Here is a 242,374-nt window from a genome sequence, read left to right as displayed (position 1 = left end):
GCAAAAATGGGTTTCTTTGCCTTATTTCTGCTCTTAGAGGAAAAGCTGTTAGTCTTTCACCATTGACTATGATGTTAGCTGTGGAATTTTCATTTATACTTTTACTATATTGAGGTAATTTCCCTCTATTCCTAGTTTATTGGGCATGTAAAAAAATTTGTGTGTGTTGCTGGGTTTGAACTCAGGCTTCACACTTGCTAAGCAGATGCTCTACCACATGAGCCACTCCAGCAGACCTCTACATTTTTTTGAATTTACCAAATGACTTCTCTGGATCAATTGAGATGATTGGGTGACTTTTGTCTTTCATTTTATTAATGTGTCTATTAATGTGATATTTTACACTGATAAATACAATATGTTGAATCACCTTGTATTCCTGAGATAAAGCCCAATTGGTCATGGTTAGTAATTATTTTAAATACAATAATTTACTAATATTTTGTTGAGAATTTTTGCTTTCATATTTGTAAGGGATTTGGTGTGTAATTATTCTTATGATATTTTATTTGGCTTTTGTATCAAAGTAATTCTTGTCCATAGAATGAATTATGTAGAGTTTGAGAAGGATTGACATTAACTTTTTGTGTGTGGTGCTGGGGTTTGAACTCAGGGCTTCATGCTTGCTAGGCAGGCATTCTACCACTTGAGCCATGCTCACAGCCTAACCTTTAAATACTGGGTAGAATTAATCTGTAAGGCTCTCTGGCCCATAGGTTTTCTTTGTTGAAAAGTTTTGGTTACTGATTTGATTTCTTTTCATACTATAGATTTGTTAAGATTTTCTATTTTTTCTTGCAACAGTTTATGCCATTTGTGTGTTTGAAAGAATTTGTCTACTTCTTGTGGGTTATTTAATTTATTGGTGTACAATTGATCATAGTATTTTCTTAGAATCTTTTAAAAATCTCTTTAAGGCTGACAGAAGTGTCCCTGGTTTAATTTCTGACTTTATTTACTCATGTAGTCTCTCTTTTTTTCCTTTGTCAGTCTAGCTAAAAATTTATTAGCTTTTTGATTGTTTCAAAGAATGAACTTGGGGTTTCATTCATTTCCTTTATTGTTTTTCAGCTCACTATTTTGTTTATCCCTACTCTATTGTTATTTACTTCCTTCTCCTAGCTTTGGATAATTTGCACTTCCTTTGCTTCTTTAAGATGTCCAACTACATTTCTTACTTGAGATTCATTTTTTGTGTGTGGGACTGGGTTTGAACTCAGGGCTTTGAGCTTGCAAAGCAGGTGTTCTATTGCTTGAATCATGCCACCAATTCATTTTGCTCTGGTTATTTTGGAGATGGGGTCTCTTGAGCTATTTGCCCAGACTCACCTTGAATCATGATCCTCCCAATCTCAGCCTCCCAAGTAGCTATGATTATAGGCACAAGCCATTGGTGTCCAGCTGAGATCCATTTTTTTAATCCTTCTTTTTTTAATGTTGGCATTTATAACTATAAACTTCCCTCTGAACACTATTTTCACTGCAACCCTTAAGTTGGAATATATTTCATTTTCATTCTTCTCAAAGCATTTTCTAATTTCCTTGTTCTTCTTTGATCCATTGGCTTTTTAAAAGTATGTTGTTTAATTTCTACATATTTGTTAGTTTTCCAGTTTTCTGTCTGATATTCATTTCTACTGTGATTAGAAAAGATGCTTTAAGTGATTTCAATCTTTTAAAATTTAGCAAGACTTGAGCCAGGCACTGGAGGTTCATGCCTTGTAATCCTAGCTACTTGGAGGCTAAGATCTGGAGGATGATGGTTCCAAGCCAGCCATGGGCAAAAAAGTTCATGAGACCCGATCTCAACCACTAAAAGCTGAGTGTAGTGACACATGCCCATCATCCTAACTATGGAAGGAAACCTAAAATGGGACCATAGTTCAGGTCAGCCTGGGCAAAAAAATGTGAGACTCTATCTCCAAAATAACCAGAGAATTGGAGACATGGCTCAAGTGACAGAGCACTTGCCTAGCGAAGGCAAAGCCCTGAGTTCAAACCCCAGTACTACCCCAAAAAAATATTAACAAGACGTGGTCTATGCAGGAGAATGTTCCCTTGAGAAGAATGTGTATTCTGTTGTTGTGTGGAGGGCTCTGCTTATGACTATTGGTTCTAATTAGTATAATGTTGCTCAAGTTCTCTATTCCCTTATTGTTCATTATTCTTCTGTCTGGTTGTTTTCCTATTATTGAAAGTGGATATTTAAGGCCAGGCCTGATGCTATACACCTATAATCCCAGCTACTTGGCATGTAAAGGCAGGTGGACCAAGGCCCAACTTAGGCAAAGTTAGCAGAGACCTTTTCTGAAAAATCAGGGTGTGGGGAGCATGGTTCAAGTGGTAGAGTGTCTGTCAAGCAAGCACAAGGCTCTGAATTCAATCCCTAGTAACACACACACACACACACACACACACACACACACAGAATTGGATACTGAAGTCTCTATTTCTTCCTTTAGTTCTCTCCATTTGTGTGTGTGTGTGTGTGTGTGATACTTGGGATTGAACCTAAGGCCTCAAGCATGCTAAGCAAACACTGAACTACTAAGCTACATCTCCAGACCAGTTTTGACCATTTTGCTTCCTATGTTTTATGGTTCCTTAGTTAGGAACATATATATTTATGATTGTTATATATTATGTGTATATCAGGCCTTTCATCAATATCCTTCTTTGTGTCTTGTAGTCTTTTTTGATTCAAACTCTACTTAGTCTGACAATTGCATAGCAATTCCAGCTTTCTTTTGATTGCATTTGCATAGAATATCTATTTCTGTCATTTGAGTCCTTATAGACCTCATAAAAATGAGTGAAGGTCCAGACTGTAAATTCCTATGTTGGCACCTACTATCCAAAGTGATAGTATTAATTGGGGGGGAACTTTGGAGATGGGGTGTGGCTAAGTGGTACAGCACTAGTCTAGTATGTGTGAAGCCCTGATTTTGATCCCCAGTAATAGAAGAAAAAAAAAAAAGGGAGTGAGGGGGAATTGAGCCCAGTCCTCAAGTCATTAGCCTTCATGAATGAGACTAGTGCCCTTAAAAAGAAGTTGAATAGAGCTCTGACAGCCATATGAGTCCTCACCTGGCAATAAGGTGCCACTATTTTATTTTATTTTGGTTGTACTGGGGTTTGAACTTAGGGCCTCATGCTTGCTAGGCAAGCATGCTACCATTTGGCCACGCCCTAGCTCAGGTACCATCTCTGAAGCAGAAAACAAGCCTTCAATAGACACTGAATCTGTTAATGATTATAGCTGAGATTTCTCAGCCTCTGAAACTGTAAGAAATAAATTTTTGTTATTTATAAATTACTCAATCTAAGTCATTTTATTATAGTAGACCAAGTGGAATGGACTAAGACAATAGGTCTTATCTTTTTTTTTTTAAGTTACTATGTCTTAGCTTTTTATTTATTCTGCCAACTTCTGTTTTTTAATAAAAGAGATTAATGCATTTAGGTTAAAGTGATTAATAGTAAAAAAGGATATGATTTCTCTATTTAGTTTTTTATTTTCTGTGTATCTTGTATGATTTTTCTTCCTCAATTCTTTCATTACTTTCTTCCATTACTTTTAAAATTTTTAAATTTATTTTTATAGTGTAACACTTTCATTCCTTTCTTCTTTCCCTTTCCATATATAATTTTAGTTATATTTCTAGTAATTACCTTGAGGATTATGAATAACATGTTAAATTTATAAAAATCTAATTCAAATTATACTATACCTACTTATTTTCAATAGTATAGTGACATTCTCCTCCTATAATTCCCACTACCCAACTATAGTTTTTGCATAAACTACATTTTTTGTACATTATATATCCATTTATATAAATTTATAGCTATTGTTTTATACATTTAACTTTAAAATTTTTTGCAGAACTGGAGCTCAAACCAAGGACCTTGTTCATTCTAGGCATAACTTAGTTATATTGCCAGTCTTGCATTTTAAATTTATATATAAAAAAAGTTATCGACCAAACCAAAAGTATAATAATATTGGCTTTAATATCTATCTATAAAATCACCACTTCTAGTGTTCCTTATATATTTTTTAAAGTCTTCAAGTAACTAACTATTTAGTGTCTTTGTTTTAGACTAAAAGAGTACTTTAGCATTTCTTGTAGGGCAGGTCTATTGATAATGAACTCCTGGAGCTTTTGTTTATCTTGAAATACCTTAATTTTTTCTTTCATTGTGTAATAATAATTTTGTTGGGCTGGTGGATTGACTCAAGTGGTAGAGCGCCTGCCTAGCAAGAATGAAGCCCTGAGTTCAAACTTCAGTCCCACCAAAAAAAGAAAAAAGAAGAAAAATGAATATATATCCTGCAAAAAAAAGAGTAATTTTGCTATATAGAATTCTTGGTTAACAGCTTTTTTCCTTTAAGTGTGCCATTCCATTGCCTTCTGGCTTCCATGATTTTTAATAAGAAGTCAGCTGTTAATTTTTATTGAGGATTCCTTGCACAAGATGAGTCACTTCTATCTTGCTGCTTTCAAAATTTGCCATATAGCTACAGAAATAAGGTTGGTACAGAGTACTTGATACAGTACTTCATACTGAGGAATTTGAACTTTATCCTGAAGGCCATAGGGAGTCTTGGAATGATTTCAAATGGGTGCGTGAGATGGACATATTTGCTTTTTATGATGACTATCTTGGCTGCCATGTGATAGTAGAATGCACAAGGAACCTGAAGCAAAAACCAGGAGGCTCTGAACTAACCAGGCAAATGGGAACAGAAAGGAGACAGATTCAAGATATAATTGTAGCTCAAATTCATAGCATTTCAGGTCTTTCTGGATGTGGACATGAGAGGCAGGTGAGGTTGAACCTGAGATGAGGATAGGGTTGTCTGTGGGGACCTCAGTAGATACATGGTGATGCCATTTTGTGAACACAAGAAGAAAAGCAAAGTTGGAGGAGCTCCAGGGTGAGCATTTACAAATTTATGAACTTGTTTAGGGGATGTTGCTTTGAAGTTTCTTCTTGTGTATAAAGGCTATAACAAGCAAGTGGATACGTAGTCCAAGGGCAGATATAGAGATTTGAGAAGCATCAGCAAAGCAATGGTCATTAAACCACAGGATTTGATAACCACTCAGGGAGGATCTATAAGAAAATGTCTATTATTTTAAGCACTTAACAAACTGAAGAGTGACTACTTACATTTCTGTTCTCTTGAATGAACCATGACTTGCTCATCTTTATATTCCAAATGCTTACTAAAATGCCCACAGTAAGTACCAGAAAAATTAATTTTTCAATGAATGTAAGTATGAACTTTTTGCTTTGTAGTATAAAATGTTAAGTCTTCAGGAGCAGAAACAAAACAGTTTCCCATCCAGGAATTTTACAGCACTTCTCAAACTTAGATACAGTGTGAAGTCTCTTATTGACTTTTCCTTTTCTTTTTGGCAGCACTGGGGTTTGAATTCAGGGCCTCATGCTTACTAGGCAGGTGCTTTACCACTTGAGCCAATCCACCAGCCCTTTTTTGTGATGAGTTTTTTCAAGATAGGGTCTCATGAACTATTTGCCTGGGACTGGCTTTAAATTGTGAGCCTCCTAATCTTTGCCTCCTGAGTAGCTAGGATTATAGGTGTGGCCACTGGCACCCAGCTTCCTGTTGACTTAATGATTCCTAAACTTGGATCACTCATTCATTGAATAAAAATTTACTGAGCACCTACCGTATTCCAGGCACTGTGTGTTTGTGTAGCTGCTAAGGAAATGGCAGTGAATGAATCAGATGTTGTAATAGTTCTTATGGAACTACAAACCACCATTAAATGAACTGACAATTATAAACTTTAAAAAATTCTTTTGTTTTGCATTTACACAATTTGTGTATAATATGCCTCAATGTAGCACTCTTTTAGTTTAGCCTGCTTGGAATTTGCTGAGCTTCACACATCAGATTTGGGACGTTTTCAGCCTTCCTTTCAATTGTTTTCTGCCCCATTCTCTCTTTCTTCTCATCCGGAGATCCCTATGGCTGTGTTGATGTAGTAGATATGTCCCACATTTCACTAGGTTGGTTCAGTGGTTGTTTCCATAAACAGACAAATTCCTGGAGCTTTCTATTCTGCCATGTTCCCTAATGTTACCTCCTTCCAACTGATGTTTTACAAAACTGCCAAGACAATTTGGTGAAGGAAGTAGAGTCTTTTCACCATATGGTATTAGAACTATTGGACCTCTATGGCAAATAAAAAAAAAAACTTAACTAAGTGTGGAAGTGTATGCCTGTGATCCTAGCTATGTAAGAAGCATAGGCAGGAGAATCGTGGTCTGAGGTCAGACTGGGCAAAAACTGGAGACCCTACCTGAAAAATAACTTAAGTAAAAATGGGCTGGTGACATGGCTCAAGTGGTAGACCACCTGCCTACCACTGTTACTGAGAAAAATATATTGACAATACCATGTGTTGGTCAAGATGTGAAGTAACTGGAATTTTTATATATTGCTGTATTAAGGTAAAATAAACACTCTGGAAAACAGTTTGGCAGTTTCTTTAAAGTTAAACAAAATTTACCATATCAACAGCAATTCTACTCTTGGCTGTTTGCTCTAGAGAAATGAAAATTTACATTTACACAAAAGTCTACATGTAAGTGTTAAGAGCAGCTATAATCCTAATAACCCAAAACTGGAAAAAATTGTCTTTCCATTGGTGAATGAAAAAGCAAACTGTGGTATATTCATGTAATAGGATGGGATACCCTGCAGCAACAAAAATGAACAAACTAGGGATACACACAACAACTAAAATGAAGCTCAACGGAAGAAGATTATAGGAAAACATTACATACTTTATTTTATGGACTGAATGCTTATGGCCCTCCAAAATTCATATATAGAAATCTGAATCCACAATAAGATAGGAGGTAGGGCCTTTGGGAGGTGATTAGCTCATGAGGATGCAATGGAATTAGTACCTTTATAGAAGAAACACAAGAGAGGAGTTGTCTCTTGGCTCCAGGAGAACATAATGAGAAGGCCGTTGTCTGCAAACCAGGGAGCAGGCCCTCATCAGACCTGCTAATGCCTTAATCTTAGACTTTCCAGCCTCTAGAACAGTATAGTAACCAAATGTTTATTGTTTAAGCCATTAATCTATGGTATTTTGTTACAGATGTCTGAACCAAGACACTATGAATCCATTTATTTGCCATTTTCAAAAAGATGACACTATAGTGACAGAAAATAAATCTGTGGCTTTCCAGGGGTTGGAATGATGGAAAGAAGTGTGACTTTAAAGGAATAGTAGAAGGGAGTTGTTTAGGGGGGTGATGGAAGTGTTTGGTAGGTTACCATACTGGTAGTTACATAAACTTGGGCTGGAATAGTGGCTTAAGTGGTAGAGTGCCTGCTCCACTCCCATGACTTAATCACCTCTCAAAGGCCACCTCCTAATAGCATCATTTTAGGGTTAGGATTTCAATATATGAATAGAGGAGAACACAAACATTCAGACCCCAGAATGTTCTAAACAGATAAGTTTATTTTTAAAAATAAATAGTAGTTAATTAATCCAGTGAAGAAGATTTGGGTATGAGTTGGATGTGAGGGTCAGTGAAGAATGAGGTTGAAATAGATGCTTACATTTTGGCTTAAGGAGATGAAAAGATGGAGAAGCTCTTGAAGTAAGATATGAAACAGTGGGCAGATGAGAAATTAAGGTGGAGATTTGTGATGAGGGCTTATATAGTTGGGGGAGATTAGGACACTCAGATGGAAAAGAGGAGGGTATACCCTGAGGGAAGTGTGTCATGTGAGAAGAGCAGGACAGTCCTCTTGGTTGCACATTTATTCTCCCTTCCTTCCTGAGTGCTGGAAGAACCCTGACTTGTTGAGGTGTGGACTCCTCTCCTATGTGACTAGGGAAAACTCATCTTCTCCTAGGTTGCAAGTGTAAATCCCGATTGGTATAAGACATCGTGGTGGTCACTCTTCTTGATGATGCTGTGATGGGCATGTAACTCAGTCTCCCAATGAGGCATGAGTGGAAGACTTCTGGCTAGCTCCTTACTTTTCAGAAGGGGACTACCTCCCCCCACCAAAGAGATAGTTGTTTTCTGCCTTAAATTGTGTGGTACCATGTTTCTGGAACTGTTGTAACAACTCCCTAACAGCCTGAGGATGATGCTTGACTTGGTCTGACTGTGTTCCCTCAAAATTCATGTTGGGTGCCAGTGACTCACACCTGTAATCCTAGCTACTCAGGAGGCAGAGATCAGGAGGATTGTGATTTGAAGCCAGCCCAGGTAAATAGTGCAAGAAACCCTATCCTGAAAATACCCAACACAAAAAAGGGCTACTGGAGTGGTTCAAGTGGTAGAGTGTCTGTCTAGCAAGCATAAAGCCCTGAGTTCAACCCCAGTACTGCCAAAAAAAATTCATTTTAGGAACTTAATCCCCAAATTCACATATTGATGAAATTTAGAGGTGGAGTCTTTGTGAGGTAATGAGGTATGTTACTCAGCCTTTCATCACTGTGACAAAATACTTGACATAAACAACTTAAAAGGAGAAAGATTTATTTTGGCTCATAGTTTCAGATATTTCAGTCCATGGTTGCTTGACCTATCACTGTGGGCCTGTGGTGAGGCAGAACATCCTGGTAGTGAGGGCATAGGTGGAACACAGTTGCTTATCTCAGGCAGCCAAGAAGAAGACGGTTGGGACATGAGAAAAGATTTAGCCACCCCCCCGCCCCAAAGAACATGCCCACAATTACCAACTTCCTCCAACTAGGAAGGTCTCATCTCTAAAGGTTTCTACCACCTTCCCCAAAAACGTTAGCCAGGCACCAGTGGCTCATGCCTATAATCCTAGCTACTCAGGAAACAGAGATCAGGAGGATTACAGTTGGAAGCAAGCCTGAGCAAATAGTTCATGAAACACTATCTCAAAAATACCCAACATAAAACAGAGCTGACACAGTGGCTCAAGTGCTAGAGTGCCTGCCTAGCTAAGCATGAGGCCCTGAGTTCAAACCCCCCAGTATCACACAAAAAAAGTTATGAATCATCAGAAGATTAACCCATTGATTAGGTCAGAGCCCTAATGATTTAATCACTTTTCAATAATTGGATCCACTAGTTGGGGACTAAGTCTTCAACATATGAACCATTTAGGGGAACACTTTGTATCCAAACCCTAACATGAGGTTAGACAAGGTCAAGAGGATGGGGCCTCCATGATGAGACTAGTGGTTTTTAAGAAGAGAAAGAGGGAACTGAGATGGCAGTTTTCCCCTCATCCCCTAGCAAGTTGATGCCTTTTACCATGTTTTGAATGCTGCAAGAAGGCCCTCATCAAATGCAGTCCCTTGACTAAGACAATGGCAATGCACAGAGGAAAGCAGAGTCTTGAAAACAACAGAGAAACAGAGCCAGATGAGAAAGTCCTTACTGTTTATACCAATTTGGTCTAAAACAGCCAGAACTAGGGTGACACAATTGAGCAACTGGGACAGAATTATTTGAGGAGGTGTTCACTATCAGACACTGACACTTGCATTTGCATGTCTCTGAGTGTGAGAGTCTTCTTTTTTTTATTCATATGTGCATACAATGTTTGGGTCATTTCTCCCCCTGAGGGTCTTCTTAAATGTTGTGTTCCAGATACTCCATTTGGCCAACCCTGATCCATTCCGTTTGTCTCAGGGTTTTCTGGACTGACAGCTGGGAGCTTCTAACTGGTAACAGTCTACTGTTACCATTTAAGAAATGGACAGATAAGGGGAACCCAGAAAAGGAGATTTAAAAATAGCTGTTCTGTTCAAACCAGAGCAATCTTATTTAATAACAGAGCCAGGGGCCAGTCAAGCCATTACCCTAATACTAAAAGAATTGTTCTCCAAGTTTGCAATAGTTCTTGTCTCGTTTTCATGCTTCTCTAAAGAGTTTACTACCATGTCTATACTCCTTCCCTAACCAGAACATTATTTAGTAGAATGTTTTAATTATAAAGTACTTACTTTATAGTAAGGATGCTTACTGTTTTTAAATTTTGTTTATATATTTGTTAAGTTGAGATCAGAGGGTTTGACCTGAACCATTTTTGCTTACTTGGATTTATTAAAACAAGTGTATGGGGGGCAGGAGGGTGGGCCAAACAATGTATATACATGTAAGTAAATATAAAAATGATAAAATAAAAATAAATTAAATATTTATTTAATTTATTGGTCCAGTGAAGGATAAATTTTTGTACATGTGCCAGGGATATTAGGGTTGGGGTGGTAATGGTGATGTATTTATGTAGGTGTAGAATTTAGCATATATGTGTTCATTTTTGTTTTTGTGGTGCTGGGGATCAAACCAAGGGCCTTGTACATGCTAGACAAGTGCAGTACTGCGAGCTACATCCTCAGCTCTCAGCACGTTTTTGTGTCTTATTAATTCGTTGTTTAACTCATGTTTATTTTTGTTTTTATGTATCATAGTCTGATAGTGATGTGTAATATATTTTACTGCAATTGAGTTCCTATCCATTGTAATTCTAAGGATTTTTATTTCCTGTTTTGTATTGTTATGTTATTTGGTGCATATGATTTCACAATGCCCCCCATCCCTTTTTTTTTTTTCCCAGTAATGGATATTGAACTCAGGGCCTCATGCTTACTGGGCAGGTGACCTACCACTTGAGCCACACTCCCAGACCCTTTTTGCTTTAGTTATTTTTCAGGTAGGATCTCACTTTTTATTGGGGCTGCAATTCTCTTACCCACGGCCTCCACATAGCTGGGATCACAGGCATGCGCCACATCTTTGAGTTTATGGATAGAGATGGGATCTGGCAATGTTTTCTTTTTTTCTTTTTTTTTTTTTGGTGGTACTGGGGTTTGAACTCAGGGCTTCACACTTGCTAGGCAGGAGCTCTACCACTCAAGCCACTCCACCAACCCTTTTTTGTGTTGGGTATTTTTGAGATATGGTCTCCTGAACTTGTTTGCCTAAGCTGGCCTTGAACCACAATCTTCCTGATCTTTCCCTCCTGCATAGTTGGAATTTTTGGCATGAACCACTTTGCCCAGCCACATAAACCTTTTTACACCGAAAGTTTATATGAAATTATACTATTTTTAAAGCTTTACTTCTCTTTTTATGTAAAGCACTTAGTATCTTACCTTTTCTATTCTCTTTTTTCTTCCTTGGTGTTCACTTCATAATCTGAGATTTAAAACCCTATTTTTAAGAAAATCCTCTTTCTCGTTTTTTCTTTTACATTCTGTTTGTTACCATAACAACTACTACTTCAACCGATCAGTATCAAACAGTCCCTACTGAGTGGTGCTTTTATTTAGTTATCTTTTTATCTTTAGGTGGTTTCAAGGCTCATTGCTAGTTCTTTTCTTTCATTTCATATTCATGAATTTCTGATTCATGTGTTGGTGATTTATTGAACAATTCTGGGCAATTTTTGCAGAAAGGGGAGTTAATTGAATAACGGATTAGTCAGAAATCTTGTGGTTTCAAGTGACAGAAATCTAGCTCAAAAATCTATTTCTTTTCAAGCAAAAAAGAGATTATCTGGGCTCATCATGCTGTAAAGTCCAGGCTCACAACTTCAGATTCTGGCATCAAGAAATTGTCTCCCGTTTCTCATCTCTCCTTTCTCTAACTTGCCTTCATTCTCAAACAGCATTTTTTATCATGGCATATTGAGTCCTGGGCTTCCATTCATTGCCCTGATTCCCCAGCAGAAAGGACACCTCTGTTTCAACAGTTTCTGCAAAACTCTGTGCTGAGTGTCATTGGTTTGGATCAGGTCACATGTTCGTACTTCCAGGCAACATTGGTGATTTTGATCGGGGAGCCCTGGGTCACATGCTTATTCTTGGAACTTTGGATTAGGGTGAGCCTATCAAACCACATGAATGTGCAGATAGGACAGTTTACCAAAGAAAAATTGGGCTGTTGCTACAAAAGGAATAATCATTGAAGATGGGAGGCAAAAATAACATATGACCATTGTTTTCTAAGATTTTGCACATCTGTGAACTGCCACAAATCTGGAGACAATAAGGAAGACATTCAGGTAGCCAGCAAGCCAGCCAAGCAGGGCCTTATGCTTAGAAGGTAGCTTAGTATGGTCTCACAGTGTTCCAGAGCTTCCTTCTCAGCTTTGCGCTTCCAGAAATTGGTTGTCAGTGTAACTAGATCATTGTTCCCTGCAGGCCTGACTCACACTAACCTGACTCAACAGAGACTGATGAGATTAAACTTCATCTAAGAATGAGCAGTAATTGCCACAGGATCTGAATGGTAATGTCCACTGGTCAGGTCACTTTCCTTGTCAGAAACCAAGTTCTAACCATAAGGTTGCTTCAGTATCCATGGAAGCATGCAAGAGGAGTGCTTTAGAAAAAAAATAGTGGTCAGATGCATTATGCCATGATAATGTGGTATTTTTTTTGTAAGAAAAATCACTTCATTTTAATTAGCACACAATGACAGCACAACAGCTGATTTAAGGAGTCACATACATATTTGCCCAGCCTCAAGGTCTACACCATCTCAATGAACTTCAATGCAAAGAAAACCCAGCGTCTTCTACTACAATTCTAAAGCAAGAAAGTTACTAATAGAGAAGTTTAACTGATGGCTTTACACTTTATACTTTCAATGTACTGTCAGTTACATTTTTATGCTAAAATAACTTGGCCTTGAGAATCATTTTTCCATCTTTTCAAATTTGAACTACTTGATTAGGTAAGTCCATTTGCAATTCTGTACCATTTCAGCACTTTACTGAAATCCTCACAAAGCTTAACATTACTCTGTCTGGACATACTCTGCAAACTGTTTCATCTCAGAGAGTGAAGCACCAAAATGTTGCTGCTGTTGCCAGTGCCGCTATTGCTGCACTGGCCAGGTTCCCTGAGGCTTCCGGAAAGTGATGTCAGGCCTTTGACAGCTCAGCATTATTTCCTCTTTTGATGCTCCTAGTGATAGCATGATCCTACGTATTCCAATCAGCAGAGCCCACAGCCATGCTGCCGCAAACCTAACTGCAGCAGTTATCAGACCCAGCTGCCAGGATGCAGCAGCAGATGAGTCCAGTTCACTGCTGGCACTGGCATATGCACAGCTCTTATCAGAGGTGCCCAGTTGGCCACAGGGGCCATGTGGGAGGCATAGCTTTGGCGAAAAGCAAAGCATCGGAACTGCACAGTGGTGTGGTGACTACAAGTGTGAAACTCTGCCAGTGTGGTCAATAAAAAAATGTCCATAAATGCTGGATAAATGGAGAAAGAACAGGAACAGAGATGGGTACACGCTATGACCAGAAGATAAGAGAGCACTGAGTCTATTCTGGATGACTCATGGAAGGCAAGGAGGGGAGGAAGAGGAGATTGGGGTGGAGAAGTGGTCAGCAAAGGCCTCATTCTGACTGTAATAGGGGCCACTGACTAGCTTAAGAAGCAGAGGGGCTGAGTTGCAGTGGGTGGGGTAGCTTGGAGGTAGAGCATATGGTTAGCATGTACAAACCCCAGCAGCAAAAAGAAAAAAAGGTGGTGGTTGTGTGTGGGGGGGGGGGGGGGGGGATGGTCAGGTTTGTTATGGAAAGACTGATTCTGGTAGGAAAAGCAACATTGAGAGGAGTTAAGGCCATTGTGCTAACCTCAGTGAGTTGATGCATCAGGCTTAAACCAACAGAGAGACAATGCAGATGGAGTGGTTACATACAAAACAGTGCTTCTCAAAATTTAGTATGCATACAAATTACAAGAGGATCTTGGTAAAATTCAGATCCTGATTTAGTAGGTTTGAGATGCTGCGCTTCTAACACTCCCCAAAAATGCTGATGCTGCTGGGTCTGGATCCCACACTTTGAGTTTAAAAGATTTCTGAAATATTAAATAAAATGTGTAAGAATTTGTAGTGTTTAGGTGGTGATGGTGAGTTTAGAGTGAGGTAAAATGCATTGCTAGACAAATGTTCTACCCTGACCTTCACCCCAGCCTAAAGTGCACTAAGATTATAGCTAAATTTCCAGTGTGAGTATTTGAGTGAAGGTGATGCTGATACAAGATGAGGAACAGGTTTGGGTGGAGTGGATAATAACAGATAACATTTATTGGGTGCATAATGACTACATGCCAGGCTCTTCACGTGTGTTGTTTTATTCTGCACAACCAATTTACGAATGTTGTTGAAATCCCCATTTTAAGTCTGGAGAAACCGAGACCAGCTGGGGTAAGTGGATCAGCCAAGATTCAAACCTGACATTCTGAGCTTAGAACTCATCCAATTAACCACTGGCAGTTGGGATATGTGGAGCTGATGCATCTGTGAGAGCTCACATGGAGCTGTTCAGTGGGCAGGTAGATACACTGACCTGAAGCTTGAGTTATTTTTGAGCAGTAAAGATCTAGGAGGAATTAAGGCATTAGAGTGAATGAAATCATCCAAGGAGGGCCGCAAACTACCCCTTCCAAATGCTGACAGTCTTCTTTCATTTTCCTTCAGCATTTATTGCAGAGAAAGAATCCGAAGGTCAGTTTTTAGCTTTTTAAATAAATAACTTTTATTTCCAGATTGGATATTGTTAGTGTGTTTGTCTTTTATGCCTAAATTCAGCAGTTTTTCTAGACTTTGTCTTTTTTCTTTTAATGGAATTATTCATTTATGTACTGAAAAATTAGTATAAATTACTTGCATAAAGGGGTTTCATTGTGATATGTATAACATGCATAACATGTACTTTGATCAAATTCACTCTATCTCTTTCTTAATTACCTTTCCTCCCCCCTTCCCTTTTTTAAGTATTGGGGATTGAACCCAAAATCTCATGCATGCTAGGCAAGCAGTCTACCACTTGAGCTACATCCCAGCATTTTTGTTTCTATTTTGTTTTTGAGGCAGGGTTTCATTACCCATGCCCAGGCTGGTCTCAAACTCGAGATCCTCCTGCCTCTGCCTCTCAAATACCTGGGATTACAGGTATGTACCACATGGCTCCAGATGCAGTCTTGAAATTGGTTTCTGCTTAATTATTTTGCTGGATCCTAGTGCAACCACACGATTTTCCACCTCTACTTCAGATTTTTCAGACCTGAGGAAAGGTTTTTTGCATCACAGTTTTGTTTATTGTTTCTAATTGATTTGCTGTTTTCTTTCGAGAATACCTGTTGTTTGAATTCCCATGAAGATCTCCATCTTTATTATCTCCTCTCTTAAAGAATTCAGTTACTTTGTTCCATATTTGTGAAATATTCTCACATATCTTCTATATTGCTGATTTTCTCTTCTGCATGAAGTCTGTTTTTTATTGTTTCAACTATTGCTTCTATGTTGGTTATTGTGGCTTTAATTTTATGGTACTCTCCATTTATCTTGGCCTTTAAAAAATGATAAAACATCCTCTTAGTAGAGCCATAACAACTCCGTGTTTTCTAAAATTGGGTTTTAGAATTGTTTCATGGTCTAAATATATTTTGAAGGTAAACTTTTTCGTTCTAATCCTTTGTTCCTTTTTCCCCCCAGAGGTGTTTTGGTTTTGGTGCTGCAGATTGAACCCAGCGTCTGTCACATGCTAAAGAAGCATCTACCACTCAGCTACACCCCCAGTTCCCAGGGTTTTTAAGACTTGTTTATTCTCCTCTGAGATTGACTAGTTGATCTAGAAGTTCACATGGGATGTCATTAAGGGAGATCTGTATTGGCTAAAGAGGATGAGGGGTCAGTCACTCCTACTTCCCGCTCCAGAGATGGTAGGGAAATAGTTCAGGGGCAGTGGCTGGATCACCCGCTATCTCATTCTCTTAGCTTTTCTTAGCATTCACCTGCTTCAGGATTCCAATTTTCAATCTCTGGTGTTTGTGAATGTTTCTGGGCCTCAGTGTCCATGCAGATTTTTCTAAATATTAATGTTTCAGTTTTAGCAATTCCACCATTGCGTTTATATTTCAGTGTATCCCATGGATAACTATCTACTCTTCTGTATCTAAGTTTCAATGTCTTTCTCAAGTGTCTCAACCCAGTACTGTGTAATCCCTTTCTCCTCTCTGTATTTCTTCACGGCATGTACAGCTTAAGTATTATATTTATCTCCTCCCTACCCTTCCGTAAAGGTGCTCAATAAATACTGTCTGAACAAACCTCTGATTAGCAGATTCACTCGAGTCTTCTCGTTTGGTCTCCACATTTGTGTTTCACACTTTCTCGGTATGCAAATATTCTTTCTAGGTCTCGGTCATGCTTTTCGGTTTCTTTCCTAGTCTGGAGGTCTAAATTCATCAGTGTGTGGGCCACAGATTCGCAGAGGCTTGCCCCAGGGTCCAGTGGTCGGTGAGGTTAAGGCGTCGGGCCTCAAGTGTACAGCCTCTGGTCCCTCTCTGGCTCGGTCAGGCCTCCGCTCTGTGTCTCGCGCTGCCCCTGATCGTCTCCCAGACTCGGTCCCGTGGGCTCTGTCCCTACGCCAATGTCTCCTTCAGCGTCTCCAGGGCCACCTCGCGCGCAACTCGCCCGCAAACGCACGTGACCGCGCCGGGCGGTGCCTCCTCTGCTGCCGCAGTGCTCCGCCCCGAGCTCGCGGCTTCCGCCGGCCCTTGCGGTCCCGCCCCACGGCCACAAGGGGCCAATCCGTGCACACGCTTCTTGACTGCGCCCGGCGCCCTCCTAGGCGCGCGCCCCTCCCTCCGCCCGCCCGCCGGCCCGCCCGTCAGTGAGACAGGCAGTCGAGTCGAGTCGAGCTGCCGTCTCCGCTGCACCTTTCTTCAGTCTTGGCTTGTTTCCTCTTTCCTCCTTCCCGGTCAGCAGCAGTGACTGCACGGACGACGGCACAGGCCCTCCGGGAAGCGCGGCAGGAGCTGAGCGGCGGCCGCGGAGCATCGAGCCCAGCGCGGCAGAGGCGGCGGCGGCGGCTCGGCAGCCAACATGGCGGCGGCGGCGGCGGCGGCGGGCGCGGGCCCGGAGATGGTCCGCGGGCAGGTGTTCGATGTGGGGCCGCGCTACACCAACCTCTCGTACATCGGCGAAGGCGCCTACGGCATGGTGTGGTGAGTGTCCGCGCCCGCCCGCAAGCCGGGCCGCGCTTGGCCACCCCACCGCCTGGGGCTGCAGCGGACGCAGTCGCGGCCTCTCCCGCGTCTTGGCCTCCGGCGCCAAGAAAACCCCGACCGCAGGTTTCTCCTTGGTCCGCGCTCGGGGGTCCTCTGGCGGGGCCCTGGGCCGGTTCAGTTTTAGTGGTGTTGGGAGGCCTTTCCTGAGCCGGCCCTCGCTCACCAGTGGGGAAGGGTCCAGGGGGCGGACGCCAGACCCCGGGGATCCCCGAGTCGGTCTCGGGCGTGGATTTTCAAGCCTGGACCCTCGGGAAGAGAACGGAAGCGTCCCTCGTTCGTCTCGGTCTTCTTTTTGACATTCGATTGTAAAACCGAGAATTCCGTGAGATTCTGGTCGGTGGTGTTGGTGGCCGCCGTGGTTTTGAAATTGATTGGCCCGAGCGTGTGTGCAGAACATCGAAATAATTATTTTTCTCCCCTCGCCTCTGTACAGCCATCAGCTTTCCTTAAATATCTCCAGTGGTGCCAATGGTGCTTTCCTGCGCAAGCTTTCTAAAAAGCATAGTGACACCAGTGTTGATCGTGGACTATTTATTTGGAACCTTGAAGTTTTTTTAGGGGACGCTAATATCGTACTGTTTGCGTTTCAGGAGGGCTAAGCCAGCATCTCTTCACTTATTAAAGATCTATCTGGAGTTGGCCCTAATTTGACTTTTTTTCCCCTCTTTACCCAGAGTGAGCTCTTAACAGCATAAATGTGTTCAGACATTTTAGCCCAATTATATGGAGTTTTCCATACTAACGTTTTAGGGGTCAATATATGCAGCCTTAATGGAATTCTTGCAAAGTCACACGCAGGCTCTTTCATCTTGATCGGAATCTCTCAGAAATGTTTGTGGAATGATGGTGATAGTATTGTTTTTATTAGAACAAGCTAGATGTAGTGATCTGTGCTGATGAAGATTTGTGGAAGTAGATTCTCACACCAAAATCCTGTGTGTATTTTGTGTCGAATGAAGAAAAATAACGTACTGAATACCCCGTAGTAGTATGCTACCTACATTATTTAATTTTACGTGGATAGCCACCGTTAGGAAGGAAAGGATTTTGTCTTTCAGATAAGTATTTCCAGGTGAAGGCAATTCTCAAGGTCGCAGAACTAGAGTCAGGCTTTTTGATTGTAGACTAAGATCCTGCTTCAAATGCTGCAGCTTTTTCCATTACACCCTGCTTTCCTTAGTTATTAATATGTTCAGAATTTTAGCAAATCTTCCTGTGAGATATGAGCAAATCTGTTTGAGAAGTGCATTTAGATTTGAATAGCCTTAATTTTAGACATGGCATGGAGGGCATGTTTTTACCGAGTGTCTTAACTAGTAGGAAGACTAGTCGACTTTTTTTTTTTTTTTCCGCGCGCCGTACTGGAGTTTGTACTCAGGATCTCATGCTTGCTAAGCAGGCGCTTTACCCGTTTAGCCATACAGCCAGCCCGTTTTTTATTAGTTTGTTTGAGATAGGGTCTCACTTTATTCCTGGTCCAGGACCGCTGTCCTATTTGTGGAATGTCAAGTGCACCCTACCACACTCAGCAATGGGTTGAGATGGGATTTCCTGAACTTTTTGGCGCACCTGCCCTCAAACCTCTGTCCTTTCAATCTCCACCTCCCAAGTGGCTTAAGCCACCTCCCCTTTCTTTAAAGAACAAAAAAAGAAACTTTATCGAATCATGAGTATTATTATTTTCTTTAGGAAAAAAGTGCTTTATGGCATATAAATAGCAAAAATTAATTTGAACTCACAGGCTCTGGAGCCGAAAGAGAAATTAGTCAAGTCCAAAAGAAGTAAGGTCTTAAAAAGTAATGGAAAGTACTGCTGGTGGCATCGTTTGTCATATATCTCATTGCCCTTGTACCTGCTGGTAAGTATGCCAGTAAATGTGTCTCATGAGAGGCTCGTGATTGTCCTTCATACTTTCAATTTTAAGAAAATTAGCTTACTTAAAATATGGACCAAAAAAATCTTAGCGCATGTCCATCATTTGAAGATGGTTTAGATGTGGGAGCTGTTTTCTTTTCTTTTCTTTCTTTTTTTTTTTTTTTTTGTGGTATTGGGAGTTTGAACTCAGGGCTTCGTGCTTACTAGGTAGGCACTGTACCACTTGAACCAGCCCTGTTGTTTTCTATTGGTTTTTTTTCGAGATAGGGTCTCAAGAACTATTTGCCTGGCCGGCTTTGAACCTCTAGCCTGCTGATCTCTGTCTCTCCAGTAGCTAGGATTACTGGGAGCGATTTCTATTGCTGCTGTAGAGTTATTTGGCCTTCAAAGTCTCCAATGTAAATACTTAGTTCTCTTACTGTAACTTTAAATAAATTGCAAATTTTAGTTGTAGGTAAAATACAAATATAATTGGAATGTGAATCCTGAGTCTAGACTACAGCCTTTTATTTTCATGTTAAGTCTTCTAAATTGTTCATTATTAGCATTTGGTCATTGTTGATTAACAGAGCTGAGTTTATGGAGGGCTTCATAGCTGAAAAGTTAATATTTGAACAGTGAGCTCTAAAAACTTAATGCTTCCAGAAGGATTTAAGGATTTTCAGCATTTCTTTAGCAGTTTTTTCCTTTCCTGAATCAGTTCATTAGGAATTGTGCCTGTTTTGTTTAGTCCCCTTTCTAATCATTATGCAGAGGATGTAACAATCTTCATCTTTAATGGGGTTTGAGTTGAGCCTTTAAGAGTGGGTGTGATTTTGATAGGCTGATAATAGGAGCAAGTGACAGCTTGAACTGTGGAATCTAATCCTGGAAGAGTACTTAGGTGGCACACTGAAGAGGAATGAGTTTGTATATTTGTACAAGGGAAACTAACTTTTTTTTTTGGTGGAACTGGGGTTTGAACGAAGGATTTTGTGCTTGCAAAACAGGCAGTCTACCTCTTGAGCCACACCTCCAGTCCATTTTGCTCTGGTTATTTCAGAGATGGGGGAGTTTCAAAAACCATTTGCCCAGCCTGGCTTCAGACTTTCTGAGCTCAGCCTATCAAGTAGCTAAGATTACCGGCATGAGCCACCAGTGCCTGGCTAAACATTAGAATTTTTGAAAGAGGCATTCAAAGTCAATTTTGACATTTTTGGTGAAGATAGCTCAAAACTGGTGAGAGTGACAGGAAAAAGAATGGGAGTGAAGGAACTGGGCCATTGTAATTATCTAGAGGTGTAGTAATTTCAGTAGTAGTAGAAGGTAGCAGGTGAAGATAATGGGCCTTGAGTACACAGAATCATTCACAGAAGCTCTTGTGAGAAGTGGTAGGAAGACAAGACATGATCATGGCAAGTATGGGCAGAAGCAAAAGAGATGAGTCTTACATGTAGGGTAGGGAAACAAAAATGTTGATATTTGGATTTGAGAGAGATTTCTGAGATAGAATGAGACGGGGTTGGTGATGGATTAGACATAGTTGTTCATTCCAAAACATGTTTTGGGATACTGTAGGTAGAGCAGGTTTGTAAGGAAGAAATAGTGACTTGTTAAGTTTATGATGCCTGTAGGCCATTAGAGCTATATAGAAAGCATCTTGAAATTTATAACAAGAGTAGGATCTGGAGATGAAGTTTGTGTACAGTGAATGATATTTAAAATCTTATGTTCCAAGGAGCACAGATTGTTATTTGGGGGTCATGTGTAAAAGTCTAAGTGTACGTTTTGTATACTCATATTTTTGGAATACAATCCATAGCATTTAATAGATTTACCAAAGGGATTCATTATCCCAGAAAAGCTAAGAACCATTGAGAACAGAAGAATCAAAGAAATCACTCTGGCAAACAATAAGAAGGCAAAGGAAGAGGAATCTGAGGACTGGTGAGGTATAAGAGAAGAATGGTGGAGATGAGAGCCGAAACTTAAGCTGTATGATTGGTTATTTTATTAACTAAGATATTATGTGTCTATTTGGATAAATTGAATTTGAAATATTGTTTCTCATTGTGACAGAGGTGGGAGGAGTCATCGCCATAGAGATGCTAATTGAAGCTTTGTGAGTGGATTAAGAAGAGTAACTGAGACAAAGACTGCCTTTGGGTGTCGGTAGAGGACAAGTTGTGGAAGAAGACTGAGAAAATAAGTATAGAGGCCAGAGAACAAGAGTGCAGTGAAGCCCAGGGACCAGTGGCCATTAGGGATTCATATTGACTATTACAGAGGGCAAAAAGAATGCAATTGGAGTCAGGTATTATATATATTGACTTTCCACCTTTATTTAAAAAAAAAAAAAAAAAAGATGGTTCTAACCAAAATTTTATTGTGGTCACATTCCTGATAATACAATATTCTGTCCTTTTTAAGATTTTTATTTTAGCAGTCAGAACTATTGTATTATTTATTCTACACTTTCTGTCCTGTCTCCGCCCCCCTCCTCAAAACAAACATTAGGTCTAATCCTCATAAGCACATTGCAAAGGTGGCTATCCGGTTTTTGCTTTTTTTTAAATCAGTGAGGGAACTTGAGAGAGTTTAGGTAACTTGCCCAAGGACACACAGCTAGGAGGTGACATGACAAAGACCTGAGTGATTTGGGGCCCCTCTTTATATGGCCTTACAGACTTTTGAGCTTGGTGTTATATGAGTAACAGTTTGCCTTGGAAAGTACTTTCTAGGCAAAGGGAATTGCAAAGGCACAGAAATATGAAAATAACACGAGTTGAGTAAAATAACAAGTTGGTATTTAAGGAGAAGGCTGGGTAGGCAGCATCAAATCCAGAGGGGTATTTGTTAAGGAATTTGGATTTGATACTTGTAGGTGACTGGGAATCATCAAAGGCTGGTCCTCTTTCTGCCAGTTCCTTACCAAATTTTGTTAGTTGTGTTCCCCATACTATTTCTCTTCTGTTTTCTCTGTCTTCTATGCCTAATCCTTTCTGCCTTTTTTTTTTTTTTTTTTTTTGTCAGTGCTGGAATCCATCCCAGTCCCGCCCCCAAAACACACTCTTCCTCCCTCCCTCCCTCTCTCTCTGTCTCTCTCATCTCTCTTGTGGTACCTAGAGGGGGTGTTTTCACCTTGCTTCTCCAGCAAGGTGAAATTTGGAAACGAGGGGAATTTTTGTTACAATGATTGGGGGAGGGGGTGTGCTATTCAGTACATAGATATTGGGGGCAAACAAGCTAAATGATCTACAGTGTGTGGTACACACTCTCTCCACTGGAGAATTGTCTTGCCATGGTGCCAGGAATACACCCCTCTAATTGACCTGGGAAACTGGATTCAATTCAAATCCTCCCTTCCTCAGTGGGTTGTGCCCATGAACTTTGCCTGCTGTTTGCTGCTCTTGCCCACCCTCCCTTTCCCTCTCTATGGAACTCTGCTGAATATACCACCTGTCTGAAAGGCAGGAACAGCAGTAGTATAGCATAGCTTATATTCTGGATCTGGAAACGAGATCTGGATTTAGATTCTTAGTTTTGATTGCTGTTAATTTAACTTTTTTGAGGTACTGTGGCTTGAACTCAGGGCCTCATACTTGCTAGGCAGGTTCCCTACCATTTGAGTCAGTCCACCAGCACTTTTTTGTGTTGGCTTTTTTTTAAGATAGGGTCTCGAAAACTATTTGCCCAGGCTGGCTTCGAACCTCAATCATCCCAATCTCTGCCTCCCGCGTAGCTAGGATTACAGGTGTGAGCCACTGGCGCTTGGCTAATTTAACTTTTAATGCAGAAGTATCTCATACCCTTTTTGGAGACCAAAGATGCATGGAGACCATGTTACATGAACAACAGTGGTCAAAAGAGGCTTCGGTTAGACTACTGACTAGGTGCTATTTCCCCTGCTCTTCTCCAGGCTGAAATTGTTCACTGCTGGCGTGTTGAGGAAAGAGAATTGAAGCAGAAGGACTTTGAGTGTCTTTTAGTAATATTCTGCTTTCCTGTCTCTTACAGTATGGGGTGGCAGTGAAGCTGAGTAACATCTTTAAGATAAAGTTTATTTAATATTTGCTGTACATCTAAACATGAGATGTATAGCTGGCCCTTTGCATTTATAGGTTCCACATCCACAGCCAATCAGAGATCAAAAATATCCCCCCAAATTGGCATCTGCTCTGAATTTGTGCAAACTTTTTCCTTGTTTTTATTTCCTGGACAAAACAACAACAATTTTTACATCCCATATACATGATATTAGGTATAAGTAATCTAGAGGTGACATGGGAGGATGAATAGAGTTATATGCAAATGCTATGCCATTATATATAATGAACTTGAACATCTGTGTATTTTGGTATCCTTAGGGAGTCCTGAAATTAATATGTCAAGGATCCTGAGGGATGACTTTCTTTATTATGCAGTCCAACTCCCAAGAACCCACCACCCACTGTGTTACTTCTTGATCAGAGTTTCTAAAGCCAGCATTCCTGATCCCTGGCCATAGCCCCCACCTCAGAATTTTATCTTCTTTCTGGTGTCTCTACATTGGGATGGGAAATAGGATGGGTTTTGTCCACTAAAGTGTGACTGTGGCAAGTTGCCCAATCTGAGCTTTTTTCCCTCATCTATTAAGAAAAGTATATAGGGACATACACCTCATTGTGTGGTGAGGAGTCATTGAGAGAGTTGATGAAGTATTGAACACTGAATCCTTATTCCTTTGAAGTAAATGTGCCTGGCAAGACATAGACTTTCCTTTGCCTCAGTCTCTGGGAGTATCCTCCTGAAATGCAAAGTAGCAGCATGTACAGACATAAAAATATTAGACTTGTGGTCAGAGAAGCTGTGTGTTAAGGTCTAGTTGTGTGAGCGTAGATAATTTGCACTTTTTTTTTTTTTTATTCCAGTCAGAGGTTATCTTCTGTGCCAGGCTTAAGGCACGGCCTTCCTTCTTCAAGAATGTTGCACTGTTGCCTTGGGGAGAAACTGATAAAGAAGTAAATTACTATGTAACATGGTGTGTGCTTTTATTTATTTATTTTTTTTTTGTAGTACTGGGGCTTGAACTCTGGGCCTACACCTTGAGCCACTCCACCAGCCCTATTTTTGTGAAGGGTTTTTTCCAAGATAGAGTCTTGTGAACTGTTTGCTTGGGCTGGCTTCAAACTACGATCCTCCTTATCTCTGCCTCCTGAATAGCTAGGATTACAGGTATGAGCCACCAGCACCCAGCTGGTGTGTGCGTTTTATCTTATTTTATTGATGGTACTGGGGTTTGAAGTCTGCCTCACATTTGCTAGGTAAGTACTCTACCCACTTGAACCATACTACCAGCCCTGTTTTCTGTTGTGTACTTTTGAGATGAGGTCTTCTAAACTATTTGGCAGGGTCTGGCTTTGAACCATGATCCTCCTCACAACAAATTTGTTGTCTTTTCTTACATGTATCCCCTAAAAGTTTTAGAATTTGAAGTCATACTGTGATTGTGCCCCTATTTAAGAATGTGTCTTATTTTAAGAAATGAAACAGTGATTGAAAAAAATAAACCTGGTGGGGCACCCTAACTAAGAAAATTAATGGTTTCTTTTCAGCCATTGAGAATCCTTTATACATAAACTTTATCACTCAGATTTCCAGGTAATTTTAATTACTAGCATTGACAGGTTTACATTTCCAAGCCACGTGCTGATATGTGAGAGACAGGCAGTTTGAGAGACTATGAAGACTGAAGCTCAGTTATCAGATATATTTTGCAGTTTGGACCTTGATTTGGGTTATAGGATCTTTTAAAAATCCTCATATCCCCCTTCTAAGATGAGCCCTCTTTTCACTCCATCATACTACTCTTGTTTTTTTAAAAACTGATCAAACAGCAAGCAAAAGAAGCCTATCTTTATTCTTCTACCTTTTCTTCTTTTTTTTTTTTATTATTCATATGTGCATACAAGGCTTGGGTCATTTCTCCTCCCTGCCCCCACCCCCTCCCTTACCACCCATTCTGCCTCCTCTCTCTCCCCCCTACCCCCTCAATATGCAGCAGAAACTATTTTGCCCTTATTTCTATTTTGTTGTAGAGAGAGTATAAGCCATAATAGGAAGGAACAAGGGTTTTTGCTGGTTGAGATAAGGATAGCTATACAGGGAGTTGACTCACATTAATTTCCTGTGCGTGTGTGTTACCTTCTAGGTTAATTCTTTTTGATCTCACCTTTTCTCTAGTTCCTGGTCCCTTTTCCTGTTGGCCTCAGTTGCTTTTAAGGTATCTGCTTTAGTTTCTCTGCGTTAAGGGCAACAAATGCTAGCTAATTTTTTAAGTGTCTTACCTATCCTCACCCCTCCCTTGTGTGCTCTCGCTTTTATCATGTGTTCAAAGTCCAATCCCATTGTTGTGTTTGCCTTTGATCTAATGTCCACATATGAGTGAGGACATACAATTTTTGGTCTTTTGGGCTAGGCTAACCTCACTCAGAATGATTTTCTCTAATTCCATCCATTTTCCGGAGAATGATAACATTTCGTTCTTCTTCATGGCTGCATAAAATTCCATTGTGTATAGATACCACATTTTCTTAATCCATTCGTCAGTGGTGGGGCATCTTGGCTGTTTCCATAACTTGGCTATTGTGAATAGTGCTGCAATAAACATGGGTGTGCAGGTGCCTCTGGAGTAACCTGTGTCACAGTCTTTTGGGTGTATCCCCAAGAGTGGTATTGCTGGTAGATCAATGTCTAGCTTTTTAAGTAGCCTTCAAATTTTTTTCCAGAGTGGTTGTACTAGTTTACATTCCCACCAGCAGTGTAAGAGGGTTCCTTTTTCCCCACATCCTCGCCAACACCTGTTGTTGGTGGAGTTGCTAATGATGGCTATTCTAACAGGGGTGAGGTGGAATCTTAGTGTGGTTTTAATTTGCATTTCCTTTATTGCTAGAGATGGTGAGCATTTTTTCATGTGTTTTTTGGCCACTTGATTTCTTCTTTTGAGAAAGTTCTGTTTAGTTCACTTGCCCATTTCTTTATTGGTTCATTAATTTTGGGAGAATTTAGTTTTTTAAGTTCCCTATATATTCTGGTTATCAGTCCTTTGTCTGATGTATAGCTGGCAAATATTTTCTCCCACTCTGTGGGTGTTCTCTTCAGGTTAGAGACCATTTCTTTTGATGAACAGAAACTTTTTAGTTTTATGAGGTCCCATTTATCTATGCTATCTCTTAGTTGCTGTGCTGCTGGGTCTACCTTTTCTTTTAATACAGCTTTATAATAGCATACCTTAAGTGCTAAATGCTCGATTCAGTGATTTACAGAGTTATGCACCCATCACCCCAATCTAGTTTTAGAACATTACTATCATTCAAAAAAAATTCCCTCTTGGCATTTGTAATCAGTTCCCACTACTCAGCAGTTCTTATCTACTTCTACTTCTGTTTTGTGTACTCTAGAATTTTCATGAAAATGGAATCATGCATTATGTAGGGGTTTTTTGTTTTGTTTTTGGCATTAACTAGGGTTTGAACTCAGGACCCCATGCTTGCTAGGCAGGTCCTCTACAACTTGAGCAACTCTGCCAGTCCTGTTTTGTTTTTTGAATGTGTTGAGGTTTTTTCGAAATAGGGTCTCACACACTTTGCCCCGGCCTGTCAACAAACCACGATTCTCCTGATCTCTGCCTCCTGAATAGCTTGGAATTACAGGTGTGAACCACTGGCGCCCAGCAACGTCTTTTTTTTTTTTTTTTTTTTTTTCCTCTCTTAAAATGTTTTTGCAGTTCATCCATGCTGGCATCAATAGTTTTGATGTTTTTTGGTCATCAAATAGTAATTAATTGAATGAATATACCAGATGATAGGCATTTGGAATTTTCCCTTTCTTTTCTTTCTTCTTCCTTCTCTCCCTCTCTTCCTCTTCCTCCTCCTCCTCCCTCCTCCTCCTCCTCCTCTTTCTTCTTCTTCACTGGGCTTCTTGCTTTGCTAGGCAAGTGCTCTACCACTTGAGACATGCCTCCGGCCATTTTTCCTCTGGTTACTTTGGAGGTAAGTAAGGTATTGCATTTTGCCCAGGCAAAAAGCCCTGATTCTTTTGTTTTAAGCTTTCTGCCATAGCTGGGATGACTCCCAGCTTTTTCCCATTGAGATGGAGTCTGGCAAACCTTTTTGCCTTGGCTTGCTTAGGCAGTCCTACTAATCTCAGCCTCCCACTTAGTTTGGAATGGCAGGCACATGCCACTGCACCCAGATATTGATTGAGATGGAGTCTCACAAACTGTTGTTGCCTGGGCTTGTCTCAAACTGGTCCTCTTGATCTCAGCCTCCCAAGTAGCTAGGATTATAGGCATGAGCCTCTGGCACCTGGCTTCCAGTTCTTGGCTATCGTGAACAGTGCTGCTGTAAACATTTATTTATAAGTATGAACACATGTTCTCATTTGTCTTGTACTGTAGTACCTAGGAATGTATTGCTGAGTTATAGGGTTGTGATGTGTGTGTTTTTTTTCCAGAGGGGGAGGGTGAACTAATTTTATTTTAAACCATAGTAAGACTAACTTTATAACTGTTTTTTGGAGATACTGGAATTTGAAGCTAGGGCCTCCCACTTGAGCCATGTCCCTATCCCTTTTTGCTTTAGTTATTTTTCAGAGAGGGTCTCACACTTTGGCCAAATCTCAATACTCCTACCTCTCCCTCCCCAGTAGCTGGAATTTACAGGTATGCACCACAACCACACTCAGCTTGTTCTTTGAGATAAGGTCTTCCTAACATTTTGCCTGGGTTTGGTCTCAAATTGATAGCCTCATATCTCTGCTTTCCAAGTAGTTTAGGATTACAGGCATGAGCCACCATGCCCAGCTAACTTTTTAATAAAGTACCAAACTAATTTTCAGAGTACCAGTACCATTTTACATTTCTGTCAACGGTGTGTAAAAGAGTACCAGAATGTCCACATCCCCAGGAACACTTGGTTTTATCAGTTTTTTTGGCTGTAAAGTACCAGCACCACTATAGTTCTACTTCCTTCATAACTAGTAATTAGCCTTTTTTTTTTTATGTGCTTGTATCTTTGTATATCTTCTTTGAGGTGCCCAGTCATATCTGTTGCCCATTTTGTAAAATCCTTTTGATTTTGACAGCAGTCGGCAGTCACCAAATCTTCCTTGCAGATAGGGACAACCAAGGGTTTAATGCATAATTCAGATCAAATCATGAGGCAATATTGGCCAAATTCTTTTATTTTAGGGACATTCCACAAATGTCAAGGTCATGAAACCCAGGAAAAGGCTGAGGAATAGTTCTAAACTGAAGGAGTCTAAAGAGACAAGATTACTTCATGCAGCATACAATTCTGAATTGGTATAGTTGATGAAACTAGACTGGTATCTGAGGATTAGATTGTAGTAATGTATCTGTTAATGAGTTGGATAGTTACATTTTAATTACATAGGAGAATGGTCTTATTTTGTTTTCAGGAAATATACACTAAAGTAGTAGATAATGTGGCATGCTGACAAACTCATTGAAGAACTGTATTTGCAACTTTAGTTTGAGATTTAGTTCCTTTTCATCAAAGAGTTGTGACTCTCTTCGAAGAGGAACATGTGTGAATGAATATGTGCTGAAATTTGAGGGAAGCCGTGAAAGGCAGCATTTAGCTAACTGAAGGAGCACTTACTTGCCTTTAAGTCAGGAGACCTGAGTCTCTACTGCTACTGACATTTTACATTGGCTTTTGCTGATCACTTTGCTTCCACAGGATTTAGTTTTTCTCATCTGTAAAGTAAGGAATTAGCTTGGTCTCTAGGAATAATGTCAGGGCCCCCAGGGATTTCACATGAAATTAATATGCGTACATGTGAAGAGGATTTAGGTATGGATTGTTTCCCTGATACTGGAGAAATGTCTTTGTAGTGCAGTTTACCTAAGAAATCTCTAGATAGCTGAGTGTAGTGGTGTGCCACTGTAATCCCAGCACTTGGGAGGCTGAGGCAGGAGAATTACTTAGACCCTTTGTCTCAAAGCAAAAACTAACAAAAAAAAGTGTTCTGTATCAACCATTGGGATATAATGAAATGGGGGGTGGAGGGGACATGGTTAAAAACTAGCATATTATTTCAGTTTGATGTTAAAAGCCCAAAATTAAAACGTTGAGGAAAATGACTAAACATTAAGCCTGTCTTATTAACAGATTTATTACACATGATTTTGACCAAATGATGGTTAAAAAAAAATCCCTGTACTCAGCTCATTTGATGGTGAGAAGTTCTCATCAGTCCTGCATTATTGTCGGTTGTATCTAAATTATTGTGTGATCTGCTAAAAAAGCAAATGGTGCCCCCAAAGCAACGTAAAACTTACTGTAATCCTTCTGGACAAAAAAGGGCATGTGATGTGCTTAAGTGGTAAAGTGAAAATTTTAAGTTGGGCAGTGTTACTCGTGAAAGATGAATGAAGCATCTGCAGTATTCCAGATAAAGAGCATAAAATAAAGATCTAGTTTGTGGTGAGCAATATTAATTTTACAGTAGTAATTTTGCAACGGTAATGTAGCCTGTTCCATGTTGTTTCAAGTTATGGATGCTCAGACCTACTGTATGTACAGTATAGATAAATTTGAGTAAGTTTATATTATTGATCTCTGTGCATCTTGAGCTTTCAGTTGTGATCTCTTTGGAACCATATATCCTCAGACACCCTGGTATGCTCTAAAAGTGAAGATGGGATTTCCTGATACCATATAGGAGAGTAGTAGTTTAGATCCAGTTACTTACCAGGTTTAACTGAAGACTGGAATGAAACTGCTGCCATATTGACATTGAGAAATTGTGTAATGAAAAAATGCAGCATTTCAGAGATGAGGAAATGCTCATATTAAATGATTAAAAGCAATTCTGAAAAAGTAACCTTTTTAAAGAAAAGACTTTGCTGCACAGCTGAAAGCAAATCAAGCAAAAATAATACATTTTCCTAGTTAATATCTAAATTACCACTGAACCCAAATCAGGCTTGCAAAGTAGAAAGTAATACCTACAAAATACATCTTGACCACAAGATTTATCTTGAGTGAGTAACTTAGTTCGGGATACTGCTTTTATTGCTTCAACAGAGATGTGAACATACTTCTTTTGGGGTCTTGTTTGAAATTTTCCTCTTTTTCAAATAAATTTATACTTTTTCTCATTAAATCAACTTTTTTCTAGTCCATGGTTGAATCAGATACTTTAAAAAGAACACACACGTGCTCATGAATAGACCTTCTCCACAACTTAGTTTTTTACTTCAGAACCATATAAGCATATAAAATATTTAATGGCCAGGCATGGTGATACACACCTATAATCTCAGTACTTGGGAGGTAGAGGCAGGAGGATTGGGACTTTGAAGCTATGTAGCAAGAACCTGTCTCAAAAATTTTTTTTTTGATGTTGTGTTTCAGACTAGTGAAGAAAGTATTAAGACTGTCACTAGGGGCTGGGGATTTAGCTCAGTGATAGAGCTCCTGCTCAGTGGGCTCAAGCCTCCTGATCAATCCCCAGCACTGCAAAACAGACAGACAAACCAGAATATTCATCCCGATATTGAGACATTCTGCCTGTGATTATACTTTGCTAGTATTTTCAAATAGTCTTTCAAGAGAACCCTAATCACTTACATTCAAGTAATGATAAAATTGATATATTTTTTAAGAGTATTGGAAATTCTTTAGTCCAAAGGGAGCCAGGGGAAAAAGACATCTGTGATTCTTTGTCCGCTCTAATGTAATTGCGATGAAGAGCCATTTATTTACTGCCACCTAGAAAATACGACAGAAATAGTCATAAGAAAACCAAAGCTTTATACTATTAGGAGTGTTTCTAGTTACCCTTGCAGAGCAGAAGTTAGCATTCAAGAGCTAGTAAATATTTGCCTAGTATCCTAGATTTAATGCTTCTCTATAAAAATTTAAATTGCAAGATATTTTATGTGGTTTGTGACTGGCAGGAATGTCTCCTGTGTCCATTAAGTCAGATGCTGCTGGCGTTGGTTTGAGGTACATTTATTTACTTAAGGAAATGTATCTATCACTTCCTATTTGGCTACTTTTGATATAAATCGGTGAATTTTGTGGAATATCTCTTCTGCTGTGATTGTACCATTTCTCTGGTTAGCATCATTAATGTGAGGATCAAATTAATGGGCTTCCTTATTAAACCTCCCACATTCTTGGAATAATGTGTTGTTGAATTTTGTTTGCTGATATTTAGAGATTTATGTTTATATTCCTAAGAAATATTAATATATAGTATCTTTTTGTATGCATTCTTTGTCACATTGCGTAAAATGAATTTGAAAGTTTTCTTTTTCTGTGTTCTGAAATAGCATTGGGACCATCTTACCTTTAAATGGTAGGATTTCCCTGAAAAACCATTAACTTTGTGTTTTCTTTGTCTTTCCTTAGACTTTTGTTTCTATCTTGTCTCTGCCACCACTTTCTTGCCCCTCAGTTATTCTTACAACCACTGACATCATTATTCTTTCATCACTTCACATGGCATTAATTGCCCTGTATATTTATCTGTAAACAATATAATACTTAGTATTTCCTGGTTTTTGAATTTTGTATTAGTGAAATCATACAGCAGATATTCTTCAATTAGCTTTTTGTCATTTTTTTGAGTTTGGCCATTCATTTTCACTATAGTAAGTATATTTATGCCATAGTTTATCCATTCTAATATGAATGGACATTTGGGTTGTTCCTTGTTATTACAGTATTCCTGCAAATCACCTTGCACATTTTTCCTAACATGCAGTGGATCTCCAGTAATAGAACTTCTAGTCATGGAGCATGTGCATGTTCACTAGGTGATGCCATACTTTTCCAAAGTAGTTTTTTCCTGTAAGATTTATGGTTTTATTCTTGCATATCTTTTGTTAAGTATGTTTCTTGTTATCTTATGCTTGTTGCTTTTGTAAGTGGTATCTGTTTATAGAAATGCATTTGACTTTCATAAATTAAGTGTATTTTATCCAAGCAACCTTGCTGACTTTTATGCCAATAATTTGTGTTTAAATTCTATTCCTTTTTTTGTTTGGGATTGGGGTTTGAATTAGGGCTTCATGCTTGCAAAGCAGGCACTCTACTGCTAGAGCCACACCTCCAGTTCATTTTGCTGTGGTTATTTTTGAAGATGAATGTTCTCTTGAACTCTTTGCCCAGGCTGGCCTCGAATCACAATTCTCCAGATCTCAGCCTCCCAAATAGCTAGCATTACAGGCATGAGCCACCAAGCCTGGCTTGTGTTTAAGTTCTTTTAGGTCAAGTTTGACATCTGAAAATCATGACTGTGTTGTTTCTTGTTCTAGCCTGGCCAGATCCTCCTTTACAATGTTGAAGAGCAATGATGGTATTTGTCTTGTTCTCCTGTTAAAAGAAAAGCTTTTTTCAAATGATTCAGGATGTAAGTTTTTTACAGGTTTCCTTTTTCAAGTTTTTTGAAACTTTTTAAAAAACTCCTGAATGATTCAATTTCCATATGTTTTTTGAAATTTCATATGTAGAAATTTTTGCATGGCTTTTCTCCTTGAATCTGTTACAGGTTTCATATTATACTAATAGATTTTCTAATATTAAAATTTTCATTCCTGAAGTTAAATCCAGCTAGGTCATGATGTTTCCATTATTATATAGTGCTAGATTTGGTTTACTAGTAGTTTTTTTGTCATTTGCTTTTGGTATCAAAGTTAGACCACCCATAGAAAAGTTGGAATGATTGAAAGCTTGGTAGAACTTGCCTATAAAACAGTCTGGACCCAGGTGGTTTTTGTTTTAGTGGGAACATATAACACTGTTCAAAAATTTTTAAAAAATCATTATATGACTGTTTCTACTTTCTGTTTCCGTTTTTGGCAAACTGTTTTTCTGTATTTTTGTGGTACTGAGGCTTGAACCCAGGGCTTTACACTTGTTAGGCAGGTAGGTGTTCTACTGCTTGAGCCACACACCCAAATCATTCATTCATTCATTCATTCATTTATTTATGGTGGGAGTGGAGTTTGAACTCATGGCTTTGCTCTTGCATAGTGGGGCTCTACTGCCTGAGCCACACCTCCAGTCCATTTTGGTCTGGTTATTTTGGAGATGGGGATCTCATGAACAATTTGCCCCAGTTGGCTAGTATTACAGGCATTAACCGCTAGCGCTTGGCTTTTATTTTGCTTTTGAGATTGGGTTTTGCTAACTTTACCCAGACTGGCCTTGAACTCAGTCCTCCTGCCTTCACCTTCTGAGTAGTTGGCATTATAGTTATATACCACTATGTCCAGCTAGAAATTTGTTCATTTAACTTATTTCTACATTTATTGTAGTATTTTATTTTAATTTCACTCAAAACACATTACTGTTTAAGCATAAGTTAGCTTGGTGCTGGTGGCTCAAACCTGTAATCCTAGCTACTTGGAAGGTTGAGATAGGGAAGATCACAGTTCAAGGCCAGCCTGGGTAAATAGTTCACTTGAACCCATCTGCAAAATAACCACAGCAAAATGGACTGGAATGTGGCTCAAGTGATTGAATGCCTGCTTTACAAGCATGAAATCCTGAGTTCATGAAGCCCACCAGTTTTTTTTTTAAGGAATAAGTTAAATGTGTATAATCATTGTACATACTACAAAAATAAAGCATTGCCAGTAACTTAAAAATGCCTTATCTAGTCCCCTTCTAGAGTTAACTGCAATTTTGTAATAACTGTTTTTTTTCTTTTCAGCTTCTCCCCCACCCTTTAGTTTTATTTGAAGTATAATATTTGTACAGAAAAGTGCACATAAAATTAAAGCTTGATACATTTTTACAAACTAAATATACCCCGTGTGTGTTTAGATCAACTTTGAATCCCAGAAGCTCCCTTTGACTTCCAGTTATATTCTATCAAAGTAACCTCTATCCTGACATCTAATAGCATAGATTTATTTTGTTTGTGCTTTATATGAATAGAGTCATATGATCTCTGTTCCATCTGACTTCTTTTACTTAACGTTATGTTGTATGGTTGAGGGTACATTCTCATTATAATATTTGTATTTCATGGTCGAAATACACTATAATTTATTTTTCTATCCTGTTAAGCATTTGGGTTGTTTGCAGTTTTTGACCATTATTAACAGTGCTGCCATGAACATTGTAGTACATATGTTTGGTGAACATGTATGCACATTTCTATTGGGTATATATGCCGAGGAGCAGAATGCTTGTGTCAGCAGACTATGCCTAGGTTCCACTAGCAGTATATTAGCATTCAGTATATTCTCAGCTATACTTGGTTTTAGCTACTTTGTTAGTATGAAGTACTAAGCATTGTGGACTTTGTTTGCATTTGTGTGTGTGTGTACACTTTTCTCTTAAGATTTCTTTTATTAAATTATAGGATTTACTGGGCTGGGGGAATAGCTCAATCCTGAAGCCCTAGGTTCAATCCCCAGTGCCATGAGAGAGGGTGGGGAGGGGGGAGAGAAAAAGAAAGGGGGGTATGCACCTATGGTGGCACATGCCTGTGTAATCCCAATCCCAGCACTCAGGAGGTGGAGGCAAGAGGATTGTGAGTTCTAATTAATATATATATATGCATACATACCTTCTCTAATAACTATCATCTGTCTGCTTCTGTTGTCTATATTTTCCCTCCTTTAGTAATATTCAAGTGAACGCTGGGTACCGTTACATGTCTACCCACCCTTCTTACAATTTGTCTCTCCCTTCTCCCAGCACCCTTCCCAGACACTAGTAATCACTATTCTACTTTCAGACCAACTTTTTTTAAAAATGTTTCTATATATGAGAGAGGACATGCAGTGCTTGCCATTTCTAATAACTAATAACTAATAACTGGATCATCTGTGGGTCTGTTTCTGTTTGGTTTTCCCCTTGTTTCTCTTTCTGTATATGCTTAGTAATATTCGAGTAAATGCTGGATACTGTGTATGAAAATTGTAGAGGCTGTAGGTGACATTTTTTTCTTTCAGAGAGGGTTCACCCTAGCCACTGTTAGGCAAATAGAGTGACCTTGTTCTGTTATTAAGGTCATCTTAATCTAGACAGCAAATGACCTGATTTGAGGCTTGGTTGCAGTTTTTATATGGCTTTGTCTATTTCTGGTTTTTTTTCTCTCTTGTCAGGGTATAGCCGTACATAGATCCTCAGAGCCTAAATACTAGGGCTCTTAGACCCCAGATAGATCTTAAATGATTTTCTGTCTCCTTTATCACTGTGGGACCCCAAGAAATTCTTTTCAGTAGTTTTTTGCTTAAGGTCTTGCCCACAGTTTTTTCTTTATTTTATTCTTTCTTTAATTTTTTTTTTTACCCACAACTTTTATGTGTGGTGAATCTGTTGGATTTTTCAGTCTTCTGAACTCCAGAGACAAGTCTAGAGCTTCTTTTCTTACCATTTTTGCAGTTAATTTCCCTAGCCAGAGTTACATAGCAATAGTTTTTGTATTCCTGCTAACCTAGAATGTTGGAATTGAAAGAAGTCTTACAGACTTGTTTACATTTTGTTTTCTCAACTGTAGAGATAATTGTAGAAACTAGAGCATTAGAAATGAAATTGGATAATTTCCTGTTTTCTCTCTGCTGAATCCAGACTTTTCATTTTTGTCCACCATTTCACGTGATTATGAATTTTTTGTACCACTGTTCCTTTTAGATTTTGAATATCTAAAGGTGGGGGAAATACCAGATTCCCAGGGGTGAGTGGTTATCTAGGAAATCGAGTATATGGTTATTAGTTCAGTGAGTGTTTAGTGGCTATCTGTCAAAGGAACAGATAATGTACTATATGGGATACTAGATGAGTTAGATGTGGTCCCTGTTATTATTTCAACACCCTGCTTCTGATCAGCAGGGACTTCTGGCATCCATTCAGAGCTGTATTAGGACACTCTTCTGCTCTATCTAGTAGTCTTCTTGAAAACCTGGACTTCTCTTTCAGGCTTCCCTCATTGCTATGGCCGTTTTGTATTAGTGTCATGACCCCAGATACCGCAGATGCCCTGAAAGCTAACAGTTCCAGATGCACATTAAATAAGAGAAAGAGTTGTCATTACTTTTTGACTTAGGAATAATGCTATTATGAACATTTATGTACAGGTTTATGTGTGGCCGTAGTGTCCATTTGCTCGGTCATAACCATTTAAACATAAATTGGAATATTTGTATTCCAAAAATAAAAAAGAATTATATTATTGAGTTTTGAGATTTTTTTTTTAATACATCCTAGGTAAAAATTCTTTATCAGATGTATGATTTGCAAATTTTTCTTCCATTCTGTGGATTGTCTTTTCACTTTAAAGCACAAAGGCTTTTTTTTTTTTTTTTGGTTTTGCGTTACTGGGATTTGAACTAGAGCTTTCACCTTGAGCTACTCCACCAGACCTATTTTCGTGATGGGGTTTTTCAAGATAGGGTCTCTTGAACTATTTGCCCATGGCTGGTTTTGAGTCTTGATCCTCCTGATCCTTGCCTGCTGGGTAGCTAGGATTACAGGCATGAGTCACCAGCACCCAGCTCACTCTTTCCTCTTGAGCCACTCTACCAGCCCACAAAGGCTTCTTATATACCTAAGAATCATTGGCCAAATTCAGGGTCATGAAGATTTACACCATGCTTTCTTTGATAAATTTTCTAGTTTTAGTTCTTACATTTACGTTTTGTATTGTATGAGGTAAGAGTCCAACTTCATTCTTTGCTCATGGCTATCCAGTTGTCTCAGTATCATTTGTTGACAAGACTGAGTGGTCCTGTCAACTCAAGAAGGTTTATTTCCAGATTATTACTTCTATTCCATGTATCTATATCTCTTGTGCCAGTATCACACTGTCTGATTTCCTCTCTCCCCCTTCCACCTCCTGCCCTCTTTTCCTCCTTTTCTGCCCCAACTGGGGATTCAACTCAGAGCCTTGCACATGCTAGGCAAAGTGCTCTACCATTTGAGCCACACCCTCAGCCCCTGAGTAAACAGGTGCATGCCACCCTCCTCAGCTTTTTTGAGATGGGGTCATTTTTGCCCAGTCTGGCCTGGAATAGTGATCTTAGTCTCCCATGTAGCTTGGGATGACAGGTATGTGCCACTGTGCCCAGCTACTGAGAGGGGTCTCTCAGTCTCCCTTCCCAGACTGGACTTGAACCCAATCTCAACCTCCTAACTAGCTGGGATCACAGATGTCCCACCACATCTGGTCTTTTTTTTTTTTTTTAACTTTCTTGATCATTTAATTTGCAGTAAGTTTTGAAACTCAGCACTGTCATTCTTTTTTGTTGTTGTTTTTTATGATACTAGGGCTTGAACCCCAGCGCCTTGCATATCCTAGGCAAACACTCTACCACTTAAGCCATGCCCCCTCCCTCCCTCCAGTCTTTCATTATTCTTTGCAAGATCATTTTGGCTATCCTGGTTTCCTTTTCCATGTGAACTTTCAGATCAGTTTGTCAATTTCTACAAAGAAACCAGCTAGGATTTTGGTAGGGATTGGATTCAATCTGTAGATAAGTTTGGGGAATATTGCTATCTCCATATTAAGGTTTTGATCCATGAACATGAGATTTTTTTTCCCTCTTTAATTTCTTTCAGTAATACTTTATATTCAGACTGTAAGTTGGTTGCTTTTTGTTTTTTTATTCTTTGGCAGGACTGGGATTTGAATTTAGGGCCTCACACTTGCTAGGCAGCATTCTACCACTGGAACCACTATGCCAGCCTAAGAGCATTTGATGTTATAAACCATTTCCTTCTAAAAAGTTGCCTCCACTTCTTGGCTGAGATACTTCTCCCTTTGTTCGTAGTTCTTAGGCCCTTTTTTATTTCAGACAGTCTGTCTGTGGGACTTAATTCAGATTCCTAGGAACTGATGACTCTTCAATCCTAAAAATAAAGCCAAGTCTCCATTTCCCTTTAAGGCATCCTTGACTCTTCTTTAAGTCCCTGCTGGCAGTTCCACCTTCTCCCTCCCACTTTAAGTAAAGCTCCCTTTGCTTTGCTTGGATCTGTTCTCAGCAAGGTTTGTTTATTTTTGTGGTTACTGGAGTTTGAACTCAGGGCCTCCCTATTGGTAGACAAGCACTTTACCACTTGAGTTGTGCTCCAGCCCTTGTTCTGTTTTTTAAGCCCAATTAATGCTTATTCTATACCACTGTGTACTGTTTTTCCTCCTGTTACATATGTATGAATCCATCTAGAGCATATAATGGCAACATAATATTAAATTTTTATTACAAGCAAATAATTTTATATAATTCTCTGATTTTGGGACCATTCACATTGCTTCAGTCTTCTTTATTTATTTATTTATTTATTTATTTATGTGGTTCTGGTTTGAACTCAGGGCCTTGGCACTTGCTAGGCATACACTTTACTACTCTGCTACTTGTGCCACACTCCCAGCCACTTTTGTTTTAGTTTTCAAATAGGGTCTCATGGTTTTTGCCCAGGCCAGTACAATCCTCTTACTTACACCTCCCATGGAACTGGAACTACAGGAGTGAAACTAGCTTGCCTGGCCTGTTTGTTGAGAGGGGGGGTCTCACTAACCCCTCCCCCCCACCCCAGGTGGGCTCAAACTGCAATCCTCCGGATCTCCACCTCCTGATTAGCTGTGATTACAATGTGAGCCACTGCATCTGACTTCACTATTTTTAAATGATGTAACTACAAATATTTTTAGTATAACAGGCCTTCCCCACCCCACTCCCATTTAAGTAATTTTCATGGAACCTATTTTCCAAAAATGGAATGACCAGGCCAGATTAAAAAAATAACATTTTTGTAGCGTGTGGCCAGATTGTTCTCCAGAAAATGTTTTAATACATGCTACTATTAATTTTGGGGGAGGGGGGAGGAGGGCGGTACTGGGCTTGAACTCAGGGCCTCACACTTGCTAGGCAGGTGCTCTAGCATTTGAGCCACTTCACCAGCCTACTTCTATTAATATTTAAAAAAACTTCTGCGCTCCTCCTGTTCCCTCTTTCTATGACAACAGGGTATTAGTCTTATAACTGAAGTAAGGCAATAGCTTATACTTGTAGGTAGAACCTTAGAGTTACCTTATTTGTAAAACTAAAACTTTTCCAAGTTTTACACATTTATCCGCTATTTGAAATATATTCAAATTACTGGACCATTTATCTGTTAGAAGTATTTTTTTAGGAGGTGGGGGCGGGGGGAGAAATGACCCAAGCCTTGCATGCACATATGAATAAAAAAAAAAGTATTTTTTTCTGAAAGCTGTTAAAATATTTCTATAATCAAATTCATCAACTAAGTCTTCTGTTTTCTTTCATTGTTTCAGGATTGGTAATTGCTCTAAGTCATGTAACCTTTACCCTTTTAACCTATATGGAATTTATTATAGATAAGAGTGCTATATTTAGATGCATTTTATTCCACATCAATAGTTTGTTTTATTAGTATTTACTGATTGCTTTCCACATTGTCTAATTTTACATTGTTATATTTAACTTATATTTATTTATGCCTTTCTGGAATCTGTTCCTTTGGTTTACTTTATTTTACCTACGCCCCATATTTTACTTCTTTTAACTTTTGTTTTCTCACATTTCTACTTTTAACTCCTCAGCAGGACTTCTGCCTCCAGTTTTTTGTCAGCTTTCCTACTGTAGTGAAGAGGGTGCGCCATAATTAAAAGTATCAAGATGCCATTTCTCCTCTTCTTTCCCTCTCCCCAAACTCAAGAGGCAGTTTGTCTCTCCGCTCTAGGGTCTTGTACCCATTTTGTTTACTGTTAGCTTTCCAGGGAGAAGGGATCTTTCATGTCAGATTCTTAAGTGTTGGCGCTTGAAATGGTGATCCAGAAAAAAGGAATTAGGAAGAAAAAGAGGGAGAGAGGGGCCATGCTTTCATTTCTTTTTGAGATACTACTTCACATGCTAGAAAGTCACTGCTGGCATTTAATTAAGGTGTTTTCAGTAAATTCACAAAATTTCATAACCAACACCATCTACTTCCTGAACATTTTCATCACTCCAAAAAGAAATCCTGTGCCCATTAGCTGTCTCTCATCTCTCCCCTCCTCTGGCCTCTGGCAACCGAATCCTGACTCCTTTAACAGTACAGGAGCTGCCCTGCTTGCCTCTGTCGTGGTGGGGGGTGGTGTCCATTTGCATTCTTGCTTCTTTTCACGTTTCACTTTTTTTGTATCAGGATTTCCTTTCCAGAGTCTTCAGTAACTGTTTGGCATTGTCTTCATAAAATCAACTTGGAGAATAATCTTAATTTTCTTAGGCCCAAGTATGTGTCATCTTCTCATTCTCTTTCTATATTCTAGATCTTTCTTCTTTTTCTCCTGTTTAATTTTGTTATTCTTCCTCTTTGTGAGCCTTTTCCTCCTTGGTTTAACTCTGATTTGGAATGCACACTGTTTTTTCATTCTCACCAATATGTCCTTTGTTTCAAATTTGAAAAAAAATATTATTTGTTATAATTTTTGCTATGGTTTATAAACAATCCTAATTTTTTTCTGTTGGCCTTTAATTTATGTTTTTTCAGCTCTGATAGTTTCACTTGTATTTTCTTCTGTTTACTTGGGTTTCTCTCGTTATTGGTATTAATCATCTTATAACTTATATCCTGCTTGGCTCATTCATTTTATATTGTTTCTGCTATTTGCTGATTTCAGAGGTACTTTAATTCTTTGTAAGTATCATAGTTCTGCATGTTCTACTCTGTTCTTAATTTGCATTTTCCTTAAACAGAGTATCTTAACTATAATTCCTTATACCTGCACTTTCTTTGTCTCTGTTCTTGTAGAAAGTTGGTTTTGCCAAGCCTGCTTCTTTTCTCCTGGGTCCTTATGCTCTGTTACCACTCCCAGCTCCTGGTTGACCTTTAAAACTTGCTGGCTGTGTTCCTTTCTGTTGAGTCTTATCTTTGTTCTTTGTTTAGAGCATGTTTATTTTGTTGGGCTTTGAAGGAGGTGCCATTCGGTGCCATTTCTCACTTAGCTCTTCCCAAAGTTCTATTGTGTAAGACTTTCTGGGCACATTCTTATATAGTGGAAAGAAATGGAATTCAGAGGAAAGATGAAGGGATGAACTTAGCTCTCTCAGTGGGTGACTTTGACTGAGCCGCTTCAATTCTATGGACTTTGAGTCTAAAAATTTTATTTAGTTATGTTCTTCTAAAGAATAGGTATAACTTTCACATTTAATGAAGAATAAGAAGACTATAGCACAGTTTGCAATGACCAACTGAAAAAAATAAGTTAGTGATTACTAAATTATTTAATGGTTGTCTTAAAATAATGAAGGAAATGAGATTTTGCGGTGAGTCTTGATTTTAAAAAAAATCCTGTATGGCAGTGATATTGTTTGTATTTGTATCAAAGTTATGAAGTTCTTAGCTACTTATTCTTCCAAATAAGTCCATGTGAGAGAAGTATTCCTTGTATTCTGTAGGGGAAAATACTGAAGTTCAGCAAAGTGAAAAGAATTAATTACCCAGGTGTTAAAAAGTCAAAGTAAAACTTGCCAAGATTACTTCTTCAAATAAATATGTATCACTCTGTCACCTCAGGTGGTCTTAGTGGGGTGAGTGAAGGTGGCGGGAATGCTGCTGTCCTGGAGACTGGCTGCTGTGCTGAATGTGCATGAGTGGGTATTGGGGGCATGGCTGTCATCTGGGGCAGATTGAAAAGCTGCAGCTTTGCCACTGTCTCTGTTGGTATTTCTGTCTAGGCCTTCGCCTGTGTTGGGAAACAGGTATATGTCTTGCTCCAGAATGAAAAGTGAGGTGATAATATGGAGAGAAAAGAAAAGTAGCTGTTCTCAAAATTGTGATATCCACGATAACTTGAACAATGAAAAATTTGAGTAACTTCACCAAAACTCATATTTCTGCTTAACTAGTAGTCTGTGTTATTCTTGTAGGTCTCTGAGATCTTTGAGGGATCCTTTGGGCATAGTCCTAGATATTTATTTATTTATTTATTTATTTATTTTTATGGTACTGGGGTTTGAACTCAGGGCCTACACTTTGAGCCACTCACTCCACCAGCCCTTTTTTGTAATGGTATTTTCGAGATAGAGTTTTGCAAACTATTTGCTCAGCCTGGCTTTGAGCCGCAATCCTCCTGATCTCTGCCTCCTGAGTAGCTAGGATTATAGGAGTGAGCCACCAGTGCTCAGCACACTCCCAGACTTTTGAAAGGCAGAACCTCAGGTCAGGATCTGAGGTACAGAGGACTAGATTAAGGAATTGGTAAGTCACCAAAAACTAAGATACCACTTCTGTCCTCTCGGGAGCAACAGGACTTGTGTCTGCAACACATGTCTGTTTGCTTCATAAGAAAACAAACAGACATGTGTTATCTCTGTGTGCAGATAAAGTCGGTATGTATATGTCTCATCTCAGTATCCTGGGCTCCAGACAAACATCTGTCTACGAGCCTGGTTCCTCTGTGCCCTAGTTCCAGGTGCTCTTGAGAAGAGGAGCTGTTGACCAGCTCAGCCTTTGCATGGGCTTTCTGTGGGCTAGGTGTTTCCTTGGCCAGGGACAATATCTCAAGAGGCACAGAAAGTGGAGCAAAGCCCTGCAGGTGAGGGTGATGTGGGCTGGACCAGTAGCCTGAAAAATGTCTGTCACAGAAAGTCATCAGGGAGAACTTTGCCTTCACTTTCAGATGTCTGATCGACTGAACTGACATCTATTACATCAACAGTTACGAAATAGCAACTGGGTGTCTGCACTTTTAAAAAGTTTTCTGGAGGTCAGGAGTGGTGGCTCACACTTGTAATCATAGCTACCTAGGAGATGGAGATGGAAAGGATTGAAGTTCAAGGCCAGCCCCAGCAAAAAGTTAGCAAGACCTCATCTCAAACATCTTTCATCTCAGCTCCATGGAAAGCATAAGTAGGATCATTGACCAGGCCAACCCAGGCATAAAAGCAAGACCCTGTTTGAAAAATAACTAAAGTATAAAGGGCTGGAGGCATGGCTCAAGTGTTAGAGCACCTGCCTAGCATGTGCTAGGTCCTGAGTTCAAATCTTAGCCCTAAAAAAAAAGGTCCTTCAATGATTTTGATGCCTCCTCAGATTTGGAAATCACTTTACATATTTGTGTTTGCATAAGGAAACAGTGGAAGAATAAATAAGAAACTGATGAAAGTGTTAATGGGTCATAGGTCTCTCTCTTAACTCATTTAATAAAAATGTAAAGAAAAGGAGTACATATGAGTAAACGAATAAAAAAATTTTAAAAAAGGAAAAAAACTGAAGATGCTGAGGACCAAAATGTTATCTTGTTTCTGGGGTAAGGTTTCTCATCTGTAAAGTGATTCCAGTGTTCCATGTTAGTTATTTAAATATAACTTATTTTTCCTCATCAGAATCTCATGGAAGTTAATACTGTTAGGCTGAAGAAAGAGATACATCCCAAGGGGAAGTGGAAGGAATTTGTATTCTCTTGCTTGTCTTTGTTCTATAAGGAGACCTAAACCAGGGGATAAGGCCCCAGGACAAAGTGAATCATAGAAATGACTTTGGGGGAGAGAAAGGGTCTAACTATCTAGCCCAGACTGGCCTCAAATGCATCATCCTCCCATCGTAGCCTCCCAAATGCTGGGTTAATAGCCTTCTGCCACTATACCCAGTTTAATTGTCAGTGTTAGTTGTAATTTACAATCACCTGGGATCCTTTAAAAGTTAAATCTGTATCACTAATTTTAGCCTCCACCCATAAGTTTTGTCTGAAGCAATTATTATTGTGGTATTTACCTGCTGGTAATATTCCTTCATTCCGTCTGTATTTCTTTTTTTGTTCTGAGAGGGCCATGTTATGTAGCTGACCTCAAACTCAAGATTTTCCTGCTTCAGCATCCAAAGTGTTGGGATTACAGGCATGAGCTACCACCTAGTCGTTTCTTCTGTATTAATTGGAATGCTTTCTGTAAGGAAGCATTCTTCACATTCAGTTATTTGTCAGTTTTATTCTATGGCTTATAATCTAGTGCTATCACTTACTTTGTTCACATTGTTAAAACTTCCATCTTTGCTTCTTCAGGTTGCTCTCTAGATCCTTTCAACAAGCCCCATCCTTTTTGAGTATGATGTTAAGTGTGTTCATTGTTACTGGGGTGTCATTGCTTCTAGGTCTTCTCAGTAGACAGAGCTAGGAAAGTATATGTATGTATGTATACTTAACATATTGCACATATGTCTGTATTTCTATATCTGTGTATGTGTTAAAATCTATGAGCAGGGGGCCTGTGGCTTATGCCTATAATCCTAACTACACAAGAGGCAGAGATCAGGAAGATCATGGTTCTTAGCCAGCCTAGACAAAATAGTTCGTGAGAACCTATCTTGAAAAAACCCATCACAAAAATAGGACTGGTGGAGTGGCTCAAGGTGAAGGCCTGAGTTCAAACCCCAGTACTGCAAAAAAAAAAAAAAAAAAAAAAACTATGAGTTCTTACAGATCGTTACCTTAGATTCTAATCTATTACTGCATTATTTAGGCTAAAAGCCTGCCGCCCCCCCCTCCCCCCCATTTTTTGTGCTAATCAGGCTTTGTTCTCTTCCATTTGTTTAAACTTACTTGTTTGTTCCTACTCTCCATATAAAGTAGTTTGAGAATTGGTAACCCATATCCTTGTGAAAAATAAATTTTTGAAGCAGAGTATAGGATTTGTGTGAAGTTCAGTTCTTTATATGACGAGCTTTATAATATCCATTAAAAAATACTGTTTCGCAGAGTTTTTCTTCATACTCTTAGTGTGGTTATATTACTCATTTCTAGTAGTTCATTTATAACTGTTTGTATTCCATTTTGAGTTCTTATATTCTGGTTGTTTTTAAGTTTTGAGTATGTGATACATGTCTTATTACCCCTGCTTTCTTACATGAGGAATAGTTAGAGCTTTTTCACTTAACAGTATACCTTGGATTTAGTCCATGTCAATTCTAAGAAGAGCTAATATATCTTCATCATTCACTGTTCAGCCAGTCTCCAGTGCATGGACATTTAGGTGCTTTCTATATTTTGCAGTTTAAAATAATGCTGTAACAAATAACCTGGAACATACATTATTTTTATATCACTAAAAGTGTATCTTCAATCACTGAACATGTAGATTCCTAGAATTGGGATTGCTAGATCAAAAGATAGGTACATGTATATAATTTTGTTAAATATTGCCAAATTCTTCTCTAGATGGATTGTACAGGGGTTGGGGATTTAGCTCAGTAGAATAGCACTTGCCAGAACCTGATTTCGGTCCTCAGCACCGGAAAAAAAGGAAAAATAGATGAATTGTATAGTTTGAGCTCCCACCATCAACATATGAGAGTTACTTCCAAATATTTTAAACCTACATATACATATAAATGGTTGTTACTTTTTGTTCAGGGTCTTCCTTTTTCTACTTCCTCTTCTGTTGTTGATGGGTTACAATAAAATAACTTCAGAAATTTTTTAATGGAAAAAGTTTTTTAGAGCTGATTAGAAATTTTCTTACTGACACTTTAGAGTTATAATGATGTATTACATTTTTCTACTTTACCTAGTTTACCATCTGTTATATAACATCTCACCACCTACTTAGTTATACAGGCAATTCTTTTCAGTTTAGATGGTAATACTGTATACTTCATTTCCCCCCATCTTCGTGTCTGAGGCAGGTATTTAATATTTGACGGTGAAGCAGTTCATAAAGAGACTTTCATTTCTTTATTCCTTTATGTTTCCATGATGAAGACCACTGAGACTCTCCTCCTTTGACTTGACTCTTTTTTGGGGTACGGCTTACAAAAGCACAAAGATTAGCTTTATGAAGTAGATCATCTTCTTTTCAGAGTATAATAGCCTATCTTTCTGTTCTCTCTTCCCAATTTCTCCTGGCTTGAGACTCTTGCTTTTATGGTCTGCTGGTGCTCCCTGGCCTCACTCTGATTTCCATCACCTGACCTCTCCATTCTGACCAGATTCTCAATTTTCTTGATCTCTCTAGTCACCCCACTCTATAGGACCCAGTTGATTATTTTTATCTTATCTACCTTACAGGCTCCTGATAGGTGCTGGAGAAAAATCACTGACACCACTAAAAATCCCTGGACTCTAGTTTGCACTCAGTTTTCAACATGGTGTTTTTGTTTGTTCCTGTTTGGATCCCTTTCTCACCTTCCCTGTGTATGGCTTGCAGTTGTATTTTCAGCCTTCAGTCCTGTTCTTCCACTCCTACACTCCCTCCCCATTTACAGTCTCTTGTTTCAGGGGGACAGGTTTTGGCTTATCCTGGGGGGAAAGATCTAACCACCCAGAACCTTCCAAACGGGTAGCCTGTTTTTGGCCCTTATATGGTGTAGTGGTTTAGAACTTGGGTTTTGGAAGTCAGCACACCTGGATTTGAATTCCAGTTCTGTTAGTTGCTAGTTATGTAATCAGGGACAGGTTAATAATTAACCCCTCCTCTGCCTCAGTTTCTTCCTCTATAAAATAGAAGTTATGCATCTTAGGGTTGTGGTGAAGATAATATTTGAAAGTTCTCAGCACTGTGTTAATGATAGTAATCATTATAATTAATGAGGTCCTTTCTCATTTTCTTTCTGAACTTCTGATCCAGAGGCAAGGGGGGCTCCTGTGCTTCTACTCTTGAGTGCTTGGCATTCGAAGAGACTTGATGTTCTTAGTCTTTATTGATATTATTTGTGGTTGTTCACATAGTTCATTGTTAACTAGCCCCACCTGGATCCTCAAATTCTTACCCAGTGAAGGTGGAATAACTTAGGAAGAAGGAAATGATCATGAAGTGGGCAGTTCCTCTGCTTCAACAAGATCCCCCTACCCTTCTTTCTCATGACAAGTTCAAAATACAGTCAGATTACAAAGATTACTTCTTAATAGTACTACTTTGGATTAGAGAATTTCTGTTGCAATAAATACTTAGTATAACTTTTGTGCTACCCTGGAATGCCTCAAATAAAGCATCTTGGTTTAGGTTTTTAGGATGATGGATAGTCACAATACAAAATCCTGATAGAGTACCTTAGACCTAGTGAAATACTTACTTATACATGGAGAGGACTTATAGTCGGTATTCATGCATACATATGTATGACTGAGGGCAGAGTCTTTCATTCTCTATGCATATTAAGTTTTTGCTTTTGCATTTCTTATGCTTAGAAGTAGCCTAAACACAGAATGATGGAATCTTTTCCTTTGTGTAACTTGGCCAGCACTATCAGAACACATGTGAAAGGCATGGCTAAGTCAGAACTAAAAATCATGCCTCCTGGTTTGAAGTCTGCTGTTCTTTTCAGATGTTACTTCTTTTTGATGTATCACATGACAAATGTAGAAAAAAAATAATAAAATACATTTAAAGACCATACCATTTTGGTTTTTGTGAAGACCTACTGTATTTCAGGCTCTGCATCTTTTCTTCTTTTTATTTATTTATTTATTTATTTGCGGTACTGGGGCTTGAACTCAGGGCCTACACCTTGAGCTACTCCACTAGTCCTTTTTTGTGATGGGTTTTTTCGAGGTAGGGTCTTGAGAACTGTTTGTCCAGGCTGGCTTTGAACCACGATCCTCCTGATCTCTGCTTCCTGAGTAGCTGGGATTATAGGCTGAGCCACCCACACCCTGGCCTGCTACCTTTATAATCCTTAAAACCCTTAAGTCTTTCCTTATTTTTTTAACAAGCACTTAACTCAGAGATGTTAAGAAGCTTAGCCAATTGTGGGATAGCTAGTGAGGGACAGGACCAGAATTGAAATCTTGGCTGTGTGTTTAGCCCGTTTTTTGCTTTTTCTGGGGGCGGGGGAAGGGGGTGTCCTCCTTTCCTGTACCTCCCAAGTGCTGTAATTACAGGCAAGTGCCATCGTTTCTGGCTTTAGCCTGTTTTTTTTTTTTTTTTTTTGAAGAGATTGAAAAATAATACATGTAGCCAACAAAAAATTTGTGCATACTCTAGACTCTCCAGAACACCTTTTCTAAAAGGGGTAGTATATGTGCTAATGACATCAGATTTTAAGCCGTGATACTTGTAAAATACCAAAGCATTGAGTCTTAAAGATAATCTAAAATTATGATTAAACGAAAAACACTTAACTAATTAAATGACTTAATGGTTTGCACCTTCTTAAAAAAAAAAAGCCCCTCTGCACTGGCTTTCTTAGTGAATTATAAGAGAACCAAGTTAAAGTAAGGGATACATTTTCTTTTAAAGTAGTCATTAGTATTATCTACCTACTTATTTTTGGAACATGAATTTGGATCAGTGTAACATACTTAGCATCTGAAGACAAGTTAATTTTTATCTGTAAAGCAAAGTACTGTAGCTTTGTGTTCAGATAATTAAAGTTCACCAAAATGAGTAGCTTACAGAACAGCTTAATAGCTTCCTCTACAAATAATCCATTCACGGTTGATAGGTAGCATTTTAGTTGCTTAACATGTACAGTATGTGGTGCTTGTGCCTGATATCTACTTTATTAAGACAAGCTTTATTATCCACAAATATTATTGAGCCTATGCTGTGAGATATGACTACACTAATGGGAAGCTAGAGAGGATAGGGAGAAAACCTGAACATGGCAGAAATTTTATATGAAAGTCTTAGATACGACAGTGGAAGGCTAGGCATTTGTTCTAATGATACGGCCATTGCTGAAAGCCTGTTTGGAACATTTCCCTTGGAATTGTTTTCAATATGATGTTACGAATCATGAAAGGAAATCAACCCCATAATTTTTATGCGATAAAGTGCATCTTTTGGGACTTTGGGGTGTTGCTTAGGGTTCAGTCCTTAGCACAAAAAAAGGTAAATGCATCTTTTCCTTGTATACAATAAAATGAAATCTTGACACATGTATGTACTTAAGTCTTGCATCAGCTTTCTGACATGGTAGGATTAGTTGTAACTTTTTCAGTATTTAAAATAAATGGAAGCTATGCGGGGTGGCTTACACCTATAATCCTAGTTATTCAGGAGGCAGAGATCAAGAGGATCATGGTTCGAAGCCACCCCCAGACAAATAATTCTTGAGAACCTATCTCTAAAAGAAAAAACCCATCACAAAAAAAAAAGGGGGGGGCTGGTGGAGTTGCCCAAGCTCTAAGAGTGCCTGCCTAGCAAGCATGAGGCCCTGAGTTTGAACCCCAGTGCTGCCAAAGATAGATAGATAGATAGATAGATAAATAAATGGAATATACTCTTTTGGTATCTAGCTTCATGTTTTTTAGAATCATCCTTGTTTATTGATGTTTCCTTTTTATTGCTGAGTTCCATTGTATAGATGTACCACAGCTTGTTTTCCCCCTCCCCCCCCCCATTTTTTTTAATTTAATTTTTCTTTTTTCCTTTTTTGAGACAGTGTTTCACTATGTAGGCCAGGCTGGCCTTTTACTCTTGATCTCCTACTCAGCCTCCCAAGTGCTGGGACTACAAGTGTGTGTTCACCACACCTGGCATCCTTTTTTTTTTTGGTGGTCATTTGGCTTTTTCTACTTTGGAGCTGTTATGAATTAAGCTCCTACGAACATTTGTGTAAACATATATTTTCATTTCTCTTAGGTGAATACTTAGGATTGAAGTTGTTGGGTTACTTGGTAAGCTTCATTAAGTTTTTCAGAAACTGCTCAACTGTTTTCTGTAGTAGCTATACCATTTTTCAATCCTACCTTCAGTGTTTGGAAGTTCCAGCTTTTCTGCATCCTCCCCAGCCCTTGCTATGGTCAGTGTTTTATTTTAGCCATTATAGTAGGCATGTGTTTTTGTTGTTTTGTTTGTTTTGCAGTACAGGGGTTTGAACTGAGAACCTTTCGAGATAGGATCTCCTGAACTGTTTGCCCAGGCTGGCTTCAAACTGCAATCCTCCTGAGTAGCTAGGATGACAGGTGTGAGCCATTGATTCCTGGCTTGTGGATATGTGGTTTTAATTTGGATTTTCATTATGACTCATCAGCCATATTTTCATGTGTATTATTACACAGAAAGTGTCTATTCTTTTGCCTTTGGAGGGGGACGGTGAAGTTTGAACTCAGGGCCTCATGCTTTCTATGGAGATGCTCTTACCTCTTGAGCCACCCTGTCAGCCCTTTTTTTGTGATGGGCTTCTTCAAGATAGGGTCTCACAAACTATTTCCCTGGGCTGGCTGCAAACCAATATCCTCCTCATCTCTGCCTCCTGAGTAGCTAGGATTACAGGTGTGAGACACTAGCGCCCAGTTCTTTAGCCTATTTTTAATTTGTGTCCTTGTCATATTTTGAAGTTGTAAGAATTAATGTATTACATATTGCAAATTTTTGTCTGCCATCTGCACAACTGACTTTTGACCCTTATAGCACAATCTGGCTTTTTCACATGTGGTTTCTAGATGCCCTCATTGTTTGTTTTGTTTTTTAAGTATTAAGATTTGAACTAAGGCCCTCACTCTTGCTTGGCAGTCACTCCACCATGTGATTCATTCCACCAGCCCAGTGCTGTAGTTATTTTTGAAATAGGGTCTTGCATTTATGCCCAGGCCATCCTGGACTGCTTCCTGCATAACTGGGATGACAGGCATGTGGTACCATGCTCAACTTTTATTGATTGAGATGAGGGTCTCACTAACTTTTTGCCTGAACTGGCTTCAAACTGAAATCTTCCTCATCTCTGTCTCCCATGTAACTAGGATTACAGGCTTAAGGCACTGCCTCGGTGACCTTTCATTTTCAATCTTGCGATCTTCTCTTGTTTCTAGTTTTCAAACTGTATACTTCATGGGCTTTATCACTCTATCCAGAGGCACTTCTTTTCTTTTCTTTTTTAAAAGTCATCTTACTAACTTGAAAGTGCTGCTGGTTCATAGTGTCCTTGGGCCTAGGGTGCTCAGTGTCCTTCAGTGGGTGGTACAGTTTTACACAGTGAGCTGACCTGCTTAAAATGCCAGTTCTGTGCTTATTGCTTAATCCAAGCTGCTTTCTTATTATCTCTGGTATGATGGCTTGCTTTAGTTTCCTTTTTTCTTCTTGTTTTTTGCAGTTCAGTTCCTATTTTAGCTGGAGAGATAATTTTTTAAAAACACAAATTTGGTGCTTTTATTCCCTAGCTTAAAGCTTATTATAAAGCATACTTAAACAATAAATTTCTTAGCATAATTTCCAGGCACTGCTTAGTTCTTTAGCCTCACTGTGATCCATGCTTGGTACATTCTAGTGACAGTGGCTTTCTTAGGAATCCACAAATATCTCACCTTCTCTGCTAGTAGAATACATGCCTTTGACACCTCTCAACCTGCTTAATTCCTGCTCATTCTTCAGGTCTCTTTTTAAGGTCCTCTCTAACTTTTCTAAGAAGGAAGGGCCTTCCTTGAAACCCTAATTTAAACCAAGCTTCTAGTTATCTTAATAAGATAAACTACATTATTTGTTTTCCTCAGCATCTATCATAATTTTTTATAATATGGTCATATTAATGTAATGTGATAATACATGTTAATATCTGTGTCTCTTTATATCTCCCTCATAAAAAAGTTATAAGGTCAAAAAACTTTATATTTTCACTATTTTACCATAGTACTTAACATACTTGAGAAAGGTATTCAGTGTCCTTCCTTCAGGATCGGAAACTGATCATCCTTTCTTACAGATACAGATTTTTAAAATAATTCCCTGTTTCTGTTATTTCCCCTGAATCTATAAATTGCCATTTTTACAAGAGTTTCTTCTTAGCCTTTTTGTGCCGTAGATCTTTATGCAATTGGCAATATTTTTGAATAAATGAAATATTCAATATGAAGAGAACATTTAATATATGTACTTTTTTAACTAGTGACTTAAATAGCAAGGACAAGCAAGAGGTCTAACTATAATTTCAAAGTAGTGATGGGTTTCAAGTATTTTGAGTATTATAATTACAGTCTTCATGCTAGTCTTCCTGTTTCTAGATTTAGCCCCCTTTGGTTCTGTATCTGTATTTCTGATTGAGCCACTTTCACTTTCTATAAGTGTAGATTTCTCATCTTTCTCACTCTGGCATCACCTGTTGCTCTTTCCCTCAACAGATTATAAACTCCACCTGTATTGAACCGTCCAGCCCTTGTATCAACTTCCTGCGCTTTAGCGCCTTCCTGCAGCTCCTTCTGAAATGCCTTTCTCCTGGCTGCCATCATTCAACTACCACATTCTGAAAGAAGTCCACACATATTAACATAGAGCAGTGCCTACTAAGAAGTACGTAGTAAACTGGGTGCATTGGCTCATACCCGTAATCCCAACTGCTCGGGTGATGTGGAGACCAGGAGGATCAGGCATCAAGTTCAGCCCAGGCAAAAAGTTAGCAACACCCTCATCTCAATAAATTGATCATGATGGTGCAGACCTGTAATCCCAGCTATAAAGGAGGCACAGTCTGATGCGGAAGCAAAAAGGGCAAGACCCTATCTGAAAAATAACTAACACAGAAAAACTGAAGGGTTGGCTCAAGTGCAAGGCCCTAAGTTCACACCCAGTACTGCCAGGGTTGGTGGGAGGGAACACTCAATAAACTAGCAAACCAAAGCAAAGCAGTGCATCAGTAAGTGTAACAAGTGTAATTAATACAAAGTGAATGCATGCCGTGAGTCTGTTCAGAATTTTCTTTTGATCTCAGTTTGAATGTTTTATTAGTTTTATATCAGCACAATGAAAAATTTAACAGACTTGGATATTTGTTGTTCTTTATATTTTGTCACCCAAGAAACATCAAATCTTTAATAGTACTTATTAGGTACAATAACATTATCTTTTTCTTTTCTTCCTTTCTCTTTCTCTCTCTTGTCTCCTCCCATTCATTCTCTTTCCCTATCTTCCTTCTTTCCTGAGGTGCTAGGATTCAAAGCTAGAACTTCATGCATGCTAGGCCAGCGATCTCACTAAGCTACATCTCCAGTCCTATCAGTCATATATTATAAAACAAAACCCTCAAGTGCCTAAGATTTCTTTTTTTTTTTTAATGTACTTTAGTTGCTCCTGAATATACATCTGCCTCATACAAAATATACCAAAAGTAAGAGTCTTTGTGTAGGGAAAAACAAGACTTGAAAGTGCTACATTAACCAGGTTAACAGTTCTTGATTTTTACATGATAGTATATGTGGTATTGAAAGGAGACATGATCCAGGAGTAGGTGGTATAAAATGAACTCAATATAAGGCAGTGTGTGGAGATGGCTGCTCAAACCTCATGATACAGACAGCTTGTGTAAGAATGAAGTAGTGGAAGTATAGTTGCAGGGATCAGATAGGCTCATTCCTCTTGAGCTTTATTTGGCTTCTCCCAGCACTGGAGATTGGTAAGAGTGCTCAGCGTCCTACTTTCAGGGTTGTGGAGAGACTCATATGTATATAGGAAAAAACCAAGTATGTTCAGGGATGGTGAAGAAGGAACTAATGTTACAAAAAATAAGCAAGGTTGGGCATGGTGGCTCATACCTGTAATTCTAACTACTCAGGAGGTGGAGATCGGGAGGTTCACAGTTCAAGGCAAGCCTGAGACCCCATCTCAGCCAATAAGCTGAACATATTGCAGTGTGCCTGTGATCCCTGTTATGTAGTAGGATTCTAGTCTGAGGTCAGCCCTGTGCAAAAATGAGACCCCCAAAGGACTGGAGATGTCGCTCAAATAGTGGAGTGCCACCTGGCAAGAACAAAGCACTGAGTTCGAACCCCAGTATCACCAAAAAAAAAAAGGGAAAAGAAAAGGGGGAAGGAAAGCAAGAAGGGAGAGAGAGAGAGAAGTGGACTGGGGTGTAACTCAATGGTAGAGCCCCACCCTGACGTCCTGGGTTCAGTCCCCAGCATGAGAGAGGGGAAGGAGAAGGGAAATCTATCAGTAAGAGGGACTCTACCACAAAAGTAAAGCATTCAAATGAACAAAGTCTTAAGAATAGTGTTAAGTTCCTAATATAAAGCACAAAAGGTACAATTTTTCCCACAGCACTTTGGAGGGCCTCTTTTTTTTTTTTAACTCTGCATACCACATTTTTCCCCAAACAAGACTGCTTTCAATCCTAGCTAGTAAATACAGTATCAGTACACTTGAAATGGCTCATATTTCTCAGTCCAAATATACAGAAGTATTCCTATGTGTCCAAGTGAAAATGTACTAGTCTGGGATAATACTGTTTTGGGAGGATGGGAGACAGTACTAGGGCTTGAACTCAGGGCCTCATGCATGTTAGACAGGCACTTGAGCCCTCTCCACCAGCCTTTTTTGTGATGGGTTTTTTTGAGATAAGGTCTCTTGAACTATTTACCCAGGCTGGCTTCAAACTGCGATCCCACTAAAGTAAGTAGGATTACAGCTGTGAAGTACTAGCACTGTACTGGGGTAATACTTTGATGTCAGAAAGTTTTCGGTCCTGTTTAAGTAGTTTCTTTCACAGCGTCTATTGCTTAGTTTTAGAACCAGTGTTTAGCAGCACTTGTATGTTTCTTTTTTCCTTGATACTACCACTTTTATGAAAATAGTTACTTTGCCCTTAAATTTTTGTACATGAGGGCTAGGCGCTATAGTATCTCATGCCTAAAACCCCAGCTATTTGGAAAGCTAGATCAGGAGGATCCAAGGTTCGAGGCCAGCCTGGGCAAATATAGATGGCCACCCTGTCTCCAAAATAGCTAGAGCAAAATGGACTGGAGGTATGGCTCAATTAGTAGAGCTCCTGCTTTGCAAGTGCAGCATCCTGAGTTCAAATCCCACTCCCCCTCCACCCCCCCAAAAAATTATACATGTGAAGATGTTTGAGAGTCCAATTAAATATATCTTAGGCCACCTGACATTGTCCAGATGATACTGTTTTCCCCCAAGTCTCAGTCTTTTACTTCTCCCTCTTTAGTGTTAGATATTGAGTAGTTTATATATTGCTGTGCCTTATTTCAATAAGTTTTCATCAATGTAGAATCTATTGAAAATTCTAACCACTGTACTTTTTACATCTTTAGAAATTTTGAGTTGGGTCTTTTTTGTATCTTCCTTTTTTCTCTTTCCTATGCTCAGGCTCTTCTATTTTCTTCACACATGCAGTATATTTAGAGAAGCTGTTACAACATTCTTGTGTAGCAAGAATGTCATTTCTGGGTCTGTTTTTGGTGGATTTTTCTTTTCTTTATGGAGCATAGCTTCCTGCTTTTTGGAATATTAGTAATTTCCAATTAAATGCAACAAACATTGTTAATTTTACATTATTCAGTACTAGATTTTATTGTTGTTGTTACTCCTTTACATTTAATTTTTGGACTTTATTTCCTGGAAACAGTTTGATCCTTTCAAGGCTTGATTGTAAGCTTTCTTAGTCAGGTCCACCCACAGTAAATAGCCTTTAGTCAAAGACTTAATTTGGCCCCATATCAGTACCTTTATGAAGATTCAGTTTGATGCCCTGTGTGGTAAGAGGTCTTTCTTCACTGGCTGATGGCACAAGGACTTTTCCCAGCCTTGGATTTGTTCCACATGCTCCTTTCCAACTACTCTTTGTCCAGCCTTGGAATTTCATGTGCTCTAGTTAATACTCGGCTGAAGACTCAAAGGGAGCCCTGTGCAGATCTCCCCTAACTCTCCCTGTATTGTTTCTTTCCATTACTCTGCCCCACAAATTCTAAATGACCTGGACTTTCCAACCCCAAACTGTCCTCAGTGAAAAATGTAGATAATTAGGGCTCAGGGAAACTACCAGGCTCCATTTGGGTTTTTCTTTTCTGCAATGCAGCCTGAAAAGTCTCCGGGCAGTAAATGAGTCAAACACAGGCCTCACCTTTCTTACTGCTCTGTGCTGTCTGTAGTTCAGTATCGAAAATTGTTGTTTCATATATATATTGCCTATTGGGTTTTTTTGTTTTTTGTTTTAAGTTGTATAAGGCAAGAGTGTAAACCAGTCTCTGTTTTTCCATCATAGCTGAAAGCAAAAACCTGTGAAAGTATTTCGAACTTCAGAAAATCATTTAAAAACTAAAGTTACTTTCCTACTTTAAGCTTTCTTGTCTTATATAACCTGCATTATTGTGGTTAGTTTTCCTTCCATTGAAATAAACAAGAAACTTAAGTCACTTACCCCATTATCTTACAGTGTTTAGGAAATTGTCTCTTCCAGATAAATATTTTTCAACTGTAGTCTAATTTTATTTTGAATCTTGTCTTTAGTTAATATAATCTTCACCCTTATATTAATGGCTACACAATGACCTATTATTAATATTCCATCATGTATTAATCCTTTTAGGTAGTGCTGCAATAAATATCTTCATATAGCATCCCTATTTTTAAGGATGTGCAGAGTGAGAAAGGCAAGTGGGATGATACTTATTTCATTTTGCAGAGTATTTAGTCTATAGTAGTTATTCAATAAATATCAAATGACTAAAGTGTAATTTTTGTAATTTAACTTACAGAAGTCAATTAGAGACCAGGCACAGTGACTCACATCTACAATCCTAACTCCTCAGGAGCCAGAGATCAGGAGAATCATGGTTCTAGGCCACCCTGAGCAAAAAGTTAGTGAGATTCCCCCTCTCAAAAACAATCCAGGGCTGGGGGTGAGGCTGAAGTGGTAAAGCATTTGCCTAGTGAGTGCAAGGCTCTGAGTTCAAACCCCAGTACTGGGGGAGGGAGGGGTTAGAAGCTGGATGTGGTGACACATACTTATATTCCCAACACTTGGGGAGACAGAGATAAGAGGATTGTTGGGAGTTCAGGGCCAGCCTGGGCTACATAGTGAGTTCAAGGCCAATCTGAACTACAATAGTGAGACCCTGTCTGGCAGGGGGTGGGGGAGGGAGTCAATTAGGTAAGTTGTCAGTGATGTTTTAATGTGTTCGGGGGATTTGTTTTGTTTTGGCAGTACTGGGATTTGAACTCAGGGCTTGCACTTGCTAGGCAGGCACTCTACTATCACTTCAGCCATGCCCTCATCAAGTTTAGAAATTTTGTTGAATACCCTTTTTTTTTTTTTTTTTTTTTTTTGCGGTACTGGAGTTTGAACTCAGGGCCTTATGCTTGCTAGGCACTCTTATCACTTGAGCCACTCCACCAGCCATGTTTTGTATTGAGTATTTTTCAAGAAAGAGTCTCGGGAACTATTTGCCCAGGTTGGCTTCAAGCCTCCATCCTCCTAATCTCTGCCTCCTGAGTAGCTGGGATTACAGGTGTGAGCCACTAGTGCCCAACTGAATACCTTCCAACGTAAGTTGAAATAATTTTAGATTTATAGAAAAGTTGCAAAGATAGTATGCCCCTCACCCAATTTTTATTTCCCTTGTTAATATTTTACATTTCTAAAGTATATGTTTATCAAAACTAAGAAATCAACATTGGTATGTTACTATTAACTAAACTCCAGATTTTATTCAGATTTCACCAGTTTTTCCACTGATGTCCTTCTTTTCTGTTCCAGGATCAAATTCAGCATATCACATGCATTAGTTGTCATATATGCTTAGCCTCCTCTGGTCTGTGTTAGTTTTTCCCTCTTTTCATGACCATGACAATCTTAATGTGTACTAATCTGGTATTTTGTTGAATGCCTACAATTTGGGCTTTATCTGATGTTTTTCTCATTTTAGGCTGGGGTTATGGGTTTGGGGAAGATTATTACAAACGAGTATTACAGAGGTGAAGTGCCCTTCTTGTTATATCACATGGGAGGGTACATGTTAGCTACATCACTAATGATGTTAAATTTGTGATCATTTGGTTGAAGTTGGTATATACTAGGTTTCTCCACTGTGAAGAAACTTTTTTTTCAGCTGGCCCTCAAGGTGTGGGAGACTACATTTTAAATATCCTTGGGCTATTGAGTAGGATTTGTGGCCTGGGCTTATAATTTTGGTTATCTTGGAAAGAAAGGGGGTCTAGAATAGGTACAAACCAAGTTGTCAAGACCTTGTGGCTAGCAGCTTGTTCTACAGAGTTTTTGTTAGCAAGTCTTCCATTGGAAAGTGTATTTTACTTTCCCCTGCAAATTTGGCTACATCTGCTATAAAGAAGATACAAGCAAGTTAAAGCCTGTAGTTCTGCCCTTGAGGAATTTTGTGTAATTGGATGGAGACAGTTTAAACAAGACCCAGCTAGGAAACATAAGTTTTGTGAAGTAAGAAGCACCCATCTCTTCGGAATTGTGAAGTAAGAAGTACCCATCTCTTCGGAATCTGCCTTGAACCCCTTTATCCAGAGTTGTGGCCATGCTGTCATTCTGAATTGGTTGAATTTAAGGAATCTTTGCCTCCATACTACCCTGATGCTACACCACCTTCTCCATTTCCCCCCCACAGCAAGTTGCTGCCTAAGGGAACATTATAAAATGTTGTTGTGATTTAACTCTACTTGACATTCTTTGGTAAATTTGTGGGATAACATTGTAGATACCTAAATATGGCCTGATTCTTGCTTACATCTCTACCTTCAACTGCTGCCAGGCCTCTGTGTGTCCCAGTTACTGCAGGTGCTCCATTGCCCCAGGTTCACATAGGCCTCCACACCTCTGCCACCAGTGTCTGCTTTTTACTGGCACTGATTTTCCTTCCTCATTCACCTCTTTTATACCTCCTGCTCCTCTAACTCACCCACTGCCTTCACAACACCCTGTGCCTCTTTCAGTTGTTTACCTGGATTTTCTAGTTCTCCTCCTCCTTGCCTTTTTACCACTCTTTTAAAATTTAGTCAACTGTTATCTTTCCACTCTGTCCCCCTTCCTCTTCATTTTTTTTACTTAGGTCAAGGTCACCACACATCATCTTGTTACAGATTCAGTGAATGCTTTCCATTTGTTATCCATCTCAGCCTCTCCTATTTGAAATTCTTTCCTTATTTCTGAAAAACTGCTCTCCCCTGGTCTGTGTGGTTGTGTGGTTAAGCATATGGACTTTGGAGTTGGACAGCAAAGGCTGTCAGTTATTTATTATTTTCTCATTCTCTTTAACTGGTTCCTCATTCTCTTACTGCTTCTGTGTTGTGTCCTCAGACTTCTTTTCCCAGCATCATTTCTCCTTAGCAATGCTGCCTGCTGTGACTTGTTAAAAATTTCTGACTTTGCTCTCTCTTATGACTGCAGGGAGGACAGAATCATTGTCTCTTCCATCCAAATCATCCACAGGCATCCTTAGATCTCTAAATTAGGATTTTCAAAACTTTCTTTGGCCTCCATACCCTTGGGGTGTACCTCCCCAGACCCCTAATGTTTGCAAGGTTTGGAGTGAGAATACAAATGGAGCCCCACATACCATAAAAATTAAGTTAAGGAACATTAAATATCTTCTTAAATTCTGCCCATGATAGGTGTGGCTAATGACCTAAGTCAGATCAACTAGAAAATTCTCAGGCTTTCTTAGTGTTCTCTGCCAGCAGTTCCATGAGTGTAGCCCTCTTCTTTCCTCAGCCATCGTGCTGTCCTCCACTGTGAGCTTGAAAGTGAGTGAGGCCTGCCTGCCTTGCACAGTCCGTGTGCAAAGCTGACCTGCACATAACTGTCCCTTAGCTATCCCTTAATGCACACTGGAGGGGTATTCTGCTCTTGTGAGACTTCATGTTAGGATCACTAGCAAAAAAAAAAAAAAAAAATGCTGTCAGGTGTAGGTGCAAGGATATTTGGGGTTCTTGGTGGGCATGGTCCCCTCAACCCATAAACGTTTCATGGGAAGAGGTAGTGCTAGGTGAGTGGTCCCCGTGGATGTCCTGGTCATTTCCCTCTCCCATGTGTTTCCTCTTGCTTTTCTTTGTATCCTTGCTTTTATATCAAAAGCCTACTTATCCTTCATGATAATGGCTTCTGTAGGACTCACCTTTTAATTCTTCCCTTAATACCCTTATTTGGAATTAATGTAGCTAGATTTTTCTTGTGTGCTTACTAGAAGAATTATAATGAGTGTTCCTGTCTCCTTTCCTCACTAAATTGAAAGTTTCTCAAGAGCAAGAACATTTTTTTTTTTTTTGCTAGTGATCCTAACATGAAGTCTCACAAATGAGTTGGCATGATGAATTCACCACAGCTCTGGCCTCACTCTCCTGTTGTTGTGGTAACCCTATCAAAACAGGAAGTGAAGTTAGTTTAGCATGATTTGTTCATAATTGACTAATGCCAGTTCTCTTTACTTCCCTAAGTGATCACAAAACGTCTATTAAATAATCTACTCCAGAATTTTGTGATTTTTTTTTTTTTTTTTTTAAATTTCCACATTTACTGGTCAATGTGCTTCTGGAATCTGTTCCCACATCTCTGCCCTGGAATGACCATACATGCAAAGAATCCTGGTTCCTTTTGTTTGAACTGTTTTATTGAGGAGTAACTGATATGCAGTATATTGCATATATTTAAAATGTAAAATTTGATAAGCTTTGGCATATACCTATGGAACCATCAACACAATGAAGATATATATCCATCACCTCCAAAAAGTTAGTTTTCGTTTGTAATTCCCTTCCGCCAGCCCCAACAGCCCTACTGATCTTGCTTTAAATTAAATTAAATTGTATTTTATATGTAAGTACTTTTCTTTTGGTTTGGCTTCACTCAGCACTATTTCCTGATTCATCTGCTTTCCTTCTATCAGTAGTTCATTAGTTATCAATTAGTTCAGTAGTCATCAATAGTTCAGTACTATTGTCAAATAGTAGAATCTGTTTTAAGACTTGAGATGAGTGTATTCACCTTCCATTCCCCAAGATAGAGGAGCGTTAGGGTGAGACTTGCCTGGGACTTGAGGTTGTGTTCGTTTAAGATGACTGGGGCAACTGGACATGGTAGTGCATGTCTTTAATCCACGCTACTCAGGAGGCAGAAAAGGAGAATCACAGTCCAAGACTGTTCCCGGCAAAAGCATTAAGACCCTATCTGAAAAACAAAGTAAAAAGAGCTGGGAGATGTGGCTCAAATGATAGAACACTTGCCTAGCAAATGCATCATCCTGAGTTCAATCCCTAGGACCTCAAAAAAAAAATCATCTTTGTATTTTAATGTTAGTATAATTCTCAGTACATAGAAAGTAATAATCCAATGCGGGGCCAAATAAAGTTTCTCCCCTTTTTTGTTCTCTATCTATCTGTTTGGTAGGGCTGGGGTTTGAATTCAGGACTTTGTGCTTGCAAGCAGGCACTCTACTGATTGAGCCACATCTCTGCTCAATCAGTAGAGTGTGGTTTTAAAATATACAATCACACACACACACAATTCCACCCTTAAAGATTTGATCAGGTGAAAGTGAGATTAAATAAGATTTTTTTTTGTACGCTCTTCTAATAATTATTTTTCATTTCTTTTAAAGAACTTTTTGTCTTGGTCAAGAATTCCAGAATAACTGTGCTTTCCTCATTAAGGGTATTTCACTTGTATGTTATTTTTTAAAGAGATTCATGTGGCTCTTAATATAAAAAAGGTTTTACTCCCCTCTATCCCTGTGTGTCCCATTGCTACCAGTTATTTGGCTATGTTCCTTCTGCTGTGACCCAGGTGAAGCTCTTCCAGTACTAGTAATCCCAAACTCTTGACAGTTTTTGTAATCCTCTGCAGACTGGGGCAGCAGTAAGTGACACCCTCAAATGTTACGGCTATGTTCAGGCCCTGGGTGCTACAGCCACAAGTGTTAAAGTTCTTAGAAACTCTTCCAGCAATCAGGGCCTGCATTTTCTCTTCTCTCATTCTTCACAGCTCCACCGCTACTGCTGTCACTGCCACCACCACTCCAAGCCAAAAGCATAAGACCCTATCTAAAAATAACTAAAGCAGGGTGGAATGCAGTGACTCATGCTTATAATCCCAGCCACTCAGGAGGTAGAGATTGAGAGGATCATGGTGCCAGGCCAGGCAGAAAGTTAGCAAGACACCATCTCAACCAATAAAGCTGGGTGTGGTGGCATGCCCCTGTCATCTCAGGTACATGGGAGGCATAAATAGAATCACAACCAGGCAAAAAAATAACTAAAATCAAAGAGTTGGGGGGCATGGCTTGGATAGTAGGGACGAGGACCTGAATTCAGACCCTAGTACTGCCCTCCTCCCAAAAAATAAAGCAAAAAAGGCTGAGAACATGGCTCAAGACCCTGAGTTCAAATAAAAAAATCAAATGTCTGAGTTTAAAAAAAAAAGAAATCTCCAGCACAAGATGTTAAGACAGTCATGGCTAGAACAGTGCCTTTAGGAGCCAGAGTTGTGCTTCCACAGCAAGCAGTTGTGATTGCTGTGTAGCAACCTCAAGGTTTCCATGAAGTGCTCAAAGCAGCCAGTCCTGACATGAGGGCAGTCTAGCTGGCTTCTTGGGTCTACTAGACAACATATGTTCTACAAATGAGCTATCTCCCCAGCCCTTTAACATGTCTTATTCTCCCTTGTTAACGGTTTGGATCTTAAATGTCCACCAAAAAGTTCATATGTTGAAGGCTTGCTCCTCAGCTGATGGTGCTACTGGGCAATGATAAACTTTAGAAGGTGAGTCTTAGTGGGAGGAAAGTAGGTCACTTAGGGGCTTGCCTTTGAAAGAAATATTGAGACACTGGCCTCTTTCTCCTCCTGTCCTCACTTACCTTTCCCTCCCTTCCTTTTCTGCTCTCTTCCTGGCTACCATGAGGTAAACATTTTGAAGATAAGAAACAATTTAAATGCCTTTAGTTTGTTTTTCTTGCCTAATTGCTCTAATTTGGATTTCTCCTACAGCACTGAATAGAAATGTTGGGAATGTGTACCCTTTTCTTGTTCCTAATTTTAAAGGAAAAGCTTAGCAGCTTTTCACTGTTGAGTGTAATGTTAGCTGTGAGCTTGTCATATAAGGCCTTTATTATGCTGAGATACAGCCTTGTGTACCTTTAGGTGGGGAATGGTGGCTCACATTTGTAATCCCAGTTACTCAGGAGGTGGAGATCAGAAAGATTGTGGTTTGAGGCTAGCCCTGGCAAAAAGTTAGCAAGACTCCATCTCAAACAATAAACTGGGCATAGTAGTGTCTATTTGTAACCCCAGCCACTTGGGAGGCCAAAGGTAATAGAATTGTAGTCTGAAGCGAGCCCTTAGCAAAAATTCACAACCCTACATGAAAAATAACTAAAGCAAAGAAAGGGCCAGGGACATAGCTTAAGTGATAGAGAGCCTGCCTAGCAATTGTGAGACTCTGAATTCAGATTCCATACCACCAATAACAGTTATAATAATAATAAGGAAAGAATTCTTTGTTATCCTATGATGATTGTACTAATAAAAATAAAAAAAGCTAACCAGGCGCTGGTGGCTCACGCCTGTAATCCTAGCTACTCAGGAGGATCATGGTTGGAAGCCAGCCTGGGCAAATAGTTCATGAGACCCTATCTCAAAAAAAAAAAAAAAAAAAAAACCTTAACAAAAATAGGTCTAATGGAGTGGCTCAAGGTCAAGGCTCCTTGTACTGAGTTCAAGCTCCAGTACTGAAAAAAAAAAAAAAGCCCGAGTAAAGCAGACAGGATCACACCTTCAAGTAAGGATGGATGAGGATGATCTCAGGCTTTCTAACTGAAAAGATGTCAATTGGTTATTTATTTGATCATTGTGTATTGATACAAAAGAGAGACACACTGACCACAAGCTCCTCCCCGCAACAGTCTTATTAGATTATACTTTTGTAAGGGAAATTTGTTACCAGGTTTGACTACTGTGTTCATTAAAACTAAAAATTTATAATGTTGAGTTTAAGCCAGTATTAACTTTTTTGTTGCTATTTTTAATTTTTGTGACACCTGAAGATCAAACCCAGGGGCTCATGCACTCTACCACTGAGCTATACACCTTCAGTCCTTTATAACTATTTTAGTCTGTGCTCTCTTTGGAAGGTGTGATCTTATTTCCAAAAATATTATTCCCAGAATTGAATGTGCTTGCTTTAAGTTATCCTTTTACCTCCCTACCTGAAAATCACTAGTTTGGGCCTTAATGCAGCAACCCAAAGCAAAATAATATTTAAGTAGTGACTATTAGACTTAAGGAAATGTATTTCATTTCAAAGTATTTGGGGATAATGCAGTATGTTCAGGGCAGTGTGAAATAACTCAAACTAAAGGTCTTCTAGAGCATAGTGTTGTGACAGAATCAGAATACATCAGTTTTTGTTTTGGGGTTGGCTTTTTTTTTTTTTTTTTGCAGCACTGTGGTTTAACTCAGGGCCTCATGCTTGCTAGGCAGGCGCTCTACCATTTGATCCACATCTCTAGCCTCCATCAGTAATTCTTAGAGTAGACTAATAAATATCATTATATAAGCACAAATTTTAGAATAAAGTTATTTTAGCTGTTTCATGTTTCTACCACTACAGAGGAAGCAAGAAGTAAGGTCTTAATGCCTGTGGGTATTATTTCCTTTCTTTGGTCAATGGACCTTGTTTATTAACATAAAGTGCTTTTGTAGAAAATATTTCGGTAGAATGTTGGTCAATAAAGATAATAGTAATAACCAATATTTAAATTATTGTGAAATTGAAGGTATTTTTATTCTTGCTTCTGCTTAGAATTATATTATTAGACCTTAAGGACAACTTAGAAAGCACTGAGCTCTGTATTAATGTCTGTGAAACTATCTTTTGAAGGCTATCTTACATCTTTGTTACAAAACTTATTCAATGGTTAGAAGTTTCTTGAAAACAATTCTTTACAAAATCATGTCATCATAATAATAATAAAAAAAAAGTCATGTCATTTTGTATAAAGCTGAGGGCTGAGGGCTGAGGGCTGAGTGCTTTTCTCAGTGGTAAAGCACTTGCCTAGCATGTTCAGGGCTTGGGTTCTAGTCCCAGCACCACCAAAAAAAAAAAAGATAAAAGAGAGTGAACAAAGCTAATACAAGCAACCTAGGTATCCCCTTGGGTCTATTTTTGTTAGGGACAACTTTGTAGTTGATGCTTATTCGAATGGCTGCTGAGCCAAAGGAATTTAATACAATAGATATTGTTTTAGAGGCAGAAATGAGTACTCTTTACCAGGATGCAGTTGCTGTTTAAGACAATGGAAAATGCATTTTTGTGTATCTAGCATAAACCCATTTTGGATTTATGAAAAATGGGCATCCAGCCGGCTAACAGGACCAGGCCCTCTGTTACGTTTGAAGTTCAAGATCTTCTGTCTTGTGTCAGATGCTTTTCTTCCTAACTTGAAGCCCTTTTGTGGATAACATACCTGCTGTTGTCATAGGTGTGAAATAAGCATTTACACAAAGTGTTAAAATTTTAATACTTCAAAAATTTGATTTCTTTCTACCAAGATATTCTATGGGCTGATTTTAATACCATCTTTCTCCTTTTTTCTTTTTTCAGCTCTGCTTATGATAATTTCAACAAAGTTCGAGTAGCTATCAAGAAAATCAGCCCTTTTGAGCACCAGACCTACTGCCAGAGAACGCTGAGGGAGATAAAAATCTTACTACGCTTCAGACATGAGAATATCATTGGCATCAATGATATTATTCGAGCACCAACCATCGAGCAAATGAAAGATGTGTATCCTTTTCTGGCAGCTAGCTAATTTCATTGCTTGGTCACCTTCTTGAGTAACTTGAAAATTCCTAGATTTATCAGAAAAGTACATAAAGCACATGTAAGGGGAATAATGCTTGCCACTTAGTGTATCACCTAAGTTTTCTCTCTGATTCATTTTATCAGTCATTGGTAATTTAACTTCAGTATGTTTTAGATTAAATAAGTCCAGCATTTTCCTCTGTCAGAATCAGTAAAGATTTTCTTTAAGTGTGGTTATGGAAAGTCTTGGTTAATGTCATTTCTAGTTGTGTGTCATCCTTTGGATTATTTTTGTGTTTGCGTGTGTGTGGTGCTGGTGTTTTTTTGAGCTCAGGGCTTTGTGCTTGCTAGGCGCCTGCTCTACCACTTGAGTCTCACCTCTAGTCGTTTTGCTTTAGGTTACTTTTCAGATAGGGTATCACTTTGTCCAAGGCTGGCCTTGGACCAGCATCCTTCTACCTATGGTCTCCCTCCTAGGCCTCCCACATCGGCTTGCACCACCATACCTGGCTTGTTTGCTGAGATGGAAGTCTCACCAACTTTACCTTGAACCATGATCCTCCTGAGCTCTGCCTCCCAAGTAGCTGGGATTAAGGCTTGAAACACCACACCAGGGCTTAACAGATGGTTGTTACAGTAAAAAGGGAAAGGAAAGAGCACTTGAATAAGAAAATGGACACCCTAGGTAATCCACCTGGTCAAATCAATACTGTTCTAATGTTAGACATGCAGTTTCCTCAACTTTAAAACGAAGAAACTGGGCCTCATGATCTTCAAGGCTGGGCCAGCACTGGAATTATGCCAGTAACTCTGGCCAACATTCAAATCTGGACTAAGCAGGTCCAGAGAATGGTGCCTGTACAATGGCTGCATGTGAGAGGTAGAGGTCTTAAGCATAGTAAAAAGGGTCAGCCACAAGTGAGAAAGTTAACATTCAGGTTAATGTAGCATTTCATATCAGTTTGTCCAATTTGCAATCCATCCCTCTAGACAGCAGCAGCTCACTGTCTCTAAGCAGCTCTTTCCATTTTTAAATAGCTCTGTTAATAAGTTATAATGGTATTTTAAGTGAATGCCTCCTGTCGCTACCACCTGTTGGTCTTGCTTTACCTTTCACCATGAAAATAAGCTTCTTGCAGATGACAGGCTTTTTTAAGTCTTTTATCACATGCTGCAGCTCATCTAGCATGAAACATAACAGTATTTGTGCACAAATGAATAAAATGCAAAAACACCACTAATGAAATTATATTATGGTGAAGTTAAAAGCTAAAGGCTTTAATTTTGTTTTAGGTGCTTAGATATGTGGCTAGGCAAAAAAAGCAAGAGGAGTAAAAACCAGCACAAACCCTGTCCTTAGCATTACTACTTTGGGTCTCATTTATATAGATAGAAATTTAACAGCAATCAAAGAATTTAAAAAAAAAAAAAACTAAGGGTTGGATTTGTAGCAGTGTGTTTCTAGGCCCATATTTCCAAAGGTTTTTAATGGTTGGTCATTAAGAAATGGAAGATGAAGGGTGGCAACAAGAAGGAAGGGAAAAAGAGTAGTGATATTATAGATTGCTGCTTGGCCAAAGAGATGGGGAGCATTTGATGCTTGCTGGCCACCACCCTCTAAGCTTTGGAGAAGGTTTGTTGGAAGCAGACAGTTTGGAGACCAGGGAAGTTGAGACTCAAGGTTGGCCAATATTTCTGTTTCTGGTCACAGTCTAGACCCATATCCAGCCATATCAAGCAGGCATAATGCCTATTGTTTTATAGGACCTAAACAAAGAGTTAACTTCAGATTTCTTCCATGGAAGTTTTCTTCAGTTTCTTCATTCCCTTGTAGGTTGCATGGTATTAATACTAATGGGCTGTTTAGAAGAAGGGTAGAGAGAGGGTGAATATTGTTTTCAGTGCTTTGCTATGTGTAACTATTTGGTGTTTTACCTTAACCTGTCCAAACAGATATATAGTACAGGACCTCATGGAAACAGATCTTTACAAGCTCTTGAAGACACAACACCTCAGCAATGACCATATCTGCTATTTTCTTTACCAGATCCTCAGAGGGTTAAAATACATCCATTCAGCTAATGTTCTGCACCGTGACCTCAAGCCTTCCAATCTGCTGCTCAACACCACCTGTGATCTTAAGGTAGCTGGGTTGTTTACTTGTAGGGTGGTAAATATTGAAAAATCTTTTACTGAAGTATGGTTATATTTATCATTATTCATATTTAAAATTACACCAGAAATATCTGGAAACATTTTTATGAATAGACATAGATTAATGGAAGAGAAGCGAGCATCAGTAAATAAATCTGTCTTTACTGATTTTTGACAAGGGTATCAAGACCACTCAGTGGGGAAAGAATAGTCTTGAACAGATGATGCTGACTGAGACTCCTGTGTTAGCCATATGCAAAAGAATGAAATTGAATCTTTTCCTTGTACCTATACAAAAATTAACTCAAAACTTAAATTTAAGAACTAAAATTTATAATACTATTAGAAAACATAGGAATAAATCTTTGTGATCTTGTGTTAGGCATTGACATCAAAAGCATGGGGAACAAAAGGAAAAAACTGAATTGGGTTCTATCAGGCTTTAAAACCTTGACCTACAAAGTAACCCGTGAAAAAAGTGAAATGACAACCTATAAAATAAACGAAGATATTTGTAAGTCATATAGATGAGGGACTCATAGCTAGAATCTAGTTGACCCTGTGCACCCATGGGTTCAGCATCCACAGGTTCTGCATCTGGATTTGTCCAACTTTAGATAGAAAGTATTTGGGGAGAGGAGAACACATCTGTACAGACATGTACAAACTTTTTCTTGTCATTATCCCCTAAACAGTATAATAACTATTTATGTAACATTTACATCATTTTAGATATTATAAGTAATCCAGAGATTACTTTAAGTGTGTGGGAGGATGTGTAGAGGTTGTATGCAGACATTATTCCTTTTTTACATAAGGAATTTGAGCATCCATGGCTTTTAATATTCTCAGGATCCTGGAACCATTCACCCTCAGATATTGAGGGATGACTATGTATGAAGAACTCTTACAACTCAATGATAAAAAGATAAATAGTCCAATTTAAAAATGGCTAAAAAGATCTGAATGGGCTTTAAAGAGGATATTCAGATGAGCGATAAGAAGATGAGAAGCTGCTTGGCATCATTAGTCTGTAGGAAAATAAATGTAAATCAAACCACAGTGAGGGCTGGTGGAATAGCTCAGGTGGTAGTGTGCCTGCCTAGCAAGCATGAGGTCCTGAGTTCAAACCCCAGTACCATGAAACAACCATGCACACACAATGAGATAGCACTTCACACATGCTAGGATGGCTGTGATCAAAAGGCAAGATTAACAAGCACTGCAAGGATTCCTAAGAATATACCTAAGTGAAATGAAAATGTGTATCCACACAAATGTTCATAGCAATACTATTCTTATAGCTAAAAAGTAGAAACAGTCCACATGGCCAATTAATGATGGATAAATAAAATGTGACAGATCCATACAATGAATTACAAAGGAGTTAAGTACCGACACTGCTACAATATGAATGAATCTTACAAACATTATGTAAATGAAAGAAGCTAATCAGAAAAGATACCATAATCCCATTTATAAGATATTTAGAGTTGGAAAATCTATAGAGACAAAAAAGTAGATGAGTGGCTGGGTCCAGTGGCTCACGCCTGTAATCCCAGCTACTCAGGATACAGAGATCAGGAGGATCGTGGTCCAGAGCCAGCCCAAGGCAAATAGTTCTCAGACCCCTATCTTGGGGTGGGGGGGGAACAAAAACAGTACAAAACAGGGCTGGTGGAATGGCTCAGGTGGTAAAGCACCTGTCTCACAAGCCTAACAAGCATGAGGCCCTGAGTTCAAGTTCATGGTAATACAAAAAAAGAAGAAAGAAAGTAGAAAAGTAGTTGCTTATGGCTGGTAGAGTTAGGAGATGAGTGGGAAGGGAATGCTAATTCATTGGAGTGTTTTTTGTTTGTTTTGTTTTTGTGTTACTAGGGTTTGAACTCAGGGCCTCCCACTTGCTAACTAAGCACTGTACCACTTGAGCCTCATCCCTAACCATTTCTTTTCAAGGTTATTAAAAGTGTTCCCAAATTGGATAGTGGTAATAGTAGCATAATCCTGTGATTATAATACCAACAAACATTGAGGTGTGAACTTTTAGTGGGTGAATTGTATGGTATATGAATTACATCCCAGTAAAATCATTTAAAAATACATAGCTATTTAGGAATAATCATTTCTTGGGTTTTCATTCTAGCATATGTTCCTCCATGAAGCTCTATTAGATACACTAGTCCAAGGAAATGAGTGTCTGCCTCTGAAATAGGAAAACTGATAGATCAGAAATCTGATGAATAGTAGGTATTTGTATTAGTATGTATTAGAACTGAGGTACAGAAAAGAATGGTGTACAGATACAAAGGAGAGAGGTGGGCCAATTCTGGCTGTAGGTGTGAGGCAACAGGGAGATAGTGGTATCAGTGCTAATCCTCTGAGAATGAGCAGGTTTTCAGTAGGTGAGTGGCTATGTTGGGCATAGAATATGTTAGGCAAAAAGGAACAACATAAATAAAAGAAATAAGGGACTAGAACACAAAGCATCAAGTTCTCTTCTGTGTATGTGCAACATTGAGTGTGTACCACCAAGCTAGAGAGCTTAGTACTAGGTCATGGACAACCTTCTCAGCTTTCTGCATGCTGGGATTACAGGCATGCACTATTACACCTAGCAAAGTATAGCCCATGTTACCCTCGAACTCTCTATCTTCCTGCTTCATGCCACCCTGGCTGGCTGCACTAGTGCTTTTAAAGTGGATATAGGTAGTGTATCATCTACATGGGTATAAATATTCAGGAGAGTACCTCATTCCTAAGGAGAGAGTGATGTGCTACTGAGGTCGATGATTTGCCACTGAAAACATATCCTAACAGGACAAGGTGCAGTGGCAATTCCGTGTGTATATATGACACTTAAGAGTGCCAGTGGGGAGGAGAATCTTTTTCACTCAGGCTCTGAAATCATTGCTGGCTCACATCCTCAGTATTTTGTGGTGACCATGATGCCTATCTCACAGGTTCCTATGCCTAGAAACATTATAGCCTGCAACCTTACCTGACTCCCTGTTATTTAGGCCCTTTTGAATTTCCAAGCAGGCAGTTTTGTCATTTCTTCCTTTTTACCATTGGCTTCTGTGTTACTAAAGTATTTCCTACTCTTGAGCACTCAAAATATTAGTTATTCTCAGTGATTTAGATCTTTTAAGTTTTGGCTCTGGTGCCAAAGCCAACAAAAATAAAGCTTGTTGGGGGTGGGGGGGTAGGTACTGGGATTTTAACTCAGGGCCTTGCCCTTGGTAGACAGGTGCTCTACCACTTGAGCCATGCCCCCAGCCTATAAGCTTATTTTTATTTGTTTGTTTTCTATAAATGCTTATCATCTGAAGTCCTGAGTCCTAGATGAGGTCTCAAACTGTTTGCCTGGGCAGACCTCGAACCATGATCCTCCTGATCTGAGCCTCCTAAGTAGCCAGGATTTCAAATGTGAGCCACCAGTACCCAGCCCTAATTGGAGTTTCTGCTGGCATATTTTTAATGGAACTGCCAAGGAGATGTTGTCTATACAAGTCTATATTCCTGTTGTTTGCTAGACTAACTTTGCAGTCCATGCGATTCTGGGTGTACCTATGAAGAGCAGTACAAAATGAAACAAGTCTGTAAGACTTCCTTTGTTTTATGAAAATTTGCATTTACACAGTGCAGAAAGTACTCAGAGGAGTGCTAATGTTCATTGGTCATTTTATGTTTCTTGTACCATATACTAGTTGTGTATCTTCTTTTGTGTGGAATTATTCTGAGCACTGTTGCTTTTCTGTATTGTAGGTTTGGTGGTTTATTTGTTAATGCTATATAAATTTGGTTAGTCTTTGGTATTAAAATGTAAGAAAATTTGGAAGAGTGAAGAAATGACATGAGAACCCTGTACTGGGTGTAGGAGATACAAATGATAAAACGTGGTCTCTCTTATACCACCTCAATTGGTAACTAAAGGGAAAGGATTAAACATTTTTCCTGTCTTTCTAGTAGGAAATCTGCTAGTATCTGCATATCAGGGTAAGCAAATAGCCACAGTTGCTAATCCACAGCCCTTCTTTTAGAAGAATGCCAGCTAATAAATACAGAGGAATAATAAAATTAGAAAAGTCACCATTTAGCAACCTCAAGTGAAATGATTGATTTGTCCAATACCATTTTTCTTGTATCCCAGTCCTTCCTCTACCACACCCCTCTTTACTCACACTTTAGGCTGTATCCTAATTTTGAACCTTCTCTTAACTCCATTTGTACACTGTATTCCCCACCAGTCTACTGTCCCTCTCCCGATCCCGTGGAGACTTACATTGCATGACCTGACTTAAAGACTCAGATTGAATTGATTAGGGGCAAAAGACAAGGAGGAGCAACTACACATTTAGGGTTTTTTGTGTCTTTTGCTTTGCTTTGCTCTGTGCGTACCGGGGTTTGAAGGGTCTTCTGCTTTTTGTCTAGACCTCAGTCTCTGTCTCCTGTATGGTTGGGATTACAAGTGTGTACCACCATGGCTGGCCTCAAACCATGGTCCTCTGATCTCTACTTCCCTTTTAACTGAGATTACTGGTGCACGCCATCATGCCCAGCCTCTTTTTAAGGGTCTCCTAGCTACTCAGGAGGCAGAGAGCAGGAGGATTACAATTAGAAGACATCCTCAGGCAAATAGTTCAAAAAACCCATCATAAAAAAGGCAGAATGGCTCATTTGGTAAGAGCACCTGAGGCCCTGAGCTCAAACCCATTGCCAAGGGGAAGGAAAAAAAAAAAGATAGGGTATCACTATGTAGCCCAGGAACTCTCTGTGTACTTCAGGCTGGTGTCAGAACTTGACATCCCACTGGGCACTGGTGGCCCATGCCTGTAATCCTAGCTACTCAGGAGGCAGAGATCAGGAGGATCACAGTTCGAAGCCAACCCAGGCAAATAGTTTGTGAGACCCTATCGAAAAAACCCTTCGCAAAAAAAGGACTGGTGGAGTGGCTCAAGGTATAGGCCCTGAGTTCAAGTACCAGCACTGAAGAAAAAAAAAAAAAACTTGACAACCTCCTACCTCAGCCTCCCAAGTGCTGAAAGTATAGTTATGTAACACCATGCCTGGTAAAATGCTTTTGGTTTTGTTTGGTTTTTTGTTTTTTTCTCTTGTGGTGCTGGGGATTGAACCCAATCAGGCAAGTTTTCTACCACTGAGCTACATCCCCAGTCCCCATATTTACTTTTAATTTTAAAGTAACAGACATACTGCATCATTCAAGTCATCAGGTATCTTTTCCTAGTGAGTTTATCATAATTTTTAATTTTGTCATCTTCTTTACCATTGCTACATTGAAAAATTTTATTACCATTATTAATTATTGTGAGGTTTTTAACCTGGTATTATATATCGTGATTTTTATTTTTAAAGATTATTAGGATTCAGATATTGTGAAAAATATTACTGGAGGCTCTGCCAATTACCGCCCCAGTGTTGTGCTTCCCAAAAGCACTTAAAGTAAGGTATTTATTCATCAGACGTTGAATGTTCACTGTGTATGGGACTCTTAGGAATAAAAAGTAGGTCAAGTATTGCCTTTTTCTAGGAACTTAATATTCTAACTGAGGAGACATTTGCACAGCTGTTTATCATGATTGTGGTTATATACTTTAATACAAGTGTAAAAAAGTAGTAAGGGAGTTGATGAAAGTAAGCAATTAATTCTTAGCGGTGGTATTGATTTCTGGGAAGGAAGTGATTTTTTCAGCTGTATATTTAGGAATGTGGAATGGCAGAAGGTAGAGATCTGGAGTAAATAGAATAAAAAGTAATGGTGAAGTATAAGAGCTGGGAAGGTAGCTTAATGGCAGTTTGAGAGTGGTCTTGAAAGTCAGGTTTAAAGAGTTAGGTCTTTTACTGGGCATGGTGTCGCATGCCTTTGATCCCAGTTACACTGGAGGTTGAGGTGGAAGGATCCCAGTTTGAGGCCAGCCTGGGCAAAAGTTAGTGAGACTATCTCAAAAAACAAGTCAGATGTGTGATGTCATACGTGGGAGGCTGAAGCAGGAGGATGGTCCAAGGCCGAGCTCATGCAAAGGTGTGAGACCCCTACTGAAAAATAAACGAAAGCAAAAAGGACTGGGGGCATGGCTCAAATGATAGAGCACTTGGACCCTGAATTCAAACCCCAGTATCACCAAAAAAAAAAAAAAAAAGTCATTCAAGGAGGCAGAGGGGCTTGGTTAGAAAATTTTTTTTTTTCAATACTGGGGTTTAGAGTTCAGGGCCTTATGCTTGGTAGGCAGGTACTGTACCACTTGAGCCACTTGCCAGCCCTGTTTTATATTGGGTGTTTTCGAGATAGGGTCTTGATCGTGACTTCAAACCTTGATCTTCCTGATCTCTACCTCCTGAGTAGCTAGGATTACAGGCATGAGCTACCAGCACCTAACTGTTAAGATTTTTGAGCCAGAGAGATGAGTATTATTTTAGAAATAGCACTTAGGTGGGAATTTAGAGAATGAATTAGATTTCAGGCAGAGAGACTAGCTTTTATGCAGGTCTAGACAAACTAGACTTAAGACAGTGGAGTTAAGATGGAGGAGAAACAGACAATACAAGAGAAATTTTGGGTGTCTCCAGCTATAGTGCCCCCTCCTTGCCGCCTAAATATGCCCAGCTGGTTCTTTCTCTAGGGTATTACTCTGGCTTTCCCTAGGTCTTTCCATGGCTGGCATCTCTTCAGTATTCTAGGATCATTTTACATTCGTCCTCCTCAAGAGGTACTGGCCCCATTACAACCACTCTGTCCACTCCACTGTATTAGTTTGCACTCCTAACAAATCACCGAAAAACGTAATGACCTAAAACAATAATTGTATGTTACCTAAGTTTCTGTGGGTCAGGAATTCAGTTAAGGTGCAGCAGGAATGGCTGTTCTCTCTTCAATGTCTGGACCTTGACCACAAGATGTGAAGGCAAGGTGTAGAATCATTACTTACATGGCCTGGCAGTTAAAGCTGGTTGTCAGCAGGGATGCCCCTGTATAGTCCATGTGACCTGGACTTCCTCACAATTTGAGCAGAGGGTTGAGCAGAGCATTCTTTTGGTTCAGGTAGTTACAGAAGTTTACTCAGATTTTGGGGTAGAAAAAAGTTAGGCTCCACCTCTTGAAAAAGTTCAACCACAGAGCTTGTAAAAAAGCATGAGGGGGTGGGATTATGTTGGTGTGTTTTCTTTAGAAAATGCATTCTGCCACAACTGTGTTTAAAGGCAACACTTAACATTTATTATCCCTGCCTTTATAGATATTTAAGAATCTTAAGCCCTTTAAAATTCAAGTTCATTTTCTTGTCTACACTCAAGAGAAATTGGAAACATCCACTTTAATACTTAGCCTTATTGATTTGTGGATTGTATACATACAAAAGCAAATTTTTTTAACTTGAGATTTGTTACGTGACTCAACTGAGCCATGCAAAGCTGTGTTGAATTCTGAACCTGTGCAGTCTGTGTAATACCAGGTACCAAGAGTAGTGACATATCTGTCCTTATCTTTTGGGGCTTGCCCTGGTTTTCCTCTGCTGACAAGGTGCAGTACTTCTGGTCTGATTGTGTGATTCAGAATGTGACTTCAGATGTCATTACAACAAAATGCACTTGAGTGGTGAGCTTTGGTCGAACATGAATCATAAGATGAAGTGTTTGCCCTACAAAAGAGAGAAACTACAGAGCACACATATGTTGAAAAGTTCAACCACACAGAATTGGAATGGATCAGTGACAGTGAGAGACAGCAAGTGATGGCTCAGAGCATTCTACTTCAGGATGAAAGAAATTAGTTGTTCCTTAGTTCTTTCATTTGGCTCAGTTGCTAGTGAGCCTTATATTGGAAACCTTTCCAACAGTTACCTCCACAGGAATTGGTAGAAAATGCTATAAAGAAACAAGTAGAAGGGCCAGGCATTGTGGTACACACCTGTAATCCCAGCTGCTCTAGGGGTAAAGATTGGGAAGATCGCAATTTGAAGCCTACCATGGCAAAAATTTAGGAAGACCTCATCTCAACCAACAAGCTAGGTATGGTGATATGCGCCTGTGGTACAGGCTATGCAGGAGGCATAGGTAGGAGGATCACAGTTCCAAACCAGCCCTGAGCAAAACTGTGAGATCTTATCCAAAAAATAGTTAAAGCAAAAAGGGCTGAAGATGTGGTTCAAGTGGTACAGCCCAGCCTTGCATATGCGAGGCCCTGAGTTCAAACCCTAGTACTGCCAAAAACAGAAAAGAAACAAATAGGATGCAGGTACATTGAAAGCCTCATGATCAGTCATGTTCAATGTTTTGAACTGTTTTCCTCCTCAAAAGCTTATGTCTGTTCCTCAGCCAGATCCCCTGAGAGACCTATGACTGTCGGTGGGTGTAATGTCATTGGCAAGCAAGCCATCTCTGAAAGGAGAGACCCTGGCTTATGGTGGAGGTCATGTAGACAGAAAGTAGAGTGGCTGAAAGTGGACAGGATTTTCTCATTGCTCTACACTGTGAGAATCCACATGGAAAGTGACTTGTTGGAAGAATTTATGGAAAAGCAGATGTGTTGTCTAACCCTTTTAATGACACAGTGGCAGCATATCAAAGAGACAATTTCTGCAACACAGGTGTACAACTTCTTGGATGCTGTAGTTGAAGCAAATGAAAGAACCCATAGTATCAGAGTGCTACCTGGTGATGCCAGCCTCCAAGGTGGGGATGGCCGACTGGGCACCTGTGGCTCATGTCTGTAAACCTAGCTACTTGGGAAGCTGAGATCAGGAGGATCGTGGTTTGGGTGAATAGTTCATAAGACCCTATCTCCAAAATAACCAGAGCAAAAGGGACTAGAAGTGTGGCTCAAGCAAATGTGAAGCTCTAAGCTCAAACCCCAGTCCCACTCCCCTCCGCCCCCACCTCCAACCCCCGAAAAAAGGTGGGGCTGGCCAGAGGAAGATACTTGCGAGGTGGGGAGAATCATTCCAAATTGTTCTAAATTATTAAGGTACTAAACTATGGAATATCTAAATAGAGATCAAAGTCCTGATAGATTCAGTATCCTGTAAATCTCTTAGATTATTCCCTGTTTTTATGACCTGAATTCAGGCCCTTGTTTCTTAGCTGACTTAACACAGTCAAGCCTCCAGATTAGTCTCAGTCTTCCAGGCTACCTTCTGAGAATATAGTTACTCTGGCCCATCTTTGATAACATGTCTGTCTTTTGAGTTGACTTTCCAAGGGCCAAAGAATTAAAATATTCTGCGTGTATATAGAGGTAAATAGTATAGCTACCCTTTATATACATTGGAGTCTGGTAAGATACCCAGCCTTAGCATCACATTATTAAATGGCCAGATAATGAATCCCTAAGAGGTACTTCTGTAAATCAGAAGAAAATGTGCATCTAGGTATTTTTTTTAATGGAAAATAGTACATCTAAGTAAATGAAACTTTTTTAAAGGTTTAGGTGTACATTTGATTATATGAAAGGGATGGGAAGTGGGAAGGATCTTTGAAAATACCAGCATTCTTAGACTAAGCGGAGAAAATAGTCTGAGAAATAGAAGTCTAGTACAGATTGAGGAGCTAATCCTAGTAGCAGTGATCCTGCAAGCTCTAGTGGAATAAGGCTGAGAAAAGGCTCTGGATGGTTTTGGTGAATTTACTCAGAACAGTTTTTGTCAAGTCACCTAAGAGAGATTACTATGCACTAAACAGATAAGGTATTGTGAGGATGCCACTTAAATTGTGTCCTGTTAAAGACCTCTTCAGCCTGTTTCCTAGTCTGGCATGTGGATTGCCATCACTGCCTTTCAGATTATTGGGAGGATGAGCTTATAGAAGTTCTAGTAAAGTATCTGATATAGTATTGGTAGCAAGTGCTCATTATTGTTATTGCTATTTATTTTCATGATGTTTAATATCAAGCTGGTTAGAATCTCTAAGAAAATATATATATATATATATATATTTTTTTTTTTTTTTCCCTTAGATTTGCGACTTTGGCCTGGCCCGTGTTGCAGATCCGGATCATGATCACACAGGGTTCCTGACAGAGTATGTAGCCACACGTTGGTACAGGGCTCCAGAAATTATGTTGAATTCCAAGGTAAGAACCAAGTTTGTATAAAAACAAAACCAGGAAGTAAATGAACCTTCTAAACGTGTAGCTGTGAACGTGTCTCTCTAAGCCTCAAATTCAGTTGAGACTTGGCTCATCTGGACAATCTTGTTCAGCGTTGAATTTTTAGACCCTGGGATTCAGCCTCTGCCTCAACTGAAGTAATGCTAACCTGTTAGAGCGTCAGAAGGTTGCCTCTCCAGTCTCCAAGTGTCTCTCCTCTTGTCCATCCATACCTACTTCTGGCCAAGGCTGTCTTTGTGTTAGAAGTAACCAGCAATGTGTATTCCTATGAACATGGACCAGGTCTGTTCTAAAAAGATCAAATTTATCCTGTAGTATCACTTGTTGTACTTGAAGAAAACATAGATGAGCGAAGAATAGGAACCTGTATGAATTTCTTATTTTGAAATTGTCTTACTTCCAAATACCTCTTCTGCGTCTTTGAATTACTATGGAGAATACATTCAGTTTGTGTCCAAACTCTGCTAACAAGACCTATGTCTTGGTCTTAAGAAATGATCGAATAAATTTATAAAATCCAGAAAAAAGTGAAATATGATTTCTGTGTTGAATTATGATTCATTCAGTAGGCAAAAGTTGAGGACTGCTATGGAGTCCTATTCTATGCAAATAGAATGTGAATGGGGGGCGTTAAAATCAATAGTCTAAGCGGGCTTGACGTATTACCTATATCTAATATCTGAAGATAATGAAATTCTTAAATGTAGTTCTGTCTGCTATAGTGTAACTTTAAGGTGCAAGAAGAAAAGTAATGAAAATAGGTATTGGGCATCTAGGGCCGAGGAACCACAAATAATCCTGGGGGGCTTAGTGGAAATGAATAGATCTAATTAAATTAGTTCATAGGATTCATTCTCTTTCTTCATTCTTTATGAGTAGATCTGAGTTATTAGATTGTTTTTGAGAGGAAATGAAATTTGTTTAAAGTAGTTGCGCTCAATATACTACATGTGTTTAGTTATAAAAGCAAAATCCCATGGAAAGAAATTCCATTATAAAGAATTAGTGTAACAGATGTTTCATAGGAGAAAATGTTGTATTGATTCTCCTGTATCTCTGCATTGCAAATAATTCCACACAGCAAGTTCTTTCTCCAGTGGGCCACATGGCAGCCATTCCAAACTAGGAGCAATGGCATGCAGGTGTGCAGTGCTGGTTGTAAAAGAGATCTGTTGATGTGGTGTAGGTCATTTATTCTGGTGGCTTTTTGACCTTAAATCTGCACTCCAACTTGAGATAGCCCCAAATGCCTTTATCTCTTGATCACCCTCCAGAGGGAAGTAGCCAAAGAAGATAACTATAAATTCTTCTAGATGCCCAGTACTCCCTTCTACATGCCGAAAACTGGGTATAAATGTTACTTCTAACAGTGCATTCACTGTTTTGAGTCAGAGTCTTGCTATTTCAGGCCCAGGCTGGCCTTGAAATATTTTTGGTGGTACTGTGGTTTGATCTCAGGGCTTCATGATTGTTAGGCAGGTGCTCTACCACTTGAACAACACCTCCAGCCCTTGGCCTCAGACTTTTAATTCTCTTGCATCTGCCTCTCCACTGCTGCGCTTCCAGCCTCACTCTTTTTTTTTTAAGCACATTTTCAACCATACAGAAAATTTGAGAGTACAGTAAATACCTGGATATCCTTACCTTGATCTGCCCGCAGTTAACACCTTGTTTTCTTACCCTCCCTCCTTTTTATCTTCCTATCTCCTCATCTGATACTTTACCTACGTAAACTGGCACTTTACTCCTTGAATTTTTGAGGAACATTAATATTCCTAATGGAAGAGGATATGTTCTTCCCTGTAGCCATGATATCTTAGCACATCTAATAATCAGCATTAATAGGGTGTTGTTTTTTGAAGAGTGTGAGTAAGCTGTTTTGTAGAATCGCTATCAGTTTTGTGTCATGTATTTTTGGGATTGATGCATTTTGGCCACTGGTGATTTTATAACTATCATTCTTTCTCTGTTTTAGTTTTCTCCATTTATTCTGTGATATATAATCTATTCCAACCATTATGTGTACTTGTCCCAGATTTTGCTGGAAAGACCCACTTTTGACATTTCCCTACTAGCATTGGGCCCTTCCTTGCTTTCTGGTATTAAGTATCCCAGGCTTACTTAGTACATTCACTGTCCCAGACCTGGAGTAGCTGTTTCTCCCAAAAGTCCTTATTTCTCTTAGATGTTTCAGTCCTTCTCTTTATTTAGCTTTGACCCAAAGCAAGAAGTATTTGGGATTATAAGAGTTTTAGAAAAATTATTTTAAAATTGAACCCATTTTTATCATAGCTGTAAGTTTCATCACTAGTTCTTTAGTTTTCCAAAAAGATTTCACTATATTTTAATGACTACTTACTCATTTGTTTTCTATAGGTATTTCTACATTTCTTCTTCCACTTACCACTATACCTAACATTTTCCCTAAAATGCAACTTGTGTTCTTTAGAGAAATACCATTTTTGCATTATGCTAAAAAATTTGCATTATGATTCAAACAATTCTTCTATGACCTTTATTTCCTTCCTTCGTTCTTCCTTCCCTTCTTCCCTCTCTCCCTTCGATGTTGGGGTTTGAACTCAGGGCCTCACACTTGCTAGGCAGGTACTCTACCAGTTGAGCCTCTCCGCCAGCCCTTTTTAGTGTTGGATATTTTCAAGGTAGTCTCTCTAAAACTTTATTTCTGGGCTGGCTTTGAACCAAGATCCTCATGATCTCTGCTTCCTGAGTAACTAGGATTACAGCCGTGAACCACTCACCTGGCCAGCAGAACTCCTTTAAAAGAATAGTTATACCTGAAAAATTAATATAAAAGATGAGAATACTGGTACCAACACCACACACTTGTTTTCCTCCATTTATTTATTTATTTATTTATTTATTTATTTATTTATTTATTGCCAGAGGTCAAGGTCTTTAGCCTGACCTTTTTGAAAATGATTTATGAGATGGATAAAGATACTCTGCAAGTATAACAGCAGTAACCCCTTCTTTTGAGTTGATTTCCAGGTTTCCAAAAATGCGTAAATCGGCTACAAATGTCCTAAAGCAATGAATGTTTTTACTTTTTGTAATATGTTTGTGTCTTTCTCTCAAATTGTTTGAAAATAATGATTGAAGTACATAAAAATTCTAAGTATACTTCAGAAATTCTAATTTAATAAGTTAATGTTGAAGAGAGGAGTAAAATTATTAAGTAATCACGATTGTTCAGCTGGACCCAGTCATCCAAGGTACTTGAAAGGATCACAGTTTGATGCCCTTCTGGACAAAAAACTTGTGAGATCCCATCTGAACCAATAAGAACCTGGGTGTGGTCATCCCCATAACATAAGACCCTATTCAGAAAATAACTAAAGCAAAAAAGGGCTGGGAGCATAGCAAAAGTGGTAGAATGCTTACTTAGTTCAAACCTCAGTACCTCAAAAATAAATAAAGTCTGATTATTTCATGCATTTTCATGCTGTCTCCATGTGTTTCTGAATTTGAGTCAAAGAAGAATCTCAAACTCTTACCAGCCACATGCCTGTCATGTAGAAAGATCTCATCAGCTTGTATGTACACCAGATATCATTCTCTGCCTTTTCTCTCTATCTGCTGCAGGGCTATACCAAGTCCATTGATATTTGGTCTGTGGGCTGCATCCTGGCAGAGATGCTGTCCAACAGGCCAATCTTTCCAGGAAAGCATTATCTCGACCAGCTGAACCACATTCTGGGTAAGGTTCCTAAACACAGTTTACATCAGAGTCCCATCATTAAATGAGGAAGAGTTCTAATTACTCTGTGACCTGTAATAGACACGAATTTTTTATTTTCTCTAATTTAAAATGTTAAAGATCTTTTGTAAAAACTTAAGAAGAGTAAGCATTGGGTGGTGGTGAGAAGACATTAAGTACCAGAGTTCCTTCTGTTCCAACCTGATGGTACATAGTTGTTTGCCTTTGTCTTGATAATTAACAGCTAATTATTTTATCTGATAGGTATTCTTGGATCCCCTTCACAGGAAGATCTGAATTGTATAATAAATTTAAAAGCTAGAAACTATTTGCTTTCTCTTCCACACAAAAATAAGGTGCCATGGAATAGGCTGTTCCCAAATGCTGACTCCAAAGGTAAATCTTATTTCATGGATTATTTTTTCTTAGGCTTAGTTTTGTTTGTTTGTTGTATTTTGTTAAATTGCCACGTCACTAGCCTGAATAGTCAGCCTGTGATTGTTGGGGTAATGCCTTATTTAAAATGTACTCACTCAGGGCTGGTGGAATGGCTCAAGTGGTAGAGTGCCTGCTTAGCAAATGTGAAGCCCTGAGTTCAAACCCAGTACCACCAAAAGAAACAAAACAAATGTTCTCGTTCTTTTTTCTTTTTTCTTTTTTCTTCCCCCATGCCTCCTACCACTTGCTAGAGCTCAAGCGCAAAGCCTAACTCATGATAGGCACGTGCTACTCCTGAGCCATGAGCCATACCCCCTGGAAGGTTTCACATATTGGGGCATTTCAGATTTCAGGTCAGACGTGCTCACACTTGGATACTTTTTTTTTTTTGCTTGTTTATTAATTTATTCATATGTGTATACATTGTTTGGGCTATCTCTCCCCCTGCCCCCCTTACCACTTGGATACTTTTTGATCTTGTCATTTGATTTGTTATTAGAGAGAGGGTCTCTTTTTATACCCAGGCTGGCCTAGAAGTCTTTCAAATTCTAAGCATGCACCACCACACTTACTATATTTAATAATTTTTCAAGTTAAGTTTATGAAGGTTTTTTGTTGTTGATGGTAGGTTTTTTTGTTTCTGTTTTTGTGTTTTTGGTGGTACTGGGACTTGAACTCAGCCTCACGCTTGCTAGGCAGGCACTCTACCACTTGAGCCACTCTGCCAGTCCTGTTTTGTGTTGCATATTTTCAAAATAAGGTCTTGCAAACTATTTGTGAAGGGCTGGCTTCAAACCTCAATCCTCCTGAGCAGATAGGATTACAGGTGTGAGCCCAGCTATGAAGAATAATTTACATTAAGTCTTTTCCTTTTAGTTGTGTGGGTTTCTGAATGTTAACAAATGTGTTGCTATCCTATAACCACCACCACAGTTAATACATGGAATATTTCTATCATCCCTAAAAGTTGTCCTTTTCCCCTTACAGTTATTTCCTTCCCCCAGTCTCTAGCCATCACTGATCTGATTTATATCCCTATAATTTTGCCTTTCCCAGGATGTCATACTAATGGAATCATGAAACATGATGTCTTTTATATCTGCACTTTTTCATGCACTCAAGATTTATAAAAATGTATGTTGTCACTCATATCTCTCCTTACCAAATGATGCTAGAACAATTAGGTACCTGTTTGCAAAATATATATATATAATAAAAATACAAAAATGAAACATACACCTAAACATAAAGTCTAAAACTATAAAACTTCAAAGAAAAACATAGGACAGAGCTACATGACCTGAAGTTAGGTGAAAACTTCTTAGCTACACACCAATTTTTTAATAAGGTAATATTTTGTTACTTGGTTTTTTTTTTTTTGGTGATACTGGGGTTTGAACTCAGGACCATGCACTTGCTAGGCAAGTGCTCTACCATTTAGCCATACCCTCAGCCCTTTTTGCTTTAATTTACTTTTTAGATTGGGTTTTATGCTTTTGCCCAAGAAGGCCTATTTGTTTTGAAACTAGGTCTCACTATGTAACCCAGGCTGGCTTCAAACTCACTATCCTGCCTTAGCTTCTCAAGTGTTGGGGTTACAGACCTGTGCCACCATGCCCAACTTGGACAGCTATTTTCAGAAAACCTCATACTATTATAAAACTATGGTAGGCAGAATGACTCACTCCCCACTCCAAGATGCCCTACTCCCCATAATCAGTGAATGTGTTAGGTTGCTTGGCAAAGGGGAATTGCAGATACAAATTAAGGTTGCTCTGCATCTGACTTAAATTACTGAAATTGTGTAGATTATCTAACTGTAAATACAAGGGTCTTTAACAGGAAGAGAGGAGCTGGAACTGGGGCTGGTGACTCACAACTGTAATCCTAAAGAGATAAGGAAGATCAGAGTTCAAGGATAGCCTGGGAAAGACAGGATCTCGAAAATATCAAACACAAAAAAGGGCTGATGGAGTTGGAAGAATGGCTCACATGGTTGAGTACCTGCCTAGCAAGCATGAGGCCCTGAGTTCAAGTTCTAGTACTACAAAAAAATAAAACAAGGAAAGTAGAAGAGTATCTGCCTTACAAGTATGAGGCCCTGAGATTAAACTCCAGTACTACCAAAAAAAAAAAGTGTAGAAGAGGGAATTTGCCTTTCTGTATCTTTTTAATTTCTGCCGTACTGGGGATTGAACCGAGTCCCTCGCAATTCCTAGACAATCACTCAACCATTTGAACTGTGCCTCCTATTTCTTTTTTTACTTTTATACATATGTATATTTTTACCTAAAATTTAACCACAGCCTGGTAATACACATCTGTCACTTCAGCACTCACAAGGCAAGGCAGGAGAATCAAGAGTATGAGGAGTATGAGATCACCCTAGGCTATGTAGTGAGACCCTGTTTCAAAAACAGCAGTAATAATTTAAAAAGTAAACTTTTTGTAAAAAATCTTTTAATGACAGAAATATTTAAGAAGGTGAAATTCTTCTGAATTGTTCACTAAATGTCACTGTTAATAGAACTGTGTCTTGAATATCTGTCCGTTAGTACATAGACTTGGCTTATTTTTATAATAGTATTTCTAGTTAGTCTGATGTTAGAAATTTAGCCTTTTCTAAATTTTGTTGTTTATATGTTTGTGTGTGTATTCAAGAATATGTGCTTATGTATATTTATATGTATTTTTAATTTTAACAGCTGTCAATTTAGATGTTGAATTTATGTATGGACCTGAGTCAAGATTCAGAAATAGAGCTGGCAGCGTGTCTTAATAGCATGCTTGCCTAGCAAGCACAAGACCCTAGGTTCAACCCCCAGTATCCTCCGCCCCTCAAAATTTAGAAATACTTAACCTGTTTAGCATTGAATTTACTTTGTACATAAGAGAAACTATCTTTTTTTTAATCTCTGAGTTTCATCTGTGGTGTTGGGTGTGGTTGCTTCATTGTCATTGAGACGTAGTGCTATATTACAGGACTGCTCCACAGTTGATTTACCCTGGCTTTGTAATGCCGCCATTCGGGCCATTACCAGTTAGTACTGTCATGAGCATTCCTGTATGTCTTTAGATGAAGTTAAGTGCACATTTATGCTCCAATGTGTGTTGGGTATATACTTCTTAAAAAAATTTTTTTGTTTATTAGCATATATTATTGTACAGGGGGGTTTCATTGTGACATTTACATATGTGCTTAAATGTACCTTAATTAGATTCACCCCCTCCATCATTCCCCTTCTCCCCCTCTAAGAACAACTTTAGTAGGTTTCATTGTTCTACTTTTGTGCGCATATACAAAATACGTCCACCGTATTCATCCTCCTTCACCATGTCTGTTTATATAGTTCAGAAGTATAGAAAGAATAGGAAGATAGTAAGAAATACTCATAATTACCAGAATCCCAAAATTGCCTTCAAAATTTTGTTGTGTCAGTGCATACAACAAAATTATACATTTGTATGTAGAATTATATATAATTATATACTATATTAAGATTGTAGGTTTTTTTAGTTAGAACTTCACATGTATGACACATGTTGCCTAAATAATTATTTCCAGAGTTGCCTTCCTAAAGAAGTACATACATAACAAAACTGTTGTGTAGATCTACTCCAGGCTTCCCTCTTATGTTTACTTCCTCTTTTTTTTTTTAGATAGCCATTATTTATATCAAATTATTTCTGAGTCTTTTAGCTTATTTTCCTTAGTTTAAGGTCATGAATTTTGAGGTTGGTTCATCTGGGTAAGAATTCAGACCATTAAAATCCAGGAAATTAAGCCAGTGTAGTGGTACACACCAGTAATCTCAGTACTTGGGAGGTTGAGGCAGAAGGATAGCAAGTTTGAGACAATCCTGGCCTACATAGACAGACCCTGTCTCAAAAAAAACAAAACAAAAGTCCAAGAAATTAGTTTTGAAGTTTAAGTGTTGGATAAGTACAAAGAAGCAGCAGGGAAAACAATGAATAAAGGAGAAATAATTGGCAGTGCTGAGGTAAACACATGTATTTGAATCACATGATTTGTAGCCATACCTCCTGGGTTCAGTTTGCAGTCTAGCAACTTACTAGCTATGACAAAGTACTCAACTTGTGTGGACTTCAGTTTCCTCATTTATAAAATGGGATTAATGGTGGTATACACATCATAGGATAGTGTAAGTGTTCATATTACTAGTGTTCATAGGTCTAAACTGTTGAGATCTCAAGACTGAAACTTTTTCATTTATATATGCTGGAGATCTTCCCATATCTGTAGTTAATAAGAGTGACTGCATATTGATCTTCGTACGGATGACCCGTAATCATCTTTATCCAGTCTCATACTGGATATTGAAGTTCACATGAGCCTCTCCAAAATTCAGGGGTTTGGAATAACAACCACGTATTTGTTCATGAGTTGAGTTATTTGGGCTGGTATAGCTCGGTGGGTCTGCTGGTCCCTCTCCAGAGGGTCTGAGGTAGCCTCACCACCTCTGCTATTGTTCCTCCTTGTTGCCACCGTACAATAGGCTAGACTATACTCATGCAAGATATATTTTCCTGATGGCAAGAATGCCAGTGGCTCTCGCCTGTAATCCTAGTTACTTAGGAGGCAGAAATCAGGAGGATCAAGGTTCAAAGCCATCCTGGGCAAATAGTTCAAGAGATCCTATCTCAAAAGAACCATCACAAAAAATAGGGCTAGTGGAGTGGCTCAAGGTGAAGACCCCGAGTTCAAACCTCAGCACCACAAAAAAACAAACAAAAAGAATAGTCTAGAAGAGCAGAAGCTTCAAGGTGTCTCGAGACCAGGTCCCAGTACACCAATCTGCCACACTCAGTGTATAAAATCAAATCACTCTTGTCAACCCCGATTCAAAGGATGGGGAAATAAATCCTCTTGTTGATGAGAGGAACTCTAAAGAATTTGCCATATTTAACTAGCCACTAAAGTTGTTTCTAGTTTTACTAAAACATATAAATTTATTCATTTAGTAAGTAGGTAATGAGTACCTGTTCTGTGCCATCAAAGTTTCAATGGCCTTAGAAATAAAATCAGTGAGGGATTAAGAAGCTATAGGGTTCCCCTACAGGGAACTGATGGTCCAGATTTGTATGAAAATGACATGAGAAAGTAAATGGAAGACCTCAGGGAACTCAAGACATTCCAATTTTCAAGCTGAAACAGTGGAGTTTTTAAGTCTAGATAATGATAGCTCACAGAAAAGAAGATGTAAATATCTCTTAATTATGAGAAATGGTGCTCTTTTTTCACTCATGCAAGATGTATGAACATTAAATGGTCAGTAATTCTTCCTTTTTCTTCTTTTGAACCCCAGTCATCAACAGCAAACATCAAAAAGTTTGATAACCCACTGTGTTGTTAAGACTGTGGGGAAATGGATGTTCTCAGAGACAGCTGGTAGTGTGTCAATTGGTAGCATCTCTGTGGAGGGCAGTTTGGCAATCATGTCACATGTCTTTTGTTCCAGCAGTTGTGGGTATTGAACTTTTGGGTCCGCCAACCAAATGGGGGCGGGAGTGGCATTTAATTTGTCTTTAAGAGTGAAATTGAACACTTTTTCATTTATTTGTTGGAAGTTTTGATTGCCAAATCCCTTAAGCCAGTGGTATTGTAGATTTTTCTTCAAAGGAATCTTTGGTTAAAATTCTCTATAATGACTCCAGTGAGGGGGAAGAAATTATTATTATTCAGCAGATGGTTCTAGGCTAGTTGAATCTCTGTTTGGAAGGAAATCAATTTGAATTATTACTCACACATGAAAGTGAATTCCAAAAGAATCAGTAATTAAAGACCTTTTTAAAAATCATACTGTTAAAAGATAGGAATATTTAGCGTATTCAGTGTTTTTCTCATTTCTACATGGGGAAAAACTATCTTCCTAAGCTTTAAAAACAAACAAACATAAAAAAATATACATGAAGGAAGGAGTATAGATTTGGTCACATAAAAATTTAAAACTTACAAAATATGGGGCGTGGACAATAGTTCTAAAATGTTCTATTGAATAACATTTAAAGAATTCCTTTCCTGTTATATAGAAGGGAGCACACAGCACAGTAGTATCTAATGCCCTACAGCTCTAAAGTAAGTCTTCTGAGTTCACATCAGGGCCCCACGCTTGAAGCCTTTAGCTTTGGACAACTTTTATGATTTCCTCATCTCAAAAATGGAACAAATTCAGTTCCACCTCATAGAATAATTGAAAGACTTAAATTATTAGGTAATAATGTTAGATTCATCATTTGTATTATTAGTATAAAAAGAACAAAAACAAATCTAAGACTTCAGTGAGTAAATAAATGAGCAGAGGACAAGGGCATAAAATTCACAAGAAATACTTAGATGAGGAAAACTATAGAAGCAATTTAGGGGATTGCAGTTGAGAATTTAGTTTGAGCCGTGTTAAGTAACCTGTTAGGCTTTAGAAACCACAAAGATTCTAGATGCTAGTCAAGTCATTGAATAAATTATGATAACAGCTACTTAAAGAAATATAATAAAGCCACTAAAAGTCATTTTTAGGACTGGAGGCATGGCTCAAGTGGTAGAGTACTTGCCTAGCAATGGTGAGGCCTTGAGTTCAATAACCTAGTATACACACACACAAAAAAAGTCTTTTGTTTAACAAACTTTGATACATGGGAAAATAATGAGTAATATTTACCATGGGAAAATAATATAGCATTTGTTTGTGGTATTACTTCATCTATAAGTAAAATGTATATCAAACTATGTCAAATGATTAGCATTGATCAATGCTATGGGTGTTTGAGGAGACTTGGGGACAGGTTTGGTGGGTCAGCTATTTGAGGCCTTTTCAGCTCCACATAACAAAAACTTACTGCCAACTGGCTTAGGCCTAAAGAAGTATTTTATTGGCTCCTGTAACTGAAAGAAAAGTCAAATGGAATCTGGATTCATGAGTATAATCACTTTGCCTAAAATCAGCTTTTCTTCCTCTGTACTGTCTTTATTGTCAGTCACTCCTGTTTTTTTGTGGTAGTAAGAAGGCCACCCAGCAGCTCTGGGTTCATACTGCCCATTTCCTGATGGTTATAGCCCAAGCCATAGGCTGACTCTTGTTGCCTCTTTGTCCCCGACTTGAATGTCTTTCTCCCCTTCAATATGGCCAAAGAGGAATCCAGATAAGTATGGCCCAACCAGTGCCACCACTTCCCCAGCATAGCAGGGAAACATGGCTAAGCCTGAGAGCGCCCGTGTGAAATGCAGTTTGCTTAGGGGCAGTGAACAATGGGAGGCAAAAACCAGCAGATGGCCATCATTATCAAGAAAGGTGAGGAATTCTGGTTTGGGGTTTTTTTTGTTGTTGTTTTGGTCTCCTATTTTTTGGGTAGTTTTTTAATGTAGTTCATGTCAGAGGTCTTTCTCAGATAACCTGTTTGAAGATCTTACAGGCTTTGTTATTGTCCACATGGATGCATACAAGTCGTAAATAGGACCATAGGCTACACATTCTTCCATTATCTACAGAGTTTATTTATTTATCTGAAATTTGGTCATCCTAGGTAAAAGATAGCTTTGGGAATTATTTAACCCATGGCCTTTGAAATTATGCAAGAGCTTGAAGATAGAGGTGTACATTAAGAAGCATGAGAACACAAACCTTCAGTAGGCAGTGGAACAGGAGTAGGAGCCCTTGAAGAATATAGAAATGGTGGATAAAGTGCTCCCTTTGGCAACACAGACACTAAAATTGGAACATACAGAGATTAGCATGGACCCTGTCTGTGCAGGGATGACATGCAAATTCATGAGGTAGTCCATATTTTTCAGCTTCTTTATTCCTATTGATGAACATGTGGGTTTTTTTGTTTTTTCTGTTTTTGTGCAGCATCTTAAGCACTAAAATTTCAGTTCATACAGTGGATCCATAAATGGAAGACATGCATATTTTGCTGTGTGTGTGTGTGTGTTAAAGTGCAATTTACTTTGTAATCAGTGTAACAGCATTAAATACTTTGCTTTTGAAATATTTTTTAAAAGAGGAAAAAAAAAACAATGGAAAAAGGGAATGAGAGTCATGCAATTTCACAGAAATGGGAAATGGCATTTTAGAAAGGGGACTGCACAGCAGTGTCCATGCAACAGAGAAGGCTAGCACGATAAGAGACTGAAAAACATGGGTTTGTTTTCCAATTAGGGGATTGTTGCTGAACACACAGAGTAGTTGAAACAGTGAATGGAAGTGGGAAGTTTAGAATGGAGACAGAAATGACTGCTCCATCTGAAGGAATGGGCTCATAGAGGATTGGCTTTGAGAGTCTGTCTCTTTCTTACTAATTCAGAGCATGTGAGCAGGTCTGGGTGGGGAGAAGTCTAGGAAGATCACTTCTACAGGTCTCAGTTTTGTCATCTTACCTCTGTAAGATCTGTTGAGCGTAGTGAGGGTCATTTGGTAAGAAGGACATAATTCAAGCCATGTGACATGGAGAGGGTCTTAGAAAGAGGATGGGGCCCACCAGAGCTGTTCTAGAGCTGTTGAGGGCTTTGATAAGATGGAAAATCTCAGGTTTTTGTAGCACAACAGTTTCAGTCTTGTGCTGCATAGACCCAAGAAGTCCTCAGGACTTTGCACGGTAACCAGCTGAAACCATTTTCACAGCACTATGGCATCTTTACACTTCTCTGCATTGCTATCTGCCCCCATGGTACTGAAACAATAGTAATCAAGACTGCCAGCACTGGCCATGGCACCAGTGTGGTCCCTAGATCTGTCTTGCCACAGCCTCCCACCTAAAAATGTTGCCAGATTCACAGAAGTATATTCTCGATGAAACAGCAAAAAGTATATGCTTCATTAAATCCCATCTTGAATAAAAGTCTTTATGATATTCTGTATGGCAAATGGGAAGTACACTTTACATACAGCCTTTCTGCTGCATATAGAATGCACTGGTTTTCTCAAGGAAGAGTGTTCTTGCAGTTACTTGAGCTGAACTGGCTGCTTTTTAAAAGTGATTCTCAGTAAAAAAAAAATAATAATAAAATTCTTCATACTACTAGAGTTTGAACTCGGACTTACACTTGCTAGGCAGGCACTCTACCTTTGAGCTACTCAACTAGCCTTTTTTTGGTGAATGTTGGGTGTTTTTGAGTTAAGATCTCACTTTTTGCCTGTGCTAGCCTTGAACTGTGATCCTCCTGATCTCTGTCTCCCTAGTAGCTAGAATTATAGATGTGAGCCATCAGCGCCCAGCTTAAAGAAAAAAATTTTTGAGATGGCGACTCACTTTACTGCTGGTCTTAAATTCCATGTATTCCTCCCCCAGTCACCCAAGTGGCAGATACTCACTAATATTTAAAAGTTACAAAGAGGTTCTGAGATCAGAAAGTTTGAGAAACATTTGTACAATTAAGTTTTCTATGGCTCTGTCCAGAAACTCAGAGTTGAACATGGGAGTGACAGGTTGCAGTATTGATCCATGATCAGAATTTTGACGAGCAGGTAAGATGGGCTGAACAGGTGCTGTGGAGGACCAGTTGCAAGGCCTGCCCAGGATCTGGGCCAGGACAGGGAAGAAAAAGGGCTGGAAGATGGGGGACCAGGTTGCTATATCCTTTAAAGGTACTAAAGGTATAGAATTCTGAGTGGGTACCAGAGAGAGTCAGGGATCTTGGTCAATGTAATCCCAACCTTGAAAGGACTTCCAGACTTGCAGGGGAAATAAACCTGTGTCCAAGTAAGCATGCACACAGGCAACCATGATTCACTCCATCTGAGTGATACTAACGGATTGCTGTGTGGTGTGGGAGGATGGGGGCTGAGCACTCTTGACTTGTGGGATCAGCACCTGCCAGCTGCTTCCCATTTCACTCATTTTCTCCTTTGGTAGCTGTGAATAATGCAGAAATAGCACTTGCAATAAAAGGAGGCTAAGCTGAGATCTAGTTATTTTGCAAATGGGGGGTAGCCATCTTTTGAAATTTTTGTCTGGAAGTTAAGGGCCTAGAATTTAACTAGAAGGAACTAACAGATCTATTTTAAAAATGCTTAAGCTGCAGAATACCTAGTTTCCTTGAATGCTTTCCTACTTAATACCAACAAGTTTGAGAAGTGCCCCCAAACCAACAGCTTAGAAAAATGCTACTAGAATCTGGTCAAGTTCTCCTGGGCTTTTCCTAGCATAGATGGTGCCTAATTGGGCAGAAGACCAGATGACTTTTTGGTGGGGACAGGGTTGTTGGGGGTTTTTTTCTGTGTGTGGTACTGAGGTTTAAACTCAGGACCTCACATTTGCAAGGCAGGCACTCTTCCTCTTGAGCCTCACCCCCAGTCTTTTTTTTTTTTTTTCCCTTTAGTTATTTTTGGATAAAGTGTCACATTTTTTGCCTGGGCCTGGCCTCAGACCAAGATCCTTCTACCTGTGCCTCCTACATACCTGGAATTACAGGATTGAACCACCAACCACCATGCCCAGATAGAATCTCAGTAACTTTTTGCCCTGGGCTGGCCTGGAACCATAATGCTCCCGATCTCTGCCTCCTGAGTAGCTGGGATTACAGCTGTATACTACCACCACCAGCCCTTTGCTGGGTTTTTGAGATAGGTCCTACATAGCCCATACTGACTTCAAACTCATGATCCTCCTACTCCTGCCTCCCAAGTGCTGGCATTACAAGTGCGTGCCACCACACTCAGCCCAAATAACTGCGTCTCAAGAAAACATTGGGAGAATATCTGTGATCTCTTTGTGGTGAGGCATGGTCAAGAGCAGAAAGTCAGGTAGGCCTTACTATCTTTATTGTAGGTTAGAGAAGCCTAAAGCTTGGCATCCGTCTCTACTAAGTAGTCAGTGCCACTAGGATTTAAGCTAGAAATGACTGGGTTCTTAACCATCATGCACTACTGTCCTTACCATTGAGAGGACTACCTCCTAAACTTCAACAGCCTGTAGACCCCATGTCCAGCTATAGGCATGAGCTGGCTAGACTCTGCTCTCTGGAGAACTTTTTCTGCTCCAAAATGTTCCATATAGCCTGTAAAGCAGTGTCATTATTCTGTAATTTCCTAAAGTATGCTTGTGAATGTGTATTGAAAAAGCTAGACACAGAAGCAGAAACAAATTTGAGCTGTATTATAGAAATTCATTATGTGGTCTTATAAAGGAACCGCATATATTGGATAAGAGAATAGTTCTATTAGGTGGAATTGCTCGCGGCATCCATCATGTGGTTTGCCACATTTATTATTATTATTGGCCCAGATGGGGAGCATCCTGGTCCCCATCTCATCTAGCAGACGAGCTTCAGAAGGTTTACTGATCTGCTTTCAAGGGTTGAGCAACATTTTTTAATGAGTGAATAATTAAAAACTTATTTCAGTAAAGTAAGCTAGAACTGATTTACTTAAGTTGATCATGAATATGAAATTGTGGCAATACATTTTGGTTATTAAATGATCTTTTACCATTCTATTCTTATGGCTTAATAGCATGTAGTGATTGGCAGATGGGCAAGGTAGATGCTGCTACTACAAACAACCTACTAAGAAATGATCATTGTAAGAAAAGAGACTTCATTAAGTAGATGCCCAGCTGGCCCTGAGTTCAAACACCAGTACTTCCAAAAAACAAAAAAGTAGATGCCCATATTTTTTGTTTTCTTCCTGTTGTTTGTAGTCTCTAAAAATGAATATTCTTTACTGGCTGTTAGTTTTTCAGACTTGCAGTAGGTTTTTAGACTTGAGTCTTAGGTTTTTCAGGAGTCCTGGAGGGTCTGTGAGCTAGGATCTAAGAGAGGATTTTTGTAGCTCCTTTCTTATTCTGTATCTTGAGGCTCCTGTTATGGTGTAATTTGAAGGAAGGACCTCCTTAAGTTGACACCCACTGGGCTGGTCATTATTAAATAAAACATGAAATGGTTTTAAAATAATCCCTTTTTGCTGCCTGCAAGTGGCATACATTCTTTCTCATGAATGCCTGCTCCTGCTAACCCAGGAAGGCTTTTATCATTTCCCCGATTCTTTATCCTAAGCACTGTTAGCCTTGCCATTTGCCCATCTTCTTGACTTGAGGGGGAGCCTAGACACTAGTGTCAGATACCCAGCAGAGCATCCTGTTCTCTGTCTGCCCCCTTGTCCCATTCTCAGTGTCCCATTCTTTACTGCTGGACTCCTAACATGAAAGAGCACTCAGCTGTTGATGACTGGCCAAGCCAAAAGAGTGCTTTCAGCTTTGGGCTCTGCAGAAAGACTCCAAGCCTGCAGGGTAGACTTGGGGCCTGTGGGTCACACATGACTTTCAGCCAGAACAGAAAAGACAACTGTTTTCTTCTGTGGCCTTGCAGGCCTTTTCTGTGTGTTGAGAAACAAAATGACCAATGCAAAAATAACTTTGAAGTTGATGTGAGAGAAGTACTTTGCTTTTGATACCTTTAAAGCAGAGTAGTGATTTAGGAAATGTTCAGATTTTACAGATTGGGTTTAAATTCCAATCTTCCACTTTTAACCTTTGGCTGACCACTCTACCTTTCTGAGCATTGGAATCTACAGTTGTCAGATGTCCAGTACCTACATTGACATAGTTTCAAAAGATTCAGTAAGTATTCAGTGTGCTGGGTTCTCACGCCACAGTGATGCTTCCCTCTATTATAGTCTTATGGTTCAGTTTACTTAAACAGGAAATGGAAAGTATTTTAGTGACTACTACTTCTCACCACTGCAAAACTTTTCTCTTTGTAGCTCTGGACTTATTGGACAAAATGCTGACATTCAACCCTCACAAAAGGATTGAAGTCGAACAGGCTCTGGCCCACCCATATCTGGAGCAGTATTATGACCCAAGTGATGAGGTAAGAGCCCATGCTCCTGACTGCTTCTTCATAGCTGTAGACCAACTATGAAGTGGGCCCAACCACATCCTGCTTAGACTGCATGATGGTATACCTTGTCCTTCTAACACACCTGCCTTGTCTGGCTTGAGGGTAAGCACTGTGGGAGATAACTCAGAACCCTTGCCCCTACCCCTTTCTGTTTACCTCAAAAAACTTCCAACCACCTGTAGGAGGTGGGGGCCAAGGAAATGCATGGACAAAGGAGAACAGCTACACCACTAGAGCATGGAGAGGGTAAGGGTCTAAGGCTGTAGATTGTCATGGTCCTTGGCAGCAAGAGACACCTGAACCCATGGGACAGTATGCAGAATGAAGAGAAGTCACCTGCATGTTTTATACCATTGCTTGGTGACTGTGTTGGTTGTGTGGTTCCTTGAAGACAGGACACAGAGTCTGTTGTGAGAGATTATGAGTTCAGAGTTGGGTGTGCATCTCTTTAGAGCAGACTGAATGTACTTTGTATCATGTTCTTTCCAGGGCAGTCCCACTATCTTCCGTCTGGTCCCTCTGTGGGTTGAGTTTTAGCCTTTATTCTCTGGAGTATAGCAAAGAAAAATGCAACATAAGCCAAAGTTTAGATTGTTCTATTAGGGGTTTCTGTGTGATTAGAAAATAAAATCTTCACATTCTACTCTTAAAGGACAGAACAAGAAGGAGATGTTAAAATTAAGGAACAAAATGGAAAAGGAAAGGAAAAAAACTATCAAAGCTAAGCTGATAAAGACGATAGAAATCAAAATGAAGAAGTATTAATCAGTCCCACCCCATGTCCACATCCACCCCTTCCCCCAAACAAATATTTGCAGTAGCTTGCAGAGAAATCTACAACACAGTGACACAAAATAGGTGGGAATATGAGGGTCAGGTCTCTTCCCAGCTTTGCGAGCTGGGGATTTCCTAAGGTACTGGTGTCCTAATCAGTGAACTAGTGCAGCGGATGACATATGTAGGACATCACATAGAGCTATTTTCAGGAAGCGCTACTTGTTCCCTTCTTGTAGACATGACTCCTCTTTCCATTGTGTGTGGCCAAAGTATAGTGCAGTGTTTGGGGTTCACATGTCCTCTCAATAAAAGCCTTGTGTGAGGATTAGGTGGGTGAGATCTGAGATCTGTGCATCCACTGATTGACAGTTTAGTCCTATAACGCTTTAGTTGTGGACATTTAAAAATCAAAACGTAGCTGGGTATCTTGGCACACAACTATAATGTCAGCACTTGGAAGACTGAGGCAAGAGGATCATGAGTTTGAGGCCAGCCTGAGCCGTATATATATATATGGTATATATGTATGTATATATGTGTGCATATATATATATACACACACACATAAACGTTCATGCGCGTACATGAGAATAATAATAAGACCTTATCTCAAAAAATTCTTTTTTTTTTTTTTCCATTTTTCTTTTATTATTCATATGTGCATACAAGGCTTGGTTCATTTCTCCCCCCTGCCCCCACCCCCTCCCTTACCACCCACTCCGCCCCCTCCCTCTCCCCCCCCCCAATATCCAGCAGAAACTATTTTGCCCTTATTTCTAATTTTGTTGTAGAGAGAGTATAAGCAATAATAGGAAGGAACAAGGGTTTTTGCTGGTTGAGATAAGGATAGCTATACAGGGCATTGACTCACATTGATTTCCTGTGCATGGGTGTTACCTTCTAGGTTAATTCTTTTTGATCTAACCTTTTCTCTAGTACCTGTTCCCCTTTTCCTATTGGCCTCAGTTGCTTTAAGGTATCTGCTTTAGTTTCTCTGCGTTAAGGGCAACAAATGCTAGCTAGTTTTTTAGGTGTCTTACCTATCCTCACCCCTCCCTTGTGTGCTCTCGCTTTTATCATGTGCTCATAGTCCAGTCCCCTTGTTGTGTTTGCCCTTGATCTAATGTCCACATATGAGGGAGAACATACGATTTTTGGTTTTTTTTGAGCCAGGCTAACCTCACTCAGAATGATGTTCTCCAATTCCATCCATTTACCAGCGAATGATAACATTTCGTTCTTCTTCATGGCTGCATAAAATTCCATTGTGTATAGATACCACATTTTCTTAATCCATTCGTCAGTGGTGGGGCATCTTGGCTGTTTCCATAACTTGGCTATTGTGAATAGTGCTGCAATAAACATGGATGTGCAGGTGCCTCTGGAATAACAGTCTTTTGGGTATATCCCCAAGAGTGGTATTGCTGGATCAAATGGTAGATCGATGTCCAGCTTTTTAAGTAGCCTCCAAATTTTTTTCCAGAGTGGTTGTACTAGTCTACATTCCCACCAACAGTGTAAGAGGGTTCCTTTTTACCCGCATCCTCGCCAACACCTGTTGTTGGTGGTGTTGCTGATGATGGCTATTCTAACAGGGGTGAGGTGGAATCTTAGTGTGGTTTTAATTTGCATTTCCTTTATTGCTAGAGATGGTGAGCATTTTTTCATGTGTTTTCTGGCCATTTGAATTTCTTCTTTTGAGAAAGTTCTGTTTAGTTCACTTCCCATTTCTTTATTGGTTCATTAGTTTTGGGAGAATTTAGTTTTTTAAGTTCCCTGTATATTCTGGTTATCAGTCCTTTGTCTGATGTATAGTTGGCAAATATTTTCTCCCACTCTGTGGGTGTTCTCTTCAGTTTAGAGACCATTTCTTTTGATGAACAGAAGCTTTTTAGTTTTATGAGGTCCCATTTATCTATGCTATCTCTTAGTTGCTGTGCTGCTGGGGTTGCATTGAGAAAGTTCTTACCTATACCTACTAACTCCAGAGTATTTCCTACTCTTTCTTGTATCAACTTAAGAGTTTGGGGTCTGATATTAAGATCCTTGATCCATTTTGAGTTAATTTTGGTATAGGGTGATAAACATGGATCTAGTTTCAGTTTTTTGCAGACTGCTAACCAGTTTTCCCAGCAATTTTTGTTGAAGAGGCTGCTATTTCTCCATCGTATATTTTTAGCTCCTTTGTCAAAGATAAGTTGCTTATAGTTGTGTGGCTTCATATCTGGGTCCTCTATTCTGTTTCACTGGTCTTCCTGTCTGTTTTTGTGCCAGTACCATGCTGTTTTTATTGTTATTGCTTTGTAATATAGTTTGAAGTCAGGTATTGTGATACCGCCTGCATTGTTCTTTTGACTGAGTATTGCCTTGGCTATTCGTGGCCTCTTGTGTCAAAAAATTCTTTAAAAATATTTTTTTAGACTGGGAGTGTGGCTCTAGCAGGAGACTGTTTGCCTAGAAGTATGACCTGAGTTCAATCCCCAAAACGGCCCCACCACCCCAAATTTTGGGGGAGAGTGTTTTCTTTCCCAGTCTTACATTCTATATCTTATTTATTTATTTATTTTGATGGTGGTAGTACTGGGGTTTGAACTTGGGGGCACTTGCTAGGCAAGTGCTTTACCTCTTGAGCCATACCCCTAGTTCTATATCTAAATTTTTGTAAGTAGGGTTCTTTCTTTTTGATGCAAGCTTGCTTCAAATTGTGATCCTCCTGATCTCTGCCTCCTGAGTTGCTAGGATTACAGGCGTTAGCCACTGGCGCCTGGCTTAGATTCATGTTTTAGATTGTATAAACATACTACTACCCCCTCAATGGTACATTTCTGTTATTGCAACATTTAAAATATTTGGAAATTATTCTGGGATTTGTGATAAGTTTAGAGAATATTCAAAATGATTTTACTCAACTCTCGAATCTGTTTTTTTTGTTTTTAGACTTCATTAGCATATATTAATTATATAAAGGAGTTTCATTGTGTTATTTCTATACACTCATACTCCCAGTCCATTTTTGTTTTTATATAGTGCTGGGAATAGAACCCAGGGCATTGCACATGTAAGGCAAGTGCTGCATCACTGAGCTGCACCCCTGTCCTGGGACTCTTATGTTTTATGAGACACCAGTCTTATTGTATAAATTTCAGAATATAAGGCAGAGTCGTTTTATGAATCAGTAAATTACTACCTTAAGTGTAATAACTTTTGACTATTAAATGTTTTGTTTTTTCCTTAAAGCCCATCGCTGAAGCACCATTCAAGTTTGACATGGAATTGGATGATTTGCCTAAGGAAAAACTCAAAGAACTCATTTTTGAAGAGACTGCTAGATTCCAGCCAGGATGCAGATCTTAAATTTGTCAGGTATCTGAATTAAGTATACAGTTAACCCTAGTGAGGGAGAGCATGTAATTTAAATATCATTAGAAAGAAAAAAGAATTCACTGCATTCCTCCTCTGTTGAAAATAGCTTTTATACTGATTACTTCATGATTTAAAACTACAGAAATTACACTTCATCTTCCATGATTGTTCAAAAGATACACCTGGAATTCTTTAATTTCTGCCAATCCATATTGACCTGTAGATTACCATGACATGGGAAGTTGATAAGAAATTAAAATTGAGGTGGCTATTTTTAGTATAATAGCTACAGTGAAACTTTGTCATTTAGGAAGAAAAGGACTTAAAGCTGGGTTTTTGGGGTGTTTTTGGTTTTTGGTGGAGCTTTTTTTGTTTGTTTTTGGAGGCAAAGGCTAGCCTGCCTTTATATATATTATATGAACCTGCATGGAAGCTGCATGAGCTTAGGTTATGAGGGGTGGGGGATAAAGAGACAGTATTGGTAAATTAAGAAAACAAGTGTACAAAGGAAGAAAACATCTGAATTTTAGAGAGTATATGGTAAAAGGAGAAAAAAACAGGGCTTATATTAGAACTCTGTAAATGAACGTGAAGTAAAGCATTGTGGACAAGGGCCAAAGCAATTGCTAAGGAAATGCTTTAGACAAGCAGCATTTGAGGGGCTAGACATGTCATTTCACAGGCAGTCATGTCTGTGGATACTGTAGACAAGTGGCCAAGGTGACATCAAGGTTGTGTTGTAACAGTAAGTTACAGTGTAGTTTAGAAGAGCAGTTTCTGCAGTGATTCTCTTCGGATGCTTTCTGTTAGGTAGATTTTGCTTCTCTGTTCTCTCCTGTTCTATTCTTTCTATTATCGTATATTGGGGTCTGGAGGCAATAGTTCAAGCTGAGCGTTCCTTGTGGTATCCAGACTGGAAAGCAGAAGCCACTCCAAGTGTTTCAAATGGGAGCCATGATCAGAAGAGGCTAGAAGGGATAGAGCAAAAAAGGGGAAAGTGGTATTGCCCACAGATTGTTCACTACAGGAAGCCGTCCTTGGTCTCCAGCTAAAGTAGTAAAAGGGGAAAAGGTATTAAACAGGTCCTTGATCAAGTATGGGTGCTGGGGGAGCTCATGTAACCACATCTGTTAGCGTTACCACCAGTGCTGAGGAGAAAATGGGGTCTGCCCCTATATACAGTGACTCAGGAGGATCCTGGGGATTTAAAGCCACCGTCAGTAATCTAGGCTACCTTCCTGAAAAGCCTGAGCTGCTCCTGAAGCTTGTACTGCAAGTGTCACTTGGAAGCAGAAAAAGGAAATAACGACTTTCCCTGTCAGTGTCCACCATTGGTAGGATATCACCTGAAGCCAGCCACTAAGGAAGCCCTGCGTTGCAGTTTATAGGCTTCCAACTCCCTGTCAACTAAGAACAAAGAATCAGGGAGAAGTAGACAGGAGCCAAGAATAGACCTGACAGCACAGCCTCAGAGCAGAGAACCCTAAAAGCCAAGCAGCCTGTGAGCTGGGAGGGAGTTCTTACAGAAGAGATACTAATAGTTTGGAGGAATAAAAGGGAGCTTTCAGAAAAAATCTAGTATCAGAGCAGAGGGGACTGAATTGAGGGAAGGTCAATTGAGAAGTAGGCTGAAGACCAGTTGAGGTCTGCTCTTCCCTAGCAAAGGGACTGAAGCCTTGTTTAAGTTTTTGGTTTGTTTTTGTCTTACTTTGATTTTTGGTTTTGGCATTACTGGGATTTGAACTCAGAACCTCACACTTGCTAGTCAGGCACTCTACCACTTGAGCCACAACTCCAGCCTGGGGCTGGCGACTTGGATGAAGACAGTGGTGGTGAAAAGCCATGAATTAAAGTGAATGGAGTAAAGACCCCAAATTTTCTAAACTGGACTGCTGGTAGAGGTGTTCTGTCAGTGTTGACTCAGGATGTGCCTAGAGAAACGAGGCTCTGAGGAAGTTCACGTCCACTGTACAAGAGGTAGGCAGTAGTAAACCATCCTGATCAGTGTGGTCAGGGCACTGAGGAAGAGAGTCCTGGCAGCTATGCAGATGTAGAGTCTGTTGCATTTGCCATGGATGGTTAGTTGCGTGATGCAAAGTCAATCCCCACAGAGTTTCCTTCCTGGGTCCTCTGAGCTGTGCCGTACAGCAGTTTTTTTTTCTCAAGAGTACCTCCTTCAGGAGGTTCAGGCCTTGCTCTCCCAGTGTCTGCATAAGGCAGATTGGTTAAACCCAAGTCAGCCTGCCACCTATGTTAAAAAAAAAAAAAAAAAGTTGTGGCTGCTTTGGCTATATGACAGCAGATAGGGGTAGTCAGGACAGAGACCCCAGTGGTTCAAAAGTCCTGAGATGCTTCTCTCTGACCTTTCACAGAACAGGTTTGCTGACTCCTGGATTAGAAGGTTGAGCTGAGCAGCTTTCGTCACTTTTCTGTTTTCACAATTCCATTCATAGGCCATTTTCCTTAGGCCCATTGGTGGTTTCCAATTTTCCCCCATTTTCTTCCTTGTCTTAGTTCAGATGTGTTACATAGTCTGCTAGGTATGGGGTCAGAACTAAGAAAAGACAAATTTAAGTGTGGTCTCCAGGGAGCATCCAGTCTAGCAGGGAAAAGCCACACCAATATCACCTGTACCTATGTGTGGTGTAGGCAAGTATCTGGGGTTGACATGAGGGTCAGTTTTTTCATCATTCTTTTAGTCAGCATTGAGTACTTCCTAGTGCCAGGTAGGAAAGAAAGATGAATAAGACTCAGTCTTTGATGTCTAGCAGCTTGGAGGCAGGAAACAGGTAAACAGCAAGCAAAGAATGTACACAGTGTTAGAGGAGGCAGAGGGCACAGCAGGCACCAAAGAGTAAGGCAGTGTCAGAACTGGAAGTTGGTAAAGAGCAAGGCAGCCTTACCATACTGAATTCTGAGAGTCAGGGGCTCTTTACTGGTTGGTAAGGGAAGGAACACAGTGATGCCAAACCAGGAAATCACTGTGTGTGAATACAGTCTAAAGGTGGCTAGGAGGAGCCGCAGAGAAAGGCCAAGCCCAAGATGTGGCAATTGCCTTAATAAGGAGCTCAGCTGTTCTCACAGGTAGTTTTACATCCTGAAATGTTGGCTCAGGTGACTATGGAGGCTGGAAGCATTTAAGAAGACCTTAGTGAGCAAGGACCAATGGGATGTCCAGACAGGCCCCTGAAAAAAGGTGGTGCTACATCACAGAGAGCTAGACAGAGGCCAGAGTGCCCCTGGAGTTACATGATGTAGGTCCTGACTGAGTGCCTCCTAAAGCTAGCCTTACAAGGCAGGCTGAAGTCCCATCAGGGTGCACCTCAACTCTGAGAGTCCAGCTGTGGCAAGGATGTCACTGCTATTCTCATTCTCTCTCCCTCTCTCTCTCTCTCTCTCTCTCTCTCCCCCCGTCACTCCTTCCCCTTTCCTTTTGTTTTTGGTGGTACTGGGGTTTAAACTCAGGCCTTGTGCTTTCTAGGCAAACACTCTACCACTTGAGCCACACACCACCACTACCTCTCCTCTTTTCTTTGCCCCCCCCCACCCCCACTCCCTTCCATCTGAGCACTTTTTTGCTTTATTTGGTTTTTTGGGCAGTACTGGGGGGTCGACTCAGTCCTCACCCTTGTTAGGCAGGGACTCTACCATTTACAGTTCTGCCAGTCTTGCTTTGTTGAGATGGAGTCTCACTAACTTTTGCCCAAGCTGGCCTTGTACCACGATCCTAAGTAGCTGGGATTATAGCTGTGAGCCACCAAACCTGACTCCTTTGTTCCTGTAACAACAGTTTTTAATTACTCTGAAAAATCGAAGGAATTTTAAAGTAGTTATCCATATTTCCACTGTCTGTCTCTTACAATTTATCTTTTACTATGCTTGTTTTCTTCTATATCTTATCTGTTCCTACATCTAGACTGAATTATAGCTTAGTCATTTAGAATATAAAAAATTAACCTAGATCATGTCATTTTTGCTGATCACAGAAACTCTCTGAACTCAGTATACATTGAATGTCTCAAAATTATACATCAGTGACAAAGTAGTCTGAGGACTCAGGCACTTTAGACCCAGAATGCCATTTTCTAGTGTATGACCAGCCTAGCCCCCTGGAACACAGGTTTGGGGACTGATTCACAGCACTAAGGAGTGTTGTCCCTAAAGTCCCAAATTGCAGAGCCTGGGCGTGAGGTAAGGGGTACCTTGAGACACAGGGACATTAGAGAAAGGTGAGATAACTGCTTAGCTGCAGCAGGAATAAACTAGAAATTACACACTGGAGACCCTTTTGGTAGAGGAAACTAAAAAGACTCCTGTTTGCTGGGGCCAGGTGCTAGAGGTGTCCACAGTGGTCTGAGAGGTCTTAAAGGATCAAAGTATTTCATTGTATTTTGCTTATGGAAATGTTTCCACTCAAGTCTAAAACACTGTGTTGTTAACACCTGTGACAAGCCTCATCTTCATCCAAGCCCATCTTTTTAGTCCCTTCGCCCAGGAGGCTGTGAAGGTAGAAGTAGATGCTCACCTTTCTTCCTCATCTTTTTTGTGAATTTTGTCAGGCATGTTAATCACTAAGAGCATTAACCTTGGCTCCCTTTAGTCTCTGGGAAGGTAAAAGCATTTTAGGGCAGGATTAACTTCTGCCAGACAGTAGGTTTGGCTGCAGCAGATAAAGTATACCTCTAAATAGCAGGGTCAATTCCCCCATAGCCTATCTCTTGTCCACAATTGGGCCATGATACTCATCTTTCTAGCCCTGACTCTTGAGTGGCAGGTGAAAGCTATAGCGCTAAAAGTACCTTGTGAAATATCAAAGTGACACTCCACTAGATTTGCTAGCAGACCTGTCACACTAATAAGGGTCTCCCAAAAGAAGAGTCTGTTTTCTTTGCATTTTGAAGCACTTAGTCACTGCACCAGCCACCTTAACCAGGCTTCCTCATGAGAACCACAGGACAGAGAACATGATTTGTGTGGCAGTGTATTCATTCCTCAAGAATGATACAAAAAGAATAGATACTTAGTGGCACTATCCTGTTTTATGTAGTGGACACTTTGGGGCAGTGGTTCTCCACATGTCGTCTATCTGTGCCCACCCCCAGTAATCTGGGCTTTAACAAGCCCCCCAGGGTTCCTAACACTAAAGAACCACCAGCCTGTAAATGGTAAGAGTAGATTTGGAATAGAATTTCTTAAAGTAAAAATGGAGACATTAGGCCAGGCACAGTGTCTCACGCCTGTAATCTCAGCTACTGGGGAGGCTGAAATTGGAAGGATCGCAGTTCGAGGCTAGTCCAGGCAAAAAGTTCTCGAGGGCTGGAGGCATGGCTTTAAGGTGTAGAGTGCCTACTTAGCAAGCATAAAGACCTGAGTTCAAACCCCAGTACTGCAAAAAAAAAAAAAAAAAAAAAAAAAAGAGAGAGTGAGAGAGAAGTTATGTATCACAAAATTAGCATCATAATTTTCAGGCAGGCACTGGTGGCTCACACCTGTAAACCTAGCTACTACTTAGGAGGCTGAGATCAGGTTAAGGATTGCAGTTTGAGGCCAGCCCAGGCAAATGGCAAATAGTTCACAAGGATACCCCCCACCCCATCTCCAAAATAACTAGAGCAAAGTGGACTGGAGGTGTGACTCAAGTGGTAGAACGCCTGCTTTGCAACTACAAAGCCCTGGGTTTAAACCCCAGTCCCACCAAAAAAAAAGTTCACAGGATCCCCCTAATAACATCCTGGACACAGTGGCACACACCTATCATCCAGGGAAGTGTAAATAAGAGGATCTTGGTCCAGGCATAAGTGCAAAACCTTATGCAAAAAAACAACTAGCTGGAGGAGTGGCTCAAGGGATTGAGTGCCTGCCTAGCAAGCATGAGACCCTGAGTTGAAACTCCAGTACTGCAGGGGAAAAAAGTTATGAACCCAACTAATCTGTAGTTGAACATTTAAATGTTTGACAAACAGTGGCTCATTTATTACTGAGGGGGTGAATTCAACTATGATACATTGTAAGAACTTTTGTAAATGGCTCATAATACAACGATAATATAACAAAATTTTACAAAAATAACTAAAGCGGGACTGACAGTGATGCAAATGGTAAAGCACCTGCCTAGCAAGTGTGAGGCCCCAAATTCAAACCTCAGTACTACCAAAAGAAAGAAGGAAGGAAAGAGAGAGAAAGAGGGAGGGAGGGCTGGCAGCATGATACAACTGTTAGTACCCCTGCCTAGCTACTATAAAGTCCTCAGTTCAAACTCTAGCACCACAAAAAAAAAAAAAAAAAAAAACAGGAAACTTTTTGAGAAGTAACTAAAGCAAAAAAGAACTTGGGATGTGGCTTAAGTGGTAGAGGGCCTGCCTAGCAAGCATAAGACTGAAACTCCAGTACCATCCAAACAGAGACATTAAGCCAGGCACCTGTGGCTCATGCCTGTAATCCTAGCTACTTGGGAGGCTGAGATAGGAGAATTGAGGTTCGAGATTAGCTCAGGCAAATAGTTCATGAGACCCCATCTCTAAAAATAACCATAGCAAAATGGACTCGAGGTGTATGGCTCAAGTGGGTAGCACTCCTGCTGTGCAGTAGCACTGCAAGGTCCATCCAAAAAAAAGACACTAGGAGAGTGAAGGGGAAGTGTGCTATCTGTGCTTTTCTGGATGATGCTGCAGGTAACTGTGCAGACCCCTGGAAAGCCAAGTAGACCATAGCTGAGCATAAGTGACAGGTGAAGGCTTCCAGGAAGATAGCTGTCCGATCTCCGCTGACCTCTTCACCAGCATGAACCAGCTCCATCTCCTCACTTTCCTACAATCCTAGCCCACCACCCTCACTGCCCACCAGGACTTGGTTTTGCTCTCAGATAAAACTTGAGCATTATGAGTAACACTCCATTGTGTGCACAGTTGACTGTTCTACCTGGTTACAGAGAGAAGCAGATTTTTTTTTTGTATAGAAATTTATTATTTTACAAAGACCCTTAAGCTCTTAACTTTGATTGTTATTATGGTAGACACCACAGTTATTACTAAAGGGTATTTTGGGAACGCTGAAGCCAACCTGCTTATGAATGCCAGTGTGTACACCTACACTGTGTGTGTGTGTGTGTGTGTGTGTGTGTGTGTGTGTGTGTGTACACCTACACTGTGTGTGTGTGTGTGTGTGTGTGTGTTACAGAAACAGCCTCTGAGAATGATACCTGTAAAGTACAGGCAAAGCTCCAGCCCTTTCAGAGCTGCCATGAGGTACATGTGCCCAGGTGTATGCAAGTGAAGTAACCTTTTTACTGGGGTTTTTTACTTCCTCCATTTGTTTTTTCGCTTTTCTGTTTGGTAATGCTACTGCTGATGTTGTTTCAACATGATTGAGTCCTTCTATGTTTACCTGTTTGTGTTTCTACAGGACAAGGGTTCAGAGGACTGGGCATGCTCAGACATCGGTATTCTTCTTCCCAGTTCTTGACCCCGATCCTGTCTCCAGCCTGTCTCGGCTTATCCACTTTGACTCCTTTGAGCCGTTCGGAGGGGCTGTTTCTGGTAGTTGTGGCTTTTATGCTTTCAAAGAATTCCTTCAGTCCAGAGAATTCCTCCTGGTACCCCTGTGTGTATCATGCATCCGTGACCTGCAGCAGTATGTACTTTCAGTGCACCTACTGCTTACTGTTGCTTTAGTCACTAATCACTTTCTGATTTGAAAGATGCAGTGGTTCCTCTCCTGAATCCTTTGTACATGGCACCCTGCTGATCCATGCAACCTCACCAGAACGAGAATCTTTTCCAATTGGCCCCAGTCACTGGCATTTCACTTTACCATAAGGAAAGCTACTACCTAGGGCACTTTAAGTCAGTGACAGCCCCGAATTTGTACTTCATGTGTTCGCTATAACTGTCTCCCCCAAGCAGGAGCTTGTGGAAATACTTTGGATGATGTTGCAGCCTACAGCAGATGCTTCCATCCTGGGAATCCTTTGGGAGCCCTTGTCAGCATCTTTTCTCATATCATGTTAGTCACTAACATATTTAAGGTATGTGCTCTTTGTCCAGCTTTTAGAAAATTCAGTCATTTTTCTAAATAAAAAGGAAGTACTGCACCCATCAGCATGTCATTCTGCAGATTTAGTGCAGTTAACCTGTACTATTTATAGCAGTTTAACACTTGCCAGATGTGTTATATGCAGTACTTAGTGTTTGCAAGACTGACGTAATGATTTCAAATGGCAGCTATGCTCAGCATTTGGTAAGAGACACACAAAGGTTGCAGCACAGAGTTACGGAAAGTTTCTGGAGGAGTAGCAAGCAGGCCGACCCAGATGTCCAGGGTGGACTCCGCATACCCAGTACCCCAAGCTGCTTCATGTGGCATCTTGGCTTCTGTTTCAGTAACCACATTCAACGCCTGAGGATTTAGCAGAGAGGAACACTGCGTCTTTAAATGAGAAAGTGTACAATTCTTTTTCCTTCTACAGCATGTCAGAATCTCAAGTTCACTTTTCAACCTACAATATAAAAATTTGTAATAAAACCTTCATGATCTCATGACATGAAGCACTGTTCTGTCAAGTACTTTCAAATATTTCTGATACTGCTGAGTTAAGACCATCAGAAGAAGCTAGCACTAAGTCATGTTCAGAGCTCTCCATATTTTCCTGATCTCTTTAAGTATTCGTTGCTGCCACTGTGTACTGTGGAGTTGACTTGGTGTTCTGTCCCAGTGCGGTGCCTCCTGACTCCCCCACTGCTCTCTGTGGTGAGAAATTTGCCTTGTTCAATAATTACTGTACCCTCGCATGACTGTTACAGCTTCCTGTGCAGAGATGACTGTCCAAGTGCCACATGCCTATGATTGAAACGAAAAATCTATTGTTACCTCTGAGTGTGTTCCATGGAAAATGCTATCCAGCAGATCATTTAAGAAAAACAATTCTAATTTTAGCTTTTCATTTCTCAGCTGTCTTTTTTTTTTTTCCTTGTTTGATTTTTGACAGCAATGGAGAATGGGTTATATAAAGACTGCCTGCTAATATGAACAGCAATGTAATTCATGGAAATAAATGTACATCTTTATCTTCACATTCATGTTAAGATTCAGTGTTGATTTCCTCTGGATCAGCGTGTCTGAATGGGCAGTCAGATTCAGTTTGTGCTTCAAACAGAAATACTCATGGGACCTCACTTTCCCACCCTGGGCACTGCCCCACACTTCATTTTACATCAGATGCTTTAGAAAGGTCCTTTTCCTCTCTGCACAACAGGTAATGCTCATGTTCCTTTGCTCAAATCATGGGTCTCAAGTAGTCTGTCAAACTCTGATGACAAACCCAAACATCTCAGGTCGGAATCTCTGGTTCCCTCTAAAGAGGACCTACCCATGTGCCCCAGAGCTGCTGCTGGGCACAGCTGAGTTCTGGGAAGGGCTGCCCAACCTCACGTGGCTCTTGCCACCTGAACCAGGGTGCTGACATTCACACCTCACATGGCTATAGAAAGGTGACTGACTCATCCTTAGAAATCCTAATCCTGTCTTGATTCTTGACCTAAAGTAACATGTTTCTCACTTCCACTTGCAAGCTGCCATGTAAAGGTCTACCCAGCATTGACGGATTACAGAGAATTTGACTGTTATTTGATACATCAATAGTGTTCATTTTAAAGGAGCAATGACAGTTTTACTACTCTTGTTTCTTTGTACTTTTTAAATGGAATGTTCATATTATTGTGAGGTTAATTTGCAATCCTTTTCTAAATAAAGAAACCATAGCCTTGGCTACTAATATCTGGGGCCTCAAGCGCTTTGCCATCCCCCTTTCTGGTACTATGGAGTCAGATTTGACATGAAAGCACTCACTGCATTCCATAATCACTGTAGCCACAAGTTGTGTGCTTTTCATTAATACCTTAACAGATCAGAGAGTTGTCATAACCAAGGAACCTGTGAAAATTACTAGTTATTACTGTAGTAGGCTCAGAATTTTGGCTCTTCTTACATTTCTAAAGATGTACAGATTAGGTCATCTCAATTCATACTGGTGACACCGAACACCTTCATTATTAATATGCACAGATAAACTTTTAGATGTATGGCTTTTTTGTTGTCTAAACTGTAAGCCAAAAAATCCTGTCGAAACATTCCAGTCCTTTCATTTGGTATGAAATAAATACCCAACAAGCCAGTGGGGTGAATGTGAGAACCCTTGGTGAGAAATCTGCCCTGACACAAGTCTTCAAAGCTGACCAGCATGCAGACTACTGTGGCATCTAGTAGAAGATTCTCGTGTTCCCTGTGCAGTGCACAGTGTGTGGCGTGTCCACACGTGTCTCACGTATTCCTGCTGCTTCTGGGTATAGGCACTGGCTGAGGCGGGAGACATTAGCTTTGGGAAGCTTACAAACTTACCAGTGGTTGTTTCTGAGAAATCAAAAGGGTAGACCCACCCGTGCCACATAATATTCAGACCATTCAGAGGAGACTTTTATCTTTATTTGCTTATGTGTTAATACGGTTTTTGAATTGGTAACTTTTATATAGTATGGTAACAGTATGTTAATACACACATAAAATGCACACATGCTTTGGGTCCTTCCATAATACTTTTATATTTGTAAATCAATGTTTTGGAGCAATCCCAAGTTTAGGGGAAATATTTTTGTAAATGTAGTGGTTTTGAAAATCTGAGCAATCATTTTGCTTATACATTTTTAAAGCACTTGCGCTTTAAAATTGTGCTGATGTTTGAAACATGATACCCTATAATGCAGATGAGAAGCATGTAAAAGTGGAGTAAATATGTGATTTCTCCTACTGTTATCCAACTTGACATGATGGATTAGCAACAACTGGGAATCCAGAGTAAATTCTCTAGGGTTACACCAGGTTTACCTAAAGCTTGTTGCCTTTTTTTGTGCCGTTTATCCGTGTAGAGCACTCCAGAAAGTTCTGAAACTGCTTTGTATCTGCTTTGTACTGTTGGTGCCTTCTTGGTATTGTATTCCAAAACTCTGCATAGATTATTTAGTATAATGGTAAGTTAAAAAATAATGTTAAAGGAAGATTTTATTAAGATTCTGAATGTTTATTCATTATATTGTTACACTTTAACATTTATTTGTGGTATTTGTGATTTGGTTAATCTGTAAAAAAATTGTAAGTAGAAAGGTTTATATTTCAACTTAATTCTTTTAATGTTGTAAACGTACTTTTTAAAAGATGGATTATTTGAATGTTTATGGCACCTGACTTGTAAAAAAAAAAAATCTCCAAAAAAAATCTAGAATCATTAAATTGTGTCGCTGTATTACCAAAATAACATAGTACTGTGCATGTATAGTTTTAAGTGAAATTTCACATGTGGAAGTATGAAATCATCTAGTCCTTAATTACAACGTTTCCCAAATAAGTGTGTCTTCCTACTTTACTTATGGTTGTTAGTGATAAAATCAAAAGTCCATGCTCTGGAGTCAAATGGGGGTTTTTGTGCTCCATCCATTTTCCAGGTGGTTCTTCAGACTGCAGGTATGGGGGAGAGGGCACCTGAACGTCAGCACCGCCAGTGCTAGGGCATCCCCTGTGTTCAGACCAAGAAGTCGTTACTGCATTAAAAAATCTTGAACATTTGGTTCTTGTCCAGCATTGGACATTGTGCGGCAACTGATTTATAACACAGACCAGGAAATGCTTTTGATGTGGTATTGTAGGAAAAACAGACAGACTTTGAGCCCTTAAATCTGGGTCACAATCTGCCTCTCTACTTACAGCTGCAAGTCAAGTGGCTTTGGGCCACTCCTTCTACATCTGTGCTTCAGTCTCTCCGTGATAGACTGTCACTGTAAAGGGGAAACAGTATCACTTTCCTTGCATGTGATAAGGATTATAAAAATATATTTCAAGTGATTGGCATAGTACCTGAAAGCAAGTACTCATTAAATAGAAGATTTTCTGAAATGCTTTTTTATGTCATTAAATGTTGCAAAATGTCACTAAATGTCTGCTTACTGAAAAATACGCTTCTGGCTGGGTACCCATGGTTCACACCTATAATCCTAGCTACTCAGAAGGCAGAGATCAGGAAGATTTCAATTCATAGCCAGCCTGGGCAAATAGTTTGTGAAACCCTATCTCAAAAATAACACAAACAGGACTGGAGGAGTGACTCAAGTACTAGAGCACCTAGCACATGTGAGACCCCGAGTCCAAAGCCCAGTACCGCCAAGTAAAAAACTGCTTCTGTCCATCTGCCAGCAAAACCTGTTGGAAACTTTCCTTGGGGAAATGAGCTGATGCCATCTAACCTGGGAGGTTTGATGGGGTGTTTGAAATACTCATAGATGCATTCACATTTGCTCTTTTCTTGAGAGGGTAACACTGTTGCCCAGTCCCTAGAGAAAGCAATTGTGGTCATTACCGTCCTTGTTCAATGCAAAAGCCTGAATGCATTTTCCTTCACTTTCCCAATGTTGGGCTCCTTCCCTTAGCAGTGGCATAGCTATTCCAGTTGGCAGTAGATCAGCATCTGGGCAGGCTGTTTCACTGTACTTAATCAGAGCCAAGTGTTCAGAGGTTTCTCTGAACTGTCTGAAGGGGAAGAAAGTAAAGCCAGGTGATAGGAGTTATAGCAGGTAGAAAGAAGCAAAGTGCAGACCACCCCTGAGGCCCTGGACTGGGACAGGCTTGAGGGTATCCAAAACCCTTCTTGGTTTTTGGGATAGGGTTTCTGCCAACTTTACCCTTGAACTCATAGTCCTCCTGCCTCTGCCTCCTGAGAAGCTGGTGTGCAAAAAGTCATTTTCTGCCAGGCACCAGTGGCTCACACCTGTAATCCTAGCTACTGAGGAGTCAGAGATCAGGAGGATCAAGGATCAAAGCCAGCCCAGGCAAATAGTTCACAAGAGCCTATCTTTAAAAAAAAAAAAGGGCTAGTGGAGTGGCTCAAGGTGAAGGCCCTGAGTCCAAACCCCAGTGCTGAAGAAAAGAAAAGAAAAAAAAAGTTTTCTACATGGAAAAGAAATGAAGAGAGGTCTTGCCGCATGACAAGTCTCTTGATGGTACTGGAGCTTGAACTCAGGGCCTCACACTTGCCAGGCAGACACTCTACCACTTGAGCCTCTCTGCCATTCCAGCATGTCTTTTTCAGATGAAGTGAGTATCAAGATGTCTCAGCTGAAAATGAGGAAGACTTCATGAAAAATAGAAAATGAGAGGACTGCCTGCCACTGTGAGGGCCTGTAGTAACACCTTAGGACATTGTCCTTCAGCCATGCATGTCACTAGCAAACAGAACCAAGGGGACAAGGTGGAGCGGTGAGACCATTCTTTGGCCATAGTTGGGGGGAGGAGTTCAGGGTGTGGGTAGAGATCGCATGGTGTAGACACTAGCTGCAGACACCCTCATGTCCAGATTATTTGAAAGTGGGGTATCTTGGCAAAACAGGAACTTGGGCTGTGTTTATAGAGAGCAAAAAGTCATAATAGGGCTGTTGGAGGAACTGGAAAGCCATTGGATGTGTCACCCTTGTAGTGACGGCAGCTAAGAGGGAAGAAAGGAAGAGACCTTGTCCACTTTTAGTTGCAAATTACCAACTGAAGAAACTAGTCATGGATTTCACCCTGATTACTAATGTGAGATAAATTCTGCCAACTCAGCCGGGCTCCAGTGGCTCACACCTATAATGCTAGCTACTCAGGAGGCAGATATCAGGAGAATCAAGGTTCAGAGCCAGCCCGGGCAAATAGTCCTCAAGCCCCCATCTTGGAAAAAAAAAAAAACACAAAAAAAAAGGACTGGTGGAGTGGCTGAAGGTGTAGATCCTGAGTTCAAGCCCCAGTACTGCAAAAAAAAAAAAAAGTTCTGCCAACTCTGATTTCCTGACATACACCTACAAAGCCAATGGTGGATCTGCCTCCAGAACCATCCCCATCTTCAAGAAATCTAAAATTGTAGGTGTCTGAGAGAAGGAAGACATTTTAGCCAATATGTGGCAAGAAGTCCTGTGCCCAGTAGCCTTATGATAGTATTTCTCTGGGGTTCATGAAGTATGCATTTAAAAGGTTACTACATGGATGTTAAAAATAATTCATCTAAGAACTTTTTGCCTTTTTGAGAGGATCAATAGGACCAGAGGGTGGTCATCACTCCACATGAGTTTTTGAGTGCTATGGGCATACAAAATAAGCCTTTGAGATACAAGGCCTTTTTTTAGTATTCTTTTTTATCAGCATATATTCATTGTTTGGGGTGGATGATTCCTTACAGCCTTACATTGTACATTGGTTAGATCGCCCCCACCATCTCTCCCCTCAACCCCTTCCCCCACCACTTAAAACAATTGCAAAAGGTGTCATCATTCTATTTCGTATATGTATACAAAGCCCTTCAAGCATATTCCCTCACCTTCATCTTTCACCCTCCCCCCAGACAGTACCTATTTTACAATCCTGTCCTTCATTTTTAATTCCAAAGTCAGTGTTCAAAAGGGGTTCTTGATGTATCCCAGCTACAAATATACTGTACTCTGGTCAGTTCAATCCCCTGTATTACTCTTCCTTACCTTTCCCTCCTATCCCTCCCTACTCAACAGCTTCAGTATATATCATTGTGCCACCCACCTGTACAGATGCAAAGTATTTCAGTATTGTTGACTATCGTTCTCTTTTCCCTCTTCCCTGAGTTCCATACAGTAGTCCCACTATAACAAACATTCTGTATATAAGCATATATAATGATGTTTGTTTTGTGCATATGTTTATCTTTTGAATCTGTCTCCCATATATGAGAGAAAACATTCAGGTTTTGTCCTTCTGAACCTGGTTTACTTAACATGTCCTCCAGTTGCATCCATTTACCTTCAGACTATATAGTGTCATTCTTACGGCTGAGTAAAACTCCATTATGTATACATACCTCATTTTCAGAATCCATTCTTCAGTTGTAGGGCATCTGGGCTGTTTGTGAACAGTGCTGCAATAAACGTCATTGTGCAAGTGTCTCCATTGTATCCTGGTTTATATCCCTTTGGGTATATGCCCTGGAATGTTACCACTGGATCTTATGATAGCTCTATTTTTAGTTTTTAGAGAAATTTCCATAATGGTTATACTAATTTACATTTCTGCCAACAGTGTATAAGGGTTCCTGTTTCACAGCATTCTCACCAACATTTGTTGCTTTTACTCTTAAAGATGTCTATTCTAACTGGGGGGAGATGGAATCTTAGTATAGTTTTGATTTGCATTTCTTTTATGGAGAGGGAAGTTGAACACTTCATGTATTTATTGACCATTTGTACCTTTTCCTTTGAAAATTCCCTATTCGATTCTGGTGCTCATTTTTTCATTGGGTTGTTGATTCTTTGGGAGTTTTTGAACTCCCTGTAGATTCTAGTTATTAGTCCCTGATCAGATGAATACCTGGCAAAGATCATTTTCCTATTCTGTAGGCAGTGTCTTAAGTCTAGTGACTGTTTCTTTTGCTGTGCAGAAGCTTTTTAGTTTAATGAAGTCCATTTGTCCATCCTTTCTCTTAATTGCTGAGCCATTAAGAAGTCATTGCCTATGTTCCAGTGTATTTCCTACTATTTCCTGGAGTTGTTTCAAAGTTTCAGACCTTACATTAAGGTCTTTAATCCACTTTAAGTTTATATTGGTACAGGGTCAGAGACAGGGATCTAGTTTCGGTCTTCTACATGTAGATACCCACTTTTCCCAGCAACATTTGTTGAAGAGGCTGTCTTTTTTTTTTCCACTTCATGTTTTGGGCTCCTTTGTCAAAAATCAGTTGGCTGTAGCTGTGCGGATTTATGTCTAGGTCTTCGTGTCTGTTCTTGTGCCAATACCATGCTGTTTTTATTGTTACGGCTCTGTAGTATGAAATGTAAGGCATCTTAAGTGACTGATGCCTGGGAAAACTGATTTCCTTCTTTCCCTCATTCTCCATTTCCTAATTTCCTCTTCCCAAAGTCAAGCATCTAAGGGTAGTTGGAGGCCTTGTTTTTGTTTTTTAACATTCAAGCCTGAGCAAGTGTTGTACCACTGAACTACACCTCCAACCCTACTGAAGTGTTTTGTGAAATAATCCAAGATGCTCTTTCCTTCAAATGATGAAACGTGGCACTGTCCACAGTGATGTACTGGGCTGAGCCAAGAACAGGAAGTCTAGCTGTTTCAGCTTCATGATGCAGAGAGATCGTGCTGTGTGGACACAAACTTAGGAGGGAAATGTCAAAATTAAAATATTAGGTAAGCAAGCCAATTCAGTGGTGCCTGCCTGTCCCAGCACTCAGGAGGCTGAGGCAGGAGTGCTGTAAGTTCAAGGTCAGCCTAGGCTATATAGCAAGATCCTGTCTAACCAAAATACTAGATAAGGGAAGTACCTGATTGGGTGGGAGTTGAGAGGATCACTCTTGAATTTTTTGTTCAGGAGCAAGGGGAGCCCAATACCTTTTAGTATAGTAAGACTAGAAGGTAACAGAAACCAATTGTCAGCTGTAAATGGTGGGCAGAAACTGGCCATTGGAGTACGTAGTGGGAAACTGGGCAATGAAGCCAAGCATTTGAAGGAAGAGCAGGGTGGAAAGGACCTGGTCTGGTGGTGCAGGTTTGAAGGTGGGCAGCCTGGGGCACTTGGACCAGGGCTAAAGCTTTCAAGCCCAGGACAAGGCACTGCAAGAGGGTTTGCTAAAGAGCAGCAATGCAGAAACATAGCTATACACACACAAGGTCCCAGACTTACTCTGAGGCCAGCTTAGAGAGTCAGGCAGGGACCCGGTGCTTTTATTCCTGTTTCCAGAGGTACCACAGCTTCCTTTTGCAGTACTAAAGTGTCCACTCCATGAGCATGGGGACTAGGACAGAAACAGAGCCAACTACCCAGAGAGGACAAGACCACAGCTGACATGTGAACACCAAGAAGCCAATGCTGATCTCTTGAAGTTATTTTTAAATTATTTTCACAGTCTGCTGCACATATACATTCTATAATGCCATGTTTTCAGATTTCAAAATGCTTTTATCACCAGTGCTCTTTCATGGACTGAAGTCTGTACCCTGCCTGTCTACCTCCCACCAAATAGTATAATGTGTCTGCTATAGTGGAATCAAATAAATGATAATAGAAACCATAAAAGAAAAATGTCACCAAAGACCAAGCTATCAAAGGAGCACAGCAAGGCCACAGTCACAGTGGACCGAGGTGGTTAAAGGGAACAGAGAACCAGCACCAGAAGGCTCTAGTGAGCATATTGCATAAGGTCATCCTGGTTTAAAAGGACAGCAAAAACTTTCAAGACTGCTGGAGAAGCCGTACAAATAAGAGGACAGACAGTAGACGACTAGAAAGAACCCTGTAAGGCAAGGAGCATTGCAGGAAGCTGCCCTCACAGAGCTGATAAATTACATTCATTTATTTAATGTAATTACACAAAGATTCTGATGTGTAAGTGCTTAAAGGAGACTGTGCAAGAATGAGGTACAGCTCCCAACTCCCACTGTATCAGAAAATGAATTGTCACCACTAGATTGAAAACAGAAATCCGTACATCTGTCAGAGCAGCTGCCTGATCAGGGAATGTGTCTCAGTTGAGAAGAAATACAGGACCGAAGCAGATTTAAAAAGGAGCAAGTCATCCTGTCCACCCCACACACACTTCCCCTGACCTGCCTCACCTCCAAAAGCAGAGGCTGGAAGCTTAGCATGTAAAGGCACCTACCAAAGCAGGGAACACAGGGTGTGGAGGAACCCAGCTGTCAGGGTGAACTCCCTAAAAAGCACACAAAGGTCATAATTAGAAGGGGAGAAAAGGGAAGAGGATGTTATGGTAGAAAGGAAACAACTCCTCAGCCCTGTCTCATTTCTGAGTTCTCTCACCAACTATGGAGTCTGGCGACAGGGTGAGGGAAGAGACAGTGAGGCTAGCCACAGCCCACCTGACATCAGAGAACACAGTATCTCCGCCAGCAAAGGAGCTCTCAAAGGAAAGCATACATTCCAGTCGTCCTGAAAGCCACTGTTGGGATGTCAGGGAGCTTGTGTGGTCTCCATGTAAGGACTCTGCTGCTCAACTGTGGACCAGACCCCATCCTGGTATGAATGCCAGGGACCGGCTTGATTTGTTGCTCCACTGGGATGCCCAGACAAGCCTGCAGTCCAAGTAACAGGTTGTATTCAGATCTGGACCTTGCTGCTGAGTGGTTGAGTGACTTCAGGCAAGTCCATCTCTGCCTGACAGCACCTGCCCCTCAGTGACCTGGTGGCATACTCTGTCCCCTTTCCTTTCATGTGTCCTGTTTGCTTTAAGTTGTTTTTCCTTGGAGGTAGCAGATGTTCCTTTCTGGTTCTGGAGGCCACGTCAGGCCTCTGAAAGAGCCTCCACGGCTCTGGTCCTTGGTGCCTGCAGGCAGCAGCAGCACCAGCCTTCACAGGACATTCCCAGCTCCATCCCACCTCATGCAGCGACCACACACAGCGGGAATCAGATCACAGGGTCCCCCAGGTGAAGCACCTCCTGTAGAAGGCCTTAACAGTGCTCCGGGTCCCCACTGCTATAGCCTGCTGACTCCAGATAGCTAACTGGGTCCTCAGCATCCCAGCCCAGTTCCCTTTGCAGGGACTCCTAGGCCAGCCCCAGAGGAAATTCACAGCATGTGCCCACCCATGTTGAATCAAACTGCAGGGTGGAGGAAGGGCCCATGACCACAACAGAAAAGCAAGGCTTCTCCCATTATGGAGGCTGAGACCTCCCCAAGCTCTGCCTGTGGCAGCCTTGCCTATATGGTTGGCCTGGTGAGGACTGCCCTAGGGTCACCATGATGCAGGTACACCAGGGAATTTCCAAGCAGCAGTATCCTCTCAACAGATATGCCAAGAGGTAGGTTTTCTGTTTTAGAGCTGGTAATTGAATCTGGGGCCTCGTGAGTGCTAAGCATGTGTTTTACCACTGAACTATACCCCCAGCCCCACCAAAAGGTTTATTGCTTTGTATTACTCTGAATGCTAGGAAAGAGAAGTGGTTAAAACTAGAAAACATTTCATGAAAGCATGCCAGATAGCAAGTAAGGAGACTACATACAGTTGCTGAGGATTCCAGAAAAATTTTATCCCCAAGTTTGCACAAAAAGATCTTGGACCAAGGTTGGTAGTACATGCCTGTAACCCCAGCACTCAAGAGGCTAAGGGAGGAAGATGGTACATACAAGGCCAGCCTGGGCTAGATAGCAAGACCCCTACTTGAAGAAGGAGAGGAGGGGGAGGAAGGAAAGGAGGAGCCAAGCATGGTAGTGCATACCTGTAATCTCAGCTTCTTGGGAGGTGAAGATAGGAGAGTCAATAATTCAAGGGTATTCTGGGCAAAAAAGCCAGATGCTATCTCCACAAATGAGCCAGGCATGGAAACTCATGCTTCTGGTCCCAGCTATGCAGGAAATGGAAGTAAGATCACAGTCCAAGGCCAGCCCTAGGCAAAAAAAAAGTATGAGACCCTATCTGAAAAATAAACTAAAAGCAAAAAGGGCTAAATGCATGACTGGAGTGATAGAGTGTCCTGAATTCAAACCCCATTGCTTACCCCCATCAAAAAGAAAAGACTTTAGGCTACAGGCAGTTTTCAACTTACCACAGTTTGACTTAAAATTCTTCAACTGTACAATGGTGAAAAAGTGAGGCACATGTAGTAGAAGCCATGAATTGTGAATTTTGATCTTTTCTGGGGATCGCAATCTGCAGCGTGATCCTCCCTTGTGATGAGGAGCAGACACAGCTCCCACAGACACTCCATAGCCTGCTGTGTTCCTAAGCTAGGCTGTTCTGTAGGTTAAATGATTTAAGTGCATTTTTTTGTGTGGTGCTAGGGTTTGAACTCAGGGCTTCACACTTGCTAGTCAGGCACTCTATCACTTGAGTCACACTTCCAGCCCTAAATGCATTTTTGAATTATGATACTTCCAAGTCACAAGGGGTTTATAGGAGCAGAACCCCATGGTGAGGAGCACACCTGCTTTCTGCTCTCCAAGACGACCATTAAACCTTGAGAGCAGTTAACACTTCTTTGTAAAGATCCTCTGGGACCACAGGAAGCTACATTTCTCTTCTGGGCCATGAGAGAGCCACATGGAGTTGGTTTTTGGGTTTTTGTTGTTTTTTAATCACGTATTCTCTGTTCATTCTTTTTCTGTAAGTTTCCAGCCCTCTGCTTGCATTACCCATCTGTTCTTGCTTGTACCACCTTTTTAACTAGAGCTCTTAGCATACTAATCATAATTATTTTAGGTTTCCAATCTAATAATTCCAAAATCTGTACCATATCTGAGTGTGGTTCTGATGCTTGCTTTGTCTCTTCAGACCATTCTTTTTCTTTTCCTTTAACAAATGCCTTACAATTTTTTGTTGAAAGGCAGACATCATTCATTAACAGAACTGAGATAGGCCTTTAGTATGAGGTTTTTATGTTTTTCTAGCTAAGAGGTTCTGTTTGTTTGTTGTAGCTATCGGTGCTAAAGGCTAAAATTTCTTCTAATGTCCTTGTGTTTGTTTCCTATGTTGTCTAGATTTCCCTAGAGATTTCTTCTTGCATCTTTTTTGGCTGTATTCCTCCTTTAGGTTAGATTCCTGTCGATAGGGTGGTAAGCTGTGAAGGGGGGTTAAATGTTCTATAAACCTGTGATCCCGTTACTGGGATTTGAACCACTCCACTAGCACTTTCTTGTGATGGAGTTTTTCAAGATAGGGTCTCGAAAACTATTTGCCCCAGCTGGCTTGGAACCTCGATCCTCCTGATCTCTGCCTCCTGAGTAGCTAGGGTTACAGGCGGGAGCCACTGACGTCTGCCTAGGTCTCAGCTTTTTTAGTTAGCCTATGCCCCTGGATGTGACCTTCACAACAGTTCCTCAGCTTTTTTGCCCCCTTAGGTAAGACAGAAAAGCTAGAATAAGTTGGTATTGGGTGTATCGCTTCCCCCGTGTTGAATAAGGCTCTGATAAAATCCTTTCTCTTGCTGGCCTTTGTTGTGGAGAACATTCTGAGAGTGTTCAGAATGGTCACTTTTCCTCTCCCACTGGTCAGAAGAGGATTATTCTCTTGACCCTCAATGTGAAAGTCTGATGGGACTTTGGTAAACCCATGAAAGTATGGAGCCCCTTAGACTGGGTCTCTATGAGTTTTTAACTCTCAAACTCATCCACACTCAGTTTCCAGCAGTTGTCAAAGTTAACACTTAAGTAGTCTTTCGGTCCTCCGACAAGATCCTGGCTCCAGGTGCTTCTGCTTCCAGTAAGATGTGATGCTGCAGCTTGGATCTTTAGTGTCCCCCAAAAGCCCATGTGTTAGAGGCTTGGTGGTAGCCAGCCTTTGGTGTTATTGGAAGGTAGGAAGCTTTCGGAGGTGGGATTTGGTAGAAGGAAGTTTGGTCATTGGGAGTGTCACCTTGAAGGCGATACTGAGCCCCGCAGCCCTTCATGTCTGTCATGTTTCCAGGTTACCATGAGTGAGAACCCTTCCCCACCACACACTCCTACCATGATGTACTGTGCTGCTACAGGCCCAAAGCAATGAGGCCAAGTGACCATGAACTGAAACCTCTAAAACTGTAAGCCAAGCTACTCTGGAAGCAGAGATCATGGTTCGAAGTCAGCCCAGGTGAATAGTTTGCAAGACCTTATCTCAAAAATACCCAGTACTAAAAGGGGCTGATGGAGTGGCTCATGCCTAGCAAGTGTGAGACCCTGAGTTCAAGTCCCAGTACCATACACACACACACACATACAAAAAAAAAAACTGTAAGCCAAAATAAACCCTTTTTCCTTATAACTTAATTATCTCAGATATTCTTCCCAGTAACAGAAAGCTAGCTAGCAAATGTGATTTTCTTTCCCTGTCTCTGATTTTGAGAGTAGTGATTTGTTCTATGACTTCAACTCTCTGAGGTTCTAAAAAAAAGTATTTGGGCTTAAGGTGTGGCTCAAGTGGTAGAGTACCTGCTTAGTTAGCAAGCACTAAGCCCTAGTTCAAACCCCAGTACTGCAAAAAAAAAAAAAAAAAAGTCTTGTGGATTTTTTTCAGTTTATTTGCTTTTTTCACCCCCGCCCCTTGTTGTAAAGGAAAAGTGATTTCTAAATTCTTTCTTTACATTACCAGAACTGAAAGTGGAAGTCACCCCTGTTCTTATGTCTGTTACCTAACACCTTTTCTTTTTTTTTTTTTCTTTTATTATTCATATGTGCATACAAGGCTTGGGTCATTTCTCCCCCCTGCCCCCACCCGCTCCCTTACCACCCGCCCCACCTCCTCCCTCTCCCCCCACCCCCTCAATACCCAGCAGAAACTATTTTGCTCTTATCTCTGATTTTGTTGTAGAGAGAGTATAAGCAATAATAGGAAGGAACAAGGGTTTTTGCTGGTTGAGATAAGGATAGCTGTACAGGGAGTTGACTCACATTGATTTCCTGTGCGTGTGTGTTACTTTCTAGGTTAATTCTTCTTGATCTAACCTTTTCTCTAGGTCCTGGTCCCCTTTTCCTATTGGCCTCAGTTGCTTTAAGGTATCTGCTTTAGTTTCTCTGCGTTAAGGGCAACAAATGCTAGCTAGTTTTTTAGGTGTCTTACCTATCCTCACCCCTCCCTTGTGTGCTCTCGCTTTTATCATGTGCTCATAGTCCAATCCCATTGTTGTGTTTGCCCTTGATCTAATGTCCACATATGAGAGAGAACATACGATTTTTGGTCTTTTGGGCCAGGCTAACCTCACTCAGAATGATGTTCTCCAATTCCATCCATTTACCAGCGAATGATAACATTTCGTTCTTCTTCATGGCTGCATAAAATTCCATTGTGTATAGATACCACATTTTCTTAATCCATTCGTCAGTGCTGGGGCATCTTGGCTGTTTCCATAACTTGGCTATTGCCTAACACCTTTTCTAACTGATTCGTCTAGAAGGCCAGGTGCTCACTCACCAGGTGTAGTGGGAGCAAAGCATTAACTCCAGTGCCTTAAGACAGAACTGGAAAGTAATATTTTCCATCTGATTTCACACAGGCCAACACAGACAACAGTGCTGAGGGCTGATGGAGCTAGAGACACACATTTGCCATGGGTGACCAATAAATTCAAAGCATGCAGAGAATCACAAAAATAGAAACGTCTGACCTCATTCCTCTTAGGCAAAGAATATTGTCTGCTTCCCTGAGGAAAGCATCCATTGCCATTAGCAAATAGGGAAATGCAAATTAAAAATGAAGTATCATTTAATGCATAACTCTACTTTGTTGTTTGTTCTGTTTTTAGCAAAAGGGAAGTTATAAAAGGCAAATGTAAAATTATAAGGCCATATGTACCCTTTGGCATTGCTGATAGTACTAAAAATAAATACAGTTGGAATCTGGTTCACATAAAAGAAGCCAATAAGATGATGAGTCTCGAGTCAGGAATTCCATTACTGGGACTTTTCCCCCTTGACAATAGTTCAAGAGAAAATGGCTACATGTACAAAAATGTTAGTGTCAGCATCATCACTGCAAAAATAATTACCCAACACTAGGGAAGAAGCTAACAAACTTAGCAAGTCAGTACAGCAGTCTAAGATTCTGTTTTCTGTTGCTAATAACACAATGCCACAGGCTGGGTAAGTTTTAAAGAAAAGAGGTTTATTTAGCTCACAGTTCTGGAGGTAATGACCTTCTTGCTGGCAGAGTCCCAAAGCTGTGCACTGTATCATGTGGCAAGACACAGCACACGTCCGAATCTATGTACATCTGTCTGGCTTCCCACCCTCTTCTTATAAAGCCACCAGGATTCCATCATGATGATGTTGTCTAATCCTAATCACTTCCCAGAGGCCACATGTTCAAACACAATAGCCAGATTAAGTGTCCACTCTCTTAATACCTTTCACTGGGGATTGAATCTCAACACATGAAGCCTTGGAGGACACCCAAACCATTTTGAAACCATAGCAAGCAGTGACAGAGAATGTCTTTGCATTACCTCCTCCATGCTTTGATCCTTCCTGTACCACACAAATCCTAGTTACACCTGTGAATTGGTTAGCCTGTTGACCACTCTTCCAAAGTGACATCACCTGTTCTCTTGTCCCAGTAGGAAGTTCCTGGAAATCCCACTGTGGGGCCTGCTCTTTTCAAAATGCCTGCCATCTTTCTCAGACTCTGGAGCAAAGGGCAGCTCTGAACAGAGCCCCGAGGCTCCAATGGGCCACAGATCAGTGACTTTACCATCACCAGGTCACCAGTGCAGACTGTGGGGGTGGGAGAGTTGTTACGTAATGGGAATACAGCTTCAGTTTTGCAGGATGAATAGTGTTTTGGAGGGGGTGAGGGGGCAGCTCAGAGGTAGAGAACTTACCACGCAGGTACAAGGCCCTGAATTCCATCCCCAGTTCTAGGGGGAAAATAGTTGGAAAAAAGTGTTTGGAGATTGTATGCACATCAGTGTGAACATGCTTAATACTGCTAAACCGTATGCTTAAAAATGGTTTATGCCACTTGGCCTACATAGCAAGACCTGGTTTAAAAAAATAAATAATCCAAGTGAGGTGGTACATACCTATAATCCCAGCTATTCAGAAGGTGGAAGTAGGAGGTTTGCTGCCTAAGGCGGCCCAGGCAAAGCTGAGACCCTATCTATTCAAGTGGTAGAGTACCTACCTGGCAAATGTGAGGTCCTGAGTTCAATCCCCAATACTCTCAGAAAAAAAAATAATAACTTAGGCCCTTGGGGTCACATAGCAAGACCCTATCTCAAAAACTAAAAAATGGGCTGGGGATGAAGTTTGGTGGTAAAGTGTTTGCCTGGTATATGGGAGGCCCTGGGTTCCATTCCCCAGCACTGAAAAAAATAAAAAGATTTATGATGGTAAATTTTATAGTATGTGTATTTTATCACAATTTAAAGTAAAAATGCAGTATCTCAGGCCCCACTCCAAACTTACCATTTTAGTGTCCACATTTTCATGAGATCCCCCAAGTGCTTTGTTTAAGCTTTGAGAAACCCCGTGCCTTGGATACATAGCTACTCTGAAGATATAAATTCCCATGATTAGTTAACTATTTCTAATTAAAACATATAGTTTATTTTTCTCCCTCACTGTGGGAGTCAAGCCCTTTATCTTCTCATGTACTCCTTCATTTGCACAAAAAATGGAGAAATCTAGTGGCAGCTGGCAGGCTCCAAGGACAGCCTGGTGCCATGACAACCGCTTCCATCAATAACTTAATTTCATCTCTGTTCTTGTATGTTTCTCTCCTCAGTCCTAAAGCTGGAAATTTTTTAATTTGGGAAGAACTTAAGATGGCTCATGGTTGCTATGCTAACGGCCCTTGCATACTTCCTAATGCGTTTTAATATAATAAAGGAAACTATTGAGGAATCATAAAAGTTTAGAAATCAAGGGACTCTAGAAAGACTTCTTCCCAACCCTTCGCTTGACCGAGGACACCATTGAAATCCAGCCTGGTTAAGTCCTGTCTTGCACAGTTATCCCACCAGCCTGCTTTGAAGCTGGCTGGGATCACAGTTCAGCCCATGACAACCAATCAGACTAGACCCTCTGGGGAGACCTGCCATTCCCTTCTGATTGCCGTTCCTGTGAAGGTCTGGCTCCAGCACAGCAAACCAGTCCCCACAAGCTGCCATTCTTTTGTTTTTGCAGCGCTGGGGATGGAATCCAGGGCCTGGAACATGCCAGGCAAGTACTGTACAACTGAGCCACGCCCCTGCCCAGTGTTGGCTTTTCCTGAGAAACCCTGCATTGGGCTTCCTGAGAGGAAAGAGCTGGGAGTCAGGAGGAACACTAATGTTTCCTGAGCATCCACTCTGTGCCAGACAACTTGGATCTTAATCCTTGATCATTCTGCAGGGGTTGCTCATTAAGCCAAGAACAAAGCAAGACCCTGCCCTGGGCAGGTCATACGTCCTGATGATGGCAGATGGGCAATAAACCAAACAAAGAGAAATGCAGGCTCCTGAGGAATAATAAAGCTGGGTGAGGAAAGACAGCAGGGAGAATGAGGACAGCTAGTATCCAGAGTGTGGACAGAGAAGGCTGTTGTAAGCAGAACCCTAGAGAAGGGAGAGAGACTGCAAGTGCAGGGTCCTGCAAAGAAGCAGCAAGGAAGTGGATGTGTCTGGAGAGGAGTAATAGGGGCACTGAGTATGTAGCAAAGGGATAACTTCGCTCAGAGAAGGTTGACCTCTGCCCTTGACTTTTGAAAGGTGATCACTAAGCCCTGGAACAGTCCTGCCTGGGAGGAGAGTCTTTCTTTACCTGGGGCCTTAGATCGTTCACTGGAGATAGCCTCACTGTGTGATTTAATGTGGGCACAGCCACAGCAGGTAGTATTTAAGATCCACCCCAGAAAGACCAAGAATGTGATACATCATCAGCCCAGACTCGGGCTTTTACTCTTCAGGCCTTTTCCTGGAGGCTTTTGAAGAGGGACAAACTAGCTTTTCTTTTCTTTGATACAATTTTTTTTTGGCTGTACTGGGATTTGAACTCAGAACTCATGTTTGCTAGGCAGGCACTCTACCACTTAAGTCACTCCACCAGCCCTCTTCTTTTCTTTGAGACAGGGTCTTGCTATATAGGCCAGGCTGGTCTGGAACTCAGTATCCTCCTGCCTCACCCTTCAGGGTGCTGGGATTTTATATTATATGTGTGTGTGTGTGTGTGTGTGTGTGTGTGTGTGTGACCACACCCAGACAGACTGGCTTTTTCTATAAAAGAATGGATCTGTGAATAATAGAATTAAGGAGGCAAAGTCTGCAACTTGGGAGTCCTTGGACTTGGGTAATAATCTAAGCAAGAGATGACTGTGGATCAGCCCTGCCCCGGGGTGTGACAGCAAGAATGGGCCTACAGGACTTGCCCTGGTTTTGGCTATGGGGGGATGAGGGACAGAGAGGAGCTGAGGAGGACTCTGAGGCCTTGATCTGTGCTGGAAGGATGACAGAGCTTTTCACAAGATGGTGGAAACAGGCTTGATTTGGGACATTTTGAGTTGGAAATATCCGATAGGCTCCAAGTGGAATTTGGAGTAAGTAGACATGTGAACCTAGAGTTCAGGGAAGAGTTTGGGCTAAGGTATGCTTCTACTAGTTTTGAGGCTACAAATGGTGTGCGTGGCAAACCATCCTGAAGAGATCACCTACCACAAAAGCGTGAAGAAGAGACCTGAGGACTGAACCCTCGGGTCAGGAGGGTGAAGAGAGATGGGGAAGGGGTAGCCAGCAGGAAGGGAGAGAGAGGCCGTGACCAGCTGTATGAAGTGCCACAGGGACCATCCACTCTAAGCCCAGATGAAGTTTAGTGATGTGCAGGTGGAATGGTTGGGATGGAAACTTGAGAAGGGTGAAGACAGGAGGAACCTGGGCTAGGCCACTCCTGAATAATCTTGCCCTGATGGTTGCAGAGAACTATGGTGTCTTAACCCATTTTCTGTGGCTGTGAAGAAATCCCTGAGGGCTAGCAAAGTAACTCAAGTGGTAAGAACACATGCCTAGCAAATGTGAGACCCTGAGTTCAAACCCTATTGCCACTAAAAAAGAAAAGAGATGGACTGAAGGTGTGCCTCAAGTGGTAAAGTGCCTGCTTTGCAAGCGTGACACCCTGAGTTCAAACCCTAGTCCCACCAAAGAAGGAGAAGAAAAAGAAATCCCTGAAGCTGAGTGATTTGTACAGAAATGAGATTTATTTTGACCCACAGGGAGGCTGGTAGGTCCAAGATCAGGCATCTAGCAAGATCCTGGTGTTGCTTCAACTCCTGGCAGAAAGCAGAAAGGCAAGATAGGGACAAAACAAGAAGGGGTGGCTTCAATTTTGGCAGTATTGGAGTTCAAATTCAAGGTCTCATGCTTGCTAGGCACGCATTCTACCACTTGAGCCTAGCCCAGAGCCTCAATTTTTAACAACTCACTTTCTGGGGAACTAATTCAGTTTCCCAAGAATGAGAATCCATTTTCAAGCATTAATCCTTTTTTTTTTTGGCAGTACTGGGGTTTGAACTCAGAGCTTCTCTATTGCTAGGCAGGTGTTCTACCACATAAGCCAAGCCTCCAATTCAAGCATTAGTCCCTCTTAACTACCTTATCACCTCTTAAAGCCCCTCCTCTCAACACTGTCAATCAAACTTCAACATGTTTTTGAGGGGACAAACCATATCCAAACCACAGTGTGTGGGGATTGCTGAAGGTGAAGATAGAGTTTACAGTGCATTTTATTCCGATGGGAAAGACAGGGGTTGAGGATGCAGGAGATGAGGACCCTATGTTCATGACAGTAGGTAAGTAGGCAGGGGAGGTCTCTGGAGGGATGTTTAATGGTGGAGGCAGGAAAGAATTCTCTCCCAGCCAGCGCCGGTGGCTCACACATGTAATCCTAGCTACTCAGGAGGCAGAAATTAGGAGGATCTCAGTTCAAAGCCAGCTCAGGCAAATAGTTCAAGAGACCCTATCTCGAAAAAACCCAACACAAAAAGGGCTAGTGGACTAGCTCAAAGTGTAAGCCCTGAGTACAAGCCCCAGTACCACAAAAAAAAAAAAAGAAAGAAAGAAAGAAGGAAAAGATGCAAAGAAGAATCCCAGCCTGGGCTGCTGGAAAGGTTATGGACAGTGTGACAACGAGAACCAGCCACGGGTGGTAGATCACCGGCCATGATGATATGTGTGTTGTGAGTTCATGTCTTGGATAGTTAATGAAATTGTGTTAGCTTTCCATTACTAAGGCAAAATACCTGAGAAAATCAACTTGAAGGAAGAAAGATTTATTTTGGCTCGCCATTTCAGAGGTTTCAGTCCATGGTCACTTTGTTCCATAGTTCCTGGGCCTGCTGTAAGGCAGGGAGCCAACTGCTCACCTCATGGTAGCCAGAAAGCAAAAAGAGAGGGCGGGGAAGGAGCTGGGGACAAAATATTCCCTTCAAAGTCACACGGCCAGTGACACTTCCTCCAACTAAACCCTACTTCCTAAAGCGTCTGCCACCTCCCGGTAGCCCATTAAGCAATGAATCAATCAATGGGCCAGTCCATTAATGGATCAGAACTCTCTCAATCCATGCACCTTCCAAAGACCCACCTTTGAACACTGCTGCACTGGGGACCAAGCCTTCAAAACATGAGCTTATGGGGGACATTTCAGATCCTAATCATAGCAGAAATCAAAATAGAAAAGAATAAAAAATGTTAGAGCATTACACAAAATTACAGCATCTATTAAATTGTGAACATTTATATGTATATATATATATATATATGTTCACACTATAAAAATGTTTTAATTATTTTTATTGTGGTGAAATATATACAAGTTGAAAAATCCCTTATCCAAAATACTTGGGACCAGAAGTGTTTTAGAATTCCCATTTTTCAAATATTTGCATATACATAATGAGATCTCCTTATACACATCACTTGAAGGTTATCTTGTACAAGATTTTTCGTGTACTTGTGTTTTGAATACACTCCATTACATGAGGTTAATTGTAGAATTTTCTGTTTGTGGCACTCAAAATGTTTCAAATCTTGGAGTATTTGGGAGGTTGGATTTTCAGATTAGAAATGCGAAACCTGGGTAACAAAGTTTATCATTTTAACAAATTTTTTTTGGCGGTACTGAGGTTTGAACTCAGGGCCTCACACTTGTTAGGTAGGCACTGTACCACTTGAGCCATGCTACCAGCCCTGTTTTATTTGAGATAGAGTTTTGAGAACTATTTACCTGGGCAGGCTTCAATCCTCAATCCTCCTGATCTCTGCCTCCTGAATAGCTGGGATTACAGGGGTAACTCACCAGCACCTGGCAATTTTAAATGTATTATTCAATGGCATTAAGTAAGTTCATATTGTGCAGTGACTCCACTATTTTCAAGTGGTACAGCACCTACCTAACAAGTGTGAGGCCCTGAGTTCAAACCTCAGTACCACAAAAAGATGTGCACCATACTAATTCTTAGTAAAATACAAATTAAAACAAGGAGATACTACCTCCCACCTATTAGGATGGCAACTATCAAACAAAACAAAAATATATGTAGGTGAAGATGTGGAGAAATTGGAACCCTGTTCACTGTTGATGGGAATGTACAATGATATAGCCACTTTGGAATAAATGTAGAATTACTCCATGGTTTGAAAATTCCTGCTCTGAGTTATATAACCCAAATCACTAAAAGCATGGTCTCAAGGAGATATTTGTACAGTCGTGTTCCTACCAACACTATTCACAATAGCCAGAAGGTGGAAGCAGCTCGACAGATGAGTGAATAAATATACAAAAGAGTATTATTCAGCCCAGAAAGGAACAAAATTGTAACACGTGCTGCAATGCGGATGAAACTTGAGGACATTATGCTAAGTGAAATAATTAAGCTGCAAAAAGACAAATACTGTGTGATTCCATTTACCTGAGGTATGTAAAGTGGTCAAACTCAGAGACAGAAAGTAGACAGGTGGTTTCTAGGGGCTGGAGCAGGGGATTATGTGGGGTTATTGTTTCATAAGAGTGGAATTTCAGAGCTTAAGATGAACATTGTTCATGAATGCACAACACTATAAATGTATTTACACCTTGGAACTATGCACTTAAAAAGAAAGAAAATGATAAATTTCATGCTATGTGTATTTTACTACATTATGCAAAATTGGGTAAAAAATTTTGAAAGATGCTGGTCAGTGGTCAGCAATAGGGTCATGCAAAACACAAGACCTGCTGGGTGCTGGTGGCTCACGCCTGTAATCATAACTACTAAGGAGGCAGACATCAGGAGGATCATGGTTCAAAGTCAACCCCAGGCAAATAGTTCTCAAGACCCTATCTTGAAAAAACCCAACACGAAAAAGGGCTGGTGGAGTGGCTCAAGGAATAGGCCCTGAGTTTAAACCTCAGTATTGCAAGAAAAAAAAACAAAACAAAAACAGAAACAAAAAAACCCACAAGACCCTTACAGGAGAGAGGCCAATGCACCTCTGGCAGGATCCTCTATAGTTCATACATATATTGAAATCATTTAGACTTTAAGAAATGTTGTATCTCTAAGAATGATACCATGTGTTCTAATGCAGAGAATGATAATGAATCAGGTGCTAAAATTTTCAAGCTAGGGAGTCTGCAGAAATAGGGAAGAAATAATCTAAGTGCTGACCCACTACATATCATTAGATATTTATGAATGTTACATTTAATATTCAGTCACTAAACGTATTTATGAAGACTGCAACGGCTTGCAGAAATTCCCCCTTTTAAAAAGCAGGATACAGGGCTGGCAGAGTGGCTCCAATAGTAGAGTACCTGCCTGACAAGTTCGAATCCCAGTACCACTAAAACCCTGAGTTCAAACCCCAGTACCACTAACACAAAAGCAGGATACAAAGTGAAATAGTGCCGAGTGCCAGTGGCTCACACCTGTAATCCTAGCTACTTGGGAGGCTGAGATTGGGACGATTGAGGTTTGATGCCAGCCCTTCATGATACCCCCCATCTCCAAAATAAAAAGAGCAAAATGGACTGGAGGTGTGGCTCAAGTGGTAGGATGCTGGCTTTGCAAGTGTGAAGCCCTGAGTTCAAGCCCCAGTCCCAACAACAACAACAAAAAAATTATATAGTGGTCTGTGGTTTGCAGCTCAGTGCTAGAGCAGTTGCCTTCCATTCGGAGGCCTTGGATTTGATCCCCAGTAGAGGGAAAATTTACCACTAGTAAGTGAAATAATTAAGCCAGAAAAAGACAAAATAATTATTTCTCACGTGAAGTATGCAAAGTAGTCAAATTCATTGAGGGTGGCTCACACTTGTAATCGAGAGACCCTATCTGGAAAAAAAAAAATCACAAAAAGATGACTGGTGGAGTGGCTCAAGTAGCAGCATGCCTGCCTAGCAAACATGAGACCTTGAGTTCAAGCCCTAGAGTTGCCAAAAAAAAAAAAAAATTGTTTATCCTTGAACCACGTCAAAATTAGTATTTTTTCCAACAAAAGACAGGCTGAGAAAACTTCTGCAATTTAGGAAGAACAACAAAGGCTTAATATTTAAGAGGATCAAAGCAATCTATTCACAAGAAAAAAAGGAAACCGAAGGAGACCTGAAATGGCAAACAGTAAATGAAAAGATGTTAAAACTTATCTGAAAAAAAATGCATCTTAAAATGATCGTGAGATTCTATTTAGCAGCCAGGAAGTTTGTAGAAACAGGGAGTTGGAGGAAACACTAGAAAGAATCCTTAAATAAATGGTGACTAATGTTTAACAGTCAATACCCAGCTGCCATCTAAGTTATGAATTGGGGACACACTCAGCCACAGAGATCTTTACAAACACAATGGTTTGCAATAAAGCAACAACACTCTCTAGAGGACACTAACATGTAGTAAAATGTTACATGCATTGTGATCCTCCACAGCGTTTTGTTTTCTGGTGGGACTGGGATTTGAACTCAGAGCCTCACGCTTGCTATCAGGCACTGTACCACTTAAGCCACTCTACCAGTCCTCCAACTGTGTGTTTTTTTTTTTTTTTTTTTTTTTTTTTTTTTTTTGGTGCTGGGATCGAACCCAGGGCCTCACGCATGCTAGGCAAGCGCTGTACCGCTGAGCTACATCCCAGCCCCCTCCAACTGTGTGTTTTTTAATGATGTCATATAAAAACCGGTTTACAGAGAAGTGATGTAGGACAAAGAAAATAATGTCATTAGAAGTATGGGGCGGGGACGGACCCACACGCAGTTGTAGATACGGAGAGGGTATGGACTACTTGTGGGGAAGTCCTGTCTGCTCCGATTTGGGGGTTCCGAACCAGAATCAGTGTCCAGAGCCGACCTGGAGGTTCTCACGTGGCGAGGGAATGGTAATGGGGTGGCTTGCAGAGTTGAGAGACAGTGGTGGGGATAAGAGAGCACTAAGGACCCCGCACCTTCGGAACCCAACTGCAGAGAGATCCCCGCAACTAAGACCCTACCAAGGCGCACGTCCCAGCTGTGCGGTCCCTGAATGCGGCCTATAGCGTGGACCGGGCGGACACCAACGACCGCGGCCAAGGCACCTGTGCGGGGGTCGCGTAACCACTCCGACCCCTAGAGCTGCAGGTTCAGCACGTCCACCCCCCCAGCCACACTTGCCGGAATGAGTCCCACGGCCGCCCCGCCCCGCGCCCTTATAGGGGCAGCCGGCGCCTGCGCTCTGTACTCCTCGCTGTGCCCGCCCCCACGCCACGCCCCTCCCCGTGAGGCCCCGCCCCCGCAGATATAGGCTCTTACAGGCTAGCTCTAAAGGCCGTGTACGACGGCCCAGCCAATGGGAGTGCGGCGCGCCCCGCGGCACGTGCACCCCCTCTCCCTCCCGCCCAGTCGGGTGGGAACCGACTCGGCTCCGCCGGGCGGAGCGCGCGGGGCGGGGACGCACGAGTCGGGACGGAGGAATGGGCGGGACGGGGGCGGGCACGGCGAGCTGATTGGCTAGAGCTGCGTTCCGAGGCCGTTAACGGCGGCTGGGCCGGGCCGCTGCTCCAAAACAAAGGGCAGGCGGCCCACGGGGCGGTGGCGGGAGGATGCCTCGCGCCCGGTCTAGGCGCCAGCAACCGGAGCGCGTCCCGGGCCTCGCCGAGGCCGCCTGAGAGCCGAGCCCGCGCTGACCGAGGCCTGGTCCGGATGGGCGCTGCGGGTCGGGGCGCGGACCGCCGAGCGGCCGTGAGTACTGGCGGGCCTCCATACGGTTGCGCGTGCGGTTACTTTGTGGCAAGCTAATGGCACTGTGGCTGTGGGCGGACCCGGGAAGCACCTGTTGGGCATCCGGGCGGGCGGGGGCGCGAACAAGGCGGACCCTTTGACTTTGTTGTCTTTAGATTGTTTGATGTGTTATTTGTTCACTCCTTTTGGAAACAGACCTCAAAACCTAATCTTTGTTTCTCTCCCCCACCCCTTAGCTTCCTCTGCCTTGAAGAGATTTACAGAAAATGAACTAGATGCCTAGTGATTAATTTCTTTTCTCTCGCTAGTTAAAACACACACACATGCACACAAAATTGGAGAGGGAAATGAAGACAAAAGATGTCTCCAATAAAGGAATGTTTCTTTAGATGGGGAAACATTTTTAAGTTGCCCACATGAAAATCATAAGTAAAATGAATTGTCTTCCTTGTTTGTCACTTTTGGCACTAAGCTTTATTAACTCAGAGATTACAAAAGCATGAGGTTCAGAAACGTGCCTGCCACATACCGACTTTTTTTTTTCCTTTATCGGGACTTGAACTCAAGTCCTGCACCTTGAGCTACTCCACCAGCCCTTTTTGTGTTAGGTATTTTCGAGATAGGGTCTCGCAAACTGTTTGCCCAGACTGGCTTCAAACTGCGATCCTCCTGATCTCTGCCTGCTGAGTGGCTAGAATTACAGGTGTGCGCCAGTGGCGCCCGCCTCACAAATTGATATCTTTGATGTCCAAATTATGTAATTAGGATAGAAGGCAGGAAGAAATTCTATTTTAGATAGATAACGGACATGAAAAATACCAGTTTCCCCACCCCAAACCTGTCGCATTTCTTCTTCCTCTGCCTATGGCTATACAAAACTCACCTTGACCTGCTTAGACTTGGCCAAGAATGGTATTCTTTCCACCCACCAATCCCTTCCTCTCCTAAACTACTAAGGCCTCCACTCCTCTGGGGAGCATTTCCAGGCCTTTCAGCTGAGCAAGCTGCCCTTTCAAATCACCAGTATACCCTTTAGCCTCTGCTGTGTTTTAGAAGGTGCTAAATGTTTACTGAGCACCTGCCCTATACTTGATCCCTTTACTATAAAGTCTTATGATGATTCACTGATTCCCCTACTGGTGCAGTGAGCTCTTGGGGGCCAGGTTTGAGGAATGCTGATACTCAGGTATCCTAGAACTTTGTGCCCCTCCCTGGCGCCCCACATGATTACAGGTACCCCTACTTAAGAGACCAGAGCAAATTCCTACCTTAGCATGAGCACATAGCATATAGTACAGGGTCTGACCTATAGCAGACACTTAAAAGCAAAACAACAAAAATATACTGAATGATATTAGTTACCAATCTGAACAATAGTCTTTTTGGGTTTTTGTTTGTTTTTATTTTGTTGGAGATGGGGCTCAAACCCAGGGTCTTGGGCATGCTAGGCAAGTGCTCAACCACTGGTTTTACCTCCAGCCTCTCATCCTCTTTTTCTTTCTTTTTGTTTGTTGGTGGGTCTGGGGTTTGAACTCAGGATTTTGTGCTTAACAAAGCAAGCTCTCTATCACTTTAGCCACACCTCCAGTTCATTTCACTCTGGTTGTTTTGGAGATGAGGTCTCACAAACTATTTGCCTGGGCTGGCCTCAAAAATCAATCCTCCCAATCTCAGCCTCTCAGGTAGCTAGGATTACAGATGTTAGATACTGGCATATAGCTCAGCCCCTGTTTATAAAATAAGCTTATTTTTAAATAACTTGAGATTTACATAAAAGTTGATGGGATGTAGTTTAGTGGTAGAGCAGGTACTGAGCAAGAGGCCCTGGTTCCATATCCAGCATCAAAAACAAAACAAAAGGTGCAAACACTGGCAGTCCCACTGTACCTCACAGTTTTCCCACCTGTTAAACCATCCTGCATTGTGGTACATTAAGTCAAAAAACTGATCTGGGTTCATCCTTTTAAATTCCAGGCATCAAGTACAATGGAAATTGTACCAAAGTTGCTAAAATTGTCTCATCATGTTGACAGCAGTGTTTTCTGTAATGTCTGTCCTCTGATTTCTGCCTGTCATTCACTAAATTTCACAGCTCCTATGTCAAGGGACAAGGCTGGAGAGGGCAGGGAAGCATGCGGTTTTAATGTGGTTTTTCTGTGTGGAAGGCTGACAAATGCACTGAAATCAGTTTAGAATATGAAGAAGCAGAAAACTTCCTATTTACTTACTTACTTTATTTGTTTATTTATTTATTGGTGCTGGAGCTCCAACCCAGGGCCTTTCCTACTAGGTAAGTGCTTTACCACTGAACTACACCTCGTGCAGTCCTACTGCTTTAAAACCATTCTCTGACACTCTTCATTGGAAAAATCATTGGCTACTTAAATAAAAATGTCTTTTTTTTCTTTTCAAAAACAGCAGGAGGGCAAAATAGATCCTCCCTGGGAAGGGTGGTACCGTGGGAGGGGGGGATATGGTGGAAATACTGTGTACTCATGCATGTAAATGGAAAAATGAGACCTGTTGAAACTATTCCAGAAGGGGGGAATAAAGGAGAATGGTGGAAGAGGTGCATTAAACTATGATATATTAAACTTGTGTAAATATCATAATACAGCACCAGTACAATAATATGATAATAATATATATAATAAAAAATCCAACTGTGCTAAATTATGTGTAAGAAATATACAAGAAAAAAATCATTGGCTAAAAAAAATTTTTAAGTAGTTAGATCTGATAACCAGTGAAGCCTAAATGGTGGGATTTGGAGGGAGGAGAGGATGCTGTGATTAAGTCCAGAGCCTTAAGCATATTCTCTACCACTGAGTTACATCCCCAGCTTGGAGTTGTAATTTTACCAGAAGATTTGAGCAGAGGTTGGAGAAAGTTCTGAATAGCTGAGACATGGAAAACTAAGGATTTTGGGGAGAGCAATTTGAGATGATTTTGGGAAAGACATCAAGGGGATGAAATCAGTTCAGCCAGTCAAGTGACATTCCTCCTATGATAGAAATGCTGGGGTCCTGCTGAAAACCATCAGTAGATAATAAAATGGAAATCCTGGAGCTAACCCACTGTTGTCCATGTGCTAGGAAGGTGTTAAGAGATCCTCCTACTGGTAGGATTCCTGGTGGGATTTATGAGCTTGCTGGCCCTCTGCTATCCTGTAATATCAGTGACAGTATGCCGTGGTCATGAGGCCCTTGCCTGGCATTTAAACTGTGACCAAGGATTACTTCCCACCCTTAACACCTCATGTGATTTTCTGGACTATGTTGTGAGCCCCACTTTACAGATAAGGTAAAAAATTGACTCAAGGTCCCAAAGCCAACAACTGTGTGGCACATTTTTAATTGAATCCTGAGAAGCCTGTCAAAGCAAATCAACCTTTTCTCCAGCTCTGTTTCAATGGTGGCATCATCTCTCTTACAAATCTCACCTGCTTGCTCTCTCATGGTGCTACCTGTCTTCTGTGGCATATACCCCCTTGAACACTGAACTCCCTTTCTGGTTTCTCTTTAGGTCACTAGCTTTTCTCTTTCCTTGTCCCAAAGCATGACAACTTTAGTCACAGCAGCATGTGACTAAATAAAATAATTTAAAATTCTCAGCCTCTTTTTCTCTTCTTTAATTTGACTTTCTAGGGCAGCTTTATGTGCAGTTCCTACATCTCCCCTCTTCTTATTTGTAAGGACACTAGGTACCTCTGCTAGAGTGTGTCCTAGGGCATAGCTGTGGAAATATTGATAGTAGTGATAGAAGTTAGAAAAAATGTATTACAGGTTCTTAAAGGCTAAGTGCAGACACATCAGTAATCTTCAGGAAGATGGAGGATTCAGGACTTGAGTTTCCCAGGTGGAGAGTTGTAGGACACAGTGGGCCTTGAGGTGTCTTGCCCACTGGGCAATGAAGGTATCAGACAGAGTCCCTCAAGTTCCCAAGAGAGTGGAGGCTGGTAGGCATCCCCAGTGGGCCAAGAGAGCCTCATCTCAGAGCAGCTGAGATGCTCTTTTTCCTCCAGTGAGCCTTCTAGTCTGCCAAGGCTGCAGTGACTGAAGTACGGAGGAAGACTTGTCATCCCATGATTTAAGTAGGGAGAAAATAGATCTATGTGTAAAGGGAAGCTGTTGCTATCAGAGGCAAATTGTACCCATGCTGTAGCCCATCCAGGCCTTTCCATTCCTGTGAGCGCATGGACTGTGAGTTTGAATAGTCAGTTCATATACTTGGCATGAAAATGTAAAAATACAAAAAAAAAAGCAAACAATGAAAGGAAGCCACCTTCTCTGCCCTTCCTTGCTCTTGCCTGAAGCCCCACATTGGAAATTTTCTCATACATGTTTATTAGGACAGGTCTCTTGGTGAAACTTAGGGGTGGTTTATAATTTTTTGATTATTACAGGCAAAATTGTGACCACTTTTATCCATTTATTTTGCACATATGCAAGCCAGTCTGGAGGTAAACTGGATGGCCCCTCCTGTCCAGGGATGAGTGTCCAGGAATGCTGTGGGGACTTCCAAGTAGCTATATCATAGTGTTTTCAGTAGTGGCCTTATCAACTTTGTGGGTTTTTTTCTTAAGAGATGGGTCTCTGTTTATGTTGCCCAAGCCAGCTTCCAACTCCTAAAGTGATTCTCCTATTTCAGCTTCCCAAATAGCTGAGACTACAGACATGTACCCCCATACCTGGCTCAATGTTTTTTGTTGTTGCTTTGAGACAGTCTTGCTGTGTAGCCCAAGCTTGTCTCAAACTCGCTACATAGCCCAGGCTGATCTCAAACTTGTGATCCTCCTACTTCTGCCTCCCAAGTCCTAGAACTACAGTGGTACACCACTGCCCCGACTTCAGTTTTTGTTTAACCCTTGCCAGCCTGCTAGCTGTGAGACACATATATTCTGCCTTCTGTTTGTATTGAGAAGTGAAGTTGCATGTCTGTTTGTGTATCTGTAGACACAGTTGTCCAGGCTGTGGACTTCCTAGTTTTGAGTCCAGCTCCGCAGCTTACTAGCTGTACAGCCTTGAGCAGGTTGCTTAACCTTACCTATCTGCACAGTAGGTCTAAGAACACATCTGTCTAACACATATGAATAAAATAAAATAAAAAAAAGAACACATCTCTCTCTCTCCCTCCCTCTCCCTCCCTCTCTCTCCTTCTCTCTCCCTCTCTCTCCCTCTCTCTCCCTCTTTCTCTTCCTCTCTCTCCTTCTGTCTGTCTCTCTCTCTCTCTCTCTGTTTTCAGTACTTGGGTTTGAAGTCAGGGCCTATACCTTCAGCCTCTCCACCAGCCCTTTTATGTGATGGGTTTTTTCAAGATAGGGTCTCACGAACTATTTGCTTCAAACCACAGTCCTCCTGATCTCTGCCTCCTGAGTAGCTAGGATTACAGGTATGAGCCACTAACGCCTGGCCAGAACACACCTCCCTTAGGATTGGTGCTAACACGTGGTTTTCACACAGTACACTGCTTAGCAAGTTTGGCTACTGGGCTATTTGTGAGCTGCATAGTTTCTGTTCCTTAAGCTGGTGGCTCAGTCTGTTGGTTCTCGCTCTGAGATAGTGGTAGCCTTTCCTCTTTTTAATCCTTAGGATTGTGCCTTTGTCAGTGAGTGATCAGAGAGGAGACAGAACAGTAGGGAGGCCTCTTCCATGGAGAGAATGTGGTTGCTGCTGGAGGAAGGAATGAGAGGGGATGGGAATTAGATCACTTACCTGTGGGGTCCTGTCTCCCCTCCCCTGGGAAATGGGCCTGCTGTCCTCAGTGCATGCTGCCTACTTAGGGTTTTGCTTTCTTTATGAGCTCTGGCTTAACACGGCAAGGCTACCTGAGCATCTGCTGTTATCTTTTTGAGCAACATTTTCATTCCTGTGCTCCCTGGAATTTTGTTCACCAGGCACACCGGCAACTTCATAGTCAAGTCGCGCAGAAACCTCAGTTCAGTCTGACTGCAGCCTGTGACATTAATGTGCTCATTCTTTGTGTGCCTGGTGGCCTCCTTTTGCCTCAAGACAACCTGGAAGGCTCTGCAGGTGATGTTATGGGGGACCATCTGCCAGATGGTGGTGGTGCCGGAGCAAAAGCAGAACATCACAGGAACAGAGAGGAATGGGTCTGCAGCTAACAAGGCCACTTGCGGTGAGCACTGCTGGGGAGGTCAAGAAGGAGGTGGTCTCAGGCAGTCGGTACCTCATCTTATTGGGTGTCGAAAGCAGCTGGGGCTTGGGATTATTCCCCAGTGTTTCTGTCCTTAGAAGTGTGGTAATTGCACCATGTGGACATGGGCCTGATTCACATTCTCTTAAAATAATTTTATGTGCTTATTTCAGGAGAGAAACTTCTGGAATTCAGAAAATTGTTTTTGCTCAAAAAACTACCTCACAGCAGTATTGGTTAGGGAGATGGTAGCTGCCTTCCAAATGCAGGGACTGCAATGTCCTATAGTAGACATATGAGTTACCCAGCATTTGCCTTTCAGTTACTTTAAGGTGCTTCCTAATTTGTCAGCAGGTTCTGTAAAAGCCCACTTATACACTGGTTGCTTGAAACTTGGCCATGATTCCCCCAGTGCAATAGTCAGTGTCTGATTTCAAAGGTATGTTCAAACGACTCGATAGACATAGCATAACGTCATGCCATGCTTTGCAGGGACTTCATCTGCAGACCCAGGAATCCTGTTGAAGGCTGGTGATGAGGGTGGCAGGCCAAGGTCACCTGACAGTTGTATGAGGCACTTGTGCAGTGAGTGAGTCACAACTCTGCCTGTTTTTCTTTTACTTTTTTTTTTTTTTTTGACATTCCTGGGGTTTGAACTCAGGGCTTTGTGCTTTCTAGGCACACTCTCTACCAGTTGAGCCATGCCTCCAGCCCTTTTTTCTTTGGTTATTTTGAAGATAAGATCTTGCTTTTTTGCCCAGGCTAGTCCAGATTGAATCCTCCTATTTAATGCTTCCCAGTGTAGGTTAGATGGCAGGCGCACACCACCACACCTAGCTTGTTCTGGTTGAGATGGGGTTTTGCAAACTTTTTTATGCCTGAGCTGGCCTTTGAATCATGATCCTCCTAATCTCAGCCTTCCAAGTAGCTAGTATTGTAGGAATGAGCCACTGGTGCCTGAGTACTGATCTGCCTGCCTTTGAAAGGCTGACAGTGAGCAGTGAGAATAGACCAGGCTTAGTAGAGGCCACTATAAGAAGGGGGCTTTCAGAACATCCAAGTACAGGTAGGCTCTTCAGGTAAGGAGACCTTGGGATAGGGCCCATACAGTGAAGGTCTCCAAATAAGGCAAATGGGAGCTACTGTCTGAGAAACAAGGCTCCTTTGGTTGAAAATTGGAGGCCTTTGTAATAGTGGTGACCTTTAGTGGTTACTATGCATGGCCCTGTAGTGAACAAGTTCACTTAATTAGTATTCCTCCCTCTAAACCAAGCAGTCAGTAGTATCATCCATTCCTAGGAGGAATCAGAGAAACTAGCAGGCAGAGGGCCAGAGCTGCGATTTAAGTGTGTTGTTGCACCTGCCCCACATTTGGAAGGCTCAGCCAGTACTATTTGCAAATGTGCTGTGAAGACCCAGGAATGGAAAAGAGACAAGTGATGAGGACCTGGCAGGGCTGTTGTCCCCAGGGTGATGTCTGTGCTGGGAGCAAATAGAGAACAAATACAGAATGAAGGAGACTTACACATGAGGTGCCCCTGAGCAACACTGAAGGGGCTGGTGGTTGACCTCCACTTAATGACAGCAGTGCACCACTTCCTGCCCCAGACACATGAGGTTAGAGGGTCCCCCCCAGGGACTTGACCAGCTTCTCTTAGTGCTTACCTCTCTCAGGCCATGTGGGACAAATAACAGAAAGCACCTGGGATTTGGAGGCAGCCACCTGCCTATGGGGCCATGGCAGCCACCTTGGCATTTGGGACCTCACAGTCACACCTGGGCAGAGACCAGTGGACAGAGATGTCTGTTTCTCACGTCACTGTGGTAGATAATCAATGGTTAGAGAATTTGCAGAGTCTTAAGGTGTGAATACATCTGTGCAAAAAACCTTATCACTCTAGGGAGTATTAGACTCACAGCCTAGACCTTGTATCCAAGTAGATGAGAGTCCTTCCTGGAGCCTTCTGGGGTAGGTTTAAGACTATAACAGGCCCTCTCTTGACAGCCTTGGTGGAGTCCCCAGCTTGTGTCTGTACTGCTCTTTGAGGACTGTGGTCCTGTTCGGGGGTTGTGTGGATCTGGGAGGGAGGTGCCTGCAGCTGCCCACCCTGCCCCACTCCTGGTTGCACAGACCAGGACTTGGCAGTAAGTCCCACCCGACTGTCCATGTTTTGTGTATTTGTTCCTTTGTTTGGAGGCAGGGTCTCGTGCTGTTGCCCAGGCTGGCAACTGAACTCTTGATTCTCTCACTTTAGCTGAGTGCTAAGATTACAAGTGTGTGCCACCAGTCCAACCTGGGTATACTAAAGTCACTAAGGACATTTTAAGTTTTGGCGTTTGAAGTGTAGGCCTTGTGCTTACTAGGCAGGCATTCTACCACTTGAGCCACACCACTGCCCTTTCTACTTTAGTTAATTTTCTAATACGGTTTGGCTTTTATGCCTGGGCTGGCCTGGACTGTCATCCTCCTATTTATGCTTCCCATGTATCTGAGATAATAGGCATGGACTACTATGCCCAGCTTTTTAATTATTTGAGATGGGGTCTCACTAACTGTTTCCCTGGGCTGGCCTTGGACCTTGATCCTCCTGATCACTGCCTCCCAAATAGCTAGAATTATAGATGTGAGCCACCATGTCTAGCTAAGTTTTATTTTTTAATGAAAGATTTCATAATCACACAATACTGCATTATTTAAGCAGAGTATGATGAGATTTGGGGCATAGATGGGTGAATACTCTTGAGAGTAAAGAGGAACCTCCAAAAGCCAGGTGTGGTGGTAGATGTCTGTAATCTCAGGACTCGGGAGGCTGTAAGGAAGATTATGAGTTCAAGGCCAGCCTAGGCTACATAACATGACCCTGACTCAAAACACCACAAACAGGGCTAAAATAGGAGGATCGAGGTCTGAGGCCACTCCAGGCAAAGTTAGCTTGAGGCCCTATCTGAAAAATGAACTGGTGTTTTGGCTTAAGTGGTGAAGCATTTGCCTAGGAAGCACTTGAGTTTAATCCCTAGCATCACCAAAAAAAAGAAAAGAAACACCAAAAAACTGGGGATGGGAATGTAGCTCAGTGTAGAGTGCCTGCCTAATTTGTACAAGGACCTGGGCTCAGTCTCCAGCACTGGAAAAAAAAAAAAAAAAAAAAGGAAGGAAGGAAGTGACAGAAGGGAAAGAAAAGAAAAACAAAACAAAATAAGTGACCAAAAAAAGAAACAGAAAAAACAAAACTAGGAAGAGCACTCACCTAGCATGTATGAAGCCCTGGGTTCAATCCCTAGCACTACAAATAAAAACAGTACTACAGAGTGTGAGGTCTGAGATGGAAGACCCAATTTTCACTTGATAAAATACCCTTTTGTCATCTTTTAAAAGTTAATGTAAGGACATGTGAATAAATGAATTTAAAAAAAAAAGTTAATGTAATGATTGGGAGTAAAGCTCAGTAGTAGAGTACCAGCCTAGCAAGTCCTGGGTTCAATCCCCAGCACTGCAAAAAGAAAAGAAAAAAAAAAGAGGATCCAGCTTTTTCCTGCACAGTTGTCCTACATTTCTTGGCAACATCTCTCTTTCCCATTGAGCAGCAATGCCCTTCTATAATATCTGGGGTCCACTGATCTATGGATCTGTTTCTAGACACTCTTTCATGCTACAAGGACTTCCTTCTGTCCCGTGCCAGTTCCACACCATCTTGATAATGATCGCCATGTAAAGTGGCAGGTGTGTGCTCTCCAGGACAGTAGGTGCTCCCATCTTGCTCTGCTTGACCATGTTACCCTTACAATACTTCTAGGATGAGTTTTAGAATCAAGTCTCTCTGTCTCCCTCTCTTCCACACACCCCTTGCTGGTTCTTGATTTTCATTTCATTTCATTTAAAAATTAATTTGTGGGTAATCCACATTTTTTTTGGTAGTACTGGAGTTTTGAACTCAGGGCTTCATGCTTGCTAGGCAGGCACTCTGCCACTTTATTTAGTCGCTCTGCCAGCCCTTTTTTGTGTGTGTTGAGTATTTTTAAGATAGGTTCACATGAACTGTTTGCCCAGGGCTGGCTTTGAACCGAGATCGTCCTGGGTAGCTAGGATTATAGACATGAGCCACCTCGCACCCTGATAATAATCCACAGTTTGACAATATCTTCCAGACTTGATCATGGTACAACTCTTCATTTATTTGGGTCTTCCTTAGTGTCCCTCAGAGTTTTATAAGATGTTCTTTAAAGGTCTTTGGACTTATTCTTAGGCACTGCAGATTATTATTTGGTAATATTATGTAGGATTTTATATCTGGCACCTAAAATCAGGAGACGAAAGTTATAGCAGACATCATTTTTGGAATATTCTGAATGAGGCTTGTTATCAAGGTTTAGCTAACAACATTGAGTGAGTTGGAGAGGGCTTCCTGTGAGAGTTTGTGTCAGTTTAGAATTATTCCTTCCTTGAAGTTTAGCCAAACTTAACATGCTTTCTGGGCCTGTAATTTGCTTTGTCTGTGTGTGTATATGTTAGGGAAGGAAACTTTTTAACCAATAATTCAATTTATTACTTTTGTAGTTTTTTTCAAAGTATTTGTATTAGCATAACTTTAGTTGTGCGGTGGGATCCACTGTGACATTTCTGAATGTGCTTACATTGTACATTGGTTAGGATGACCCCTACCATTTCTCTCCCTCATCCCACTCCCTTCACTTCAAACAATTACAAAAGGCTTCATTGTTTTATTTCATATATGTATAAAAAAACGCATCAGCCATATTCACCTTCCTTTATTCTCTCCATGAACCCTTCCCCCTCCCACAAATACCTACCTCCTCACAGGATCTATTTTACAGTCCTGTCCTTTATTTTTCATTCCAAAGTCAGTGTTCAAAGAAGTTTCTCAATGTTTCTCAGCTGTGAATATACTGTATTTTGGTCAGTTCAACCCTCTGTTACTCTCCCTTACTTCTTCCCTCCTATCCCCTATTATTCATTAGCTTTCAGTATGTACCATTATGTAATTCACCTGCACAGATGTCAGATGTAATGTATTTCCACATTGTTGACTCTATCATTCTCTTTTCCTCCTCTCCCCAATTTCTATAGAGTAGTTCTATTACAAACATGTTATATGTATAAATGTGTATAAATCATGTTTGGTTTGTATATATATATATATATATATATATATATATATATATTTTGGATCTATCTTCCAAATATGAGAAAAGGCATGCAGCCTTTGTCTTTCTGAACCTGGCTTACTTCACTTAAATGACGTTCTCCAATTTTTTTTCCAGATAGTCTCATTATCTCACATGCTGGTCTTGAACTCGCATTGCCCATGCTAGCCTGTAACTCTTGATCCTCCTGCCTCAGCTTCCTGAGTTCTGGGATTACAGGTGTATACCATCACACCCAGCTATTTCTTTTCTTTTTTTTCAGCTGTACTAGAGTTTGAACTGAGGACCTACACCTTGAACCACCAGCGGTTTTTTTTTGATGGGTTTTTTTGAAATAGGGTCTTGAGTGCTATTTGCTCAGACTGGTTTCGAACCGTGATCCTCCTGATCTCTGCCTCTTGAGTAGCTAGGATTACAGGTGTGAGCCACCGGCACCTGGCACTTTTCTAACTTCTTAAAGGTAGATATTTAGTTCACTAATTCCCCCTTCCTGTTTCCTGGTATTCATCCTGTAAGATTATATATTACCCTTTAAGTGCTGGTAATTGCTTTATTATTGTTTAGCTCAAAAAGCTTTTTTTTTTTAATTTCCATTCTTTGACCCATGGTTATATAGAAATACATTTTAACTTCTAAACCGTATGAGGAATTTTCTAGTTATATCTTATTATTGATTTTTAACTTAATTGTATTGGGATAAAAGAATACTATAATTTCAATCTTTGGAATTATTTCTTAGTATCATAGTAGAGTTTTATAAACATTTGTTATAAATTTTGTGGCTCTTAGTTTTGTACATGTCCATCAGGTCCACTTTGTGCAGACCCTATGTATTGGGAATGTTCTTCTGTTTGCTCTGTTGTTGGCCAAAAGAAGTATAGGAATTATCCTGTTCTGATTACAGATTTACGTATTTCTCCTTGCATGGCAATTTTTGATTTATGTATTTTGAGGCCATGTTATTAGGTATTTTATGTAGAATTTGTCACCTTGCTGCTTTAATCATTATGAATTCACCCTTTGAGGATTTAAAGGGTTTAAACTATTTTGTCTGATATTAATATAGTTGCATCATCTTTTTTTGTTTTTTATTTGTTTTGTGCTTGTCTTTTTGAGACAAGGTGACCTGTAACTCGCAGTTGTTACGCTTCATCTCTTGAGTGTAGGATTTATAGGCATGAGCCACCACACCCAGCTTTACCATCTTTCTTTTATTATTTGTATAGTGTATCTTACTTCTTAATGAAGACGTTTAACTTCTTCATTATTGTGAATCACATGCATACCATAAATACACAATCAAATGTACTATTAGCAAATAATTATAAACCAGCCACCTGTGTTGCCACCACCCAAGTTCTGGCCTCATCATTTCAGCTTTCTGTGTCCTTATGTTTAAGATGTGTCTTTGGTAAATAGCATCTAAATGAATTGTTTTCTGTTCCAGTGTAAAACTGTAAATCCTAACATTTACATTTAGTGTAAGCATTGGTACCTCTTGCTTTAAATCTTTGTGATTTCTGTTCCTTCCATTGCTTCTTTTTCTCTCTTTCTGGACTCCTTTTAGATTGACATTTTGTCATTCCTTAGTATTCCCTTTATAAGTTTGGAAGTTATACACTTAGCTTTTTTTTTCCTTCTAGAAGTTTCATCAGAAATTATAGCATTTATCCTTAATTTACCAAAATTAAAATCTAAGACTCATTCATGTACTACATAATGGTACTTTGTTAAACACTAGACCACAGATATGACAGTCCCATCAGATCAGATTGCCTAGTGATGTCTCAACCCTCTTAGTTTGTTTGCGTAAGTACTCTCTGATGTTTGCACATTGAAATTGCCCAACCACACATGTCTCAGAACTTAACACTTGTCATCAACAACACGTGGCTGTGTCCTCTTTTTGGAAAAGATGCACTGGGAATTTTTCACGTACGCTTTCATCCTGACTTATTGCTGTCATATAATTGTATCTTTTTATTTTATTTTTTTAGTTATACTGGGGTTTGAACTTAGGGACTTGAGCTTCCTAGGCAAGGGCTCTGCAACTCGAACCTCACCTCCAGCTACAATAGTGTCTTTTTTAAAGCCCTATAAGAGACTGCAGTTCAGTTTATCCACGTATTAGCTATCTTACTTCTTTCTCTGTCTCTCTTGATGGTACTGGGATTTGAACTCAGAGCCTTATGCTGCTGGGGTTTTTTTGTTTTGAGACAGGGTCTCACTGTGTAACCCAGGCTAGCCTTGGACTCTCCCCTATTTTAGCTTCCAGAGTGCTAATGCACTAATTCTTTTTTTTTTTTTGATGTTTTAAATTAGTTTAGTTCCAAATTAAAACTTCCTTAAGAGCACTAGATGTGGAATACACAATAAGACCAAGACTATCAAAGGGATCAATCTGTTTTTTATAGAAAGGTATAGCTTTTCAGATTAGAAGGCTTCATAAATCAAGTCCAGATAATTTTATGGAATGCCAAGTATTTCATGCTAAGATACGATTTTATGGTGTATTTTGCAGTTCCTTTCAACAACAATAAAGAAATCATAACTGTAACTTGATAACATTATTGGATTCTTTTATAACCAGGTATTTCTTCTTTTTTTTTTCCTTTTTTTAAATTTCTTTTATTCACATGTGCATACAATGTTTGGGTCATTTCTCACCCCTTCCCCCCATGCCCTCTCTCAGCCCCCCCCACCCCCTCGATACCAGGCAGAAGCTATCTTGCCCTTATCTCTAATTTTGTTGAAGAGAGAGTATAAGCAATAATAGGAAGGTCCAAGGGTTTTTGCTAGTTGAGATAAGGATAGCTATACATGGAGTTGCATTGCTTTCCTGTACATGTGTGTTACATTCTAAATTAATTCTTCTCAAACTAACCTTTTCTCTAGTTCCTGGTTCCTTTCTCCTATTGGCCTCTATTGCTTTAAAGTTTCTGGATTAGTTCCTTTGCATTGAGGACATCAAATACTATCTTGTTTTTTTGGGGGATTTTCTTGCCTATCCTCATACCTCTCTTGTGTGCCCTTGCCTCATCATGTGATCAAAGTCCGATCCCCTTGTTGTGTTTGCCCTTGATCTAATGTCCGCATATGAGGGAGAACATAAGATTTTTGGTCTTCTGGGCTTGGCTAACCTCGCTCAGGATGATGTTATCCAGTTCCATCCATTTACCTGCAAATGATAGGATTTCATTCTTCTTCATGGCTGAGTAGTATTCCATTGTGTATAAATACCACATTTTCTTAATCCATTCGATAGTGGGGCATCTTGGCTGTTTCCGTAAGTTGTCTATTGTGAATAGTGCTGCAATAAATATGGGGGTGTGCAAGTGCCTTTGGAGTAATCTGATGTACTAATTCTTGAAAGAAATTTTCACTGGATATGTAATTCTAGGATAGCAGTTACTATCTTTCAGGTATTATCTTTCAGAACTTTTCTCTTCTGGTTTCTGGGTTCTGTTGTGTTACTTGGGAAGCCATTCCACTGACTGGATAATTTTTCATACCTTCTGGATATGTTTGAGATTTTTTTTTCAAATTTCCTTTAGTATTACGCAGTTTCATTATTGTGTCTAGATGTGGCTTTATTTAAGTTTGTAGGTTGGGGTCTTTCTTCAGTTCTGGAAATCCTTGATTATTAATTACTCTGGTTTATCTTCAGTTCATTAATTTTACTTTCATCTGTGTCTTATTCCTGTGAAGCCCATTGTGTTTAATGGTATTTATTTCTATAAGTTTTACTTGTGTTTTTTCCTAATCTGCAAGTCACTTTTTTCTTGTTTGCCATTTTCTACATATATTTATCACTTGTCTATGTAAATATAATAAGCAGAGGCATTTCCTTACCTGCGTACAGTGACAAATACAGAGTCTTCAGGAGTCTGTTTCTTCTGCTTGTCTCTGCCTGTTCTTGCTCCTGGTGCTTCGGTTCCTTGCGTACCTGCTGGCTTTTCATTTGTTTGTTTGTTTGCAGTGTTGAGGATCAAATCTGAGGCCTCACCACTGCTAGGCAAACACTCCACCACTGAGCAGCACCTCCAACCCCCTGATTATTTTTAACTGTTGCCCCTTGTCCTTGTGGAGATTTCTCACAAGTGGAATAGATAACTTTCTCCAAATTAGATATGGACTTGATCCGATAGGTGTCAGCCTAAAGCCATCTTAAACAAAATCCATCTTATTATGAGTTCTTGGAACCTTCTTACTGATGGGAATTTGAGCTATAAATCCATGTAAGGGTTATCTTACGATTACTGCTCTGTGTGGAGAGAACCCCTGCCAGACTCTGTGCCTGAGACAAGCCTTCGACTCGTAACAGAGGCCCAGTTTGCTGGATTATGACAAATGCATTCAGGGCAACAACAGTGGCTGCCATGCTTGACTCACTCCCCTGGGTTTTGCTGTTCCTGGATGGTGTCAGGTTGTTCCTCACTGTTTTGCACCACATTAATGCCTTCAAGAAAGTATCTTTTTTTCCCACTCGAATTTAATTCCTTTTATTGAGAGATTGGCTCTCCAATTTTAACAAAGAAATACTCATAAATACATACACATACAGGTATATTGTGATGCACACAAATGTTTATTATTACCTCATATGTACATATAGTTACATTCTCAAATTTCAGTCCTATTTCAAAAAATAGTCCAAATATTTTCATATGTGGACTATTTACTACAAATAAAGTTTAGTAACACAGTATCTGTATAATACATATTCTGAATCTTACACTACATGTGCACAGAATAAGAGATTATGATATGCAGCAGTCACGGTGTATATACGTAAATATAAACATGTATGTGAACCATCGTTGCATATGTACCACTTAGAGTTTTCAGACTGTTTTCACAGGCGTTTGGATATTGTCCCTTAAAATCTTGTGAGGCCCCTGTTAGAATAGCCATCATTAGCATCACCACCAACAACAGGTGTTGGTGAGGATGTGGGGAAAAAGGAACCCTCTTACACTGTTGGTGGGAATGTAAACTAGTGCAACCACTCTGGAAAAAAATTTGGAGGCTACTTAAAAAGCTAGACATCGATCTACCATTTGATCCAGCAATACCACTCTTGGGGATATACCCAAAAGACTGTGACACAGGTTACTCCAGAGACACCTGCACACCCATGTTTATTGCGGCACTATTCACAATAGCCAAGTTATGGAAACAGCCAAGATGCCCCAGCACTGACGAATGGATTAAGAAAATGTGGTATCTATACACAATGGAATTTTATGCAGCCATGAAGAAGAACGAAATGTTATCATTCGCTGGTAAATGGATGGAATTGAAGAACATCATTCTGAGTGAGGTTAGCCTGACCCAAAAGACCAAAAATCGTATGTTCTCCCTCATATGTGGACATTAGATCAAGGGCAAACACAACAAGGGGATTGGACTCTGAGCACATGATAAAAGTGAGAGCACACAAGGGAGGGGTGAGGATAGGTAAGACACCTAAAAAACTAGCTAGCATTTGTTTCCCTTAATGCAGAGAAACTAAACCAGATACCTTAAAAGCAACTGAGGCCAATAGGAGAAGGGGACCAGGAACTAGAGAAAAGGTTAGAGCAAAAAGAATTAACCTAGAAGGTAACACACACGTACAGGAAATCAATGTGAGTCAACTCTCTGTATAGCTATCCTTATCTCAACCAGCAAAAACCCTTGTTCCTTCCTATTATTGCTTATACTCTCTCTACAACAAAATTAGAAATAAGGGCAAAATAGTTTCTGCTGGGTATTGAGGGGTTGGGGGGAGAGGGAGGGGGTGGAGTGGGTGGTAAGGGAGGGGGTGGGGGCAGGGGGGAGAAATGACCCAAGCCTTGTATGCACATATGAATAATAAAAAACAGTAAAATCTTGTGAGGTAGATGTTGCCATTCTCATTTACAGAGGAACAAGCTGAAGCTGTAAAGTGTAGAACTGGGATTTAGATTCATATCTTCTAGCTTCAAATCCTAGACTCTGGATTGAGGCCGACTGTTGAGAGCCTAGCTTTGTAACTCTAGGCAGGTGCTTAACGATTTTGTGACTCAGTACCTCCATCTTGTATGGAAGTTTGTAAGGAACATGAGTATCAGCACCACAGACTCTGGAGACACATCTCAGACAAGTACCAGGACTGAGCAATGACTGGGCCATGTGCTTGTTTTTCCAGTCGGTGGGAAACACTAAAGAATTACAACTTCTCCCACGATGCTGAAGCCTTGAGATTAAGAAAATATCTAAGCTGGATGTCATGGTGTATACTGTAGTCCCAGCTACTCACGACCATGAGGCCAGCCTGGACCACATAACAGTATCCTCTCTCTTTTTTTTGGGGTGGGGAGGGAGGGACTAGGGTTTGAACTCTGGCCTTTGAGCTTACAAACAAAGCAGGCACTCTACTGCTTGAGCCACACCTCCCATCCATTTTACTCTGATTATTTTGGAGATGAGGTCTCATGGACTCTTCACCCAAGTTGGCCTCAAACCTCGATCCTCCACATCTCAGCCTCCCAAGTAGCTAGTAGGATTACAGTTGTGAGCCTCTGGTACGCTGCTGACTCTGCCTCTTCTAAAAAAAAAATTTTTTTTTAATTCTTTTATTTTATTAGCATTTTAGTATGTTTCAGTAGGAGAGTAGGTTCAAATATTTGGTGTGTCATAGTTTTAACAAATGAAAGTTGTTTTGTATGAAATATTAAACTATCTTTTTTATTTACTTTTTTAAAAAATTTGAACTGTATATGATGAACAGTGTGTTGATAGATTTTTAGTAGTTTGACTTTTCTTTTGGAGAATTTAAAACCCATTAGGGGTTTCCTGAAGTTCACAGCACACATGTGCATGCCTGAGGCGAGGTGAGGTGGTGTTCTGAGCTCTGGTGCAGGCGCCCTCTCAGGGACCTGGGCATACGTCACAGGAGGACCATGGTGAGAGCACTTGCCAAAATGATTTTTGTTGTTGTTGTTTTGGTGGTACTGGGGTTTGATCTCAGGGCTTCACACTTGCTAGACAGGTGCTATTCCACTTGACCTATGCCCCCAGCCCTTTTGTCTTAGTTATTTTTCTAATAGGGTCACACTTATGCCCAGGCCAGATCTGGACCATGATCCTCCTATTTGCTGGGGTGGCAGGCATGTACCACCACCTCCAGCTTTTATTGGTTGAGATGGGGTCTTGAGAACTTTTTGCCCAGTCTGTCCTCAAACCCTGTCCTCTTGATCTCTGCTTCCCCAGTAGCTAGGATTATAGGTTGGAGCCACTGTGCCTGGCTAATATGGTATAGTTTTTAGAAGGTGGTCACATTTGGCTGTCCATTGCTGCTAAATTCCTGACCTCCGGGCACCCAGGACGGTGACCATCAGCCACAGCTTTGTCACAAAGCATCTCCTTACCAAGGTAACATGTACACGTCGTAGCACTGCTTGTAATGACTCAACCTATGTTGTTCTGCTTTGCACAAGTGTAACGGAAATGTGTTGCATAAATGTTTCCATAACATAGCTTATTCTCCTACAAATGGGTAAAGCATCAGCATCTGATAAATAGCCTCCTGTCACAGCTATGTGAATGGAAGTGCCAGGAGCCCTAGCTGGGAGCAAGATGCCATGCATTGTTTTAAGAAAATGGCAGGTGAGCCACACATGGGGAAATTACCAGCTTTGATGAGGCCAAGCCGAAGAAAATGGAGACACAGAACAAGAACACCTTGCTGACCAAAGAAACCACTGAGCAGGAAAAGCAGAGTGAAGTTTCCTAAGAGCTTAGAGGATTCTCCACCCGCATCTCATCTCTGAGACTCTTCATAATGTGGAGGAAGAGCCACCAGCACAGTGGAGTCACAAGTCGCAGCTGCCTGGGAACTTTGAGCCAATGCGACTGACCTGTGGGTCTCTGAAAAGGAGGGTCACTGAAGAGGACATGTATCCACCTGTGTGAGTGACCGGGTTGAAGCAAATTATAGCCACAATGACATGCTGCCTTACACCTGCTGGATGGCAAAAAATTCAAAACTTTGACCATATCAAGTTGACAGGGGTGAAAAGTAGTGGAAACTTGTCCACTACTGGTTGGGCATCATTGTCACCAGCACTTTGGGCTGTGATACTGCATGCGTATGCTTTATGACACCTCATGGGCTCCTAGGATTGTGCCAGTGATACCTTCCTGTATGCCAGGAGAGATGCTGTCTAGAGCAGCACCATACCCATACGCTGGCCCCTCTCTGGGAACCACATGGCCACGAACTGCCGGTGACTACGTGTGGCATAATGTGATGGGAATGCTGCATGCACAGCAGGTGAAGGGAGCCCAGCTACCCACAGGGACATGGATGTACTCAGTCATTTGTTAGCAGAGAAACTCATACAGCATCATATCCTCTTCAGAACATGGAAGACACAGCAGTGTCACAGCCACACACATAGGCACAGCGGTCAAGACAAGCAGAGAGTGCTAAAGACCACTTCTGAATTAGGCAGCATAGCATCTCAGACAGGTGCTATGGAAGGGCACTATGGCCCAGCAGTGATCCAGACCCAGGTCTACTCTGGGTGGCAGGCACATGGGCATTTTGAGTCTGTCTGTCTGTCTGTAGCTCACATGTTGCAGGTGCTGTTCTGCCTATTCAGAAGTGAATGCACAGATTTCAAAAGGTGACCCTTCCGTGCAAGCGTGCCTGGGCAGAGAGCAGAGCTTCCTCCTCAGGGAGGCTGTGGAGGATCCATGACAGTATTCCTAGGTGTCATCCCAAGGAAAGGCTCAGGAAGAAGAGTCCACACTGGCTGGAGCAGTAAGTCACCACAAGCTGGGGCCAGAGGAACACTGAGGAGGAAAGACAGGCCTCTTGGTTGAAGCCACTTGCAAGCTTGAAGCTCATGTTGCTATTCCCTTGCTCTTGAATTTGGAGAGAATCTTACTCTTCTGTTTTCCCAGAAAGAAAATTGCCATGTACTTGACTCTCCTGCAGGATATACCTGTCATTGAAGATGAGTTTCTTCTCCTCCTCCTCCTCCTCCTCTTCCCTCCTCCCCACTCCTCAAAATGTAAAAGTGATACATTTTATAAAATAACTGTGGGATATACATATGACATTTACCATCTTAACCTTTTTTTTTTTTCAGTACTAAGGTTAGAACTCAGAGTTTTGCACTTGCAAAGTAGGTGCTCGACCACTTGAGCCTCACCTCCAGTCTGTTTTGGTGTGGTTATTCTGGAGATGCTGGCCTTGAACTGCAATCCTCGTGATCTTAGTCTCACAAGCAGATAGGATTCTGGGCATGACCCACCAGCACCCAGCTTTAGCCATTTTTAAACATACAGTTCATGGGCACTCAGTACATTCACATTGTTGTGCATCCATCTCCACCCCTCTTCATCATCCCAAACTGAAACTGTCCCCATTAAACACTAACTTCTCTCCCCCATGCCCTGTGCCTAACAATCACCATTCTACTTGCCTCCATTAGTTAGACTACACTAGGTGCCTCTTGTGGATGGAGTCACACAGTACTTGTCCTTTTGTGACTGGCTTATTTCACTTAGCATAACGTCCTCAGGCTCATCTATGTTGTGTCAGAAAATCCTTTAAAGACTAAGTGATATTCCACATATGCCATTTTGTTCATCCATCCATCTCTTCACGGGCACTTGGGCTGCTGCTGCCTCCTGGCTATTGTGACTAATGCTGCTAATGGAGGGACCTGGGTGCACAAATACCTCTTTGAAGTTATGCTTTTGATCCTTTTTGAGTATGTACCCAGAAGTGAGATTGCTGAAGCATATGGTAATTCTATGTTTATTTTTTTATGGAGCCACCATAGTGTTTTTCCATAGTGTTTACATTCCAACCAGCAGTATACCATGGTTCCAATTTACCCACATCCTGCCAACACTTCGTAATTTCTGAGACTTAGTTTTAATAGCTATCCTGGGGTGTATGAAGTGGTGTCTGACTATGGCGTTGCTTTGCCTTATGATTAGTGATGTTGAGTATCTTTTCATGTGCTTTCTGGCCGTTTGTGTACTTCTTTGGAGAAATTTTAAGTCCTTTGCGTGTGTGTGTTCAAGCACACACACACACACACACACACACACACACACACACACACACACCTTTTTTTTAATTTAAGACAGTTTCACTGTGTAGCCCAAGCTGGCTTCAAACTTGAGATCCTTCTGCATCAGCCTCCTGAGTGCTGGCATTGCAGGCATGCACCACCACTGGCTTCCTTTGTCCATTTTTAAATTAGATTTGAGCCATACCTCCAGCCCAAGATCTTTCTTTTTTGATAGTTGTTGACTGTTGTTGTTTATATATTCTGGATGTTATCAGGTATATTTTAAAACACTTTACATTCTTACTTTATTACCCTGTTGATAGAGTCCTTTAAAGTACAAAAGTTGTTAATTTTCATGAAGTCCCATTCATCTGTTTTTTTCCTCTGCTGCTTCTGATTTTTATGACCTATCTAAATCTAATATTACAAAGCTTTCTCCCTGTTTTCTTCTAAGAGTTTTACAGTTTTTGCTCTTATGTTTAGATCCTTGATCCATTTTGAGTTAAGTTTTGTATATAATGTTAGGCAAGAGTCCAACTCTATTCTTTTGCATGGGGATATCCAATTTTCCCAGTACCATTTGTTGAAAATACTGTCCTTTTCCCACTGAATGTCAAAGATCATTCCAGCGGGGCACATTCCTGTAATTCCAGCACTTGGGAGGCTGAGGCAGGAGATTGCCAGTTTGAGGCCAGTCTCAGCTATATAGCAAGACTGTATCTCAATGGGGAAAAAAAAGTGGGGGGAGAGGGGGAGTGAGAAGTGTACCTCAGTGCAGAGTTCTTGCCTGACATACTTAAGGCCCTGATGTCGATAGCCAGTACTGCAAAAAGAAAGAAAGAGAGAGAAGAAAGTAAGGAAAGGAGGAAGTGAGAAGGAAAAGAAAATGATTTGTATCTGAGGGATTTTTTGGAGACTATTTCTAGAGTAATCAGTAATTTATTGAAGATTAATGCTGAATCCATCACTTACATAAATGCCATGGTCCTTTGAATCATTAGTCTAGGATTTGGGGCTTATCCAGCATTACTGCTGGGCTCACTCAAGAGTCTTTTTTTTTTTTTTTTTGTAGTATTGGGGTTTGAACTCAGGGCCTACACCTTGAGCCACTCCACTAGCTCTTTTTTCGAGAGGGGTTTTTTTCGAGATAGGGTCTCACAAACTATTTGCGCAGGCTGGCTTTGAACTTCGATCTTCCTGATCTCTGCCTCCTGAGTAGCTAGGATTACAGGCATGAGACACTGGCTCCTGGCTCACTCAGGCTCACTCAGGAGTCTTGTTGGCTGCCTTTTCTTTCGTGTTTCTTAAAGCAAACATAGCATGCAATGTATTTGATCTATGTTTTCTTTTTTTTATTCGTTTATTCATATGTCTAAATTTTCGTAATTATTTGTGTGTAAAACCCACCTACTCACTGCTTCTAACTAAATGTAGGTATTAGTACTCTCTTTAGTACATTTAAAGTTAGACTTTGAGAATGTAGCTCAGTGGTAGAGCATGTGCTTAGCATTCACAAGGCCCTGGGTTCAATCTCCAGCACCCAAAGAATAAAAAGAGAAAAATTTTGAAATCTTTGACTTCTAGTCCTGCCCCCTCCCCATTCTTCAAAACAAATGAATCCTAAATAAACCTCCTTAGCATGTTTGATTCTCTCTATAACGTACAGCGTTGTCTGATTCATTCACAGGTTGTAACATTTTTCTCTTGTCCCAGCTGTGTGGACAGTGCCACACGCCCTGCTGAACAACGACGGCTCTTGTGTGCATTTTCCAGTGTTTCTTTTGTCAGAGAGTCCAGCAAAGCCGCAGCTCTTCCAGTGCCAGCCCTGAGCTGAGTGAGGAGCGCCCAGCAGAGATGGTGAAAATGACCAAATCCAAAACCTTCCAAGCTTATCTGCCGAACTGTCACCGAACATACAGCTGTATCCACTGCAGAGCCCACCTGGCCAATCACGACGAACTGATCTCCAAGGTAAGTGGTTTAGGTCCAAAAACGGATGAAATACCTGCAACAGAGTGATTATTTGTCATTGTGGAAGCTACTTCCTGATTTTGTTGTGCTCCAAAGGTCTAGAGTCTTCTGGACAGTGTTGATGAGTTTTGTGTGTGATTAAATGTGATTATGCATTAGTCTTGGTCATGATCTTGGCACAATGGATGAGTTTGGTAGGGCCAGGCAGTTGGGGCTCCCATGGTTTCCAAAGAACAAGATGAATCAGTTATTTGTCAGAGCAGCGAAATTAATGTGAAATAGAGAATTATGAAGAAACAAAAAAAGTCTGGAAAATCTGTACCAGTGGTTTTATAAGGAAATTAAGACATTTTTAAACTCCAAATGATTAAGAAACAAAATGCTCAAAAAAGCGCTCAGGGCTGGGGATACAGCCCAGTGGGAGAGTGTCCACTTAGCGTGCACAAGGCCCCTGGGTTCCATCCCCAGCACCAAAAAGAAAAAGACAAATGCCTAGGAGAGTATGACCACCTGTGCTGGGGTCTGCAGGCGCCCTGGTGAAGCGCTTGACTGTCTGTCTCTGTGTCTCATGACACATGAATAGCCTTGAAGACATAAACTACCTGCTTCCCCCATTCCATTGAGCTTTCTGTCAAAAGTATGTGATGTTTATAATCAACCAGTTGGGAACATTTAGATCAGTCCATACATAACAAGCAAACTAATGCTTACTCTGGGAACCACAGTCCTAACCACCTGTCCCCTGCAGGTCATGACCCCTTGAACATCCTTAACAGGTCATAACCCCCACCCATCCTCCTAGGCTGCTTTCAAAGTCCTGTCAACAAATTCCACCTTATAGGACTCATCTTAAGTTTATTTAACTCAGAAAAACATTTATCTACTTGCATTTTCTGCATGCACTCCAGTTGGCTGGTTCTTCATAGTAAAGTCTTAGAAGTGGGATCACTGAATCATATAGTATGTGCCTTTTGCCTTTTGATATCTGCAAATTGTGCCCCAGTAACTATTCCTCAGAACCTTTTGAATTTGTGCTAAGGTAATAGGCAAAAAAAAAAAAAAACAAAACAAAACAAACAAAAAAAACCCTAAAAATAAATAAAATATTGATTTGGTTTGCTTTCTTTGATCACTTTTGAGGTTGACCATGTTGTGTTGGGTCTTTTAAGCCTGGCACTGGAGCAGATGAACCCTCCCAGGGTTCTGTTCAGGAGAGGGATTTCATTACGACTCATCTTTGAATAAATGCATATCCAGAGCTGTTTCTTAGCTGGTGACATTTTCCTGGGGTGAAATGTCACTGGAAAGTGCTTTTCTCTAAGTAAGGGGCTGTCTTGGGCTGAGACTTTTTTCTGGGGGTAGGTGAGGGGTTGAAGTGGTCTCACTGTGCAGACTGGTTTTGAGTTTCTGGGTTCAAGAAATGCTCCTGAGTTGGTCTTATTTTTTTTGTTTTGATGGACCTGAGATTTGAACTTGAGGTTTCAAAGCTTGCAAAACAAGCAGTTTACTGCTTGAGCCTGAGTCAGTCTTCTGAGTAACTGGGACTACAGACTCAAGGTCAGAGTGCCCAGCTCTGGTTTGCTGTGATTTTATAGGACAGTCACTGGCAGAATGTGGACACAGTGGGCACTTTCTGATGCAGTATAGGCAATATCAGTTTGTTACTCTTATTTAGTGACCTTACTATTAGGGATGGAGTTTTGGAGGGGCATCTGCCCTGCTCTTTTGTAACCTATCCTGGTGGAGCTTATGGAGTCGCACGGAACTCCAGGAGGTGTGACTTGTGGGGGGCTTCCTGAGCTCAGCTTCCTGTTCTTCATTCCTTGTTCTTCATTCACTCCAAAATGCAGAACTCATCACACAGGCAGTCTCCTAACACTTTCTTCTTTTCAGTCCTTTCAGGGAAGTCAGGGACGAGCCTACCTCTTCAACTCTGTGTAAGTACTCGCTGTCAGCAGTCTGTGTTGCAGGTGGACTGGGGTCCCCATCAGATTGTCATTGATCCCTTCTGTCCATCCACCTGTTCAGTTATTCAGAGCTGGAATATGTACAGTGCCACCTGCAGTCTAGAATTACCCAACTGTTGCCTTGATAATGACCTGAAAGAATCTAATCTCTCATATGTGGGAATTTCTGAAAGCATGGTTTCATCTGAGAATGTAACCCCCCCAAGCCTGTCCCATGTTGGGATGCTCATGGTGCTAAAAAGTTGTTCCTGAGTTGGGGTGTAGCCCAGTCATAGAGCACTTGCCCAGCATGTGTGAGAACTGGGGTTTGGTCCCCAGCACTGAAAAAAGAAAGAAAAAAGTCATCCTTTCTCATTAGAGCGGGGAGTGGGGAGCTGAGAAGGTGCTGTGCTGCTCTCTAGAATGTTCTGTTTCACATGAACTTTTAACAGTGGGGGGCAGGAGCACAGACCCCCCCAATGCAGTCACCCCATGTCTCTGCAGGGTGAATGTGGGCTGTGGTCCTGCTGAGGAGAGGGTCCTCCTTACTGGGCTGCACGCAGTCGCGGACATCTACTGCGAGAACTGCAAGACCACGCTTGGATGGAAATACGTGAGTACCTGCCTCTTCTGTGCTGTGTACAGCGTGCCACACAGGGACACACAGCTGATCAAAATATAGTCACACCTGCCCCTGCGGTGGGATACATGGTCTCAGTCAACCAGACAGGTCTCCAGCAGTTTATTTGGAAGCTGGTTAAGGACAGGGTAGGCATGGAGTCTGCCACACTCGCCTCACCAGTGATCATGGGGCTGCCTCACATTCCAGGAGCCTGAGAGGGGCTGCTTCCAGGAGGCTAGTGCCACTGCTTGGGGCGAGCTCAGAAGACCCCCTCAGTGCCAGGACCTGCTGAGGCCAGAGACAGAGGGCCACCTGCAATGCCCAGGCTCTTTTCTTGAGGTCCTCCTTCCTCCCTGGATCTTGAGATGAGGGTTCTACCCCTGCCCCAGCCTTTATCTCTGTTCCTTCTTTCTCCAGCACATGTGAATCTGACAGTTCAAAAATAACAAGCTTATTCTCCTGATCTCTGCTCCACCCCAAGGCCTGGCCTCCCTCGCTGCTCCCCAGTACTATCTAAGGTCTCTGTACCCCTCACTGCAGAAGCTAGCATCACTTGTTCTGTCATTGTCCTGACACTACATTGCCCACCTTCATCTGCTGAGCCCTCCCCACCCTGGACCACATCTGCCTTGTGGTTCTGTGGGCACCTGTTCTGGCAGCTTCTCTTCCAGCAGAAGCTGCTTGACTGTCTCGCAGATGCCCCACCTGACTCTGGCACTTGAATATGTGTGGCCCACATATTCTTTGAGGCTGTGAACTTCGTTAGCTCGTGATGTCTCTCTCCCTCCCTCCCTCCTTCCTCCCTCCTTCCCCCTTTCTTTCTGTTTAGGTGAAAGCGAAGATTTATTAGGATGCCATTAAAAAATGGAATAGCTGGCAGCTACACAAAGGTGGCATCATGCCTCTTTCTTGAGTTCCTGACCATCTCTGGTCTCCCAGATTCCCTAAGAGTTGTGCGGGGATATGTTCCCAGCACAGAGATAGGTACTGTCAGGCCTGCGCACGACCCCAGTGCCTCTACCTGCTTAGACCCAAGCCCCTCTGGGCCTCCTTCCAGAAGCTCTCTGTCCTCCGTTTGTGGCCACTGTGCTGAGTATGATCCTCTATTGCTGCCTCTGCCACTTCCTGCTGGACCATCTCCTGTGTCCACCAGGCAGGGCTCAACCCAGTCATCTGTGTCCTCAGCATCTAGGACCAGGTCACATGACAAAATGATGAGGGAGGAACTTCTTTAAGGATAAAAAAGGCCTGCTTTTTTATGCTTTTCCCATCGCTCTCACTGTGTTAATATCATTCTCCTAAATTGCCCTGCATCAGCTGTTCAGTAATCAGATTTTACTTGTTGTTTATATATTTTTACAATGCTGGGGATCAAACCCCGAGAGCCTCAGACATGCTAACCATGCACTCTTCTGCTGAGCTACATTCCCAAGCCCCATAAACAGAATAAACATTGAATGATCATTGTTTTGTCAGTGTAATGAGGAATGCAAAGTCAACCTGCACTGCCCCCATGGACGATGGCATTTGAGCCGACCTTCCTGGCACTGGGTCAGCACACAGCTCTGGGAATATCTGGGTGGAGATTATGCAGTAAACGTACTTTCTTTGTCAAGAGTGTAATGAAGTTAAACAAATGAAACATTCCTGAAACCTTCTCTCTCTACTTTTTTCTCCCAAGGAACATGCCTTTGAAAGCAGTCAGAAATATAAGGAAGGAAAATTTATTATTGAGCTGGCCCACATGATCAAAGACAATGGTTGGGAGTAAAGCGGAAGCTTTCCATTCCCTTTTGAATACTATTTTGAGAGAGACTGTGAATGTAACGGAGACACAGCATCCTGGATGACAGTGTTTCCTGAACTTCAACCTTGCAGGCTAGCCATGCTCCCACACACAAAGGCCTCTGGGCCATCTTCTTGGGTAAGGAGTCCCCGTCTATGAACTCTTCACGTATGTGGTTGTTTCTGAAATTTTGCAGTGTTCTTTTTCTAACTTCTCAAGTTCTAGAAAAAGAATTAACCAACTGATGACTTAACTGCACTTTCTTTTAACCTATGCCTTTGATACAGTTTGGCTCTGTTTTTTTTATGTTCAATAGGAAACTAAAACCAAGTCCCTAAAGACCACGGTAGGGTGCCTTTCAAGAGCAGGTTTCCCCTCTTTCTTTCCTGGAGTGTTGTAGATCATTTTTTGCTCTAAATTCTCAAAACCACAAATTGGTTATTCCTTCTGCAGATGAGCTGCTAAGACATAGTGTCTATTTAAAAATCTCCCAGCCAGGTATGGTGGCCACACCTGTGATCCTAGCACTTGGGAGGCTGAGAAAGGAGATCTTGAGTTTGAGGCCAGCCTGAGCTATGCAGGGAGACCCTATCCCAAGAGTGCTTTTCTTTTTTTTTTTTTTTTTTTTGTGGTACTGGGGTTTGAACCTTGAGAGCCACCACCAGCCCTTTTTTGTGATGGGTTTTTTTGAGATAGGGTCTCATGAACTATTTTGTCCTGGCTGGCTTCAAACCACAATCCTCCTGATCATTGCCTCCTGAGTAGCTAGGATTACAGGCCTGAGCCACCGGCGCCCAGCTGTTTTCTTTTTATCTGGTTCAACAACAGAGACCGTCACTGATGACACTTCATATAAGCTATAAATAGAGGAATGTGTCCAATAAACATCTTGTTTAAGTCAATGAATTCCTTACCTAGAAAGCAAGGGAACTAGTGACTAAAGCAGACTCCCCCAGGGGACTGCAGAGGCCCATTGCTGAGGTGAAAGCCTATAGAGTTGTCCTGGGGGGGGGGGGGGCGTGTCATCCTCAGCTGTGACAGCAGCTGGCTGAGTGACTGGCCCTTATAGAGTAGCATGCTGAACTGAGTCAAAGTCAGGTTTCATTTTCTACTCTGGGTGTACTTGAATTATTTTTGCATATGAAAGAGGCCAGAACCAGGAGGAAATACTTTAAAACTTGATTTTTTTTTTTTTTTTAGCAAAGGCTAAAGTCAAAAGATAGGCGTAACCGTTGTAAAAGAAGGCATTTGCTTTGCTGGGAAGGCACCTTTCCTGCCTGGCACCACCACATGGACCGATGTGAAGGGGCCTGTGCAGTCTCAAATCATGTTTGTCAAATTTTAAATCACAGCCCCTACTCCTACCCTGTGCCTCTACAGGGAATGACCAGTTTTCAGAGAATGGAGGCCAGAACAGAGTCCCAGATAAGTTTTGGTTTTCAGTAGTCTGTACCTTGACTCAGGCAATAAGGGCAGGAAGAGGGCCCAAGGGGGCAGAAAGCAGGGCGCTGGGAAAGCTCTCAGCCAGGGAATAGCTCTGAATCTGCCTGTGGACAGGGTATAGTCTAGTGGCGAGCAGACTGGCTAAGCACAGAAGAAAGTGGCTTCCAGTAGTTGGTGCTCCCCAACCCCAAACTTCTCCTAAACTTGAGGCCAGCGCAAGCACTACACACCTGCTGGCTCCGGTTTGCTGCTTACCCAAGCCTACATTTTGGTGCCATCTCTTTGCCTAACACTTGAAGCCCTAAAATGTGGGAAATACCACTGCCCAGGCCTGGTGAGCGCATCACTGAGATGCATCAGCTTTGCAATAGCACCAGTGGCAAATTACTTTAAGCGCCTCTTCACCTTAGAAAAGGAAAGATGTCTGTGTGACCTGTAAGCCTCTGCACCCTGCTGTGGGCCAGCAAGCTGCTCTCTCCTCGGTTAGTTCCCTGCAGACACAGGCTGGCCCACCCTCCCCCCTCCCACCTCCCCACGTGCCTAAGTTAGCAGCCGGCTGTCCACCCTACAGTGTTCACTGCACCCGGCAGGGCTCTTGCTACCAGGGTCTAGAATCTGAAGACACCTCCTTCACTCATGACTGGCACCTGAAGTAGCAAAGTCTGTGGCTTCCATCACCCATGTGCAACTTCACAGTGTGGAGAGATGCCTTCCTTGATTTAGGAATGAACACTAAGCGAAAGCTAGCTCGGTGACGCTTCCGTTCTACTCATGATGCTCCTGTGAGTGGTAACTTAGCTTCTAAGGCTCAGAGGCCCAGGGGAAATGGCTGGGCTTCTGGTGTCCCCAGCTCACCAGAGGTATGATGAGGGCAGCCTGACCACATCTCCACAGACACTTGAGAATTTCTAGAATTCTTCTGACGACAAGTTTTTGTATTATACTACGGTTATATTTAAGCTTTCCTATGTTCTGGGCAAGCTTACTGCCTGTTCAACTTGAGCACTTTGGTTTTTGTATTGTCTTTTGTGATGGTGTTGATTGAAAACTTTTTACTATTTTATGATTTTTTTTTTTGTAATGGATACCAAGAAACCTTTCATCAAAAAGTTTTGTTGGTCTTTTGCAAAATACAAGGTTCTTTTTAAACCAAATGAACTGACCATGAGCTGGCTTCAGGGGAAGTGATACAAGACCATAAACCAGATGTGCTGGTTAAGTGCTGGAATGTTCCATCCTCTTAAATTCCTAAACAATAAATGTGATCCCATAACTGTTATTTAAATTATTTAAAAACTTTTTCTTGAGAACAGTGGGAAACAATGCCAGGATTATAAATGCATTTGTAGTAGCCTCTGGCACTTTTGCTTCAGAAATGTGGCTTAGTTTTATTACCATTTTTATTTGTATATACATAGTATTTTTATACCTTAATGCTTATTCTTGATGGTATCTGTCAGATATGCAAAAGGATCAGAAATGAGGTTTTTTTCCCCAAAAAGTTCTTTATTTGACCTGATGACCTTACCAATTACAAAATCCAAGTGGTTTCAATACCTAGAAAGCAACAATTTAAGCTTTAAAACAAACTACAGAAATGTGAGTCCTCATTTGTCAAAGGCCCCTGAAGGGTCCTGTCCTCTGTCCCGGTGGGTAAGCCTGGGTGAGGACCTGGCTGTCTCCTCAGGGCAGACGCAGGCTGTTGGGTGAGACTGGATGGGCAGATGGACAGAAGCCTGAAGGCAGCTGGAAGTTCGCCGTGAGGAACAGGACTGCCAGGATCAAGCACATGTGCAGCCTTCAGCCTCCCTGTCCCCTGGTCGCTGTTGGTCCTATGTCTGTGTGAGGTTTAAAAATAAAGCTTCCAGTGTCCAGCTTCTCATTTTCCATAGTGCTTACTGTCCAGGATTGACATGGAGGGAAGAGCCTGTTTTCCTGTGGCACCTGCTGGTTGCAGAGGACTATGTCAGGGCCTCAGAGCTCTCCTCTAGGGGCCCTGGGCTGCTGGGATCCTGCTTCTCTGTCACCACCTGGTTTGGGGACTTTAAGCATGACCAGAGAAAAGTACAAAAATATAATTAGGACGACTGCTGCATCTGTCTGTCCTGAAGAGCCAGGCCCTCCTGCAGGGTATCCAGGCCAGTCACAAGGGTCTCCAAGAATATGCTCTCCTCCCACCCTAGAAGGGCCCCTGTCATATCCACACCTCTGAGCACCTTGGTGTTGACTTGGGGCCTACAGATGTGTGCCCACTTGGGCATCCTGCTGAGCCTTTGCCTCTTATACTTGGCTATGTGAGGTATCAGACTGCCTGTACCCAGATAAGTCAGCAGGGAGGGGAGGAAGGACAAACAGCTGGCAGGAGAAGCTGGGTTAGGTCACTGTGGAGCTCTGGGCCCTGACTGGTAGTCACAGGTAGGACTGGCTGCAGAGGGACGGGCTGGAGTCAAAATGGAGATGGCCTATAGGCAAAGCACAGGCCTTGTTCTCAGCATAACAAAAGCCAGTAACTGGGATGGAGCAAGATGAAAATAGACAAACTTGCCTCGAGATCACTTGGCAGCTGTATAGAAGTGAGTGAGGGGTAAGGGCAGAATGGAGAAGTGGGTGACACTGCCTGCCACCCAGGTGAACAAAGGGCTTAGGCCTGTGATTTTAGCATCAGAAATGGAAAAAGCAAGGGCCTCTACAACCAGGAACTTTTGGGTTGAAGACTCAAGGTTTTGGGTGAGGAGGAAAACCAAGAATAACATTCAGTGCAACAAGCTAGAAGTGAGTGGTGGCTCTGAGGACAATAGGAAACACAGGAACAGGCTCGACGTAAGTGAGACAAAGTGCCAAAGAACTTGACTGTCCCCAGAGGAGAAATCTCCAGGAACAGTTGGGGACAGCTGAGGTAGCAGGGCCTAAGATCAGGGAACTGAAAGCCAGGCTGGCATGGACTAAAGATGGAACAAGCAGTGAAGAACTGATAAGTGTAAATCTTTTGAACATACTTCACAGGGGCCAGTGCAGGGCTGCTTAGTCAGGATAGGCCGCCGCAACTGGCCTAGAAAGCAGAGCGGTTGGTGACTGGGGGCAGGGTCTGAGTAAGGTGACCACCTCCTTAGCTGGGAGAACTGTCTGATATCCTAGTCATAGCATGCATGAGCTGTCAGCCTCATCCAGGTAAGGCAGCTGAGCAGACAGTAAGGTGGGTGTGCCCAGGCCCAAGCAAGGAGAAGTAGAAATGTTTGTGAAAGTATTGTCAAGGGTCAGAAGACCACAAAGGCTTGTCAAACCAGACTGGAAAGCACAAGTCCCTTGAGCAGGGTCAGGTCTGGGGCCTGAGAAATTTAGTTTCTTTGAGAGGATTTTTTTTTTTTTTTGTGGCACTGGGATTTGAACTCAGGGCCTCATGCTTGCTAGGCAGGTGCACTACCACTTGAGCCACAGTCCCAGTCCCAAGGATTTTTGTTTTATTCTTTGGTTTCTTGAAATAGGGTCTTTTTCGTGCTTGTGTGTGGTACTGGGATTTGAACTCAGGACCTTGTGCTTGTTAGGGACTCTTCTACTTGTGCCACACCCCCAGCTCAAGACAAGGTATTGCCACACAGCTCAGGCTGGCCTTGAACTTGAGTGTTGGGATTGCAGGTGTGTACCACCACACCCCGCTGGTTAGAATTTGTATTTCTAACAAGGTCCCAGGTGGTGGCAGTGGCCATGGGATCATGTTGAGTGAGCATATGGACTCTCCCTAAGGAGATGACAAGGGGCAAGGAAACTTGGTGGGACCCAGCCTTCTTCACTAACCCCAGTCTACCTATGGGAGCCAGCGCCCCAGGCAGGATAGAGGGCTGAGCTCAAGCTTGGAAAGGAGCCAGACCCGTTAATCTCAGGAAATGGGAACTAGGCAACAGGCAAGGGCTTTATTGGCTCACAGCCTGAAAGGCAGGCTTACAAAGGCAGAAAACTCAGCAATGTGGACACAAGACAAGACACACACAGCCCTGCATCCCTACCAGAATCCAGAGTGGCTAGCCTGCTGCTACCAGGAGCTGAAGTCCCCAAAACCTCGACTAGGCTTCTTTTTGGCCACAGGGGCAGCTGTACTAGTTGATGGTTCTTCCTCAGCAGCTCGTTTCCTGAGAAGAGAAGACTCCAGCTGTCACACAGGTGCCAGGCCCTGATCTGAGCCTGAACCCATGCCCTCCAACAACTCCCTCTAGGTAATTTGGTGTCTACACAGTCTTCCCTGCACAGGCTCCCTCCTGTAAAAAGTGCTGTCAAGTTTTCCAGTTCTGAGCATGGCCAGCCCCTCTGGCTGTGGTGACCCCCAGGGACCAAGCTCAGTCTCAAATCTGGTGCTTAAGGGTATTTTTGCCACCATCTAGTCTATCCCCTGTGAACAATGGAAAACTGGTTCCAGCCTCTGGAGGAGGGGCTGTGGTGACCCCCAGGGACCAAGCTCAGTCTCAAATCTGGTGCTTAAGGGTATTTTTGCCACCATCTAGTCTATCCCCTGTGAACAATGGAAAACTGGTTCCAGCCTCTGGAGGGACAAAAGATGTCAGCCCTGCTGCACTCACGTGGCTGCTGGGTTGATGTACTTGCCCACCCCCTGGCGGTACGTCTGGGGGCCCTGGCTCCCAGGCTGGGGCTGACCGATCTTGACCTTGGCCTCCGGGGCCTCTTGGAGCTGTGTCTTCTTCCGTTCCAGGGCAATCTGGGAAGGAGCAGGGGAGTAACGGCCTTAGGAATCAGCTACCTCAGGGTGTAGGGCTGTCCTGCCCCAGCTAGGAAGAACAAAACTTGCGCAGATCCCTCCCCACGTGGCCACAACACACCCCCTCACCTGGGCATCCGCCTCCTCGTAGGGGTCCACAAACACTGTGGTGGTGTGGATACGGATCTCCTCCTGCCACAGAGGAGGAGACTCAGTGAGCAGGTTTGCCCCACCCTCCCCTCAGCTGCCACGCAGCAGGGCAATGGGCCCCCTGCTCTACCTTAGGGCGGTCAGTTTTGGGGTCACTCTCCACATTCTCCATGGCAGTCAGTGTGTCAAAACCCCCAACAACCCTGCAACAGAAGGACAGAGGTAGGTCTGTCTGTGCCCACACAGGGCACCACTATGGCAAAATACCTGAGGCACCCAAGGATGCAGACTGGCCAAAGTGTGGAGCCCCACAAAGGTACCACACGGTCAGACCGGCCTGACAGCCCTTGGGCAGCAGCAGGACTGCCAGACCAGAGGAGAGGCCTCAGGAGAGCAGGTGGGTTAACCAACCACAACCCAGGCCAGAATCAGGGTTGGTGAATTTGGCCAAAACCACACCCTTTGCTTCCATACTATTTCTGATTTATGCTGCAACCCAAGTTTAGTTGTCCTAGAACTGTGCAGCCTGCCAAACTGGAAATACCATCTGGGCCTTTATGGGAAAAACTACTGATCAAGAGGAGAAGAAAGCAAGAACACAGCCCAGACTTCTGCTTCAGGCATTATCCAAAAGATGCCCAAAAGTGGGAGGATGGAAGGTCTGAGCCAGGGCAGTTGGCCAGGCAAAGCTGGGACTCATCTCTCCAGCTGACAGGTCTGGACAGCCAACCTTTCCCCTACAGAAACACACCAGGTCTGTATACCCAAGCCCTCAACAGGGACATATAAGGGCCTAACGAGCACACGTGCAAGTCTGGGGAAAAGTGGTGAGAGCACTGGCTGAAGAAGGAACCAACTGCCCAGCCCATGCAGACACCCCGGACTTCGCATACAGCTGCTCTTACCTTCCAAAGATGGTGTGCTTCTTGTCTAGGTAAGCGCAGGAGCGGAATGTGATAAAGCTAGGAAGGAGGACACGAGGGTCAAGGGAGCTTGAACTGTCCCTCTTCGTTTGTCCCTTCCTGGCAATTGCTCGACCCACAATGGGAGTCCACCCACCCTGCAGGGCCTGCTCTGGACCTTCAGCTTCCTTGTGTACCCCCACTGCTGTGGAGGGCAGTGTGTTAACCGGGGCCACTCACATAACCCCACACCTCTAGCTGCCTGGAGAAAGCCCAGATGCAGGCTTCCTCAGCTGCTGACAACCCCCTATTGGGTACCCCTGACCCACAGCCTGGCCACTTGAGCTTTGGGGAGATGGCTGGGATTGGAAGGGTAGCAAACAAAGCACGACCCTATCATGAGCCCTGCTGAAGACCAAGGACTCTTAAAACAGGTTGTCAGAAGGAATCAAAACAATCCAGATATGTGCCATTAAAAAGGAGCCCATCGCTGGGCACTGGTGGCTCATGCCTGAAACCTTAGCTATTTGGAAGGCTGAAATCAGGAGGATCACAATTAAAGCTAGCCTGGGCAAAATAGTTCATGAGATCCCATCTTCAAAAGTAATCAGAGCAAAATGGGCTAGAGTTGTGGCTTAAGTGGTAGAATACCCGAGTTCAAACCTCAGCCCGCCAAAAAAAAAAAAGCCCCACAATTAAAGAAATCCTAGCTGATCAGGAGGATCACAATTCGAAACCAGCTGGAGCAAATAGTTCACAGGACAGTATCTCAAAAAAACCTATCACAAAAAAAAGGGCTGGTGGAGTAGCTCAAAGTGGAGGCCCTGAGTTCAAGCCCCAGTATAGCAAAAAAAGAAGAACAAAAAAAGATACACCCAGGCTGGAGAAAGTAGCTCAGTGGCAGACCATGTACTTAGCACGCTGAGGCCCTGAGTTCAGTCCCCAGCACCAAACAAAAAAACAGGGAAGAACAAGTCACAGTCTTAAACAATGGATGATATGCATGCCTATTCTTCCAAAATACCGGTATCTGACTCCCCCCAACATGGACAGACATCAAGAGGTCCTGCTAGCCTTCCCTCTAGCAGCCACACCTCACATGCATTAGGGTATCCTTCTGTTCCCAGGGCCTCCAAGTCCATCCAGCACCTCTACCCACATGCCTCTTTCCCAACACACTGGTTCAGTACACTGAACAGTTCACATGGCCTCCTGGCCACATGCACTCACAAACCCTAGTTATGCCAGTCCCACCCTGAAAAGGATCGTGAGGACCTCGTTGGCAATCACGGGCTGCAGTTCTCACAGGCACACTTTCCGCATGCAGTTCTGCCTGCTGACTCCAGGAGCTCCCCTTTCCATCACAGGGGTATGTGCTTGGCCATGGTGTGCTGCACATTCTTTGGATTTGACTTAGGTCCAGCATAAACTTTAGGGGAGGTGTCAGGAAGAACCTTCCCTGGTCAACCTAGAGCAACTAGGCTGAGAAAACTGGGTGCGGACTCACAACTGAGACTTGTTGGTGTTGGGTCCTGAGTTGGCCATGCTGAGGACACCACGGCCTGTGTGAGAGAGGTTGGGCCGGAACTCGTCTTTGAAGGGCTTGCCCCAGTATGACTGCCCCCCTGGAACAGAAAAAGTATGGTGAGCTGGCAGTCACAGAAACCTGGGTCCTACAGGCAGGAGCACCTTGAAGGGAGACTTTGGCCCTGAGCATCTCACAGCTAACATTTCTGGACCCCAGCACCTTCACACAGGCTGGCTGCTGCTCACTCACACCCACTTCATGGGGTCGAGGACTAAAGATCAAAGCTGCAAGGCCTTCATACCGTGGACCTGGGGGCTAGGCCCACATAGCTGGCAAGCTGCATGGCTTTCAGAGGCAACAGAAGGGAGGTTAGCCAGGATCTGAGACTTTCAAGCCCCCTAGTGGTGGAGCCCTAGAGGCACAGGGAGGGGACAATGCTTTCCCCTCCTACCATGGAGGCCTCAAGATGGAAAAGCTAAGGGACACGCCTGAGGTGACACAGAGCTGGGGTGGAGATGCAATTCTAATCTACCTATCAGATTCCACATCCAGAGTTCTCCCAACCCATCCTCCCCTCTCAGGCCCCATGGAGCAACCAAAGGTGTCAGAGACAGGCCCAGCATTGGTACCTACCTGTGCCTGTGCCTGTGGGGTCACCACCTTGGATCTGAAAGAACAAAAGCCAGTGAGCAAGTCAGCTGAGACCACTGCCCATCACCCACTGGCCACCATGAGTGAATGCATTCCCCACCTGCCAGACTCCCTGGATGGTCTGAGCCTCAGTGAAGACAGTGGCCTCCCAGACCACCTCTGCCTGAACCCAGGTCTGTCTGGGTTAGGCACTCAAGGGCCAGCCTGCAAATTCCCTGAGAGAAGACTCATTGACAGGCCATGCTCTGGCATCACAGACTGGCCCAGGTGCCCTGACAGAGCAGGGACAAGAGATGCCCCGTGCGTATGACAGTGCTGAGTTGTGCCCTTACCACAAAGTTCCTGATGGACCTGTGAAAGACGGTGCCATGGTAATAGTGCTTCCTGCAAAGCTTGATGAAGTTTTCACAAGTTTTTGGTGTCTGCAAAACAGCCCAATACATCTGTGAGGTACATAGCAGGCACAACAGCAGGGTCACAAAAGCCGTGCGAGGCTTTCACCATGCAGCAGGGAAGGGCAGCTGCCCAGCCTGCAAAGACCCAGAGACCTTAGTCCAGTCTGGCCCCAACAAGGAAAGGAAGAACCCAGAGCTGAACAACAGGACAGGACATCTGCAGTCACATGATCAACAGCAGAGCTGGAGCCGGGCCCCTTTTCTGAGATGAGTTCACACCTATATACATATACACACCAGGCAGCCAAGGGGACACAGTGTGCTATTAGCCCTGAGGAAGAAACCCAGGACACCTCAGCTTCCTCTTGGGGACAGGCAGGAGTTTCTAACTGTGAGTTCATATTTAAGACAGGGCTATTGAATGACCCCCAGAAATGACCTTGAGCTGGGTGAAGGGACACAACCACACCTACCAGGTCACAATGCAGTTCCAGGTTGAGGTCACCCTTGTTGGTATGCAGCCGTACATAGCCCTTCTTCTTCACAAACTGGTAACGCAGCACATCCTCGTCAATAGCAGCTGCAAGCAGAGACCCAGGTTCTGCACCTGCCCTTGACCTAGGGTAGCCCCATCACCCAGGCCCCATGGCCCAACCCACAGGCGCAACACTGGTGAGCCCCCAGCTCAGGGGAGAGCATGGGAGCCAGAGACCAAGGGTCTGCCCTGGCCAAGAGCAGGAGGCTGGCTGAGGCACTGAGGGATTGGGAGCTATGTAGGGCAAGCAGGAGCTCAAGTAACTAAAAGAGGAGTGCTAGAAATGCCTGGACCCAGGTGGAGAGCAATGTGGAAGAGGAAGGAGGTAAAGTTCAGGTGATAGTGAGAGACACTGACAAGCTGAGAACACAGGAGGATGATGCCAGTGACAGCCTGGGTACTGGAGGCCCAGGAGCCTCAGAGGACAGAGAACTGTGGATAGGGACAAGCTGTATGGTAAGGACAGTACCTCCTGACCAGGCCTATGCTCATGTAGCCTCCCCACCCAATACAAAACCCACCTTCCAAGAAGGCTGTCCTGCCTGACCACAGAACCCTATGGACCTCAGAGACCCCGAGATGCAGACACAATGGTGATGCTGGGGAGGGTGGGTAGGGAGGAAGCCCTGCTCACCACTGTGAACTCGTGCCCCTGGGGACTGGAGAGGCAGAGGCAGCTACCTGCTTCATGAGTGGTCTCCGGCACCATGGCGGTGGAGGTGAAGGAAGCGCTGACCTTTCCCGTGGAATAGTGGGCCTGCCAGAAGAACCACGCTGCTCAGGCCCTGTTCTGACCACCAACCACAGGCCTGGGAGACAGCCCAGACTAGACCTGGGAGCCAGTAAGGACTAGAGGATGAGAGGCACAGGAAAGCACCAGGAGGGAGAAGCTAAGGCCAGGCCCGAGGTAGTAATGGTGGAGCCAGGGATCCATGTCCTCAATGGCACCCCAACTGATGACATTAAGTCAAACCCTAGGACTAAAATGCTGTGCAGGACTAGCCTTGTCCAGGGATAGGAGTACAAGGTACTTGCAAGATTCTTTGTAAAGATTTCTTTCTTTCTTTCTTTTTTTAACAGTAAAAACATGGTATTACTAACCAGGAAAAAAGTCCCACTAAATGTGACTATCCTAGAAAGAGGAGGTAAGTGGGAGTTGCCTCATGGGAGAGAAATACACTAAGGGAGACTGTTCAAATGAGGGAATTTATGGACAAAAAACTTTTTAAAAATTTCCGTATTTCCTTAAATAATTCCTTATGGGAGAGTGTCAGTGCTGCACCATCGACCTGTGCCCTCCACTGGCTCCAGCTCTCCAAAGCTTTGCTTGAGCAGGCAGGAGACAGCACTAGCTGGTGGGCCTGGAACAGATCCCAGCACCACACAGCCGCTGGGGCCTTGAGAGACACAAACAGCACCTCAGTATTTCTTGTCCCCCCTGCCACCACAGACCTGCACAAGCTAGGGTTGTAGTGTCCCAAGATAGAAAAGTGGCCCCCGGAACCCCTGGAGCCAACAAGGAGCTGGCCACCAAAATCCAGACTGGACACCAAGAGTGCAAGGCAGCCATTCCTCAGGTGGGCCACTGCCCCTGCATGGCCCCCAGCTCACCACCCCCAGCAACTTCCCACCTGACTGGAGACCAGCATCTTGGCAGTCCTGGAGATCTTGTTATCTAGAGCCCCACAGCTCTGGCAGTGTGCCAGCTTGTCCCCTTCAAATATATCCCAGGCCTCTGAGTGCCTTCCCCAGGGTCATTCCACTGGGCTCAGAAAGGCAGGTGACAGAGCCGCCCACTCACAGCGTTTAGCTGGTCTACTTTCTTCTTCTCAGGAGCCTTCATAGTAGCTGCTAGGATTTCATCCCCTTTGAACTCCTTGTAGAGCTCCTGTAGTGTCTCTCGAGTCTCAGCATTCGTGTTTTTCAAATAATAAGATGGGTCTTGTTTGGCCTTTTCTTCATCTACAAAACAGTGTAGAGGCCCTGAGCAGCCAAGCCACAGCAGCATCTACAGATTGGTACAAGGGGACCGAGATCCAGAAGCAGAAACTGCTGCAAGTTAGGCCATGGCTGTCCCATCACAGCAGCTCTGGTGGAAAACAGCAAGGCTGGGCACACAGAGCATATGGTGCCAGAGTGCCAGCCTAGGCCTGGAGGGGTCTCCCACACACCATCAGCAGGAGTCCTGGGGTCGGGGGGAGGCTTAGGGTCAACTATTTATATTTTACCTGTATATTCCAACCTTTTCACAGTGTATGGTTTTGTTTTTATAACTTTATTTTTGGTGAACTCAGGGCTAGTGCTTGCAAAGCAGGCGTACTACAGCTTGAGCCACACGTCCAGTCCTGTAACTTTATTTTATTTTATACATGTAATAGTTGTATAGAGAGATACGTTGTGATATTTACCAACGTGCTTATAATACATCTTAGTTATTAGATTTACCCCCTCCATCCTCTCCCTCCTCCTGCTTTTGTAACTTTAAAAGCTGTTATTTAACATGACAGGTTTCCAGATATGCAATGCCCCATCTGTGCCCCCATAGGAGAATAAGGCTGCCTGCTGGGCAAAGGGCTGTGGCTCCCCTGGTTGGGGGAGCTCAGCATCCCTGGGGCCTATACCTTGCTTCTGGGTCTTCCATCCTCTGATCTCCCACTTTGTATGCTCAGCCTCCCAAAATATTAAATGGTTTACACAGCTCATGCTGTCTGAGGTGTTTGTTCCCCACAGCACTAAGGCCAACTGCTCTGAGTGTGAGTCTTGCTGGCTCATCCATGGCAAGACCTCTTCCCATTTACCCCATAGTGTGTGCAACAGGGCTGGCCACCACAGGAAACTGAGGGATCAAGTGCTAGCTGCACCCAAGACTGGTATTACCCAGAACCTCTACCTGTGACAACTCCATCAGCATGCCTGGAACAGAGCAGTGGCCATAAGAGTCCAGGGAGGACTGTGGCCATCAGGGTTGAGGAAAGGCACATGGGGAGATGTGCTGCCAAGGTGGTAAGACCACCTGGTTCTTCCGTAACTGCTGTCAGCCAGTCTCTGAAAGCCCAGGCACTAAGCATGAATTCGGGGAATATGGGTCCTTCAGCTGGAGCTAGAGCACTACAGGGTCTGGGCCCAGGAAAGGAAGACTTTGCCCAGGAGCTCCACTGGTACCACCCAGAGAAGCTCTAGTTATACATACCTGGGTCTGTTATTTTCATGTTATTCTTAACGTGGAAGAAGTTGGAGACATTGAACTTGTCCAGATTGGTGGGATCCTGTGGCAAGAAGAGAGCACCCAATAGTGTGAACCCTGAGTTGTGGCTGAATGGCTGCAGCAGGTGACAGCTGAGCAGGTGCATATGGAGGACAGAGGCAAGTGACTGTGTGAGGTCTACCAAGCTCAGCAGGGATGGATTTTGCTCCAGGCATGGTGACAAGTAAGGGTGGATGGAGACAGAGTACAGAGTGGCTAGCTGCTCACCAGTGTCCCCTCCCTCCTGGGCACACAGTGAAGGAGCACCACTTGGTGGGAGGTAGCCATATGACTGACTGGGCAGCCACGGGGCCAAGCCCCAATCAGAATGGGACAATCCAGCCAGGCTGTAGTGGCTCACTCCTGTAATCCTAGCTACTTGGGAGGCAGAGATCAGGAGGATAACAGTTCAAAGCCAGCTTGGGCAAACAGTCATAAGACTGTATTTCAAAAATACTTAACACAAAACAGGGCTGATGGAGTGGTTCAAGTGGCAAAGTGCTTGCCTAGCAAGCACAAGACCCTGAGTTCAAGTCCCAGTACTTCAAAGAAAAGAGACAATCCATGGAGGAGAACTGGCAACCCTGCATTTCTACATCAGAGTCTTCATCATTCACACAGCACCCATAGGAATGTCCTGCTGCACAAGAGTACACATTCCCTGCCCTTGGAGTAGCCAGCACAGAGCCAGCCTGTAGACAGGCCAATCCGTTCTGACGCCCAGAGATTGCTGGTGGGGGGAAGAGTTGACACAGGAGGAGCTGTGAGAGTCAAACTGAAGGAAGCAGCCAATGCAAAGATCCAGGATGACCTAGAGTGGGAAGGAGTGGAGCTCTAAGGCAGTTGGTGGGAGAGAAGACCACTGAGCCTAGTGAGGAGAGCTAACAGGGCACGGGGTGCACAGCAGAGGCTCTGGGTGGGTGTGCCCTGTGGAAGGTGACACTCACCTGGAGGGTGATGATGTCTTGCCGGGAGAAGGGCTCATCAGTCAGCAGGTCTCGGAAGTTCTTGGCCTTGATGTTTAGCTGTTCCACTGCCTACAGCCAAGAGGAAACCAGTGTTCTGGTGCCTGCTCCAGACCCTGGCCTGGGCTCGGCAGAGAATAAGCATACAAGACACATGCCCTGTGGAGACATATGGTGGCACTAACACCCTGCCTGGGAATGCTAACCAAGCCAGTCCACTTGCTTCAGCCAAGTGGCCCAGAGCCCCTAAGCAGTACTGGCACAGTACATCCAGGACAGACATCCAGGAGCAGAAGGAACAGGGCCCAAAGGCAGACTTTTCTACACTATGGATCTGCTCCCCACCTCCATCTGAGCAGGAAGAACCATGGAGAAGCCACTGTCTCTTGTCCTTACATCCACTCCTGCTAGAGCTCTTCCCATCAGCCTAGCACCTGCTGCCTCCCATAAACCTCACTTTCCCTTGCCCCACAGGGTTCAGTGGGAGCCTCTCCTTAGAGTACAATACCTTCTCCATGGCCTGGGCCTGGCTAAACACAGGGGAGGACCCTGCAGGTATGAGAAGTTACTGCTCAGTAGCCAGAACTGCCTGGGATTTAGGTTTGGAGGCAAAAGGAAGCACCTGCCTCCTTATTCTGAACCTGTTGGAAAGTAGGAAGGCTGCGTAGGCAGAGCCTGGCAGACACCCTGCACTGGTGACTATAAATTCCATGAGGACAGCCATACTTGCTATATCCAGGTCACCCTAGCACTCAACAGGGCCAAGAGAGTGTCCCCAAAGCATACACCTACAGGCCTAACTCCACACAGCGCCTCCCACCCTCTCATCAAGAACCCACCTCATAGGCATACACATTGCCGGTTGTCCTGACAGCCACAATATGTGTGTTATCAGTGAACACAGTGAACAGCACTGGGCAGTGGTACTTCCCTAGAAAGAAGGAAAACACAGGGAGGCCAGTCACTCTCAAATGCTTTGACCAAACTGGGCATAGTGACACATGTAGTACCAATTACTCAGGAGGCTGAGGCGGGAGAAGCAAGAGTCAAAGCCAGCCTGAGCAACTCAGCAAGACCTTAGCTCAAACTACAATTTTTTAAAAGGGGGTTGAGGATATAGCTCAGTGAGAGGCCTTGCCTAGCATATGCAAGGTCCTGAATTCAACCCCCCAGAACGCCACCCCCCCGAAAACCAGGCTTTGATCATCTCAATGAAGACCACTGCGAGGGGTGGGGGGGTCAAAGAAAGAGAAGAGATGGAACCCCAGGCCAAGCACCCAGAGCTAGGAGCCAGAGGGACAATAGCCACTCAAACTCCACCCCCATGCCATTAGGCAACTCCTATTCATTCTAGAAGACCCACCCCTGCCTCATCTTAATCAGTACAGCAGGCTGTAAGCCCCCACCCTAACCCAGGTGACCACCCGACCAAGTGCCTCCTTATCCTTTTGAAGCCAGCCTAGACAGGATATCCTCCCAGGGGCCTGGCCTCCACTGCTCTTTCCACCTCTTATGCTCATGGCACCCACATATCACTCTGTCTCCTGGCCTCCCTCACCTCTCACTTGGCTTACTGCTGCAAATGAACGCCTGTCTCCCAGCACTCATCATGCTCCACCCGGTAGGCAGGGCCCTGTCTAATGAGTCCCAAAAAATAAACCAGAATAAAAAAGAGAGAGACAGATGTCACCCACATGCATCTGGGTAGATTTTCTAAAAAGTCTGATTTCAAAATAAAAAATGGATAATAATCATTACAAAACTAGATCTCAGGTGCACATTTGACTAGATCAAGGAATTCCTGTTAATTTTTTAGGTAATGCTATTGTGATGATTTAACTCCTTAGATTTTTGAGCTACACAATGAAGTAATTAGCAGGAAATGGTAACATGTCTGGAATTTGCTTCACCATCATACCAGAGGCTGCCAAATAGGAACACAGATAAAATCAGACAGGTCATAAGCTGATGGGAAATGAGGCTAGAGATGGATGCATATGGGGTTCATTATACTAATGTTCTCTACTTACATGTGTCTGAAACTTACAATTCAAAACCAATTACAACCAGGCACCAGTGGCTCACATCTGTAATCCCAGCTACTCAGGAGGCAGAGATCAGAAGGATCATAGTTCGAAACCAGCCTAGGCAAATAGTTCATAAGACCCTACCGCGAAAATACACAAATATGGCTCAAGTGGTAGAGCGCCTGCCTAACAAGTGTGAGGCTGAGTTCAAACCCCAGTACTGCAAAAAACAAAACAAAACAAAACAAAAAAACTGGGTGTGGTGGGGCATATCTATAATCCTGGAGGCTGAAGCAGGAAGATCTTGAATTGATGGTCAGCCTGGCTACACATTGAGATCCTGTCTCAAAAAAAAAAAAAAATCCTAGCTACTTGGGAGGCTGAGATAGGGAGGATCTCAGTTCAAGGACAGGTCTGGCAAATAGTTCGTGAGACCCCATCTCCAAAATAACCAAGGAGGGAGGGAGAGAGGAAGGAAGGAAGTGAATGAGTGAGTATGGTCAGATCTCATCCCTCCTCTCAGTGGTTCCCATCTCACACTAGGAGCCCACGTCCTCCAGTGGTCTCCGAGATCCTGCCAGTCTGCTTTGCCTCCTGTCTCCATCTTGATCTCTCAAGCTGTATCTCCTGCTCCACCCATCACCTCGCAATGTTGGAGCAACATTGGATTTCTGGTCATGCATGGACACCATCAATTGAATGCCCACCTCGGGGTCTTTGCACTAGCTGTGTCCACCACCCAGAACGTTCTTGCCCAGATCTTCACCTAGCTCTCACTCTCCTTCCATGAGATCTCCTCTCAAATTTGTCTGCTGGTCCTCTGTGGCCCTTTCTCCCCTTACTCTTTGCTTTTGTCCATGGCAGAACAGCATCTGATACACTCCACTAGTCTGCTGTCTGGTTCCACCAGAATGCAAGCTTCTATCATCCACAGAGAAACAAGCCTGCTTTGCTCTCTGCAGATGGCAGGCAGTCCATAAATATTTGCTGAATGAGAGAAACACTGTGGCTCTCCCTCAATCAGCTGATCAGAGCAGATGGGCACCCAAAACTTGACCACTGGCTTGAGCTCTTGACTCCATCCTCCCATCAATGCTGTGTGCTGCTGTTTTTTCACTGAGGTCCTCTCTCTTGTGACCTGTGAACCCAGTGCTGACTTGGGCCAATTTCTGAGGTCAGATAACAGAGGTGCACACACCTGCCAGTGAGCACCAACAACCACCTAAACCAAAGCATCTACACAAGGGCAAAAGAAGACTTGGGCCAGGCACCAGTGGCTCACACAAGCAATTCTAGCTATTTGGGGGGGCAGAGATCAGAAGGATCATAGTTTGAAGCCAGTCTGGGCAAATACTTCGAGAGACCCTATCTCAAAAATATCCAACACAGCCAGGATGCTGGTGGCTCAAGCCTGTACTCCTAACTACTCAGGAGGGAGACACCAGAAAGATCAAGGTTTGAAGCCAGCCCGGGCAAATAGTTCACAAGACCCTATCTTGAAAAATCCCTTCACAAAAAAGGGCTAGGAGTGGCTCAAGATGTAGGCCCTGAGCTCAAACCCCAGTACGATTTAAAAAAAAAAAAAAAATCCAACACCAAAGAGAGCTACAGGAGTGGCTCAAGTGGCAAAGTGGCAGAGCACCTGCCTAGCAAGAATGAGGCTCTGAGTTCAAATTCCAGTAACACCAAAAAAAGAAAAAGAAAAAAAAAGGAGCCAGGTGCCGGTGGCTCACCCCTGTAATCCTAGCTACTCAGGCTGGCTTTGGACTGCAATCCTCCTGATCTCTGCCTCCTGAGTAGCTAGGATTATAGGTGTGAGCCACGAACACCCGACCATAGTTTTTCTCTAGTCTTCAAGAGAAATTATGTGAGGGCCTGACATGGTGGCACATAACTGTAATCCCAGCTATTCCAGAGGTGGAGATAGGAGGATCATGGTTCAGGCCAGCCTGGGCAAAGTTAGTGGGAGATCTTATTGCAAACACAAGATGGGTGGCAAATGCCCACAATCCCAGCTACCAGGCAAAAGTAGGAAACCCTATCTGAAAGACGAGCTAAAAGCAAAAGGGTCTTGCACGGCTCATGTGACAGAAGGGCTTACCTAGCAAGCGCAATCCCCAGTACCACCAAAAAGCATTAAAAAGAAAAAACCATGAGACATTTTGAGAGATTCAAAGCAAGCATTTAGCTCGATCAGAAAGGACTGAGTGAGGGCAGGGGAAGCGGCTCAGTAGTAGCACACACACTTAGTATGTGTGAGACCCTGAGTTCAATCTCCAGCACCACCAAAACCAAGAAAAAAAAAAAAAAGGAACATCTGATTCTGTATAAGAACTTAGGGGTCCTAGGGTTCTATGGGCCTGTCCTAGAGCTGGCTATGAAAGGAATTCTCACCTTCGTTATTCTTGGCAAAGTTCAGCTTGATCAGGGATCTTCCATCAAGTTTCTGGAAAACACATAATAATAATAACGAATAAGTGGTGTGAAGAAATGCTCAAATTGAAAAGCCAGGTGAAAGAGACACAGCTAGAAAGGTCTCTGCCCAGCTAACCCTCTGCAGCAACAGACCAGAGGAGGGGACCTCTCAGTCAGGCCCTGGGACAAAGCCAGGACTCCAAAGAGGGCTGCAGAACCCATGCCAGGGTGGTTGTAGTTATGTAATCGGTACCCCACACACCTTTAAGTAGAACCCAGGTTTGTAAACACATAAACACTGACAAATTCAAGGGGTGACCACGGGACTCAAGGATAAGGCTGTGGGATGGAGGTTGGTTTTATACTTCCACAATGTCTGAACTTTTTTGAGGGGGGTGCTGGGGATCAAACCCAGGACCTTACCCAAGCTAAGCACATGCTCTAACAATGAGCTACACGGTCAGCCCTTGTCTGAACATCTTTATGGTAAACACATATTACTACTGAAGTTTAAAAATGAGTGTATTTCTAACACTAGTGGAATATCTAGGTGTGGGCTTATTCTGTTATATGACTTATGTAACAAAACGTTAAAAGTGGGGAAGGGCTGGCAATGCAATGTGGGTGCTTAGGATGTGTGTGAGCATCAAAAGAAAAAAAAAGAAAGAAAATGGGGGCAAAGGAATAAATACCCCCAAACGCTAACAGTGGCTGTGATAGAAAAGTGGGATCTGCTATTTGTGAAAGTTTCTACAAATGCCTGTATTCACCTCTTCCACAAAAAACCTTAAAGTAAACTCCTAGCAAGAGGAAGAACCCACCTCACTTCTGCTTGCAGAAGTAAGGGCGCTATAAAGACCCTAGAAGAGCCAGGCAAAGCTGTGCATCCCTGGAGAGCACCTGACTCAGGACCCACATCCTGGCAGATGCTGCTACAGTGGTGGAGGGGATACTCAGGGAAAATGCTAAGGGGTCCTAGCTGCATCTGTGAGTCTACCCAGACTCAGGACCCACATCCTGGCAGATGCTGCTACAGTGGTGGAGGGGATACTCAGGGAAAATGCTAAGGGGTCCTAGCTGCGTCTGTCTTGCACCTTCCCTGACTGATACGTGCTCCTTCGTCACTAACTTGATGCCATCTTTCATGCAAAGCATGCAGGTGAGGATTATACTACGAGAGAGGCAGGAGGATCCTGCCTAGGCATATGACCTCACCAGTGACCCCCACACAACACGCTCCTCTGGGCCCAAGAAGTAACATGTGACTGGCCAGTCCTCAGCCCAGGGCCCCTCTGAAGAGGTGTGGCTCAAGGGACCTCCGCTGACAGAGCTGGTTAAGCATGCCCTCAGTGAGATCCTTCAAGAGCCAGCTAGAGAAGAGGTACAGGCACTGGGCAAGGACAACTAGGGTATAGCAGATGTGCCCCTGCAGAAACACACCCCTACAGATTGCCTGGAACAAAGGAAACAGCCCCCAGCCTTGAGTCATGTGACTGAAGTAATACCAGTATTGGGCTTGGTGAGTGCAGAGAATTTTTCACAGCAGAATATATAAATATCATCATAATAAATGCACTCACTTGTCAGCAAAAGTGACAAGAATTGATGCCCCAAAGAGCACCTGTGATGCAAAACACAAAAACAACAAAAAGCACCCAGGTATAACTGAATAACAAATGTCCACCAGAAGAAAGGCAGAAGCCATGAGGACAGCTGTGGAAAAGACAACTGAGAGGGCAGCTCAAAAGCAGAGAATGGCAGAAAACACTACCGAGACAGCAAAGGGCAGAGCCACAACCGGAAAGGTCCAGCATCAACGCCTTGAGGCAAGCACAGCCTGACACCCAGGAAGGCAGAGACAACCACAGGGTCACAAGACATCTGGCCTGTGACAAGAACCTCAGGAGAAGCCTCTGGGAGCTGTGATGACTCAGCAGCAGACTCACCAAGGGGAAAAAAAAAAGTCAGTTTCAGTGACTAAGACCAAGGAAGGAGAGCAAACTCCTTCAGAAGGCAAGGTTACAACCCACCACCCCAAACATCTGAGAAAAGCCACAGGCTTTGGCAGCTGGCCCACAACCCCTCAGAATAACATAGCCCCCTTTTTTTCAAGAACAGGGAAGAAACACATGTGCAACGCAGGCACCTGTTTAGGAAGGAGTCCTTGGAACCTATAGTGGTCTCAAACAGTCAATAGGGCCAAAAGAGCCAGAAGGGCTAAGAAACCAGCTTCTCCTGCCACCCCAGCAGGACACACCCCAGCAGGACAGCCTTGAGGGATTTTTGTTTTGTTTTGTCTTGCTTTTGCAGTGCTGGCAATGAACCCAGGGCCCTCCACAAGTTAGGCAAATGCTCTACCACTGAGCCACATCCCAGTCCCAAAGAGCATTTTGTTGCCAAGGGAACTCTATCCCATGTTCGGAGTCAACCACAGCTCCAACACAGGGACCCACATTCTTGGATCTTGACTCTCCATCTTGTTCGTGGTCTGCGTTCTTCGCCAAATTGTTCTGGTCTCACTGACCCTCTCTGTGACATCTCAGTGACACACACTGCTCATTTTCCCAATTCCTGCTGCAAGCCTGGCTTTCAGCAGGAGTGACTCCTTCTTGCTGAAGTCAATGAGTGTAAATGAATTAATGAAGCACTGGGTCCACAGAAGGGAAAAAGACAGACTTCTGAGACATAAAGAACCAATGGAGCTGTGCGCTGGCAGTTCACGCCTGTAATCCTAGCCAGCCAGTGTTAGAAATGCTGCTCCCAAATGATGAAGAAACACTCAGGACTCACTCAGCAAGGCAAAAAGAAAAGTTTTACTTCTGCATAAGGGTACAGCCAAAGACCATAGTCTGACAGAACACACTGAGTGGGGAGTCAGCTCAGTTTTTATATCTCTCTGCCCCTCACCCTGATGGACAGGTTTGGGCTCACAATCTTTGTGACTGGTTGCTTAGAAGGGTACGTGGAGTAAGGGAGACCTTGAAGCCGGGAGAACAAGAAAATTCTTTTGGGCAATATTCATCTTTAAGCAAGCAGTTTGAGGTCAGGACCTCTGGTGATAAACAGCTCTTTGTTTGACCACAAGAACCTTGCAAGGTCAAGCAATGTTTCACAAAACATGTAGACAGCAATTTGGGGAGGATAGATGACATCTACACAATGATAGTTTTACATTAACTCTTTTGACAAAAAAGATGATGTAACTTTAGTTGATTCTCACATTGGGAGGCAGAGATCAGGAAAACCACAGTTTGAAGTCAGCCCTGGGCAAATAGTTCCCAAGACCCTATCTCAAAAACATCCAATACAAAACATGACAGGCACAGTAGAGCTCAAGTGGTAGAGCATATGCTTAGCAAGAGTGAGTCCCTGAATTCAAACCCCAGTACCAGCACCAAAAAAAAAACCAAAAAACAACCCAACATAAAACGTATAGTGGTGAGTATCCCCACCTATCATGAGGGAAACCAGGGTTCGAGTTCCTGATGGGGAGAAGGCCTTTAGTTTATGAACTGGAGTTGTGGCTCAAGTGAAAGAGCACCTGCTTTGCAGTGTGAAGTCCTGAGTTCAAACCTCAGTCCACCAAACAAAGAGGGCCAGTGGAGTGGCTCAAATGGTAGAGCACTTGCCTTGCTAACATGAGGCCCTGAGTTAGAAGCCCAGTACTGCCCAAAAAACAAAAGGACCAACAGAATGCAGAGAAAGACTAAGCTGTGGAAACTGTGGGATTACACTAAGCACATACTGGGCTAAAAATGAGAACGAGCGGAATTTTACTCTGGGAATGGTCTTCCTGAGCAGCACAGAATTCAAAGCCCCACACCTGTGTGCAGGATATATGAGAAAGCAGCAGTTTGAAGCCAAGTGCGGCAGGTCACACCTGTAATCTCAGTTCCCTGGGAGGCAGAGAACGGTAGCATTGAGGTTTAAGGTCAGCCCAGGCAAAAAACTTAGGAAGACCTCATCTCAACCAATAAACTGGGCATGGCGGTAAACACCTGTAACCCTAGATACAAGGAAGGCAATAAGTAGGACTGAGGTCCAAGGTGCAGCAACAAGCAAAAATTCAAGACCCTACCTGAAAATTAAGTAAGTAAACCAAGAAAGGGCTGGGGGGATTGCTCAAGTGGTAGAGTACTTACCTAGCAAGAAGTGGATTGACCTAACTCATGATAAAAACAAATTTTAATAAACCAGATGCTGGTGGCTCACATGTAATCCTAGCTACCTGGGAGGCTGAAATCAGGCGGCTCATGGTTTGAGGCCAACCCGGGCAAATAGTTCATGAGACCCCCATCTCCAAAATAGCCAGAGCAAATAGACTAGAGGTTTGGCTCAAGTGATAGAGTACCTGCTTTGCAAGCAAGAAACCCTGAGTTCAAATCCCAGTCCCACCAAAAAATAGTATTTTTTTGTGTACCCATAAGTAGAATAACACAATGACACCCAGGATCTAGGATCCTAGTGTCAAGGACACAGGGATACAGGCATTTTCTTTCACATACTCCTGTCAGGAGCTTAAAATGATACAATGGCTTTGGACGGCAACTGGCCAGTAGCTCCGGAAAACACACCCATCCTTTGACCTAGCCAGCCTGGAAGAATAATTCTGTGTGCCCAAGGAAATCCACACAAGGACACTCCCTGCACCTCGGCTTGTGATGGCAAATGACTTAAAATCCAATGCAGCACGCACAGAGGACATACACAGATCACGGAAAAATCAGCGCTTCTAGAACTAACATGTTTGTGGCTCCAAGACACCATGCAGCGCATGCAAAGCGCGGTACAGACGAGTCACCCGCTAGGACCTCTCCTATAGCCCAAGAGAAAGTATATAGAGCTATCCCTTCTCATCCGCAGGAGACTGGCTCCAGGACTCTCAGGACACCAAATCCACAGATGCGCTAGTCTCTCACATGAAAAGGCAAAGGGTGTGCATAGAATACACACATATCCTCTCAGACCCGTCACACCTCCAGAATGCTCATAATACCAATATAATGTAAATGCCAGGCAAACAGCTATTATACTATACTGCTTAGAGAACTGCGACAGAGCAAAGTCCGTACATGTTTAATACAGGTACAACTTTTTTTCAAATATTTATTATAGTTGATTGAATTCAAGGATGCAGAACCCAAAGATCTAATGGGCTGACTGTATGTATATATGTGTGAACATGTAGGCGACATTTCTAGAAAGGAGTAGGTCCACACCTGCTGGGTGTGGGAAGGTCACTTCCAGTTCCCCTGAATAATTCTCTACCATGTCCATGTGTACATAAAACCACTGAACAAGCAGGCACCAATAGTTCACACCTGTAATCCTAGCTACTCAGGAGGCAGAGATCAAGCCAAGATCATGGGTTGAAGCCACCACCAGGCAAATGGTTCATGAAACCCTATCTTGAAAATTCCCAACAGAAAAAAGGGCTGGTAGAGTGGCTCAAGTGGTAGAGCACCTGCCTAGCAAGTATGAAGCCCTGAGTTCAAACCCCAGCACCACCAAAAGAAAAAAAAAGCCACCAAAACAGAGTAGAGGCAAGAGGACAACTCTTGCATGCCACCTACCTCTCCATTACTGGGGTTGGTCCCGTACTTCTTAAGCCATGGAACGATGTTCCTGATGAGGAGAGACAACAAAAAGTATCACTGGGGCATCTAGATGCTGCCTGATAACAACACTGTAGGCTTGGCGGGTTGTACCTCATTGTAGAAGGGGAAGAGTTCCTTCTTTCATCAAGAGAGACAGGGGAACGCATGTGGATACATGGGTTTCCAAATGTGTTCACGGATTGTTTGGGTTTCTGGTGCCACAGATTGAAGCCAGTGCCCCATGCATTATGCACAACACTGCAGCACTGAGCTACACTCCCTTCATGTTCAAGGCTTTACAGTGATGCACAAACAACAGTTATGTGACCACTGTAACTGGGCAAAAAGGCATAACCGAATGTTGTCACGTCTGTACAATGAAATACTGGGCCAGCATCAAACATTATACTTGTAGCCAGGCACAGCACCTGCCTATCATCCCAGCTGCTTGAGAAACTTAAGGCTGGAGGATCACTTGAGTCCAGAAGTTTGAGGTCAGCCTGGGTAGCATGGTGAGACCCCATTTCAAAATAAAAATAAATAAATAGTAATAGTAATAATAATAATTTGAGCTAAAAATGGATCTGGAACCATGTTCACAGTGTTATCTCAGCTATGTCACTACAAATAAACTCACAGAACAAAGAAGAGCATTAATATTTACAGTGGTGATTCTGGATAGCGAAACTATGATAAAAATTTCCTTTTTTTCTTTGAAGTAGTTTCTAAATTTTCTAAAATAAGCTAGAAAGAAAAACTTACAGAAACTGGCTTATGCTGGAACATAAAACTGGGCATAATGCTTCAAAATGTAGCCCTGGAAAAGTGAGCACCTTTGTTAAGGCTCTGTTTCCATAAACTGAAAAGTACCCGGTTCATTAGCATTCCAAACCAGGTGCAGGTATGCCAGTCAGAACACAGGACAGGCAGGGCAGGAAGAACTCAATCCCACTCCTAGCAGTGACAGCAGCTGCCTGCCAGGGGTCACAGCAGCACTGATGCCATGTCCCTGAGGACACTGGCTGTCCATCCTGGTCCCCAAGAGACCCACCCAGAGCTCCTGACACTGCTGGAACAGGATTCTGATGATCTTGACAGTGCCTGGAGCCACAAACCCTAAGTCCCCTTCCTTAGTGGGCAACAACAATTTCTCCACATTTGTTAGACCAAAACTCAAGGAAAAAACTCACAGCAAGTCAAAGACGACACCTTCCAGCGTGCAGACCGGATATACAAAGGGCTGTAGAGAGAGACTGAAAAGGACAGAGTCACTCCTGGTCAGCTGCTGGCACACTGGCTTGCCACTGCATGGCTCCTGCAACCTCTCCCTCTGGCTTCCTTCCTTGGATCATTCCTCAAACAGTTCCAGGGACCGCTATGCACAGAAGTCAGTACCAAAAGCCACACTGATGCCAGGCTCTGAGACAAGTAAGGCCAAGACATGGTCTCAGGAGGTACCCCAGGGCCTTGGCATGGCAGCAATCAGGCTATTCTCACACCCATGCAACACTTTTTTTCTCTTTTTTTTTTGTGGTACTGGGGCTTGAACTCAAGGCCTTCACCTGGAGCCACTCCACCAGCCCTATTTTTGTGAAGGGTTTTTCAAGATGAGATCTCGCAGAACTATTTGCCCGGGCTGGCTTAGAACCACAACCTTCCTTATCTCTGCCTCCTCAGTAGCTAGGATTATAGGCGTGAGCCACGGCACCTGGCCTCAGGCAGCATCCTGTCATCATGTTCAAGTCCAACAGAGGTTCCTGGAGGTAGCCTCTGGGAGGCAGGACTGGGATACGCTCCCTGCAGTCCACGTTTTTCTACTAAGTACCATCCTTCCCCATCTGAAGAAGGTCCGGTGAGGGACTGTGATCTGTATCCTGCCTGGCCCTGACCAGAGTGCACACAGCATCTCCCACATTTCCCCCACATGCTCCGCACATGACTAGGAATCAACTGTTCCTGAGATTTCTCAGGAAGTTCTGAGTTCTCCACATCCATATGTGAAGGTGAAAGGACCTGCAGAAGCCCCGATACCACAAGAGGTGGGCCTCTTCCTCACCGCACTATGACATCTGGCTGACCTGTATCTACTAAGTGTAGGGATCCTCGGGCAACTCTATCAGTTCTCCAGCATCACCTGGAAACTCAGTATCAGAACTTAGGGAGGAGAGGGATGTTGTAGACAAGCACATGTCCACAGCAGTTGCAACCATGGCTCAGACTGGGCATCACTCAGGCCGCAAGTGACCACTGGACCCACCCTCACCCTGGGAGGGTGATTAGGGGAGGTGTGGTTCATTGGTCCTAGGTCTGCTTCCCCATCAGACCCCACTTCTATTTCTACACATACTGATCTGGCTGGAAAAAGCATTTGGGTAACTCTGCAGCTGGGTCTCTCCCCATCCTACCGTGCCTGGGTTCCCAGGTAAAGAAGAAGGGTCTCATGGAGTCACTACTATTTCTACTGTTTACTGTGTGGAGCAAGACTGAAGTGTCACAGGCCTGGGTCCAGAGTCAGACCACTGGGTCAAGACACGTGGCACTACTTTCCAGTGACGCCTAGGTGAGGCACTTCACTCTTCTAAGCACTGTTCCTTTCAAGTACAAAACAGGCTTAACAGTATCTACAAACCTTGGAAGGTAAAAATGAGGCTAAAAAGCAAGCTTGAAAATATAGAAGAAGAAAATACCCACTAGCTAATCTATTGTCTCCTAGCTCAGGGAAGATCCAGGGGAGGAACAACAAGAACTCTGTGTGCGTCTTCAAAGGTCAGAGTCACTACAGATAGCAAATGGTCTGAAACGCTCCTACTTGAGCACTGGGGTGGTGGGCTGACTGCCAAACCCTGTGGTATTGCTCTCTCAGATGCTTTGGGTGGGGGCTTGCAGCCTCAACTCCCAAAGTTCATGCTCCATTTGGAGCATTTTGGATTTTGGATTTTCAGATCAGGGATGATCAACTGATAATCTATGCAAATATTATTCCAAAATCTGAAAACCTCCCAAATCTGAAGCATATCAAGTTCCAAGCATTTCGGAAAAAGGATACGCAACCTATACCAGACCACGAACATAGAGGAAGAGAGATGCCTTCAAAACTCTTACCTGCAGTGGTCAAAAGGTAAACGGCGAAAATTTGTCTGTGGGATATCTGTTTAAAATTAAATAAAAAAACAGAAAAATTAGCAGGGCACAAGTATCTACTCAAGAGGCAGAGATCAGGAGAATCGCAGTTCAAAACCAGCCCAGGCAAATAGTTTGCAAGATCTTATCTCAAAAATACCCAACACAACCCAGGCGCTGGTGGCTCAAGCCTATAATCCTAGCTACTCAGGAGGCAAAGATCAGGAGGATCTTGGTTTGAAGCTAGTCTAGGCAAACAGTTCTCAAGATCCTATCTCAAAAAAACCCTTCACATAAAAAAAAGGGCTGGTGGAGTGGCTCAAAGTTCAAGCCCCAGTACCACAAAAAAAAAAAACTAACACAAAAAAGGGCTGACAGAGTAGCTCAAGTGGCAGAGCACCTCCCAAGCAAACGTGTGGCCCTGAGTTCATACTCCAGTACTGCCAAAACAAAACAATGAAAATATAGGAAAATTATTTGTCACATATTTCGTCTATGTGCATCTACCATTAAAATTACATTTTAGGAAAAAATTTATGTCAATTATATAATACAACAACTATTGCTATGGATTCTTTTTTTGGTGGTTTGAACTCAGGGCCTCACACTTGGCAGGCAGGCACTCTACCCCTTGAGCCACACCTCCAGCTCTTCTTTTGCGTGTGTGCGTATGTGTGCATGTGATATAAGGGATGGAGCCCAGCACCTTGCACATGGTCTACCAACGAACTACACCTCCACTCCCTGGATTAAAATCTTTTAATAAGCCAGGCACTGGTGGCTCACACCTGTAATCCTAGCCACTCAGGAGGCAGAGATGAAGAGGACTGCAGTTCAAAGCCAGCCTGAGCAAATGGTTCCTGAGACCATATCTCTAAAAAACCCTTCACAAAAAAGGGGTGGTGGAGTGGCTCAAGGTATGGCCCTGACTTCAAACCCCAGTACCACAAAAATAAATAAATATCTTTTAATAGATGTCACCAAAACACATGGGGAACATCAAAAAAGAACTTAGACTGATTAGGGATGAGTGATAAGAGTATTTGCTTAGAATATGTAAGACCCCAAGTTTGAGTCCCAGCACTGCAAAAAAAAAAGAGCCTAGAGAAAAAAGTATATATTCTTTACTCCCAATGATGACTATGGCTGGGTGTGAAGCACATGCCTGTAATCCTAGCTACTTAGGAGACAGAGATCAGGAGAATAGAAGCCAGCCCTGGCAAATAGTTCCTGAGATCCTGTCTTGAAAAAAACAATCACAAAAAAGGGCTGGCAGAGTGGCTCAAGGTGTAGGTCCTAAGTTCAAACCCCAGTACCACAAAAATAAATAAAATAAAAATAAAACAAAAAAAAAAATGTGCTTTTTTTTTTTCTGCAGCCTTGCTAACTTTAGGTATTACTATTCCTTTTTTTTTTTTTATTAAGTTCCTAGAGGAAAAAAAATATTACTTTCATCCACATATTTAAAAATCTCTACTAAGATGAAACATGTTCTCCTCTTTTATGGACTATATCATCAGCCCTGTTGTCTACTGTGATGACAGTGTTATGGTTTCTTGTCCATCCTTCTGGGTGACTGTATAATGAAGACATTGTTCCTTAATACCATCCCAGTCCCCACAAGAACAGAAGGATTTCATGCCTTACCTGGCTTCTTACCACCATAGAAGTGAGTATATTCAGCACAGGTAATGTACCTAAAAGAGAGGACAGAATGTAACTACCTTCCCATTACAGGGAGAATAGAGTCTGAAAGTAACTGGTGATATAATTATAGGTCACTCAGCAAATGCTTATTAAACACCTTCTAACATCGTGATAAACATCTGTGCATGTGGAGATGCACAGACTAGTAAATAAATACCAACAGTCCTGCTTTGCTCTGAAGGAAATGAACTGGATTTATCAGAAGGAGCTATGCAGGGCCCGGGTATGGCTCAAGCGATAGAGCCCCAGCCTAGCAAGCGCAAGGCGTTAAGTGAAAACCACAGTACCACCCAAAAAAAAAAAAGAAGAGGAGGAGGAGAAAAGAGTAAGCACATAAGCACAGGGAGGTCTGCAGAAGAGCTCTGCACACAAAGGCCCAGGTGCAGGAAAAGCTGGATGTGTGTTCCAGAAGAAGGGAGAAGAATGTGCATGGGGTGTATGGCAGCAGATGAAAAGAGAGACAAGAACAATGACTAGATCACAAGGGGACGCTAAGGTCATGGTAAGGACTCTGGACTTGCCCCAATGGGATGGAAGGTTTTTGGTTTTTGGTTTTTTTTTTTTTTTTCAGAACTGGAATTTGAACTCAGAGCCTACACTTTGAGCCATTTTTGTGAAGGGTATTTTCAAGATAGGGTCTTGTGAACTATTTGCCCAGGCTGGCCTCAAACCGTGATACTCCTGATATTGTCTCCTGAGCAGCTAGGATTGCAGGCATGAGCCACCAGCGCCCAGCAGATGGAAGGTTTTGAGCAGGGCACTGACATGATCTAATATATGTCAAAGCATCATTCTACTGCTCTGTGTAGGGAGACAAGTCCAAGAAACAGGAGAAAACCAATCAGGAGGTAATTACAAAGATGCAAGAAGGACTGAGCATACACTCCACCCGGGGAGTGGCAGACAAGGTGAGAAATGGTCAGTACCTCAAAGAGCCATCAGGACTTCCTGGTGGACAGGAAGAAGGGAGAAGCACCAAGGTCAATGCCCAGAGCTCTGACCTGAGCAAACTGAGCACATTTTGAGTTGAAAATATAAGTAGAAAATTGAGCTGAAAACATAATAAGCAGAAAATTCTTTTAATATACCTAATATATTAAACATCACAACTTAGCCTTACTCAAAATACTTATATTAGCCACAGGGGAAATCATTTAACAAAAAGCTTTAGGGCGAAGAGCCGGTGGCTATGCCCGTAATCCTAGTTACTGACTGGGAACTGTGCCCACTGTCTCCAGCACCTCATGACAGAATCATACTGCATATTGTTGGCACAGGAAAAGATCAAAATCCAAAAATCAAAATATAGCTTCTAATGAATGCATAGTGCTTCACGTCATCATAAAGGTGAAAAATTGTAAGTCAACCACAGTAAGTCGGGTACTATCTACAGCAATGCAACCACTGAGGCAGGAAGGGTGAGAGAGAGGCAGGCTCAAGGGCGGAAAACCAAGAGTTCCATTTGGGGCATATTAACTTTGAGATGTCCATTAATTCTCCAGATGGAACTGAAGGCTTGGCTCAAGGATAGAGCACCTGCCTAGCAAGTGCAAAGCCCTGAGTACAAACTCTAGTACACCCCCTCAAAGAATATATATATATATTTATAGTTCTCTAGGTAGATGTTGAGTGAAAACTGACAACTGCAGGACTAGAGAGCTCCACTACAGATGACTTTTAAAGATCACCAACAGAGAACGATAAAGTCTGGGAGAAGGGGTGAAGGCCCCAGGAAAGGTGACTAAGAAAAGCCACTGAAGCAGATGGAAAACCAAGAGCATTTAGGATCCCAGATACCGCAGAAGAGTTTCTGAAGGAGTTAGTGATCACTGTGTTAGTGATCAAATGAGGACGGAAAGTTGAACACCAGATTTGGGCACACAGAAGTCAAAGGTATCCTCATCAGAGCACTTCTGGGTGAGAACATCTATCTGACTGCAGTGTTTTCAAGAGACAGCAGAACACAGCAGGTGGCCACAGGTCTTTCTCCTGTTCGGAAGAGAACCAAAGAAACAGGGTGGCAGACGAAGAGGAACCTGGGGTACGCTGGCTTGTTTTAAACTAGAAGACTGCAGCATGTGTATAGGTAGACGGGCGTGGGCCAAGAGCAAAGCTCCCGAGTGGAAAGAGGAATTGGTCCGGTCCGAGAGCCAGGATGCAGTGACCGCGGCGGCTGAGAGGACATTATCCCGCCGAAGGAGGCGGAGGAAGAGGCTTCCGGGAGGAAGTGACATATGGAACGAACTATGTCGACGAGCTCCGAGAGAGAAAAGGAGCGGTACTAAGTGCGGGACAAGAGGAAAACCAAGGCAAAGTGGGGCACCATTCCCAGCCGCGACTCAACTTACATCTTATCCTTCTGGTGCTGTCGCTTTCCCATGGCGGCGGCGGCCGCGGGGAGAGAACTAGGAGAACACGAAAAAGCCGCGGCCAACGACTTAGAGCCCTCTGTTTCCGCCGAGTGTCTTGACTACTTCCGGGTTTCGGAGTTCAGCCCCGGAAGTGGGCGCTAGGCCTGTCGGGAACTGTGGTTTCTTGACATCAAGTGCACTTGCGAAGCGGGCCCGGCGGGGTCGGTGGGCTACTGAGCTGAGTGCGCAGGCTGGTTGTAGTGTCTTGCGTCTGTGTTGGCCTCTGAGGAGCATCTTCCCCAGGAACCTCTCGCTGGACCGCCTCGTTAGCTGCACAGCCGAAGCTCATTGTATCCCTGCTGAAACTCGCCCAAAGTTTGCAAGTCTCTTAAAAAGTCGTCTGTTTCCCCCAGTCCCACCAGCCCCACCCCTTCTCTGCTTTCCTCTGGGGCAAACGCATACAAAGCTAGGGCCATACCTGCTGTCTACTCGCTCATTTCCCATTCTCTCCAATTCTCTCCAAGTATTGGCTTCCCACTGCCTCCAGGTCCCTCAGTGGTCAGACGCAGGTGCTTAAACTTGGAGGTCCAAAGGCCTTTCTGGTCCTTAGTCTCTTCTGTTAGATCATTCCCTTTGTTATAAATGCATTCCCAAATACTGATCAAAGAAACACTAGGGAGTCGCTCATCAAGGCAAAAAGAAAAGTTTTACTTCTGCAAAAGGGGTGCAGCCACAGACCAGAGTCTGATAGAACACACTGAGAGTGATCAGCTCAGTTTTTAATCTCTCTCTGTCCTTCACCCTGATTGGTGGGTTTGGGTTCACAATGTGCGATTGGTTACTTAGAAAAGGGGGCACTTAGTATAAGGGTGATCCCTGAAGCAGGGAGAATAAGAAAATTCTTTTGGGCAATACCCATTGTTAAGCAAGCAGTTTGAGATTAGGACATCTGGTGACAAACAGCTCTTTATTTGACCACAAGAACCTTGCAAGGTCAAGCAACGCTTCACAAAACATGTGTAGCAGGAAAGGCAAGGGGTGGGGCAGACAGACTATGTTCTGACGACCAGACTGAGAGGGGATGCCAAAACAGAGAGATAAAACTTAAAGAATTAAAACATGAAGGTCACATAACAATGGGGAAATGAATTAGCAAATAGTCATGCAGCCAAAGTGGTTGAGCTTTGCTTTTTGCTTCTGTAACCTGTTTGCAAAGGTACATAAGGTGAGGCCTCTTTGTTCTCAGAACTCAGTGTTTAAACACAAGTCCACTGAGTCTGTGCAAGCACAAAAAAAAAAAAAAAAACATTTCCTGCTAATCTGCCTCAGTGTCTCATATCTCAGCTTGTAATATCCTGCAACATTTCTTGGGGGCTCGTTTGTTGTGATTGCAGAAACAGTGAGTTATCATCTCCTTTGTCACTGGGGTGCATCCCCCAGACTGCTGGTTGTAGATCCCACCAGGTGCCAATGGACAGCTTGATCCGGAAGGGGATTCATCCTCCCTGGGAGTTGTAGTGAGGGCCTCAGGATGCACAACAGAACCTGATGAGGCACAGGAACCAACTTCAGAGCACTGCTCATCAGACTGGTAAGAACCTGGGTTCAAATTCAGGCCTGCCTCAGGAGGTAGAAGGGGAGACTGATCCCCTCCCAGAGACCACTAGTAACTACCTTTTGGGGTGAAGATGTGTCTCTCAGGTTTGAGGAGTGGGGCAAAAGTACTGTGCTATATAAAAGTATGTAAGACACCGCTGAGAGTTTACAGGGGTTTGAGCTTTTCCCAGGAAGTAGTCACAACTGAGGTTAAGGGATGAATAACAAAAAATTCAGTTCCAAAGTGGGGAGACTCCCAAGAGAACAGATACATCATCCACTATTCCACCAGATAGCCTTCTGGTGGAATACTTTTTTTTTCTTTTTTTGAGAATGAACTCTAATTGTTTATGTGTGTGTGTGTGTAAATTTGTTTAATGCACTGGGCAAAATTTAATTTGCTCCTAAAATTTGAGTTCATCTTATGCATGCTTAAGTTGACATTTTTTCCTGGCATACTTAATTTATAAAACTTGTGTGTGTGTGTGTGTGTGTGTGTGTGTGTGTGTGTGTGTATGTAAGTAATGCATGGATGACACGCACAGGAATTTCAGATCCTCAGGGTTCTTGAGCTTGCTCTGAGAATGAAAGTGTCGGGGTACTTTAACTTGCAGCCCACCTATCCTAAAAATCAGCTATAACTGGCATGACCCTCAGGTAACCTCGTGAAGAGGAAAATAGCCTTGAAACAGGGTTGTAAAACATGGTAAACTGTCAATTAAAAGCTGTAACCTCGGACAGAGCTGTGAGGAATTGCCCATTAGAGCCATGCAAAAGATGAAAGGCACCATGCAGAGATAAGCACCCATTCCTGCCTTTCTTTGTCTCCACTTGTAAATAAACTTTCCAAAACAGGACTCCCCTGCTGTTCTTATCTAAACCTTAGGTTTCTATTCCACTACTAGCCCCTAATTTATGGGAGAACACATTCCTTGTAACCTGATAAGTAAACTTCTGGTGTTTCTCCAGTTCCCAATAAATAATCTTACCCCACCACCAGGATGTGGGCAATGTCAGGAAAATGTGACCCCAGGGGCATGAGGAATTCCTATGTGACAATATAGTCACATAAGACCTGCTTAAATTTTGCATTCAGGGTCCTTGTTGAAACCTGCTGCGTCAGGCGGATGCTTGGACCCTAGCTAGCTAGAAAATAAACCTCACCTTATGACTTCCTTTGTCTCGAGTGTCCTTTGTCCTCTCAGAAGGTGGCCGGCCTCGTACCCTCACAGCTGGAGGCCCCAGAGAGATCGGCCCCTCCCTGAGAGGAACAAACGGCCTCCAATACCGAGGTTTAATTGGGAAAGACCGTGGAAGGAGGATTGGCCACCTCCATTTGGAGGGACCTGGGGTCCCCATCTGAATTTGGTTGGGAATTCTCGTTGAGTGGAGGGAAAGGGTTACAGCCCTGGAGGCTTCACTATTGGAAGTCATGGGAGACGTCCCCGACAGTTTTCTAGATACTTACGATCATCCAAAACTGAACCGAGAGGATATTAATCACCTGACTAGATCTATAGCACAAAACGAAATTGAAGCAGCAATAAAGAGTCTCCCAAAAAAGAAAAGTCCAGGACCTGATGGATTCTCTGCTGAATTCTATCAGACATTTAAAAAAGAACTAATACCAGCCCTCCTTAAACTGTACCATGAAATAGAAAGGGAAGGAACACTGCCTAACTTATTTTGTGAAGCCAATATTACTCTCATCCCAAAACCAGACAAAGACACCTCCAAAACAGAGAACTATAGGTCAATTTCCTTAATGAACATCGATGCAAAAATCCTAAATAAAATAATGGCAAACTGAATCCATCATACATCCATGACCAAGTCAGGGATCAGGGGTGTTCAACATATGCGAATCCGTAAATGTAATACAGCACATTAATAGAAGCAAAGACAAAAAACACTTGATCATCTTAATTAATAGATGCAGAAAAAGCCTTCAACAAGATACAACACCACTTCATGATAAAAGCTCTAAGAAAACTAGGAATAGAAGGAATGTACCTCAATATTGTAAAGGCTATATATGACAAACCTATAGCCAACATCATACTTAACTGTGAAAAACTGAAACCATTTCCCCTAAAATCAGGAACAAGACAAGGGTGCCCACTATCCCCACTCCTATTCAACATAGTACTGGAATTCCTAGCCAGAGCAATTAGGCAAGAAGAAAAAATAAAAGGAATACAAATAGGTAAAGAAATTGTCAAAATATCCCTATTTGCAGACAATATGATCCTATACCTTTAAGACCCAAAAACTCCTAGATACCATAAACAGCTATAGCAAGGTGGCAGGATACAAAATCAACTTACAAAAATCATTAGCTTTTCTAACAAACTGAGAAAGAACATATGGAAACAATTCCATTTACAGTAGCCTTAAAAAAAATCAAATACCTAGGAGTAAACTTAACAAAGGATGTGAGTGACCTCTATAAGGAGAACTACAAACCCCTGAAGAAAGAGATTGAGGAAGACTACAGAAGGTGGAGAGGTCTCCCATGCTCATGGATTGGTAGAATCAACATAGTAGAAATGGCTATTCTACCAAAAGCAATCTACATGTTTAATGCAATTCCCATCAAAATCCCAATGACATTCATCACAGAGATTGAAAAATCTACCCTAAAGTTCATTTGGAAACAAAAGAGACCACAAATAGCCAAGACAATACTCAGCAAAAAGAGCAATGCTGGAGGTATCACAATACCTGACTTCAAACTATATTACAAAGCAATAGCAATAAAAACAGCATGGTACTGGCACAAAAACAGACATGAAGACCAGTGGAACAGAATAGAGGACCCAGACATGAATCCACACTACTATACCCACCTTATTTTTGACAAAGGGGCCAAAAATATACTATGGAGAAAAGATAGTCTCCTCAACAAATGTTGCTGGGAAAAGTGGTTATCCATCTGCAAGAAACTGAAACTAGATCCATGTTTATCACCCTGTACTAGTATCAACTCAAAATGGATCAAGGACCTGAATATCAGACCCGAAACTCTGAAGTTAGTACAGAAAGGAGTAGGAAACACTCTGGAAGTAATAGGTATCGGCAAAGACTTCCTCAATAGAACCCCAGCAGCCCAGCAACTAAGAGAAAGAATGGACAAATGGGACTTCATAAAATTAAAAAGCTTCTGCACAACAAAAGAAATGGTCTCTAAACTGAAGAGACCACCCACGGAGTGGGAAAAAATATTTGCAAGCTATTCATCAGACAAAGGACTGATAACCAGAATATATAGGGAACTTCAGAAACTAAACTCTCCCAAAATCAATGAACCAATAAAGAAATGGGCAACTGAACTAAACAGAACTTTCTCAAAGGAAGAAATTCAAATAGCCAAAAAACACATGAAAAAATGCTCACCATCTCTAGCCATAAAAGAAATGGAAATTAAAACCACACTAAGATTCCACCTCATCCCTGTTAGAATAGACATCATCAAAAACACCACCAACAATAGGTGTTGTCGTGAGGATGCAGGGAAAAAGGAACCCTCGTATACTGCTGGTGGGAATGCAAGCTAGTGAAACCACTCTGGAAAAAAATTTGGAGGCTTCTTAAATGAAAAATGAAAAAAAAAAAAAAAAAAAAAGATTTCCCTTGCCAAAAAAACACAAAACACTTCAATGTAATTGGATACTGCTATGGAATAATATATGCTCCAGGATATTGTTAAAAGAATAGAGCAACCAGCCAGACATCAAAAAAAAAAAAAAAAAGAATTATTCGTCCCTGTTTGTAGAAAAAATTGTGGCCCATCCAAAAGCATAGCTTTCTGGTTACATGAAGCACTGTTTCTAACTGTTTCAGCTTCTAGATCAGATTAGTACTTCATGTTTTAGATAATTTGTGAATAATTCTTGAGGAAAACGCATGGGATGGTGAACTCTATTCCTGAGAAGGAATGGACAGATTTCAATTCTGACTGGTCAACTATAGACCCTTCCTGTAGGTCATGAGTATAATGGCATCCAGTAGGAGTCACAGTTATTGTTTCTAACTAGTAATGCTGTCAATGTCCAATCAGCTCTACTCTAATGAACTAAACTGGAACATGTTGAACCCTCTCCTAAGTCTTCTTTTGTCTTTGTAATTTATGAGTGTCCTCTTCCATGCTTTCATTTCTCTGGTTCTTCCTTAACCCTACATATTCATCTAAGCATGGACCACACTCACAGGTTATGCTACCATAGCTGATATATAGGGCAAGAGAAAGAAGTGTGCTTCATAGCAAGGAAAATGGGTTGTATAATAGTGAAAGGGAATACTGGTTCCCTTTCTGTTTTATTTGAAAACGTTCACCTCCCGCAACTTTATTGGAAACCCTGATTTCCAATAAAGTCTCATTGTGAACAATTTTGGCCCCAATGTAGCTTAAAGACTCTGTTTCTCTAGACTCATCCTTTCAAGTAATTATATATAGAGGGGGAGTACTTGGGCTCCTCCAGAAATTAAAGCATTAGCAAAAGAATGTAGAAGCCCTTGAGAGGTTGTATATAGCTATCAGAGATAGTTGCCATATCATATCAGACTTAGATTACAAGAAAACATCTCCATTTGTTTCAAAAGTGTTACTGTGCAGTATAAGTTTATCTCATTCATACATTGAGCATTTGTTTTTTTTCTGTTAAGGGGGGTGCTATGGTCTAAATATGTCTGCTTGAAAATTCACACATTGGAAACTTAATCCCTATTATAACCCCGTCAGTAGGTTAGTCCTGGAGGCTTCTCTCTTGTGTACCACCACCTGGTGTTGTAAATATTAGGCCCAATAAAGAGTTCTCCTGAATGAAAAAAAAAAAATCTAAACATAGATCTGCCATATGATCCAGCAATCCCTCTCCTGGGGATACACCCAAAGGAATGCAACACAGGCTACTCCAAAGGCACCTGCACTCCCATGTTTATTGCAGCGTTATTCACAATAGCCAAGTTATGGAAACAACCAAGATGCCCCACTATTGATGAATGGATCAAGAAAATGTGGTATTTACACACAATGGAATTTGTCCCAGCCATGAAGAAGAATGAAATCTTATCATTTGCAAGTAAATGGATGGAACTGGAGAACATCATCCTAAACGAGGTTAGCCAGGCTTAGACCAAAAATCGTATGTTCTCCCTCATATGCGGACTTTAGATCAAGGGCAAATACAGCAATGTTGTTGGACTTGGATCACATGACAAGGGGAGAGCACATATGGGAGGTATGGGGATAGGTAGAAAACTCAAAACATGAAAGCGTTTGATGCTCCCACTCCAGAGGAACCAATACAGAAACCTTAAAGTGACAGAGGTCTACATGAGAAGGATCAGGAACCAGTGTAAAGATCAGTTAGAGATGAGTCAGCATGGGTTGTAACACATTTGTACATGGAAGCAATGCTAGGAATCTCTCTGTATCGTTATCCTTATCTCAACTAGCAAAAACACTTTGTCTTTCTTATTATGTTTATGTCTTCTCTTCAACAAAATTAGAGATAAGGGCAGAACAGGTTCTGCCTGGAAGCGAGGGGGGGATGGGAGGGAGAAATGACCCAAACAATGTATGCACGTGTGAATAAATGATTTAAAAAATTTAAAAAATAAAGTAAATGTAAAAAAATTATTACTCTGCTCTACTGCTTCTTTTAAGAAACAGGTTTTCAAATTTATTTCAATCAGGTCTCACTAGGATTCAGGCATTCAGGGGATAACACCTGGCTCAGACCAGAAGAGAAAAAAAACAAAAAACAAAGGGAGGCTACAGTCTACAACAAAAATCTTAAAATTTGGGTAGCTGAAAATGACCTTAGCCTGTTACATTCTGTCATAAATAAAATCTGGGATTTAATTCTCTCTTATATTACATGGGTCTATTAATAAATGATCTTTTTATAAATTGTTTTTATATAAAAAATAATTCTAAGGTTGATTTCTTTCTGTTTTTTTCCCATACAAATATAAGGTTCTAAGTTAAAAGGTTTTATAAGTTAATTTCAATAACTAACATATATATAATCATACAGATATGGTATTAATGATATGGTTTTTAAAATAAAAGGATAAAAAATACTTTTAAATAAAACAAAGATAAGGACAAGATCCCCCGGGGGATACAAAATAAGTTGTCATAAAGGTACAGAGTAAGTTATCATAAAAGGATGGAGCTTATAAATAAATGCTTATGTAAGTGATTGAGTTGACTAAAATCCAGTTACATTAAAGGTTTTGTAAGGTCAAAATTTAATGTACTGATGTTAAACTAAAACTTATTTCTCTAAGCTCATAACAATAAGTCTATCTTAAAAATGGTTTTTGTTTTGCCAAGATAACTGTCAGGAATTTTTGAGGCTACAGGTTAATCCACAAATTTGTCAAGACCACAAGAGTTTATTAAAACACAGAGAGGTAAGAGGCAGCTGAGCACAGGGAGTGCTGCTGCACTGATATGAGGGTTGAGACAGATTTACCTATGTAAAACAAAGTGAAAAAAAAAAAGCCAAGGTGCACCTTCCAGATAGGATAAAAAATAAAAGCTCGAAAAGGAGCACTACACTGAACGTCAAGACCTCCAGTTTTTATTGGAGTCAACAGGGTGGAGATGTTAGTCCTACTCCTTCCACATGGCAGGCAGAGGGAATTTTTGGCCTGAGGTGGCCAAATTGGACCTGTTATTTTAGGGTGGCTCCATTGACTATAGGTTGAGGAGATCCTGCTAAATGTCATAGCCATCTGTTCATGTCAACAATCTGGGATTCGACCCCTTATCAACATCTGAGCCATGATTCTTGGTCATTAGGTTTCCTAACTCCATGCTTCGTCCCCATAAATATTTACCTGTGTTCTCTGGTGATTTTTGTCGGGGTTTTAACTACTAAAGTAACTGAATCATGTTCATTAAAGGGTTGGTTTATGTTGGGTTTAACAGTGAGGACAGCCATGTTAGAACTAGACCCCTTCCCACCTTACAGATGGCTTACTAAAAACTCCCCACTCAACCCCAAAGACTGACAAAGAGACATTTGTTAACTGTTATTTTGCCGGATGGATGCCAAAGCCAGTTAGGCAGACAGTGACCTAACTACAACTTATCTTTCTTGGTTGCCCAGCAACAGTATCCCTTAGTGACCTTCCTGGTACTTTTCCACTAGCCCTCTATATCTAGCCCAAGCCTGTGTATGGCAGTGGGCTCCAGCTCTCTTGCTGGAGCCCTCATTCTGTGACCTATGTATGCATACTACTCAGGCAGGAAATGTTGTCACTAAGATTTTGCTTTTCCATACTTACTATTCTTATGAAAGCTCTGTCATCAGGTCATGCACTCACAACCATACCACCTATCTAGTGTGCTCCCATGGTAATCAGCATATCTTCTTCAACCCCACTTACCACCCTCAGGAGCAATGCCAAGTTAATTCTACTCAGTTAAAAAAAAAGATACTGTCTGGATAAAAAATAAAATGTCCAACCATTAAAACCCCATTAGAGGGGCCCTTTTGTTGTCTTGTCTATCCCCACTACAGTTAAAGTAGCAGAGATTGTTCCTTGGATCCACCACAGTGGAGTCAAGCCAGCTTCTCTCAAGTGGGAATGCATCCCTGGTCCAGCTTCACCATGTAAGATCACCCTCTGGAACCTGAACAGCCTCCCTCATCAGTATGACTCCGCTTCCCAGGAAACAACAGGGGACCTAGAAGGGCAGGATGACAGCTCTGCTCTAGTCACCACTGGAAGCTGACTAGTGTACGCATGGCAGAAGCTTGAGAAGTCAACTCTCCAATGGGACAAATGGACTGTTTTCCACACCAGTTGTTTCACTGTAATGTATTGTCACTCCTTGTCTGTATCTGTTGCTGTAGTCTTCACCATAGGTTTTGCAAAAACTGCCCCCACTGACTGGATTTACAATGAAAGGCTTTTATTAGCTCTCTTCTAACTCAGTTGCACCCAGATGTTTAACCCTGATAAACCAGTGTCATTGCTCTTTGATACATGTGTGGCCATAGACCAAGATGTATATAAAGGTACAGTCTATGGCTATGGGGGCCTAACTTGGGAGAGAGCCTGTGCATCCAGTGAAAAGTGTATGTGCAGGAGAGACAACTCTTGGTCATGTGGTGGTGTGGGTTCTTATTATTGCCCTTATTGGGGTTGTGTCTCATGGGCCACAAGGAAAGGATAAAACACGCAGCCCTCCTTCACAAGGGGACAGCTGCCCCAAACTGCACTCCTGGTACCTCTAATCCTGTAAATTTCACTGTACTTAAGCCATCTGATTGGAAGCGGGGACATATAATTGGCAATCAAAAAGATGACAAATGGCCTCCTGAACAAATCATCCAATACTATGGTCCTGCCACTTGGGCAGAAGATGGATCTTGGGGCTATCACACCCCTATATATATGCTCAACTGTATCATCAGACTGCAGGCTATTGCTAAAATTATAACAAATAAAACAGCCAAAGCTCTCGATTTGCTGACGCTCTCGATTTGCTGACAAAACAAAGCACTAAGATGTGCATGCCATCTATCAGAACCACTTGGCTTCAGACTTTTTGCTTGCTTCTGAAAAAGGAGTTTAAAAAAAATTTAACTTAAGCGACTGCTGCTTACAGATTGATAAAAAAAAAAAAAATCAGACAAAATGAGGACGCTTGCCCATGTCCCCGTCCAGACTTGGAGAGGATGGGATCCCAATGACGTGTTTGGAAGATGGTTTTCTGCCTTAGGTGGATTCCAAACTCTCATAGGGGCAATAGGGCTAATCCTAGGAACATACTTAATACTGCCCTGTCTGGCTGCCCTGGTGCCACTGGGTCTGTGTCGGCAGAATAAAATGTTGCTTCCTGCTAATCTGCCTCAGTGTTCCATCTCTCAGCTCGTAATTTCTCACAACACATGTAGACAGCAATTTGGGGAGGTTAGCTGGCATCTACACAGTAGTTATTTCACATTAACTCCTTTGACAGAAAAGACCTAACTAGTTGATTCTCACACCTTGGACCAGATCAGTACTTTTTTTTTTTTAATTCTTGCACTTTTTTTTTCTTTTATTCATATGTGCATACAATGTTTGGGTCATCTCCCCCCACTCTGCAGATCAGTACATTTATGTGCCTGTCCTGGGCCTCGGTCTACACTCACGCCCCAGGCTCATGTTTTTGTTTCTTTCTTAGGGATTTAGGGATTTGCTGGGGATTGAACCTAAGGCCTGGAGCATGCTAAGGACAGGCTCATGGTTTTAACCACCACCTGTATGTCCAACGCTAAATCACTGGCCGTTAACTACTGATGTCAGTGTAACCTGTCCGATCAAAGCAGAATTCTCAGTCTCCCTGCCCGCTACTCCCAGTTCACACTCTGCTAAATGGTACCACAATCTACCCAGTCACTCAAAACCAGATGCCCTTGCCCTTTCCTTGCCAATTTCTTTACTAGGTTTCAGCATAAATTTTACCTACTCAAAGATCTTCCTTGATCATCCCACTCTATACATCTCTAGTAGAATGCATTACAATTTGTAATCCTGATTTACACACAGAAGAGTACAAGATGTATAAGCCCCTTAGGGACAGGGATTATAACTGCTTGGTTGGTTGGCTGATTTTTAAAACAAGTTTATTTAAACCATATGCTTGACTCGAAGGGAAAACTACCATTCTTTTTTATTTAAAGAGTAATTTACCCCTACTTAAAGACCGATTGCTCTACATTAACAGCTATATACAAAAAAAGTTATAAAATTGTCCTTGGTTTTTACATGCAAATAAAAACATTAAAATTTTCCAATCAAGGGCTAGCAGAGTGGCTGAGAGGTAGATCTCCTGCGTACCAAGTGTGAGACCAGAGTTCAATCCCCAGTACTGCCAAACAAAAAACAAAAAACTGCAACCAAAAAAGATATGCAATTATTTTTATGTTATTGGAGACTTTTTTCTTCAAACAGTGAAAGCAAAATAACTTACTGAAATATAAAGACAAAAGCTAAATGAGTGTGACACTGATGGAAAGGGGGGGATATTTTCACAGAACCAGTATTTTTCCCATCCCATTGCCTTTTGATGTTTATCAAAAGATACCATTAGGCATTTAATGGGAAAAAAAAGACAGAAAAGCAATATGCTTGTGCACATACACCAGTTAATTTATATACAGCAAAGGAATGGGGAAGGAGGAAATGAAAGAATAAACTATACTGTCAGGAAGGGGTGGAACCGAATTGCAATTTTCTAATTGAGAATGTATCCTTGAACAGAGTTCTGGAAAGAGAACCCCTTTTTAGTAGACACCTCCTGTCTGCTGCTGGAATACATCAATAGTATCTTCATCCTCCAGTTCCAACTGTGCAGCTGTGTCTGTTTCATTGATTGGCTACCTGTCAAATCAGAATGTGACCTGCCTTACTGATAAATCCTGCTGTTCACAATACACTTTCCTTAGTTTGCTAAGTGGTATATGCCTCTTAAACTGCACCACAGCACCATCCTGCCTCGTCACCCTCAAATTAATATGATTGTTGTTCTGTCTTGACTCCTTCCTTGGGCTTTTCGTCGGCCATGGAGAATCTGCTCAGCTGTCACTTCACAAAAGAGGTACCCGATCCACAGCGAACAAGCACACAAGCAACACCACTGACTGCTTGGTTTATTATCTCCAGTCCCAAGGAAGGTATAGGGCATACACCATGGCTCAATGAATACATCTAATGTCCAGTAATCATCAAGCATTTATTCTTTTTTTTTGCAGTGCTGGGGCTTGAACTCAGGGCCTACACCTTGAGCCACTCCATCAGCCCTTTTTTTGTGATGGATTTTTTCAAGATAGGGTCCTGCAAACCATTTGCCTGGGCTGGTTTTGAACCTCAATCCTCCTGATCTCTGCCTCCTGAGATGCTAGGGTTACAGGCACCCACATGGCATCCTGCCATCAAGCATTTATTTAGTGAGGACTTAACAAGCATGTGAGGTGACAATAAGTCACATTATCTTTGAAATTCCTTAGGGAAGGACCAGTGGAAACTGACAAGGCCTGCTCACTTTCCTCCAGGGAAGAAGATATCAGTTTATAAAACCACCCACCAGATAGTCTTGTGTTTGGGCCAAGTGTAGAAAAAACACAGCAGACTTGCAACTCAAGTGAAGAGAGGCCCAAAGTGGCCAGAGAGTCACCAAAAGAAAGGAGAGCATACCCCCTAATACCCCCATTTCTCTTTCAAAGTGTACATCTGAATTGCCATGTTAGAGTGCAAGCAAGTGGACGTCACATGGCGCTGAGCCAGTCACCTACATCACAGGCTCAGACCCAGGTGGCTCAGGCTTGCACTCCCCAGTGCCCTCTTCTGGTCAGAGGGAGCCTGTGGATCACACAACTCCTGGGGACCCCAGTACAAAGATGTTATCTCCATGGGAATTTTATTTATTCCTCATGCCGTGATCTGTAGGGAAGAAGTTACTGGCTCCTCTTGGGGGGCATGGACTCTGCGCTGCCAGGGTCATTCTCTGAATCTTCTTTTGGTCTGGATACAGGCTGGAACTTGAGTAGGACAGGTGGGGTGAAGATGGAAGCCTTCACACCAGGGGATGGAGTCCCACCGGTGTTGGGGGATCCACTACAGGCTGGAGTCCTACATGGGAGAGAGATGACACATGCCTATGAGGTAGAACACTAGTATACAGGGCCACCAAATGTACACGTGACAAAATCCCTAGCCTGTAAGATGGCTCCCAAGACAACACTACTTCCAGAAACCTCTCCCATGGAGCATATTTAAGGCTGTTCATTACAGCAATGTTTGTGACTGCAAAATACCTAGACCCAATCTAAATAAATGTTTATGAGAGGATAGCTAAAGGAACCACAGTACAGTTATTCAATGGACTATTCTGCTGCTGTTAAAGGAATGAGGAAGGTGTTCCTCTGGTTCATTATGGAAAAAAAAAAACAAGCCGGGCACTAGTGGCTCACGCCTATAATCCTAGCTACTTAGGAGGCAGAGATCAGAAGGATCGCGGATCAAAGCCAGCCTGGGCAAACAGTTCATGAGACCCTATCTTGAAAAAACTCATCACATAAAAGGGCTGGTGAAGTGGCTCAAGGTGTAGGCTCTGAATTCAAGCCCCAATACCAAAAGAAAGAAAGGAAAGAAAGAAAAGAAAAAACCAAGTGGCGGAGAATACATGAAATATGATCTTACTTGGGTTAAAACAAGTAGTGTGTGTGTGTGTGTGTGTGTGTGTGTTTATGTATTCTCGTTTTGTTTTGATTTAGTTTTTGTTTTTGAGACACTCTGCTATGTAGCCCGAATTGGTCTCTAAATCTTGATCCTTCTGCCTCTGCCTCCCAGGGGCTGGGATTACAGGCCTGAGCCAACATGTATAGCCATGTGCTTTTTTCTGCATTGTGAACTTTTTCACATGGAATATGTTCTGCTTTTTAAAGGTTTTTTTTTTTTTTTTTGAGGTGCTGGGGATCAAACCAAGGGCCTCACATATGCTAGGCTCTATCAACGAGCTACATCCTCAGCTCCTAAACTCTTTTGAGGGGGTAGGGAGGATGAAACTGGAGTTTTCAGCTTCTAAGTTTTTTTTTAAAAACCAATTAAAAATAGCCCAGTTTAGCTAGTGCTAAACCAGCAATCCTAGCTACTATGGAGGCAGAGATCAGGAGGATCATGGTTCAAAGCCAACTTGCGCAAGTAGTTCAAGAGACCCTATCTCGAAAATACTTAACACAAAAAAGGGGCTGGCGGAGTGGCTCAAGTGGTAGACTACCTGACTAGGAAGGATGAGGCCCTAAGTTCAAACCCCAGTACTGCCAAAAATAATTTTGCTGATATCAACCATGACAGCACAGCTCACTCAGAAAGCAAAATGCACCAAGAGCCTAAAAATTGTCTCCATCAGTATAAGTATTTCAATAGACAAGAACAGTGGAGTAAATAATGTTCCAATTATACAATGGAGTATTGTGTATAAGTTATTATTGGTGAGCCTACAGATATTTTTAATGATGTAGGAAGAAATTCACATGCTACAGAGTTCCATGCAATATAACTGCCTGATAGGACCCTCCCAATATCAATTCTATAACAGACTGCAATATGTGTATCCTAGAAAGAAGCCTACACTGAAACAGAAATCTACCAATGGTGGTAATTTCTGGAGGTGGGAATAGGAGTAATCGGATGTGTCTTTTCTATGTAGGTTTCCATTTGTCTACAGTAAACCTATGACCTTTAGATTTTGAAAAAAAAAATCTCTTGTTAACTGTTCATACTTTCCCCTTGTGATTCCACTGCAGGGAATTCATCTGAAATTCAGGAACAGCTTTATACATACCGACACTAATCCCAACACTAGCTACACTTAATGGAAAACTGAAAGCTAGTCTTGTATCTCCCGATGGAGTGAAACAGTCAGAGCAGCACATACACTGGACCACTGGATCCACTAAGAACTAGAAGGGCATTGCCCCAGCCAATGGAGTTTATGTTCAAAATGGTTCAGAAAATGCAACTCCCTTAATAAAGGGACAAAGGCAAGATTTTTTTTTTAAAAAGTGACATTGCCTAATTAAATCACAACTTGATAAAATTATGCCTCGAAAACATAATGACAGGGTTGGGATGTAACTTCATGGTAGAATGTTTGCCTAATATGCAGGAGGCCCTGGGTTCAATACCCAGGGCCATAAAAATAATTACGATAATAATGATGGTGAAGACCACAGCCCCACCTGGTGGTCCCAATTTCTATGATAGTCTGACGGTGCTCAATGTTTTATTTTGAGGCTGGTGGATTGGCTCAAGTGGTACCTGCCTAACAAGCAGTTCAACCCTCCAGTACTGCCAAAGAACAAAGACAAAAAAACAAGAAAAACAAGTTTTACTTTGAAATTTTGCTTCCTATCAACATTGTAAAAAAAAATAAAATAAAATAAAGCAACCTCTGTCACTCAGCAATCAGTCATCTTCTCACTCCCTTCCATCCCCTTTCCTTTTCATCTGTCAAAAAGTGTGGAAGCCTATAGCTTCCACTTGGGTTTAATTTATGAAAGTGCATGATAATGTCTGACCATATTTGCAATTTTAACAGTCACATAATATTCCATAATTATATGAATGCATATTTAATCTGTTTCCAGATTCCCTCTTTTTAACTGATGTTTCATAAACAGAATTTTTTTATTCCTTATTTCCTTGGGGGCAGTTTCCAAGGTTCGAAACACTGGATTAAAAAATTTGACAACTTCGGGCTGGTGGAGTGGCTCCAGTGATAAGAGTACCTGCTTAGCAAGCGTGAGGCCTTGAGTTCAAACCTCCCCCCAAAAAAAACAAAAGAATTTGAGAATCTCTATAGTTACTGGTATGTTTGAAAACACTGCCTTTCAAAAGGACTAGGTCAGCATGGCACACACTTGTAATCCCAGCACTTGGAAGACTGAAGCAGGAAGAATAGGACTTTAGTGAGACCCTATCTCAAAAAACAAAATTAAAAAAAAAAATTTTTTTTGCAGGACTGGGGTTTGAACTCAGGGTCTTTGCACTTTCTAGGAAGGCACTCCACCACTTGAGCCATTTTGCCAGCACTTTTTTGTGTTGGATATTTTCAAGATAGGGTCTTGAAAACTATTCGAACTACAATCCTCCTCATCTCTGCCTCCTGAATAGCTAGGATTACAGACATGAGCCACCAGCTCTTGACCTGAGTTTTTTTCCATTGCTGTTTTTGTTTTTTGAGACAGGATCTTGCTGTGTTGCCCAAAGTGGCCTGGAGCCAAGTGACCCTTACACCTCAGCCAAATTGGAGACGGGAGTACAGGTATGCACAACCATACCCAGTTTTTTGTTTTGTTTTGTTTTTTATTTTTTGCAGTACTAGGGCTTGAACTCAGGGCCTACACCTTGAGACACTCCACCAGTCCTTTTTTGTGATGGGTTTTTTTTCAAGATAGGGTTTCAAGAAGTATTTGCCTGGGCTGGCTTCAAACCGAGATCCTGCTGATCTCTGCCTCCTGAGTAACTAGGATTACAGGTGTGAGCCGCCACCACCCAGCTTGTTTCTCTTTTTATTGTAGTAAAACACATATAAAATTTAGCAATTTAACTTTTTTCTTTGCAGTGCTGGGGATCAAACCCAGGGTTTGTGCATGTAAGCACATGCTGTACCAATGAGTGCCCTATCTTAACCACTTTTAGGTGTACAATTGGGAAGCATTAGTACATCCACAATGTTATATAACCATCATCACTATTTCCAGAACTTTGTCATCACTCAAAAACTTGCATGTTCTAGATGAAGAAGTGGAATTATTTATTATGTGTCCTTGTTTGTCTGGCTTATTTCACTTATTCTATTGTATGACAGTATCACGTTTTTTTATTCATCTTGGATACTCCTGGGTTGTTTCCATCTTTTTGTTTGTTTTGTTTTGTTTTTGCAGTACTGGGGTTTGAACTCAGGGCCTACACCTTGAGCCATTCCACCAGCCCTATTTTTGTGATGGTTTTTTTTAAGATTGAACTATTTGCCTGGGCTGGCTTCAAACCTTGATCCTCCTGATCTGCCTCCTAAGTAGCCAGGATTGCAGGCGTGAGCGACCTGTGCCTGGCTGTTTCCATCCTTTGGCTATTGTGAATAATGGTATATGAACACTCACAAACAAATATCTGTTCCAGTCACTGTTTCCAGCTCTTCTGGATATATACGTAGCAGTGGAACTGCTGGGCTCTACTGGAACGCTATGCTTTGAGAAATCGGAAAACTGATTTTCACAGTAGTTGTACCATTTTTACAGACTTTTCATTGCTGTCATAAATACTTGAGAAAAACAATTTAAAAGGAGTTGAGATTTATTTTGTGCTTGTGATTTCAGAAGTTTCAGTCCATGGTTAGCTGACTCCATTGCTTTTAGGCCCATGACAAGGCAGAGACATCATCATGGAGGATGAGCATGGTAAAAGAAAGCTGTTTTCACTCGCAAGTAAATGGATGGAACTGGAGAACATCATTCTGAGTGAGGTTAGCCTGGCCCAAAAGACCAAAAATTGTATGTTCTCCCTCATATGTGGACATTAGATCAAGGGCAAACACAACAAGGGGATTGGAGTTTGATCACATGATAAAAGCGAGAGCACACAAGGGAGGGGTGAGGATAGGTAAGACACCCAAAAAACTAGATAGCATTTGTTGCCCTCAATGCAGAGAAACTAAAGCAGATACTTTAAAGTGACAGAGTCCAATAGGAGAAGGGGACCAGGAACTAGAGAAAATGTTAGTTCAAGAAGAATTAACTTAGAAGGTAACACACATGTACAGGAAAGCAGTGCAAGTCAACTCAACTAGCAAAAACCCTTGTTCCTTCCTATTACTGCTTATACTCTCTCTTCAACAAAATTAGAGATAAGGGCAAAATAGTTTCTGCCTGATAGCGAGGGGGTGAGGGGGAGAGGGAGAGGTGTTGGATAAGGGAGGGGGGGGAGAAATGACCCAAACATTGTATGCACATATGAATAAAAGAAAAAAAGAAAGAAAGAAAGCAGTTCATCTCAGAGCAGCCAAGAAGCAAAGAGAAGGAATAGGAAGGGTCCAGGGCCAAGATTTATCCTTCAAGGCATGCCCCCAGACCTCTACTTCCTCTAATTAGGCCCCACTTTCCACAGTTCCACTACCTCCCAATAGTCTATTCAAATATTGAATACATCAATGGATTACACCATTAAGTCAGAGCTCTCATATCAAATTTTCTCTGGAAATGCCCTCAGAGACACACCCAGGTGTGCTTTACTAATCTCCTAGGTGTCTCTCAATTCAGTCAAGTTGGCAATCAAGATTAACCATTATAGCCAGCCACTCAGGAGGGTTCCAATTTCTCCACGTCCTCATACTTGTTATTGTCTGTCTTTTTTACAGCCATTCTAGTTGACATGATGTGTTATCTTACTGTGGTTTTGATTTACATTTTCCAAATGACAAATAATGGTGAGCATCTTTTCCTGTTTACTGGACATCTATATATCTTCTTCAGAGAAATGTCTAGCCAAATCCTATGACCATCTCTTAATCAGTTTGCTTTCTCATTGTTGAGATGATTTATAAGTATTTTCTCCCACTGTAAACTGTCTCCTCGCCTCTCTCCTTCCCTCCCCTCTCCTTCCTTGCCTCCCCTCCCCTTTCCTCTTCTCTCTCTAGACAAGGTCTTGCTATGCTACCCAGGCTGGACTCCAACCAAATGACCCACCTTAGTTGCTGGTGCTAGATTGACTCTAGGGCCTTGAATATACTAAACAGGTCCTCTACTTCCTTATTCTCTTTCTTGTCCTTCTTCCTTTTTGAGATAGGTCTCACTATGTAATCCATGCTGGCCTCAAATTCTCAATCCTCCTGCCTCTACTTCCTAAGTACTGAGATTACAGGCATGTGCCACCACGCCTACCTACTCTTATTTTTCAAGTGATGAAAATGTTTTAAAATTGGATAGTGGTCTCTCTGCTTCCAGTTTCCACCTGGTCATACCATGCCCCCTTTTGTAATCCCTCCCCCCAACTTTTAATAAATTCCATTACACCCAAAAATAAAAATAAAAAATAAAATTAGTGCCAGGTGCTGGTGGCTCACACCTGTAATCCTAGCTACTCAGGAGGCAGAGATCAGGAGGATTGCGATTCAAAGCCAGCCTGGGTAAATAGTTCACAAGACCCTATCTCAAATAAATCCTTCACAAAAAAGGGTAGGTGGAGTTACTCAAGGTGAAGGCCCTGAGTTCAAACCCCAGTACCAAAAAAAAAAAAAAGTCATCTGAACTCTCATTCATCGCTGGTGGGAATGCAAAGTGGTCCATTCACTTTGGAAGATAGTTTGGCAGCTTCTTTAAAAACTAAACATATTCATACCATATGATCTAGCAAACATATTCCTTGGTATTTACCCAAATGAGTTGAAAACTTATGTTCATTTGAAAACCTGCACTTGGATGTTTATGGCAGCTTTATTCATAATTGTCAAAACTTAGAGGCAACCAAGATGTCTTTCAGTACAAGAGTGGATAAATAAACTGTGGTACATCCAGGCAGTGGAATGTATTCAGCGCCAAAAATAAAGCAGCTATCAAGCCATGAGAAGACATGAGAAATGCTCAAAGCCCTGGATTCCATCCCCAGCACTACCCTCCCTTCCCCCTCCAAAAAAAAACCTTAAGTGCATAGCACTAAGTGGAAGATGACAATATGACACTGTGCATGTCAACTATACGACAGTCTGGAAAAAGCAAAACCATGGAGATGTAAAAAGGTCAGGGTCGCTAGGAAATCAAGGGAGGGAAGGATAAGTACACAGAGTACAGATGTGTGTGTGTGTGTGTGTGTGGTCATTCCGGTGTTTGAACACAGGGCCTCACACTTGCTACACAGGCACTCCACTGCTTGAGCCACTCGCCAACCTTTTTGTGTTGGGTATTTCAAGATAGGGTCTCTTAAACTATTTTCCAGGGCTGGCTTCAAACTGTGATCCTCCTGATCTCTGCCTGAGTAGCTAGGATTACAGGCGTGAGCCACCAGTATGCCGAGCCCAGCCATAACACAGATTTTTAAGGAAGTAAAACTACTTTGTATGATGCTGTAATGAAGGCTATAGGTCACTAGCATTGCTCAAACTCATAAATGCAACACTAAGCGTGTAAACCAGAAGCTCTGGATGTTGATGTGTCAGTGTAGTTCAACAAACTCAATAAATGTACCCTTCTGGTGTGGCTCATTCATAATATGGAAGGCTATGCCTATTATGGGATACGACGTACACAGGAATCTCTGTACTTTCTGCTCAATTTTGCAATCAACCTAAAACTGCTCTAAAAAATAAAAATCTATTTTTAAAAAAATTATAGATGTGGTGGCGCACACCTATAATTCTAGTTACTCAGGAGGAAGATATCAGCGGTATCTTGGTTTGAAGCCAGTCCAGGAAAAAAGTTAGTGAAACCCTCCCCACACCCATCTAAACCAACAAACTGGATACTGTGGTGCAGGCCTGTACTCCCAGCTGGTGGGAAGCCATAGGTCGGAGGATCAAGATTGAGGATGAATTTGGCAAAAACATGAAACCCTATCTGAAAACTAAACTAAAGCAAAAAAAGGGCTGGAGGCATGGTTCAAGTGATAAAGAGCCTGCCTAGCAACACAAGGCCCTGTGTTCAAACCTAGCACCTCCAAAAAAATTGCAATGAAACATTTTATATAAATCACACTTTGGAACAATATCCAATGACAAGGGAAACACTTCACATTCTAAAAGGAAAAAGCAAGTGATTAAAACCCATAGTAGTTGGGCGCTAGTGGCTCATGCCTGTAATCCTAGCTACTCAGGAGGCAGAGATCAGGAGGATCGAGGTTTGAAGCCAGCCGGGCAAATAGTTCACGAGACCTTATCTCGAAAAAAAAACATCACACAAACAAAAAAGGGGGGGTGGGGGCTGATGGAGTAGCTCAAGGCATAGGCCCTGAGTTCAAATCCCAGTACTGCAAAAAAAAAAAAACTAAAGTCAGTGAACCCCTGCTTTGCAAAACACAATTTATCAGAGGGCTGTGCCTTGGTTGGTGGTATTCCCTGTCTGTTGGTCCTTTGGGTGGTTTGTCAAGCATTCTCACCTTTACAAGCACTAGGTACCTGTGATTATATTTAGAGTTATTCCTAGAAGTGGAAGAAATATAATGCGGATTTTTCTGGCCTTAGTACATATTAATATGATGCCTGTCAGAGACAGAAGATCCAGATAGGGCAGAGCCAACTAAAACTAGGCCTGGGAGGGGCATAAGGCACAAAGCCTCCCCTGGGAGGCTGACTTACCAGGGGAAGCCAGGGCAGTGGAGTTTGTGTGCATTGTTTCCAGCCAAGTATGAGAAATGAAAGCCTCCGGGGTTGAGGACCAATGGAGTCAGATCAACCATGTGACTACAAGACAAGGCAGAGATAGGATGTCAGCCCTGGGCTCCTCCACAGCCTCACTGTGCAGGATTCCCTTACAGAGCCCAGACTCCTCCCCTGGGAAATGAGGACAATACCCACTCAGTGGCTCAAGGTGAAGGCCCTGAGTTCAAGCCCCAGTACCACAAAAATAAATAAAAACATTGTGGGGAGAATTAAGTGGTGGGGCCAAAACAACAATGGAGTTTGGCTCCCAGGATTCCCTTTGAAATGTTCCTTTCTGTTTTCCCTCAAGCTCATGGTAAATTCCTTGTACCTCTTTGGGTTTGATGATAGGCCATTCCAGTTTAATTTCACTTCAGACCTTGTAATGTCTAATTTCTCCATCTGCAGGAAACAAAGGAAATCTCAGGACAAGTTGAGGAGGGGCCTTCTCATGCAGAAATACAAACCTTACACAAGAACCAGAACTATACGACTTTCATCCATTCAGCAGATACATCAATGGCCACTTGAGCTTGGCATTTTAGGGGTACAGGGGATAGAATAAGGGCTGGCAGCTGACTGAGGAGGTCCTACCCCAGTCCAAGGGGTAGAAGGCTGCCTGGAGGAAGAGGAAGAACCTAAAGTGAGGTGCCCAACAGGACACTGAGGCCAGGCAAAGTAGCTCAAGCCTGTAATCCCAGCTACTAGGGAGGCAGAGATGGGGAGGATTGTTGTTCAAAACCAGCATGCGCAAAAAGTTCAAGACCCCCTCTTAATTGATGACTGGCGCCTGTGATTACAGCCACATGGGGAAGCACAAATAGGATTGGGGTCCAGATTGACCTGAGCAATAAACATAAGACGCTATCTCAAAAACAACCAATGCAGTGCTGGTAGAGTGGTTCAGTGGTAGAGCTCCTGCCTAGCAAGCACAAGGCCCTAAGTTCAACCCCCAGTACTGAAGAAAAAAGATAAACAGGAGCATGGAGGTGCAGGTACTGAAAGCAGGAAGGCAGCATGGGGACAACACCCTGGGGAGAGGTCGGCATGGAACTAAAGATGTGAGAGAAACCTACGGTTTTCCACGTGTCCTTTGGGAGTCCCAGAATCCTGCTCAGTGCACCTGGGTTGCCTTGCTCACCTAGGCTGAGAAGGTGTAGCTTTGTGCCTTCCATGATACCCCCACCCCCGTGACCATTCAATCAGGGCACCCCACTTTTATCTGCTTCATCCATTGCCATTTCACATAAGGCCTTGTCTGCAAAGAGCATTCTGCAGTGCTTTAAGAGCCATGGCTGGGAGCTGGGAAGAGCAAGCCATAGAGGTTGCTCTGAGCAGGGTCCAAAGGCTGCCCCCTCAGGATTGCCTGGAGTGGGGGTGCTCCCACTGACCGGCTTGCTGGACAGCGGAGGGAAGGGGCCAAAGACCCTAGGCATAGTGTAGACAGGGGGTGATGAGGCCACCACAGAGTCCATGGTGGTGACAGGTGGTAGCGGCGGAGGTGGCAACAAGGTTGATGGCAGGCATGGGGAGGTCGCCCGGTCCTGTAAGATGGGTTTTGGTTTCTTCACTTTGAGTTTCCTTCTCCTCTTCTTGGCACCTGTCACAAAAGATACAGTAAGTGCCACCCGGTGGCCACAATAGGGTGGAGGCCAAACATAATAGTACAGTACCTTCACATCATCTCTCCAGCAAGGAAAAGGGGGAGGCCCCCAAAGAGGACCCCAGGACAATACCTAGGGCCACTGTGATAGGTGCCAACATGTACCATCTCACCAATCTCATAGCCCCATAGAGACAGACAGAAACCTCTATCTCTGTTGTACAGACACAGGCAGGATCCATGCTGGGTTGTCTGATTTCAACAGCAGTATTTCATGGGATGGAATGAAGTATCACGGCCAGCAAAGGTTGGGTTTAGCCTGTGCAGGCTACCTGCTGCCTGTTCCCCAAATCACTGTGGGAAGCTGGGTCTGACAACACAGTAGAGAGCATCCAGGCACGGAAGAGGGGTTATGCCTGGCCCCAGGTCCATCACCGGACATGGAAGAGAGGTTACGCCCAGCCCCAGGGCCATCACGGGGCATGGAAGAGGTGCTTTCTTCACAAAGAAACCCAATGGAGAAGGTACAGAGATGGGCTCAGGGAAGGCATCGCTAAGGGACAGGACCCTGTGCCTACCCTCTTTCCACTCTTTTAGGTCTTCCTACTGCATTCAACGAGTCTGACTAATTCTACTACTCAAAGCTGGAGACCATCAGTGAAGTGGGTGTTAACAGACTCTTTATACAGCCCATCAGAACGGTTCATCTACAAAGATAATAACCGGCACCCAGCACTGGCCTGGAGGTTAACAGCCTGTGCTTTCTGGACCAACCCAGACCCAAATCCAAGTCTAGCCTTAGTTACTGACTATGCAACCTTGCACAAGGCAGCTAACCTCCTCATGCCTCTATCCTCTTCTGTGAAACAGGGGTAAACAACCTTGAAGCCAGTTAGAGGAATAGTGGCATGGATGACTCACATGTAGCACCAGGGAAAGCGGGTACCCCTAGTTGAGCTGGACCTCTTGGTGTAATTTAGAAATTACCCCTCCTCTAGTGTAGCGTATTACTGAACACAGCGCACCAGAAGAACTAAGCCTCAATCCAGTAAAGGACTTAAAGTGACTGTTGAAGAAACATAAGCAGAAGGGGGACAAAGCACACACTACCAGCAGACTCCACAACAGACATAAACCCATAAGGTGGGATTCCTAGAGGACAACACAGTTCAAGTAGATGGGGAGACAGAAGAAATGATGCCATTCCACCTCAAAGAGGACTTCAACAGAAGTCATGGATTCTCAATTGCCCAAGGCAAGCCCAGGTTATACCTGCCATCTTCATGTGATCACAACTGTCCCAATTTGGGTGGCACAAATTATATGGTCACCCTAGTGCAAAAGGAACCTAAGAGGCCTGAGGCCCAAAACCAATGCGTGGGCCTCAATGGATCCTGATGTGACAGGTCAAGTGTAGAAAAACACTGGTAGACCATGGGGAGACGTGACTGTGGGATGACTATGTATCACCTAATATTACGGAATTGTTGTCATTTATGTCACAATGGTGACATTGTGATTATGTCACAAAATATCTTTTTATTTTAATCAAGATGCATGCAGTCTGGTAGTATGGCTCAAGCTGCAGGGTGCTTGCCTAGCAAGCATGAAGCCCTGAGTTCAAATCCTAGTGCCACCAAATAAATAAAACCTTTAAAAAAAAAGATGCATGCAGCTAGGGGGTATAGGTGAGTGGTAGAGCCTCAGGTTTGATCCTCATTTATGAAAAACCTTTTAATTAATTAAACAAATGAAGTTAAGATTTGCTAAACATGGTAGTACATGCGTGTAGTCTCAGCATTCAGGAGGCTCATGAGCTCATGACTTCAAGGCCAGCCTGGGCAACATAGCTATACTCCCTCTTAAAAAAAAATGTTCTTTTAATTAAACCAGGCATTGGTGGCCCAACACCTGTAATCCTAGCTACTTGCGAGGCAGAGATCAGGAAGAGCTTGGTTGGAAGCAAGACCCCATCTCCAAAATAACTAGAGCAAAATGGACTATTGAAGGTTTGGCTCAAGCAGTAGAGTGCCTCCTTTCCAAGCTCAAAGCCCTGAATTCAAATCCCATCCCACCAAAAAACAAAAAAAACTTAAAATTAAGATACATTCTAAAGTATTCAGGGTACAATGACAATATCTGAGATTTCTCTTGAAATACTTCAGGAAAAGGAAAGTGGGTACAGACAGTAAAACAAGCATGGCATAGCCTGGGGCTATGGTTCATTCCTGTAATCCTGTACTTCCCTAATAGAAACTTAAACAAGTGCCATGCACTGGTCAGAGACAAGTAGTTCTGTGTCAGTGGCTGAATCACTGAAGTCAGGGATGGCCTGCTACCCTACACACACCACTCCAAAACACCCTTCAATCTGAGTGACAACCACGCTTAGGCTCAAAAAAGGTAACCCTCACTTGCTCAGGATCACAGCCAGGAAGAAGCAGTGGAAGTCAGTCTCCCACCCAGCTAATCTAGGTAAAAGCTGTGCCTCCTTTTCTCCCAGAATTCTGCCTGCTCCAGGCTCTCCATTCCTCTTTGGATAAAACCTAATCCAAGAAAAGCAAATCCAGCCTGGAAAATGGAGGTGGGCACCTCAAGTCACCCTGCCACCCTGGCTTGGCTGATGCTGCAATGGGCCTGCAGAGCTGCCTTGGGCTCAGACTTCCAGGTTCAGTGTGCGCAGAGGTTGAGCCTCACCCTGGGAGTACAGGTGCACACGAGCAATGCGCTTCTTGAGCTGCTCCAGGCGTTGGTGCATTTCTAAGGCACCCATGCTGTTGCACCGGTTCAGTTCCCCCTGTACAGCACAGTTGAACTTCGCCTGTGACAAAAAACGGGGGAGGAAAGGCAAGAGGTAGCCCAAGGGGTGAGTCACCTGTTAGCTTCATCCCCCAGGCTAGGCAGCCATGGGCTCCTGAAGACATTACCTTGCAGCCCCAGCTAGGTCCCACAGTGACCTCCCCACTCAGCCCCTCCCCCCAAGTCCCATCATCAGAGCTCCGCCCTTCCTGGTCCCCACCTCCCCTCCCGCGACCGCACCCAAAGGAAGGAGAGGAGCCCGCGCTGCTCGCACTCGGTCTGCTTGCCCTTGCGCACCACCCTCTCGGCCAGCGCCGGGTTGCGGTCGAGGGTGCGGAAGAGGCGGCGCAGGGCTCGCTCGGTGTAGGTCGCCGCCTGTCTCTCGAAGTCCTCCTCGGAGATGAGCTGGCAGAAGGTCACACTCTGAGGGAACTCGCTGTCGAACTCGTCCAGGACCTCCATCCGAGAGGGACTGCTGGTGATGGGCCTAGATTGCCTGGGGGCGGAGTGGCCGTCGGAGTGGGACTCGGGAAGGTCCTGGTTCGTCGACCACCGCCCGCCCCGAGGATGGGGGTACAGGGGCCATCCCCGAGGATCGGGGCTGGAGCTACAGAAACGCACCCACTCTCTCCCCTACAGCCTTGGTGCTGACGCAGGTACCGTCGCCGAGAGCCGCCCCCCTCCCCCGCCCACCCCAGGCACTGAAAGTGGAGGCAGGGGCGGGGCCAAGCCAATCCTCGTGCACGTGACAATGCCGGCCGTTCGGGGCATGCGCCCTCGTGTCTTCGACGTGGAGAACGAGGCCCCATCCTAGGATCTCTGCCGGTGGCCACACAAAGGACATGGTCATCGCCTGGTATCTAACAACTCCTCTAAGGCACCCACCCCTCTTCCAACCTCCAGTTCCCCTTCCCCCTCCCCCACTCTATTTCTCTAGTCTGCAGACTTCCCCCTCACCAAGGCAATGCCCATAGGACTTCATTCTTCTTCTAACTCCTCTAACTTCACCCTCTTCCCCTCCAGCATAACAACCCCCTCCCCAACCCTATCCTTTCTCCTCCCCATCACAACCACTTCACTCTACTCACTGTCCCCTTTTCAGTGTCCTTTTACTCTTGCCCTTCTGAGTTTCTGAAGGTCCTATCTTCACCATACCATCTTGTAAAATCTTCCCTGCCTCTTGGTCCTGGTCAGATTCCAGAACTATCTTAACCAATGCAAATCGTTTCAGGTTCAGGCTTCCCTTGAGCTCTAGGCCCACATTCAGATGTCCGCTGGGGACTGTTCTTGGGCATCTCACCCTGAAATTCTAGAATGGCTTCTTCCTCCTCTGCTTGGTCAGCAGCTAAACCCACCGTCAACCCAGCCACTAAAGGTGTATTCTGGACTGCTTCCTGTCTTTCCCTTCCATCAGCCCTGAGGTCCATGGAGTGATTCTGAGAAGGCTACCAGATTTTTGCTGTCTGCAGCCAAACCACCAGCCCTCTAGGTCCAGGCACTTCCTCCTGCTTGAAGCCAGGACATAAGGTGGAAAGAATCTAGGAGGACAGGGTCACTTTTGTGCATCTTGCTTTAGAGTGCAGACAGGCTCAGTCAGATACACCTGGGTCCAAGTCTCCATGTTGCTTCCTGAACACTGTGGGACTTTCAAAATGAACCTTTTCTTTATATATGATGTGCCTTCTTTTTCAAGCAGCATATATATATGTATATATATATATATATATATATATATATATATATGTATATATATATATATATATATATATATATGTATATATATATATATATATATATATATATATATATATATATACTGTGAAGGTCAGTCAGACCCCTGATTACTACTACCTTCTTATGCTTATAACCATGCTTCACACTTTGTATGTTATTTGTGGTTTTTTTTTTTAAAGTATATTGTGATAGTCAGTCATAGTGGTACTCTCTTGTAATCCCAGCACTTGGAAGGCAAAGGCACCTGGATTGAGAATTCTAGGTTAGCATGGGCTACATAGCAAGACCTCGTCTCAAGAAATAAACAAAACAAGTATACTGGTCCCCTCTGGATCAGGCACAGCCAAGGGAGATTTAAAACAAAAAGGCCCAAACACATGATCTCTGCCCTCACAGGCTCCCAGTATAATGGAGACTTCAGCTACTGGGAGAAACTGCTATCCAGTGCTGAGGTGCCAGAGGAATGCTTCCCCAGGAGGGAGTGCTAGCCCCGATTTACAAGCCTTCCCCGGCAAGAAGAATCTTCAGCAGTGGGTACAGAATCTGCACAGTGGGGGAGGGGTGGCCACCTGCAGCCTTAGCCCCTGGAGCCAGGAGAAAACAGGCCTGAGTCAGTTGTCTCTGGGATTATGGAGACACAAGGAGCCAGGACTAGAAGGCAAGGGAGCATATGTCATTGCCCTTTGTCTCTCCATGGGTGCCAGTGCTTGTATGCCTAAGGGAGGGTTGAAGCCAGTGTTCCAGGGATAAAGGGTACTCCTCAAAGCCCAGGTGGAAACCTGGGCCTTCTCTCAAACTTGAATGATTGCCACTGGACACATTGTGTCAGTGTCCTGATGGTAGAGGTGGTCCTAAAAGTACACCTAGGGTTAGTTTCCTTGGAATTTCAGCTCCAGTTCCCCTATCCCAGCTGGGAAGGCAGGCATGCCAGACACCTCACAGTCCCTCCTGCAGGCTCAGGGCACAGTTCCCTGTAAGAGAACAAGTTGGCATGATTGATGGGTCTTTCCTGCAGGCTTTATACCCCAATTCTCCCATCTATTCCAGATAGTGTCACTTCTGCTGAACCCTAATCCCAAGGTAAATGATGCCGTGGTGAGAGCTATCTCACTCCCCCTCCCAAGACCCAACCCAAGAGAACACTCTCTCCAAGCCTGGCTCTTTTCAAGAATTCAGGGAAGGCTGGATTCAGTTCACCCCCATATAATCGGGATTGAGCTGGATCTAAAACAGGCTTGGGAAGCCCCTTCATGCAAAGCAGTGAACACCTATTTCTTCACAAGGCCCCAACCTTACCTGGATAGCCAGTGTGCCTGGATAGCCAGTGTGGAAAGAGCTTCAAACCAGAGCCTTTCTGAATCTGGGGTCTCTGCCTATGCACCTGACCAACAATGATCAGGATGACAGCTTTGGGAGATGATCTCAAGGATTCATCTCTACTCTCAGTTTTCTCAGCTGGGAAGTGGAGTGAGGCAGCAAACCCTCTTCCCACCAAGTGCTGTGGGTGGCGGGCAGGGCCTGACCAATGCCCTTTCATCATTGCACTGCTTCCCAGGGGCCCACAGTAGTGCAACAGGGAAAGAGTATCGGGCAGGCCTACTAGCGCCTCTGTTGGCCTTTCTTGGTGGTGGTGGGTGGTATCTGAGACCTGGAATGCAGGCCCACTGGGGCGGGGCCTCTGCCTGGGGGGAAGGGTGCCCTCTGACCCCAGAGGCCCAAGCCTGGCTAGAATCTCAAGTTTCCATGGAGAAGGGAGTGAACTGGGCAGGGGGAGGGGAGGGCCTGTAGGCCCAAGGGACCAGGCCTGGAAAGAGAGGAAAGAAGGGGCTGTGGGTGAGGGGTTCCCAAGGCTGGTTCCAGATGCTTTGACAATATCATTGCACTGCTTCTCAGAGCACAGTAGTGCAACCTCGTCAGAGCACCTGCAGCCAGTAAGCGGGGGGGACCCCATCGCCTTAGTACACGCAGGGCGGGAAGCTGAACCATGGATGGATGGGTGGGGCAGGGAAGCGAATCCCAAAGGGGTTGCAATCCTTGCGGTCTTCAGAACCACAGTGCACCCAAACCAGATCCAGGTTCTGGTGGAAGAGACTCCAGCCCTGCTAAGAGAGCAGACGGGCCAGACGGGGGAGGGGGCACATACACAAAGGAGAGGGGCCCGGGCTCAACCCGCAGTCCGAAGCTCGCTTGTGCTTGGAGCGGGGTGAGTACAGCCCGACGACCCTACTCCTTAACCCGGCCTACGGCTCCGGGAGAAGAAGGGTGTCTCAAACTCCCGGACGATGCGCCCCTTCCGGCTCAAGATCCCATCCCTGGCCCCTTGCCCCCAGTATGGGCTCTGCGTCCTCTCCAACAGATTCTCCTGCACAGCGGACTACAGCTGAACAGAAGAATGTGGGGCTTCCCGCCCTTCTAGACTTCCCAGAGCAGAGAGGACGTCCGAGGTCCTGGTAGCGTCCCTCCACACGTCCGGCCCCATAGGGCCCCTCTTCCGCGCCCCCCATCTCAGACCCGGCTACTCACACGAATAGAGACCCCTACTTCTCAGGGCAGGAGCAAGACCCAGGCTAGTGGGAGAGGGTCCTGGTGGTCGTCCGCACCGGTGATCACACCCCAACGACCCCGCACCTCGTGGCGCCCTCTCGCCAGCCGGCTCCATCTTTAACCCGCTGACAGTCGGAGGGGCCGTACCCCCGGCTCCTTAGCATAGTGCCACGCTGATTGGCCCGCGCCGGCGAGGGGCTTTGCCTCTCGCACACCTATTGGCTGCTACCAGAGCGATTTCAAAATAGCCTCCGGGCTCGGATTGGCCCGGCGCCGCCCGAGTCTCGGGCTCAGTGGTTTTAACAATGAGTTCCACAAACACTTTTTCCCCATTCATAACTTATCAAAAGGAACTTTACCCGCCTTTTCTCAGCTCCGATCTTTGCAAGCTTTCTAGCGATACCGACCCGAGTGCTTCGAAGCCTTGTGGGAGGTGTCCTCGGCGCGGTTGAGCCCACTGGAGAGGGGGCTGCGACCCCTGGGAAGGGTCTGAAGCCCTGGCCAAGCCTGCTCTTGATTGGGGTCGCAGGCTGCTTCGCATTGTGTGCTGAGATCTCGCTTTGCGCATCCGGGATGGACTTTTCATTGGGACCCGAGAGGGGTAATCCCCCTTTCCGCATCACCTGGTGGTTGGGGGGGGGGTTGCCTGAAATCTCGCTGTGCTGCGGAAGCCCGGTCCTGAGGTCCATAGGCCTTGAGGATATGTGGGAGATATCGGGAAGAAGATGCTTGGGACCTTGCGTGATTGCGATCCACTTTGTGGATAAGCATTAAGGGACTGTCAATGAGCAGGAAGGATATGTGGTTTACTCCACCCTCTCCCGCCACCCCACAGCTCGCGCGCGCGTGTGCATGTGTGGTTAGGCGACTGAGCATCCTTTTGAACTGAGGGCCTAATGCTTGCTAGGCAGGCGCTCTACGGCTTGAGCCACTCCACCATTGCCCTCTCCTGTTTCATTCTCAGTCCAATGGCTGAGAAAGAATGCTTTTGAGGCTGGCAGAGCTGGGGTTCAATTTTTAAGAAACTTGGTTGTCTTCTGTGCAAAACTGAGACAATAATTGGAGCCTGCTTCATAGAGTTGTTGCCAGGGGCAAATGAGATGCTGTGTAAATCGTTCACCCAACGCCAGGCACTTAGTGTTTAATAAATGTGAGTGCTGCTGCGATTTTAATTTTTGGTCTTATCCTGCATTCTTCCTGGAGCCAATGTTGTGCTTTGGTTGTCCAGGGAGTCCTACCTTCTGTGCACTGTTGGGCTCTTCCCTTAATGGACATTTCCTCACTTCACTGCTTTCTTTGTGTGCGTGCGTGTGCGTGTGTATCTGGACATGGACCAGAGGAGCATCCCTTCCGATGTGGAGGGTGTAGTGCACATTGTTATTGCACCATCTGCAACCTCTTAGCACTCACCTCTACGGGAAGAATGCTCACTGCCAGCACCTGTGGTCCTCCCTGGGCACCTTACTCTGGCTACTGAAGCTTGTTACCCAATGTACAGAGCAAGTAGGAAGGGTTGCAAAGAAATTCTCCCCACCCACCCAGAAGCCCTAAGACAGTGAGGGAAGATACTTTGGTAAGTGCCAGGCTTCCTTACCTCTCCTGTGAGGTAACTTTGATGAGATCCCCAGTGGGACTGAGTTCCAGTTGCCCGCAGGGGTACCTTCCTCCACTATATGTCCTTCACTGGCCGCTTTTCCTTTCCCTCTCACAGCCCTACTACTGCTCTTTCCCAGTGTTTTCTAGGATCACCTGCAACATTCTATGCCTTTCAACCCCGCCCCATCCAGAAGATGCTGAAAGAAGTGTATAGACTTTAGATGGATTTGCTCAAGAAGTCTGGCAATGGCTCAAAAAGTGAAGGATGATGATAATGGAACATGAATGTAAAAGGAGGACTGTTAGGGATCAACGGCTAGGGTGAGAGGGAAAAGGAAAGGATACTGAAGGGTGAAAAGGATTGAGTACATATAAATATAAATTTTAAATATATGTATATCTTATAATGAAACCCACTAAACACTTTGAAAGGGGGAGTGGAGGGGGTGAATTTGTTCAAAGTACACTGTATATATGTATGGAATTATCACAATGAAACCATCTCATATTAATGTATGCTAATTCAAAAATAAAATAATTTTTTGAAACATTTTTAAAGGGCTGGCAGAATGGCTCAAGAAGAGCACTTGGCTAGCAAGCATGAGGTCCCGAGATCAAAGCCCGGTGCTGCCAAAAAAAAAAAAAAAAAAAATAGAAACCTAAATTAAAAAAAATTTTTTTTAAAAGATAACAAGCTTTGTAGTATGTAGTAAATGGCTTAAAAATGTGTATCTTAAATCGTATCTACTCAGGAGGCAGAAATTAGGATTGTGGTTCAAAGCCAAGCTGGTCAAACAGTTGGAAAGACCCTATCTCGAAAAAAAACCCCATCACAAAAAGGGCTGGTGGAGTGGCTCAAGGTGTAATTTCCTGTGTAGGGAGCAGAAAATGTTTCTCTCCTCTTTTCCCCATTTCTCCCAACTTTATCCTGTTATACTAAAAAATAATCCTTGCCAAGACTTAGAAAGAAAAAAAAAAAAGGATTGAAAGTAAATTAGTTATTTAAGTTATGTGACTTAATACAACCTATATAAATTACATAACATACAGACAATACTACATTAAAAATAAAATTTGTGTGTGTGTGTGTGTGTATGGAAAGATTTGCATTTCATGTTTTTAAGTGGGAAAAAAAAAAAAGAAAAAGCAGACTGCAAGCTGGACTCACAACTGTAATCCTAGCTACTTAGATATGAGATTAGGAGGATCTAGGTTCGAGGCCAGCCTGGGCAAACACTTTTCAAACTCACCAAAATAACCAGAGAAAATAAAGCTGGAAGTATACTATAGCTCAAGAGGTGAAGCACCTACTTTGCAAGTGCAAAGCCCTGAGTTCTAACCTCAGTCTCACAAAATAAATAAATAAATAAATAAAAATTCATACTACAAAATAAATGCTATCTCATTTTCTTGTTCAGAATTGACAAAAAGACGGAAAAGGCTTATTTTATTTATTTATTTTTGGTGCGACTGGGGTTTGAACTCAGGGGTTCATGCTTGCAAAGCAGGTGCTCTACTGCTTGAACCACACCCCCAGTACCAGAAAATGTTTTCATGAGGGAAAATCCTAATAACAGACCAAGATGCTATCACAGTTATTTCTGGGTAGTGGGGTAATTGATTTTCATTGTCTTCTGTACACTTTTCTGTATTTCTTAATGGTTTTCAATGTAGGTGTATTACTTAATGACTGAAAAACATCTAAACAACTAGCAGATTAATTAGATACAATGCCTCTTTGCCATTTGGAATTCTGCCTTTCATCACAGGCTTCACAGGCTTATTTGGGACTTCTAACCAGTATCCCAGAGAAGGTGGAATCACAAAGACAAGTCCCCAGCCAATGGCAAATAAATAAGTGGTAACATGTCTCACACAAATGGCCATAACTGCAGTTCATGTGGAGATCCTGGATAGGTTTCTGCCTCTCCCACTGATCTTAGCGCTCACTGATTTTTCTCCTTCATAGCTCACAGCTGTCTACTTTCAATATTAATTGGAAAAGGGATTTGGGACTGGAGGTGTGACTCAAGCTGTAGAGTGCCTGCTTTGGAAGCGTGAAGCTGAGTTCAAACCACAGTCCCTCCAACAAATAAATTACTTAGAAAAAAAAGGTCTTGACATCTTCCCTAACATCTTCCTTTAAAATAATAACTTTTTAAAAAGACTACAGAACTTTTCTCAGTTTTTCCTAAAACTAGGTTTCATTAAAACAGGTTTCTAATTATTTCAAGTAATAAAATATCAGACAGCAAAAGGGAGGAAATCTTCGTTTCTGAATTCTTTTTATATGCTGTGCACATCTCTATTCAGAAAAAAAGAAGAAATGGATTCACTGGAAAAAAACAGTTTGGCAGTGGAGGGACCAGAGTCTCAGGGGAGAAGAGTAATGGAGTCCTCCTCTCCTCAGGACTCAACTGGTGAGAGCTTTTCTCCTACCCTTACACCACCAGTCTTTAATAATAAAATCAAGTGATTTTATAAATATTAGTGCTCTGCCCATACTATTCCAAGCCCCCTCTGGCCAGTTGCCACCCCCAACCTCTCCTTGGGCCTCTTTTTGGTTCTTTCTCAGGGAAGCAATACTCTTTTATCCCTAGCCCTCCCTTAAGCCCTTCCTGTCCTATGTAGCCTCCCTCAACACCCTGCCTCCAGTTACCAAGTTCAGGAAGCCTGTCCAAGTTGGGCTCCTCTTCTGGGAAGCCTCCTCAACCTTTGGAGGTGGTTGGTCTTTGCAGTTGCCTTCCCTTGAGATATCTTTTCAGGTTCTCCTTAGGACCTTGGAAGGTCATGGGTTGGGGACTGAGATGCCACATTGCTAGGCAGGCTGTGGTTCCATTTGCACCAAGAGTTAGGTGGCCTGTGATGCTAATTTCCAGCAGGTGGGCAGAATTCTCACCTGGTCCATGGTCAAAGTCAAGTGTCAAGACTGCCACAACTGCCAGGACAGTAGGGTCCTCACTGTAATGGATGAGGGAACTGGAGAGCCTGAGCCCCATATCCTAGCTGGAAGGGTTTGGGGATCCCACTCATCTTGCCCTGGGTCCCAATCCCCTCAACAGGAAAGTTGTTCAGGCTCGGGGACTGTGAACTAAGTCTCTTGCCATCAGTCCAGCTATGGGTAACAGGAGAGCTGACTGCTCAGGGCAGTATTAGAATTCATGAAAGAGCATCACAAAGGTTTGGCAGGTTCAGCAGCCAGGCCCGACTGGAGAAAGGTTTTGCACCAGAGATGGTGCACCTTCTGGTCACCCCCAGCCTCCAAGCAAACACAATCACAGACCAACATTCTTTAATCATAAAGGCACTTAAGGACCCCTATAAACCCAAAGTCTTTGCTGAGAGTGGCTCTGCAGCTGTCCTACCCTGCTACCCTCCATTCACCCATCCACACACTCAGAGTTCATCGTGACCTGCAGAGGGCTCCGAACTGGGCTTGATGAAGATCCCTTCCATGGCCTTCCATGTGTTGTGCGTATTGGCACTGGGCATGCCATGCACCTCGTGTTGCCCACGGATGGGGCTCCCATACTGCTCACCAGTGACTGACAGGAACACAGAGGTACCCACATGCTGGAAGCGCACAGAGGCATCACGCTCCCAGTGCTGCCCAGAGCAGCGCACTGTCCACAGGTCCAGGTCATCACCCTCACCATCTTCTCCAAAGGCGCTCACCTCCTGTGGGTGTGGGGTATAGAGGGCACAGAGTCACTCGAGATACTTCTCAGGTAGGGCACCCAGTGCACTGGGCCTATGGTCCTTTCCTCTGTACCTCTCTGAACCTCAGCTTCTACAGCTGCAAAATGGGGCTCCCTTCCCAATGCAGGATCTTTGGACACATACACACCCTGTTGCATCTATCTGTGGAGTGATCACTGCCTCTTATGGAGCTAAACCCTCCTTCTCCGTGTTCTCCCAGTCCGAACCCCTCTAAAGTCCAGTCCCCCAGGCTGACAGTCAAGGTCTCTTATCTCCAACTTTTTCTTCCACAAACTCCCCTAAAGTACTGACAGTTCCAGCCCAACCCATGGAGCTCCAATGATCACCATATACCTTGGCACAAACTCTCCCACGGGCTTGGAAAGCCCCCTTTTTTCCCGTCTGGGACCTGGGGGACTCATCTTTCCAGACCCAGCAGAGTTCCTCCTCCCAAAGGCTGTATGGATCCCTCTTCCGGGACCCAGGTTACCCACAAAGAGGAACTAATCACACAGCTCTCTCCTCCAGTCTGTCTCCCAGGACAGGGCCCTGGTCATCAGCGCCACACGCCCAAGAGGGGGCGCTCGAGTAAACATTTCTGAATTGCCAAGGCTCTGCCCCCCAAACCCCCGCCCCTCACACACCCCACAAGGGCCTGTGCAGGCGGTCGAGGGGGATTTACCTGGTTGTTGGATAGCGGCGACGGGAAGTGATGCGTGTGCAGGTTCTTGCCAGTGAGCACGTGCGTGAGCCGCACCGACTGCCCGCAGCGCACCGGGAGCCCGCGCGGGCACCCGCCCTCCGAGCCGCCGCGGATCCGCCAGTAGCTATTGGCGTCGTCCGAGGACTCCACGCCGGTCACCGACTGTTGGCCGCTGCCTGAGGAGGGACAAGCCACCCCTGTCAATCGCACAACTCCGGATCCTCGTCCTGGACACCATCGAGTTTCACCCACACCCTAACTTTGGGATCCTAACGGCTCAGCCCCAGCCCCGGCCCCTGCCTGATTCCCAAGTCCCTTGGCCCCAAGTTACCTGTCGACCCTCCTTGTCCCCGGTCATTACCTCTCCAGGCCCGCAACCCCTCAGCCACTTGGCTCTCTGACAGCCCACGGACACCACGACCACCGCTCCTTCAAAGCCCCAACCCCGACCTCTGCCCCTTGGCGATCCCCAGCCCCGCGCACCAGATCCGTATTTGATGTCGTGAGAGTGCAGCCGCACCCTGTGGTGCGTGTTGAGCAGCTTCAGCACCGACCCGCAGGTCACGAGCCCCACGCTGGTTTTGGAGGCGCCACCACCCGGCACCAAGAGCGTCAGCAGCAGCCCCAGCAGCGCGGGCCGAGCAGCCCCGCCGCAGCCCGCGCTCCGCATCGCCGCGGCCCGGCTCCAGCCGCTCGGGACCCCGGGCTGCTTCCGTCTCCACCGCAAGCCAATCCGGCTCTGACAGCGCCCGCCCGCGTAGGCCAATCGCCAACCCGCGCGGCGCCCCGCCTGCACTGCCATTGGATCATCTCGGAGGGGATCCACCCCCAGCTTTCCAGAGCAATAGCTGGGAGGGAATTGGAGACACGAGGAGAGTTTTGATTGGTCCACGCTTCCGAGAACTTACCAATGAATACCAAGGCTGCGAGCGCTCGGTAGCACCGTGAGTGAGCTTGCGGAGCTTTGCGGCCGCTGAACCCCTAAACGCCGGGCTCAGGGTCCTAAGACCATTCGAGAATATGTCCAGGAAGCCCGGTGATCCTGAACCTCTGGGACCTCAGTCATGCGTCTCTCCCCTCAGACCCTGGGCGTGCAGCTGCAGGGTCTTGAAACTGCTGGGTCAAAAGATTTTGTGATCACAAAGTGGACGGATACCAGATTTACTGAATCGCCTGGTCCCAAAAATTGATTAATCCCTCTCTGGACCCTGGGGTTTTTGACTCTCCCTGGCCACTCAGCCTTTTCATGGCAGGATCTCATGGTCACGGGGGTCAGGCCGCAGAATGGCAGCAGAGAGCTGTGGGGTTGAGGATAATGACAGGTTCTCACCAGAAAGACCCAAAGCTGTCTTAGGAAATCACAACCCAGGGAGACCGTGACAACCGAGCCTGTGGGGTGATCGTGTCCCCAGGTCTACTGGACACGAGTAGGTTCCCAGCTTGATGTCTTCTCAGAGGGTTGTCAGCTCAGTGTTCCAGGGGAGAACCTGTGCTACTGTTTTTACTTACTCATGCATGGAGCGTTCGTACACTGACTTCACTCCATTCTCTATGTTGGGGCCCCGTTATCCCCAAGAGGCTGCTAAAGCACGCACTTGGGGCACTAGCAAAACAGTGATTAAAGTTCATATTTAATTAAACCCTCCGGAATTATGCATTCAGATAATACAGAGTAAAGCCTTTTTGACGACAGCAACATGTTTAGGTCTTTTTTTTTTTTTTTCTTTTTGGCGGTACTGAGGTTTGACCTCAGAGCCCTGTAGCAAGTGCTCTATCACTTGAGCTAGGCTCCCAGCCCAGTTTTTACTTTTTGGGTTTTTTTTGGGGGGGGAGGAGGCAGTACTGGCATTTGAACTCGGGGCTTGGTGCTTGTTAGGTAGATGCTCTACCTTTTGAGCCATGCCTCCAGACCTGCTTTAGTTATTCTTCAAATAGGGTCTCCCATTTTTGCTCAGGCATCCTCAGACCACAATCCTCCCTATCTCTCTGTCTCCTAAGTAGCTAGGATTACAGATGTGTACCACCACACTTGTTAATTTAGATTTTGTTTGTTTTCTGTAGTGCCAAGGCCTCACACATGCTAGGCCAAGTGCCCTGCTACTGAGCTATACTCCCAACCCTATGTAGGGGTTTTGTGTTTAATGATTTTATTTATTTGGTGGTACTGGGGTTTGAGCTCAGGGCCTTGCACTTTCTAGGCAGGTGCTCTGCCACTTGAACCACTCCGCCAGCCCTTTGTTTGTGCGTTGGAATTTTTAAAGATAGGGTATCACAAACTATTTGCCTGGGCTAGCTTCCTACCTCAATACTACTGAACTCTGCCTCCTGTAGCTAGGATTACATGCATTACATACAGTGGCCAGCTTAATGTTTTTATTTTAACTTACATATGGGATAAGACACCTTGATCTTTTTAACAGTGTCTAAATGGCCAATGGTATGTCCTAGATTTGGCAGACCCTACTCTTGGCAGAACTACAACCTTGCAGAAAGTCATCACCCTGATCCTGGCCACCTCCTCTCCTCCTCCTCTCCTCCAGACTAGATGGAGGGGCAACAGCACAATCTGAGAGGCAACGGAAATGTCTTCTTGGAAATATCAGGAGGTACCTCAAACTTAACATGTCTAAAGTAGAATTCCTGGACTCCTCCCTGGTGCTTCTCCAGGCTTTCAAGTCTCAATAAATGGCATTTCCAATCACTAGTTACTCAAGTCCAAAACATGGAATTCTTCTTTGATTCCTCTTCTTTTTTATTTGCCTAGGTTGGCTTTGACCCACAATCCTCCTGATCTCTGCCTACTAGTAGCTAGGATTACAGGCATGAGCCACCAGTGCTGGACTGATTCCTGATCTTTAATTCCTCACATTTAATCCAGTAAGTCTTTGTTTCTGGGTGGGGTTGGTAGGACTGGGGTTTGAACTCAGGACTTCGTGCTAGCAAAGCAGGCAGTCTACGGCTTGAGCCACACCAAGTCTTGATGGCTCTTGAATCTACCATCTCCACCCTAATCCTAATGCGGTCTCTCCTCCTAACAGGTATCTACCACTACCTCCTAACAGACCTCCCTGTTTTCACTATGCTGGCTCTTACACAGGCATTCTCTGGAAAATGGTGGAAGCAAAAAGCAGACCATGCCAGACACCCACTGAAAGCTTTCGGTATTTTGTTTAGTTGCACTTAGGACCAGAAGATGGCAAGAATAGAGTAGGCAACCTCCCTGACAATCAGAAACAGGACTCTAAGTAAGCTGTGTCAGTTGTTAGAATCAAATGAAGTCGTTTTGATTACTTATCTAAGTAAGTAAATCTTGGGGATTGTGAAGGGACCTGATAATTAGAACTAGCCACCTAAGACCGCCAGAGCTATGACCTTGCACATAGGTCACCACAACTGTACATAGAAGATATTTTAGCAAGGACAGCTGTCCAGCAAATGTTTCATCTCAGACTGGCACCATCCTTGTTAATCTTTGTAGCCAATGATTATTATTATTTCAAAATAGTTTATGAAGGCTGACAGAGTGGGTCAAGTGGTAGAGTACCTGTTTAGCAAGCATAAGGGCTCTGAATTCAATCCTCAGTACTGCCAAAACAAAATAGTTTTTGTAATCTTCATTTCTCCTTTAAAAACTTTCCTTTACGCCAGCACCAGTGGCGCATGCCTGGACTCCTAGTTACTTGGGAGGCAGAGATCAGGAGGCTTGTGATTTGAGACCAATCCAGGCAAAAGGTTCTCGAGACCCTATCTTGAAAATACTCAACACAAAACAGGGCTGGCAGAAGGGCTCAAGTAGTAGAGTGCCTATCTAGCAAGCATGAGGTCCTGAGTTAAGACCCCAGTACTGCCAAAAAAAAAAAAAAAAGGAAAGAAATCTCAATCTCCTCAAATATGCTCTGCTATTCCCAAATATAATTTTTTGGAGACTCTCTGATTACCATTCAGTTGACAGCTAAGACTCCAGAACCAGAATGGGGAAAAACCATTGCTCCTCTCCTTTGATTCTCCTAGGGCTTCTACTGTTCCCCTCTCTGCTTCCCTCTGCAGACAATGTTCCCTGGCTCACCCTATAGACAGGTGCTCAGGTCTGAATATGCCATCTCCAGTGCCCTCCATCTTCCAACATCATCTGTCTTCAGGTTCAGATTCTCAAGTGTCTGAGCACTCAATATAGGTTGTGTACTGCTCAAAGTGCAAAACAGCTGTGGAGGAGAGGAAGGGTGGACAAGCTAGTCTCCAATATGGCCATGAACAATTCTTCCTATTCTGGGGCTGAGGAGATAGCTCATGGTAGAGTACTTTCCTAGCATGTGCAAGGCCCTGGGTTCAATCCCAGCACTGTAAAAGGAAACAAACAAACAAACAAAATTCCTGCCATTATGTAAGCAAAGGCAGTGGAGTTCCTTTCCCTTCCTCCTGAATCTGGAAAGGCATTGTGACTCACTTGACCAACAGAATGGCAAAGAAGTGGTGCTGTGGGACGTCTGAGTGCTACCTATAAGAACTCCAGTGGTTCCTCCTTTCTCCATCTAGGAAGCCAGCTGCCGTCCCAAGCTATAAGAATATAGGCTAGCCCGATGCCAGTGGCTCATGCCTGTAATCTAGCTACTCGGGAGGCAGAGATCAGGAGGATACTGGTTCAAAGCCAGCCTGAGCAAATAGTTCGTGAGAATCTATCTCGAAAAATACCCAACACAAAATAGGACTGGTGGAGTGGCCCTGAGTTCAAACCCCAGGTTGAAAAAAAAAAAAAGTGCAGGCTAGGTTACTGAATGGAGAAAGGCTGTAAGGCTGTAAGGCAAAAGACCCGGGAAGAAAGAGCCCATTTGGAATGTTCCAGCCTCCCAGCTGAAAGCAATCACATGAGCCACCTCAGCCTACACCAGCTGAATCTTTCAACCCCAGTGTCATAATAAATAATCATTGTTTGACGCCACTAAAGCCTTGGGTGTTTTTTATACAGCAAGAAATAGCTGGAATACAAGCTAAGGACATGTGTCTCTAGCATACCTTATCAGTGTTTTCCAAAGGGGCTGCTCCTACCACCCCAATAATGGGTGCCTCTGAGGTTGGAGGGGGGCTATGTTCTTGTCTGTCTTCATGGCATGGAAGTAGAACTTAGGAAGGTGGTAGGAATCAGAGCAGCTGCTATCCCTTGAAGTCTGCGGGCTTCCCTCTTGGCTCCTTTCTATGGACAGGATTTCTCACTTGTGGATGTGTGGATGAGCTACTCCTCACCATTCACTTTGTCTTCATCAGTGTAAATAACCAGAATCTCTTGGTTCATCCCAACTGCATGACCCTGGGAAAGAATTCAACTGGCCCAGCTTGGGATAAGGCCAATAAAATGGAGCCAAGTGGTATCACAGTAAGGTACAAGGGCTGTGGTGTCAATGAAGGGTGGTCTCAGGGAATAGGCATTGTGAATTGAGTCCATGCCCTAAGAGATCTCTGCCACAAATGTGTCCCTGACCCACCCACCTTAGGATCCTCCCTAGTCCTGCAGAACAGCATCTGAGCAAATTCTCCTTGAATCTAAGGGTGTAAGTTTTATAGGTGTCCAAGGAACCTCCCCTGTCTGGCTCCAGAGGGATCCTTACAGTTTCCGTGTCTTCCCATGTGGATCTCTCAGTATGGTCAAGTTTGACCAAGTACGCCTGGCTTCTATGCACCAAGGTGGGCTCCAGGGTGCCATGAGACAGACACCTCCCCACTCCAGTTCCCCACAATGACAGCCTGTGCCAGAAAAGCACAGCGGAGTCTTCATGTGTTTTTTTGTCTACTAGTGAGGCTGGACCACATGGACAGCTAGGGGAAGTTGAGCTGTCCCCTGGGTGAAGGTCTGTGGATATGGCCACACATAGCTGCCCTAGGGAGGCAGAGGGAATCAGGCTGCTGTGCTGGAGGCACTGCATGGCTGGAAGCCCCAGGAGAGCTTTGGGGAGGAAGCCTACCAAGCAAAGCATGATCCACGCCCACAGATCTTTGTAGACTGAGCCACTTTGCAGAACCATTGCTGAAGACTCAGTTACGTTGCCAGCCCTGGGCAGCCAATCCATAGCCTGATGAACCAGCACTCATCACATGGCCCGGCATGAAAACGCTGTATTCTCAGGAGTTGGAAATGGCAAATACAAATGAGGAAGACAGGTATCCATGAGAGTATCAGGAGGGTGCCTGCATGATTCAATGTGAGAATGTGGCAAATCAAAGCAAGGAGGGAGCTGTCCCAGGCAAAGGAAGATCTTTCCAAAAGCAGAAGCCATGATGCACAAGGGCCGACTAGGAGTCCTAAGAGCTGTGAAAGGCCAGGAAGTTGCCAATTAGGGTAGAGAAGATCTACATGGTAGAATAGGCAGTCTGATACGTGAGAGGAGAGTGGCCACACAGCAGAGCACGAGAGGTCCCAGGGTCAGAGTACCATCAGCTGTCATGAAGGGCTATCCAAGTCTACTCAAAGGCAGGGGAACAGGTGCAAAGAAAGGAAGACTGAAATCTCAAGATGAGACGGCTATGCTCCATCAACATGTGTTTTATTTCTGTTTTTCTCATTGGCTCCCTCATGGGCATCAACCCATCCTGACCCCTGTTCAGGGCAGCGGTTGCCAAGATGAGCAATTATTCCAATGGAGGAAGAGGAGGAGCAGGGAATGGAGCACTAGGTATGGCTTATGGGGATCTCATGGGGGGTCACTGTGGACAGTGTCCACAGAGGGGCTGATCAAGGCCTCTGATTCAGGCTTGAGGGGGTTCAGGTACTCGCTCAGATATTCGTAGGACTCCTTATCCTTTTCCTCAACCTCGTCCTCATCCTCGTCCTCAACCTCATCCTCATCCTCATCCTCAACCTCAACCTCAACCTCAACCTCATCCTCAACCTCCTCCTCCTCCTCCTCCTCCTCCTCATCCTCTTCCTCTTCCTCTTCACTACCTTCACCATCCTCAATGTTCACCATTTCCTTAGATTTGTGGGAACTGGAGCCCATGTTGATGATGGAGAACACAGAGAGCTTAGGCTCTGGTAAATTTGTGGGTATCTGCTCCTCAACTGTAGTGGATTCCTGAGGGCTGGGCAGCGGGTGGATTGGCGACTCGGTGTAGAGGGATTGGTGGGACTCAGTGGTCTGGTCTTGATTGCTGTCAGTGGCTAGCTCAAGCTGTGTGGAGGGGGACTCTGTGTTTTGCCCAGAGGCATCCCCCTGGGCAGTGGCTGCTGTTTGGGAGGTCTGCTTTGAGACCGGCCGTTCCAACTCGGCCTTCTCCAGCTTCTCCAGCAGGCAGCTCCAGTCAATATTTGAAGATAGGCAGATATGGGAACCCTTCACCTTCTTGAAGCCCAAGATGATATCCATGAGCGTCTCAGTGACAGGAAAGGAGATAAAGCCAAGCTGCTTGTTGAGGCCGTCCTCGAACTTGTGCTTGCATAGGAGCAGGGAGACTGCTCGCTCGATCAAGAAGTTGATGAGCTCTTCATACCAGGGGTTGGAGACGTGGGACATGCTGGACTTGGATAAGATTGAGGGCAGCGGCTTCTTCTTTGTGAACCTGTTGTTGGAGCTCTGCACAGCAGTCAGGGAGGGAAAAGGAGACACGTCACCCCTCATTGGTCTTGTTCCTCCTGCTGCCCCGTGACACATATCCACTACACCCTCCTTTGCATCACAACCCTCCTCCCCATAGCCCTGCTCATTATACACACACAAACCATATTTGTCACACTAAGGGACTAAGGGTGCAGTTCTACCTCATCTGGCACTCAATAACCAACCCTCATGCTCACTTCATCTGCCTTGCCTATCAGATCTGGGGCAAGGTCATAGTGTCTGCAGACTTGAACCTTTACAAACTGGCTCCTGCAAGCTCATGCCTAGGCCTGTGTTCTGAGGAAAGCATGCCTGGACCTTGATGAGGGCAGGGTTGGGGGACTGCTAGGATCCCACCAGGATGAAGACATCTATGTCTTCTACCCTTCTTGGACAATGTTCCATCAGCAGGGCAGAAAGACCAGACAGACCTGCAGCTGGATTAGAGGGAGCTAGATCCAAGCTAGGATGCAGGTCCCACTCTAGGCAAAAACTGCTGTCCACAAGGGAAAGGAAACTCCCCATGTGGGAGGGCCTCCAAGATTCACGTTCAAATGTTAAAAAAAAAAAAATACCCAGGATAAAAATGAACCTTTATTCATCTTTGATAACACTTGGTAGTAGCTAGGCCAGGATTCCTGGTCCCCCAGCAGCTTGTACCCTACCAGGAGGTTTCCACAGTGCAGGGTAAGAGATCTGGACCTTAGGCAGCTGCCAGTAATGGTGGCTGCTAAGAATGGTGAGGGGGCCCTTCCCCTGCAAATTTTTCCCCAAGATCCCTAACCCTGCTCTTGAGGAGGTCATCTCTGAACACAATGAAGCGGGAAAAGGGGAAATGCTCCTTACCAAGAAGAGGAGCAGGGAGAACATGGAGAGAAAGGAGGAGGAGGGTGGGGGGAGGCAAGTGGGCGTGGGACTGGGCCCCTCAGGCAGCACTGGCTGGAGGCCAACTCTACCGTGATCCCAGGGGCCGGCAGGGTGAGATGGAGGCCATGCCAGGGCTGGGCCCTCTGGCTGGAGCTCAAAGCTACAGGTGGATTCTGTAATTTGGGATCTGAGTCAGGTGCCTCCTGTGTGGGGTGGAATGAGGGCTTGGGGACATTGAACTCTTCTGTGGGTATCACCTTCAGCCTGAATCTGGTGGCCATCTGGGCATTAGACATGGTGGGGGAGCCCCGTCTGCTCTTGTTTTTCCTCCAAAACATCTTAGGGCTGGAGGCTGTGGTGGGAAGGGAATTGTAGGGTTCCTCCCCTTCTTTGGGTGTGACCAGCTTAGAATCTGGCTGCCGCAGATGGTTAACTGGTACATTGGGTTCGGTGGCAGGGAAGAGAGGGCAGCCATCATGGCGGCGGGCACCACTGAGCTTGTCCACAGCCTGGCTGACCACGTTGTGCAAGGCAGGGAAGAGGTGATGCTTGGCCAGGAAGTCCAGTGTGTGATAGGGTTCACGGAGCGAGCAGTAGCCAGGCAGGTCGAAGGATGCTGGCTGGCTGAGCAATGACTTCATCTCCCTGTTGAACTCTCGTTTGAGGAACATCAGCTCCCGCTCTCCAGGTCCCAGCTCTGATGCTGAAGGGGTGCCTGGGCAGGAGCCCAGCAGCCCTGAGAACCAGGACAAGGGCTGCTCCTGAGTCCATTGGCTACTGGTCTGGCTGTCTAGGGAGTCCCATAGCAGGGAGTTCCTCTGAGAGTTGGGTTGAGTCAGGACTCTCTGCAGAGAGAGGGAGATCCTGAGAAGTGTCCAGGAGTAGCCAAGCCAGGCTTGATCCCGACCTAAGCTTAGATCCACCCTCCACTAGCCCCAGCCATGGCCCCAGATCTCACCCCTTTGTTCTCCAGCCGCTGCAGCCGCTTGAGGCTTTTCTCCAGCAGGAGTGTGTCCTTCATGGGTGGCAGTGAGCCCAAGCCTTGGGCACCCAGCTCACTATCTCGGTTGTGGGAACCCAGACAGCCAACCTTGAGGCTGCTATGGGAGTCAGACATGGAACTGGAGCAGGATGGGTAATTGTTGGGATCTCCAGTGCAGAGGGTGGGTCGAGCACGGTGCCGATGCACAGTGTTGAAGCTGGGTCGGGGCCTCACCCGCCGAGCACCACTCGGCACCTCCACAGGGTCCTTCACCTCCACCAGTGGCACCCCAGCATCTGTCTTCATAGCAGCCAAGCGCTCTGTTGCCTCCTCTACCACTGACTGCAGGCTGTCCAGCACCTGACCCTGAGTCAGGAAATCCAGGAAGCTGCCAAAGGCCTGAGGGCACTTAGGGTCGGGTCGGTGGCCCTGGTGCGCTGAACTGTCACTCATTGTTGGGGGATATGGCACACGACTCAGCTTGGAAGCTGGCCCCATTTCTGGCAACAGTGGCTTCTTGGGCTGCACCTGGGCAGACAGACTAGTCATACAAAGCAGGATGCACTGCAGGGGAGAGGCCCCTGAGGTCCTCCGAGGGTGCCACTAGGAGCTGGGGTGGGGATTGAGCACCAGCTCTGAAAAGAATCACTTTATTATTTTTTTTTCTTTCAGTAGTGATGGGGATGGAATTCAGAGTCTTGAGCATGCTAAACAAGTATTGTACCCCTGAGCACCCTGAAATTGCACTTTAGAGTCAGTAAATCCTGGGTTTGGACCTTTGGCTCTGCTACCTTCAGGGTGCATGAAGGTACCCACAATGGCCCCTCTTGAGGTCCAATTTCCTCATGTGCAAAGTGAAAATCTCTTTAGGATTGCCCTGCAGTATATCCAACACCTACATTTAACATTACCTGTCTGTGGAGTCTGAAAGCCTGGACTCACACCATTCCTAAACCGACAATCATAAAAGCCCTCTCGCCTCTTCCTGTTCCTCGTCAGTCTATAGAGCCAGCCAGCTCTGATTCCATTGCTGTGCAGGGGCGAGCTCTTGAGCTCCTGAGCCCTGCACTACCCATGGCTGCTTCTCCAACTTGATGACTTCTCCAACTGGATGATTTCATGCTCCCACTCTGGGTTCCTAGCCCACACAAGTCCCTCCCAGGTGGCTAGAGTCAGGAAGAAATGGGGAATGAAAGTGAGGGTGGATCAGAGCCCAGGAGGCAGTCACAGGCGAGGTCAAGGCTATAATAAGGACTTCCCAGGGAGAAGAGCAATAGGAAATGAGAAGTGGTGGTCTGGGGCGCTGTGTAGGGGCCCTGCCGAGGACATTTACTTACCCGTACCACATACGTGCTGTGGCCAGCCTCGTCATCGGCCAGGTATCCCGAGTGGTGACGGCAGCTGGCCATGATGCGGGTAGCCAAGTCTTCCCTGCCTCTTCTCTTAGGTTCCGCAGCACAGCCGAGGACTCCTCTCTGAGCAGGACAGGGAGACGGCGTGAGGGTCAGTTCACTCCTTCATGGGTTCTAGTCTCTATCTGTCCATCCCCTGCTGCCAGTGGCCCTGCAGTCTTTGGGTCCCTCGCTCCTCGCACCCTGTGTCCTGTACTTATCTGGGGCCCCTCATTTCCTCTTAGCCTTTCACGCATCTGCGAACCGTCCCATTCCTGAGTTGGGGTGGGGGACTACGAGGATGTCCACATCCTGTCTGAGACCGTCTCTGCGTCTGGGTGTGTATCCAGCCCTCTCTCCTCCCAGTCCGGAGTCGCTTGTCATTCCGACCCGCTCACCAGAGTCCCGGCCGTGCTCTGCGCGAGCTCGCGCGGGTCGTCGAGGACTGGAGAAGCCACCGGGCTCTAGAATTGTGCAGCCGCCCCACCCCGACCTGCTCATTAACATACTGTATCCTGATTGGCTAACAATGGACCTTTCGCCCACTAGCTTGCCCGACACAATGGTTTGAGGCGGGGCCCGCGCTGGCTCCTCCCCCACCACGCCAGCCCATGTGGGGCTCACATCTTTGCTGATCCCGCTTTGTACCAATAGAAAGAGTTCTAAGGCTGGGGCTCGGATCTGTGATCCTTAGGGCAAAAGTCACGGCCTCCATCAGTGACAAAACCAGTGACCCTCCTCGGTCCCTTCCTGGTCGTGGCACAGCTTTGGACCTCCTGCCCTGACTGCTTTCTTTCCCGGGGCCTCCTCCTCTCGCTCAGTGTGGAGGTCCCCAGCATCCATCTTAAGATCTCTTCCTTATCTCTTCCTTCTACAGCCTTCCTACAAAGAGTCCTGTCTCTCCGTCATAGACCTCGGTTCAATTCCTGGCTCTGCTGTTTCTTGCTGATGTGACTCAGCCTGAGCAAGGACTCATCTGTAGGTGGGGCTGAGCGACTTTCCATGTGGAGTATGGGTATTACATAAAATCTTCATACAATACTCTAAGAGAAGCCCCATATAACCTTACCTCTTCTCCCTCCTTTCCCTTTCAGCCCAGACAGCTTGTCACCCCTCAACAGATTCACAAAGCAAACCCATCTCAGACTCTGCCACATCACGTTGTTAGTCTATCAGATGGTGTTCCTTTGGGGTAGGGACTAAGACAATCACTCCTAATTTCAAATACTTCCACTCACTGGCACCCAGAAAATGCTTAATGTCAGTTTCCTCTGTAGTCTGCAGATGCTCAGGGTTTCAGGGACTTTGGCCTTTCCATGATCAGCTTCCAGAGAATAGTGGTTGGTTGAGGTCTGAGGATTCAACAATCTCTATGATTGAACAAAACAGTCTTTATTTTATGAGCCTGATTGAAGAGCTCTTTGAGGACTCCAATGCTTACAAGGCTCCATGAGGTATCTGTCATATTCAGACCCTTTTCTGTCCCCAACCTAGGGTGAGGGAGACAGACAAGGCCAAGAGGACCAGAGCTGCAGGAACCAATACTAGCTCCACTACTCTGGGCAGGATCACACTTCCCTTCTTGAACCTTGTTTTCTTTTTTTTTGTGGTACTGGAGTTTGAACCCAAGGTCTACACCTTGAGCCACTCCACCAGCCCTTTTTTATGGTGGGTTTTTTTGAGGTAGGGTCTCCTGAACTTTTTGCCCAGGCTGGCTTCCAACAGACATATTCCTGATCTCTGCCTCCTGAGATTACAGGCATGAGCCAGTAGCTCCCTTTCTTTTGTTTGTTTGTTTGTTTGTTTGTTTTTGGCAGTGCCAATGGGGTTTGAATTTAGGGCCTCACACTTGTTAGACAGGCACTTTTACCACTTGACCCATTCTGCCAGTCCTTTTTTTTTTTTGTCATGGGTTTTGTCGAACTATTTGCCAGGGGAAGGGGAGGACTTTGTTTTCTTATCTGTAAAAACAGTAATGTCATTACCAATCTCATAGATCAGACCCAGGTACCACACTTCCACAAAGAAAATCAAGATAGCCACATTACAATGGAAACTCTGGCTGTCACCATGGTGACTGTTGGCTAAGTCATGGATAAAGAAAGTTTTTCTGGACAAAGGGCAAAAAAGTGAGGTTATGAATGTAAAAGTTATTTTTCCCGGAACTGGAGATGGAAACGGGCTAATGCTTTCTCAAATAAAGATATTGGTATGTGGTCATTTTCTTGTTTAGAACTTTGACTAAGAAAAACCATTCTCTTAGAAAAATCAGCAAAGGACAATAGGCAGTTTGAAAAAGAGAAGTAAAAATAGCTAATAAAATGAAAAAAACCTCATAGACATTGCTATAAAAATAAACATTACAAGAAAGACACAACTTGACACAAGCATCTTTAGTTAGTGGAGAAGAGGAATTGCATGTGTTCATTTTCTTAGAGAAAATATTAAAAAGCTAGAAAGTTAACAGTGAGAGGGCCCTGTAATACCAACTACAGTGCAGGCAGACAGTGATTGGGAGGATTGAGGTTCGTGGCTAGCCTAGGCAAGCTAGTGAGACCCGATCTTAACAAGACAGCATGGTGGTGCACAACTATAATCCTAGCTAAGCAGGTCGGCCTGGGCAAAATCAAGACCCTACTTGAAAAATAACTAAAAAGCAAAAAGGACTGGGGGCTAGCAATTGGGAGGCCCTAAAAGGAAAGTTAAGAGAGTTTTTCTTCAAATTTTTTTCTTTCCTCCCTTTTTTGGGGGCGGTTGAAAAATACATCACTTTTCAAATCTCATCTCAGTCAAGCAAAATTCTGCTTTGTAATAATACATGGAGCCGGGACTGGGTAGGGCGGAGCAGTCGGCAGAGAGTTGCAGGGCCACTCAGGGACCACTAGGTGGCGAGAACAAAGACGGACTCCAGCCGCTTCTGGGCGTGTGCGTCTGGACCGGGCTCCGGCAGCGCTCAAGGGCGGGATCTGGACTGTCCAGGCCACTTTCCTCAGGTCGCTAGTGGGTTCTGGGCGGCCATGGCCCGCCCGCGCGTGCTGCTGGTAGTCACGGCGGATGACTTTGGTTACTGCCCGCGACGCGATGAGGGAATCGTGGAGGCCTTCCTGGCAGGGACTGTGACCAGCGTCTCCCTACTGGTCAACGGCATGGCCGCAGAGAGTGCGGCGGAGCTGGCCCGCAGGTGAGGGCGACCCCCTGCAGGTTCGGGAGGGTTGGGGGTGCTCCCGCCCCGCAGCGGCCTGTGCTCCCGCTCGCGCTCCGCCCGCAGGCACAGAATCCCCACGGGTCTCCACGCCAACCTGTCCGAGGGCCGCCCCGTAGGCCCGGCCCGCCACGGCGGCTCCTCGCTACTCAGCCCCGGAGGCTTCTTCCTCGGCAAGACGGGATTCCGGGAGGCCGTAGCAGCCGGAGACGTGGCTTTGCCCCAGGTGCGGAAGCGCTGCTGCGGG

At 43.1% G+C, this 242,374-nt stretch overlaps 7 protein-coding genes, 1 non-coding gene and 1 pseudogene across 14 annotated transcripts in view; 4 read left to right on the top strand and 5 right to left on the bottom strand.

The window, feature by feature from the left end:
* The first annotated feature begins 16,659 nt into the window (after positions 1–16,659).
* Mapk1 (mitogen-activated protein kinase 1) lies at positions 16,660–110,202 on the top strand. Its single transcript, XM_020160760.2, has 9 exons — positions 16,660–17,027; positions 65,190–65,372; positions 67,344–67,533; positions 77,509–77,625; positions 81,265–81,379; positions 81,644–81,775; positions 94,531–94,640; positions 98,685–98,810; positions 106,212–110,202. Exons 1-8 carry the CDS (start codon positions 16,906–16,908, stop codon positions 98,799–98,801), a joined length of 1,086 nt encoding a protein of 361 aa, XP_020016349.1. The 5' UTR covers positions 16,660–16,905; the 3' UTR covers positions 98,802–98,810; positions 106,212–110,202.
* LOC141419087 (U6 spliceosomal RNA) lies at positions 89,515–89,621 on the top strand. Its single transcript, XR_012443755.1, has one exon. It is a non-coding gene; the product is annotated as a U6 spliceosomal RNA (small nuclear RNA).
* A 22,062-nt stretch (positions 110,203–132,264) lies between the features above and the next one.
* Ypel1 (yippee like 1) lies at positions 132,265–163,500 on the top strand. Of its 5 annotated transcripts, XM_020160758.2 has the most exons (8): positions 132,265–132,473; positions 138,370–138,611; positions 139,122–139,218; positions 155,538–155,821; positions 157,715–157,758; positions 158,272–158,380; positions 160,071–160,313; positions 163,306–163,500. In XM_020160758.2, exons 4-7 carry the CDS (start codon positions 155,705–155,707, stop codon positions 160,158–160,160), a joined length of 360 nt encoding a protein of 119 aa, XP_020016347.1. In that variant the 5' UTR covers positions 132,265–132,473; positions 138,370–138,611; positions 139,122–139,218; positions 155,538–155,704; the 3' UTR covers positions 160,161–160,313; positions 163,306–163,500. The 5 variants fall into 5 exon arrangements, with proteins under 5 accessions (XP_020016347.1, XP_073917265.1, XP_073917264.1 ...); XM_074061164.1 differs by lacking the exons at positions 138,370–138,611; positions 139,122–139,218 and having other exon boundaries at positions 155,639–155,821; XM_074061163.1 differs by lacking the exons at positions 138,370–138,611; positions 139,122–139,218 and having other exon boundaries at positions 155,624–155,821.
* Positions 163,054–192,055, bottom strand: Ppil2 (peptidylprolyl isomerase like 2). 3 transcript variants are annotated; one of them, XM_020160753.2, is made up of 21 exons: positions 191,908–192,055; positions 189,500–189,549; positions 187,835–187,880; positions 185,923–185,985; positions 184,709–184,760; positions 179,115–179,166; positions 175,533–175,624; positions 174,676–174,765; positions 173,675–173,750; positions 172,286–172,446; positions 171,166–171,241; positions 170,423–170,529; positions 169,887–169,976; positions 169,537–169,570; positions 168,883–169,000; positions 167,379–167,435; positions 166,604–166,676; positions 166,453–166,515; positions 166,187–166,323; positions 165,620–165,742; positions 163,054–163,562 (listed from the first exon to the last, which is right to left on the bottom strand). In XM_020160753.2, the coding sequence occupies exons 1-20, from the start codon at positions 191,937–191,939 to the stop codon at positions 165,646–165,648; spliced, it is 1,566 nt and encodes a 521-aa protein (XP_020016342.2). In that variant the 5' UTR covers positions 191,940–192,055; the 3' UTR covers positions 163,054–163,562; positions 165,620–165,645. The 3 variants fall into 3 exon arrangements, with proteins under 3 accessions (XP_020016342.2, XP_020016341.2, XP_020016343.2); XM_020160752.2 differs by having other exon boundaries at positions 163,057–163,565; XM_020160754.2 differs by having other exon boundaries at positions 163,522–163,660.
* An 11,738-nt stretch (positions 192,056–203,793) lies between these two features.
* On the bottom strand, positions 203,794–218,734 carry LOC109684334 (uncharacterized). The gene is made up of 7 exons (XM_074060814.1): positions 218,448–218,734; positions 218,067–218,322; positions 217,725–217,848; positions 214,816–215,024; positions 213,756–213,826; positions 213,362–213,466; positions 203,794–205,146 (listed from the first exon to the last, which is right to left on the bottom strand). Exons 1-7 carry the CDS (start codon positions 218,633–218,635, stop codon positions 204,972–204,974), a joined length of 1,128 nt encoding a protein of 375 aa, XP_073916915.1. The 5' UTR covers positions 218,636–218,734; the 3' UTR covers positions 203,794–204,971.
* On the bottom strand, positions 203,802–204,081 carry LOC109684335 (small ubiquitin-related modifier 2 pseudogene; annotated as a pseudogene).
* An 8,241-nt stretch (positions 218,735–226,975) lies between the features above and the next one.
* On the bottom strand, positions 226,976–228,831 carry Sdf2l1 (stromal cell derived factor 2 like 1). The gene is made up of 3 exons (XM_020160649.2): positions 228,586–228,831; positions 228,082–228,278; positions 226,976–227,378 (listed from the first exon to the last, which is right to left on the bottom strand). The coding sequence occupies exons 1-3, from the start codon at positions 228,770–228,772 to the stop codon at positions 227,097–227,099; spliced, it is 666 nt and encodes a 221-aa protein (XP_020016238.1). The 5' UTR covers positions 228,773–228,831; the 3' UTR covers positions 226,976–227,096.
* Positions 228,832–228,974: 143 nt separating this feature from the next.
* Ccdc116 (coiled-coil domain containing 116) lies at positions 228,975–241,839 on the bottom strand. The gene is made up of 4 exons (XM_074061025.1): positions 238,872–241,839; positions 237,511–238,062; positions 236,810–237,397; positions 228,975–235,661 (listed from the first exon to the last, which is right to left on the bottom strand). The coding sequence occupies exons 1-4, from the start codon at positions 238,941–238,943 to the stop codon at positions 234,783–234,785; spliced, it is 2,091 nt and encodes a 696-aa protein (XP_073917126.1). The 5' UTR covers positions 238,944–241,839; the 3' UTR covers positions 228,975–234,782.
* Positions 241,821–242,374, top strand: part of Ydjc (YdjC chitooligosaccharide deacetylase homolog) — a 2,378-nt gene continuing 1,824 nt past the window's right edge. Inside the window, exons 1-2 of the mRNA XM_020160647.2 lie at positions 241,821–242,106; positions 242,194–242,353. Of these exons, the coding sequence (XP_020016236.1) occupies positions 241,943–242,106; positions 242,194–242,353 (324 nt within the window). The 5' untranslated portion in view covers positions 241,821–241,942. The remainder of the gene's footprint in view (positions 242,107–242,193; positions 242,354–242,374) is intronic.

The sequence above is a fragment of the Castor canadensis genome, chromosome 18 (assembly GCF_047511655.1).
Source record: "Castor canadensis chromosome 18, mCasCan1.hap1v2, whole genome shotgun sequence".
Taxonomy (NCBI): domain Eukaryota; kingdom Metazoa; phylum Chordata; class Mammalia; order Rodentia; family Castoridae; genus Castor; species Castor canadensis.
The sequence above is the reverse complement of the archived record's forward strand: the minus strand, read 5'-3'. Positions and strand labels throughout refer to the sequence as shown.

Bases quoted from the DNA above. Each gene is read 5' to 3' on its own strand.
- Ccdc116 (XM_074061025.1), bottom strand. From the start codon at position 238,943: ATGGCCAGCTGCCGTCACCACTCGGGATACCTGGCCGATGACGAGGCT. The intron at 238,063-238,871 runs GTAAGTAAATGT...CTGTCTGCCCAG, and splicing joins ACAGCACGTATGTGGTACGG to GTGCAGCCCAAGAAGCCACT. The intron at 235,662-236,809 runs GTGATACCCACA...ACTGCTGTGCAG, and splicing joins CCACCAGATTCAGGCTGAAG to AGCTCCAACAACAGGTTCAC.
- Sdf2l1 (XM_020160649.2), bottom strand. From the start codon at position 228,772: ATGCGGAGCGCGGGCTGCGGCGGGGCTGCTCGGCCCGCGCTGCTGGGG. The intron at 228,279-228,585 runs GTGCGCGGGGCT...GTCCCTCCTCAG, and splicing joins CGACATCAAATACGGATCTG to GCAGCGGCCAACAGTCGGTG. The intron at 227,379-228,081 runs GTAAATCCCCCT...CCACACCCACAG, and splicing joins CGCCGCTATCCAACAACCAG to GAGGTGAGCGCCTTTGGAGA.
- Mapk1 (XM_020160760.2), top strand. From the start codon at position 16,906: ATGGCGGCGGCGGCGGCGGCGGCGGGCGCGGGCCCGGAGATGGTCCGC. The intron at 81,380-81,643 runs GTAAGGTTCCTA...TTTATCTGATAG, and splicing joins CCAGCTGAACCACATTCTGG to GTATTCTTGGATCCCCTTCA. The intron at 94,641-98,684 runs GTAAGAGCCCAT...TTTTCCTTAAAG, and splicing joins ATTATGACCCAAGTGATGAG to CCCATCGCTGAAGCACCATT.
- Ypel1 (XM_074061163.1), top strand. From the start codon at position 132,435: ATGGGCGCTGCGGGTCGGGGCGCGGACCGCCGAGCGGCC. The intron at 132,474-155,623 runs GTGAGTACTGGC...TGCATTTTCCAG, and splicing joins GCGCGGACCGCCGAGCGGCC to TGTTTCTTTTGTCAGAGAGT. The intron at 157,759-158,271 runs GTAAGTACTCGC...ATGTCTCTGCAG, and splicing joins GCCTACCTCTTCAACTCTGT to GGTGAATGTGGGCTGTGGTC.
- Ppil2 (XM_020160753.2), bottom strand. From the start codon at position 191,939: ATGGGAAAGCGACAGCACCAGAAGGATAAGAT. The intron at 185,986-187,834 runs GTAAGAGTTTTG...TGTCCTTTTCAG, and splicing joins TTACCTTTTGACCACTGCAG to TCTCTCTCTACAGCCCTTTG. The intron at 184,761-185,922 runs GTGAGTTTTTTC...TCTCCTCATCAG, and splicing joins GGTGTCGTCTTTGACTTGCT to GAACATCGTTCCATGGCTTA.
- LOC109684334 (XM_074060814.1), bottom strand. From the start codon at position 218,635: ATGGGGCCTCGTTCTCCACGTCGAAGACACGAGGGCGCATGCCCCGAA. The intron at 217,849-218,066 runs GTGCGGTCGCGG...TTTTTGTCACAG, and splicing joins GGCTCCTCTCCTTCCTTTGG to GCGAAGTTCAACTGTGCTGT. The intron at 213,827-214,815 runs GTCAGTGGGAGC...TGTTTCCTGCAG, and splicing joins CTCCGCTGTCCAGCAAGCCG to ATGGAGAAATTAGACATTAC.